At 57.0% G+C, this 238,528-nt stretch overlaps 15 protein-coding genes and 1 long non-coding RNA gene across 36 annotated transcripts; 8 read left to right on the forward strand and 8 right to left on the reverse strand.

The window, feature by feature from the left end:
• Nucleotides 1-1,164: 1,164 nt before the first annotated feature.
• On the forward strand, nt 1,165-4,540 carry LOC119856787 (NAD(P)(+)--arginine ADP-ribosyltransferase 2-like). Its single transcript, XM_038404799.2, has 4 exons — nt 1,165-1,276; nt 2,819-3,541; nt 3,731-3,766; nt 4,173-4,540. Exons 1-3 carry the CDS (start codon nt 1,204-1,206, stop codon nt 3,739-3,741), a joined length of 807 nt encoding a protein of 268 aa, XP_038260727.1. The 5' UTR covers nt 1,165-1,203; the 3' UTR covers nt 3,742-3,766; nt 4,173-4,540.
• A 5,109-nt stretch (nt 4,541-9,649) lies between these two features.
• On the reverse strand, nt 9,650-10,498 carry LOC119856827 (erythroblast NAD(P)(+)--arginine ADP-ribosyltransferase-like). Its single transcript, XM_038404856.2, is given in 3 exon segments — nt 9,650-10,050; nt 10,052-10,126; nt 10,128-10,498. Coding segments are annotated over 3 exon segments (651 nt in total). The 5' UTR covers nt 10,421-10,498; the 3' UTR covers nt 9,650-9,767.
• A 10,505-nt stretch (nt 10,499-21,003) lies between these two features.
• Nucleotides 21,004-26,157, reverse strand: LOC119856828 (zinc-binding protein A33-like). The gene is made up of 6 exons (XM_038404857.2): nt 25,043-26,157; nt 24,398-24,493; nt 23,848-24,081; nt 23,694-23,716; nt 23,402-23,523; nt 21,004-21,580 (listed from the first exon to the last, which is right to left on the reverse strand). Exons 1-6 carry the CDS (start codon nt 25,436-25,438, stop codon nt 21,036-21,038), a joined length of 1,416 nt encoding a protein of 471 aa, XP_038260785.1. The 5' UTR covers nt 25,439-26,157; the 3' UTR covers nt 21,004-21,035.
• Nucleotides 26,158-28,397: 2,240 nt separating this feature from the next.
• Nucleotides 28,398-44,635, reverse strand: MAPK7 (mitogen-activated protein kinase 7). 2 transcript variants are annotated; one of them, XM_038404779.2, is made up of 8 exons: nt 44,540-44,635; nt 44,158-44,430; nt 43,426-43,652; nt 43,028-43,193; nt 36,069-37,201; nt 33,151-34,529; nt 32,844-32,971; nt 28,398-30,732 (listed from the first exon to the last, which is right to left on the reverse strand). In XM_038404779.2, exons 3-8 carry the CDS (start codon nt 43,637-43,639, stop codon nt 30,579-30,581), a joined length of 3,174 nt encoding a protein of 1,057 aa, XP_038260707.1. In that variant the 5' UTR covers nt 43,640-43,652; nt 44,158-44,430; nt 44,540-44,635; the 3' UTR covers nt 28,398-30,578. The 2 variants fall into 2 exon arrangements, with proteins under 2 accessions (XP_038260707.1, XP_038260708.1); XM_038404780.2 differs by lacking the exons at nt 43,426-43,652; nt 44,158-44,430; nt 44,540-44,635 and having other exon boundaries at nt 43,030-43,187.
• Nucleotides 44,636-46,954: 2,319 nt separating this feature from the next.
• LOC119856782 (nuclear factor 7, ovary-like) lies at nt 46,955-53,428 on the forward strand. 2 transcript variants are annotated; one of them, XM_043517155.1, is made up of 6 exons: nt 46,955-47,608; nt 47,922-48,017; nt 49,218-49,451; nt 50,124-50,146; nt 50,238-50,386; nt 50,570-53,428. In XM_043517155.1, exons 1-6 carry the CDS (start codon nt 47,204-47,206, stop codon nt 51,109-51,111), a joined length of 1,449 nt encoding a protein of 482 aa, XP_043373090.1. In that variant the 5' UTR covers nt 46,955-47,203; the 3' UTR covers nt 51,112-53,428. The 2 variants fall into 2 exon arrangements, with proteins under 2 accessions (XP_043373090.1, XP_038260720.1); XM_038404792.2 differs by having other exon boundaries at nt 46,958-47,608; nt 50,262-50,386.
• Nucleotides 48,493-48,825, reverse strand: LOC122460763. The gene is made up of 3 exons (XR_006282255.1): nt 48,791-48,825; nt 48,619-48,707; nt 48,493-48,543 (listed from the first exon to the last, which is right to left on the reverse strand). It is a non-coding gene; the product is annotated as an uncharacterized LOC122460763 (long non-coding RNA).
• A 1,490-nt stretch (nt 53,429-54,918) lies between the features above and the next one.
• Nucleotides 54,919-58,891, forward strand: LOC119856790 (zinc finger protein 345-like). Its single transcript, XM_038404801.2, has 2 exons — nt 54,919-55,072; nt 56,201-58,891. The coding sequence occupies exon 2, from the start codon at nt 56,209-56,211 to the stop codon at nt 58,621-58,623; it is 2,415 nt and encodes an 804-aa protein (XP_038260729.1). The 5' UTR covers nt 54,919-55,072; nt 56,201-56,208; the 3' UTR covers nt 58,624-58,891.
• Nucleotides 58,892-68,175: 9,284 nt separating this feature from the next.
• Nucleotides 68,176-72,629, reverse strand: LOC119856792 (zinc finger protein 497-like). Its single transcript, XM_038404803.2, has 3 exons — nt 72,501-72,629; nt 70,714-70,784; nt 68,176-70,559 (listed from the first exon to the last, which is right to left on the reverse strand). Exon 3 carries the CDS (start codon nt 70,510-70,512, stop codon nt 68,674-68,676), a length of 1,839 nt encoding a protein of 612 aa, XP_038260731.1. The 5' UTR covers nt 70,513-70,559; nt 70,714-70,784; nt 72,501-72,629; the 3' UTR covers nt 68,176-68,673.
• Nucleotides 72,630-79,223: 6,594 nt separating this feature from the next.
• On the reverse strand, nt 79,224-137,501 carry LOC119856829. Its single transcript, XM_043516072.1, has 21 exons — nt 137,254-137,501; nt 135,494-135,698; nt 133,806-135,296; nt 128,798-128,907; nt 127,877-127,979; nt 124,563-124,661; nt 122,032-122,758; nt 115,548-115,573; nt 114,514-114,650; nt 112,682-113,127; nt 104,267-104,376; nt 103,844-103,928; nt 103,059-103,137; nt 102,807-102,915; nt 99,021-99,182; nt 98,644-98,729; nt 97,847-97,969; nt 93,936-94,029; nt 88,981-89,094; nt 84,689-84,790; nt 79,224-84,347 (listed from the first exon to the last, which is right to left on the reverse strand). Exons 2-21 carry the CDS (start codon nt 135,678-135,680, stop codon nt 81,718-81,720), a joined length of 7,020 nt encoding a protein of 2,339 aa, XP_043372007.1. The 5' UTR covers nt 135,681-135,698; nt 137,254-137,501; the 3' UTR covers nt 79,224-81,717.
• On the reverse strand, nt 97,430-104,341 carry BCL7C (BAF chromatin remodeling complex subunit BCL7C). Its single transcript, XM_038404808.2, has 6 exons — nt 103,844-104,341; nt 103,059-103,137; nt 102,807-102,915; nt 99,021-99,182; nt 98,644-98,729; nt 97,430-97,969 (listed from the first exon to the last, which is right to left on the reverse strand). The coding sequence occupies exons 1-6, from the start codon at nt 103,933-103,935 to the stop codon at nt 97,823-97,825; spliced, it is 675 nt and encodes a 224-aa protein (XP_038260736.1). The 5' UTR covers nt 103,936-104,341; the 3' UTR covers nt 97,430-97,822.
• CTF1 (cardiotrophin 1) lies at nt 106,333-110,539 on the forward strand. 2 transcript variants are annotated; one of them, XM_038404809.2, is made up of 4 exons: nt 106,333-106,588; nt 108,256-108,318; nt 108,761-108,897; nt 109,417-110,539. In XM_038404809.2, exons 1-4 carry the CDS (start codon nt 106,573-106,575, stop codon nt 109,870-109,872), a joined length of 672 nt encoding a protein of 223 aa, XP_038260737.1. In that variant the 5' UTR covers nt 106,333-106,572; the 3' UTR covers nt 109,873-110,539. The 2 variants fall into 2 exon arrangements, with proteins under 2 accessions (XP_038260737.1, XP_038260738.1); XM_038404810.2 differs by lacking the exon at nt 108,256-108,318 and having other exon boundaries at nt 106,361-106,588.
• Nucleotides 137,502-141,729: 4,228 nt separating the features above from the next.
• On the reverse strand, nt 141,730-147,855 carry LOC119856794 (zinc finger protein 501-like). 5 transcript variants are annotated; one of them, XM_038404806.2, is made up of 6 exons: nt 147,702-147,855; nt 147,063-147,214; nt 146,827-146,918; nt 146,292-146,418; nt 145,264-145,362; nt 141,730-145,009 (listed from the first exon to the last, which is right to left on the reverse strand). In XM_038404806.2, the coding sequence occupies exons 2-6, from the start codon at nt 147,181-147,183 to the stop codon at nt 143,838-143,840; spliced, it is 1,611 nt and encodes a 536-aa protein (XP_038260734.1). In that variant the 5' UTR covers nt 147,184-147,214; nt 147,702-147,855; the 3' UTR covers nt 141,730-143,837. The 5 variants fall into 5 exon arrangements, with proteins under 5 accessions (XP_038260734.1, XP_043373088.1, XP_043373087.1 ...); XM_043517153.1 differs by having other exon boundaries at nt 141,730-145,012; XM_043517152.1 differs by having other exon boundaries at nt 145,264-145,413.
• A 3,401-nt stretch (nt 147,856-151,256) lies between these two features.
• FBXL19 (F-box and leucine rich repeat protein 19) lies at nt 151,257-167,099 on the forward strand. 4 transcript variants are annotated; one of them, XM_043517135.1, is made up of 12 exons: nt 151,257-151,682; nt 155,480-155,684; nt 156,647-156,913; nt 157,972-158,058; nt 158,730-158,930; nt 159,249-159,281; nt 159,723-159,863; nt 160,120-160,832; nt 162,758-162,921; nt 163,072-163,233; nt 163,368-163,586; nt 164,433-167,099. In XM_043517135.1, exons 2-12 carry the CDS (start codon nt 155,511-155,513, stop codon nt 164,630-164,632), a joined length of 2,361 nt encoding a protein of 786 aa, XP_043373070.1. In that variant the 5' UTR covers nt 151,257-151,682; nt 155,480-155,510; the 3' UTR covers nt 164,633-167,099. The 4 variants fall into 4 exon arrangements, with proteins under 4 accessions (XP_043373070.1, XP_038260732.1, XP_043373072.1 ...); XM_038404804.2 differs by having other exon boundaries at nt 151,258-151,682; nt 156,770-156,913; XM_043517137.1 differs by lacking the exon at nt 151,257-151,682 and adding an exon at nt 152,415-152,459.
• A 3,980-nt stretch (nt 167,100-171,079) lies between these two features.
• Nucleotides 171,080-175,962, forward strand: ORAI3 (ORAI calcium release-activated calcium modulator 3). 2 transcript variants are annotated; one of them, XM_043517161.1, is made up of 2 exons: nt 171,080-171,170; nt 173,845-175,962. In XM_043517161.1, exon 2 carries the CDS (start codon nt 173,851-173,853, stop codon nt 174,340-174,342), a length of 492 nt encoding a protein of 163 aa, XP_043373096.1. In that variant the 5' UTR covers nt 171,080-171,170; nt 173,845-173,850; the 3' UTR covers nt 174,343-175,962. The 2 variants fall into 2 exon arrangements, with proteins under 2 accessions (XP_043373096.1, XP_038260741.1); XM_038404813.2 differs by lacking the exon at nt 171,080-171,170 and adding an exon at nt 171,704-172,362.
• Nucleotides 175,963-180,924: 4,962 nt separating this feature from the next.
• On the forward strand, nt 180,925-214,927 carry SETD1A (SET domain containing 1A, histone lysine methyltransferase). 7 transcript variants are annotated; one of them, XR_005293429.2, is made up of 22 exons: nt 180,925-181,053; nt 184,826-184,956; nt 188,825-188,977; nt 196,851-196,949; nt 197,487-197,757; nt 199,003-199,124; nt 199,612-199,835; nt 200,422-201,469; nt 201,796-202,662; nt 203,374-203,550; nt 203,760-203,850; nt 204,318-204,451; nt 204,712-204,814; nt 205,347-205,586; nt 206,018-207,340; nt 207,861-208,030; nt 208,444-208,554; nt 208,877-208,996; nt 209,329-209,466; nt 210,314-210,549; nt 211,680-211,747; nt 212,424-214,927. XR_005293429.2 is itself a non-coding variant. In XM_043517116.1 (21 exons), exons 3-21 carry the CDS (start codon nt 188,840-188,842, stop codon nt 210,485-210,487), a joined length of 5,307 nt encoding a protein of 1,768 aa, XP_043373051.1. In that variant the 5' UTR covers nt 180,925-181,053; nt 184,826-184,956; nt 188,825-188,839; the 3' UTR covers nt 210,488-214,927. The 7 variants fall into 7 exon arrangements, 4 of the variants coding, with proteins under 4 accessions (XP_043373051.1, XP_043373050.1, XP_043373053.1 ...); XR_005293427.2 differs by having other exon boundaries at nt 211,680-214,927; XM_043517116.1 differs by having other exon boundaries at nt 200,422-200,543; nt 200,787-201,469; nt 210,314-214,927.
• Nucleotides 214,928-216,107: 1,180 nt separating this feature from the next.
• HSD3B7 (hydroxy-delta-5-steroid dehydrogenase, 3 beta- and steroid delta-isomerase 7) lies at nt 216,108-235,370 on the forward strand. Of its 4 annotated transcripts, none has more exons than XM_038404819.2 (7): nt 216,108-216,212; nt 223,226-223,391; nt 228,945-229,100; nt 229,802-229,910; nt 232,735-232,834; nt 233,280-233,442; nt 233,910-235,370. In XM_038404819.2, exons 2-7 carry the CDS (start codon nt 223,232-223,234, stop codon nt 234,332-234,334), a joined length of 1,113 nt encoding a protein of 370 aa, XP_038260747.1. In that variant the 5' UTR covers nt 216,108-216,212; nt 223,226-223,231; the 3' UTR covers nt 234,335-235,370. The 4 variants fall into 4 exon arrangements, with proteins under 4 accessions (XP_038260747.1, XP_038260746.1, XP_038260744.1 ...); XM_038404818.2 differs by lacking the exon at nt 216,108-216,212 and adding an exon at nt 217,197-217,264; XM_038404816.2 differs by lacking the exon at nt 216,108-216,212 and adding an exon at nt 218,900-219,049.
• Nucleotides 235,371-238,528: the final 3,158 nt, after the last annotated feature.

The following is a 238,528-nucleotide window of genomic DNA, read 5'->3' on the forward strand; positions in this document are numbered from 1 at the left end:
GCACCATAGCGACTTGCGGAGTGCTGCACAAGCCTTGGACGGAGCTGGGGGATGGGCGGCTGGAAGCGTTCCTGGCTTTCGATTTGGCTCCTTTACTCGGAGACATGGGGCTGCAGTCTCGGGAACAGCGTGTAGCATGCAGGAGGAAACAGAGACGCGCTTGAGGCTGGAGACAATTAGTAGTTGCAAGACTCCACCTGGTTCCCATCCCCGGCTCTGGGAGGGGAGTGGGAACTAGTGGGTTAGGGCAGGGAGCCAGGACTCCTGGGTTCTATGCTCAGCTCTGGGAGGGGAGTGAGGGCTAGTGTTTGGAGCAGGGGAGCTGGGAGGCAGGACTCCTGGGATCACTTTGGAGGGGGAGATATTTCAACCCCAAATTCCTGAAAGATCTGAGCAATAAGCTTAGCTCAAGAGCCGAGGCAGGAAAATGATGTAAAGGGGTGTCAGATAAAATCAGCCGTTAAACCCAAAGTTGTCAAACTTCGGTGTTTCAGTAATGGCCACATTTCTTGCCAATAAAGGAGATCTTGATAATACATCCCCCCACCCAGCCCAAGAGCTGCCATTAAAACCCCACAACCCAATGAGATCTGGAGGAAGCAGACAGAGAGCAGCAGGTAAGAAATCACCCCAGAATTGCCAACCCCAAACCAGGAGTCCGGCTCACCAGAACTCATCAGATTGGCTTTCAAACCATGAGATTCTGTAAAAACAATGAGATTTCTGGTGCTTTTGATTTGCTTTTGGAGCCTTTAGGGTGCACTGGGGTCACGTCTGGAAGCTTTCTCCGCTGCCACAAGGGCAGGAAACTGACTTTTCCTTTACGAACGAAGGCTGAAGTCATCATGTATCCACCTGACTCCAGGAGCTGGGGCTTTAAGGAAAACAAGAATTATCATGAGACTCATGAGAGTTGGCCAAGCTGTAACCCTCCAATAAAGGCCCCGTGTCCCATTCCCCACCCCCCCGAGCCAGCCAGTCCCCTGCCCTGGGGCAGGATGGGAGCCCGCACCCCCTAGAGGGGAAAGGTCCCATATCCCATTTCCCCTTCCCCCGCCAGCTATCTTGAGCCCAGGAGGTGGATGGGAGCTGGCGCCCCCAAGAAGGAGAATGTTCCTACATGTCTGGCTATTCTGACTCCTGGTCATTCTAGTTGTCTCAGCTGAAGCTCCTCAGTGAATTATTCGGGGATCGGATACCAGGATGTCCCCCAAGAAAGTCGCCCTCCTGCTTTTCACGGCAGCTTGGGTGCTGCCTGCTAGAACCTCACAGGTAAGTGGCTTCAATACAATATCCCTGCCCTGCCCCAGAGGTGGCTGCTTCTCTGTGCCAGCGAGCTGTCGCTGGACAGTGTCGCTTTGCAACTGTTCCCCAGCTGCCCTGCCCCAGAGGTGGCTGCATCTCACACATCCCACACCGATGTCCTGAAGAACAGCGGACGCTTGGGAAAGTTGCATGGAAAATGTCAGGCTATGGCGTCTAGTGGTTTGTGGGGAGGGAATCTGGGAGCCAGGACTCCTGGGTTCTCTCCCCGGCTCTGGGAGGGGGGTGGGGTCAAGTGGGTTAGAGCAGTGGGGGCTGCAAGCCAGGACTCCTGGGTTCTCTCCCGAGCACTGGGAGGGGAGTGGGGTATAGTAGGTTAGGACAGAGAGGGCTGGGAGCCAGGACTCCTGGGTTCTCTCCCCAGCTCTGGGAGGGAAATGGGCTTGAGTGGTTAGAGCGGGGGGGTCTGGGAGCCAGGCCTCCTGGGATCTATTCCAGTGACACCCCCCATTTTCCAGCAATCTATGAAACGTAGGTAACCACTAGAGGATCCCTCCCCTTAGCTGAGATCAGTGTGTTGTCCTGCTATTCAAGTGCGGGAGAGGGAGCCTGGCTGGAGACAGGGCAGAGCAGGGGAGGGGGAGCGTGGGGTCTGGCTGGGAGGACTAAACTGAAGGGGGTGAGAGGGCTGGCTGAAGGGGGCTGGCTGGAAAGGGGGACGAGGGACCAGCCTAGGGAGGGGGGCCAGGTGGAGTGAGGCCATATGCCAGGCACTGCAGAGACACACACACCAGATCTACAGTTAAAATTTAGATCCCACCTTGTGCTGTCACTCAGGTGTGGCGGGGTGAAAAATTCACACCCCTCAGCCCTGTTGTTAAGCCAACCCACTCGCCAGTGTAGACGCAGCTAAGAACTCTTCCCCGGCCCTTGTTCCTGCCTCTCGGAGATGGGGAGTCAGACGCGTCTTCACTACGATGCTGTGGCGGGATTCCCTGCAGCGCCCGGAGTGTAGCCACAGCCCCCGTGAGAGACGGGCCTGGGTCCAGATTCACCCCATTGATTATGCTCGTGCCAAAGGACCAGCCAGGTGCTGAGGTCCCTCGAACGGGTAGACCCCCACTCCCCTCCCAGAGCTGGGGAAAGAACCCAGGAGTCCTGGCTCCCAGCCCCACCTCCCCTAACCCATCAGACCCCCCTCCCCTCCCAGAGCTGGGGATAGAACCCAGGAGTCCTGGCTCCCAGCCCCTCCTTCTCTAACCCACTAGACCTTCACTCCCCTCCCAGAGCCAGGGAGAGAAGCCAGGAGGCCTGGCTCCCAGCCCCCCCTGCTGTAACCACTACACCCCACTCCCCTCTCAGAGCTGGGGGTAGAACCCAGGAGTCCTGGCTCCTCCAATACCCTCCCTGCTCTGACCACTAGACTTGGCCATTCCTGTCGCCATCAGCCCCACCTTCTTCCCAGCTTGAGCGACCGGAATGAATTAGTTCTGCCGTAAATGACGTCACGATGCGCCTCATGTCACGTCTGACCATGAGCCGAACCCTCTCCTAGGCCAGGGCCCCCCCGGGACCTGCATGGGAGAAGGAAACCCCATGCTCAGTTTGGCCTCCTCCTCGGTGGATGACCTGTACAGAGGCTGCGAGTACGCCATGAGGCAACGTCTCCCATCCCTGATGAAAAAGGAGCTGACCGAGAACAAGAACTTTGACCTGGCTTGGAACAAGGCCAAGAAGGAGTGGATGAGGAAGACGAATACGTACATCTTCCCCAACACAATGAAAGCTTTCTGCAGCGTCGCTGTGGTGGCCTACACCTTAAACAACCCGCCTCTGTACAAGGACTTCAACACGGCCACCAGGACGGGCTGGACGGGATCCCATGCCTACCTCAGCTGCCCCTTCAAGGCCTTGCATTTCCTGCTGACCCAGGCGTCCAAAGAGATATGGGGGATAAAGCCCAGTTGTGCCACCATCTACAGAGGAACCAACGTAATGTTCTCCATCAGCCACTTGTTCCACTTCGGCCAGTTCAGCTCCACCTCAAAGAGCTCGAAGGTGGCGTCCGGATTCAGCCAAAAGACCTTCTTTGTGCTCTTTTACTGCACGGGGTATGGGCTTCGGGACCTGTCCCACTACCCTGGAGAACAAGAGGTCCTGGTGCCGCCCTCCGAGATGTTCCAAGTCACCAAGGTCCAGCCGAACGGGCAGGGGCAGACTGTCCACGCCAAGTCGGTGGGGGTGTGCAGCAACCACAACTGCACCTACACAGAGAAAGGTGAGGAGGGGGAGGCAGGAGGGACGTGAGCTATGGAGTTCCACCAGGGTGTTAAAAACAAGCAGCAGCTCAGTGGGACATGGGGCCTTTCCCCACTAGGGGGTGCCGGCTCCAGTCCAGCCACTGGGCCGGGGACAAGGCGTCTCGGGGCGACAAGGAAAATTACAATGCCTCTTTTCTATTTTCCAGGAGACCCCTAGGTGAAGAGATGCCCTCCTCACCAAGGTACGAGGGGCTCACCCCTTGGCTGGGCAGGCTGGGCGTGGGAGGCTAGAGACAGTAGTTGCAGGACTCCTGGGTTCTGTCCCCAGCTCGGGGAGGGGAGTAGGGGCTAGTGGGTTAGAGCAGGGGGCCTGGGAGCCAGGACTCCTGGGTTCTATCCCTTGACTCTGTGAGGGTAGTGGGGTCTAGTGGTTAGAGCAGTGGGGGCTGGGAGCCAGGACTCCTGGGTTTATCCCCAGCTCAGCCACTGACTCCCTGGTTGAGTTTAGGCACATCCGTGTGCCCCAGTTACCCCCTGCCCCATGCCACGGGAAGAATAGAACTGCCCCAGCTGTGCTAAGTGGGGTCTCAGCTGTGGCTGGGGGGTATCCTGATGGCTAACGTTGGGCATGTCTGCGTCTCCCCACAGTGCTGCATTTGTGAGGCGCCGGAGCAAGGAGGAGCAGCAGTGACCCCAGGGCTGCCTTTAGCCAGGAGCTCCGTGGATCATCATGTGCGTTGCCTGGTCTACCTAGGCTGGCAAAAATTCCCCACGTGCTTTCCCGCTATAACTAACGGGGAATCACTCTAGCAAAACACACCTGTTTCCTCCCGGTTAAGCTTCTTCCCTCGCAGGTCTGCGCTTTCCCCGACAGCTGTACCACATCCGAGCCGGTCTCCCCCGGTGCTCGGCCCTGTGCCCCACCGGGATTTTTCCCAGGGTATATTGCAGGAGGACAGGAAAGTAGAGTGAGACATAAGGGGCTCAATCTGCAGCCAGGGAGATGGAGGTTACATCATGGGAAAAACTTTCCAATGCGCAGGGTAACTCAGCTCTTAGCTTCCCAGGGAGGGGGTGGGCTCCCCGTCACTGGAGGTTTATAAGAACAGGTTAGACAAACCCCCTGTCAGGACTGGGCTAGGGTTCCTTGGTCTGGTCTCTGCGCAGGGGGCTGAGGGTCCTCTCGGGGTCCCTTCCAGCCCGACATTTCCATGATTCTAAACCCACTGGCCCAGAGGCAGATTAAGATTTATTGGGGCCCTGGGCACAAAGAATATTCCTCCCCCACAATGCCCTAAGAGCCACTATGAGGCGCCCCGGACCCTCCACCTGCCTTGGGCAACTCGGGCAGGGGACATGGGGCAGGGGCTGCTCCCAGGGCAGGTGGAGAGTCCGGGGCTCCCTGAGCAGGTCTTACCAAGGCCTGGCTCTGGCTTCTGTCCTGGCCAGGGGGCAGGACCTCAGGGGAAAGAGGAGGAGCAGGGGCAGGGCCACAGTTTCGGGGCCAGTGGGCCCCCCCACACACACTTCTACACAGGTTCCAGTGCTTCCAGGGCCCCCAAATTGGCCAGGACCCCTGCACTGGACTTTTGGGAATTGGGATCAAACTAAGCCAGGCTTCCTCTACTGGCATCCTGTAATTTACTTGCTCCACTCCCACCACCATCTGGAACCTCGTCCCCCTCCAATTGCTACCGGCCAATAGCCAGCCAGCTGGGCGTCGGTAGATCCACCATCGGGGTTCGCCTATGGAGAGCGTCGTAAAGTTGGGGGGTGCATAGCATTGCCAAACCTCCAGGATTGTCTGGGAGTCTCCGGGGAATTAAAGGTTCCTCTTGAATTGAAGATTATCTCATGTGATGAAACCTCCAGGAGAACGTCCAAACCAGACTGCCAACCCTAGCCATGCAGAGGAGGTTGCTTGTGGGTTTGCCCCATTGAGGCTCTCCAGTTGTATGAGGGCCATTGATGGGACCCTAACCCTAAGATCATCAACAGAAAGGCCTTAGCCCTGCAAGGTCTGGGTTCGTAGGTTCCCAGATTTCCAGGCCAGCAGGAACCGTTGTGGTCATCTGGTCTGACGCCAGCCAGAGAACTTCCCCCAAACAAGTCCTAGGGCAGATCTTTTAGAAAACCATCCAATCTGGGTTAAAACTGTGAGCAATGGAGGATCCTCCACGACCCCTGGTTAATGGCTCCTATGGTCAATTCCCCTCATGGTCAAAAATGTACACGGTCTTTCCAGTGTGAATTTCTTCAGCTTCAATTTCCAGCTATTGGCTCACATTAGACCTTTCTTGGCTAGATTGGAGATCAAACATTTGTTTCCCACATAGGTCCTTATAGACTGGGATCAAGTCCCCCCCGGAGCATCTCTTTGCTAAGCTAAATAGATTGAGCTCCTTGAGGCAAGTTGTCTAAGCCTTCACTCATACTCCTGGCTCTTCTCTGGCCCCTTTTCAACCGATCCAATTGACGCTCATTCTCTTTCCATATCTGCCCCTACAATAAACACGCCCTCATTGCAATGAGTTTGGCATTCTTTAACCCCTGCCGCGCTGCCGTCCCGAGCCGGGGGAGGAGAATTGGAGGTCACCCCGTTTGATCCTTCACAGACACGAGCCTGTTAGAGGTTCGTTGCTGTGGTGCGGACGCCTTAGAGCATACCAGCTGGGGTAGGGGGGCTAGGAAAGCTGCGCTGGACAGGGAGGGGCCGGGTTTGTGACTGGGCCTAATGGCAAAGGGTGGATACGCTGCAGCCGCTGGCAGTGGACTCTGTTCACTTTATCCAGCACGACTGTTTTCACTCCAGAAGCTCTACACTTGGTCTGCTGCTACCCTCTTAGCCCAGGCCCTGAGGGGCTTCAGGAGTATAAGGGTGTGAAGAAGGAAAAGGAAGAGGATGATGGGCCGGCTGGCTTGGGGGCTGGGGAATGGGATATGGGGTTTTGCCTTTCTAGGGGGCATTGGCTCCAATCCAGCCTCCAAATATAGGTGGGGACCAGCCACCAGTACCCATATCACCTGGTGCCCATGGAAGACAGGCGGCTCTGTGACAAAGTGGGACAGTTCTTAATGTTTCCTCTGAATAGTGTGGTGGTTCCTCAGTTTCCCCTAGGCAGTTCTTAAATATCTAGGTGGTGGGATAAGGGTGTATGATCATTGCAGAGCCCTAGAGGGCAGGTGTGTGCAGGGGTCTGGACACAGAGAATGGCCGACACCCTATTTCCTGAAACCTAATGGCCTGGCCCTTCCCCCCTGCAAGGTGAGAGCTAAAGGGTTGGAGAACAAAGGAATCAGGTACCCTTCTGGCCCGGGAAAGGGACAAAGCCCAGAGGAGCGGGGGCTGGAGGGGGAGTCAGTTTGGGGCTGGCTGGGGACATGGAGTGAAGTGCAGACGGGGTTGTCTGGCTCACTGTCCCCCAAAATGGACCCAGCTGAGGGGTCCTGTTCTCTGCACCTACAAGCTCTGTGTTAGACCATGTTCCTGTCACCTAATAAACCTTCTGTTTTACTGGCTGGCTGAGAGTCACGTCTGACTGCGGAGTTGGGGGGCAGGACCCTCTGGCTTCCCCAGGACCCCGCCTGGGTGGACTTGCGGTGGGAAGCGCAGGGAGGGGCGGAGGATGCTGGATGCTCCGAGGTCAGGCCCAGGAAGGGGGAAGCCGGGTGTGTGTCCCGCAGACAGGCTGCTCCCAGAGAGGAGACTCCCCCAGAGTCCTGCCTGGCGTAGGGAGCAGGTCCAGAGCATCGCCCGGGACTCCGTGACGGCTCCGAGATGGCATGGCCCTGACGGTACCGGGATCAAAGTTGTTTAAATCTAGAGCTATGAAACAAACAGCCCTGAGACTCAGGGAAGAGAAGGAGCAAAGGAATTTGCTACACACGATCTCCATCTAGTGGCGAACGATGCAAGGAGTGGAGCCACCTAAGAGCCAGGGGATGGGTAGAAATAAAGGGGTGACCCTCTCCAACGACCGCCGAGACCGGTGGTGTCGGCAGCTCCAAAGCCCGGGTTCAATAGCTGGGGGGGGCCTCTTAAGCGTACAGAAGAAAAACCCTGGGAAATCTGACACAACTAAACACCAGCCCTGGTATTTTGGGCTGTTGCCCTTTGCCTCAGGTTCCCACCTCGTGGGGACCCTTCCACTGCACCCCACTTGCCGTTTGTTGGCCAGAGTACCAGCATCCAGGGGTGCATCGGGCAAGTTGCAGGGGGATATAAGAACATAAGAACTGCCCTACTGGGGTTGGACCAAGGGTCCATCTAGCCCAGTGTCCCGTCTCCCGACCGTGGCCAGTGCCAGGTGCCCCAGAGGGAATGAACAGAACAGGGAATCCTCAAGTGATCCGTCCTGTCGCCCATTCCCAACTGCTGGCAAACAGAGGCTAGGGCCACCCTCCCTGCCCACCCTGGCTAATAGCCCTTGATGGACCGATCCTCCATGAATCGACCTAGTTCTTTTTTGATTTTTTTCTTCATGACCGCTCTCTATAAATACATCAGAGGGATAGGTTTCAGAGTAGCAGCCGTGTTAGTCTGTATTCACAAAAAGAAAAGGAGGACTTGTGGCACCTTAGAGACTAACAAATTTATTAGAGCATAAGCTTTCGTGAGTTACAGCTCACTTCATCGGATGCATCAGATGCATTTCCTTTTCTTTTTATCAGAGGGATAGACACCAGGGACGGGGAAGAGTTATTTCAGTAAAGTGCCAATGTTGACACAAGAACAAACGGCTCTAACCTGGCCGTCAACGAGTTTAAGTTGAAATTAGACGAAGGTTTCCAACCATCAGAGGAGTGAAGTTCTGGAGCAGCCTGCCAAGGGGAGCAGTGTGGGGGCAAAAACCCTACCTGGCTTCAAGACGGAGCTTGATCAGTTTAGGGAAGGGACGGTCTGAGGGGACATGAGGCCAATCTGCAGATCTTAATTTGTTTGGTTTTCTTCAATTCCCCTCCCCACCCCCATAAAGAAGTCGGTGAAATTGGCAGAATGTTTCGCACTCACCAAATCTCCATTTTTTCCCCCAGAAAGAAAAGTTTGGTGTGAAAACTTCTGCTCGGCTCTAGATGCAAACGTTGCTCTGGGCCCCGTTGGGGGGCTGGCATGCTGGGCAGAGAGAGACTCCGAGCCCCACGTCAGCTGCTCGGTGTCGGTCGCACCTCTCCCTGGCCCGCATGTTCAAAGAGTGGCCACGCTGGAGGTGATTAGATCTCAGGGGTTAATTTCCCCCAACGATTAAATCCTGCAACTGGCGACGGAATCGACATTGCTTCTGCTGCCCCCTCACCCCCCACACTTGCCCCGCTGGAGACATGGCAGTTAAAAAAAAATCCAACACATTGCAATGTGGGCATTTATTGCAGTCGCAGATACCGGGCTGGGGAATATGAGGATGGAAAGATCTCTCTCACACACACACACACACACACACACACACACACAACGCTACATAGCTGCTGGCTAAAAGCATCCCCGGGGTTGCTGCTTCCCCACCTTGCTGCGGTCCGGCAGGCACCTCACAAATACAGCACTGCAGGGAGACACAAGCACACGCCACATTAGCCGTCCGCACTCGCGTCAGCCACAGACCACCTCCCCCAGGCACTTTTCCCAGCTGGATCAGTGTCAGTGCCCTCCAGCACAGCGTGGGAAACTGAGGCACAGAGGGGCCAGAGATGCCCCCAGACTCACTCAGGGAGTCAGTTGCAGAACAGGGGAAAGAACCCAGGTGTCCCGCTTCTTAGCCCCCCCCATCCTCCTAGACCCCACTCCCCTCCCAGAGCTGGGGATAGAACCCAGGAGTCCTGGCTCCCAGCCCCCCTGCTCTAACCACTAGTCCCCACTCCCCTCCCAGTCAGGGAGAGAACCCAGGAGTCCTGGCTCCCAGCCCCCCTGCTCTAACCACTAGTCCCCACTCCCCACCCAGAGCCAGGGAGAGAACCCAGGAGTCCTGCAAGTAATTGTCTCAAGCCCCACGCACACCCCCTGTCTAGCCAAGGGATGAGCCCCCACCCCTAGCCCCGTACCTTGGTGATCAGGGCAGCTCATTGTATCGTTCCCTTCTGGAAAACAGAAAATAGACTATTAATTTTCCCTGCCCCTCGAGCCAGCCAGTCCCCTGGCCTGGAGTGGGATAGGAGCCAGCACCCACTAGAGGGGAAAGGCCCTGTGTCCTATTCCTCACCCCACCCCACCCCAGGGCCAGACCTGAGCTGTCACCCCCTCGGGGCTAATTTTTATCTCCCTGGTGGCCTTCCACAACTCACGTCCCTCCTTGCGTCCTCCCCCTCATCTTTCCCCAGGTAGGCGCAGTTACGGTTGCTGCAGACGCCCACCAACTTGGCATGCACCGTCTTCTTCCTTGGTGTCTCCTTGACCCTGGTGACCTGGAACACCTCGTAGGGCGGCACCACCGCCTCCTCTTCCCATGGGACGCGGGACAGATTCCCCACCAGGAACCCCTGGCACGAAACCAGCACGAAGAAGGTCGTGTGTCCAAATTGCTCCGCCTTCTGCCTCTTCTCCTAGGTGGAAGAAACCCTGGATGGAGAACTTCACCTTGGTTCCTCTGTAGACTTTGGCACAACTGGGCTCCTAGCTTCTTGGCCGCCCGGGTCAGGAGGAAATGCAAGGACTTGAAGGGAAAGCCAGCATATGCCTGGGGGCTCTTCCATGCCATTCTGGTCTCCAGGTTGAACGACTGGTAGAGTGGTGGATCTTGCAAAGTGTAGGCCAAGACAGCGACGCTGTAGAGGGCCCTCAACGTCTTGGGGAAGATTGCTTGGTTCTCCATCTGCAGCCATATCTCCTTGGCTTTGTCCCACGCCTCACGGAAGAGCTGGTTCTCCTCCAGCTCTTCTTCCAGCAGGGATGGGAGAAGCTGTTTCATGGCCTTCACGCAACCTCGGTAGATGTCGTCCAGGGAGTTAGAGGCCAAGTTCAGGGTGGGGTTCCCCTCCGCCGTGCGGACCTCATCGGGGCTGGGCTGGAACAACCGGCAGCTCAAGATCAGGCATGACCCTTAATAGACAATGCTTCAGAAATGACCCACGCAGGGAAGAACAGCGACTGCACACAGCGGATTGCTGTTGAGGGGAATTTCCAGCAGTGGGGCCTAGTGGTTAGAGCTGAAGAGGGGACTGGTTTCAATTCCCAGATCTAGGAGGGGAGGGGACTCTAGGGGGCTAGACTGGGGGGCTGGGAGCCAGGACTCCTGGGTTCTGTCCCCACTTCTGCCATCACTGGGTGACCGTGGGCAAATCTCCCCATGTTTCTGTGCTATTGTTTCCCTTCCCACCCTTCATCTATTCAGACTGGCAGCTCTTCGGGGCAGGACCTGTGTTCATGTTGTGCCCGGCACACCAGGGGCCTCCATAGCTCCGCTGGGGTCTGGGCAGCACCCAGTGCAATGGGACTCCTGCTGGTGGGGATTTCTGGTGCATCTCCAACACAAATTATACCAGCAAGTGGCCAAAATCTGCCTTTTACAGATTGCTGGAAATTCAAGCACAGAATGTTTCAGCCTCCTCTGGGGTGGGGCACCTGCGGAACAGCCACACATAACGTCGCACACGGATGACTCACCCAGCACTGAGATTCAGCCACCTCTGGGATGGGGCACCTGGGGAATAGCCACACATAACTTTGCACAGGGATGACTCATCCAGAGCTAAAATGCAGCCACCTCTGGGGTGGGACACCAGGGAACAGCCACACATAACATCGCACAGGGATGACTCATCCAGCACTGAGATGCAGCCACCTCTGGGGTGGGGCACCTGGGGAACAGCCACACATAACTTTGCACAGGGATGACTCACCCAGTGCTGAGATGCAGCCACCTCTGGGGCAGGGCAGGGATATTGTATTGAAGCCACTTACCTCTGAGGTTCCAGCAGGCAGCACCCAAGCTGCCGTGAAAAGCAGGAGGGCGACTTTCTCGGGGGACATCCTGAATAATTCACCCCGAATAATTCACTGAGGGGCTGCCTCTGAAAAACCCCAAAATGACCAGATCACACTAGCCAGCCACGCAGGAACGTTCCCGTCTAGGGGGCGCCAGCTCCCATCTGCCCCCAGGGCAGGAGACTGGCTGGCTCCGGGGCAAGAAATGAGGCAAGGGGCCTTTCCCCTCTAGGGGATGCCAGCTCCCATCCGGCCCTAGCCCGGGGCACTGGCTGGCCCGGGGGGAACGGGACACGGGGCCATGCAGGCGGGTTAGCTCTTACCTCCCGCTCTCTGTCTGATTGCTCCCAATCACATGGGCCTGGGCGGTTTTATAAAGCCCAAGGCAGGCCCTGGGGGGAGGAATCTGTTTCTAAAGATCTTCCCTATCTGCCCCAAAGCACGGCCGTTACTGATGTGACCACCCCACGGGACTGATTTTATCTGAGTCCCTCTATTCATGCATTTGTCCACCTCTGCCCTTTTGTTAAGTTGATTCCTCAATCAGCAGACATGGGGGCGGGAAGTAGGGGTGCTGCAGCACCCCCCAGTTTAATGCGGGGCCGCTGGCCCCCGCAGCCAGGGCTCCACTCCTCGGCTCGGGTCCCTGGGGGCCAGCTACCGGCCACGCTCCCTGGCCACTAGCCCCGCGCCACGCACTCCACTCCCCCACCCCACACCTGGGACTCAGGTCCCAGCTGCTGGCCCCACTCCCCGGCCGTTGGCCTGGAGCCCGGGGCCCACTCCCAAGGCCCCATACCCGGTCCTGGGCTTCTGTTTCCGGGCCCTAGCTGCCCGGCCGCTGGCCCTGTGCCCAGCCCCCCTGCTCCCAGGGCCCTACCCCCGGAGCCCCACGCCCAGCCCCCCACTCCCAAGGCTCTGCTCCCAGGGCCCCATACCTGGTCCCACGGCCGAGGCTCTGCTCCTGGCCCCGCACATGGGGTCCTGGCTGCCAGCTCCTGGCCCCACACCCATCCCCCTAGCTGTCACCACAGCCTCAGCCCCGTTACCAGTGTCCGGGTCCCTCCCTCCCAGAGACACAGCTCTGCTCCCCGTCTCAGCTCGGGAGGGGTGGGGGGCACAGACGGGGGTAAGGGGGCTGTTTTCCAGCACCCCCACTACTAAAAATATTCCAGTGCCATTGTCACCAGATTTTTAGATCTTGAAGCAATTTAGGGTTGAAATAAGTCCCCCAACAAAGAACCCAAGAGTCCTGCCTCCCCCGGCAGCCGCCGTAACTGCACCCCCATCTCTGCCTCCTAATAACGGCTCATGTGGCAGGTTTGTCCCTTAAAGTCCGGCTCCTGCTAGGAGCAAGTGAGGACCTGCAGCATTGTTGGTACACATGAGGCACGGCCTGGCACCGGGGGCTCCTGATCTGTAGCTGGAGTCCTAGATGCCACCACCACTCTGACAAGTAATAATGTGCAGCACCGAGCGCAAGACCAGGCCGAATCCTGCCAGGCAGGGGCTCGGAAAAGGCTCTCGGGGTCCTCGAAGACAAGCAACCCAGCGTGGGCTCCCAGCGCGAAGAGCTGGGGTGATCCTGGGATGAACAAGCAGGGGAATGGCAAGGAGGAGCTGAGAGGTTTATTTGGCCTTAGGGCGACTGCGGCTGGGGTCCTGTGTGTCCAGTTCTGGTGCCCACAGTTCAAGAAGGACGTGGATCAATTGGAGAGGGGTCAGAGAAGAACCAGGAGAACGATTAAAGGACTGGACAACCTGCCCTAGAGTGAGAGACTCCCGGAGCTCAAGCTGTTTAGAGGACAAAGAGAAGGCCACGGGGTGACTAGACCATGGTCTACAAGTACCTCCGTGGGGAACAGATGAAATCGTGGGCTCTTCAGTCTAGCAGAGAAAAGTCTATGCCACAGAGTGTGGGGGAGTCCGGGGCCTGCACCCCTCTTCCTCGGATTCACTGTGACTCTCAGCCAGCCAGTAAAGCGGAAGGTTTATTGGACAATAGGAACACAGTCTAAAACGGAGCTTGAGGGTACAACCAGGACCCCTCAGTCAAGTCCTTCTGGGGGGCAGGGAGCTCAGACCCCAGCCTTGGGGTTCCCTGCGTTCCACCACCCAGCCCCAAACTGAAACCAAACCCCCCCTCCACCCCCCCCAGCAGACTCTCTCCTGCAGCCGCTGTCCAGTTTCCCCGGGCAGAGGTGTTACCTCCCTTTCCCCCTCCCGGCTCAGGTTACAGGCTCTCAGGTCTCCCATCCCCACTGAAACTCCCCTGCCACATTCCCAGGTCAACACTCCCCCCTCCCTGCTGCGTCCCATCTCTCTCCCCTTCGAGACTGAACTGAGCGGGGTCACTCTGACCCGTGACCTGGGAAAGTTCAGGGTCCCCTCTCCGGGACAACGCATCCGCTATCATGTTGGCACTTCCCTTCACATGGGCCACGTCCATGTCCTAATCCTGCAGGAGCAGGCTCCACCTCAGGAGCTTGGTGTTGGCTCCTTTCATCTGCTGCAGCCAGGTCGAGGAGAGTGGTCGGTGCACACGGTGAAGTGTCGCCCGAAGAGATATGGCTCTAGTTTCTTGACAGAGCACACCATGGCCATGCACTCCTTCTCGATGGCCGCGTAGTGTTGCTCCGGAGGTAGCAACTTCTTGCTCAGGTACACGATGGGGTGTCTCTCCCCGTTTTCATCCTCCTGTATTAACACCACCCCCAGTCCCGTGTCTCAGGCGTCAGTGAACACCATAAAGGGCTTGTCAAAGTCTGGGTTTGCCAGAACTGAGCCACTGACGAAAGCCTCCTTCAGCGCCCGGAAAGCCTCCTGGCACTGCTCGGTCCAGACCACCTTGTCTGGCTTCCCCTTCTTGCATAGCTCGGTGATGGGGGTGGCTATGGCGTTAAAGCGGGGCACAAACCTTTGATAGTATCCTGCCAACCCAGTAAAGGCTTGGACCTGCTTTTTGGTGTGGGGAGCAGGCCAGACTCTGATCACCTCCACCTTAGCTGGTTCTGGTTTTAGGCGGCCGCTCCCCACCCGATGGCCCAGGTAAGATACTTCAGCCATCCCCACCTTGCACTTCTCCGCTTTTACAGTCAGCCCAACCTCCTGGAGTTGGTCCAGCACTTGTCTAACCTGGGATACATGGTCCTCCCAGGTCTGGCTAAAGACATAGATGTCATCCATATACGCCACGGCAAAACTCTCCATCCCCCTCAGTAGCTGATCCACCAGGCGCTGGAAGGTGGCCGGCGTACCCTTGAGGCCGAAAGGCAGGGTCAGGAACTCGTAGACCCCCAGAGGGGTGATAAAGGCCGATTTCAGCTGGGCATCTGCATCCAGCGGCACTTGCCAGTAGCCCTTTGTAAGGTCCATGGTGGTGAGGTATCGAGCTCCTCCCAGCTTGTCTAGGAGCTCATCAGGCCTGGGCATGGGGTAGGCATCAGATACAGTGATGGCACTGAGCTTCCGATAGTCCACACAGAACCGGATCGACCCGTCCTTTTTGGGGACCAGCACCACCGGCGAGGCCCAAGGGCTGGTAGATGGCTGGATCACCCCCAAAGCCAGCATGTCCCTGACCTCTCTTTCCAGGTCCTGAGCAGTTTTCCCTGTGACTCGGAAGGGGGAGCATCTTATCGGTGGGTGTGACCCTGTCTGCACCCGGTGGACAGTCAGATTAGTGCGTCCAGGCTGGTTGGAAAACAGCTGTCGGTACGGATGCAGCACCCCCCTGATCTCAGCTTGCTGGGCAGGGGTTAGCTGATCCGAGAGGGGAATTGTTTCCAGGGGTGAACCAGCTCCGGTCCCAGGGAATAGATCTACTAAAGGGTCATCTCCCTACTCCTCCCAATGTCCACACACGGCCAACACCACATTCCCCCCGGCATAATATGGCTTCATCATATTCACATGGTACACCCGGCGGTGGTGGCCCGTTCAACAGCTCCACCACATAGTTTACCTCATTTAGCTGCTTCACAACCTTGAAAGGGCCCTCCCAGGCGGCCTGTAGTTTGTTCTTTCTTACGGGGATGAGAACCATCACCGGATCCCCGGTGGCGTAGGCACGGGCCCGCGCCGTGCGGTCATACCAGACCTTCTGCTTCTTCCGGGCCCATGAGTTCGGCAAGTCTCTCTCAGAAGAACAGGACATGCTCCACCACTGACTCTCCATCGGGAGTGGCCTTCCCCTCCCATTCGTCTCTCATCAGGTCCAGGGGGCCCCTCACCCTCCTGCCATATAACAGTTCGAAAGGAGACAATCCGGTAGACTCCTGGGGTACCTCCCTGTACGTGAACAGCAGGTGAGGTAAGTGCTTGTCCCAGTCCTGCGGGTGCTGGTTTATAAAGGTTTTCAGCACCATCTTTAGTGTCCCATTGAACCTCTCCCCCAACTCATTGGACTGGGGGTGATATGCTGAGGCCCAGTTGTGCCGGACCCCACATTTCTCCTACAAGCACCGGAGCAGGGCTGACATGAAGTTGAATCCTTGGTCTGTCAAGACTTCCTTGGGGAACCCCACTCGGCTGAAAATGGTCAGCAGCGCATCTGCCACTGTGTCTGCTTCAATGGAAGCTCAGGGCTCTGCCTCAGGGTAGCGGGTGGCGAAATCTACCACCACCAGAATGTATTTCTTCCCCGACCGGGTCGTCTCGCTGAGAGGCCCCACTATGTCCATGGCCACCTTCTGGAAAGGTTCCTCTATGATGGGCAAAGGTCTCAAAGCCGCTTTCCCCTTGTCCCGGGCCTTCCCCACCCTCTGACAGGGGTCACAGGATCGGCAATACTGCCGGACAGTGGTAAAGACCCCAGGCCAGTAAAAGTTCTGTAGCAGCCTCGGCCGGGTGCGCCGGATTCCCTGGTGCCCTGAGAGGGGGATGTCATGGGCCAGGTACAGGAGCTTGCGGCGATATTTCTGGGGTACCACCAGCTGCCTCCTGATCCCACAGGACTCCACTTCCCCTGGGAGAGCCCATTCTCAGGACAGGAACCCCTCCTCCCACAGGAGCCTCTCCTGGCAACCTCTCCCCATGGTCCGTACCACGCTGAGGTCGGCCAGGTCCCTGAGCTTCCGCAAGGAGGGATCTTTCTGCAACTCGGCCTGGAGCTCAGCGGCTGGGGAAGGGATGGGGCCCGGTTCCCTCTCATTGGCTGGGTCTGAGGCCACAGCCTCTCTGAGCCATGCCCCTCGTCGCTCCCTCTCCACCAGGGAAGGGTCCTATGCCTCTGGTGTGGTACCCTCCCCAAGGTCGGGGCGCAGTGCCCCTCGCCGGCTCTGGCTACGTGTCACAACCAGGGCGGTCTGGGGATTGCTTGGCCAGTCCTCTAGGTCCCCCCACATCGAAACCTCAGTGGGCAAATGGTGGTGCACCCCCATGTCCTTGGGGCCCTCCTTGGCCCCCCATTTCAGGTGTACGTTTGCCACAGGCACCTTGAATGGGGTCTCGCCACCCGTCAGGGTCAGGTAGGTGTTGGGCACCACCCGATCTGGGGCCACCACCTAGGGCCAGGCCAGTGTCACCTCCGCGCCCGTATCCCAGTATCCATTGACCTTCCTCCCATCCACCTCCAAGTCACTCGCTCTGCCGCGAAAGCCCCGCGCCCAACCTGTAAACTGAGAACCCTGAGTCCAGAGCCTCCAGCCCTCTGGCTGAGCTGGCCTGGAGTACTCTTCCCTCCTGAGCAGGTGGTAAGCTGGCAGCCCCCCTTGCCTGCATCGTCTACCCCTCGTCCAGCTGGGTCCCTACCCAGTTAACCCTGGGTAGGTTGGGTCTGCTCAGTCTGTCCCTGAGCCTGGGGCACTGGGTCGTACGTGGCCTCTCTGGCCACAGTGATAACAGCTCATGTCATGTTGGCCCCCTCGAGCAGGTTGGATGGTCCTGACTCCAGGCATTTCCCTTGGGAGGGGGTTCTCCATATTTCCCCGCTGGGAGGTCCCATGGTGACTCTCTCTCTGCATCATGAGGGGACGGTTCTTTTGGGACTCCTCCCTGCTACTCCCGACCAACTGTTCACAAACTCGTTGGCCAGCTGCCCTGCATGCTGCAGGTTCTCTAGCTTTTTGTCCACCAACCATAGCCTCAGGTCAGCAGGGCACCGTTCATACAGTTGCTCCAGTACAATTAGATCAAGCAGGTCCTCTTTAGGTTGGGCCCCAGCTGTCCACTTGCGGGCATATCCCTGCATTCGGTTGACCAGTTGTAGGTATGTGACCTCAGGCGTTTTACGCTGACTCCGGAAGCTTTTCCGGTACATCTCGGGGGTCAGCCCAAATTCACGGAGCAAGGCCTTTTTGAACAGTTCGTAGTCCCTTGCCTCCACGCCTGTCATTTGGCTGTATACCTCCACGGCTTTGGGGTCCAGTAAGGGGGTGAGAAACTGGAGTCTGTCTGCCGGGTCAACCCTGAGCATCTCGCAGGCATTCTCAAAGGTCATCAGGAAGCTATCTGTATCCTCCCCCTCCTTACGTTGGGCCAGGAAGCACTTATCAAAGTTCCTTGCAGTCTTGGGTCCCCTCTTACTCACCACAGCCGGGACCCCACTGCTCCTCAGCCTGGCCAGTTCCAGTTCATGCTGCCTCTGCTTCTCTTCATGCTGCCTCTGTTTTTCCTTCTCCTCCCGCTCATGCTGACGCTGCTTTTCATGATCCTCCAGCTCCCTCATTTTCATCTCCCTCTCCCATTCCAGCCGCCTCCGCTCCAGGGATGGGGAGCTCCACCAGGAGGATCCCCCGCTGGCTGCCAGGGTCAGGGTGCCCTCAGTATTCGCTGGGCTTCCCCCAACCCCTCCCCTAGGCATAGGTAGGAAGGGTCTCAGGATGTCCTCGGCAACAGTCTGACCCCTCCTAGCCCGGTCAGGCCCCAGGGCCCACGCTGCATCCACCGGGCGGCTTCCCTCAGGGACAGGGATCGGGTCATCCAAGCGATCCCTCTCCTCCAACTGGGCAATCAACTGTTCTTTGGTGGACCTCCCAATGCACAGCCCCGTCAGCCTGCACAGCTCCACCAGGTCACTCTTAAGGCGTTTAGCAAACATCTCTCTCCTTGCCACTCGCAGGCCTGGGCAGCTTTCCATGGTTTCCAGGGAGAACCCCGAGGGTACCAGTCCTTCTTGAGGTCACCACCTCCTTGCCAGGGTCGAGCTGCAGACTCCTCCGCCCCTGGGACCACTCGCTGCAATCCCCCGGGGGACCCTGTTACTACAAAAGTCCTTCTCTCTGGTCACACAATCCCAGGGGTTAACCGCCCCCCGAAACTGTCTCTCTCTGAATCTTCAGCATGCCTGGTCCCCGTCAATCCCCCTTCGTTTTACTGTTCCCCAGTCACTTACTGCAGGAAGCACCATTCATGGGGTGCCATACATCCCACCCCTGCCACCAGTGTCACGGAGTGTGGGGGAGTCCGGGGCCTGCACCCCTCTTCCTGGGATTCACTGTGACTCTCAGCCAGCCAGTAAAGCAGAAGGTTTATTGGACAATAGGAACACAGTCTAAAACAGAGCTTGTGGGTACAACCAGGACCCCTCAGTCAAGTCCTTCTGGGGGGCAGGGAGCTTAGACCCCAGGCCTGGGGTTCCCTGCGTTCCACCACCCAGCACCAAACTGAAACAAAAACCCTCCCAGCCAGCTCCCTCCTGCAGCCTTTGTCCAGTGTCCCGGGCAGAGGTGCTACCTCCCTCTCCTCCTCCTGGCTCAGGTGACAGGTTCTCAGGTCTCCCATCCCCAGTGAAACTCCCCTGCCATATTCCCAGGTCAACACTCCCCCCTCCCTGCTGCGTCACAGTCTAACACAAGCCAAGGGCTGGAGGCTGAAGCTAGTCCCATTCAGACGGGCAATAAGGCGTAAATTCTTTACGGTGAGCGTAATGAACCACAGGAACAACGTAGGCTCCAACCAGCTTCTCAAGAGCGTGCGTCCAACCTAAGTGAGACCAACATCTCTTATCGCTTCCTGCCATGCACCAATCACCTCTCAAGCAATCACCTCTGTCTTACGGGGCATGGGATCAAAGCATGGCACGGAGGGGAAAAGATAAATCTGGCGTGCCACAAAGGGGCGCTTATCACCAGGGCCACTGCAGCAGCTGCCCCAGTAAGATAATGTTTGTTTACAACCCACAATGCGCACTCAGAAAGATGTCCATCTCTCACCCTGGCCATGCAGGCAGCTCAAATCGCTCTGCTGACATAAAGGACTTTATCCTCTCAGAACGGGATGCGTGGGTTAGTATCCCTGAATCACAGGTGGGTAAACTAAGGCACCAAGGACACAATTTCCTCAGAACGTCCTTCAGGGGTTTTTTTCTGTGTATTCAATTTGGTTGTTTGCAATCTCAATCGCGTTTTTAATTATTTTCTCTTTAAGGAGAAGTTATTTTCTGCCTTAAAGTTTTTTGCCTTTAATTTTCCTTATTTTTTTTTCTTGGTCTATTTAATTTATTTTGGTTGGGTTGCGTCTGTGTGTGTTTGTTTGTGATCTCAAATCATTCTTTGATATTATTTTCTCTTTAATTAACAGAAAAGATATTTTCATCCTTAACTATGGGGGTGGGGGTTGCCTTGAAATTTCCTCATTTTTTTAAAGAAATCATTTGCAAAAAGGATCTTTCTTTTAACAACAAAACCTCCTGCTGCCTTCTGATCTCAGCTATTTTTTTTTTAAACTTAGGGATATACATTTACATCCTTCACTTCCCCTTAACACAGTTGTTTGTCTTGGAGTTTCTAAATATTTACAGAAATGCAGATTCTTCTAAAAATCTCTCTTCCAAAATATAAAGAGTGGCTGTATTCATCGGCCCAAATACAAATGAACTGAATTCAAATCAGGCAGCGAAGTACCTAAAGTCAGTTGTTAACGATATCTTGAATTTCTTCATCACCACCACGTTTTTAGATGAGAATTCCCTTTTTCTTTTTAAAGGATTGGCAAAAAGCCTTCGTGTCTGGCAACAAAGATGGATTTTATTCTCAAGTGCAAATAAAATGAAGAGAAATAAAGTCAGGCAGCAAAATATCAAAAGTCGTTTGTTAAAAGTTCTTTAGCATCACAAAGGTTTTCGGACTGGGAATTCCCTCAGTTTGATGTTTATTTTAAAGGGTTTGCAGAAAGGAAATACTTCCTCTGGCTAGGAATAAAGAGGGATTTTGATTCTATCGTGCAAATAAAACTGAGGCAAAAGAGACGCAGGCACCAAGTGAGATTTTTTAAAATTTATTGAAAGTTTTTTTCTGCGTAATAAAGAGATTGACATTTTTCTCTTGGGCGTGGGTCGTTGACGTGCCATGCAATTGAGATTGGTAGCTGGGGAATGTGCCGGCCCGGACTGAAGAGATGTTTTAGATGGGCAGTAACGCGGGAGGGAAGGATAATACCAGATATTACCGGATATAATTAAAAATAAATAAATATAGGTCATGAATAGCACCTTACCATGCAAAGTCATCTAAGAGAGAAAGGTTATAGCGTCCCCTACTGAGCCCCTCACCCCACTCCCTGCAGCCCAGCGCCCCCTACTGACCCCTTGCCCCACTCCCTGGAGCACGGCGCCCCCCCCCAGCGCCACACTGGTACCCAGTGCCAGGTCTCGGCCCCGGCTATAGCTCCACCAGCCTGAGGGGCTCTGCATTGAGCCCATCTTTGTTGACCCCGGGGCCGACCATGGGGTAGAGGGGCTCGGCAAAGGCATCGGAGAAGGTGTAGAGGTGGGTCATGGCGACCGCATCGTAGAACGACACCTGCCCCCCCTCATAGTCCAGATACACCCCCACACGCCGGGGCTTGGCCGTGAGTGCCAGGTGCCGGGAGGGGGAGTCCAGGGCCTTGTAGTCGGCCCCGTTGCGGAGCCAGATGGCCCAGTAGCCATTGGCCGGCTTGAGCATCACCTTGGCCTCCTGCCGGTTGACCGAGGCCCGAGCCAGGCCGATTTCCCAGCTGGTTTTGTCCCCCACCTCCACCTCCCAGTAGTGGCGGCCCGAGGTGAAGCTGGCTGAGCCCAGCACGCACACGCTCTTGCTGAAGCGCTCGGGCCCCTCGAGTGCCTCTTCCTGGGGCTCGTCCACCAGTCGGACGGCGAGTAGGTCGGGCGACAGCAGCAGGTTGGGGTGGTTGGTGGCCGGGTCCAAGGTGATGGAGGGCAGAGCTGTAAGGGGGGAGAAAGGGGGGAGATCTCGGTACCAGGGGAAGGGCCCCCCCTGCCCTGGAGACATCCCTTCTGTCCTGGAGAAGGGGGAGTGAACCCACAGCTCCGCCCCCTGATCCCAGAGACACACCCCTCTACCCAGACCCCACCCACATCTCCATCCCCAAACCCAGAGACACACCGCTCTGTCCAGACCCCGCCCACATCTCCATCCCCAGAGACACACCCCTCTGTCCAGACCCCGCCCACAGCCCCACCACATCCCAGAGACACGCCCCTCTGTCCAGACCCCGCCCATATCTCCATCCCCAATCCCAGAGACACACCCCTCTGTCCAGACCCCACCCACAGCCACACACCATCCCAGAGACACGACCCTCTGTCCAGACCCCGCCCACATATCCATCCCCAATCCCAGAGACACACCCCTCTGTCCAGACCCCGCCCACATCTCCATACCCAATCCCAGAGACACACCCCTCTGTCCAGACCCCGCCCATGGCCCTACCTCTGATCCCAGAAACACACCCCTCTGTCCGGACCCCACCCACAGCCCCACCCGATCCCAGAGACACGCCCCTCTACTCAGACCCCACCTACATCTCCATCCCCAATCCCAGAGACACATCCACTCTGTCCAGACCCCGCCCACATCTCCATCCCCAATCCCAGAGACACACCCCTCTGTCCAGACCCCGCCCACATCTCCATACCCAATCCCAGAGACACACCCCTCTGTCCAGACCCCGCCCACAGCCCCACCCCATCCCAGAGACACGGCCCTCTGTCCAGACCCCACCCACAGCCACACCCCATCCCAGAGACACGCCCCTCTGTCCAGACCCCACCCACAGCCACACCCCATCCCAGAGACACACCCCTCTGTCCAGACCCCACCCACAGCCACACCCCATGCCAGAGACATGCCCCTCTGTCCAGACCCCGCCCACATCTCCATCCCCAATCCCAGAGACACACCCCTCTGTCCAGACCCCGCCCACAGCCCCACCCCATCCCAGAGACACGGCCCTCTGTCCAGACCCCACCCACAGCCACACCCCATCCCAGAGACACACCCCTCTGTCCAGACCCCACCCACAGCCACACACCATCCCAGAGACACGATCCTCTGTCCAGACCCCGCCCACATATCCATCCCCAATCCCAGAGACACACCCCTCTGTCCAGACCCCGCCCATGGCCCTACCTCTGATCCCAGAAACACGCCCCTCTGTCCGGACTCCACCCACAGCCCCACCCGATCCCAGAGACACGCCCCTCTGTCCAGACCCCACCCACAGCCTTGCCCCTGATCTCAGAGACACGCCCCTCTACTCAGACCCCACCTACATCTCCATCCCCAATCCCAGAGACACACCCCTCTGTCCAGACCCCGCCCACATCTCCATCCCCAATCCCAGAGACACACCCCTCTGTCCAGACCCCGCCCACATCTCCAACCCCAATCCCAGAGACACACCCCTCTGTCCAGACCCCGCCCACATCTCCAACCCCAATCCCAGAGACACACCCCTCTGTCCAGACCCTGCCCACATCTCCATCCCCAATCCCAGAGACACACCCCTCTGTCCAGACCCCGCCCACAGCCACAACCCATCCCAGAGACACGCCCCTCTGTCCAGACCCCGCCCACAGCCACACCCCGGATGCCAGAGACACGCCCCTCTCTCCAGACCCCACCCACAGCCCTGCCCCGATCCCAGAGACATACCTTTCTGTCCAGACCCCTCTCCCTCCAGCACCAAACACCCCCACCCCCGATGCAGCCCGTGAGGAGGGGACGGGGGGGGAGTCACTTACAGAGGCTCAGGGCTGATTTCATTTCCCTCCACACCATGTACTGGATGGGCCCCTTGAACTGGCCCAGGCTGAAATCTCGGGGTGCAGGCAGCTGAACCCCTTTTTCCTCCCCGGGGCAATACCTGGGGTGGGGAGGCAAGAAGCAAAGGGGTGATGAGGACACAGATGGGCTGACCCCTAGTGGAGAGACCTTGCACAGACCCCTCTTCCCTAGCGGGGAGGGAGACGCCCTAGCAGGGCAATTATCCCAGGATATCGGGGGGGGAGAGGTGGGGGTGTCTGGGACACTCACTTTTCCAGGAAGCTTTTGATGTCCTGTGGAAAGAGAAAGTAGATGTGAGAGATGCAGACACAGAGTGGGCAGGGGGCTGCGTGTCGGGAGCGAGGGGCACCGGCAGAGCTGGGGGGGCAGGACTGGGCTAGCAGGGGGCTGCGGGTACATTTACCTTCAGGAAGGTGCCCACGTCCTCTTCCGCCAGCCGCGCCTGGATGGCAGCGATCTGCCCCCCCGAGCTGCGCACGAGCTCCTGGGCATTTCGCTGGCTGGTCTCCAGCTCGCTCAGCAAAAGCTCCTCTTCCCGCCTCAGCTCCCGCCTCAGCGTCGCCTCCTTCTGCTGCAGCCACTGGTGCAGTTCGATGAACTGGGAAGACAGGTGCTGCTCCAGGCGGAGACGCTGGGCCTGGGGAGAGAGGGCTGGGCTAGCAGGGGGCTGCGGGTCAGGAGTGAGGGGCACCGGCAGGGCTGTGGGGCAGGGCTGAGCTGAGCTGGCAGGGGGCTGCGGGTCAGGAGTGAGGGGCACCGGCAGAGCTTGGGGGGGGCAGGGCTGGGCTGGCAGGGGGCTGCGGGTCAGGAGTGAGGGGCACCGGCAGTGCTCGGGGGGGGCAGGGCTGGGCTGGGCTGGCCAGGGGCTGTGGGTTGGGAGTGAGGGGCACCGGCAGAGCTGGGGGCGGGGCGGGCAGTCAGCACCCAGGAGCGGGTCATGAGTTTGAACTTACTGCAATTTCAGGAGCTTTCTGAGCTCTCTGCTCCTGCAGAGACTTCGCTCCTTGGATCCTGGCCTCCACCGAGGTCTGTGACATGGTTAAAATCTCCTGGATGGACAGAAACCCGGGGATGAGTCTGAAAAAACGAGCTTGCCCAGTGCTGAGATGCAGCCAGCTCTGGGGCGGCACAGCCGGATAACAGCTGCGCACAACGCTGCACAGGGATGGCTCGCCCGGCACAGAGATGCAGCCACCTCTGGGGCAGGAGGTTCTGGATAGTCCGGGGTGTCGTTAAAACACCGGAACCACAGGAAGGCCATTAGGCCCAGTCAACCTGGGGTCCTGGGTAATATCCCACTGGGATTGACTGGGAATGTAGCATCAACCTCCAGGTCTATGTAAGGCTCCGTGGCTTAGTTAGGGGCAGAGACGGCTGGTCCATGCTCATGCTTCAGGGCAGCAGGTGAGATGCCTCGTAGGGGTCAGGAAGGAAATCAACACCACCTGATAAGGCAGCACAGCACCCCCTAGTGCCACATTGACTGCCAGGGGAGAGTGCCCCCTACTGAGCCCCTCCCCCCACCCTGATCCCTGCAGTGCGGCACCCCTCTACCCAGCCCCCCCCACACTCCCTGCAACCCGGCGCCCCCGACTGACCTTATAATGCCGCACGGTTTCGTCCAATGGGAGACAACGATGCCCCCAATGCTCGGTGTCCAGCGCCCTCGTGAGGCTGCCGTGGTCCATGCAGAACAGCGGCTCCCCCCGCAGCTCCTCGCCCGTCGCCGGCCCCTCCTGGGTGGGGGCGCTCTCCCGGGCCCTGTCTGCCAGCTGGCCCAGGGCGCGGTTGGGCACGTACTTGCCCCCGGGCACGGGGCGCCGGCACTCCGGGCAGCGGCAGGGGGCGGCATCCCCTGGCTGGGCCGGGGGCTCCCCCCAGTAGTGGGTGAGGCAGCCCTGGCAGTAGTTGTGCCCGCACTCCAGCATGACGGGCCCCACAAAGAGCTCGAGGCAGATGGGGCAGTGGAGCTCGGGCGGCAGGTCGCTCGCCATGGGGCTGGGGCGATCCCTGTATTCCTCTGTCCGCGGTTCTGTCTCGCTCCCCCACTCCGGTGTCTCCTTCTCGCTCTCCCCAGCGCTCTCTGCGGGTGTCTGTGACCCTCTCCGGCTGCCCAAGCCCTGCCCAGACCCGTACTTGCCCCCCGGCACCTGGCATTCCACAGCAGGCGGGGTGTGGACAGCACTGGCCAAACCGGTTCCTCGTGTGGGGGGGCTGGGAGCCCGGACTCCTGGGTTCTCTCCTCAGCTCTGGGAGGGGAGAGGGGTCTAGTGGGTTAGAACACGGGGGGCTGGGGACCTGGACTCCTGGGTTCTCCCCCCGGCTCTGGAAGGGGTGGGATCTAGTGGTTTTCGCACTGTTACTGATGGCTCATGCCTGGGGAAGCCTCCAGCATGAGCTCATCTCCCCTGGGCCCTGACTCCTCTGTGAACAAGCCCAATTATCCCCGCTTACGTGCCTCTGACTTGACCTCACGACGCAAGGCTGGTGACTCAGGAGCTAAGGTGTATGTAGAGCAGGGGCTCAGCAGGGGGCGCTCTCCCCGCGCAGTCAGGGCCGGCCCCGATGCCCCCGTGCGGCGCTGTTCTATTCGGATTGCTGCGCTTACCAAAGAGGCTAAAATGCAGCCAGCTCTGGGGTTGGGCCAGTTGGTACCAGCTGCATGGAACGTAGCCCGGGACCAGCTGGCCCAACCCTGAGATGCAGCACTGCTGGGGCAGGGCATCTGGGGGCCAGCCACACGGTTACATGGGACCAGCTCGACTGGCACGGAGATGGAGCCAGCCCTGGGGTGGAGCCCGCTGCAGCAAACAGCAGGCAGCTGTGCAAGGGGCAGGCTGAACCCGGAGCATTAAAACCTCTTTGGCTAGTTTCCCCGGCCCCCTTTGTCGCTAGGATCCAGCTGGGGAATGGCTCACGCCATCAGCACTGGGAATCCTGCCCTCCATGTCCCTTCTAGCGATCCACACACACACTGCTTCTGCCCCCCCACACACACACACCCTATCTCCTGGCCCCAGGGCTAGTGCTGGCCACCCTGCGGAGACCATGGAGCATCTGGGATCTCCTGCCTCCCTGTAACCCATGCACTTAAGGAAGCACGTCAGTTGGGGTTAGACCCTGGGAACCAGGACTCCTGGGTTCTCTCCCCAGCTCTGGGAGGGGAGTGGGATCTAGTGGGTTACAGCAGGGGGTGCTGGGAGCCAGGACTCCTGGGTTCTAGCCCCAGCTCTAGGAGGGGAGTAGGGTCCAGTGGGTTAGAGCTCGGAGCCAGGACTCCTGGGTTCTCTCCCTGGCTCAGAGAGCAGTCTAGTGGTTGGGGGGGGGGGTGGCTGGGAGCCAGGACTCCTGGGTTCCATTCCCAGTTCTGCCACAAACAGCCTTACTGGGCCACTTCATTTCTCTGAACTTGTTTCTGCAGCTGTAAAGCAGAACAATCCTTGGGGGCAGGGACTACAAGCTCCTTGGGGGCAGGGACTGCCTCTGATTGGATCCATGCAGCACCTGGCCCAACAGGGCCCCCCCCGATCTCAGCTAGGGGGGTTAGGCAGCCCCCCAGCCCGGCAGGGCACAGCTCCCGACGCACTGGGGCCCCAGTCTCGGGGTGGCCTTAAGCAATCCTTCAGACACCTCGCTTCAGGATTTTTTTTAAATCATTTATCGAAAGTTTAAATGCCGAAAGTATTACAATAAAAAACACAACCACTTGGAGAGAAACACACACACATACACACACACACGCACGCACGCAACTGGCTCCAGTGAACCGGGATCCAGGCTAGCGACCAAGTCCTGGCCTAAAACCCTTCTGAGGTGCGCTTGCAAAACCCCTGCAAAAATAGCCAGCCTGCTCTCGTCTGTTGCCTAGAGCGGCTGATCGGGATTTGTGCTGCGGGAAGCCTGTTCGGGGGCTTAGTTCCCCAGCCCTCTAGCCACGGTATTTTGGCTGTAAATGGCCTTGCAGGACCCCAATTTACCCCCCCGCCCCATCCCCCTAACCACAGAGTCCCAGCTGTCCAGGGCCTCATCTTCCACTCCCGGCATTTCGGCAGTGAAAAGACCACGTTCCCCTCCCTCAAGTCCCAGTCTCTGGGCTGCAAAGGCCCAGGTAGATCCCATGGGGCAGAATGCGAAAGCCCCCAGCTGAGCCAGCCGGGGACCTGGAGGGCTCGTTTTCGAGGTAGGCGCGCCGTGACGCGGGATCTCCCAGGAGAGGACTGGGGACACCGCTGGGGAAAGTCGACCCCATTTCCCTGCCCCTCCCCAGCACAACACAACTGCCTCCATCCTACAGCCCCGGCCCGCTCTGCCCCGTGGGCTTACACCAGTAATGCCCCAGGGACAGAGAGGAACACAACGGACCAGTCAAAACTAACCCCCATCTGGAGAAACCGTGACTCTCGGGGGAGGCAGCAACCGGGCAATACGGGGTGTGTGCGTACAGGCACTGGCTTTCTCCTTTCCAACCCCCACTACACCCCTTCCACCAAACCCCCACCACATGCCTGCCCCACTCTTTCCTGCCCCTCCCCTGAGTGCGCCCTGTCCCTGCTCCTCCCCTTCCCCCCCCCCACGCCTCCTGCATGCCGCAGAACAGCTGATCGCAGTGAGCGGGAGGCGCTGGGGAGCTGGCTGTCGGTGGGTGCTAAGCACCCACTAAATTTTTTCCATGGGTGCTCCACGGCGCCTACGTGTGTGTGGATTGGGTAAAGCACCTGCTTCCGGATGCCTGGATTTGATTCTCTGCTCCATCACTGAGCCCCTGGGGGAATTTGAGAAGACTGGAGATTAGATGACAGTAGGTAGTGGGACTGGATAAAATAGGAAAATGAAAGAGAGTGGGGATTAGATTAGACACAGATCGGGAATTAGATTAGATACGCACTGGGGATTAGGACAGTGGATCAAAAAACTGATTTTCCATTCCCTGGAAAATGTTGAGAATTTTTTTCACCCCAAAATTGCAATATTTTTTGCAAACAAAAAGTTCATTTTGGGTTAAAATGTTTCATTTTGGTTCATTCAAAACATTAGGAATTTCTTTGTTTTTTGGTATAAAATAAATGATCAAAACGAAAAAGTCGTTTCCAAACGAAATACTGAAACGTGTGACATTTTCAAATAAAATAAACAAAATGGAATTGAAATGATACCATCTGCGGGGGGAAACCGGTGTCGTCAAAACAGCTTTTTTTTACATGAAAACCAGTTGTTTTGATAAAAAAGTTCTGAGCATCTTTTAGGTATTAGATTTGATCATGAGATTAAATTAGGCAGCTAAAAAGGAGATGAGACTGTAATAGACCCAAAGTGGGGGATAAATTAGGTAGATAAAAAGGAGAATAGATATTACACAAGACACTGAGTGGGGATTAGATTAGACAGGTTTAAACAATGAGAATGGGGATTATATTAGAAAAGTAAAGAGGGGACTGGAGATTAGATTCAATGCAGAGTGGGGACCAGAGTAAACTGGTGGAATTAAATTGGACAAATAATGGAGTTTTCAGTTGTTTGCAAAATAATAATAATAATAATTTTGGGTCAAAGAGGAAACGCAATTTTTAAAAAAGTCTGGCAAATCAACAAGGGGGAAAAAATCTGGTTTTCAGTCAAACTAAATATTTTAAGCTGTTTTTTACATTTTCCCTATTTTAAAACTTAAATTAAAGGCAATTTCTGTATGAACAGCGGCTTCCAAGAGAAAACTCGTCACTTCTGAAAGTGCCAAAACAAAAGGTTTCTACTGTTTTCTGGTTTTCATTTTTTTTTTTGTTATATTAAATTTGGAATTGAAAAAATGAAAAAGTTTCAGATCTAAGATGTCAATTTTTTTATTTTCTTTGGAGTTTTTTGGCTGATCTTTCAACAATTCAGCAAAACCAAGGACAACTCTTTGAAAGGTTTCGGGTACACTGAATTTGCGGGGTTTGTAGTTGAAAATGTCACTCACCTCTAAATGGAAGTGGCAAAAAAGGCTAATGTCATCCGGGGTGTATTAACGGGGTGTATTTCAGCTGGAGTAGTGTGTCCAATTCCAGATGCCATGTTAGGAAACGTGGAGAAATCAGACAGAGTCCAGAGGAGAGAAACAAAAATGATCGAAGGTTTAGAAACATGACCTACGGGGACAGGTTAAAAAACCGGCATGGTTAGTCTAGAGAAAAGAAGACAGAGGGGGGACCGGAGAACAGCCTTCAAAGATGTTGAGAGTTGTTACAATGAGGACAGTGATCAATTGTTCTCCGTGTCTACTGAAGGGAGTGGGAATTCGATTTACGCAAGAAGAGATACCATCCAAATGGCTAACAGGATTTAGGCTCCTGAATCCCACAGCAATCTAGGCCATTACTATCCTAAACCCTACTGACTTCCAGCAAAATTTGTGCTTCTAAAGCCCTAAATCCTGGTCTGAATCAGGTGTTTAAATAGCTGTAAGGATCTGGATCCTAAGTGCCTAAATCAGCGGGAGAGCAAGGCGGGTATTACGGGAGGGGATAAGAAATCAGAGTTAGAGGAGGGAGACAGAGGTAGGAGTGAGGAGGAGGGAAATAACAGGAGACAGGGGAATGATGCAGCAGGATGATGATTCACATCCCATGGGACCAAGCCCGGGCTAAGTCATCGATGCTGTGGCATGGGCGGGGATCAAACCGAGGCCTCAGGAGCACTGGCCCATTCCACCCAGGGCGGGGATTCCCCAGGCAGCTCAGCTTAGTAAGAGTCAGGGATGGGCGAGCCACGCTCATGCTCCAGGGTAACTCAGAGGGGTCAGGAAGGAAATCAATACACACCCACAATGCAATGCAGCACCCCCTAGTGACACTCTGGGACGTCGGGGCCAGCACTGATTATCAGGGCTCAGCGCCCCTAGTGAGCCCCTGCCCCTCAGCACAGTGCCTACTAGAATAGGGTCAAGCTCTCCCAGCCATGCGGGGAGCCCTTCTGACTCTGCCTAACTGTACATGAGACCTGACGGGACACCAGGCAAAACCAGTGCCGGGACCCAGGCGATCGGGAGGGGGAAGTGTCTACTTGTTGCTTGCCCCATAGAGACCCTGATGCATAGCCGGTCCTGGCCCCACCCTCACCCCCAATGGGGAGGGGAGGCACAAGGGAGCTGAGATCTCAGCCTCAGGCGTCCTGGAGGTCGGGAATGTCGGAGAGGATCATGGGAGAGCCAAGCTGCAGCTCCTGCTGGAGGGACTCCATATCGGCGGGGTTCATCCGATGGACCTCGAGCCAGTCAGCCAGCAGGGAGGCCGAGAGAGGGGCCGAATCGCCCTGGCTGGTGGGGAGGAAGAAGACAAAGAGAGAGATCAGACAGACGGACGTCAGGCCAGGCCGGATAAGAACCCCGAGCGCTCTCCCAGTGGGACCCCGGGAAGGACTTGAACCCGTGACCCAATGTTGCTGCAGAGTCTCAAGGAAGTTGTCTTAAGGGGCCTTAGCCTAACTACATCTCCCACGATGCCGCAGGATCTCCCTTCTGGCTGAGCATCTGTAAGGTCTGAGCCTGGTCTCAGTCTGGTTCTTTGATTGGTTCTGTCAGCTACAGAACTCATTTGCAAGGTGTAAACCAACTAAGGTGGCGGGCTCAGTTCCCCCTAAGCCGCGCGGCCACAGGGGCCTGGACTGGAGAGGAGAGAGGTAGGGGGCATGCCGGGCTGTGGTGGGGAGAGAGGGCTGGGGGGAGTCCTCTCTCTCCGCCGCAGGCCCAGGGCAGCCTGCACCCCAAACCCCTCATCCCCAGAGCCCGCACCCCCCACACCCCAACCCTCTGCCCCAGACCTGAGCCCCCTCCTGCACCCCAAACCCCTCATCCCCGGCCCCACTACAGAGCCCATACCCCCAGCCAGAGCCCTCACCCCCCGCGCCCTAGCCCTGAGCCCCCTCCCACACCCCAACCCCCTCATCCCTGGCCCCACCCCACAGCCCTCACCCCTGCACCCCAACCCTCTGCCTGAACCACTCCCACACCCCAAACTCCTCATCCCCAGCCCCACCCCAGAGCCTGCACCGCCCCACACCCCAACCCTCTGCCCCAGCCCTGAGCCCTCTCCCGCACCCCAAACCCCTCATCCCTCACCCCCACCCGCACCCCAACTCTCTGCCCCAGCCCTGAGACCCCTCCCGCACCCCTCATCCCCGAACCCACCCCAGAGCCTGTTCCTCCTGGCCAGAGCCCTCACCCCCCCACATACCCCAACCCTCTAGCCAAGCCCTGAGCCCCCTCCTGCACCCCAAACCCAACCCCAGAACCCACACCCCTCTGCATCCCAACCCTCTGCCCCAGCCCTGAGCCCCCTCCCTCTCTGAAGCCCTCAGCCCCAGCCCCGCCCGACCTCACCTCCATATTGGTGCACATAACAAAATTCATTCCACACATGGACGTCAAAAATTCGAGGGAACCTTGGAGGTGGGTATGACTGGGTAAAAGTATTATTTTGGAACAGGCTGGTGAAAAATACTGGTTTGCAGTACCTTAGTAAAATGACTGGTCACGGTACAGCTAAGCAAGGCTATATTTTTCAAGTTTCACTATATAAACTGGGCTCCAAAAGGAAGTTCTTGGATACGCCAGGATACAGCCCAAGATCAGAGCTGCCGGACCTCAACACCCAGCATGCAGAAGGTGGAGTCCCCGGATGACCTGATCCTGACTGGCCACCAGGAAAAGTCCGCCTGCCTTATGGGGAGTGGTGAGCATTGTGTGCTTGGCGTGTGTAATGTATTCTGTTCTGGTTGCTGTTAATACATAGAGGATAAGGGTATTACTGTGTGAGGCTCTTTCACTGGTAAAAGACCCCGCAAACCTGCAGAAGAGTATGCCCTGCCCCCTAGGAACTGGGTATGGGTGGCCCTGAGCCCTAAGGACTGGATAGGGATAGGTGGCTTTTGCCCAGAGCCCTAGGAACTGGGAAAGGGTGGGTGCCCCAGAGTCTGCGGGTAACACATCATGGGAGAGCATATCTTCTTGCCACGAGCAGGACTCCCCAGCTAGACTACATCTCCCATGATGCACAATGGCTGGGACTCCCATGGTGCACCGCCTCCCTCCTCGGAGAGGGGAATCATGGTGCACTGTGGGAGATGCAGTCCAATGAGGGAGCCCATCTCAGAAGGCAGAATGAGATAACCCAGCCACTATTCCCAGAATGCACTGGGGCAGCTCAGCCAAAGGAAAAAACCACAGTGCATCATGGGAGATGTAGTCTAACTGGAGAGCCTGACCTATAGAAAGTATGAGGCACCAGAAGAACCCCCCATGAATGGACCTAATGGATCAGTGCAGGGGAAGGGCTGGGAGCCAGGACTCCTGGCTTCTCTCCCCAGCTCTGGGGAGGCAGTGGGGTCTAGTGGTTAGAGCAGCGGGGAGCTGCCCTGCGGCACTCTCACCTGTCCCTGTTCTCCCCCACCATGTCGAAGGACTGATTCAGGAACTCCTCCAGATCAAAGCCCACGCCGTAGCCTGCACCGCTGCCCTTGGGGGTCACCGAGAAGACGGGCGGCAGGAGATCCTCCACCTGCAATGGCAGCGAGACAGTGAGCGTGGCACCCCCCCTCCAGGGCCCATTTCAGCCATCCCCACCCGGAGCAGGATCCTGCCCGACCAGCTGCTCCCCGGCACAGACGGAGATGCCCCATCTGGGCCCACCTCACCAAATCAGCACTGGCACCCCCTAGAGGGGAAAGGCCCCGTTACCTGCGACTTGGAAAGCTGCTGCGTGACCATGGTGATGTCAGGCGACTCCGGGTGGGCGGTTTCCGGCGAGGCGGCCATAGCGATCGGGTAGTGGCCGGGCCCTTTGACTCCTCCCACTGCCGGAGCTGGAGCCCTCTTCCCAATCTCCTGCAGGAAGATGGCTGGATCCAACGCCACGCCCTCCCTGCCTGGTGTCACAAGGCTGCCTACAGCGCGGACTGATGGCCCCTCTTGCAGCTGTGTCCCACTAGGAGTCGTCGGGGCTTCCCCAGGTGCTGGCCTCCCGGCCACGGACCAGTTCTCTGGGCACTGGACACCTGGCCACGCACTGATACCCGCCAGGCCAAAGGGGGCCTGGAAGATCTGACCCGGGGCGTATTTGACACTCAGGAGGCACTCAGGTTTAGCCAGAGCTTTGTGGCAAGCTGAGGGGGCAACCAGAACCGGAGGGAAGGGGCCGGGCGGGGCCGGAAAGTACTGGACAATGTTGGGGGCCGAGCCGTGGGCTGGATCCGCAACTATTGGCAGTATGGTGAGCTTGGAGCCGCCACCGGCTGGTGCCTTCTCAGGGAAGCTCAAGAAATCCGATGTGACCGGGACGTGACCAGCTGGCGTGGCTGGGAGGTGGCAAGCGGCACCTGGTGCAACGTGGCCAGCAGGGGTGGCTGGAAGGTGGCCAGCGGCTCCCGGCGGAACGTGGCCAGCAGGGGTGGCTGGGAGGTGGCCAGCGGCTCCCGGCGGAACGTGGCCAGCAGGGGTGGCTGGAAGGTGGCCAGCGGCTCCCGGCGGAACGTGGCCAGCAGGGGTGGCTGGAAGGTGGCCAGCGGCTCCCGGCGGAAGGTGGCCAGCAGGGGTGGCTGGGAGGTGGCCAGCAGCTCCCAGTGGAACATGGCCAGCAGGCGTGGTTGGAAGGTGGCCGGCAGGTGCAGCTGGAAGGTGGCCGGCAGCTCCCAGTGGAACCTGACCAGCAGCTCCCGGTGGAACCTGACCAGCAGGCGTGGCTGGGAGGTGGCCAGTAGGTGCAGCTGGGAGGTGGCCAGCAGCTCCTGGTGGAACATGACCAGTGGCTCCTGGTGGAATGTGGCCGGCAGGCGCGGTTGGGACGTGGTCCATGGGCCCGTTGTGAGCCAGTTTCTGATGGTTCCGGTCAATCATCTTGGTCCATCGCTCCAGGAGGCTGCGGTCGTTCTCGCTCAGCACTAGCCCGCGCAGCACGTCCCCGCGCCGCAGCTCCTTCCGCTCCTTCTCCTTCTGCTTCTTCTCCCGCTCCTTGGCCCGCTCCTGGCGCCGCTTCCGCTTCTCCTCCCGCTCCCGCTGCCGCTCCTGGGCCGTCACCGGCTTCCGCACGTCCGGGGGCTCCGGCATGGAGCACTGGGTGTCTGGGAACAAAGCAGAGAGGAGTCAGCTCACTCCCGACGCACAACCCCTGCTAGCCCAGCCCTGCCCCCCCCCCGCAAGCTCTGCCAGTGCCCCTCACTCCCAACCCGCAACCCCCTGCTATCCAAGGCAAGGCAGAGACATGAAGAAACCAGCAAGATTACACTAAACAATGTCTCGCACAACCTCCTCACAAACAAACTAGGGAAATACAGCCTCGATGGCACTACTATAAGGTGGGTACAAAACTGGCTGGAAAACTGTTCCCAGAGAGTAGTTATCAATGGTTCACAGTCAGGCTGGAAGGGTATAACGAGTGGGGTCCTGCAGGGATCAGTTCTTGGCCCAGTTATGTTCAATATCTTCATCAATTATTTAGATAATAGCATAGCGAGTACACTTACAAAGTTTGCGGACGATATCAAACTGGGAGGGATTGCAAGTGCTTTGGAGGATAGGATTAAAATTCAAAATGATCTGGACAAACTGGAGAAAAGGTCTGAAGTCAGAAGGATGAAATTCAAAAAGGACAAATGCCAAGGACTCCACTTCGGAAGGAACAATCAGTTGCACACACACAGAATGGGCAATGACTGCCTAGGAAGGAGGACTGCGGACAGGGATCTGGGGGTCAGAGCAGATCACAAGCTAAATATGAGTCAACAGTGTAACACTGTAGCCAAAAAAAGCGAACATCCTTCTGGGCTGTATCAGCAGCAGTGTTGTCAGCAAGACACGAGAAGTAATTCTTCCGCTCTACTCCAAGCGGAAATGGAATCAGCTGGAGTACTGTGTGCAGTTCTGGGAGCCACATTTCAGGAAGGACATGGACAAATTGGAGAGAGTCCAGAGAAGAGCAACAAAAATGATTCAAGGTCTGGAAAACATGAGCTGTGAGGGAAAAACTGGGTTTGTTGAGTCTACAGAAGAGAAGACTGAGAGGGGACATGAGAACAGTTTTCAAGGTTCTTACAAAGATGAAAAATTTTTCTTCTTAACCTCTGAGGATAGGACAAGACGCAATGGACTTAATTGCGGCAAGGGAGGTTTAGGTTGGACATCAGGAAAAATTTCCTACCTGTCAGGGTGGTTACGCCCTGGAAGAAATGGCCCAGGGAGGTTGTGGAATCTCCATCATTGGGAATTTTAAAGATCAGGTGGGACAAACACCTGTCAGGGATGGTCTAGATAATACTCAGTCCTGCCACGAGTGCAGGGGACTGGACTAGGTGACCTCTCGAGGTCACTTCCGGTCCTACTCATCTCCGATTCTATGAAAATCAGAAATAGAACCCAGGTGGCCTGGCTCCCAGCCCCCTCCCCGCTCTAACCACTAGACCCCACTCCCCTCCCAGAGAGGAGGAGAGAACCCAGGATTCCTGGCTCCCAGCCCTCCCCGCTCTAACCACTAGACCCCACTCCCCTCCCAGAGAGGAGGAGAGAACCCAGGAGTCCTGGCTCCCAGCCCTCCCCGCTCTAACCACTAGACCGCACTCCCCTCCCAGAGAGGAGGAGAGAACCCAGACGTCCCACCCTTTCACCTTTGCTCTTATTGCGCAGAGCCGACTTCAGCAGGGCAGCCTTGAGCGCTGCCTTGGTGTCGTCCGAGATGGCTCCCTCCCTCTTCGGCGGTGCTGCCTCCGGCTCAGCCTTTACCTCGGCCGGCCCCTCAGGCTGGGGGGGAGCCCCGGGCGAGGTCAGGTCAATAGTCTCCGGAGGGTACGGGACTTCCCCGGGGGCTGGTGACTCCATGGCGTAGTCTCCCCCGGTGGATCCAGCGCTGGGCATGTCCACGTCCTGGCAGCGCAAGGGGGCGGCGGTGGCAACGGGGGGGGCAGTGGCGGCAGCGGCAGGCCGGAGGGCGGGCTTGAAACTTATCTGCCGGCGGATCCCTTCGCGGCGCGCGTGGAAGTCGCGGATCTCAGCCACGATGGCCTCCTTGATACGCTCCTTGGTGAGGACCTGCTTGTCGAAGTCAAAATCGAAGGCGGGCACGCAGTCGGGCTCGTCGTCCGGGTCGTGGTACTTGGCCACGAAGGGATGCTTGAGGGCCTCGGCCACGGTGATCCGCTCCCGGGGATCGAAGTGCAGCATCTTGGCCAGCAGCGCCAAGGCCGAGCGGTCGGCCTGCTGGTATAGGCTCTCCCAGGGCACCGGCTGGCGGGAGGGCAGGCTCTGGATGTAGGCACGCACCCGGTCAGCCCCGATGGCGTGGATCACCTTGGCGGACGGTGTGCCCAGAACCGTCATGATCAGCTGCAGCTGGTGGATGTAATTCTTCCCGGGGAAGAGCTGCTTGCGGCCCAGCATCTCGGCGAAGATGCAGCCAACAGACCACATGTCGATGGCCTGTGTGTATTCGTGGAGGGAGAGCATGAGTTCCGGGGCCCGGTACCACCGCGTGGCCACGTATTCCGTCATGAAGTATTTGTACTCGTCCGGCTTGGTGCACAGGCCCCGGGCCATGCCGAAATCGCCGATCTTCAGCTCGCAGTTCTCGTTGATGAGCAGGTTGCTGGGCTTGAGGTCGCGGTGGATGACGTTGGCCGAGTGGATGTATTTGAGGCCCCGGAGCAGCTGGTAGAGGAAGTATCGGACGTGTTCCAGCGTGAGGGGCTGGGATGAGTGGATGATCTGGTGAAGGTCGCTCTCCATCAGGTCTAGCACCACGTACCTGCCGGAGCATGGGGAGGTCAGCAGGGAGAGGACCCAGGAGTCCTGACTCCCAGCCCCCACCCCTGCTAACTCACTAAACTCCCCTCCCCATAGAACCCAGAGGTCCGGGCTCCGAGGCCTCCCTTCTCTAACCCACTAGACCCCAGTTCCTTCCCAGAGCCAGGGAGAGAATCCAGGAGTCTACCTCCCAACCCCCAACTCCCCTCCCAGAGCTGGGGGGTATAGAATCATAGAATATCAGGGTTGGAAGGGACCTCAGGAGGTCATCTAGTCCATCCCCCTGCTCAAAGCAGGACCAGTCCCCAATTTTTGCCCCAGATCCCTAAATGGTTCCCTCAAGGATTGAATTCACAACCCTGGGTTTAGCTGGCCAATGCTCAAACCACTGCGCTCTCTCTCCCCCAGGTTGGTGTCCTGACTACCAACCCCACGTAGCTCTACCCACTAGAACCCACTCTCTTCCCATAGCTGGGGATAGAACCCAGGAGTCACAGAATCATAGGACTGGATGGGACCTCGGGAGGTCATCTAGTCCAGTCCCCTGCACTCATGGCAGCACTGAGTATTATCTAGACCATCCCTGACAGGTGTTTGTCCAACCTGTTCTTAAAAATCCCCAATGATGGAGATTCCACAACCTCCCTAGGCAATTTATTCCAGAGCTTAACCACCCTGACAGCTAGGAAGTTTTTCCTCACGTCCAACCTAAACAACCCAAGCTTCAATTTAAGCCCATTGTGTCTTGTCCTAGTCTCAAAGGTTAAGGAGAACACTTTTTCTTCCTCCTCCTTGTAACCTTTTACATACTGGAAAACCGTTCTCATGTCCCCTCTCAGTCTTCTCTTCTTCAGACTAAACAAACCCAGTTCTTTCAATCTTCCCTCACAGCTCATGGTTTCTAGACCTTGAATCATTTCTGTTGCTCTTCTCTGGACTTTCTCCAATTTGTCCACATCTTTCCTGAAATGTGGCACCCAGAACCAGACCCAATACTCCAGCTGAGCCTAATCAGTGCTGAGCAGAAGAATTACTTCTCCTGTCTTGCTTACAACACTCCTGCTAATACAGCCCAGAATGATGTTCGCTTTTTTTTTTTTTTTTGGCAGCAGCGTTACACTGTTGACTCATATTTAGCTTGTGATCCACTCTGACCCCCAGATCCCTTTCCACAGTCCTCCTTCCTAGGCAGTCATTTCCCATTCTGTATGCGTGAAACTGATTGTTCCTTCCTAAGTGGCGTACATTGAATTTCATCCTATTTACTTCAGACCATTTCTCCACTTTGTCCAGATCATTTTGAATTTTAATCCTATCCTCCAAAGCACTTGCAAACCCTCCCAGGTTGGTATCATCTGCAAACTTTATACGTGTACTCTCTATGCCATGATCTAAATCATTGAGGAAGATATTGAACAGAACCAGTCCCAGAACCGATCCCTGTGGGACCCCACCCATTATTCCCTTCCAACATGACTGTGAACCACTGATAACTACTCTCTGGGAACCGTTTTCCAGCCAGTTTTGCACCCACCTTACAGTAGCTCCATCTAGGTTGCATTTCCCTAGTTTGTTTATGAGAAGATCATGGGAGACAATATCAAAAGCTTTACTAAAGTCAAGATATATCATGTCTGCTGCTTTCCCCCCCATCCACAAGGCTTGTTACCCTGTCAAAGAAAGCTATCAGGTTGGTTTGACATTATTTGTTCCCGACAAATCCTTGTTCACTGTTACCTGTCACCTTATTATCTTCAAGATGTTTGCAAATTGATTGCTTAATTATTTGTACCATTATCTTTCCAGGTACACAAGTTAAGATGACTGGTTTGTAATTCCCTAGTTTTTATAGATAGTCACTATATTTGCCCTTTTCCAGTCTTCTGGAAACTCTCCCATCTTCCATGACTTCTCAAAGATAATCGCTAATGGCTCAGATATCTCCTCAGTCAGCTCCTTGAGTATTCTAGGATGCATTTCATCAGGCCCTGGTGATTTGAAGACATCTAATTTGTCTAAGTAATTTTTAACTTTCTCTTTTCCGATTTTAGCCTCTGATCCTACCTCATTTTCACTGGCACTCACTACGTAAGACGTCCAATCGTCACCAACCTTCATGGTGAAAACCGAAACAAAGAAGTCATTAAGCACCTCTGCCATTTCCACATTTTCTGTTATTATTTTTTCCCCCCTCGTTGAGTAACGGGCCTACCCTGTCCTTGGTCTTCCTCTTGCTTCGAATGTATTTTTAGAATGTTTTCTTGTTATCCTTTATGTCTTTAGCTAGTTTGATCTTGTTTTGTGCCTTGGCCTTTCTAATTTTGTCTCTACATACTTGTGTTATTTGTTTATATTCCTCCTTTGTAATTTGACCGAGTTTCCACTTTTTGTAGAACTCTTTTTTTTTTTTATGTTTAGATCACTCAAAGATCTCCTGATTAAGCCGGGGGGGTCTCTTGACAGACTTCCCATCTTTCCGACGCAGCGGGATAGTTTGTTCTTGTGTCCTTAATAAAGTCTCCTTGAAAAACTGGCGACTCTCTTCAATTGTTTTTCCCCTTAGACTTGCTTCCCATGGGATCTTACCTACCAACTCCCTGAGGTTGCTAACGTCTGCCTTCTTGAAATCCATTGTTTTATTGTGCTTTTCTCCCTCCTACCAGTCCTTAGAATCACGAACTCTATCATTTCATGGGTTTCAGAGTAGCAGCCGTGTTAGTCTGTATTCGCAAAAAGAAAAGGAGTACTTGTGGCACCTTAGAGACTAACAAATTTATTAGAGCATAAGCTTTCGTGAGCTACAGCTCACTTCATCGGACGCATTTGGTGGAAAAGCAGCATCGCTTACCCCATAACCTCAGCCATGCAGAACACAGTGCCATCCACAGCCTCAGAAACAACTCTGACATCATAATCAAAAAGGCTGACAAAGGAGGTGCTGTCGTCATCATGAATAGGTCAGAGTATGAACAAGAGGCTACTAGGCAGCTCTCCAACACCACTTTCTACAAGCCATTACCCTCTGATCCCACTGAGAGTTACCAAAAGAAACTACAGCATTTGCTCAAGAAACTCCCTGAAAAAGCACAAGAACAAATCCGCACAGACACACCCCTGGAGCCAGGACCTGGGGTATTCTATCTGCTACCCAAGATCCATAAACCTGGAAATCCTGGACGCCCCATCATCTCAGGCATTGGCACCCTGACAGCAGGATTGTCTGGCTATGTAGACTCCCTCCTCAGGCCCTTCGTTACCAGCACTCCCAGCTATCTTCGAGACACCACCGATTTCCTGAGGAAACTACAGTCCATTGGTGATCTTCCTAAAAACACCATCCTAGCCACTATGGATGTAGAAGCCTCTACACCAACATTCCACACACAGATGGACTACAAGCCGTCAGGAACAGTATCCCCGATACTGTCACGGCTAACCTGGTGGCAGAACTTTGTGACTTTGTCCTGACCCATAACTATTTCACATTTGGTGACAATGTATACCTTCAAATCAGCGGCACTGCGATGGGTACCCGCATGGCCCCACAGTATGCCAACATTTTTATGGCTGACTTAGAACAACGCTTCCTCAGCTCTCGTTCCCTAATGCCCCTACTCTACTTGCGCTACATTGATGACATCTTCATCGTCTGGACCCATGGAAAAGAAGCTCTTGAGGAATTCCACCAGGATTTCAACAATTTCCATCCCACCATCAACCTCAGCCTGGACCAGTCCACACAAGAGATCCACTTCCTGGACACTACGGTGCTAATAAGCGATGGTCACATAAACACCACCCTATATCGGAAACCTACTGACCGCTATTCCTACCTACATGCCTCTAGCTTTCATCCAGATCATACCACTCGATCCATTGTCTACAGCCAAGCGCTACGATATAACCGCATTTGCTCCAACCCCTCAGACAGAGACAAACACCTACAAGATCTCTATCATGCATTCCTACAACTACAGTACCCACCTGCTGAAGTGAAGAAACAGATTGACAGAGCCAGAAGAGTACCCAGAAGTCACCTACTACAGGACAGGCCCAACAAAGAAAACAACAGAACGCCACTAGCCATCACCTTCAGCCCCCAACTAAAACCCCTCCAACGCATCATCAAGGATCTACAACCTATCCTGAAGGACGAGCCATCGCTCTCTCAGATCTTGGGAGACAGACCAGTCCTTGCTTACAGACAGCCCCCCAATCTGAAGCAAATACTCACCAGCAACCACACACCACACAACAGAACCACTAACCCAGGAACCTATCCTTGCAACAAAGCCCGTTGCCAACTCTGTCCACATATCTATTCAGGGGATACCATCATAGGGCCTAATCACATCAGCCACACTATCAGAGGCTCGTTCACCTGCGCATCTACCAATGTGATATATGCCATCATGTGCCAGCAATGCCCCTCTGCCATGTACATTGGCCAAACTGGACAGTCTCTACGTAAAAGAATGAATGGACACAAATCAGACGTCAAGAATTATAACATTCAAAAACCAGTTGGAGAACACTTCAATCTCTCTGGTCACTCGATCACAGACCTAAGAGTGGCTATACTTAACAAAAAAGCTTCAAAAACAGACTCCAACGAGAGACTGCTGAATTGGAATTAATTTGCAAACTGGATACAATTAACTTAGGCTTGAATAGAGACTGGGAATGGATGAGTCATTACACAAAGTAAAACTATTTCCCCATGGTATTTCTCCCTCCCACCCCACCCCCCACTGTTCCTCTGATATTCTTGTTAACTGCTGGAATTAGCCTACCTGCTTGTCACCATGAAAGGTTTTCCTCCTTCCCCCCCCCCCCCCCCGCTGTTGGTGATGGCTTATCTTAAGTGATCACTCTCCTTACAGTGTGTATGATAAACCCATTGTTTCATGTTCTCTGTGTGTGTGTATATAAATCTCTCCTCTGTTTTTTCCACCAAATGCATCCGATGAAGTGAGCTGTAGCTCACGAAAGCTTATGCTCTAATAAATTTGTTAGTCTCTAAGGTGCCACAAGTACTCCTTTTCTTTTTATCATTTCATGATTACTTTCACCCAAGCTGCCTTCCACTTTCAAATTCTCAACCAGCTCCTCCCTATTTGTCAAAATCAAATCTAGAACAGCCTCTCCCCTAGGAGCTTTCTCCACCTTCTGAAATAAAAAATTGTCTCCAATACAGTCCAAGAACTTGTTGGATAATCTGTGCCCTGTGGTGTTATTTTCTCAACAGATGTCTGGGTAGTTGCTGACCCCCATCCCCGCCAAGTCCTGTGCTTTGAATGATTGTGTTAGCTGTTTAAAAGAAGCCTCACCTGTCTTTTCTTCCTGGTTAGGTGGTCTGTAGTAGACCCCGACCATGACATCACCCTTGGTTTTACCCCTTTTATCCTTACCCAGAGACTTTCAACAAGTCTGTCTCCTATTTCCATCTCAGTCTCAGTCCAAGAGTATACATTTTTAATATATAGGGCAACACTTCCTCCCTTTTTTCCCTGCCTGTCCTTCCCGAGCAAGCTGTACCCGTCTATACCAATATTCCAGTCATGTGTATTATCCCACCAGGTCTCTGTAATGCCAACTATGTCATAGTTGTATTTATTTTCTAGCATTTTGAGTTCTTCCTGCGTATTCCCCGTACTTCTGGCTACCAACCCCACCTAGTTCTAATCACTAGACCCCACTCTCCTTCCAAAGCCAGGGTCAGAACCCAGGAATCCTGCCTCCCAGCCCCCCCCTCCGTTCTAACCACTAGACCCCACTCCCCTCCCAGAGCTGGGGATAGGATCCAGGCGTCCGGGCGGGCGCTCACACGGATTTGAAGTCGTCATAGGGCACGGCGGGTTTCAGGATGTCTTTGATGGCGATGATGTTGTCGTGCTTGAAGTGTTTGAGGATCTTGAGCTCGCGGAGGGTGCGCTTGGCGTTCATCACCACATCGAAGGCGTTGGGAATCTTCTTGATCGCCACCTGCTGGCCTGGAGGCAAACAGTGCAGGGCGAGTCAGAGCAGAGACACCATCCACTGCTCAGCCCTCCCCTATGGAACCCAGGAGTCCTGGCTCCCTGCCCCCCGCAATGACCTCCCAGACCTAACTCCCCTCTCAGAACTTAGGATAGAGCCCAGGAGTCCTGGCTCCCAGCCCCCACAACCCACTAGACCCCATGCCCCGCCCACGAGTGGGGATGGGACCCAGGCGTCCGAGCTGACCTGTGGATCTGCGGCGGGCAGAGCTGACCACGCCATAGGCCCCGGTGCCGATGGTCTCGATGACCTCGTACTCGTCCCCCACCTCGAAGGTGACGTCCAGGGAGCGGGCCTTGAGGATGGCCAGGTTCTTGGCCGCGACGGTGGCCCGGTGGGCCGGCTCCCGCTTGCCCCGCTCCTCGGCCTCCTCCTCTTCCTCCTTCCGCGGCTCCGCCATGGCGCCCGCTCCCCTGCCGAGGGGGGGGAGATCAGGGAGAGGTACCCGGGCCCCCTCGGCCCTGGGAGCCCGGGAGAGAACCCAGGAGTCCGGGGACAGGGGGGCCCAGCAGGAGCAGGGGCGGTGGGGACGAGTCACCCCGTAGCTCTAGGGGAGAGAACCCAGGAGTCCGGGGCTGGGGGACAGGGCAGGGGACAGCACGGGGGGGGTACGGGGGGGCAGGAAATGGGGGGCGCGTGGGAGGCGGGGCCTCAACCAGCCATGGCGGGGGAGGGGAAGAGGCAGGACTTGGAGGGGGCGGGGCTTTGGGGACGGGGCGGGGCCGAGAGGGGCGGGGCCTCGGGGACGGGCGGGGCGGGGGCGGGGCCTCTTTCCCTTATGGGGCGGGGTTGGGGGGAATCTCTGCAGGGGGCGGGGCTCGGGCGGCGCCTCTCTCCCATATGGGGCGGGGTCTCCGCAAGGGGCGGGGCGGGGCAGCGGAGAGTTCCCCAGGGGCGGGGCCTCGCGGTCCCTCTCACCGGCTCGCGCCCGGGACCCTTCCAGCCCCGGGCTGGTTCCCTCTCGGGTCCGCAGCTCCCTGCTCCTTCCCCGAGTGCCCGGATGTCCCGCCCAGTCACACTGGAGGCAGGGGCGGGGCCCTCAGAAGCACGCAGGTGTTTGGCGGGACCAAATCCCGCCCCCTTCTGGTGGATGGGCCAATCGGCGGCGGGTCCCGTGACTGTCAGCCAATCAGACTGGGACGGGGCGCGACCTCGCCCGAGAGAGGCGCTTTCCGCTAGCAATTCCCGCCCCTACAAAGATTCGGCAAATCAGAGATTAGCTCAGTGAAAATGCAGCCAATCAGAGAGCGAAGGACACAAGGCCTGTCCCTGCGCATGACAACGGCGTTATGTTCCTCACCTTCTAGTAGAGTTTGACCAATCACAGGGAGGATGTGTGCAGTTTCCAGCCAATCACGAAATGGGAAGCTCGGGCAGATGCAGGTGGAGCTGTTTTCTTCCCTAAATCCCGCCCTCTCTCAGCGATTGACCAATCAGAGACGGCTATATGGACCAAACCAGCCAGTCAGAAAGAGAAAATTGAACCTTTGCACGGCTCGCCTACTTCAGAAATCTAACCAATCAGCGATTACTTCCTCATTAAATACGTCCAATCAGAGCGCAACAATGGAAGGGGGGGGGATTTAAAGGGCCAACCAGCGTTTTACGGATGAAAAAAATTAAAGGGCCAGTGACCATTAGAACAGCTCTGGGAGGGGAGTCGGGTCTAGTAGGGTTAGAATAGGGCAGGCTGGGAGCCAGGACTCCTGGGTTCTCTCCCCAGCTCTGGGAGGGGAGTGGGGGCTAGTGGTTTGAGCAGGGGGGCTGGGAGCCCGGACTCCTGGGTTCTCTCCACAGCTGCAGGGCGGGTGGGGGAGGGGAGTGACAATCCGATTGAAGCCCCAGGGTGCAGTGAATTGTCACCCCTAGATTGGGTTGCCAACTTTCTACTCTCATAAAACTGAATACATTTGTCCCGCCCCTTCTCCGAGGCCCCACCCTCATTCACTCCATCCCCTGCCCCCCCCCCGCTCTCTCCACTTCATTTATTTTCACCTGCCTGGGGCAGGGGCTTGGGCTTGGGCTCCAGCTGGGGGTGCGGGCTCCAGAGTCGGGCCAGAAATGAGGAGTTGTGGGGGGGGGCTCCGGGCTGAGGCAGGGGGTGTGGGATCTGGGGAGGGGCTAGGGATGAGGGGGTTGGGGTGTAGGAGGATGCTCCGGGCTGGGTTCGGAGGGCAGGAGAGGGATCTGGGCTAGGGCAGTGCGGGGGTTGGGATGCAGGAAAGGGTGAGGGCTCTGTGGTGGGGCTGGGGATGAGGGGCTCAGCGTGTGGGAGGGGGCTCCAGTCTGGGGCAGGTGGTTGGGGCGCAGGCAGGTGTGACGGCTCCAGCTGGGGGTGTGGGCTCTTGGATGGAGCTGGGTATGAGGGGTTTGCGGTGCAGCAGGGTGCTGTGGGTTAGGTTTGGAGGACGGGAGGGGTATCAGGGCTGGGGCAGGGGGTTGGGGCATGGGAAGGAGTCAGGGTGCAAGCTCCAGGCAGCGCTTACCTCAAGCTCCCGGAAGCAACAGCATGTCCCCCCTCTGGCTCTTACGTGGCCAATGGGAGCTGCGGAGCCGGCACTTGGGACAGGGGTAGCGTGAGGACCCCCCTGGCTGCCCCTATGCATAGGAGCTGGAGGGGGGACATGCCACTGCTTCCAGGAGCCGCATGGAGCCAGAGCAGGCGGGGAGCCTGCCTTAGCCCGGCTGCGCCTCCGACTGGACTTTTAACGGCCCGGTCAGTAGTGCTGACCAGAGCCACCAGGGTGCCTTTTCGACAAGGCGTTCCAGTCGAAAACCAGCCACCTGGCAACCCTACCCCTAGAGTTTGCAGTGGGTAAACACATCTTATCACCACCAGACCCGCCCTGCCAGGCCGGGGCTGGGAGCCAGCCTGCCGGGCTGCTCAATGCTGGGCTGTGGGGGTGCCTCTGGCTCCCACTCATCACCTGCTTCCGGATGTGTGTGTGTGTACATCTGGCTGTTTGTGTGACAGCGAGACGGAGACAGAGAGAGACCCTTCGCAAGCATGTTTGTGTTTGTGGCTGGCTCTGCACGTGTGTGTGTGTGTGTGTGTGTGAGTGAGAGTGTGTGAGAGAGAGAGAGAGATTTTGGCTGTTAGCCTGTGGGTGTGGGTGTGGGTGTGAGATTCTGTCTGTTAGCCTATGACTGTGGGGGCGGGTGAGATTCTGGCTGTTAGCCTGTGGGTGAGTGTGTGGGTGGGTGTGAGATTCTGGCTGTTATCCTGAGAGTGAGAGTGGGTGGGTGGGTGGGTGAGTGAGTGAGTGTGAGATTCTGGCTATTAGCCTGTGAGTGTGTGGGGGGGTGAGATTCTGGCTGTTAGCCTGTGAGTGTGTGTGTGTGTGGGTGGGTGGGTGAGTGTGAGATTCTGGCTATTAGCCTGTGAGTGTGTGGGGGGGTGAGATTCTGGCTGTTAGCCTGTGAGTGTGTGTGTGTGTGTGCATGTGTGTGTGGGTGGGTGGGTGTGAGATTCTTGCTGTTAGCCTGTGAGTGAGTGTGTGCGTGGGTGGGTGGGTGTGATATTCTGGCTGTTAGCCTGTGAGTGTGTGTGGGTGGGTGTGAGATTCTGGCTATTACCCTCTGTGTGTGTGTGTGTGTGTGTGTGTGTGTGTGTGTGCGTGGGTGGGTGGGTGAGTGTGAGATTCTTGCTGTTCGCCTGTGAGTGAGTGTGTGCGTGGGTGGGTGGGTGTGAGATTCTGGCTGTTCACCTGTGGGGGGGTTTCTTGGCTGGGACTCTGTGGCGATCTCGGAGCGTCTCTCTGGCTGGGTGTGCGGAGCAGAGATCTCAGGCACACACCCTGTGAGTGAGAAACTCATTGTGGGGAGAGCAAATGTAGCCTGGGCCGCACCTTTCCCTGGGCCGCCCTGCAGAGCACACACAGCAGCTCCTGGGTTCTCCCTCCGGCCCAGGGCAAGCAGTGGGGTCTACTGGTTAGAGCAGGGGGCTGGGAGCCAGGATCTGCCCATGGCCTCTTCTGCCCCCCAATTGGGGTCTCTCTCCGAGGAATTCTCCTGCCCCGTGTGCCTGGACTGGCTGCAGGATCCCGTCACCCTGCCCTGCGGCCACGTCTACTGCCAGGGCTGCATCGAGACAACGTGGGGCACCCTGGGCGTCCCCCCTGCCTGCCCTCAATGCCGGGAGCCCTGCCCCGACAGGAGATATGCCCCCTGCAGGCTGCTGAGGCAGCTGATCGACCAGGCCAGGGGGCTGAGCCCTGGTGGGGCAGAGGAGGGGGCGCGCCCAGGGGGCAGGTGCCCAGAGCACAGCGAACCCTGGGAGGTGGCGGGTGGGGAATTCGCCGCCAGGGAACCAGCCACATACGAAAACCTCCGGTTCCTCCCCATCCACCAGGCCACTGAGCAGCATCAGGTGAGACCGGGAAGCCCCAGGACTCCTGGGTTCTCTCCCCAGCTCGGGGAGGGGTGTGGGGTCTAGTGGGTTAGAGCAGAAGGTGCTGGGAGTCAGGACTCCTGGGTTCTTTCCCCTGCTCTGGGAGCCCCGGGGGAGTGGTATCTAGTGAGTCAGAGCAGGGGGAGCTCTGGAAGGGGAAGCCAGGGGAAGCCAGGACTCCTGGGTTCTGTGGGCTGCTCGGGTCAGAGAGTGGGGTCTGGCAGGGTAGAGCTGGGGACGCTGGCCTGTGCCCCCCCCCACCCTCGCCTCCAGCCTGTTTGCTGCCCCGTAGGAAGAGCTGCCCTCAGCCATTGCCCACCTGGAGTCCAGCCTCGCTCGGCTCCTGACACTGAAGACGGAGGAGGAAGAGAGGATTCGGAACCACCAGGTACCCGGGGCTGGGTGGATCGAGGAAGGGCGGGATTCTTGACCCCACCTCTAACCCCCACCCCGCTACCCGAGGGACTCTGGGGAGGAGGCAGGCAGCCCTCTGGGGGACAGCAGGGCTGAGTCACCTGTGAGGGGTAAGGGTAGGGTTGGGGGTGGGATACCTTGAGTCTTACCATAGCTGGGAGAGAATGTGAGGTACTTGGTGTATAGTGAAGTTACTTCCTGATTACCTGGGAGTATTAGCTATATGGAGATATTAGGTACCTGACGGTATTCGCAATGCACAGAGGGTAGGTACCTGGGAGTATTAGCTATATGGAGATATTAGGTACCTGACGGTATTCGCAATGCACAGAGGGTAGGTACCTGGGAGTATTAGCTATATGGAGATATTAGGTACCTGACGGTATTCGCAATGCACAGAGGGTAGGTACCTGGGAGTATTTAGCTATATGGAGATATTAGGTATCTGAGTACCTGAGGGTATTTGCAATGCACAGAGGGTAGGTACCTGGGAGTATTAGCTATATGGAGATATTGGGTATTGGGATATTGGGGGTATTCGATGTGCAAGGAGGGTAGCTACCTGGGAGTATTACCTACATGGAGATATTGGGTACCCGGGGATATTCGCCATGCACAGGGGGTAGCTACCTGGGAGTATTAGCTATATGAAGTTATTTGGTACCTGACTACCTGGGGGTGTTGCTATGCACACATGGTAGGTACCTGGGAGTATTAGCTATATGGAGATATTAGGTACCTGAGTACCTGGGGGTATTCGCTATGCACAGGGGTAGCTACCTGGGAGTATTAGCTCCATGGAGATATTGGGTACTGGGGGTATTTGCCATGCACAGGGTGTAGGTACCTGGGAGTATCCTGGGAGCATTAGCTCTAGAAAGTTGCTGGGTACTCAAGTAGCTGGAGCAATGCGGGTATCAGGGAGTATTCGCTGTGGAAGGATGTCGGGGGTATTAGCTCATGAAATGTTGGGTACCAGGGACTATTAGCCGGACAGATGCTGCATCTCAGAGAGTACTGGCTATAGAAGGATACTGGCAGGTACCTGGGAGTATTGGCTCAAGGGATGCTGGGTCCCGGGGAGTATTAGCTATCGACGAAGTCCGGTACCTGCGGTATTAGCTCACGAGATGCCCGAGGGTACCTAGCGAGTGTTCGAGCCGCTGTTTTCCAGGCCACGGTGCTCAGCATGGAAGATCACATCTCCACGGAGTTCAGGACGCTGCGGGGCTGGCTGACCGCCCGGGAGGGGGAGTGGCAGGAGAGGCTGCAGCGGGCGGGCAGCGCCCAGCTGCGGGCAATGCAGACGAAGCTGCAGGAGCTGGCGGGGAAATGCCAGGCAGCCCAGGAGATGCTCACCAAGGCCCAGGCCCACCTGCCCCAGCAGAACGCCACGGAGTTCCTGACGGTGAGTCCAGCGCCCCCTAGAGGGGAAAGGCCCCGTCTCCCGTTCCCCGCCCCCCTGAGCCAGCCAGTCCCCCACCATGGGGCCGGATGGGAGTCGGCGCCCCCTAGAGGGGAAAGGCCCCGTCTCCCGTTCCCCACCCCCCAAGCCAGCCAGTCCCCCACCATGGGGCCGGATGGGAGTCCAGCGCCCCCTAGAGGGGAAAGGCCCCGTCTCCCGTTCCCCGCCCCCCTGAGCCAGCCAGTCCCCCACCATGGGGCCGGATGGGAGTCGGCGCCCCCTAGAGGGGAAAGGCCCCGTCTCCCGTTCCCCACCCCCCAAGCCAGCCAGTCCCCCACCATGGGGCCGGATGGGAGTCCAGCGCCCCCTAGAGGGGAAAGGCCCCGTCTCCCGTTCCCCGCCCCCCTGAGCCAGCCAGTCCCCCACCATGGGGCCGGATGGGAGTCGGCGCCCCCTAGAGGGGAAAGGCCCCGTCTCCCGTTCCCCGCCCTCCTGAACCAGCCAGTCCCCCACCATGGGGCCGGATGGGAGTCGGCGCCCCCTAGAGGGGAAAGGCCCCACGTCTTGTTCCCCACCCCACTGAGCCAGCCAGTCCCAGCGCCCCACAGTAACTTAAAGAGACAGAACTATACTAATTCCTTGTTTCTCTCTCTCTCCGTGTCTGTCCCCTCGCAGGACATAAAATCCTTCCTGGACTGGTAAGTCTGCCACTGCAGAAGCAGCTTCATTCCCTGATTCCCCCACACCTCCATCCTCATTGCTCGGTCACTAACACACGCTATGGGCGGGGCGCGGTTCTTCCCTCTCATATAGGGCGAAGCAGCAACCGGCTACCCCTTGTGGGCCGAATACGGGGTCCCTATCACAGACTCTGGGGCAATTCAAAGGGCCGATCCAGTATACTGCCTGGAAGGACATGAAATCCATCCTCAACATAGGTAAGAGATGGGGCTCAGCCGGGGGTGCTCTCCCCGGGCAGTCAGGGCTGGCCCAATGGCCCAGTGCAGCGCTAGAGGGCGCTGTGCTGCAGGGAGTGGGGAGGGGCAAGGGGGGCTCAATAGGGGGTCCCATGTTAAACCAACCCTGCCCCCCCCACACCCTTTCTCCTTTTCCCTCCCCAGATCTCCCCCGGGTGACGCTGGATCCCGCCACGGCTCATCCCTGCCTGGTTCTCTCGGAGGATCGCACCCGGGTCCGGGACGGCCACCTCCGCCGGCCTCTCCCCGACACTCCCGCCCGCTTCGATTTCTGCGTGGCTGTCTTGGGCGCGGAGGCGTTCACCTCCGGGAGGCGCTACTGGGAGGTGGAGCTCGGGGAGAAGCCGGCGTGGACGCTGGGCGTGGTCCATGCCTCCATCAGCCGCAAAGGGAAGATCCATGCCTCCCCCAGCAAGGGATTCTGGGTCATTCGGCTCCGGGGCGGGACCGAGCTCATGGCCAAGGACACGCCCCCAATGGTGCTCCACCCCCAGGCCCTGCCCCACAGGATTGGGGTGTACCTGGACTACGAAGGGGGCCAGATTTCCTTCTATGATGCCCGGCGCATGTCCCACCTCTATACGTTCAGCGCCCAGTTTGCAGAGAGTGTGTATCCCTATTTCTGCCCCGGGCTCTATGATTCGGCGGGAAACGCTACCCCCCTGAAAATCTGCCCCTTGCCCTGAGCCAGCCAGTCCTCTGCCCTGGGGTCAGATCAGAGCCGGCACCCCTTAGAGGGAAAAGGCCCCGTGCCCCATTCCCTGCCCTCCTGAGTCATCCAGGGGCTTTATAAGCACCACCTTACACATAGAAAAAAAACTCTCAAACCCATCAACCCCAGCTATTTCATTCTCCAAAGCAAGAAGGAGCCGAGCACCAGGCCACACTGTACCCTGCCAGGCAGGGACTCTGAAAAGGATCTAAAGATCCAGCTAGTGTGATCCTGGGATGCGCAAACAGGGGAATGGCGAGTAGGAGCAGAGAGGTTTATTTTCCCCCTGGATTTGGCCCTTGTGCGACTGCTGGTGGAGTCCTGTGTCCAGTTCTGGTGCCCATAGTTCAAGAAGGACGTGGATCGATTGGAGGGGGGTCAGAGAAGAACGATTACAGGACTGGACAACCTGCCTTAGAGTGAGAGACTCCCAGAGCTCAAGCTGTTTAGAGGAACAACGAGAAGGCCACGGGGATGACTAGATCATGGTCTACAAGTACCTCCGTGGGGAACAGATGAAATCGTGGGCTTTTCAGTCTAGCAGAGAAAAGTCTAACATGATCCAATGGCTGGAAGTTGAAGCTAGACCAGTTCAGATGGGAAATAAGGTGCAAATTTGTAACAGGGAGAGGAATTCACCATGGGAACAATTTCCCAAGGGGCGTGCTGGAGTCTCCATCACTGGCAAGTTTTCACTCAAGAGTGGTGGGGTCACGGTGGCATCTTGGACTCCAGCCGCAGATTAGCCATCCTTGGTGGTAGGCCCTGGATCATCTGAAACAATGCTGCAGATATTGGTCCTCACAGGAGACAGATTTCCATGTTGCCCCATGATCCATAATCGGTGGACGAGAGATAAGAGGTGAAGACGTGCTTGTGTTTAAGGTACCGGCACGGGAGCCAGGACTCCTGGGTTCTGGCTAGAGGCGGTGGGAAATTTTCCAAAGATGGACCATGTTTGTGTAGGGAAAAAATGCCATGGAAACATTCTGATGACATTTCAGGGCGGAGGGAATGGCAGGGCCGGGGGAGAATCAGATCAGGGCATTTTGATTTTTTTGCTTCAACGTGATTTCATTTTGATTTTTTTTAATTTTACATTTATCATAATTCTCAGCCCTACACTATTTAGGTCTGGAAGGATTGGATTTGTATCTGCTCACTTGTATCAGGTCAATGTCAATTTCACTGTCCACGACCACAAACTGACGGAAAAATATTTCCATTCATAATCATCGAAATGGACAGATAATCAAAGAAAAATTTGGCTTTGATGAAACGATCATTAAATAATTAGCGAACACTCCCAGAATTTCCTGCAACTGGGAAAGTTTAAACTGATAAAAATATAAAAAAGCTTACAAATAAACGTCAATATCAGTCCAAATTATAAATTACAAATCTAGTTCTCCCAAGCCGAATATTCATAGAATATAAATTTAAGTGAAAACTAAATTTAGACTAGTATGTGCTATATAGAATACTTAAATATAACGATATATGTATACGTATACAATTAATATTTCATATGCAATATTTTATAGTCTGGCTTTTAAAAAAATATATAAACAATTGTCTATTTAATGTATCTCTACATAATTGTTTATAGGACATAATTTTTGGTAAAGGTTGGAATTGGAACATAACATTTTGATTGATGCAAAGTGATCCCCCCCCCCCGAACATCATTTTTCAAGAAATTTCCCCCAAAAAAGAATTGTTTGGGAACTGAAATATTTTTGAAATCTTGGTGTTTCCTGCTCAACAGAAAAGCTGCTTCTTGACCAACTTTTGTTCTGTCCCTAGGTGGAGGGGAGTGGGATCAAGTAGGTTAGAGTCAGGGGAGGGGTTGCTGTGAGCCAGGACTCCTGGGTTCTCTCCCCAGCTCTGGGAGGGGAGTGGGGTCTGGTGGGTTAGAGCAGTGGGGGCTGGGAGCCAGGACAGCTGGATTATATCCCCAGCTCTGGGAGGGAAGCAGGATCTAGTGGGGACTGGGAGTCAGGACGCCTGGGTTCTATCCCTGGTGTTGTCACAGACTCCCCCTGTGACCTCTGGGGAATCACTGGATCGGTTTGGGCCTCAGTTTCCCCATGTGTAAAATGGGGGAATGATCCTGGCTTTGTCTATTTGGACTGTGAGCTGTTAGGGGCAGTGCCTGTCTCTTTTGGCCTTGGTGTCTTCATCTAAATTGATTTTTTGGGGGAGGGGGATGGGGGGGCAAGGAAATGTCTGTTCTAGCTAAAATGATTGATTTTTCCATCAAACAAATTCAAAACATTGTGAATCTTTACCAAAAAAAGCCAAAACCCCAAAACCCTGACCTGCACTTTGTGTTGAGTCCTAAGGAAAATTGTTTTGAATTGGGAAAAGCTGAAATTTCAGTTAATTCAAAAGACGGTTTTCTTTTGTTTGTGATCAGAAGTAAAAATGTTTCCCTTTCTTGTAAAAAGGGTGCTAATTACAATATTCACTTTGCTACGTTGAGGAAAAGTCAAATATTTAACCATGTAAATAGAAGGATTTAATTTAGTTTAAATGGAAAGTTAAATCATCTCACTTTGTTACCAAATTAATTTCCATTGAATTGCCACCCGAAAAAGTGAGAGTGTTTCACTTTGTGTTTAAAGACAATAAATTCATCGTCATTTTCTGGGTGGAACAATGGAAATGTAAAAATCTTTCATTGTTTTAGCAATATGAACTTTCATCTAGTTTGGATCAGACAATGGCTTAAATATTGCAGGTGGTGTAACACAATTTCAGTGTGATCAAAACGAAATAAAAGACTTTGTTTTATGTTCAAATGGTAGGTTTTTTGTGTGGTTCCATCGGGTCAAAGGCTCCTTATGATAACCCCACCCTCCCAAGCCCCAGATCTGTTTGTTTTAATCCAGAGTAAAATCCAGAGTTTTGCCTAGTTCTCATGGGGGAAAGTGGAAATATTTTGTCTCCTACCAACTGTACTTAGAGAATATCACTGCAAGGGAGTTTGTGTCTCTCCTGCCAACCCTCCAGGATTATCCTGGACACTACAGGAAGTAAAGATTAATCTTTAATAAAAGATGGTCATCTGATGAAACCTCCAGGAATACCTCCAACCAAAACCGGCAACTCTAGCTATGGCGTGGGTGTGTGTGTGTACACACCTGGGCATAGAGGGGCTGTGGGTATGTATATGGGGTGCAGAGAGGGACTGCATGTGTGTGTGTGCCAGTTAGAGGGGGCCATGCGGGTGCATGGGAGGCTGGGTGCATGCAAGGGGAGTGGGATGTCGGGGGGGGGGGGGTTGTAGAGACTGTAGGGGAGTGAATGGGGGGCTGTGTGCATGCAGGGGGTGTGAATGAGGGGGCTGTGGGTGAGGGGCCCAGAGGGCTATGGGGAGGATGGATGTAGAGGGTGCAGAAGGGGACGCTGTGCATGCATGGGGGGCTGGGGGTGTGTGGCCCAGAGAGCTATGGGGAGGATGGATGTGGGGGGTGCAGAAGGGGACGCTGTGCATGCATGGGGCGCTGGGGGTGTGGGACCCAGAGGGCTATGGGGAGGATGGATGTGGGGGGTACACAGGGGGGCGCTGTGCATGTATGGGGGGGCTGGTGGTGTGTGGCCCAGAGGGCTATGGGGCGGATGGGTGTGGGGGCCGAGGGGGGGCGCTGTGGGCCGAGGGGGTGGCCCCTCCCGCTGGGGAAATCCGCCTCCCCCCATCTCTGGGCGTGGCTCTCCGCCCATCGCCCTGGTTTCGGGGCTCCAGCTCCAGCCCTCCCGGGCGCCAGTTCAAACCCCCCGCCTAGGAAGTGCGTAACCGGGAGCCGCTTTCACGCCGGGACCTTCCTGTTACCGGCCCCCGCCCACCCCCGGCCCTGGGCTCGGCGCCGGCTGGGCCCCAGGGGCCGGATCGGGGCCCCCAGCGGGGATCCAGCCCCCCCCACCCGGCGCGGGTGAGTCGGGGCCGTCCGGGAGCCGAGCCCAGCAGGGTCCCCCCCAGCCCGGCCCGCTCCGGGGGTGCACGGGGAGGGGGGGCGGAGCAGGGTCCCCCCCAGCCCGGCCCGCTCCGGGGGTGCACGGGGCGGAGCAGGGTCCCCCCCAGCCCGGCCCGCTCCGGGGGTGCACGGGGAGGGGGGGCGGAGCAGGGTCCCCCCCCAGCCCGGCCCGCTCCGGGGGTGCACGGGGCGGAGCAGGGTCCCCCCCAGCCCGGCCCGCTCCGGGGGTGCACGGGGAGGGGGGGCGGAGCAGGGTCCCCCCCCAGCCCGGCCCGCTCCGGGGGTGCACGGGGCGGAGCAGGGTCCCCCCCCAGCCCGGCCCGCTCCGGGGGTGCACGGGGCGGAGCAGGGTCCCCCCCAGCCCGGCCCGCTCCGGGGGTGCACGGGGAGGGGGGGCGGAGCAGGGTCCCCCCCCAGCCCGGCCCGCTCCGGGGGTGCACGGGGAGGGGGGGCGGTGCAGGGTCCCCCCCAGCCCGGCCCGCTCGGGGAGTGCACGGGGGGGCAGAGCAGGGTCTCATCTCCCCCCAGCCCGGCCAGTTTGGGGATCGGGGTAGCTTTGCCCTTGGATTCCAGCTGGGGGTATAGGGCTTAGTACCCAGGCCGGGGCTGTTTGGGGGGCCCCCCCCTCACTTCCCAGCCCCCACTCCCAGCTCAGCCCTGGTGCAGATCTCTCCTCTTCTTCCCTCCTCACCTCCTGGGCTGTGTGTCCCCTCCCCAATCCCCAGCCCTTCCCCTCGCCTGGACACCCCCCTCCCCCCCACCCCACCCCACCCCTCCCCCGTGAGTGAGTGAGGCCGCTGCTCATGTTTGACATTCATTGCATCCCCCACCTTTGTAGCCCAGGGGGATAGAACCCAGGAGTCCTGGCTCCCAGCCCCCCTCGCTCTAACCAGTAGCCCCCACTCCCCTCCCAGAGCCAGGGAGAGAACCCAGGAGCCCGGGCTCCCAGCCCCCCTCGCTCTAACCAATAGCCGCCACTCCCCTCCCAGAGCCAGGGAGAGAACCCAGGAGTCCGGGCTCCCAGTCCAGGGGGGTCAGGTCCCCTCGTGGCCTGTCACTCCATGAACTCCTCTCTTCTCCCCCCAGTCCCAGCCATGAGTGAGGCAGAAGAGCACAGCCCCTCTCCGTGGGCCGAGGAAGATGAAAAGCTGCCGAGCCCGGCTGGCTCGGAGCGGGAGATCTCGTGCGACATCCAGTGCTGGTCGGATAACGAGGAGTGGGGGCCGGACAGCCCAGCCGGCAGCGGGGGAGTGGGGTACGCCTGCTCCCAGCCGGACAGCAGCCTCGCAGCCTACGGGAGGAGCTACTGTCGTGGCTCGCACGAGGACTGTGAGCTCGGGCTGCATGCCAGCTCGGGGGAAGACGGTGAGCTCGACTTCCAACGTGGCTCACATGAAGATGGTGGGTTCAGGTTGCACGCTGGCTCACACGAGGACGGTGAGCTCGGGTTCCACGCTGGCTCAGAAGAAGACATTGAGCTTGGACTTCACACTGGCTCACACGAGGACAGTGAGCTTGGGTTCCACGCCGGCTCAGAAGAAGACAGTGAGCTTGGGCTTCACACTGGCTCGCACGAGGATGGTGAGCGTGGGCTGCATGGCGGTTCAGATGAAGACGGTGAGTTCGGGCTGCACGCTGGCTCGCACGAGGACGGTGAGCTTGGGTTGCACACCGGCTCAGATGAAGAGAGTGAGTTCAGGCTGCACTCTGGCTCGCACGAGGATGGTGAGCATGGGTTGCACTCAGACGAAGATGACGAGTTCAGGCTGCACGCTGGCTCGCATGGGGACGGTGAGCTTGGGTTGCATGCCGGCTCCGACGAAGACGGTGAGCTAAACTTCCATCGTGGCTCCGACGAAGACGGCGAGCTGGGCTTGCATGCTGGCTCGCACGAGGACGGGGAGCTAAGCTTCCGTCGTGGCTCGCACGAGGATGGGAAACTTGGGTTGCACTCCAGCTCGGAAACGCCCCCTGGCTTCGACCTCATTGGCAATCCGGGCCCAGCCAAAGCAGCATGGCCTCCTCCGGGCCCGCCGTCCTCCCGCCCCACCCCGCCGGCGCGCCCCTTCCAGTGCCCGGAATGCGGCAAATCCTTCGGCTCCAACTCCACCCTGGCGCAGCACCGCCGCATCCACACGGGCGAGCGGCCCTACAAGTGCGGGGAGTGCGGGCGGGCGTTCAGCCGGGGCTCCACCTTCCTCCAGCACCAGCGCACCCACACCGGCGAGCGGCCCTACAAGTGCCCGGACTGCGGCAAGGCTTTCAGCCGCAGCTCCAACCTGCTGCAGCACCGGCGGGTCCACACCGGCGAGCGGCCCTACAAGTGCCCGGACTGCGGCAAGGCCTTCAGCCTCAGCTCCACCCTGCTCCAGCACCAGATCATCCACACCGGCGAGCGGCCCTACAAGTGCCCCGACTGCGGCAAGAGCTTCAACCGCAACTCCAACCTGCTCAACCACCGGCGCACCCACACCGGCGAGAAGCCCTTCCCCTGTGGCCTGTGTGGGAAGCGCTTCTCGGAGAGCTCCACCCGCACCCAGCACCAGCGCACCCACACCGGCGAGCGCCCCTTCCGCTGCACCGAGTGCGGCAAGGCCTTCAGCCTCAGCTCCACCCTGATCCAGCACCAGACCACCCACAGCGGGGAGAGACCCTACCAGTGCCCCGACTGCGGCAAGACCTTCGGCCTCAGCTCCACGCTGCTGCGGCACCGGCGGGCCCACGCCGGCGAGAAGCCCTTCCGCTGCCAGGACTGCGGCAAGAGCTTTGGCGTCAGCTCCCACCTGGTGCAGCACCGGCGGGTGCACACCGGCGAGCGCCCTTTCCGCTGCCCGGATTGCGGGCGCGGCTTCGGGCAGAATTCCCATCTGGCCCAGCACCGCAAGGTGCACCGGGCCGGCGGGGAGGCCCGCCCGCCCGGCACCCTCTACATCTGCGGCGACTGCGGGAAGAGCTTCCGGCAGAGCTCCCACCTGGCCCAGCACCGGCGCACCCACACCGGCGAGCGGCCCTTCCGGTGCGGGGAGTGCGGCCGGGGCTTCTCCCAGAGCTCCAAGCTGCTGGAGCACCGCCGGACCCACACCGGCGAGCGCCCCTACGCCTGCCCCGACTGCGGCCGGGCCTTCGGCCACAGCTCGGCGCTAGCCCAGCACCGCCGGACCCACACCGGCGAGCGGCCCTACGCCTGCGGGACTTGCGGGAAGAGCTTCAGCCAGAGCTCGGCGCTGGTCCAGCACCAGCGCATCCACACTGGGGAGAAGCCCTACCGGTGCTCCCGCTGTGGCCTCTGTTTCCGCTACCTGCTGCAGTACACCCGCCACCAGAAGGTGCACGCCCGCGAGGAGCTCCTGGCCCAGGAGAGAGCCGGGGCGGCGCTGCCGGCATCCGGGGCACCGGCGGTCTCCGTGGCTCTGGAGGTGGCGCCAGGGGCCGGGACGCCAGGGCTCCCCGCGGCGCTCGGGGTGGCGGTCGAGGAAGGGGTGTCGGCAGCGCTAAGCATGGGAGTGTGAGAGTCTGCCTTCCCCCCCCCCGGTGGTGTGGCAATGGGGGGGAAGCAGTGAGGGAAGGAGAGCTGCAGGGGGAGGAGACACACTGGTAACCCTCTGAGTTTGACGCTGATAAGCTTGGAGAGTTTGGGTCTGAACAAAATGTATCTGTCTTTTGTATACAGGCGTGGGACGGGCAGGGGAGCAGTGGGAGCCAGGACTCCTGGGTTCTATCCCTGGATCTTGCAGGGGATTGGGGTCTGGTGGGTTAGAGCAGCAGGGGCTGGAAGCCAGGACTCCTGGGTTCTTTCCCTGGTGAGAGTAGTGGGGCCTAGTGGGTTAGAGCAGGGAGGACTGGGAGCCAGGACTCCTGGGTTCTGTTCCTGGCTCTGGGAGGGGAGTGGGGTGTAGTGGTTAGAGCAGGGAGGACTGGGAGCCAGGACTCCAGGATTCTGTCCCCAGCTCTGGGAGGGGAGTGGGATTTTGTGATTAGAAGGCTGGGAGCCAGGACTCCTGGGTTCTGTCCCTGGCTCTGGGAGGGGAGTGGGGTGTAGTGGGTTAGAGCCGTGGAGCTGGTGGGGTGAGGATGCCGTAATCCGCTCTGTTGGCGACTTTAGCGAGTAGGCAGCGTTCCCTGTTGCCATAGACGGTGTTAGTTTAGTAGAGGCCGCGCCGTAGAGAAGCAGCGGAGAGGTGCCGAGATGGGGAATGGGACCTGGGGCCTTTCCCCACTATGGAGCCCCGGCTCTAGTCTGTGGGGTGGGTGGAGACTCAACAGGAAGTGAGTGGAGAGGAGTTTAGCACAACCCCACCACTACAGAGAGAAGAAATCCGAGGGTGTTTGAGTTCAATTGGGAGATTCGATACACCTGTGGGAGGGGAGCAGGGAGTCTAATGGTTAGAGCCGGGGTAGGGGCAGGACTCCTGGGTTCTCTTCCAGCTCTGGGAGGGGAGTGGAGTCTAGTGGGTTAGAGCTGGGGGGGCTGGGAGCCAGGACTCCTGGGTTCTGTCCCCAGCTCTGCGAGGGAATTGGGGTCTAGTGGTTAGAGCACCAGGAAGGGGGGTTCAGGACTCCTGGGTTCTTTGCCCAGTCCTCCCTCTTTGTTGTCTTTATGTAACCGTGAGCTGCATGCCACTCTGTGCCTCGGTTTCTCCATTTTTAGATTGGGGATCCGTAACGCTTCCGGGGCGGGGGGGGCTTCTCCAGTTTAACCCATAAACATCTATGCAGCCCTTGGGGAAAATCTGTTAGTGAAGTCTGGGTGGGGTTGGGGAGCTATTCCCCCACACGCACTTCCTTTTGCGTGGGGGGAGGGGGGTTGGGGAGTCATTGTGGGGGTGGGTCTGTGTGTGTCATCCCAGCTTGGGGTGGGGGACAGCAGAGCTTGGTGGTGGCAGATGCAGGTACCTGGGAGCAATCAGCCCTGCTCTCAGCCGTGGTCCTGTATTCCTTACCCTTCTTGTAATAAAGACTCATTGGCATAACAGCTGCTGTGTTCTTCCGTCAGACTCTTGGCAGGTTCTCACCCCGCCCCGCTCTATCCCACTAGATCCCACTCCTCTCCCATCCCTGGGGATAGAACCCAGGAGTCCTGGCTCCCACCCCCCCTGCTCTAACCCCTTCCAGAGCTGGGGAGTGAACCAGAGTCTCTGTCCTCTCTCCTCTAACTACTGGGCCATTCTTTACTGAATTTCCACCCTGTATCATTTCCTCCTCTTCTTTCCTAAGTCAGCCTCCAGTTTTTACCGCTCCCTGGCCTCAGCTGAATCTTCGGTTGCTCATCAGACCTGTTCTAGTTTGTTATAGAGGGGGGTATTTACTAGCCCTCTGAAACCCGCCTTGGTCACCGAGTTTTCTGGCGTTCAGTTTCCTTGCTTGGCTTGCGAGAGAATCTCTGTATTTATCCCTTTCCGCACGGCCAAGCGCTGGGCTAGCCCCTGGAGGGTAGGCAGAGCGGAGAAAACACAGAGGCCGACGGCTCTGAAGTCTAACGCGGCCTATTTGCCTGTGACTGGCTCACCTGAGAGACACACACGGAGCCCGACAAAAGCAGCAATCCCTCCAGAACGTTACCGATTCCCAGGGCAGAAGCCACCACCGTGGTATCTAGTCTGCCCCAGGCCAGAGACCTGCCTCAAAATAATTCTTAGAGCAGCTCTCATAAAAAAAACCCCATCTTCTCTTGATTTAAAAATGGTCCACTATAATTATTCTCCTCATTAAGAATTTACACCTTCTTTCCCGGCTGAAGTTGTATAACTTCAGCTTCCAGCCATTGGATCGCGTTGGACCTTTTCTCTGCTAGAGAAGTCCCTTATTCAGTATTTGTTTCCCGGGGGCGGGTATTTTTAAACTGGGATCAAGTCACCCTTGGACCTTTTCTTTGTTAAGCGAAATCGATTGACCCCCTCGGAGGCTATCCTTGTCTAGCAGGTCTTCTAAGTCTTTAATTGTGCTTGGTGCTTTTCTCTAACCCCTCCCCAAATTAGCCGCATCTTTGAATTGGGTCCCAGCTGCGGTCGCACCGGGGCCAAATTCAGAAGTAAAATGACCTCTCTGCTCCTCCTTCAGATTCCCCTCTTTAGACATCCCGGGCTCACATTAGCCCCTTTGGCCATGAGTCACACATGTTGAGCTGCTTAGCCAGGATGACCCCTAAATCTCTCACCTTCTCACTGGCCCCTTTTGCCCCGGGGTCTCTAGTTCAGGGGTTTTCTAACTTCACTGCACTGCAACCCCTATCTGACAACAAAAATTACTCCATGACCCTAGGAGGGGGGCCTGTCAGCTGAGCCCCACCGCCCAGGGCTGAAGCCCTCGGGCTTCGCTTTCAGCTCTGGGCAGCGGGACGTGGTCTAAGCCAGCCCTGGCCACCCCAATAAAATGAGGTCACAACCCACATTGGGGTCCCGACCCGCTGTTGGAGAACCGCTGCTCTTGTGTATGCAGCTGCTTCCTGCAGCGTGAGCTGGTGAGAAACGGCTGGAGAGCCAGAGCCGATTTATTAGCTTTCCGACTCCGCGAGACCGAGCACCTGCTAAACCAGCCCACCGGGCAAGAGCGCAGCTGTCTGAATTTCAGTAGTGGACCATTCACTATGGTCCAGGCTTGGCGGGAGTCAATATTTTTATCCCTAAAGGTGGATTTCACTGGACCCACGCAAGCCAACAAATCCATCACTCGTCAAAAATTACAGCAAGGCACCGTCAGATAAATGCGCGGGTTGATTGAAGGCTATTTATTGTGTATATTTTGAACATTTGTGTTCTTAACAGTTACGAAGCTTGAATCGCGACCTCTCCTGTCGTGCCATCATTTGAGTGGGCCGGCCCCCATAACTGCCCGCAATTGTGCAAATTTACATCGACATACATGAAAAAACCTTAAAATCCAGCCTGTAGCTCCACGATGAAGCCTTAAAAAGCCAACCAGAACAGAAATAAAATGCTAAAAAAAAAATCAAGATGGCTCATAGCTGTCAAATGGCCACGATAAACGTTGAAGTCTGTCAAACCGAACTGACTGGGCCATGGAGTTTCAGTCCACCGCAGAGATAAAAAGATATTCCTCGCCCAGCCCCTGCATCCGAAATGCAGCCGGACACAACGGAGTGCAAGCTCAAAGAAGTGTAGACGGGCATCAGGATTACCCCCGGCAAGATCCAAATAGCCCACCGATTATTTCAGAGCCGTGAGCAACGTCTTGCCAGCTGGTTTGGCAATTTCCGACTAAAGGCTGGGCGTATTGGAAAGGCATGAAATCAGCTCATGCCCTCAACATGCAGATATCGGAGCTGGTGTGATAGCCCCGATTACAAGTAAACGGGTGTGATCCAGAGTGAGTCCATTAACTACTGTGCAGTTTCCCAGGGGGTAGCTCAAGATGTACACCAGGGGAACTGAGATTATCTGGCCATGACTCCATTGCAGCCCAGGGGCACCGTTCCCTCTAATTTTTGACAGGCCCTGTGCGGAAAAAATATCTTCTGTACAAATTGTGCTTCTGTGAAAATTTTTGTGCATGCGGGGTTTAGGATCTGTGTGTGCGTGCACAGCTTAGAGGGAACAGTGCCAAGGGGTGACTCTGATTCACCCCCCCCAGGGGGGGCTGAGATGAGAATCTAGCTCCCATGGAAAGACCCAGCCATATATCTCCCCTCAGCATTCTCCTGCCATGAGATCTTTGGAAACCCCTATGGGGCGACAGAAAGGGGGCAGAAAACCACAGATAACCCAGTCTGATTCCCAAACCCCCTCCCCACTTTAACCCCTAGACCCCTCTCCCCTCTCAGAGCTGGGGAGAGAAGCCAGGAGTCCGGGCTCCCTGGCATTGCTGCCTTCCGGGCACTAAATACTACTAATTTCAGTCTCTGTTGAAGGAGAAATCCCCACCCCCCCCCCCAGAGGTGGAGATGGAACCCAGGAGTTCTGGCTCTCCGCCCCCGCCCCAGCAGGGTGGGCTGAATGTCCATGAAGGGAATGGGTGGCTGAACATGGGCACAGGGCATTGTGGGAATTGTAGTCCTGACTGCAGAAAGGAGAACAATTAGGATTTTGCCTCATCCCCAGGCCCACCTATGGAATTGCCAGTGCTGGGCTGGAGCAAGCCCCCCCCACTATATCTAAAGCCCTGCCCCAGCCTAAAAGGAAGAGCCACTCGTCCCAGGCACCAAGAGTTGGGGGAGTATTCTCAGGCCCCAGTGAGAGACCAGACCCTCCGTACGCCTCTGGAGTGGCATGTTAATCCTGGAACCTAATAATGGCAACATAAACGCTGGGTTGTCTATCATATTTCACTGCCAGAGAGCTGGGACAGGACTGTGACAGATAGGGCGGGACTGGGAGTCAGGACTCCTGGGTTCTATTCCTAACTCTGGGAGGGGAGGGCAGTCTAATGATTAGAGCAAACAGTGGCCACTAGAACTTAATTAGAGTTCTATCAGCCCCCCCGCCAAAACCCCCTAGACCCACTCCCCTCCCAGAGCTGGGGCTAGAACCCAGGAGTCCTGGCTCCCAGCTATCCCTCCCTTGTCCTAACCTAACATCCGATGGGAAGGGTGCTCGCAGACAGGGGGTAGCTGTGTCGTTTCTCATTCCCATCCCCCATGAGGCAACATCCCTGCTCGTGTCCCACGCTGGGCTCCTGATCCAAAGGCTGGGCATGCCGGCCCCCCAGCTGGGGGAGTCTGTCAGCCAGACTCCCCTGACCCCCAACTCCAGAGCCCGCAGATCCCCTCGGCTTGAGCCCCAGAGAGGGGGAGAGCTGGGGTGAGTGGGTGAATGAGGAGCCCCCTGAGATGGGCACTAAGTGGCAGGCTGGGTGAGAGGGACGGGGAAGGGGGTAACTCAAATGGGATATGGGCGGGGGGAAGAGGGATGGTGACCCAGACCCCAACTGCCTAACATGGGCTACGTCATCCAGCAAGGGAAAGCTTCAAATACCACCAAATGGGCCGTGGAGTGTGACACCTGAACGAGAAAGAGAGAGTATGGGGATGGATGGATAGATACGAGGGTGTATGGGGATGGAGAGATTGATATGAGGGTGTATGGGGATGGATAGAGGGGGGGTGTTTGGGGAGAGAGAGAGATAAGAAGGGTGTTTAGGGATAGAGAGAGAGATGGGTGGGGCAGGATGTGGGGATAGATTACATGGGAGGGGTGTACAGGGATGGACAGACAGACAGTCCATTAATCTCAGTGTAATTTACCCTTAGGCCCAGAACCTCAGAGCTACGCAGACACTGAAATCCCATTGATGTCACTCACCCCAGGGGAGCTAGGTGCCTACACAATGCCGGGGCGCGGCGCCAGAGGGCAGGTTCCCAGCGTGCCAATGGGAGTTGGGTGCTCCAGGGCCTACATGAGACCGGGTCAATTCAGGGGTGGGAAACCTTTTTTCTATCAGGGGCCACTGAGTCACAGAAAAAAAAAATCCATCGCAGGCCCCACACAGCCCCGCGCGGGGGAGCGGCGCAGGGGCTCGGGGCTTTCCCTAGGGTTGCCAACTTTCTAAATTGTACAAAATCGAACATCCTTGCCCCGCCCCTCCTCAGAGGCCCTGCCCCTTCCCTGAGGCCCTGCCTCCCACTCACTCCAGCCCCCCCGACTGTCCCCCACCCTCACTCACTTCCACTGGGCTGGGATAGGGGGTTGGGATCCAGGAGGGGGTGAGGGCTCCAGCTGGGGGTGGGAGCTCCGGCGTGGGGCCAGAAATGAGGGGTTCTGAGTGCAGGAGGGGGCTCGGGTTGGGGTGGGAGCTCTGGGAGAGAGTTAGGGTGCAGAAGGGGGTTCCAACCTGGGACCGGTAGGAATTTGGGGTGCAGGCTCGGGCTGGGCGGCACTTACCTCAGGTGGCTCCCGGCCGACGGCGCAGCAGGGCTAAGGCAGGCTCCTTGCCTGCCCTGGCTCCGCACTGCTCCCAAAAGCGGCTACTATGTCCAGCCCCTAGGCAGAGGCGCCGCCCCCACAACTCCCATTGGCCCCGGTTCCTGGCCAATGGGAGCTGCGGAACCGGCACTGGAGGCGGGGGCAACATGCGGAGCTTCCCTGATCTCCCCTGCGCCTAGGGCCCGCAGGGACACGCCAGCCGTTTCCGGGTGCTGCACAGAGCCAACTGGACTTCTAACGGGCTGGCAACCCTAGCTTCCCCCCGCAGCGGGGTGACCAGCGCTTGTGGCTGCAGCCCCATGGGGGAGCAGGGGGGACGAGGCTCGGGGCTTCCGGCCCACGGAATGGAGACTTGCCGCGGGCTGGATTAAATTAAGCAGAGGGCCGGATCCGGCCTTCGGGCCGTAGTTTTCCCACCCCTGTCCTAAGCCCTACAGTACCACAAACACTAATAATACTGATTTTGAAACTAAGGCTTCTAAATCCCCTAGGCCAGTCTGCCACTGTAGCCTGGGCACCTCAGCATTTGGGGCAGTTTGCTGGGTGGGTGGGGCAGGAGGGATTCCCATAGGGTGCTGCCTGGCTGCGGGGAGCCCAACTCTGGAGTAACAGTGCTTGGCACAGATCTTTCTGCATCCCCTGGTGCATCTCAGAGACTGTCGCCAACGTCCCGCAGGGGCAATCCTAGCACGCGTCACCATTTTACATTAGTATTCTATTCCAGTAGCACTGAGCTCCGGGCCCCGTCGTGCCGGGCGCTGCACAGACCCCGGCTGAGCTCCAGGCCCCATCGTGCCGGGTGCTGCACAGACCCCCAACTGAGCTCAGGACCCCTAGTGTCAGGCGCTGCCCAGACCCCAACTGAGCTCAGGGCCCCGTCGCGCCGGGCGCTGCACAGACCCCGGCCAAGCTCCGGGCCCCGTTGCGCCAGGCGCTGCACAGACCCCGGCCGAGCTCCGGGCCCCATCGCGCCGGGCGCTGCACAGACCCCCAACTGAGCTCAGGACCCCTAGTGTCAGGCGCTGCCCAGACCCCAACTGAGCTCAGGGCCCCATCGCGCCAGGCACTGCACAGACCCCAACCGAGCTCCAGGCCCCGTCGCATCGGGCACTGCACTGACCCCGGCCAAGATCTGGACCCGTCACACTGGGCGCTGCCCAGACCCCAACTGAGCTCAGGGCCCCGTCGCACCGGGCGCTGCACAGACCCCGGCCAAGCTCCGGGCCCCGTTGCGCCAGGCGCTGCACAGACCCCGGCCGAGCTCCGGGCCCCATCGCGCCGGGCGCTGCACAGACCCCCAAATGAGCTCAGGACCCCTAGTGTCAGGCGCTGCCCAGACCCCAACTGAGCTCAGGGCCCCATCGCGCCAGGCACTGCACAGACCCCAACCGAGCTCCAGGCCCCGTCGCATCGGGCACTGCACTGACCCCGGCCAAGATCTGGACCCGTCACACTGGGCGCTGCCCAGACCCCAACTGAGCTCAGGGCCCCGTCACGCCGGGCGCTGCACAGACCCCAACTGAGCTCCGGGCCCCGTCGCGCCGGGCGCTGCACAGACCCCGGCCAAGCTCCGGGCCCCGTCGCTGCACAGACCCCGGCCAAGCTCCGGGCCCCGTCGCGCCGGGCGCTGCACAGACCCCGGCCAAGCTCCGGGCCCCGTTGCGCCAGGCGCTGCACAGACCCCGGCCGAGCTCCGGGCCCCATCGCGCCGGGCGCTGCACAGACCCCCAAATGAGCTCAGGACCCCTAGTGTCAGGCGCTGCCCAGACTCCAACTGAGCTCAGGGCCCCGTTGCGCCAGGCGCTGAACAGACCGCTGACCGAGATCAGGGCCCCTAGTGCCAGGTGCTGCCCAGACCCCAACCGAGCTCTGGGCCCCGTCGCGCCGGACACTGCCCAGACCCCAGCCAAGCTCCGGGCCCCGTCGCACCGGGCGCTGCCCAGACCCCGGCCAAGATTAGGGCCCCTAGTGCCAGGCGCTGCCCAGACCCCAACTGAGCTCAGGGCCCCATCGCGCCAGGCGCTGCACAGACTCCAACTGAGCTCCGGGCCCCGTCGCACCGGACACTGCCCAGACCCCAGCCAAGCTCCGGGCCCCATTGCCCTGGGTGCTGCCCAGACCCCGGCCAAGCTCCGGGCCCCATCGCGACGGGCGCTGCACAGACCCAGGCTGAGCTCCAGGCCCCATCGCGCCGGGCGCTGCACAGACCCCAGCCAAGCTCTGGGGCCTGTCGCGCCGGGCACTGCACAGACCCCTGACCGAGATCAGGGCCCCTAGTGCCAGGCACTGCACAGACCCCTGACCGAGATCAGGGCCCCTAGTGCCAGGCACTGCACAGACCCCAACTGAGCTCTGGGCCCCGTCGCGCCGGGCCCTGCCCAGACCCCAGCCAAGCGCTGGGCCCCATTGCACCAGGTGCTGCCCAGACCCCGGCCAAGCTCTGGGCCCAGTTGCACCGGGCGCTGCCCAGACCCCAGCCAAGCTCTGGGCCCCATTGCGCCGGGCGCTGCCCAGACCCCAGCCAAGCTCTGGGCCCCATTGCGCCGGGCGCTGCCCAGACCCCTGACCAAGATCAGGGCCCCTAATGCCAGGCGCTGCCCAGACCCCAACCGAGCTCAGGGCCCCATCACGCCAGGCGCTTCACAGACCCCGGCCGAGCTCCGGGCCCCGTCGCGCCGGGCGCTGCACAGACCCTGGCCAACAGTGCTCCACAGGCACAGTGAAAGACCGGCCATGCCCTGCAGAACCCACACGCTAAACAGACAAGACACAGAGCGGGAGGGAACCAGAAGCATTGACAGGAGAAGCTACATGCCCAAGGTCACCCAGCAGGACAAGTTTCAGGGTAGCAGCCGTGTTAGTCGGTATCCGCAAAAAGAACAGGAGGACTTGTGGCACCTTAGAGACTAGCACATTTATTTGAGCAGAAGCTTTCGTGAGCTACAGCTCACTTCATCCGATGTTAGTCCCAGCAGAACAGTGGCAGAGCCAGGGACAGACCCCAGGAGTCCTGGCTCCCAGATCGCCCCTGTCCTTGCGCCAACCCACCAGACCCCAGTCCCCTCCCAGAGCCAGGGATAGACCCCAGGAGTCCAGGCTCCCAGCCCCCTTGTTCCAACCCACCAGACCCCACTCTCCTCCGAGAACCAGGGACAGAGCCCCACGGTCTGTATTTTTACGCCAGGCTCCTAATTAACTGATGGAACCGCATGCCACGGGCGCTGGTGGATTCTCTGGCACGAGGTGTCCTTAAGTGCCAACCCGGCATCTCGCTCTAGCTCGACCACCAGCTATGGGCTGGAAGCGGGAACCCCTGGGCAAGGTTCTCTGCTCTGTAAGTCAAATCACGATGGTCCCTTCTGGCCGTGTAATCTCTGAACCCGCCACCGGTGCCTGGAGAGTCTCTGTAGCTCATACTTAGCTACGGGAAGGTTCGACTCCATCTATGAACCGCCCCCCGCCCACAGCTACGACCCACCCACACTCATCGTCCCTTCTGAGCCTCAAGATCCATGAAACCTCCACCCCCAGGGCTCTGAAGACCCACGACCCCCCGTCCAATACTTCCTCATGGCCCTACGGAGCCATGCTTCCTAAGCTACAACTAACTCCATAACTAACTCCCCCGCCTCCTGCCGTCCCCCTCTGCAGCCAGGGCCAACCGCAGACCCGCCGCCCGCCCGCTCATGCGTGGAGTTTCTGGTGGGCCCGGAGGTGAGTCCGAGCCCGGAAGCTCTTCCCGCACTGTGCGCAGGGGTACGGGCGCTCCCCGGTGTGGATCCGCAGGTGCTGCCGGAGGTTGGAGCTAACGGTGAAGCCTTTGCCGCAGTGGGGGCAGGGGAAGGGCCTCTCCCCGGTGTGGGAGCGCTGGTGGATGAGGAGGTGGGTGCTGACGGCAAAGGCCTTGCCACACTGGCCGCACCGGTACGGCTTCTCGCCGCGGTGAGTCCGCTGGTGCTGGGCCAGGTTGGAGCCGCGGCTGAAGGCCCTGCCGCACTGGCCGCAGCGGTGGGGCTTCTCGCCGGAATGGGCCCGCTGGTGCCGCATCAGGTTGGAGCGCAGGCCGAAGTGCCGCCCGCACTGCCCGCACTGGTGGGGCCTCTCCTCATTGTGGCTGCGCCGGTGCTGGGCCAGCTTGGCGGCCTCGGTGAAGCCGGCCCCGCACTCGGCGCAGCGGTACGGCCGCTCCTCCGTGTGCCCGCGCAGGTGCACCAGCAGGTGGGAGCTGACACCGTAGGCCTTGCCGCAGACGCCGCAGCGGTAGGGGCGCTCGTCCGTGTGCTGGCGCCGGTGCCGGGCCAGCTGGGAGCGAGCGGCGAAGGTTTGGCCGCAGTCGGCACAGGAGTGGGGCTCGCCAGGCGCGTGGCAGGCCCGGCGGTGCTGAGCCAGCCGCCGGGCGTGGCGAAAGGCCCGCCCGCAGTCGGCACACCGGTGCGACTCAGCACCGCGGTGAGTCTCCTGGTGACGCTGGAGATTGGCCTTCTGGCTGAAGCTGTGGCCGCACTGGGCGCATCGATGGGGCCGCTCGCCCGTGTGGGTCAGCAGGTGCTTCGCCAGGTTCGACCGCTCGCAGAACCCTTTGCCGCACTGCGGGCACCGGTGGGGCTTCTCGGCCAAGTGACTCTTGCTGTGCTGGGCCAGTGCCGAGGCGGTCCCGTAGGCCTTGCCGCAGTCAGCGCAGCGGTGCGGCCTGTCGGCCAGGTGGGCCAGGCGGTGCCGGTTGAGGGTGGAGCTCTGGCCGAAGGACTTGCCACAATCCGGGCACCCATAGGGGCGCTCGCCCGTGTGGGTGCGTTGGTGCTTGACGCAGGACGAGCTGCGGGAGAAGGCTTTGCCGCATTCCCCGCAGCGGTACGGGCGCTCCCGGCAAGCAAGAGCAGAGGGAGTTACCGGCCTGGTGGGTTCATCCTCTTCAGCCTTGGAGATAGGGAAAGGCATCAGGGTCAAGGGTTCCCCTTGGGCTTTCACGTCAACGTCCCCGTGGAGAGGCTCCATCTTGGCCATGGTCATCCATGCTGAATCTCCCTCTTGGGTCGTCACGTCAACGTCCCCGTTGGGTGACACCATCCTGGTGTCTTCAGCCTCCTTCTCAGCCCTAGGGACAGGCAATGAATCTGAGGCCACACGCCCCAGCTGGCCCAAACGAGGAACATCCATGTTTGGAGGCATCGTCTTGACCATAGTCATCCACGGTGAATGTCCACCTTGTGCCTTCATGGCAACATCCCTCTTGAGAGGCTCCACCTTGGCAGCCTCCTCCTCCTCCTCCTCAACCTTAGGGACAGTCAGTGAGACGGAGGCTGGACATGCCCATTGGCCCTTCCCAGGAACGTCCATCCTGGGAGTCAACAAGTTGGCCACGGTCTTCCATACTGCATGCCCCCTGGTGGTCTCCACAACATCCCCACTGAGAGACACCATCTTGGCGACTTCCTCCTCCTCCACCTTGGGGCCACCCAATGACACGGAGGTCAGGCCTCCCTCTTGGGCCTTTCCAGGAACGTCCCCGATTGGTGGCACCATCTTGGCAGCTCTGTTGTCCTCTTCCAGCTGACGTCTGGGCCCAGGACCTGAGGAACAAGCAGGGGGTGCTGACTACAAGGGCCGCCAGAGAATGCCGGCCACGCACTGACACCGACATGGGAGCTTCCTGATCCTCAGCCCGTTCACCAGAGTGTGGTGACAGAAGGAGAGAGACATTGCACTGGGGATGGTTCCACTCACACTCCCTGGCGACCCAAGACACATGCGGGGCTCTGTCTGGAGAGAGGTGGTACAAACTGGGGACCGCGTGCCTTAGAGAGGAGACGGAAAAGAAGGCATGATACTCCTTTGTCCATCCATCTTGCTACCCATCCATCAATCCATCCTTCCATCCATCCAGGTACATGCCCATCTCACCTATCTCCATACACACCTCTCTATCCCTATCCATCCCCCGCATCACTCCGCGCATCCATCCATCCATCCATCCACGTACATGCCCATCTCACCTAGCCCCATCCACACCTTTCTATCCCCATCCATCCCCCCCATCTATCCGCGCTTCCATCCATCCATCCATGTACATGCCCATCTCACCTAGCCCCATACACACCTCTCTATCCCCATCCATCCCCCCATCTATCCGCGCATCCATCCATCCATCCAGGTACATGCCCATCTCACCTAGCCCCATACACACTTCTCTATCCCCATCTGTCCCCCACATCTATCCATCCATCCCCACACGCTCGCTCGCTCTCCCCACATATACTCCTCTCTCTATCCCCACAAACCTTTTCATCTATCTGTCCACAGACATGCACCCCTTGCTCCATCCATCCCCCCCACCCACGACTCTATGTAGCTATCCCATCCATTCCCACCCCCCATCTCTATCCCCCCCCCACATCTATCTATGCCCATACACCGATCAATCCATCTATCATTCTTATACGCCCCTTTCTCTTTGTCTATCACATTTATCTGTCTATACTAATTCCTCTACCTACCAACCCCGCTGGGTTCTTCTTCTCAGCCCCCCCAACCCTGGCACCTCCCCACTGGAGTGCCTTGGCTCACAGGCCCCTTCCCTGCCATCCTTCCCCCCGTACGGGGGGCTCCGTACTCCAACACCTCCACACCCTGCCGGGACTCAGGGTTGCAGGATCATAGAGGGTGTCCACTGGGACGGACAGCACGAGGAGGGTGTACGGTCACTCAGCTAAGCATGAACGGGACGGATGGAGAGATAGATCCAGGACCAGGTTTGGGGATGGACGAGGTGTATGGGCACGGGGAGGGAGGGATGGGGACGGGGGGTGCAGGCAGGGATGGAGGGGGATGGGGACCAGGTGTGCTGAGGGGGTGGAAGGGGAAGATGGGGGGTGCAAGGAGGGAGGGAGCAGATGGGGGTGAGGGATGGGAAGCGGGGGTGCAGGGATGGGGAAATGGGGACAGGGGAGGGAGGAATGCAGACGGGGGTGCGGGGATGGGGATGCGGTCAGGGGTTGCGGGGGTCCGGGGATGAGGTTCGGGGGGGGTGCAGGGAGGGAGGGATGCGGATGGGGGGTTGGGGTGCAGGAGTACAGGGGGAGGGAGGGATGAGGATGGGAGGGTGGGGAGGTGAGATGCAGGAGGACGGGGATGAGGGATGCAGATGGGAGTGAGGTGTGGGGGGGACAAGGGGAGGGAGGGATGGGGTGCAGGGGGATGGTGGGATGTGGACAGGGAGTGCAGGGGATGGATGGGAATGGGGGTCCGGGGATGGGATGCAGGGGGAAAGCGGGGATGGGGGGATGCGGACCCGGGGTGCAGGGGAGGGGAGGGGAGGGGAGGGGACAGGGGTCCGAGGATGGGGTGCAGGGGGACGGCGGGGATGGGGGAATGCGGACGGGAGGTGCAGGGGAGGGGAGGGATGGGAACGGGGGGTCCGGGGTTGGGTGATGGGGGGATGCGGACCCAGGGTACAGGGGAGAGATGGGAACGGGAGTCCGGGGCTGGGGTGCAGGGGAACGGCGGGGTCTCACCCCGGCACCCACTGGCCCTGGGTGCCCCGTCTCCGGCCGGACGGGTGGCAACCGGCTCCGTGCGCGGGGGTCCCGGCTCCATGCAGCGACCCCCCCTCCGCCGCTATGGGGGGGGGGGGGCAGGAAGCAGCGGATAAAGACCGGCCCTGTGCCCCCGCCCCACGCAAAGCACCATGGGGAATGTAGTTTTCCAGGCAGGTGAAGTGATTGTGGGCGGGGCTGTCCCAGCGCTTGTGTCAATGGGACCCAGGAGTCCTGGCTCCCAGCCCCGCCCCCCCGTTCTAACCCACTAGACCCCACGTCCCTCCCAGGGTCGGAGACAGAACCCAGGAGTCCTGGCTCCCCTGTGTTCTCAGCCTCCACAGCGCCGCCGGGCACTCCATTGCTGCGAGCTTCCCTGCAGCAGTGCCCCAGGCCCAGCTCGGGCTTCTCTCCCCCAGGGTCTATCTAGCCCGGTATCCCGCCGCCCCGCTGCTGCCAGAATCAGCCCCACCGCCCTCGCTCCCAGCTGTCGGTACAAGACGCTGCAGAGAAAACGGCAAAGTGCCCCCTAGTGATCAGTCCGGGAAGAACCTCCCCGTCGGGGAGAATTTATTCCCAACCCCCATATTCCAAGCTTGGTTTAGGCCCAGAATTTCCCTGGGTGAAGCCTTGGCTGGTTTTCTAATCCTGACCATTACAAATGTAGCTGTTCTGGCTGCCTATATGAAATCCCCAGCCCTTCTGGGAATCTTGCTATGCCCATCATGGGGAGGTGAGTTCCACAGGTTAACAACCTGCTCTGATTCCCCTGGAATCTTCTGCTCGGGCAATACACAGAGTCCTGCTTCCGTCTAGCAGAGGGCAGTCCTGCTCACGCACTCTCTTTTTTACACACACACTGCAGGATATATACACATTGTGTGTTCTCCGAAAATCACTTGCACACATTTTCTACATGTATGAAGAGGGAAAGTCCAAAAACGGCTGGAGGGGATCAGGGTCGTGTGTGTGTGTGTGTGTCCAGAGCCCCAAGAAACCTTAAGCCACCTCTGAATATATGTAGTTGTAAACACACACAATAGTCATATTTCTAATCTGTCTCACACACAAACACACGCACAATTTGCCTTTCAATCTGAGAGTCACACGTACGTAGCCTTGACCGTGTTCAATTTTTACTCTTTTATCATTTAGGCAGATAGTGGTGTTTATTTTTATGCATTTTTTTACTTTTATCAATTTAAACATTCAGTTATATAAAATTTCAGAGTTTACGCTTCCCCCCCACTTTGTATCAATTTAAATTTTTACAGTTGGGGGAAATTATGAAAGAGATTGGGGCTGGAGGGTCAGAGAATAACGATTCAATGACAGGAGCGGGTGAGATTCAAAAAGTTGAAGCTTTATAACCATTACTATGCAAACTGTCAACATCGTATGTCAAAATCTCCTGAAATCAAACGCTCCTTAGTTCTCTGGCCGCGTTTTCCTTACGTTGCCTCGCTGCTAATTTTGATTCTCGCTGGAAATGGTTTAGGGCTGTGGGTGGATACGGTGAAATCGACATTTAGCGATAAAAACCAAATCCTTGCAAAGTCTAGCCCGACGCACTCCACATTCTCATCACACACAGATATACCATTTGACAGGTTTCAGAGTAGCAGCCATATTAGTCTGTATCCATAAACAGAAAAGGAGTACTTTTGGCACCTTAGAGACTAACAAATTTATTAGAGCATAAGCTTTCGTGAGCTACAGCTCACTTCATCGGATGCATGCAGTTTTCCATGCTGTAGCTCACGAAAGCTTATGCTCTAATAAATTTGTTAGTCCCTAAGGTGCCATAAGTCCTCCTTTTCGTTGGAGTCTGTTTTTGAAATTTTTTTGTTGAAGAATTGCCACTTTTAGGTCTGTAATCGAGTGACCGGAGAGATTGAAGTGTTCTCCGACTGGTTTTTGAATGTTATAATTCCTGACGTCTGATTTGTGTCCAATTATTCTTTTACATCAAGACTGTCCAGTTTGACCAATGTACATGGCAGGGGGCATTGCTGGCACATGATGGCATATATCACATTGGTAGATGCGCAGGGGAACGAGCCTCTGATAGCGTGGCTGATGTGATTAGGCCCTATGATGGTGTCCCCTGAAGAGATATGTGGACACAATTGGCAACGGGCTTTGTTGCAAGGATAGGTTCCTGGGTTAGTGTTTTTGTTGTGTGGTGTGTGGTTGCTGGAGAGTATTTGCTTCAGGTTGGGGGGCTGTCTCCAAGCAAGGACTGGCCAGTCTCCCAAGATCTGTGAGAGTGATGGGTCGTCCTTCAGGATAGGTTGTAGATCCTTGATGATGCGTTGGAGAGGTTTTAGTTGTGGGCTGAAGGTGATGGCTAGTGACGTTCTGTTATTTTCTTTGTTGGGCCTGTCCTGTAGTAGGTGACTTCTGGGTACTCTTCTGACTCTGTCAATCTGTTTCTTCAGGGGACACCATCATAGGGCCTAATCACATCAGCCACACTATCAGAGGCTTGTTCACCTGCACATCTACCAATGTGATCTATGCCATCATGTGCCAGCAATGCCCCTCTGCCATGTACATTGGTCAAACTGGACAGTCTCTACGTAAAAGAATGAATGGACACAAATCAGACGTCTAGAATTATAACATTCAAAAACCACTCAGAGAACACTTCAATCTCCCTGATCACTCGCTTACAGACCTAAAAGTGGCAATTCTTCAACAAAAAAACTTCAAAAACAGACTCCAATGAGAGACTGCTGAACTGGAATTAATTTGCAAACTGGACACAATTAATTTAGGCTTGAATAAAGACTGGGAGTGGATGGGTCATTACACAAAATAAAACTATTTCCTCTTGTTTATTTCCCCTCCTACTGTTCTTGTAAAGTGCTGGAAATGGCCCATCTTGATTATCACTACAAAAGGTCATCTCCCCCCCCCCACCCCCGCTCTCCTGCTGGTAATAGCTCACCTTTCCTGATCACTCTCCTTACAGTCTGTATGGTAACACCCATTGTTTCATGTTCTCTGTGTATATAAATCTCCCCACTGTATTTTCCACTGAATGCATCCGATGAAGTGAGCTGTAGCTCACGAAAGCTTATGCTCAAATAAATTTGTTAGTCTCTAAGATGCCACAAGTACTCCTCTTCTTTTCATAGATATACCATTGATATTTTAAGCACACACTTTTTATAATCCTAATCTCTCCCCCACACACACATACACACAAATAACTCACCTTTTGCACACACACACACACAGTGTTTTAATCACACATTTGCACACTTCATAGGGCGATTCTCACGCAGGCCTGGGTGCATGTAGCTATTTGAGGTGGGGGGTTGCCTGTCCATTTATCATGGCCCACTGCGTCTGGGCGCCTTCTGGGTAAAATTGCACTAGCAAAGCACCTGGTAGATTTCACACTGTCTCTGGCATATCCAAGTTTTGGGGGTGAAAGTTCTGCTAGCAGCATGCTTTGTGGGTGGTTTGGGGGTTGCTTGATTTATTTGCTTAGCGAGACAAGGTGGGTGAAGGAATATCTTTTATTGGACCAGCTTCTGTTGGCGAGAGAGACCAGCTTTTGAGCTTACACCAAACTCGAGGGTTATTTGCTTGGGGTTAGTTTCAGGGAGCTTTTGAATATATGGGCCATCAAGGTTGATGTCATATTTCTGTGTGTAAGAGAGAGCCAGACTGCCCCCTACTGGTGGAGAATCCCAGCCGTGTCTGTGTGCACCTTACAGGTGAATCCTGCCCCCTTGCACTCAATGGGAGTTTTGCCCTAGATCTCTGGGCACAGATACACACTAACACACTCCACCATTCTTGATGTTTCTCTTAGAAAACTTTTAACAAACATCTCCCCTCTCCCAACAAACAAACCAGAGTCCTCCGTCGTCACCCACAGGCTGGTTACATTCCTAGAATCCAGGGCAAAGTCATTTACAAGACACTGCTCATGCACAGAGCTAAAAGGGAGACAGTTACTAGGCGACACATGCTACCGTGACATGAATCACACACATAAATAAACCAGTCATTTCCAGCAGCTTAACCACACTTCTTCACGTGCTAAGCGTGGAGGGTTATACGCTTTACTGGGGAGAGTAGTGAGTGTTTAGCCCTGAGTCTATAGAGAATAAGTGCAAGAGACACTAGACTGTATGGAGACAGACAAGTAGGCAGATAGAAGGGTTTGTGTGGGGCTGGATAGGTAGAAACACCACAATCTAATGAGATAGATAATGAGAAAATCAGACAGAGTGTACAGATAGACAAATAGACCAGAATCTCATGAGACAGACAGACACAGTGTGTATTATTGATAAAGGGAGAGCATTCATGTAGCAATTGTAACCCATGGCTCATTGTCAGAGCAGCTGTAAAATGTCCAGATCAGGCGGGCGGCATTGAAAGCCCAACTCAGAATCTCGTTGCCCCAGAGCAACGTTGGCAAACGAATGATCACTGAGCACCCACCTCCTTGAGGCAGGACAGTGTGCCCTGGGCAGCAGTTTTGGCCCCTGGGAACAGAGAATCTCCTCGACGTTCGCCCACTTCCAAGCTACATTGATCTGGGTTTTCTTTTCTAAAGCCCAGCTTTGTTTTTATTGACGCCATTTCCATAACGGGCAAAAACCCCGTCAGTGCTGCTGCAAATCCGCCACATTCTCCTTTGAGATTTTACAAGGCTGGCAGCCGGCGGGCAACTTGCATTAGAGGGGCTCTGGCCCTTCAAGGTGCAGTACCCCTCCTGGCCACCAGTAGTGCTAGAATGGCCCCGCCCCTGGGAGCTGCAATACACGTGGGAGAAGGAGATCTGTCTCTGCAGAGCAGGGCTGTGGGTAGCGGAGAGAAAACCTAGAGCAGGAAATATAGGACTCAATTGGGGGTCATTTGATTCAGCCCCACAGAGGTAGAGAACTAGACTGATTTTGATGGTCCAGCTGGCTTCCTTTACTCCCAGCACATGCTTCAAGGCCAGGCTGGCCTCCAGTGATTTTCGGGAGGGGTGAAATTCTGCTTCCTTTTCGCACTAGACAGCACAAATTCCTATTGACCAGTTTATTGGCTGGAGGAAATTGGCCAAATTTAGGTCGACTTGGCGTGGGGATGACATGAAAGGTCGTTCTCCCCAGACACTATCCATAACAGGGCATCATTCTCCTTGGCCATCCTTCATGGGAGAGCTAGACAGAGAGAGAAGCTGGGGGAAATCTTAGCTCCATTGTCTTTGCTCGAACGATGCAAAAGCTGGAATCTCGACTGTTCTCCTCCAAACGTCTCATCAACATTTGAAATGTCCTTAAACAACTTGCAAGATTTTGATCTTTTCCCATCAAAATGTCAAATGTGGTTGATTGCAATGTTTCCCCCCCGCCCCAAATTCGGACTCTCAGAACATCTCAAAAGTTCACATTTCTCATCCACCTTCCAAACGGCGATCTTCTAGATGAGAATTTTGAATGTCATTGACTTTTTTTCCCACTCTCCATGGAAAACTGTTGTGAAATTTTTCATCAATTTCAAATTCCAAGAAAATATTTTTGACATTTCAAATTTTGATCTATATTTTCCATCCAGATCTCATTGTAACATTTTCAGCCGAAATTGAATTGACACATTTCCCATCAATCCTTCGTATGCCAATAAAAATGGTCCAAAAGGTCCAATTTCAGTAAAAATGTTCAACATTTCTACAAAAAATATTTCATCCATGTTTTGAATTTTAAAATTTCTCATCAGAACTTTTAATCATATTGAAATTTTTGCTCAAAAATTTGAATCGTAACATGTCTCATCTACAATTCAAATTTCAGTGAAAACCTTCATCGGCACTTCAAATTCACACAAAAAACTTTCCCTGCCATTGCAAATTTCCGTTTTCCATCAGAATTTCAAATGTCATTGAAATATTTTCATCACAATTAAAATTCTAGTGCATTTTTCATCAATTTCAAATTTAAAACCATTTCAAACTGGGACATTTTTCATCAAAATTTCATCTCTCTGAAATTTTTTCACCAAATTTTTTTGAAAATTTTTTCAATTTTTTTGGTTTGAATTCCAACATTCTCATTGATGCCTCTCATGAAAGCTTATGCTCAAATAAACGTGTTAGTCTCGAAGGTACCACAAGTCCTCCTATTCTTTTTGCGGATACAGACTAACACGGCTGCTGCTCTGAAATCAAACATCAATGAAAAGGTGCATCAAAATGTCAAGTTTCAGTGAAAACTTTTCAGCCACATTTCAAGTTTTGCTTTTTTCCATCTCAATTTTGAGCACTGGCAAAATTCTTCCTCAAAATATCACAAACATTTCAACCCCAAAATTCCAGTGGCATTGCTCATTTGGATATTTTCCATCTGAATTTTGAATCTCACTGAAATTTGCCCCATACAAAAATGAAAATTCGCATGGCATTTTTCATCAATTTCAAATTTCACCTCATTTGCATTGACATTTCAATTTTGATATTTTCTCCCACAATGGCAAATTTCATTGACATTTTTCCCCAATCCCACTTTGAAATGCCAATGAAGTTGTGCATCAGTCTCCAATTTTAACAAAACAGTTTCCGTCGACCTTTTGAATTTTGATATTTGCCAGCAGAATTCTGAATCTCTCTGAAATATTTTCTATCCGCATTTCTCAATGCGTGTCAATGGTTGTAAAACTTCATATCCCAGTAAAACCAGCCGTATTTCAACGAAAGTTTTCAACCAAAAAAACCCCAAAAGTCCATTATAATTTCAAATTTCACTGGGGTCAGGGAGTGGAACAAATGTGGGAGGCGTGGAATTCCATCCCATTTCCCTAACAGCCTCCGAAACGGATTCAAATATTTTAAAGCAGAAATACAACCCTGATCTCTTCCGAGGGGAATAAATTTGTTCCGACGTCATCTCTATGCACCATATGAGTCGTAAATTAACGATATTTATTATCCAGATTGTGGTAGTATCTCTGAGCACCAGCCATGGCCTAAGACCTCCACCCTGCTTGCTGTTAGAGGGACCCGATCCTTGATTTTAATATCCGGTCCTCCCCATGGCATCTCTGCCCAGTCCAGAGCAGTAGCAACGTCAGATTTCATGGGTCCTCTTCCATAGCTGGCAGAATCACACAGTGCAGGACACAGGAACAGCTGCCCCAGAGCAGAGCAGTGGGCCCCACCTACCCTGGTATCCCACCTCTATCAGTGACCATCCCAGCTGCTTCAGAGAAAGGCAGATCAACCCTCTCTCCCCCCAGGTAGACAATCCTGGAATAACTTGCCCCCAGGGAAAGGAAGATCCCACTCAAGCCCCAAGAGTTCGGACCCCAGAGTAGTGTAGATTTCATTTCCCTTCCCTCCCCTTTGCCTATTGCTTATTTCTGGGTGAATAATGGAGATTTCGGTTCACTGGCAGATCTGAAAAATTGGAGAGGAAAAAAAAAAAAATCAGGTTTTGTGATCAAAATTGAACGTTTATGAAATTTTCGGCAAATCAAAAGTTGAAAAAAAATCCTGTCTGGGGTCAAAGAAAATGTTTTGTTTTGATTCTGAGCCTTGATTGGCTTTTTTCATGCTTTTGAGTTATTTCAATCAAACCAAGGGAGATTTTGAAACAAGCCGCCATTTTCAATCAGAACTGTGAAGCATTTTCACTTTTTTGGGATTGATTTTAGGGTTTTTCCCAACCGAAACCATCTTCTGAAACTGACAAGAAACTGCAAAAGGTTTCACGGAATCGGTACGTTTCACCCCCCAAAAAACTTTTGGCCGAAAAACATCTCCCAGCTCTAGTTGTTCCAAAAGCCCCATTGACTGTAACAACTTTGAATGTCTGCATTAACCTTAGCAATGTTCAATCCTTATTTTAATTCTAGGCTCTGCTGTTATGTAGTTGCGGGTAGTTCCCCTGGCTAAGCAGAGAATGGGGTGAAAACAATCCCTGGATTAGCTTTCAAATCCCAGCCATTGCAGTTCGGGGGAAGGTTCCCAGCTGAGTTCCTCCCAGGCCAGGAGACGAAATACACGTGTAAGCGAGTGGCCCGCATGGGAAAGGATTGGGGGATGAGATCTCAAAGACCTTCACCAAGGATGTTGGTATATGTAGCCCCATTTTACAGATGGAGAGACTGAAGCACAGAGAGGTGATGTGATCTGTCCCAAGGTCACCGGCAGAGCTGGGGATAGAACCCAGGAGTCCTGGCTCCCAGCCCCCCTGCTCTAACCACTATACCCCACTCCCCTCCCAGAGCTGGGGATAGAACCCAGGAGTCCTGGCTGCCAGTGCACTACCCATTAGGCCACATTGTCTCCCGCAATTGACTCGAGGCCTGGAAAGGCTCCCATGCAGAGGAAGAGACTTCAGCTGACTGGAGGGGTGACGTGATCCCAACCTATAAGCACCTAAATGAGGAGGTTTGTGAGAACAGAGGGCTCTTGGAGCTAGCAGACAAAGGCCAAATGGGAGCCAGTGGCTGGGAGAGGAGCCAAGATAAATTCAAAATGGATAGAAGAGGAAGTATTTTGTCTCTGGGGGAGTTGGGTAACAGCCACATGGGGCTGACTCACCCAGCACTGAGATGCAGCCACCTCTGAGGGGGGGCAGCTGGGGAACAGCTGCAAAGCGACACCATCCAGGGATGGCTCACAGTCCCCCATAATGAAATCGGATCCCCCAAACAGAGCCAAACATGATCTAAGTCACATCCATCTGTTATATCTCAGCCCAGTCCCATGCAAAACCTGCCACCGCCCTCAGATCCCAGCATAAACCCCCTGGAAAACCAGCCCCCCGGGATCCCAGCACAAACCCCCTGCAAAACCAGCCCCCTCAGATCCCAGCATGACCCCCTGCAAAACCAGCCCCCCCATATCCCAGCATGACCCCCTGCAAAACCAGCCCCCCCAATCCCAGCAGAAACCCCTGTAAAACCAGGCTCCCACAGATTCCAACATGATCCCCACAAAACCAGATCCCCTAGATCCTAAAGCAACCTCTCCCATTGCCAAATCAGATTCCCAGACCACCATCCCCACATCCACCAACCTCCTCATTCTCGCCCCCAGCCTCCTGCCCCAGGGCCCTCAAACCTTCACGCCCCTCCAGCTATCCTTACTCCAGCAGGCACCCTCCTCCCTCCTTTGTCTACATCCCTCCCTCCCCCCAAGCCCAGTCTCTAGCTATGAACTCGCCAGGTGCCCCCGGGGGCCTCACACCCTGTCCCCCACGTGGTTCTGGAGGTGCTGTAGAAGCACAGAACCCCCCTGGGAGCCTTTGCCACATTCGGGCCGCGCCAGAGACATCCCCCCATCCCGGCGGCTGGCCATGGCCAGACCGCGGCCCGAGGGCTGGAGGCATGGCCGAGCCAGAGCCGAGCCGCCCGGAGGAAGGGAGTTGTCTGCCGCGTGGCTCCTCAGGCCACGCCCAGCCACGTGGTTTCCCTGGCGCAAGAGGACGGCGGAGATCTCGGCACATCTCTTGCGGCTCTTCTCCCCGGCCCCGGCCAGCTCCCCTCCAGCGTGGAACTCCCGGTGCTGGGCCAAGGCTGGTGCATCCGGGAAGCCGCGCCCACACTCCGGGCACCGGAAGGGCTTAGGGTGGGAGGCCAGGTGGCGGGAGAGACCCAAGCCCTCGGCAAAGCTCTGGCCACAGTCGTGGCACTTGTAGGGTTTGGTGGCCGGGCGCTGGATGAGACTAGCCATTTCACCCGAGCCGGGGCGGCCGCTGCTGGCTGAGCCGTCGGAGAAGGGATCTGCCGCGGGCCGGCCTCTTTCATGGACACCCAGAGCCACGTGGGACGGTTCCGCCATGGGGTGGCCTTTTTCGTGGACACCAAGCTCTGAGCCGTCACGGACGGGCTCCCCTTCGGCACGGCTTCTTTCGTGGGCACCAGCAGCCAAGCAGTCGTGGAAGGGCTTGACCGGGGCGCGGCCTCTCTGGTGGGCCCCCGGAGCCGAGCTCGCCCCAAGCCCCTGCCCGCAGTCCGGGCACCTCAGCTTTTCCCTTATGTGGTTCCTCTGGTGCTGGGTGAGGGCAGAGATGTCGCCAAAGCTTTGCCCACAGTCGGGGCACTTGTAAAGCTTTTCACGCATGTGGGTGATCTGGTGCCGAGTCAGGGCTGCGCTGTCCTTACAGTTCTGCCCGCATTCCGGGCAGATGCAAGGGGCATGGATCTCCTGGTGCTTGGCCAATGCGGAGCTATCTCCAAAGCTTTGCCCACAGTCATTGCAGATGCAAGACCCATGGGTTATCTGGTGCTTGGCCAATGCTGTGCTATCTCCAAAGCTTTCCCCGCAATCGTTGCAGATGCGAGGGGCATGGATCTCCTGGTGCTTGGCCAGCGCGGAGCTATCTCCAAAGCTTTGCCCACAGTCGTTGCAGATACAAGGCGCATGGATCTCCTGGTGCTTGGCCAACGCCGAGCTATCTCCAAAGCTTTCCCCGCAATCATTGCAGATACAAGTCTCCTGGCTCTCCCCGAGCCCCCTGCTTCCCGCCCCGCCACTATGCCCTTCCTCCTGGTGCCGCCGCAGCCCCTCTTCCTCAGCAAAGCGCTGGCCACATTCGTGGCACACGTGGGGCCGTTCCTCCATGTGGATGCGCTCATGGGTGATGAGGTTGGAGCTCTGGCTGAAGGCCTTGCCGCACTCCCCGCAGCGGTAGGGCTTCTCGCCGGTGTGGGTGCGGCGGTGCTGGATGAGGTGGGAGCTGCGGACAAAGCTCTTCCCACACTCGGCGCACTGGTAGGGCTTCTCGCCGGTGTGGATCCGCTGGTGCCGGATCAGGGTGGAGCTCATACCGAAGCTCTTCCCGCACTCCCCGCACCGGTAGGGCTTCTCACCCCGGTGGATTCGCATGTGCAGGGTGAGGTTGGAGCTGAGGCTAAAGCTCTGCCCGCACTCGGTACAGGCGTAGGGCCGCTCCTCGGTGTGGCAGCGCTGGTGGCGGGCCAGGGCCGAGCTGAGCCCGAAGGTCTTGTGGCAGGTGGGGCACTTGTAGGGCTCCACCCCCATGTGAAGCCGCTGGTGCTTGACCAGTGTGGCGCTGTGCCCGAAGCTCTTCCCACACTGCAGGCATTCGTAGGGCTTCTCGCCGGTGTGGGTGCGCTGGTGCTGGATGAGCTCGGAGCTCTGGATGAAGGTCTTCCCGCACTCGGTGCACCGGAAGGGCTTCTCCCCGGCGTGGATCTTCTGGTGCTTGACCAGGTTGGCGCTCTGGGTGAAGCCTTTACCGCACTGGGCGCACTTGAAGGGCCGCTCGCCAGTGTGGGTGATCTGGTGCTGGATGAGGTCGGAGCTGCGGTAGAAGCTCTTCTTGCAGTCACCGCACTGGTAGGGCTTCTCGCCAGTGTGGGAGCGCTGGTGCTTGATGAGGTTGGTGCTCTGGCTGAAGGCCTTGCCGCATTCCCCGCATTGGTAGGGCTTCTCGCCGGTGTGGGTGCGCTGGTGCTGGATGAGGTTGGAGCTCCAGCTGAAGCTCTTCCCGCACTCGGAGCACCGGTAGGGCTTCTCGCCGGTGTGGGTGCGCTGGTGCTGGACCAGGTGGGAGCTCTGGGTGAAGCTCTTCCCGCACTCGGTGCAGGTGTTGGGACGCTCGCCCGTGTGGATGCGCTGGTGCCGCACCAGCTTGGACCACTGGGTGAAGCTCTTCCCGCACTCGTTGCAGATGTAGGGGCGCTCGCCCTTGCGCTGCAGCGGGGCAGGGGGCCGGGCGGAGGAGGATGGGGGCTCGAGGCGGGGCGGGCGGCCCGCTTGGGTCCAGGAAAGGTTCTCCCACGGCCACTTGGGGCCGGCGAGCTTGGAGTCCTTGGGAGGTTTGTCCTCCGGTGACGTCCGCTCTGCTGGGGGAGAGAGAGAGAGATGATAAGAATGTGTCAGGACTCCTGGGTTCCATCCCTGGCTCTGGGACAGGAGGGGGTCTAGTGGGTTAGAGCAATGAAAATTGCACTCCCCCTACAGGACCAGGTATAGAACCAAGGAGGTCTGACTCCCAATCCCCCTGCTCTAACTCACTAGACCCCACTCCCCTCCCAGAGCTGGGGATAGAACCCAGGAGTCCTGGCCCCCAGCCCGTACTCCCGCTCGCCCCCACTCTCCTCCCAGAAAACCAAGGAGCTCAGCCTCAGTTGATTCCTGGACAGTTTCCAAGCCGGTCTCTCCCATTCCTTATATGTGTGGGTACCTCCTGAGATCTCCCTTTCCTCGGAGCCCTGGAGATCCGGGACGCTCGGCTCTTCCCCTCTCTCCATCCGGGAGGTCACAGCGGGGGAAGAATCGGGATAATCTGCACATGGAGAAAAGTAAAACAGATAATTGCACAGGGAGGAGAGAACCCAGGAGTCCTGGCTCCCAGCCCCTCCTGCTCTAACCACAGATCCGCTCCTCCCCAGCCGTGGGCACCTAGAATGACAAGGATGCCTGGATCAGGACCTGCCCTCATGGGAGGATCCCACCCCTGGAGGGGGAAGCAGGGATGGGGAGTTCCTAGGAGGGATCAGATTAACCCTTTGCTCGACCACGTAGCTCTTTCCCTGGCTGGATCTCAAAGCACATAACACGGGTGAGGGCGGGGCCTGTTAATCCTATTTTATAGCCAAGGAAACTGAGGCATGGAGGGCTCATTCGTGTCAGAAACTGAACCCAGGAGTCCTGGCTCCCAGTCCCCCCGCTCTAACTTACTAGACCCCCCCCTCCCCTTCCCAGATCCCTGTCCCCACAGGTGTCATTCCAGATTTACACAGAGGTCACCGAGATCCGAATTTGTCCCGACACCTGATTCCGGTGAGAAGTGGAGTAGGTTCCCCGCCATCAGCCCCAGGAATCTGCCCTCCCAGCCTGGGTTATTCAGATGAAATTTACAGCCCTTGTCAGTTTCCATGCAGAGCTTTTTAATCTTCAAAGCAATTAGAGCGCATTAGCTAATTAATCCTCCCAACAGCCCTGTGAGGTAGGTATTCTTAGCCCTGCCTGACACACCAGGAGCTGAATTGAAACGATGAAGTAATTTGCCCGGGGGTACACGATGAGTCAGTGGAAGGGTTGAGATTTCGGGCTCCGAAATCCCTGGCTGCAAGCCCAGCTCACCTTGTTTAGAGCCAGGGTCACGGAGATCAGAACCCAGCCGTGACTGCATTGGGGTCGCTCCGGATTTGCACCAGGATCGCCCAGATCAGAATCCAGTCCTGTCTTCCTTCAACATGGATTTAGCGGCTTCGCTTTAAATCCTCAACTCGGGAACCTTGGACCAGGCGCTTGGTTTTTATCCCTTTAAAAGCCTGGCAACCAATTTTTTTTTTTTTTTTTTGCTCTTGTGTCTTCAGCAACTTTAAAGCCACCTAACAGTCTGTGGACTCTTGAGTCAATTACTCTTATGATTTAAATTACAGTAACACCATTCTGCTGGGAGTTGGACAGATCCTGACTGAGATCAGGGGCCCCTGTCATGCCAGGTGCTGCCCTATACAAGACCCCACTTTTCTCCTAGAGCTCAACATAGGAACCAGGAGTCTTGGCTCCTAGAACCCCTGCTCTAACCCACTGGACCCCACGCCCCTCACAGTGCTGAGGATAGAACCCAGGAGTCCTGGCTCCCAGATGCCCCTGCTCTAACCAACTAGACCCCACTGCCCTCCCAGAGCTGGGGAGAGAACCCAGGAGTCCTGGCTCCTGCCCCCTGCACCCCAGCTAGAAAGAGGTACAATAGATAGGTTTGGGTGAGTGTAGATTTTTCACCCCATCTCTGCCAGTTTCAGGATGGCTCCTTCCCAGACAGCCATCTACTATTTTGGGGGAGAAAAAGGGGGAAATCCGCAAAGCAATGTTGGTAAGAACAACGACAACCCCGCAACGTGGCACCACAGCAAGGCTTTGAGCCGCACCTAAGAGCCTAAATCCAAGAAGATCAGCTGGACAGAACACTGGCCGGCAGCGGGGCGGGGGGGCTGCCGAATGGCGGTTGGTTTCGTGACAATCATTATTTATTATCATTGAAACATCGGGCAGGAAGGGCTCTCCTGGGTCACGTGGTTCAGCGCAATTTAAGCCCATTGCTTCTTGCTCCGTGCTCAGTGGAGCCGGAGAACAATTCATCACCCTGATTTTTGTAACCATCTTTTATGGGCTTGAAAACTGTGCTCGTCTCCCCGTTCGGTCTTCTCTTCCCCAGCCTAAACAAAGCCCCGTTTTTCCAACCTCTCCTCCTCGGTCATGGGGTTGGGGTTTTTTTGCAACTGCATGACCTTGTTGACTCATATTTTGCCCCGGGTCCTTTTCTGCAACACTCCCTCCTAGGCCATCGCTCCCCGCTTCATATCTGGGCAAGGGATTGCTCCTGCTTGCACTTGCACTTTGCACTGGTCCTTACTGAATTTCATCCTATTTAATGGCCGGGCCGGGGATGCATCTGACTTCCTGCATAACCCAGGCGGGAGAATTGCACCCGCTTCCCCTGGTATGGAGCCCAGTCCCTTGTGTTTGTTTCAAGCATCTTCCGGGAAGGCAGCCAGTCGAGATTGGAAGGCCTCAAGAGACGGAAAATCCACCCCGGCCCTTAGGAGTTTGTTCCAATGGATAATCACCCACAGCGTTGAAAACGTGCTGCCTTATTCCCCGTGGGAACTTGTTTGGGTTTTAGCAGCCACCCATGGACTTTTCAGCGGTCTTTCTCTGCTAGGTTCAAGAGCTTGTCAATAGCAAGGATGGTCTCAGCCTCCGAGAGCGAGAGATTTAGAGGCGACCTTTCTCCCGCCCTTGCCTCGTTTTTGGGGGTCCTCGACAAGTCATCCACATCCCCTAGGGTGACCAGATGTCCCGATTTTGGGGGCTTTTTCTTATATAGGCACCTGTTACCCCACCCCCATCCCGATGTTTTACACTTGCTGACTGGTCACCCTACTGCCCCCAGAACTGCCAGCTCTATTCTGCTAGCAGCACTGACGCTCTCGTTAATGTGGCCGAGGGTCCAATCCACCCTTTGTATCATGGGGAGCTTGTGTTGAGTTGTGCGGCTGTTACGAACCCTCATCCTTTTCAGAGCCACTGCTTCCCACAATTCAGTTCCCACTCCTCTCCCAGAGCTGGGGCAAGAACCCAGGCATCCTGGCTCTCAGCCTCTCCTTTCCCCCCCACCAGACCCCACTCCCCACCCAGAGCCAGAACCCAGGAGTTCTGGCTCTCAGCCCCCCCTGCTCTAACCACTAGACCCCATTCCAGTCCCAGAGCCTACGATAGAACCCAGGAGTCCTGGCTCCCAGGCACCCCTGCTCTAACCACTAGACCTCACTCCCCTCCCAAAGAGCCCAGGACTCCTGACTTCTGGTCAGGCGATTTTGTGTGGCCCCTCCAAAGCCACCCCAAATCTGGAACCGTGAACACAAGCCCTGGACAGGGGTGCCTGGGACAGTCTCACACGGAGAGGGAAAACCAGCTCCCTAACCGGCGCGTCTCCGTCCATCCACGGACGGCGCTCGCTCTCCTAGCCTCCGCGCTAGACGCCGCGCCATGGCACAGAAGACATAGGGGTGTATTTTAACGCAGATCAACCCCTCGTTCACCTAGGGATTAGCAATGACTTCCCCCCCACCCCACTGTGGAGCAATGGAAGAGATGGGCAAAGTTTGAACCTGCCCATTTCTGGGGGAACCAGCACCTCGGACTCCCACTGACTGGTTGGGGGTCCCTGCTGGGCTCAGCTGCACAGAGCCCCCACTAATATTGCTGGAGGGGGGACTGGGAGCCAGGACTCCTGGGTTCTATCCTTAGTTCTGGGAGGAGAATGGGGGTCTGGTGGTTAGAGCAGGAGGGCTGGAAGCCCAGACTCCTGGGTTCAATTCCACTTCTGTGAGAGGAGTGGGGTCTCTAGCACTTAGAGCAGGAAGGGTCTGGGAGCCTGAACTCCTGGGTTCTTTCCCCAGCTGTGGAAGGGAAGTGGGGTCTAGTGGGTTAGAGCAGGGTGGGCTGGGAGCCCGGACTCCTGGGTTCTATCGCCTGCATTGAGAGGGGACTGGGGGCTAGTGGATTAAAGTGTGTGTGTGGGGGGCTGATAGCCAGGATTCCTGGGTTTTCCCCCCAGCTCTGGGAGGGGACTGGGGTCTAGTGGGTTATAGCGGGGGGCGGGGGGGCTGGGAGCCAGGACTCCTGGGTTCTCTCCCCAGCTCTGGAAGGGGAGTGGAGTCTAGTGGGTTATAACAGGGGGCCTGGGAGCCAGGACTCCTGGGTTCTATCCCCAGCTCCGGGAGGGGAGTGGGTTAGAGAAGGCTGGGGAGCTAGGAGCCGGGACTCCTGAGATTTCCCCCCAGCTCTGGGAGGGAGTGGGTTAGAGAAGGGGTGGGGGGAGCTGGGAGCCCGGACTCCTGGGTTCTATCTCTTGCGCTGGGAGGGAAGTGGGGACTAGTGGGCTGAGCTGCGTCTCCCTCTGACCCGCCCCCCCCTCGCTCACCCGCTATTGTTCCCGCTGGCTCCCCGGGCCCCACTCACCCTCCGGCCGGCGCTGCCCGGGGCGGGGGAGGGCTATGCCCCCAGGCTGCCCGAGCGCAGAGCGGCCCCCATGATCCGGGCTCCCCCCGGGGTGGCCAGGCGCCGGGCCCGGGGCTCAGGGTGACTGGCTGGCGAGCGGAGGAAGGTCCCTTTACGTATCCTGTCCCCAACCCACCCACCCTGTTACGCTACTTCCCGCTCCCGCCTGCTCCCGGAGCCAGACAGGAACACGCTCTATGGTCCTCGCCAGCTGGGCGCCGGGTTCTAGCCCCGCCTCCGCCCGGACTCCTGGGTTCCCTCCCCAGCTCTGGCAGGGAAGTGGGGGCTAGTGGGTCAGAGCAGGGAGCCTGGACTCCTGGGTTCCCTCCCCAGCTCTGGCAGGGAAGTGGGGGCTAGTGGGTCAGAGCAGGGAGCCTGGACTCCTGGGTTCCCTCCCCAGCTCTGGCAGGGAAGTGGGGGCTAGTGGGTCAGAGCAGGGGGGCTGGGAGCCAGGACTCCCGGGTTCTCTCCCCAGATCTGCGAGGGGAGAGGCATCTAGAGTGTGCACGCATAGCGAATAATTCCTGCTTCCCCACTATCTTGGCTGTCTCCTCTTCTGGTTCAAATTCTCCTGTCCGTTACACAGGTGCCACCAATGGGGTTGGCCTGATGTGTAGGAGAAGGAAGATAGACATTTGTGTTTTGGGGGCACACGGTTCTGATTCATAGATTAACCCCCTAGGCCCCACTCCCCTCCTGGAGTCAGGGAAAGAACCCAGGAGTCCTGGCTCCCAGCCCTCCCCCCAGATCTAACCACTAGACCCCACTTCCCTTGCAGAGCTGGGGATAGAACCCAGGAGTCCTGGCTCCCAGACCCCACTCTAAATATGAGACCCCAATACCCCCCCCCCGCCCCGAGTCGGGGATAGAACCCAGCATCCTGCCTTAAATGCAAGCTGAGCTTGTTAGCCCATCTCCTGGCTGCACCACCTGGGGCTTGAATTCAAACACCCCCAAGTGTCAGGAGACTGAAGATAAAAAATGGCGAGCATTAGTGCGGGCGTCTGAAATCGCTCCAGTTACACAGCGGAGAATTGCAGGGCCAAGGAAATCCAGGAAACCCCAGCCCAGAATCTGCTGCATAAGGGGATCCTTATTCGGCATTGGTGAGGCCACACCTGGAGTACTGCGTCCACTTTTGGGTCCCCGCATTACAGAAGGGATGTGGACAAATTGGAGAGAGTCCAGCGGAGGGCAACAAGAATGATCAGGGGGCTGGAACACATGACTTATGACGAGAGGCTGAGGGAGCTGGGATTGTTTAGTCTGCGGAAGAGAAGAATGAGGGGGGATTTGATAGCAGCTTTCAGCTACCTGAAAGGGGGTTCCAAAGAGGATGGATCTAGACTGTTCTCAGTGGTAGCAGATGACAGAACAAGGAGTAACGGTCTCAAGTTGCAGTGAGGGAGGTCTAGGTTGGATATTAGGAAACACTATTTCACTAGGAGGGTGGGGAAGCGCTGCGATGGGTTCCCTAGGGAGGGGGTGGAATCTCCATCCTTGGAGATTTTTAAGGCCCAGCTTGATACAGCCCTGACTGGGATGATTTAGTTGGGGATTGGTCCTGCTTTGAGCAGGGGGTTGGACTGGATACTTCCTGAGGTCCCTTCCAACCCTGATCTTCTATGATCCAGAGCTGGGGGCCGGCCAGGGTGTTGTGCTGGGAATGGGGGACTCTGGGCCTGGGTTGGGCCAGGAGATCTGTTGCCTCAGGAAATATTTCACCTTCCCTGCTCCCTGGTAGCCCGTTCTGATCTGAGCACTGAAGGTGCTGCCCCCTAGCTTGAGGGGCATCTGTCTGGGCTCAAGCTCACCCCCTGCCCGCTCCTGCAGCCACGAATCCCCTTCTGAATTGAGTGGGGGGAGGGACTTCCTTAGCTCTGCTGGTGGCTAGTGGCTGATCTGCTAGAGGGTACCAACCTGTAATCGTTGGCAGATGAGGGAGTCACTCCATTAGCTCAGCTGCTGTCCAGTGGCTTGTGTGCTAGAAGGTAACAACCTGCTGCCACTGCCAGATAATGGAGTCACTCCTTTAGTAGCTGCTTCAGTTGATGGCGCTACTCCTCAGTGTCACGGCTCCATTGAGCAGCTCATGTGCTGGAGGACAACAACCTACTACCAGAGCCAGAGTTCACATCCACTTAGGGATATAAACTGAGCACTCCAGATTTCCTTCCTGTGCTGATTCCCCCATCCTGTCCCCACTGGCATCACTCCCACTCCCTCTCCAGCCACTGCAAGGATCAGCGAGGGAATAGTGAATGCCAAAGTCGGCAGGCAGAGATCGAGAAGCGCAAGGAAGTTCATGCTCAGAGCAATGGGCTCAGGCTCTCTGCAGACCTAGGCAGGGTGGCTGCATTGGTCACAATCAGAACAGCTCCCCAATCTCAAGGCAATCGGCTCAGGCAGGAGTCAGTTACCCCTGGAACTTTATCTCCCACGGTTGAAAGAGAAACTGATGACACCAGTCTGGTCTTTCTTTGATGCAATCCTGTTTATTTACAAAGGGTAGACACAAAGTCCTGTCTCCCTGACCCTAAGGAGAATCAAAACAGCAGGAGACAGTTTCTTTGCTCACAATTCCAGGCCTCCTTCCAGCCAACGCTCTGCCCAAAAATCTCGCCCTGAGCTTTTTCTCAGGGGTCCCGCTACCAGTGCTTTTGTCAAAATGAAACACTTTGATCGCCCTGAAACTAAATGTGCTTTCGGAGAGAATTCCAAAAGTGTAGACACCTGTTGGACTCTCTCCATCCTTCACGGAAATCGCATTTCTGTGCCCACATAAACTCCTTTCTGCAGTGGCAGCACTAAAGGGGAGGGGGTCTCTCCACATTGGTGTTTGCAGTGGGATCCCTTGCCACTCTGGAGTACCATGTGGTGCGCTGTCAGTTCTGAGCACTGGGTGAATCCCTAGCCATAGTCGGGGCAGAGATGGGGTTCCCCTGCAGCCAGCCAGTGCCTGAGATATCGTTGGTGCTGGAGGAGGTTGGAGGGTGAATTCTGGCTGCATCAATAGGCATTCCCCACAATCATGGGACATGTGTGCCAAGCATGCTATCATGTACGTCTTCCTGGATCCCCAGAACATCCCACGCAGATCTGCTGCTGCTGCTCCCTTGGGATTCTGGGATACGTCCCCTTGGGCCTTCATGGGAACGTCCCGCACGGATCCTCTCCTTGACGGGGACTCTCCTCCTAACACCTGCTGGGAGAGGGGGTGGGGATCTAGCCAGGGCTCATTCCCTGCACTGGGAAGAGAGGGAGGACGGGGTGGGGGCGCTGCTGTAACAGGCCATAATTACAAAGGGCCTATGACCAAGATCAGGGGCCGCATTGTGCCAGGAGCTGCACAGTCAAAATAGACCTTTCGCTCCCTGTTACCTGGACTTTACTTTTCAGGATGAGTCAGCAAGAGGTTCATGTCTGGAGCAGCTGCTGGTGCCGCTGGCAATGAAGAAACCTCAGGAGGGTCCCGGGCGTTTCCTTGCCATGCAGCAGAAGGAGCTGGATCATAATCCACTCTCCAAGAGGACAGCATGAAGGAGATGGCAACCTCCCAATTCCCTGGGAGGAATCAGGACTCCTGGGTTCTTCTACCCAGGATCGGGGAGGGGAATACGGTGGGGTCTAGTGGATTAGCACAGGGGTGGCTGGGAACCAGGACTCCTGGGTTCGATCCTGGCTCCTGGAAGGGGTGTAGTGGGTTGGGTGGGAGCCTGGACTCCTAGGTTCTAGCCCCAGCTCTGACTCAGACACTAGATTTCTCCAGGCCTCAGTTTCCCTAGCTGTGAAATGGGGACAAGAATTCTCCCTTTGTCTGATTAGAGTGTAAATTCTTTGGGGTGGGGGCTGTCTCACCCTGTGTGTCTGGGCAGGGCCCCGATCCCGGTGGGGGGGGGGGGTCTGTGCAGCGACGGGGGGCTCCGATCTTAATCGGGGGGGGTTATGCAGCACCGATCTCGGCTGTATTAATAACCAGCCCCTCCAGTTTGGGGGCCGGAGCCCAGGCCAGGCTGCCCCGCCGGGGAGCCCCAGAGCCGCCACGTGCGATGGGACGCGAGCGGAGCTCGGCGCGCCCCAGCCGCGGAGGTTGAGCGGGGTTACACGGGGCTGAAAGAGACGCGGCTGGGGAGAGCCCAGCAGCCGTCCTGTACCCACCCCGCCGCCCAAGCGACTACATTTCCCAGCATGCCCCGGCCCCTTTAACCCTCCGCTCGCCGCAGCAGTGGAGGGAGGCTGCGTCGGGGCAGGAGGAACCTCCCCCCACCCACCACCCTCCGGGGTGGGGTGCGTGATGTTGGGGGTTACCTATCACCTCCTGGGATTCCCAGAAGCAGGGAGCCAGCCCCTGCTCTAAGCACTAGACCCAACTTCCCTCACAGAACCAGGGAGAGAACCCAGGAGTCCTGGCTCCCAGTCCCTCGACTCTAAGCACTAGACTCCACTCGCCTCCCAGAACCAGGGAGAGAACCCAGGAGTCCAGGCTCCCAGCCCCCTACTCTAAGCATGAGACCCCACTCACCTCCCAGAATCAGGGATAGCACCCAGGAGTCCAGGCTCCCAGCCCCCCCTGCTCTAACGGCTAAACTGCTCCCAGAACCAGGATGGAACCCAGGAGTCCTGGCTCTCAGACCTCCCCACCCCTGCACCATGCAGAAATGCAAATGCATCAACACAGACTTTTTCTTTATTGGCAACCCCACTGACGCCAATAGAACCAGGCCAGAATCTCATCTCGGAGACTCCGGCATGAAGCTGGCGCGACCCCACGGACACGAGGGGGGCCGGGGCCAGACTCTGATCTCCACCGATGAGCCCAGCATGATTATCCCACCCCTGCACAGGCCACAAGGCCCATCCGCTGGGCACAGATGGCCAAGTGGAAGGGGAAAGCAGTGGTTTTGTTTCTCACGTACAGGCAGGGTCGGCCGACAACATCTCAGAAGGTGTCTGAGCCACGGGGAGGATATTCTGGACTTGTGCTTTGGCCGAGCTCAGCGGATTTGCCAACTTAGGAGAGGGAAGGCGCGGGGAGAGCTGAGAAAGCGTCAAATGAACTGGGGAGCAGGAAAGGGGAACCCCAAGCCCACACTGACGGCCGAGACTGGGCCACGGGCAGTCATGCCTAGTGGCTAGAGCAGACCTCAGGCCCAGGGGTCAGAGCAGGCGGCGGTAGCCAGGAAGAGGCGCCCAGGGCCAGTGGCCAGATGCCGGAGCCGAGGAATGGGGCCTGACAACAAGGCCCCTCCCCAGGCTGGACTCAGGAGACGGGTCTGAGGTCCCTGGGGAGGAGCAGCATCCAGCTCCCCAGCCTCACGGGGCCCTTGCCAGGCTCTTCCGGGGCCCTGATTTCTGCTGACAAGGTGCCACTCAGCTAGAGAGGTGAGGGATAGTTTTGATGCCCGCTGAGACCCTAGCTAATTCTCTCCTCTGACCCCCCCAACCCCATAAGCCCTTCAGGCCCCTTCCAGCAAATCTCCCCAACCCATATACCTCTTCGAAATAGTCGGACTCCTCTCCCAGAGCTAATGATAGAACCCAGGAGTCCTGGCTTTCAGCCCCCCTGCTCTAACCCACTAGACCCCGCTCCCCTCCTAGAGCCGGGGAGAGAACCCAGGAGTCCTGGCTGCCAGCCCCACCCCCGCTCTAAACCACGAGATCCTACTCCCCTCCCAGAGCCAGAGATGGAACCCAGAAGTCCTGGCTTCCAGCCCCCCTGCTCTAAACCACTAGATCCCACTCCCCTTCCAGAGCTGGGGAGAGAACCCAGGAGTCCTGGCTCCCTGCGGCCCCTGCTCTAACCCATTGGACCACACTCCCCTCCCAGAGCCAGGGATGGAACCCAGGAGTTCTATCCCAAGGAGGGAGTGGGGTTTTCCTTGATCCGGGGGGGGAGGGGGTCAGTACAGCATCTGATGTAACAGGGCCCCGATCTCATTTGCGGGGTTCAATGCAGCACCCAATGTGCCAGGGCCTCTGATTTTGGTTGGGGGTGGTCAGTGCAGCGCCCAACACAATGGGGACCCTGATCTCAGTTGGAGGGGACCCGGGCAGCACCCAGCATGATAGGTCCCCCAATCTCAGTTGGGGGGGAACAGTCCAGCACCCACCACAATGGGGCCCTGCTCTCCAAATATTATAACACACTTAACAAATTAAAACAATGTATAAAATAATTTACAATCAATGTATTCTTTTAGCAGAGCTTTTCAAACACTTGCACCAGGTTGGCCTGGGAGGGTGTGGGATGCCTCCTGGGGGGACTCAAAGCCTTAGAAATCAGGGTGAAATCATTTTCCTTAGAAATCATTTTCCTGCTTTTTTCAGGCAGCTAAACAACAGCCACTAAAATTAGATATTTTTAAATCAGCACGTCTGGCTAACTTGCATCCAAGAGTTTTAAAAGAGCTGGCTGAGGAGCTCGCTGGATGGTAAATGCTGATTTTCAATAAGCCGGAGGGCACCAGGGAAGTTCCGGAAGACTGGAAGAAAGCTAATGTTGTGCCAATATTTAAAAAGGGTAAATGGGGAATCGTAGGCCTGTTTTTCTGAAATTGATGCTGGGCAGAATAATGGAGCAGCTGATACAGGAATCCATTAATAATAAATTAAAGGAGGGTCCTATAATTAATGCCAATCACCATCGGTTTACGGAAAATAGATCCCATCAAACTAACTTGATATCTCTTTTTGTGATGAGCTGGGAATTCTGGTGCTGCGCATAAAGACCTTGGACCACACCATTGTCAGCCCGACCACCAGAACGATGCTGGAAAGGACCTTGAAAGACGCTATCTGCTGCCACTCTGCTGAGAACCTCAAGCGGAAGCCAGACCAGGGAAAGTTTGCTTGATAAAGGTAATCATGTTGATGTAACAAACTTTTGTAAGACATTTGACTTGGTATGGCCTGTCATTCTGATTAAAAACCAGACTAATATAAAATGACCATGATTCACATTAAATGGGTTAAAAACTGGTTAACTGATAGGTCTCAAACTGTAACTGTAACCAGGGAATCGCCATCGAGCGAGCATGTTTCTAGCGGGGTCCTGCAGAGAGTCATTCTTGGCCCTACGCTAACATTTTTATAAATGACCTGGAAGCCGACATCAAATCATCCCTGAGAAAGTTTGCAGATGCCACACAAATTGGGGGAGTGGTGAATAATGACGAGGCCGGGTCACTAATACAGAGAGATGTGGCTCGCTTGGTAAGCTGGGCGCAAGCAAACAATGGGTGTTTTAATACGGCTCGACGTCAATGTATCCATCTAGGAACAAAGAATGTGGCCCATGCTTCCGGGCTGGGGGAACTCTTCTGGGAAGCAGTGACCCTGAAAAAGATTTGGGGGTCATGGTGGGTCATCAGCTGGACATGAGCTGCCGGTGAGCCAAAGGGCTAATGTAATCCTGTGGGGTGCACAAGCCGGAGACCCTCCAGGAGCAGAGAGGTTATGTTACTTCTGGATCTGGCCCTGGTGCGAGCGCAGCTGGAATCCTGTGTCCGGTTCTGGTGCCGTTCAAGGAAGATGTTGATCAATTGGAGAGGGGTCAGACAAGAGTCACAAGAATGATTAAAGGATTAGAAAACACATCTATTTAGCTTAACAAAGAGAAGGTCCAGAGGTGATTTGATCCCAGTCTAGAAATACCTACATGGGAAACAAAGATTTGATAACAGGCTCGTCAATCTAGCTGATAAAGATCTAACACACTCCAATGGCTGGAAGTTGACACTAGACAAATTCAGCCTAGAAGTACGGGGAAAGTTTTGACCAGTGAAGGTAATTAACCACAGGAACACTTTACCAAGGGGTGGCGGTGGATTCTCCATCCCTTGCCATTTTAAAACCAGAATGGATGTTTTTCAACGTGCTGGGAATGATTTTGGGGGACGTTCTCCGGCCCGTTACCGAGGAAGTCAGGCTGGATGATCACAATGGTCCCTGCTGGCTTTGGAATGTATGAATAGAAGCCAGGAGTCCTGACTCCCAATCCCGCCCCTGCTCTGACCCACACGACTTCACTTTCCTTCCAGAGCTGGGGATAGAACCCAGGAGTCCCAGCTGCCCCTGCTCTAACCCACCAGACACCAGACTGGGGTACAGCCTTCCCTCGAACCTTGGTAGTATGAGTGCAGAGGTGGGCCCTGTTCATGGAATTGTAGGAGGCCTCCGTTATAGCCCAGATACAGCCCCATCCTCTGGAACAGACCCAGATGGGGACACCAGAGCTCTGTTTTTAAGCAACGGGGGAGTCATCCCCCTGCTCCATCGCTGTGTGGCTGTTTCCCAGCTGTCCCACCCCAGACGTGGTTGCATCTCAGTGCTGGCGTGCAGAGACGTTCACCTGGTTCAAGAGGGCTGAGGCTGCATGGGGTTGCTGTTCAATGACTGGCACAGAGTCACATTAGCAGTTTAATAGCAAAGTGTATTGTTCAGACCAAAAAAATACGTATATACACAGAGAATGTAAAATTCACCCAGGCCCCCTCAAAGTCTGGCATCAGGGGATGCTGCCCATCTCTCCCTAGCCACGTCCCATCTCCTCCCACTCCCTTCTCAAAGCAAGGGATAGAACCCAGGAGTCCTGGCTCCCAGCCCCACGCCCACCCCTGCTCTAATCCACCAGCCCCCACTCCCCTCCCAGGAGTCCTGACCCAACGCCAACATCCTCTTCAACATCCTCTTCAAAGTGTCTTTGGTCCTTTTGCATTTGGCAAGCATGATTCACCTCCTGCCCCGCTCCCCCTCTGCCCCCCCATGCTCTCCAGCCAGGGAGAAGGCAGGGACGAGGCTAGGTCTATGGGGAGTGGGGGGCACCCACTTCCTGCTCCTCGGGGCAGATGCGCTTCAGGGGAGGTGCCCCCATGGACTCATCATCCTCTTCTTCCAGCACCGGCTGCGGGAAGGTTGGGGCCATCTCAAAGGGGGGTGCATCCTCTTGCCCCTTTGGGGAAACAAGGAAGGGATGTTATACTTCGAGAGAGAGCAGCCTGGGGGATGGACACCCCCAGCAACCTTGGTATGCCAGCCTCGATCCCACCCAGAGATCCCCATCAACCTCCCTACTTTCTCCTGTGCCATGGGTAAGCACCCACCCCAACATAAGCAATGAGACCTGCGGGCCAATGGCCCCACCTCCACCCAACCCAACCCAACCTCCACACAACCCAATCATTGGCAGTGGCTCAACCTCCACCCATCTAACCCAACCTTTGCCAATGGTTCAACCTTGACACAACCCAACTCAACCCAAACTTCACCAATGGCCCAACCTCCACTCATCCCAACTCAATCCAACCCTTGCCTAACCCAATCATTGACAATGGCCCAACCTCCACCCAATCCAACCATTGTCAATGGGCCAACCTCCACCCAACCCAACCAAACCTCCACGCAACCCAACCATTGCCAATGGACCTACCTCCACCCAATCCACCTCCCAATCTCCACCCCACTCAACCCACCCCCACGTACCCTTCACCCCCATGCACCTGACCCAACACCTCAACTCCATACATCCTTCAATTCCACTCCTCCATGCATTTTCCCCCACCATGCATTCCCCAATCTACACTCAACCCACCTCCATGCCCCTCACCCCTCAATTTCCCCCTGCACCTGTGACTCCAGTAGGCCTGGAACAGGGTCCTCCTTGGTCAGCATGGGGGGCTCATCCGTCCCTTCAAGCAGCAACACCCCAGAGTCTGCACCCAGATAGGAATGAAGACAAGGGAGTACCCTGGGGTTATAGGTCCTTGGTGCCAGCTCACCCCCAGTAATCCTATGCAGCACCCCTCTGCTGTAGCCCTCCGGGAACATGGCCATCCTTGGTCCCATCCCCTCACTCCCTTGGGCCTTGAAGTGATGCTACCCTGGATTCTCTCACGTCCTAGGAGTGCTGAGGGTCCCGGGCTCCTGGGTTCCACTCGCTCCCTCCCTCCTTTGGAGGCTGGGAACATGGCCTCCCTCCACCCCAGCACCACCATGGCACTTACCCCCTTCCTGCCCCAGCATGGGGGGCTGCGAGTCCTCCGCTTTCAGTTCCCCCAGCGGGGTGGGGGTCGCCGTCTGGCTGCGGTCGGGGGTGGGGCTGGAGCTTGTGTCTCCCCCCTTGGCCAGGGAGGTCTCAGACAATGAGCTCTGGTTGCTGTTCTCATCTGCAAAGGGGAGAGAGCCGTCTCGGATGCCTGGGTCCCATCGCTCACTCCTCTGGAGGCTTGGGGCGTTGTCATCCCGTATGCCTGGTCCCATCCTCTCACTCCAGACATGCTGGGCCCACTGCCATCCCAGACGCCTGGGTCCCATCCTGTCATCCCCTGAAGGCTGGGAGCACGGACATCCCAGATGCCTGGGTCCCATCCCCTTGATCCCCAGGGGCCCTTTGAGGTGAACTCTTATGGTGCCATCCCAAATGTCCATTCCCATTCTGGACACCTGGGTCTCATCTCCTCAATCTTGGGGGGGTCAGAGTCCTGCCCTGCCCTCCCGGATGAGGGCACACCTGAGCTGGTATTAACGGGGGAGCTTAACTCCCCTGTTATCTGCTGGAAAACAGTGGCAGCAAAACATACTACATCCTGCAAATTCTTTGCGTGGGTAGGGGACAGCTTTCTGATCCAGACAGCTGAGGAAACAACTTTGGGGTCCACCCAGTTTGGAGCTAGCTTGGACCCAGAGGGATGAATGAGTTGCCTACGTGAAGGTGGTCGGGAATTTGGGAGGAAGCGATCAGGATCCGACAGATTTCAAGATCCTGTGGAAAGTCGGGCCTGAGAACAGCAAAACAAGGACCCTGGACTTCAGAAAGGCAGATTTCCACCGACTCGGAGAAATGGCAGGCCGTGTCCCATGGAAAGACCAATTAGAAAGAAAAGGAATCGAAGGGGGCTGGCAGTTCCTAAAAGATTTAATACTAAAGGCTCAACATCAAGCTGTTCTGATGCAGAGGAAAGAGAAGAGCCCAGGTGGCTGCACAAGGAGCTTTTTAGCATCCGAAAGCCCCAACGGGATATAGCCAGGAGGGGCATGTCATGCAGGAGGTCTACATGGGAACCGCAGGAGCGTGTAGGGACAAAATCAGGAAGACCAAGGCAAAGAATGAGTTCCAGCTGGCAAGGAATGCTAGAGACAAGAAGAGGTTCTTCAAATATGTCAAACAAAAAAGATCGACCAAGGACGGTGCAGATCCGCTGCTCAGTGGAAGATGGCGAGCTGGCAACGGAAGACGATAGGAAGGCAAAGCTGCTCAATGTCTACTTTGCTGCAGCCCTCATGCACAAAATGACACGGGCTGCAGATCGGGATGAGGAGAATTAGCTGAAGACCTCTTGGCGCCACTGGCAATAACATTTGCAAACTCAGGGATGAGTGAAGAGGTCCCGGAAGGGCTAGCGAAGCATCCATCTTTAAAAAGGAGGAGCCGGGAATCTAGAGACTAGTCAGCCTGAGTTCGATACCTGGGAAGCTGCTGGAGAAATGTATAAAGCCTTCAATCTATGAATACCTGGGAGGATGAGCGGGGTGATCGCAAGCAGCCAGCATGGAGTTACCAAGAACAAATCCTGCCAAACCAGCTTGATTTCCTTCTTTGACAGGCTAACGGGTTTGGTGGATATAGGGTGACCAGATGTAATGGAGAAAATATTGGGACACATGGGGGAAGCAAAAACAAAAACAAAAAAACAGTCGGAGTTGCCGAAGCAAAAAACAAAAAAAAAAACAAAAAAAAAACCCACTGCAGTGGCCAAAGCCGCAATATCGGGACAAATGGCATCCCAACCGTGCATCGATCGGAACACGGGACAAAGACCACTAAAAATCAGGACAGTCCTGATTTTATCGGGACGTCTGGTCACCCTAAGTGGATAGGGGGAATGCGGTGCACATAATATAACTGGATTTCAGCCAGGCTTTTGACACAGTCCCACATGACATTCTGATAAGTATGCTGGGAAAATGCAAGCTCAACACAAATACCATTACGTGGATACATAATTGGTTGAGTAACTATTAACGGAATGATGTCGGGTTTCCGTAGAGATCTGTTCTGGGTCCAGCATTGTTTAACATCTTTACTAATGACCTGGCTGTAAAAATAGAGAGCATACTGGTCAAATTTGCAGATGACACAACGCTTGCCAACACTTTGGAGCATAGAGGGATCTTGATAAATTGGAAAACTGGGCCACAGACAGAATGAAATTTAATATACAGAATGAAATTCAATGACTGCCCAGGAAGGAGTGCTGAGGACAGGGATCTGCGGGTCATAGTGGGTCACAAGCTAAATATGAGTCAACAGTGTAACATAGCTGCAAAAAAAGGGAACATCCTTCTGGACTGTATTAGCAGAAGTGCTGTCAGCAAGACACGAGGAGCAATTCTTCCACTCTCCTCTGCTCTGATACAGCCTCAACTGGAGTATTGTGTCCAGTTCTGAGCACCACATTTCAGGAAGGATGTGGACAAATTGGAGAGAGTCCAGGGAAGAGCAACAAAAACAATTCAAGGTCTAGAAACCATGAGCTGTGAGGGAAGATTGAAAGAACTGGGTATGTTTAATCTGGAGAAGAGAAGACTGAGAGGGGACATGAGAACAGTTTTCAAGTATGTAAAAGGTTGTTACAAGGAGGAGGGAGAAAAATTGTTCTTCTTAACCTCTGAGGATAGGACAAGACACAATGGGCTTAAATTGCAGCAAGGTGGGTTTAGGTTGGACATTTGGAAACACTTCCTAGCTGTCAGGGTGGTTAAGGCCTGGAATCAATTGCCTAGGGAGGCTGTGGAGTCTCCATCATTGGGGATTTTTAAGAGCAGGTTGGACAAACACCTGTCAGGGATGGTCAGGATGCTGCCTTGAGTGCAGGAGACAGGACTAGATGACCTCCCGAGGTCCCTTCCAGCCCTATGATTCTAAAGACAAATGTAAGGTGCTACACCTAGGGAAGAAAAACCAAATGCACAAACAGAATGGGGGGTAACTGGCTTGGCAGCAGCCCTGCTGGGAAGGATCTGGGAGTCGTGGTGGATCACAACCTCCGCATGAGTCAGCAATGTGATGCTGTTGCAAAAACTAAAAAATAAATAAATAAAGCAAATGCAATTAACAGAAGCATAGCCTGCAAGTCACGGGAGGGGATGGTACCGGTTAGGCCTCAGCTAGAGGACTGAGTCCAATTTTGGGCACCGGTGTATAGACAGGATGTGGAGAAAGTGGAAAGGGTCCAGCGGCGAGTGACAAAGATGATCAAAGGAATGAGAGGCAAGCCACCTGAGCAAAGGCTGGAGGACCTGGGTACGTTTGGAAAAGAGGAGATTGAGGGGAAAACATGGGGACGGTCCTCAAATACTTGAAAGGCTGCCATAAAAAGGACAGAGAAAAGTTGGCAAAGAGGGCAGGATAAGAGGCCGTGGGTTCAAACTACAGCAGAGCAGATTGAGATGAAATCTCAGGAAACCCATCCTGATGGTAAGAACAGGGGGACAGTGGCACGACCTGCCTAGGGAGGGTCATGGAAGCTCCTTCACTGGAGGGTTTTAAAACGAGGCTGGAGCCACCTGTCTGGGATGGTTCAGACACAACAAATCCTGCATCTCGCCAGGGGGTTGGACTAGATGACCCCAGCGGGCTCTCCTAACCCTAATCTCTCTGCCTGAGTCCCATTGCCCATCCTGAATTCTCATGCCTCATTGAGCTGGCCATGCTGTGGGAGCCCCTGAGGATCCAATGCCACGCATGGCTGTCCCGGATGCCTGGGTCCCCTCCCCAGCCAGCAACGTACCGTTCAGGTCCAGCATGAGGAGGGCAGGGTTGGCCCGGGGGCTGGGCACACGCCCCCTTCTCTCCCGGCCCTTGTGCCGCTCCCCACTGCTGGCCAGTCGCCGTTTCTCCTGCAGGGAAGGGAAGAGAGTGGAAGGGTAAAGATGGCCTCCAAACGGGGGGTGTTGGAAAGGAGGGGTGAGGGGAGCCCGGGAGCGACAGACAGATGCGGGGGCCAGGGTTGGGGCAGACCTGCACTCAGCCCCTCTCTCACCTCATCCCGGGGGTCCACAATGGGCACCCACTTGTAGATCCTCAGAGACGTGTCACCCACAGTCACCCAGCGCTTCTCCCTGGGTGGGGGAGATGAGGAGTTGAATGGGATGGATTATAGCCCTCCAGAGATTCCCCCACCCCCAAAATCTTCAGAGATTCTCCCCCATCAACCTGATTGTAAGGCCATTCACTAGCAGAAGTAGTAGGTTATTATCCACTAGGCAGTGCTAAAGGACTGATGTCCTTAGCTAGTTGAGTTGGGAAGTTGCTATCCTCTGTGCAGAGCTAAAGAGGCCAGGCCTTGAGCTAGGAGCAGTGGTAGCTTATCATCCCCTGTCATGAGGGATGAAACCCTCACACCGCATCCTTCTACCCCCTGAGTTAAAGCAGAGACTCCTTTAAACAGCAACAGTAGTAAGCTGTTATCCTGATCAGTGTCACACATATTATCTAAGCCAGGGTAAATAATTTGACAGCCATTCATGTCTCAGGAGCAATTTCCATAGAAAAAAGGAGGTGAACGATAAACAAAATAATTAATAAACCCATGGAATAATAACAATTAATTGTTATCATTAAGATCCTGAGCCTGCATTTAGTCACAGGGTGTTACTTTAAACACGGGGATGGCTCGCCCAGCAGGGAGATGCAGCCACTTCTGGGGTGGGGCAGCTGGGGGAACAGCAGTCCAGCAACGCCACATGGGGCGCTGGTTTACCTGGCACTGAGATGCAGCCACTTCTGGGTGGCACACACCCCCACCCCATCCCGTTGCCCACTCACCATCTGCGCACTTTCTCGATGGCCGCCATCACCTTTTTGATGTCATCCTTGGCCCGGCTGCGGGTCTCGGCCCGCACCGTGCGCCCTGACATGGGGACGGCGCCGGGGGGGCAGCGGAGGGGAACGACACCAGGGGTGGGGGAACCCGAGAGGAGGCTCACTCGGAGTCTGTCTGTCTAACAAGCCACCCGTCCATCCAGCCCCCCACACGCCTACCCCTGTAACCAGCGATCGCCCACCTCTCCCCCGCTGGCTGCCTGGCTGGGACCTAGCGCTGCGGCCCCACAGACACCCCCCCAGCTTCTATCGCCCCCCCCCCCGCTCCTATCCCTCCCCTCCCTGTCTCTGCCCCCCTTTATCCCCCCTATGGATCCCTGCCCCCCTCCCGGCGGGGTGTCGGTCCCTCTGTCCGGACGGGCGGACCCGGTCCTGGGGGCCAGGCCGGAGCGCAGCTCGGCTCGGCTCGGCTCAGCTCGCTGCGAAAGGGCGGAGCGGAAGCAAAACTCCCCGGCTTCCGCGAGCAGAGCTGGGGCCTGCCGCGGGAGGGGGCAGAGGAACCGCCAGGGGCGGGGGGTCGGAGGCAGGACGCCTGGGTTCTCTCCCAAGCTCTTGGAGGGGAGTCTAGTGGGTTAGAGCAGAGGAGCTGGGGGCCAGGATTCTATGCTTATCTCGGGGAGGGGAGTTGTATCGCGTGCCAGAGAACCCAGGCGTCCTGGCTTCCAACCCCCAATCCCCTCCCAGAGCCAGGGAGAGAACCCAGGAGTCCTGGCTCCCAGCACCCCCCCCCGCTCTAACCCGCCAGACCCCACTCGCCTCCCAGAGCCAGGGAGAGAACCCAGGAGTCCCGGGTTCCAGCCCCCCTGCTCTAACTCGCCAGACCCCACTCCCCTCCCACAGCCAGGGAGAGAACCCAGGAGTCCCGGCTCCCAGATCTAACCCCCCAGACCCCGCTCCCCTCCCAGAGCCAGGGAGAGAACCCAGGAGTCCCGGCTCCCAGGCCTCCTGCTCTAACCCCCCCAGACCCCACTCCCCTCCAAGAGCCAGGGAGAGAACCCAGGAGTCCTGGCTCCCAGCCTCCCACCCCTTTCCCACGCCCACCCCCACAGTTAATCCTGGAAGCGGCTTGGAAGGGATTACAATGGAGGGGCTCGGATGTCTACACTGAGCTCATTGTGCTGTCGCTGACTCACACCGGAGGTGTGTGTGTGGGGGGGGGTCTCACCATGACCTCAGCCTCAGAAGGGAAGGTATCTCCAACCTGCTATGGGCCGAAGTGGGGGGGGGCGGCACTGGCGGGGGGGGGCGGGTTGGGAGTGAGGGGCCCGGGCAGAGCTGGGTCAGCCGGGAGCTTAGGTGGCCCTTGTAGCTTTCTGCCCCTCGTCCCTGCACGTTTCACAAATAAAGAGACGTTGAAAAATCATGAAACATCTTGCAATAGTTGCGGGGGGAGCGGGGTTGTCTCTGTGATGTTACACAGAGACATCTGGGTCATATAAGGAGTGAGGGACATGAAGAAAGGAGTTAAATGTACTAAGAGCTGGGGAGAGAACCCAGGAGTCCTGGCTCCCAGTCTCCCCCACCCCTCTAACCACTAGACCCCACTCCTCTCCCAGAGCTGGGGAGAGAACCCAGGAATTCTGGCTCCCAGCCTCCCCCACCCCTCTAAGCACTAGACCCCACTCCCCACCCAGAGCCAGAGAGAGAACCCAGGAGTCCGGGCTCCCAGCCTCCGTGCTCTAACCCACTAGACCCCACTCCCCCCAAAGGTGATAGATGGGTGTATGGGGCTGGCTGGATGGGGGGATTATTGGGCGGGGGTTAGCTAGAGAGTGGTGTGGGGGGTGGATGGATGGGTGGGGCAAGATAGAGAAGGGGTGGAGGGGGAGGGGGTTAGCTAGAGAGCGGTGTGTGGGTTGGATGGAGGGGGAGAGGTAAAATAGAGAGGGGTGAGGGTGGATGGAGGGGACGGGGTACGATAGAGAGGGGTGGGGGAGGGGGAGAGTGTAACTAGAGAAGGCGGTGGGGGTGGATGGAGGGGAGGGGTAGCTAGAGAAGGGGTTGGGGTGGATGGAGAGGAAGGGTAGGATAGAGAGGGGAGGGGGAAGGGTGTAGCTAGAGAAGGGGGTGGGGGTGGATGGAGGGGAGGGGAACGATAGAGAGGGGAGGGAGGAGGGGTAGCTAGAGAAGGGATGGGGGTGGATGGAGGGGGCGGGGTACGATAGAGAGGGGAGGGGGGAGGGGTAGCTAGAGAAGGGGGTTGGGGTGGATGGAGGGGGCGGGGTACGATAGAGGGGGAGGGGTAGCTAGAGAAGGGGGTGGCAGGGAGGCGCAGAGGGGCGCAGTGAGGGACACACAGCGCCCGCCGCCCGCCCCCCCCCCTCCGGCTGGGGCGCACCGCGGCCCCTTTAAGCCGGCTCAGGAATGTGTTTATGCCCGAGGCTGTCCCGTCCCCCTCGCCAACACATGGAGGGACGGGTCCCGGGCGGGGGGAGCAGAGCAAAAAGCAACCCCCCCGCTTCCCCCCACCTCCAGGGGCTGCTCACCCCCCCCCACACACACACACACCCCCGGCCCGGGCTGGGGCTGCTCCAGGCCGGGCTAGCGCTGAGCTCAGCCTCCTGGCATCCACGCGGGTCCGGGGCGGGGGCGGGGAGGGGATATAAACCCAGGGCCCCCGCCCCCAGCCTGGCCTCTGCGGGACAGCAACAAGTGCGCACGGCTGGGACAGCATGGAAGTGCTGACAGGTAGGGGAGCCAGGACTCCCGGGTTCTTTCCTTGGCCCTGGGAGGGGAGTGGGGTCTAGTGGTCAGAGCAGGGAGGGCTGGGAGCCAGGACTCCTGGGTTCTGTCCTTGGCCCTGGGTGAGATTTGGAGTCTAGTGGGTTAGAGCTGGGGTAGCTGCAGGAATCCTGGGTTCTTTCCCTGGCTAGGGGAGGGGAGGGGGGTCTAGTGGGTTAGAGCAGGGGGGGCTGGGAGCCAGGACTCCTGGGTTCTGGACTCCATACACATAGACTCCATATGGGGGACTCCATCCCCATAGACTGTGTATGACTCAGTCCCCCCTTATTTGGGGGACATTCCTGGGTCCGGGGTCATTCCTGGGTCCGCTTGCATGGTGGAAGTACTGAATTGGGGGTGGGAGTAAGCGTTTAGATGGGACGGGGTGTGGGCTGGTGAGGGCCTGGTTTCCCTGAGGAGGGCTCGGGGGTGGGTAAGAATTGAGGGGAGATAGAGACAGTTTGGGGGCAACCACGGCTGGGGTACGTGCCAAGAGCTGAGGAACTCCAAGAGGACCCTGTCCCCTGTAGAAACTTCTCCAGACCCTTGCCACCACTCTATACTTCTGGGCGCCACCCCCACATCTTCTTGTATCTTCCCCCTCATCTTCCCTTCCACAGAGCTAACCCACTTCTGTCCACCCACCAGCTCCTGCCCTGGAGATGTCCCTGCAGGGCAAGCCAGAGGGGCAACGTGGACTCTGCTGTCTGCCCAGCCACCTGCCTGGTTGGCGGCTCCTCCGGGCTCCATCTCTAGGGTGGGGTGGCCCCTAGCTAATGATTGACTGGTGGAGCTTTGGGTGCCAGAGGAATCTGGGTAGGGACAGAGCGTGACGAGCACGGTCAGGTCTTGAACCCAAAGCCCGTGACGTGCTCATCGAGACCCACCAACGCGACCACCCAAGGCTGGGGATCAGGACTGAGGGGCATCTGCAGAGCTGTGGCTGGTGGAAGACCCACTCGACCGCTCTCAGTTTCTTCCATCCTGGCGGGGAGGGCACAGGGGATGTTGCTTATATATGCTCTAACAAGTAGGCCATATTCCCTTTTTGAGAACCCAGGAGTCCTGATATGCAGCCCCCCCCCACTAGACCCCACCCCTCTCCCAGAGCTGGGGATAGAACCCAGGAGTCCTGGCTCCCAGCCCCCCTTGCTCTGATCACTAGACTTCACAGAGCTGGGGAGAGAACCCATGAAGTGGTGACACACCTCCCTGGAGATTGGCATCACCCAAGGTGGAGAAGGGTCTCAAGCAATGGCACTTCCACAGGAGTCCTCTTCTCTACCTTGGCCAGCTCCTCTGGCCTGGGCAGGTACCCACTGCAGTGCCCGCGTCACCCTCCTGCAGGGCTGGGGCTGGCAAGGTTCTCAGGCCATTGGGACATCCCCGTAGCTAGTCAGGCTGGGAACCTGGCCGGGCGGGGGCTGACAGCTGGGATGTGACCTGAGAGTGGGGGCGGGCATGGGCACTGCCTGGCAGAAGCTTATCATGCTCTGAGATCAATAAAAAGGGGGGGGTTAGACAGGGGGGCTCTGGGAGGGGAGTGGGGTCTGGTGGGTTAGAGCAGGGGGGCTGGGAGCCAGGACTCCTGGGTTCTCTCCCCAGCTTTGTTGTGACTTTTCCTCCCTTCCAAGGGAGCCGCTGCTCGTTCTGGTGCATTGGGTCAGGACAATGGGATCTCTGGTGCTTGCCTGGAGGTAAAATATTGAGGACAATATGGGGTGGGGTGCATCTGACACCTGGCAGGGGAATGAGTCAGCAGGGGGTGTTCTACCTGGACAGTCAGTGCTGGCCCCAATGCCCCCGAGCGGTGCTAGGGGGAGCTGTGCTATGGGGTAGGAGGCTCAGTAGGGGGTATTCCCCCCCCCCCGGACAGTCAGTACAGGCCCCAGTGTCCCCGTGTGATGCTAGGAGGCGCTGTGCTGCAGGCAGATGGAAGGAATTGTTGTGTGGGGCTCTTCTCCAGCTGCCCCGCCCCAGAGGTGGCCGCATCTCAGAAGTATTTTTCCAGGGGGAGAGGGCGGAATTTCCCAAGATGAATTTTCTCTCGAGGTGGCTTCTGAACCCAGGAGCGCGTGCCAAAGGCTTGCGGCTCGGGGCGTGAGCGGAATTAACCCTTGCTTCACTTCCTCTCTCCAGTGGATCGAGCCAACCCGCTGTCTTCCGCCTCCTCGCCCTCGTCCCTCTCCCAGCAAGAGGTAGCCACCAAGATCAAGCAGACACACAGCCTGGCGGTGCTTCTGAAGCATCGCTCTGAACAGCTGTTGGCAGAATATGTGAGCATTGGCGAGGGGGGTAGTGCTGCCCCCTGCTGGAGGGGTCAGAGTCCTCTGTGTGTGTGGGTGTGTGTCTCGCTGCCCCCAGTTACACTGTTGCCCGCAAGGTTTTCTTCTATTCCCTGGCTTCAATCCCAGGGGAGACCATCACCTTCTGTCCCCTGCTGGTGAGACGCCCTTTGGGATCCTGAGTGAAACCATGACATCCGCCTGAGTCTGCGGACAGCCTGGCATGATGGCTATGAGTGGGGGAAGCTGCCCCGTGCAGCCCAAATAGCTGTTAACTCTTGAACCTAATGACGGCAATTCAAGCATTAAATTTGTCACAGATTTCACTGCTGCTCCTACAGCTCAAATGCTTCAGACAGCTTCCTGGGGCCCCAGTCCCCTCCCAGAGCCACTGCTAGAACCCAGGAGCTGTGGGTCCCAGTCCCGACTGCTCTAACCTCTAGACCCCACTCCCCTTACAGAACTGTGGATAGAACCCAGGAGTCCTGACTCAGTGTCTCTCTGTTCCAGGTGCGTCAACAAGGAGAGCCATTCAGCAGTCCAGATTTCCAACCCCCTGCCATGGCAGTCCCCGGGCTGACCTCGCCCTCTGTCCCCCCCGAGGCCTGGCTGGCACTGAGCAATGAGAAAAGGCTCTGGCACCTTGCCGTGGCTTATGCCACCCTGCCCGGACTCCTGGGTTCCGTGTGGCGGCAGCAGGCCGACCTCAACCCTTTGGCTTCAGAGCTGCACCGGCAGCTGGAGGCCGCGGCCCGTCAGTGCCGGGGGCTGGCTGGGAACTTGGAGGGGATCATGGGCGCCTTGGGGGTGTCAGGCCCCCCGCCTCCTTCCTCCAGCCTGGGTGGCCCTGCCACCAGCGCCTTCCTGGCTAAGCTGAGCGGGTACCACGTGTGCCGGCTGCATCGGGACTGGGCCAGGCGGAGCCACGAGGCGCTGGGGCTTCTCCACACCAAGTACCCGCTGTGAGTGCCCCCATCCTCCCCTCTGCCCCCCAGCAACCCCTGCCCCCCCACCTGTCTCCCCTGGGAACTCTTGGCTCCTGACCCCCAGATATCCCCTGCCCCTGTCACCCTCCAGGTCCTGCCCCCCATCTGCCGCTCAGATAATCCCTGCCTCTCACACAAACCCCCCTTGCATCTGCCCCCAAGTACCCCTGCCCCAACCATTCCCCAAGAAACCTCCTGCTCCCCCATCTGCCCCCCCCAACCCTCTGCCCCTACTGCTCCAACCTCTGACTCTCACAGCTTCTCCTCTCCACCCCTCACTGCAAACTCCTTGGGGGTCTCCCTTCCCCCAACTCCTGCCCTGGTTGCGGGGAGGGGATCCCACATACACACACTTCCCCGAAGGGGTCCTGCCCTGCTGAACTCTGGCGGGGGATCGTCCCCAACTCCTCCCTCCCTGTCAATACAGACATTTCCCCCCTGGTTTATGCAGAGGGGTTAGGAGGAGTCCCCTCTGCCCCCCACTATAGTGGGGGACCCCCACTCATATATGTGGAGGTGATGGGAGGGCCTTTGACCCCCCCCTCCACCCCCATCCCCCAAAAAACTGTAGTTCATACTGTGGTATGTTCTTACCAGAAAACACAGTGTAATTATTATTAATAATTAATAAAGTATTTTTAGTAGAAGCTCAAAGTGTGGGGAGTTTGCTGCTGGGGGCACGAGTGTGTTCTGGCTCCCAGCCCCTCCTTCTCTAACCACTAGACTCCGCTCCCCTCCCAGAGCTGGGAGAGAACCCAGGAGTCCGGGCTCCCAGCCCCCCCTGCTCTATCCACTAGACCCCACTCCCCTCCCAGAGCTGGGAGAGAACCCAGGAGTCCAGGCTCCCAGCCCCCACTGCTCTAACCCACCAGCCCCCCTTCCCTCCCAGAGCCAGGGAGAGATCCCAACACAAGCGTTTTATCTCAGAAAAACCAGAGCTTTTATCGAGTGTCGAAGAAACCAGTTTTACCGAAATTCCTGTGATGCAATTGCAGAGAAAGAGACGGGAAGAGTTTACAGGAATTCCAGCACTGCCCCCGGTGGAGGGAAGTGGGGCTGTATTTGCGTCTCTCTGTGTATGCATGTGAGAGAGACTACGGCCCTCTACTGGCTAGAATCAAAATTGCTCCATTATGTTTCATATTCCCCATACTGCTAATGGAGGTTCCCCTGAGCTCAGACAGAAGTAGCCCATGTTTTTAAGGCAGACAACCTTCTTTCTAACTGGGCTGCTACGCACCCACCACTGGAATAACAGCCCTGAGCAGATACACAACGTAGAGAGAGAAGTGTTGGACAGTAGAAGCATCTAGGCTTATTGTAACAATCAAGCAGCGACATCCACAAGTCAATAAATTAATACAGGATCCAAGGAAATGCCACAGGTAGCAAGACTTGACCATGATTTTTAAGGCATCAGATGTGAGGGCTTGCAACATCCTTATGGAGCATTCCTGAGCAGCTGTTTCCCCGCTGCTCCATCCCAGAGGCAGCTGCATTTAAGCACTGGCTTGGATTCCCACCTCGGTACCTCACGTCACTTTATAAAGTGCTTCTTGAACATTTCTCTTGGTTCCCTTCAGTAAACTGACGGTAATTTTGTCTTGACCAGGACTCAAGAAGTGTCCAAAGTATTAGAAGCCCCAAATTCAAGTCAACGTTCATGCGTCTGTTAAATAATATAAATAATCCAGATAAATGTTTCTTTTGGACATAAATACAATGGGATTTTAAAATATATATTCAAACATAAGAGCAGCCAGACTGGGTCAGCCCAAAGGTCCATGTAGCCCAGTATCCTGTCTTCCGACAGTGGCCAAGGCCGGGTGCCCCAGAGGGAATGAACAGAGCAGGGAATCATCAAGTGATCCATTAATATTCTTTACACACACGTAATGGATTTTGTGGCCTAGGACTTGAAGCCATGGACCTCAGGACTCCTAGGTTCTACTTCTGGCTCTGCAGATCACTGTCCCCTGCCGGTGATTCAGTTTCCCCATCTGTAAACGTGGGGTAAAAATAGCGCTCTCCCCTGTGAAGCACTTTGAGATCTATGGATGACCAGCACTCGATAAAAGCTGGGCATTGTTCTGATAATTATCATCACATCTATCACAAATGAAACTTTCTCCATCTCAGTTTGGGCCAGAGCTGCTGTGAGGAAAGAAATCTACTGACCCTGAGCAAAACAACAACAAAAACCCCACCTTTGGACTCATTTATCCCTGTTATGGAGGGGAGGAAATAAGGTTGATAGGAAACTTAGGACAGGAAGTGCATGTGCCACATTGGGCAACCAGAAGCACAACAGCTGTCCTTCAGGCCCAGAGGAAGTGCGTGGCCTAGCCAGTAGACCAGCAATCCTATTTGGGCCCCCTGCACATGATGAATCCCTGAAGCAGAGGCCAACAGGAAGGGCATGGTCAAGCCAACTGGAAGTGTATTGGCCATCCTCTAGGCCAACAGGAAGTGCATGGCCCAGTCCTTAGACCAACAGGAAGTGCATTGGCCATCCTCTAGGCCAACAGGAAGTGCATGGCCCAGTCCTTAGACCAACAGGAAGTGCATTGGCTATCCACTAGGCCAACAGGAAGTGCATGGCCCCGTCTATAGGATCTCAGGAAATCGATGGCCCAGCCAACGGGAAGTGCATGGCCCGGTCTATAAGTCAACAGAAAGTGCATTGGCCCAGCCAACAGGAAGCATCCTCTAGGCTAACAGGAAATGTATGGTCCGGTCTCTATGCTCACAACAGTGCCTGGCGTGGCGACGCCCCCTAGGCCGGGTACTTGGCCTTGAGCAGGGTGAAGTCACGCACAGTCCGGTCCACCCAGCCATGGAATTCCCGGCATACCACGTAGCCCCGACACTTCTTCTCAAATGCCCCCACCCCGGCTGCCTCTGAGGTCAAGGGGTCTGTGGCCAGGGGCACCGGGATGCCCATGGCAGCCATAATGGAGGTCAGGTTGGCCAGGAGACCTCGCGTCCGGGCCCGGGCAGTGCCCAGCATGGCCAGCAGCTCAGAGCAGTCGGGGCACAGCTCATCTTGGTCATCCCACACCAGCTGGAGGAAGGCGTCAAAGGTGGCGTACGCCCCGTAGTTCTGCACCAGCCGCTCCGCGTCGCCCATGGTGCGCCAGGCCAGGAACGGGAAGGTGGCCACCGGCACTCCTGCCCACCGTAGCCCCAGGGCGCTGAAACCGGGGTCACTGAATGGGGAGCCCTGGGTGTTCAGCTGTTGGGGGGAGACACAGAGAAGGGGGGGTCAGGTCATGTGCTGCCCTCCCCCAGTAGCTTACCCCCCACGACTTCTGTCCTACCCTCAGTTCCTGTCCCCCTCCCACAGCTCCACCCAAGATTGATTCAAATCTCCCCATTCCCTCCCCACAGAGACCCCACCTCCTCCCTCGCCACCCCCCAATTCCTCATCCTCGGAACGGGGACTGCGTAGCCATGCAGAGGTAGAATGGGAGGGGGAGAGAGCTGGGTCCTCTGGGGGGGATTTCCATGGGGCTGGGAGGGGGGGCGTAGACCTTACCCCATCACCACCTGGCACCACCACCCCAGCTCTGGAATTGCTGGCTGGGGTCCAGGCTACAGAGAGCATGTTGGCTGGGTGCTCAGCTGGGCGTGAATTCCTGAGCTGGTGTCTTCCAGCTTGGCGTTGATGCCAAGGGGCCCCAGGTGGGGCGGCCAAAACATGACCACCACCCCCCACCACCACCCCACATTGTCAGGGGATGAAGGCTCTCGACAGAAGGACAAGGCCACTAGAGGATTCACCAAGAGACTGGATTAAATCATGCATATGTGTCTTCCCCGGGTGGGGAACTGGCTGGCTCAGGGGGCGGGGAATGGGACAGGGGGCCTATCCGCCTCTAGGGGTGCTGGCTAGAGAGAGTCGAACCCAGACCTTCTGACCCATGAATAAGGCTGCATTTTAATCATAGGTATTTTTTAGTAAAAGGCATGGACAGGTCACAGGCAGTAAACAAAAATTCACAGCCCGTGACCTGTCCAGGACTTTTACTATATACCCCTAACTAAAACTAGGGCCGGGGGGCCATGGGGGCTGGGCAGGGGTGGCCCAAGACCCCCACTGGTGCTGGATGGGAGGGAGCCAGGCAGTGGCACATGGCCACTGGACCCTGCTGGTGCTGTGGGAAGGAGGGTTGGCAGGGCTGGTGTGCTCCCTTCCCCGGCTCTGACCGGCATGTCCCTGAAACTCCTAGGCGGAAGGGCCGGGGGCTCCGCACTGCTCCTGCCACAGGCGCTGGTTCCGCAGCTCCTATTGGCCGGGAACGGCAGCCAATGGGAGCTGCGGGGGCAGTGCTTGCCAATGCGGGCAGTGCGTGGAGCCCCCTTGGCCCCTCCTCCTAGGAGCTGCTGGGACATGCCAGTGGGAGCCAAGGAGCCCCCCCTCTCAAGATAAGCACCGCCCTGCACCCCAGCCTCCTACCCCAGCCCTGAGCCCCCTCCCTCCCCCAAACTGCTGCTGCTGCAGAAGTCATGGAGGGGAAGGAAAGTCATGGACCCCATGACCTCTGTGACAGACACGCAGCCTTACCCATGAATGGCCCTAGAGGCCTCCGAGCCCCTCCCCTGGGGGCCCAGCACTCACGTAGGTGTTGAGCAGCTTCGTGGTGTTGGCCTGCAGCAGTCGGGCCAGGTTGTAGGTCTGAGAGATGGTAGTAGCACTGGGATTGGGGTCAGGCCGGGCCAGCTGGACCAGGGCCAGGGACACAAGCAGATTCTGGGCTGCAAGAGTAGCATGGAGAAGAGGCTTAGTAGGGGAGTCAGCCACTGGCCTGGCCTGTCACAGCACCCTCCCTCAGCCTGAGACATGCTTCTGCTGGGATCCCACCACCCCCACCATCCCTCTGCTCTGGGTTATGGCAGCCACTTCTTCCTCGGCTGGGATCCCACCACCCCCACCATCCATCTGCTCTGGGCTATGGTGGCCACTTCGTCCTCTGCTGGGATCCCACCTTTCCCACCATCCCTCTGCTCTTGGCTATGGCAGTCTCTTCTTCCACTTTTGGGATCCCACCACCCGCACAGTCCCTCTGCTCTGGGCTATGAGAGGCCCCTCCCCCAGCAGCCTCTTCCACCTGCCCCTAGCTCTGGGCTATACCAGCCTTCTGCCCCTTGATGGAATCCCTATCTGGCCACTCTGCTATTTAGTCTGCATTCTGGGTCCCCAATCCAGTGCAGAGCCAAACTCCACTCCGGGATTTCCCTGTGACTCTCCCGGCTGGGCTCCTGCAGCTGTCAATGGGCAGATTGACAGGGAGTAACTAAATCCAGAACAGGATTTCCACACCTGTCCGGATTGGAGACTGTGCATTGTATATTACCCTCTGGGAGGGGAATGGGATCTAGTGGGTTAGAGCGGGGTGGGCTGGGAGCCAGGACTGCTGGGTTCCATCCCTGGCTCTAGAAAGGGAGTGGGGTCTAGTGGTTAGAGTAGGGCAGGACAGGACTCTTGGGTTCCATCCCTGGCTCTGGAAAGGGAGTGGGGTCTAGTGAGCTAGGAGCCAGAATTGTTGGGTTCCATCCCCGGCTTTGGAAAAGGAGTGGGGTGTAGTTGGTTAGAGCAGGGGGGCTCGAAGCTCAGTTAAATCCGCCCCAGGGGCCTGGTGCAGGGGCACTTACCTAGAGTGGGAGGCATAACTGGAGCCCTGGCATCCAGAGGGTGCCAACAGGGGTGTGGCCCCCCAAATTATTTCCTTTGCCTCCTAGTGGCTGATCCTGGCACTGCCTCTTCTTGCCCCCTAGTGGCTAATCCCAGAACGGTCTCCTGTCGCCTCTTAGTGGCCAATCCCAGCACCTCCACTTCTTGCCACTTCGTGGTTGATCCCAGCACCTGCCCCACTGAATTCTCTGTCTGTGCTGGGAGCTTCCCAGGGGTCCTCTGGGGCCAGGTCTCTTCTGCTACCTGAGCCCTAGGGGATGTGGCTGCTTTATAGGCAGGCCGGGCCCTGTCCCACCCCCCCTCCTCACGAGGGCACACGTCTCCTGCCAAGAGCAGGGTGGGAGCGGGGAAGGCACCTGGGTTTCCTGGACTCTGTTTCCAGGAAGGGAGAGGGGAATGGGGAAGGGTGTGACATGGGGCAGGGAGTCGTGGGGGGGGGAATTGCAGGTGTGTGGGTTGGGATTGCGAAATGGCTCTGTTTCGTGCGAGGGAAGGAAGGAATGAAGGAATGGGAAAGTGAGACTGTGTCTGGGGGATGGACACACCCCAGCCTGAAAGTCCCAAAGCCACATGGGGTGGGACGGGGGCGGGGGAGCTAACCCTGCAGATTCTTCCTCCTTCTCTGTCCCTTCTCCGGTCCTATGGCTTTTCATCCCCAGCGCCACGCCGCCAATCCCCCTTCTTCATTCCACCCCTCCTCTCATCCCTAGGTGCCCCTCCCCCAGATCGCCCCAGGACCCACAGGCCCCTCGGCCAGCCTTGAGCACGGTGCCCCTGGGCAGATGCAAGTGGAGGGCTCAACCCACCCCACAAGGGGGCACCGGTGGCCAGGACCCTTCCCTCAAGGCAGAAATGTGGGATGAGAAGCGGTGAGAGCTGGGGGAGGGGTGAGGGGGGCGGCAGGGAGGGGTCCCATTGTGACAGACATAATAGGTGCCCAGCCAGTGCCAGCCAATGGCAAGTGGCATCTCTGCACGTCCTCGCCAGATTGGGTTTCCAGCCACAAAGCAAGCTGGGGGGCTGGAAAGAATCCAGCAGAGGAAAGGGGGTGGGAGCCAGGACTCCTGGGTTCTATTCCTGGCTTTGGGAGTGGAGTAGGGCCTAGTACAGGGGTTGGCAAACTATGGCCCACGGGCTGGATCCAGCCCATCAGGGCTTTGGATCCGGCCCGTGGGATTGTCACCCCTGTGGTGCCATGGGCCCCGCACCGCTCCCAGAAGGGGTCGCCAACACGTCCCTGTGGCCCCTGGGGTGGGGGGGGAGAGGGCTCTGTGCGCTGTCCTCGCCTACAGGCATACAGCCCCCCCCCCCCGCTGCTCCTATTGGCTGGGAATGGGGAACCGGGGCCAATGGGAGCTTCAGGGGAAGTACCCACAGGCAAGGGCAGTGTGCGGAGCCCTCTGCCCCCTCTACCCCAGGGGTGTGGTGCCAGCCGCTGCCACCCCAGAGCTGCTCCAGGTAAGTGCTGCCGGGCACCCCCAACCCCTTGCCCTGAGCCCCCTTCTGCACTCTGAACCCCCTCCTGCACCCCAAACCCCCTTCCCTGAGTCCCCTTGTACACCCTGCACTCCTCCTCTGCCCCAACCCCTTGCCCTGAGCCCCTTCCTGCACACCATACCCCTCTCCCGCACCCCAGCTCTCTGCCCCAGCCCTACATTCATGGCACTGCATGCAATTTCCCCACCCCAATGTGCCCGTCGGGCCAAAAAAGGTTGCCCACCCCTGGCCTAGTAGGTTAGAGTGGGGAGAGCCTTGGGTCAGGATTGAGAGGCCCCAGCGGAACAAATAAGAAACCCAAGAGTCACCTTTATATGTGAGATAGTTTATTTCCAGCACCAGTTCTATTCTTCTCACAAACACAGACCTCTAGCCCGGTAGCCCCCCCGACCTTACTGGGGTCAACACAGACCCACGATTTTTTTGCTCATGGTGAAGAAAGGAAATGAGGCACATGTCTGCCTGTGAAGGCTCAGGGGGGTAAATCCTTCACCATCCCAGGCATGGTGGTTTCCTCTGACTGGTGGATGATTTCCAGTTAGAGTGAGGACACTCCCATGTCCAGGACTGAAAGCCCCAAGGCAACCTGGTCTTGTCCTATCATTTACATATTGGTCACTTTCCAGTCTTCCCCACACCCTGTCACAGACCCCCCACTGACATCAAATACAGAATTATTTCCTTCCCTGCCACACACTCCCACACTGATGGGAAAATTGTGGCAGCTGAAAGCAGGAGGGGCTGGGAGCCAGGACTCCTGGGTTCTAGCCCCAGCTCTGGGAGGGGAGTGGGGTCTAGTGGGTCAGAGCAGGGGGTGCTGGGAATCAGGACCTCTGGGTTCCATCTCTGGCTCCAGTAGGGGGGTAGGGTCTTGTGGTTAGAGCAGAGGGGCTGGGACTCAGGACTCTTGGGTTTGATCTCCAGCTCTGGATGGGGAGTGGGGTCTAGTAGTCGGAGCTGGGAGTCAGGACTCCTGGGTTCCATTCCCAATATCAAAACCAACAATCTGCTCAAGTTTTGTCCACAGCTGCTACAATTTTGGGCACAGGCTGAGAGTCGACAGAATGCACATCACCTACAAACAGGCCAGTTGGGAGAGTTTAGATGGTCAACGAGAGGAAAGAGAGACTTTCCCAGGGTCTAGCCGGAAATCATGAAGTGTTTTATGACGGGGTATAATCAAACAATTCAGTCCTGCTAACACCCGGCCACTTGGGTCCCTTCCTCTCTGCCTGGAATTTAGCACCTGCTAAGAGTCCCCTCACTTTCCCCATCCCTTGCTCTTTGCCTATATTTATTCTAGATAATTTCCTTTTCGTAACCCTGCCTTGGTGGGGAATGGAAACACAACGGGGCATAAAAGGAGGCCGAGATCCTGGGAAGAGAATCTGCGGTGGTCAGGGAGAAAAATGGGAGATGGGGCCTTTCCCCTCTAGGGGGTGCCGGCTCCTATTCAGCCCCGGGGGACTGGTGGGGGGGGTGTAATGGGAGCCAAGGCCTTTCCCCATAGGGGGGCGCCACTGGGCAGGCAAGTCATCTGGTGGAACTGGTCTAACTGGAATAGGTCACGGTTTATTCTTTCCAGGAATCCAGCCCCAGATGGCGGATGGAGGCAGGTGTCCAAGACGCCAGCTGGGCACCGGATGGGAAAGCATCTGGTAGGCAGACTGGAAGGCCGTTAGTCTGCCGTGCTATCTAGCTCCTACTTTACATTTCACTCAGTGAACTATTTAGATGGCTGGGAGCCAGGACTCCTGGGTTCTCTGCCTGGCTCTGGAGGACCTAGTAGGTTAGAGCAGGGAGTCTGGACTCCTGAGTTCTTTCCGTGCCCCTCTGTCCCTGCCTCAGTTCCCCCTGCTGTATTAATAAATTAGACTGCCTCACAGACACGCCCTCAGAGCAATCCCCTCCCAGCGCTAGGCTAGAACTCAGGAGTCCTGGCTCCCAGCTCTTCTGGAGTCACCTCTCCAGCATGTGAGGGTCCATCGTGAACCGCTCACCCCAAAGGGATGAGCGCAGGGGATTAGAATAATGCTCTGGGCTATGGGTGAGTCTGCATGGCCACCTCCTGGCCACATGGCACAATAACAACACCCTCACACCCCTGACCCTCTACTGGACTGGTCATCCTCAGGTCAAAGCAGAAATGCCTCTGGTTACTGCAGCTACCCAGGGTGGGGAATGGGACATGGGGTCTTTCCCCTCTAGGGGGCACTGGCTCTGATCCCACCCCAGGGCAGGGGACTGGCTGGCTCAGGGGGGTGGGGAACGGGACACGGGGCCTTTTCCCTCTAGGGGCCGCCGGCTCTCATCCTGCCCCAAGGCAGGGGACTGGCTGGCTCAAGTAGGTGCGGAATGGGGACATGGGGCCTCTCCCATCTACGGGACACCAGCACTGATCTAGGTCCAGGTTTAGGGGGACTGGCCAGCTCGGGGAGGAATGGGATAAGCGAGCGCAATGACACTGTATGCCTCTCTGTAGTGATGGGCCCTGCCGTTGTGCAATAGCATCTGATCCTATAGCTCAATGAGCAAAGGCTCATGCTTTTCCGTCGGCAGGTTCAGTCCCGGCTCATGACCCAACAAAGGAACATGGCTACCCACCCCTGGATTGCATATCAGCAACAGACACCGTAGAAACCAGGTACTCCAAACCACCGAGGATCCATCGACGGGCCGTCCCCAATCCCGGTCTGAGGACCGTTGGCTTGGGTGTAGATCGGCGCGGCCACGGAGGTGCTGTGAGATGACTCCTCGTTAGGTTTTTATTATTATTATTATTATTAAACATTTCCCCAGCCCCGCGGCTTTGCACGGTGCTCGTACAGAGGTCTAAAAAAAAAAAAAAAAGGTTCCTGCCCCAGTAAGCTTACAATCTAAGTTAGACAAACCTAGGGCACGCTGGGGGGAGGGGGACGGGAACCATCAATAAATATAAAGGTCAGTCGTGTTATAGTGTCACAAGATCTGAGAACTTCCAGGATCCATGGCCAGCTGCCGTCAACCAGCCTTGACTCTGAGACAGCGACGGCTGAGTGACACCTCTTGGTGATCTGGCCCATTGACCCCACTGAAGTCATGGCCGATTGGGGCCAGACCCCCAGCTGCTGTCACTTGGCTGTAGCTCCACTGGGCTCAATGGGGCCAGATCCCCAGCTGGTGTCACTGACCCCAGTGGAGCTACAGCGGAGTGACCCCTGCTGGGGGTCTGGCCCCATTGACCCCAATGGAGCTACGGCCGAGTGACCCCAGCTGGGGGTCTGGCCCCATTGACCCCAATGGAGCCATGGTTGAGTGACCCCAGCTGGGTATCTGGCCCCATTGACCCCACTGGAGCTACGGCCGAGTGATGCCAGCTGGGGATCTGGCCCCAATGACCCCAATGGAGCTGCAGCCGAGTGACCCCGCCTGGGGATCTGGCCCCATTGACTCTCTAAGTGGAAGATATTTGTTCTCATCCATTTCCCCGTTGCCGTGTGGAGTCCGCGGTGTCTCAGTGCTCCAGGGACAGGATTCACCCGGGCGCCTGACAGCCCCGTCTCCCTGATGAAACGTCTGTTCCTGTTCTGTCCTAGCGGCTGGTTCTGAAATTGGCGAATGCTGCGGACGCTGCCCCGAACGAGGGGGCATCAGTCTATCCTGCCTCATGCGCCCCCCATGTCCCGAGGTTGTCAATCCACCTCCCTCCCCTCTGAACCAAGCAGAGGCCCAGAGATGGGGAGATCTGAAGGAATGGGGTGCCCCATGTCTTGGGCACTAGGAAGTGGGCAGTGGTGTTGGTGGGGTTCCTGGTGAGCTGGGATGAGGGGGGTTCCTGGGTATGAACCCCCTGGGCACCATAATTAAATGCTACAAAGGTTTGGGGAGTACCAAAATCAGTCCCCCATCACCCAAATTTAATTCCTTAAGCCTCAAACACCCCCCGCCCCCGAACAATATTTCACACCTAGTAAACAGAGCATCAATCTACTCGCTCCCTAGTGACCAGTAGCCCCTAGTAACTGAATCGCCAATCAACTCCTTAGCAACAATCACCCTGGTAATCAAACCACCAATCCCCTCCCTCTCTGAAGAGTGACCCATCATCCTTATTAACCAAATCAGCAATTCTCTCTCTAGCAACTAACCACCATGGGAACCAACCCACCAATTGCTGTTAGTGGTCAGTGAGCATGGTAACTGCATTACCAACCCCCACCCTAGTGACTAATCACTGCAGTAACCAACCCACCAATCCCCTCCCTAGAATCGCTATGGTACTAACCTACCAATCCCCTCCCTAGTGATCAACCACTGCGGTGACCAACCCACCAATCTGCTCCCTAGTTACCAACCACCCCATGGCAACCAACCCACCAATCCCCTCCCTAGAATCGCTATGGTACTAACCCACCAATCCCCACCCTAGCGATCAACCATCGTGGTGACCAACCCACCAATCTGCTCCCTAGTTACCAACCACCCCATGGCAACCAACCCACCAATCCCCTCCCTAGAATCGCTATGGTACTAACCTACCAATCCCCTCCCTAGTGATCAACCACTGCGGTGACCAACCCACCAATCTGCTCCCTAGTTACCAACCACCCCATGGCAACCAACCCACCAATCCCCTCCCTAGAATCGCTATGGTACTAACCCACCAATCCCCACCCTAGCGATCAACCATCGTGGTGACCAACCCACCAATCTGCTCCCTAGTTACCAGCCACCCCATAGCAACCAACCCACCAATACCCTCCGTAGTGACCAACCACTGCAGTAACCAACCCACCAATCTCCTCCCTAGTTACCAACCACCATGGCAACCAACCCACCAATCCCCTCCACAGTGACCAATCACCAGGGTAACGCATGCACTAATTCCCTCTGTAGCCACCATGGTAACCAACCCCCCAACAGCGACTGACTGCTCCCTAGCCCCCCCTCCCAGCCCGCCCCCTTCACTCCACACCCCACTGCCACCCCACTATCCGGAGGTGGCGGGCATTGGGCCGCGGGGCTGGTGGGGGCCCGGGCAGGGCAGGCTGGCCCTCCGGGGGCGTCCCGTCGCCCGCGTGGACGCGCTGGTGACGGATGAGGGTGGAGCTGCGTCCGAAGCTTTTGCCGCAGAGGGGGCAGCGGTAGGGGCGGGCGCCGGTGTGGGCCCGTTGGTGGACGGCCAGGTAGGAGCTGTCGCCGTAGCTCTTGCCGCAGACGTTGCACTTGAAGGGCTTCTCACCGGAGTGGATGATCTGGTGGCGGATGAGGTGGGAGCTCTCGCTGAAGCTCTTCTGGCACTGGGTGCAGCGGTAGAGTTTCTCGCCCGTGTGGGTGCGCTGGTGGCGGCCCAGGTCCGAGCGCTGCGAGAAGCTCTTCCCGCACACCCCGCAGGCAAAGGGGCGCTCACCGGTGTGCACCCGCTGGTGCCGGATGAGGTGGGAGCTGAGCGTGAAGCGTTTCCCGCAGTCGGGGCAGTCGAAGAAGCGAGGTTCGGCCCGGGGGGTGGCGCTGACGCGCCGCCGTCGGGCATACGGGCCCCAGCGGCCCCCCCGCTGTGGGGGCCGGCACAAGCTCTCGCAGGCTTCGGCCCAGTCGGGGCGGTTGGGGGCTTCCGGCCCTGGAGACTCTTCTTCCTGCCGGGAAGGCTCGGCCACCTCCTCTTCCTCGTTGTCGCTCGCCGTCCCGTCACCTGCTGGGAGAGAGACAGCAGAGTGCAGGCAGGGCTCGCTCCCACACCCAAGAGGGGCTTCCCACCAACACAGGGCATGGGGAGAGGGCCGAGACTGAGGGGCAAGACTCCCCGCAACTCTCTGTCTCTCCCCATAAACACCCACCCACCCATACATCCCTCCCCATCAACAAACACCCACTCATCCATCCCTCCATCCCCACAAACACCCACCCATCCCTTCATCCCCATAAACACCCACCCACCCATCTCTCTATCCATCCCCATAAAAACACACCCACCCACCCATCCCTCCCCACAAACACCCACTCCCCCATCCATCTCTCCATCCATCCCGCCCATAAACACCCACCCATCCATCGATCCACCCCATAAACACGCATCCATCCCTCCATCCATCCATCCCATAAAAACCCACACATCTATCCGCCCCTCCATCTATCCACCCCATAAACACCCACCCACCCATCCATCCCTATAAACACCCACCCATCCCTCCCCATAACAGCCACCACTCATCTCTCTCTCCCCATAAACACCCACCCACTCATCCATCTCTCCATTCATCCCCATAAACACCCATCCATCCCTCTCTCCATCCCCATAAACACCCACCCACCCATCTCTATAAACACTCATCTATCCCTCCATTCCCATAAATATCACCCACCCCTCCATCCATTCATCCCATCTATCCCCATAAACACCCCTTCATCTACCCCTCATTTCATCCATCTCCATGAACACCCATCCATCTTTCCATTGCCATACACACCCCTCTAGTCATCCATCCCTCCATCCCTGTCCTCATCCATCCATCCTCCCACCTATCCATCCCTGTACATATCCCATCTATCCATTCCTCCCTCCATCCCCATACATACCCCTCTACCCATCCATCCCTCCATCCACATATACACCCCTGCTCCCTCCCTCCCCACACACACCCCTCTATCCATCCATCCTCCCACCTATCCATCCCTGTACATATCCATCCCTCCTTCCATCCCCATACACACCCCTCCTCTCTCCATCCCCACACACACCCCTCTATCCATCCCTCCCTCCCTGTCCTCATCCCAGCTATCCCTCCATCCCCATACACACCCCTGCTCCCTCCATCCCCCCCCACATCCCTCTATCTATCCATCCTCCCACCTATCCATCTCAGTACATATCCCATCTATCCATCCCTCCCTCCATCTCCATACACACCCCTCTATCCATCCATCCCTCCCTGTCCTCATCCCAGCTATCCCTCCATCCCTATACACACCCCCTAGCCATCCATCCATTCCTGCCCACATCCCTCCATCCCCATACACACCCCTCTATCCCTCCGTCCCCTCACACACCCCTCCTTCATCCATCCCCATTTACTCATACAGGCATCCATCCACATGCATAACCATCCATCCATCTCCATACAAAACCATTCCCAGACACATCCCTCCTTCATCCTTCCATCCCCACATCTCCATCCATCCCGTCCTCCATCCCCATAAACACCCATCTTTGTAAATTACCCATCACCCTGGGGTCTGAGTCTCTTGTCCCAAGGGGAGAGAAGGGGTCGGTTCTGCCCCAGTGGCCCACGGAGCCCTCAGAGAAAGGCTGGGGGAGGCGAGGGGTCCGGCCAGGGTCAGGCAGGGCAGGTGGAAACCGGAAGTGACGCCTGCCATGATGACAGGACACCCGCTGGAGAAGATGAGAAAGAACTGAGGGGGGCTCTTGGCAGCTTTGCTGGGATCCCAGCTTTTCCCTTCACTCCTCTATGGTCTCCAAGTTGGTGTCACTCATTCCTTACCTGGGATCTCCTGTTCCTCAGAGCCCTGGAGATCTGGGTCGCATGGTTCTTCCTCGCGCTCCATCCAGGAGATCACAGCCGGTTTGGGAACGGGAAATCCTGCCAGCGGGGGGAAAGCAGGTTGTTATCTATTCATCAAAGCCCACTCTGAATATTCATGGAGCTCCTTTAGGACAATGGAAGAAGCAAAATCCATGGTAGGACACGTGGGGATGTCCACATGCAGTCAAAATATTTAACTATATTGTTATTATCGTAATATAATGTAACAATACAATACACGCAAAATGCTTTCACTAGTACTTAAATCAAAACATTTGCTAGTATATTATAATTATATTCTATTGCCATAAGAGTTACTGACCCCCGAATAGGGGAGTGGCAGAAAACAAGGTAATAATATAATATAATGAATATAAAATAAATATAAAATATAATATAATATGGCTTGGGAGAATTTTTTTTTATGATTTTGACAATGTCAATGTTTATTTTTAAACTTTTTTTAGATTTTTATCAATTGCAATTTTCACAACTGTGCAAAAGGGGTTTAAAGCATTCCCCCCCCCCAGTTTTCACAGTTATGGGGAATGATTGGGTGAGGGAAGTCAGACAGTAGATGCTGTAACTCAAAAAGTTAAAGCTTTATGTTTGCTAAACATAAATTGTCAATGTCATATGTCAAAATATCCAAAGTAAACAGCCACTCATTCAAAAGTCTGGATTTTGCCTGTGAAGTCTTACTTTGCCTATTTGTAAATTTCGATTATTATCAATGGAAATATTTTTTGTTGATTTGTGTGTAGGGGAAAATCAACATTTACCAACATTTAATGATAGAACCTGAATCCTTCCTATTAATTAATTATAATTATATTATATTATACAAAGCCAAAACAATAAAGGGAAAATGGATTTTTCTGAGTTTTGTTATACATTAATTGTAACAGAGCTGAATAGAATATGAATGAATAAATATTTGGGCACCCCACTCCCCCTTTGTTATATAAAAAGGGGAAGAAATGAGGGGAAAGGAAACTTAAAAAAAATTCCATTTTCTTTTTTCCTATTTCATTACAAAAAGATTATTTTAAATAAAACCCCAAATAATGTTTTTGAAAATGTTTATTTTTGAGGATTTTTTTAATTTGTTTTTCCCCATTTTTTAATTTTTCTACAGTAAAAGGGTGAGGGAAGGAAAGAAAAATGGAAATTGAAAAAACAACCCCATTTAGTTTCGTTTTAAAAAAAGGAGGGCTATTTTTTTTTAAACCTAAAATTTTCCATGATGATTCTTTGGTATTTTCCCATTTCCCCTCTTATTTTACTACAGCTAAAAGGGGAGGAAGAGGAGGATGGGGGAGGAAACTAGAAAACCCATGCCATTTTCTAATTTAATCACAAAAAAACCCCACCAAATTTTTAAAAAATTAATCAATTTTGAACATGTTGTTTTTTTAAAATTTGAGGGATTTTCCCTTTCATTTGTTTTGCTACAGCAAAGGGGGAAGAAATGGAGAAAAGAAACTTGAAAAACAGTGCAATCTTTTCATTTTCCACTTTTTGTTTTTTAAAAAGCGCTTTTTTTCAACCCATACATTTTCCGTGAACCTTTTTGGGTTTGAAAATGTTCATTTGCTAAACTTTTCCTTTTTTTCCACCTTTTTCAGTTTTCCACAGACAAAGGAGTTGGACAGGAAACTTGAAAACCTGACACCATTTAAATGTTTTCAGTTTTGTTTTAAACAAAAAAGATGTGTTTTCAATTTCCATTAACATTTCCAATTGTAAAATGAGATGGTATCTTTTATTGGATCTGCTTCTGTTGGTGAGAGAGACATGCTCAAAGCCACACAGGGCTCTTCTTCAGGTCTTCTTTGACCCAGCTACAATACTGCATGCAATTGTAAAATGTTCACTTCTTCATACTTTGGGGTTTTTCCCTCATCCCCTCCCATTTTGCTGCACAAAAAGGGGAATAAATAGAAAAAAAGAAAAGTTAGGGAAAAAAATCATTTGCCACTTTTTGATAATAGCAGAATAAAAAAAACTAATTTTTTTTCCATGAACTTTTTCTGAGTTGAGAATTGTTTGTTTTTTAAATGTTTTTTTTCCCCATTTTCATTTCCGACTTAAAAAACGCACTAGTATTAAAAGAAAATCTGTGACATTTTTCTATGCTGAAAATTGTTCATTGATGACATTTTCCCCCCTTGTTCTTCCGTCGCCAGCAATGGGAAACTGCAAAAAACACCTCCATTGTTCATTTCCCACTTCTGTCAGAAAAACCCCCGAACAAATTGGCGTTTTTTGAAGAAAACCAAATATTTCATGATTTTTTTTTTTAAATACGGCCATTTTCCAATAAATCCGTCACTCCAGTCATTTCTGCCAGCTCCAGCCCCAAAGGTGTTATCAGGCAGAGAGGAAGGGTGGCCCCGTGGTTATAGGGGGCTAGCCAGAAAACCTGGGCTCAATTCCCTGCTCTGCCACACATTTCCTAGATGATCATGGGCAAGTCATTTAGCTGCTCCGTGCCTCGGTTTCCCCATCTGTACAAGGGGGCTAAAAGCCCTGCCTCACAGTGGTGTTGTGAGATTAAACGCGCTAGAGAGTGTGAGATGCCCAGATGCTACGGTGCTGGAGCCAGATAGATGTTGACTGTACTTCGTTGGAGAGTTATCTGGCCCGTAGTGAGCATGCGTTGGCGTGTTCGTGCACGGTGTCTGCACGTGTCCGCGGGGAGGTGCGTCACTGCCACGCTCAGTCACATCAGCAGCAATGCCTTCTGGGGAGAGGCCTCCCAGAGTTTCCCGTGCCGCTCTGAAAGGGATCGGGGTGATCAAAGGCGGTCCCGTGGGCATTGTGGGAGGAGTGGGGCAGGATCCCAAGGGCATTGTGGGAGGAGCAGGTGGGCAGGGAACTGTGAGAAAAGGGAGACCCAGATGCATTGTGGCAAGGGGGAGCCAAGGGGCCCTGTGGGAAGAGCAGGGTGGGACCCTAGGGGCACTGTGGGAAGGGGAGAGTGGGGGGAGCCCAGGGACAGAATGGGAAACGGGGGGAGCCCAGAGGCATTGTGGGAAGGGGGGAGCAGGGCGGGAGCCCAGGGGCAATGGGGAGCCCAGGGACATTGCGGGGGGAGCAGGGCAGGAGCCCAGGGGCACCATGGGGGGAGCAGGGGGAGAGCTCAGGGGCACTGTGAGGGGAGCAGGGCGGGAGAAGACGGCCGAGCAGTTGCATCAGGTCACGAAAAGAAGGACGTGGGGTCACAGTCTCTCTGCCTGCGGCCCTGGGGTGCCGATGCCGCCCCTCACCCAGTGAAATGGCGTCCCCATAGTTCTCCTGCATGACGTCCCGGTAGAGCTCCCTCTGCCTCTCATCCAGCAGAGCCCACTCCTCCATTGCAGCCCCCCGCACCTGCAAGGAGAGACGCACCCCAGGTCAGGGCCCCTGATTTCCCCTGGCTGGGCAGCACCAAACATCCAGGGGGCAGGGAGCCAGAGCGGGAGGGGCTCCCTGCAAATGGGTTGTGCGTACTGGGGGGAGTTATAGCTGGATGAAAAGAATGGGGGGGCAGGGGAGAAAGAGCAGTAGATGGAGGGGGACGGGGAGTCATGCCCCGAGGGGCAGGTGGGCAGAGAGGACACACTGATGGTGTGAATAGGGGCAGAAAGGCCCATCATGTCCAGTGCAACATCTAGTGGCGGACGACACCAGGAACCTCCCAGCATTGGCCCTGATTGAGTTGGGGTGACTGTTCAGCCCCACAGTTGGCTGGGGGGGCCAGCTGCACAGACCCCCCTGTGCATCCCCAGAGCTGGCTGGGGGGGCAGCTGCACAGACCCCCCCGTGCACCCCCAGAGCTGGTTAGGGGGAGGGACCCTGCTGGGCTCAGCTGCACAGACCCCACCCGTGCACCCCCAGAGCTGGCTAGGGGGAGGGACCCTGCTGGGCTCAGCTGCACAGACCCCCCCCCCCGTGCACCCCCAGAGCTGGCTGGGGGGACGGACCCTGCTGGGCTCAGCTGCACAGACTCCCCTGTGCACCCCCAGAGCTGGCTGGGGGGGGCAGCGGCACAGACTCCCCATGCACCCCCAGAGCCGGCTGCACCCCCCCCTCCCAGCTGATCCCCCTTCGGCCACTTCCTACAGGCTGCAATTTCCTGCCTCTCTGCTGTTCTTTCGCTCCCTCCCCTCTGGCCACCGCCCCGCAGATCCCGGCCGCCCCCAACTCACCCCGGCTCCCTTTGCAATCCCCCCCCTTTGGAGGGGGATTTCGGCGCTGGGGACTGGGCCCCCCCCCTGCCCCCGCCCCAGCGGCTGGGCGATTTGCACAGCCGAGCAGGCTGGGAACAGGAAGTTGCCTTTGTTATTAAAGTCCCCCCTGCATGGGGCTCCCAGCCCTGCAATGATCTAGCCAGCTGGAGGACTCGGCGCCTCTATCCGTTTAACTCTTCGCAGAGCTGGGGGCAGCCGGGTCCCAGAGCCCCCGCCCCGCAGGCTGCCCTGGCTCCCCGCGCAACATCTGGGCAGAGGTGCCAGGCTAGTTCATGTGGATGCAAAGGAGACACGTAGTGAGCGCGCTAACCAGCCGGCCAGGGCTTCCTGTGTGCCAGGGCTGAGCCCCGGCACCCCTGGGCCGGCAGGTCAGACCCCCGGCACCCCTGGGCCCGGCAGGTCAGAGCCCCGGCACCCCTGGGCCCGGCAGGTCAGAGCCCCGGCACCCCTGGGCCGGCAGGTCAGAGCCCCGGCGCCCCTGGGCCGGCAGGTCAGACCCCCGGCACCCCTGGGCCCGGCAGGTCAGAGCCCCGGCACCCCTGGGCCCGGCAGGTCAGAGCCCCGGCACCCCTGGGCCGGCAGGTCAGAGCCCCGGCGCCCCTGGGCCCGGCAGGTCAGAGCCCCGGCGCCCCTGGGCCCGGCAGGTCAGAGCCCCGGCGCCCCTGAGCCCGGCAGGTCAGAGCCCCGGCGCCCCTGGGCCCGGCAGGTCAGAGCCCCGGCACCCCTGGGCCGGCAGGTCAGAGCCCCGGCGCCCCTGGGCCCGGCAGGTCAGAGCCCCGGCGCCCCTGGGCCCGGCAGGTCAGAGCCCCGGCGCCCCTGAGCCCGGCAGGTCAGAGCCCCGGCGCCCCTGGGCCCGGCAGGTCAGAGCCCCGGCACCCCTGGGCCGGCAGGTCAGAGCCCCGGCACCCCTGGGCCCGGCAGGTCAGAGCCCCGGCGCCCCTGGGCCCGGCAGGTCAGAGCCCCGGCGCCCCTGGGCCCGGCAGGTCAGAGCCCCGGCACCCCTGGGCCCGGCAGGTCAGAGCCCCGGCACCCCTGGGCCCGGCAGGTCAGAGCCCCGGCGCCCCTGAGCCCGGCAGGTCAGAGCCCCGGCACCCCTGAGCCCGGCAGGTCAGAGCCCCGGCGCCCCTGAGCCCGGCAGGTCAGAGCCCCGGCGCCCCTGAGCCCGGCAGGTCAGAGCCCCGGCGCCCCTGGGCCCAGCAGTTCACAGCCCCAGCACCCCTGGGCTCAGCAGGTCAGAGCCCCAGCACCTCTGAGCTCGCTGCGTCAGTTATGAATGTAAAAAAATTGTTGATATGCCTATCTATCCATCCATCCCTAGTTCCCCATATGCACCCCTGTATGTCTATCCATCCCCACACTCACCGTCTATATATCTATCTCTCGATCCCCTTGTGCACCCCCATCTATCCCAATATGCATCCCTTATCTATCCATCCATCCCTTTACACACCTTTATCTCTATATATGTCCAGCTATCCTTCCTCATATACACACCCCTCCATCCCCACACGCACTTTCTATCTATATATCTATTTCTCCATTCCCATACACACACCCTGTCTATCTATCCCCATATGCATCTTTTATCTATACATCCATCTCTTTATGCAGTTATTTGTCTGGTTTCAGAGTAGCAGCCGTGTTAGTCTGTATTTGCAAAAAAGAAAAGGAGGACTTGTGGCACCTTAGAGACTAACAAATTTGTTTGAGCATAAGCTTTCGTGAGCTACAGCTCACTTCATCTATCCATCCAGCCTCATATATACAACCTTCTATCTACCCCCTACACATCTAATCTATCTCCATACACCGCTCTCATCTAATTTATCTATCTGCATACACCCCCTTGAGCTATCTATCCCCATATACCCCCTCTATCTACCTATCCGCATACACCCCATCTATCTAATCTAGTCTATCTATCCCCATACACTATACTGTATCTATCCCTACATCCACATATGTAGCCCCCATCTATGTGTCTGTCTACTTATCCCCACCCACCTATCTATCCATCCATCTTTGGAAAATAAAATCTCTCCAGGTCAATTGAAAACGTTCCCTTGCTCTGCAATCTAAATGTTGCATTCCAGTGTTGACATTTTTATTAGATTGAGTTATAATTTGTAAATGTCGTAAACAGAAAACATCCTTTGGAAAGGGGAAAACCAAGATGTTTCGTATTGAAATGCTATGCCCCCACCCCCCCCAAAAATGACATTTCATCGCAAGAGACAAAACTCACAAGTGGGGCCTCACAAAATCACAAGATTGGCTTAAAAATCAGGAGGGTGCTTTTCATTTGGCTACATTTAGGGTAACACTTGGGTCATGTTTTGAACCTTTTCCCCACATCCATGAGACCTAAACATTTATTTTCCAAATGGAAGCCAATTTCACGTGACTCCAGGAGCTGCGGGCTTTAAGGAAAATATACATCAGTGGAGTGAGGATTGGATGCTGATCTCAGTGACCCCGGTCTGAATCAGAAGTGATCCCACTGACGCCGGTGGAGTGAGGGCTGGATTCTGATCTCAGTGACCCTGGTGTGAATCCAGAGTGACTCCACTGGTGCAAGAGAATAAGGGCTGGATTTTGATCTCAGGGACCCGGTGTAAATCCAGAATCACACTCCACCCCCCTTAGAGCTGTATTGACCCCCTTCCTCCCTCCAGTACCAACTGTCATTCTGGGCTTGGGAGGTACCATTCTCGTGGGGGGGGATGGGAAATTATCCCCAATCTCAAGGGATTAAACTCCCTTCCCAGATTAAAAAGGGGCCTGTAATGAGATGGATTTTTATTTTTAATTTCCTGACAGGAAAAAAAAAATATACAATCTGGCCTCCTCAGAAATTTTAACCTCCCCCTCCCGAGAGTGTAATGGTTCCTTCCAGGGGCAGAGAGTCTCCCAGCTGAAGGGATGAACTATTTCACTGATGAGGGGGAGCAGGGGTAAAATGCCAAAGATTCAAATTTGACCCGTTTCATTTTCATTTCTCCATCTCTGAAAAATTAGGGCCTTTTAATGTTTTTGTTCTTTTTACTAAAAGGGGGATTTTTTTTTATCGAAGTGCCAGTAGTGGGGATTTGCATCAGGACACCACTATCTTCCCCCACCCCTGTGAAAATGGAACTTTCCAAAGTGTCAGTTAGGGCAGTTGGCCAGCTCCCCCTCCCACTGACAATGGAACCTTCCAAAAGTGGCAGTTGGCCAGATATCCTTCTCAGTGAGAATGGAACCTTCCAAAGGGTCTGTTATGGCAGTTGGGCAGGCCCCTCCCCCTAGGGTTAGGCCACGCCCCTGACATGTTTGAAGGGATTGGACCCCATCCACACTCGGCACTAAGTGGGGTTTATAAGACATGACAGAAAGCCCCTGTAGAAAACCCCTACACACCTCAATCTAGATAAGGCCTTAGGGGCCAGTTATGGGGCAACTGGCCCAAAGCAGAGGCCCCACCCAATAGCGGACACTACTCGGCTGCCCTGGACCCCACCCCCTATGGAAAGCAGGGTGAGATCTCCCACGAGACACTGCAGCAGCATTTCCATATTGAAATATTTCCATTTTCAGCTGAAGTTATTCAGTATTCATATTCCACTGGAGAAATCAAACATTTTCCTCACCCTAAAATCCCATATTTCAACTAGCTCCAATTCCTACATTTTCATCAAATGTTTTTCTCCCATCGATGTGTCAGGTCTTTGACTCATATAGGGCTTTATACTTCAAAATTCACCAGTTTTAAGGAGTCTAAATAAAAATCACTCGGTTTTCCCTTTATAATAAAGGTTCCATTTATTAATAAACAATCAGATCTCTGTTTAGATCGATAGCTCATTGATCGTTATACAGTCCTGATAGGCCAATAACCGTGGCTTATAACCATCTATAGCATGTGCTGCTCATGTCAGTAACATCCTTATAACATGCACAGATCATTCATTAGCCCTTTGTAATATCAACCATGACCCTAATTTCTCCTCTTAGTTAAGTTTCTCTTTACAGTATCTAGAAACTAACTATTTCTTATAGTATTGGTGAGGCTATAAGGTCCAGTCCTCCAGCCAACCACAGAGTCAAAGACGAGAAGAGTGGCTAGACAAGACCTGAAGACGGATCACCATGGAGTTGCGGTGTGACCAGTGGAAGAACCCACCAATGGCATCTTTGTCTGTTCAAAGGGATTTCATTCCTCTGAAGCTGAGGAAGGACACTCTCACAGCCAATGAGCACATTAATATGGCACAACTGTAGAATGACCATTTTGGGTCATCAGCGGGGTTCGAACATTGGGTCTTCCAGTGATAAAAGCACGACCCTTTACTTCACAAAATAAACAAGTTAACTTCATCCACCAGCATCTGTAATAGGCTTGTATCCTATTTTGTGGACCAGCCATGAGAGGGGAACAAGAACACACACAATCTCCATCTATGCTGTTCTAGAAGAAAGTCCACATTCCCCACTAAAGAGGTTCATTAGACCTGAGACCTCGTTAACATAAAGAGGCATTTTCGTGGATCTCATCCGAAACATGGCATAACATAATATGGCAAGTTAACCACAGACTAACCCTACAGGAGGTGACTTCCTGTGAGCAAGATACAAAGGGGATATGTGATTTCCTGTGAGCAAGACCACCCTACGGAGGGGCAACTTCTTGTTAGAGAGACCTGGATGAAGGGGTGACTTCCTGAAAGTGATCCCACCTCAGAGGTTCAACTTCCTGTGGGCAAGAACCATGCTAGAGGGGGTGACTTCCTGCCAGTGATGCCCTACCCAATGGGACAACTTCCTAGGAGTGAAGCTCGCTAAATGGATCGACTTCCTATAAGCCAGACAGTGTCCCAGTGGGGCGACTTCCTGTGAGCAAGACCCGCTTAGCAGTACAGCTTCCTGTGAGCCAGAGCTGCCCCAGAGGGAGCGACTTCCTGCAGGCCAGTCCCCCACATCCCTCCCTAGTCCCGCCTCTTCTTGTGGGTCTTCTGGTGCTGGGTGAAGGCAGAGCTCTGGACGAAACACCGGCCGCACTGGCCACACTGGTAGGGACGTTCGCCGGTGTGGATGCGCCGGTGAGCCGCCAGGTTGGAGTTCTGGCTGAATCCCCGGCCGCAGTCGGGGCAGCGGTAAGGCCGCTCGCCGGTGTGGGTGCGCCAGTGCTGGGCATAGGTGGAGCGCTGGGAGAAGCACCTCCCGCACTGGGTGCACTGGTACGGCCGCTCGCCCGTGTGAGTGCGCCGATGGGCAGCCAGGTGAGCCTGGCGGATGAAGCTACGCCCGCAGTCCCCACATCGGAAAGGCTTTTCTCCAGTATGGGTGGTCTGGTGGGTGATGAGGTTGGAGGTCTGGCTGAAGGTTTTGCCACACACTGGGCAGCGGTAGCGCTTTTCGCCGGTGTGGACCCGCCGGTGCTTGACCAGGTAGGAGCCGTCATTGAAGCCTTTGCCGCACTCTTCGCACCGGAAGGGCCGCTCGCCGGTGTGGATGCGCTGATGCTGGGCCAGCTTGGCACTCTGCCCGAAGGCTTTGCCACAGTGCCCGCAGGTGTAGGGCCGATGCCCAGCATGGCCCTGCTGGTGCTCGGCCAGCGCCGCCCGCTCCAAGAAGCCCCGCCCACAGTCGTAGCAGCGGTAGTGGCGCTCGCCGGTGTGGGTGCGCCGGTGGGCTGCCAGGTTGGAGTTCTGGCTGAAGCTACGCCCACAATCTGGGCAGACGAACGGCTTCTCGCCCGTGTGGGTGCGCTGGTGGGTGTTCAGGTTGGAGCTCTGGCTGAAGCTTTTGCCGCAGTCTGGGCAGACAAAAGGTCTCTCGCCGCGGTGGATGCGCCGGTGCTGGGCCAGCGCTGAGCTCCAAGTGAAGCCTTTGCCACACTCGGGACATTTGTAAGGCTTTTCGCCCGTGTGTGACACCTGGTGCTGGATGAGGTGGGAGCTCTGCCCAAAGCTTTTATCGCACACAGAGCACTTGTAAGGTTTCTCCGGGGCCGGTGCAGGGAGGCTGCCATGCTGGGCTGGCTTCTCCTGGCTCCTCCCTGGAGGGTCCCCCCGCTGCTGCATGTCCACCTCTTCCCACCCTCCAGAGAACGTCCCCCGCAGATCCGCTTGGGGAACGTCCCCTTCGGATCCTCCTGAGGGCATTCCATGAAAATCCACCTGGGGAACCTCCCCTGCAGAGCCTCTTGAGGGTATCCCACACAGATTGATATGGGGAACATCTCCTTCGGATCCTCCAGAGAACATCTCACAAAGATCCAGTTGGGGAATGTCTCTTTCAGACCCTCCAGAGACCGTCCTAAGCAGATCCACTTGGGGAACGGTTCCTTCAGGTCCTCCAGACAGCTCCTCACCCAGCTCTACTTGGGGGACATCCACTATCGATAAGAGCTGGTGCAGTTCAGCCTTCTCCAGATCTTTCTGCGCCGGATCCCATCCCAGACTTTCACCATCACCTACTGGAACAGAGAAAAGGAACCCAGACGGGCTTTCTGAACTGGGGCAGAGAAGCAAAGGGGGTACCCAGAATCCATGTCCCTGACCAGTCCTGCCCCAAAATCCAATCTGAGCACTGGGGGTTGCTCTAGAGACCTCCACCTATAGAAAACCACCCCCTGCTGGGGAGACCCCCACCACCACATCCCCAGTTTCTTACCCATTTCCTGCTGGAACTCCGGCTCCTCTTTCAGAGCCCAGCCCAGTGGGCATGCAGCCCCGGGGTAGGGGCTCAGAGCCAGCACCCCCTGCTGGGCTTCCCCAGTGGCACTGGGCTTTTCTCCCTCCACCTTGACGCTCACCGCCTCCCAGCACTGCAGGACGGGCTCCATGGCTCCAGGGGTCATCCATAGGCCAATGCTGACCTGAGGACCAAAAGCACCCGTGAGCACAGAGCCAGAACAAAGAGGGCTCAATCAAACAGGCACTGCAGGGCTGAGTGTTTCTGGGGTGGGAGGCAGAACCCAGGGGCAAGCCCCTTGCCACCCCAGTCGTGGGCTCCACCTCCACCTAGCTCGGCCCTACAGTGCAATCTCCGCTATAGACATTTACACCGAAGGGCGTCCGAGTGCAGCGTTTCTCAAATGCAACCGCCTGCGGCCACCAGGAGCTTTTCTTGCAGCCACAGCCTCCAGGGTGGTGATTGGGGGGCGGGGGGAGGACAGCAGCAGCCCCACCCCTGGGGCCTCCAGTATGTATTGGGGCCCCCTCCTCTGGAGCCACAAATGCCGGAGGAGCAGACAGCTGGAGTGAGTTCCCCACCTTCCTGGGGCAGTGGGGTTCAGGCTTCCAGCTTCAGTCTGGGGCTTCGGGCTCACCACTCCCGGTCCCCACTGCCCACCCCTCCCCTCGCCCATCCAGCCCATCACCCCCAGTCCCCACTGCCCACCCCGGCCCCTCGCCCATCCACCCCATCACCACCGGTCCCCACTGCCCACCCCGGCCCCTCGCCCACCCACCCCATCACCCCTGGCCTCCCTTCCAAGGCTTAATTTGTCCTCCAGCTTGCCAGGACTGAGAAAGTCTGCTGTGAAAGGTGATTATTTGTACGTTTTGTTAATATCCCTTTTCACTGCCTCCCAGCTAGCTAGCAAGTCCGGTGCTGTGCAAAGTGATATTAAGAAACACACAACTATCACTTTTCACAGCCGCAGACTTACTAGCTAGCAAATTTAAAAAAAAAACACACACAATCCAAAAAGCAAAAGAAACAACAAGCAAAAGACAACATGCAAAGCACCTGATTTGCGTTTCTATTCTGTTTAAATCAGGGGTTTTCAAACTGGGGGTCGGGACCCCTCAGGGGGTTGCAAGGTTATTACATGGGGGGGTCGCGAGCTGTCAGCCTCCACCCCAAACCCCACTTCGCCTCCAGCATTTATAATGGTGTTAAATATATAAAAAAGTGTTTTTAATTTAGGGGGGGGGTCGCACTCAGAGGCTTCCTATGTGAAAGGGGTCACCAGTACAAAAGTTTGAGAACCACTGGCTTAGATCCAGTAAAGAAGAGAGACAACTGGACGTTATTTTTATTATTGAGTCTGCAAAAAAAACCCACCCCACCCCTACCTAGCTCAATTGTAATGGTCTGGACGTGGCTACGGGCAGATGTATTTGGTTCTCTGAAAGCGAATTCAGTATTTTAGGACAAATTGTCCTCGCTGGCCACCAAAACCAGAGGTGTGGGAACCCCTATCCTAGTGCATTCCCCACCAGTTCACGCCCAGGAAAATCCCACGTTGCAGCCAGTGGGCTCAGATGCACAATCTCCCCCGCTCCCCGTGCACCCTCAGAGCTGGCTGGGCTGGGGGGGGACCCTGCACCACCCGCTTCCCCGTGCGCCCCCCAGAGCGGGCTGGGCGGCGGGGGGACCCTGCTAGGCTCAGTTCCCTCCCTGGTTCCCAGGAGGCCCCGACTCACCAGCGCGGGGGAGCGGGGAGGGGGGAACGATTTTCCCCACCCCAGGGGAGCCCGATCCGCCCCCTGGGGCCCAGGGAGCCCGCCGCCGAGCCCAGGGGCTGCGGCGGGGCGGGGGGTGGGGGCTCGTGGAGCTGGGAACGGGAAGGTCCCTTTGCTCGCCTGTCCCCTCTTCCTTCCTGGCTGAGAAGCCCAGGAGGTGGAGCCGTCTCGTTCGAACGCGTTCGCGGCAGCAGGGGGCGAGCTGTGGGCTGCGGCGCGCCGCGTGGTGGCAGCAGTGGGATACGCCGGGCCATAAGAGGCCCTGGGTCCCGTTCCCTGCCCATCTTGAGCCAGCCAGTCCCCAGCCCGGGGGCAGGGTCGGACCCCGCGCCCCCTGGAGGGGAAAGGCCCTTTGTCCCATTCCCCACCTCTCTGAGCCAGCCAGTCCCCTGGCCCCAGATATGCCTCTGAGCAGGGTCATGAGCAAAGTGATGTGGGGGAAATAGTCCCCAAGGTCTGGGGGCAGTGGAGACGGAATTTATTTTTTTTACTAGGTATATTACTGTCCTAGCTAGAGACCCCAGCTGAGATTGGGCCCCCACCGTGCCAGGTGCTGCACAGAACTCAGCTGAGAGCAGGCTCCTCCTGGTTGTGCCTGGTGCTGATTGCTAGCGGTGGCCCCATTGTGCCAGATGCTGCACAGACCCCACCCGTGATCAGGGCCATAGGCACCGACTTCTGCTCCCACTGGTGGGTGCTCGACCCCCCTCTGCCCCCGGACCCGCCTCTGCCCTGCCCCCTCCCACCCCTTCCCCAAAGTCCTTGCCCCCTCCCTGGCCCTATTCCAAGTCCTTCTCCAAATCCCCACCCAACCAGGCCTCTTCCCCTAAGCATGCCACATTCCCGCCCCTCCCGCTTCCTCCCAGCACGCCGCCAAACAGTGGGGAGCTTGGCTGCGGCTTTTTCCCCATGGGAGCTCCAGCCCCAGAGCACCTACAGAGTGCTCTGATCAGGGCCCCTTTGTGCCAAGCACTGCACAAACACACAGAGAGGGAGAGATAGGCCCCGTTTTTCAGATGGGTAAACTGAGGCCCAAAGGAAAGCAATGACTTACCAGAATTCACAGAGGGTATCTCTAGAAGAGCTGGGGCTAGAACCCAGGAGTTAGTCCCAGCCCCCACTTCTCTAACCCACTAGACCCCGCTCCTTTCCCACAGCGAGGGATAGAACCCAGGAGTCCTGGCTCCAAGCCCAAACTTCTTTAACCCACTAGACCCCACTCCTCTCCCAGAGCTGGGGAGAGAACCCAGAAGTCCCAGCTCCCAACTGCATGCTTCCATGTCCCCCCTTGGGGTGGAGGCATCCCCAATCATGGAATTACTAAGGCTATGTCTACACTACAGACCTTACAGTAGCACAGCTGCACCTATGCAGCTGCATCGATGTAGGATCGTTCATATAGCTGCTCTATGCCGATGGGAGAGAGCTCTCCTGCCAACATGGCGTTGTGCACACTACTACCGATGCCGGCGAAACGTATGTCTCTCGGGAGGTGTTTTTGCCACACTCCTGAGCGGCATAAATGGTAGCATAGACATGGCCCAATTGGCTTTTGAAGAAGTCAGGAAGGAATTTTCCTCCAGGGCAGAGTGGAAGAGGCTCTGAAGGTTTTTCGTCTTCCTCTGTAGCATGGGGCACGGGTCACTTGAGGGAGGATTCTCTGCTTCTTGAAGTCTTTAAACCATGATTTGAGGACTTCAGTAGCTCAGACATAGGTGAGTTTTTTCGTAGGAGTGGGTGGGTGAGATTCTGTGGCCTGTGTTGTGCAGGAGGTCGGACTAGATGATCAGAATGGTCCCTTCTGACCTTAGTATCTATGAATAAGTTCCACTTTCCCCACTGAAGCTGGACTGTGCCTCTGGAGACAACACCTTTGAGGCTGTTACTAGAGAGGAGGCTGGTAGCCACTCCACCATTGGATGAAAGAGTCTGGGATGAAAGAGTCTGGCGGCCTGTATTTGTAAAGCTCCCACACTTCCATTCTTCCCATCGGGGACTTGGGCGGTGGAAGAGCCCTGGAATCAAGGAGGTGCCTTTTGATGGTCCCAAGGCATTTCCTTTCAGATCCGGCCAAGTTCAGGGCGGAACTGGCAACTCAAGACAGACAACAGGCGACTAGGGAAAGAGATTTATTGTGTTGACAGAGATGCCAACATACGTACCTGGCAGCTCGAAGATTTTCGGTGCTGGGTTGCTTCTCAGTTGGAACTGGAAAGGGTAACCAGAGACCAGCGTAGGGAGCCCACTAGAGTGGTGGCAAAGGGGTGGAGAAACATAGAATCCAACCTGGCCTGATTTCAGAAGTTCCTTGGTCAGGATAATTCATAACTCTACAGTAAATTCCTCTCCCTTTGGTCCCATCTCCACAGAATCTGAGTCCAGTGATCTAGATCTCCAGCTGGTGTCAACGGGCATAGATCTGTTTACTTCATTCCCACCAGCAGGGGATCTGGCCCCGTTAACTCCGATGAAGCCATGTCTAATTGACACCAGCGGGAGGTGACCCCATTGGAGCTACGGCCAAGTGACACCAGCTGAGGATCTGACCCCATTGACCCTGATGGAGCTACATCCAATTGACACCAGGTGGACATCTGGTCCATTGACCCCAGTGGAACTATGGCCGAGTGACACCAGCTGAGGATCTGGCCCCGTTGACCCTGTTGGAGATACATCCAATTGACTCCAGCTGGGGATCTGACCCATCTATGTCTCTCTCACACAGACACACAGAGGAAAAATCCTCCCTCCAATGCATCAACATCCCTCAGAACCTTTCCCCTTCTCCTCCAGCTCCCATGCTGTATTATAATGATACTTCACCTTTAACTAGCACTTTCCATCAGTAGAGCTTAAAGCAGTCTACAAAAGTAGCCCCATTTTTACCAATGGAGATACTGAGGCCCAGAGAGGGGCAGAGCCAGGAACAGAACTGAGGCATCCTGAGGCCCAGCTATCTATCCACTTAGCCACCCTGCCTTTTAGCTGGTGTGCATGGGCCACAGAGCCACTGGTGGTGATGGAGCCAGGCCCAGCCACACTGGAAGGGAATTTGGATTGCCCATCTCCACCATTCCCATCAACAATCAAAAGCCCCAAGAAATTCCCCCAGATCCCCAAAGGAGGTTTTGATGAACTAGGTCCTTTCCTGTCTGGGGATTTCCCCATCCCAATCCTTGGTGGAATTAGTGTAATTGATTATCTGTGTCCTAGTGCCCAGGTATGGCTCAGGACCACAATGTGCCAGGTGCTGTACAAACACAGAACCAAAAAAGTCTCTTCCCAAAAAGGATCTGAGCCAATGATCAGATGTCCACTGTCCATCTCCTGGGGGTACTTCCACCAGGTGTTGTGGGTATCAAAAGTAGCCATTTGCCTCCAGTTCAGCTGTAACCCACGGGCCCATACGTGTCCCATACTCACGCTACAGACGAGGCTGTTACACCACCTCTTATAGATGCCAGGTCTTCAGTTTATGCTGGAGAAGTTCATTCTCCAAGTCGATGGGACTGCCCGAGATGGCGGACAACTTTGTTCGGCTCTGAAATGACGCTGTTGTCACAAGTTGAGGAACGTTGACGTTTTGGTTTATAAAATGACGTTGCTTTCAATCCCAAACTGACTGGTTTGCAAACAATGTTTGGCAAAAGATTGGGGCACATCTGATTTGGGGCGTTTGTCCTCGTTTTTTATTGCAAAATGTCAATGTCATTTTCATTCAAAAGAATGTTTTGTGAATTGGGAGGCAGGAAGTTCCGATTTGGGGCATTTGTCCTTGTTTTTTATTGCAAAACGTCAATGTCATTTTCATTCAAAAGAATAGGAGTACTTGTGGCACCTTAGAGACTAACAAATTTATTAGAGCATAAGCTTTCGTGAGCTACAGCTCACTTCATCGGATGCATTTGGTGGAAAAAACAGAGGCGTTTTTTCCACCAAATGCATCCGATGAAGTGAGCTGTAGCTCACGAAAGCTTATGCTCTAATAAATTTGTTAGTCTCTAAGGTGCCACAAGTACTCCTTTTCTTTTTGCGAATACAGACTAACACGGCTGCTACTCTGAAACCTGTCATTCAAAAGAATGTTTGTGAATTGGGGGGCAGGAAGTTCTGATTTGGGGGAGTTTTTCCTCAATTTCCCCGCCCCCATTTCAACACTATTTTCGTTCTTAAACCAACAATTCCTCTCTCTTTCTCTTTCTTTTTTAAAGCTATTGCAAAACTGGTTTTGTTGTTAGAAAAAAATGAAATTTGAGTGTTTTTCTGTTTCTGTTTTTTTTGCCACTGATTGCAACAAATGAATGAAGTACTGGAATCTTTCCCCCTCCCCAGATTTTCATTTCATTCAAAAATTCAACATTGTTCTCCTTCCAAAACCATTTCATTTTCTTTAAAATTTTTCCCAAACCTTTTCACTTTGTTTGATCGTTTTTAATATTTTGGGGTTTTCCTCGTTGTCTCATTCAAGAATTTCAAAGTTCTTCTAATTCCAACACGGCATAATGTTTTGTGTCTTTAAAATATTTTACTAAACTTTTGGCAGGAAAAAAATTTGATTTGAGGGGAATGTTCCTTTTTTTCTTTTTACTCCAAAACTTCATCATTTTCCTTTCCGAAGCAAAAACTTTTTGGATTATCTATGTGCAATTTTTTTAAATGTTGGGGTATTTTTGTATTTTTCCTCATCTTTTCCCTAGGCAGACACATGCAAGCGGCTCCACGCTGCTCTTGCCCACAAGCACCACCTCCCCAGCTCCCATTGGCTAGTTCCCGACCAATGGGAGTGCAGAGCCAGTGCTTGGGGCGTGGGCAGCGCACGGAACTCCGTGGCCCCCCTACCTAGGAGGCGGACCTGCTGCTGGACGCTTCTGGGGCGCAGCACAGTGTCAGAACAGGGACTAGCCTGCCTTATCTAGGCAGCATCGCCAACGGGTCTTTTAATGGACTTTTAATAGTCAGCAGTGCTGACCAGAGCCGCTGCAACATAGTGCCTTATGTTCCGCGACCCAGTACTGGGTCGTGACCCGCACTTTGAAAACCACTGATCTAATGAACTCTATCTAAGATGCTACACTGGAATTTAAGTCTGTATCTAGAGTTTTGTGAAAAGTTTTGACAAAAACTTTTTTTGGTGAAAACTGAAGATTTGCATCAGTTTCACCAACTTCTTCCAGGAGGGGAAAAATAGAGTAAAAAACACATTAAATAATGCCCCAAATGTTTCATTTTGGGTCAAACAAAACATGATTTTTGAAAAAATCGTGAATTTTGAAAAAATGATTTTCTTTTCCAGCATTTTGATTCTCTGGAAATTTGGGGAAAAAATTAATTTTGTGATCACTGGAAAAGGATTTTTTAAAATTTTGGCATGGAATTGGCATGGAAACGAAAAAAATCCATCCTTCCCCCAAATGTAGACTAGTGTCTAGACTCTAGAATAACACATTTAGCTTGGTTTTAAACAAGCTGAGAAACAACATAGACTTTAACGCGATCGGTTTAATACATGCTAACTTACAATTGATTTATCTTGACTGGGGTCCATTGATTCACAAAGGCCATGAAGGGACCGCTGGGATCATTTAGCCTGGCCTCCTCTGTAACACAGGCCAGAGAACGTCTCCCCCAAATAACTCCTAGGGGCAGAGCTTTTAGAAAAATACCCAACTGTGATTGAAACATGGCCAGCGATGGAGAATCCACCACGACCCCCGGTAAGTAATTGCTCTCCCCCTTCAACATTTACACCTTATTTCCAGTCTGAATTTGTCAAACTGCAACGTCCAGCCATCGGATCTGGTTAGATCTTTGCCAGACGAGCCCTTTATCAAGTCTGTGTTCCCCATGTCAGTGCTTCAGTGTTTGAGAAGGTGCTAATTAGCTGGGACTTAAGATCCCATCCTTAAATCAGAATCAAGCTGTCTCTGTAACTTTTTCCAGGGTCCGGGACAGGGCCTGGGTGGGAGGGACAGAGCAACACCAGGAGGTGGAGCCTGGGAGGGAAGGGATAGCGAGGGGGTGGGGCTAGGAGATATGGGGCGGAGCAGTGGGCGTGGTTAGGAGGAATTGGGAGGAGGAGCCTGTCAGGAGAAGAGACTAAGAGGGAGGGGCAGAACAGTGGGTGTGTCAGTGGGCGGGGACTGGTAAAGAGGGGCTATTGGGGCAGAGTCTGAGAGGAAAGGGGCAGAGCAGGGGGCCTGTTGGGGCCAAAGCCTAGGAGGAGGATGTCAGGTGTGGGATCTGGGAGGGAGGGGGCATCATAGGGGGTGGGGCCTAGGCAGGGGGGGCATTTCAGAGTATTTTAGGGGGCAAAGCCTGGGTAGGAGTGGCATGTCAAGGGCCTGGCAAGGGTGTTTTAGGCAGCAGGGCCAAGATGGGTGGGGCATATGAGGGGGTGGGGCCTGAGAAGGAGGGGCATCTGAGGGGGTGGAGCCTGGGTAGGAGGGGGCATGGCCAGCAGCAGCTCTGAAGCTGTTCTAACTTATGCCACAGTGTGCAACGCAGGTACCCCCAAGCCAGGGCTGGTGAGTGGGGTAGCAGCGGGCTCAGGGCGGGAGCTGAACCCGGCCCTGGTCGCCGGGGCCCTCCTCCTTGCCATGGGGTGGCCCGGCGGGGGCGACGTGCAGCCGGCGGTGGGACACCAGGTGGGCGTTCTGGATGAAGCCCCGCTGGCACTGCCCGCATTTGAACGGCTTCTCCCCGGAGTGCACCAGCCGGTGCTGCGCCAGGTGGGAGCTGCGGGCGAAGGCGCGGCCGCACTCGGGGCAGACGTGGGGCTTCTCCCCGGAATGCACCTGCCGGTGCTGGTTGAGGGTGGAGCTCCAGCTGAAGGTCTTGCCGCATTCTCTGCACCGGTACGGCTTGGCGCCCGTGTGGATCCGCTGGTGCTGCTTGAGGGCTGTGGTCCAGCTGAAGGCCTTGCCGCAGTCCCCGCAGCGGTAGGGCCGCTCGCCGGTGTGGGTGCGCTGGTGCTTGAAGAGGGTGGAGGTGTGGTTGAAGCCCCGGCCGCACTCTTTGCACCGGTAGGGCCGCTCCCCGGTGTGGACGCGCTGGTGGTTGGCCAGGTGGGAGCTCTCTGCGAAACTCTTCCCGCACGCCTCGCACATGTAGGGCCGCTCGCCGGTGTGGGTGCGCTGGTGCTTCTTCAGGGTGGAGCTGAGGCTGAAGGCCTTGCCACACTGGTGGCAGCGGTAGGGCCGTTCGCCGGTGTGGATGCGCCGGTGCTGGGCCAGTGTGGAGCTCTCGGTGAAGCACTTCCCGCACTGGGGGCAGGGGTAGGGGCGCTCGCCCGTGTGGGTGCGGTGGTGCTGGGTCAGGGCCGAGCTTTGGGTGAAGCTTTTCCCACACTGGGTGCACTTGTAGGGCCTCTCGCCCGTGTGGGTGCGAAGATGTTTCACCAGATCTGAGTTCTGCAGGAAGTCCTTCCCACACTCGCCGCAGATGGTGGGCCGCTCCCTGCGTCGGGGGCCCCTGGGAGGGCCCAGGCGGCCCCCTGCTCCTGTCCCTGGACGGGCCCCTCTGGGCTGCTGGGTGGAGGACAGCCTACTTGGATCTCCTCTCCATGGACGCTGGGATACGTCCTCTTTGGATCGCCCTGAAAACCGCCCGTGCAGATCAGCTCCTAGAGGATTCTGGGATACATCCTCTTGCGAGCTCCATGGGAATGTCCTGCGCAGATCCACTCTCTGCTGGGGATTCTCACTCGCCGTCCTGGCACCTGCCGGGAGGAGAGAGAGTCTCCAGCAAGGGCTCGTTCCCTGCCCCGCGGACAGAGTCCCCGAACCTCCCCCCTGAGGGGAGCAGAGGGGCTGGTTCTGCCCCAATGACCCAGCTGAGCCCTCAAAGGCTGCGGAAGGGACGGGCTCCTGCCATGGGGCTAGGGCACCCACTGGGGGTGACACTCAGAGAGACAGGGCAAACCTTCCCCTTCACTCCCGGACGGTCGCCGAGCTGGTGTCATTCATTCCTCACCTGGGATCTCCCTCCCCTCAGAGCCCTGGAAATCCGGGACGCACGGCTCTTCCCCTCGCTCCATCCGGGAGATCACGGCCGGTTTGGGGACCAGGAACCCTGCCAGCGGCGGGATAAGATCAAGTGAGACTCCAGACCAGACTGGAGTGACTAGGAAAGCAGAGAGCGAAATTCAGCTCCCAGAGGGGGCTGAGTTGGCTCTGCTGGGGGATGTGCTAATGGAGAGAGATTGGCCTAAGGTATTAGAAAGAGAGAGAGAGAGAAAGAGAGAGGTCTGTGGATAGATAGATAGATAGATAGATAGATAGATAGATAGATAGATAGATGTGTATGGGAATGGATAGATAGATAGATGATAGATAGATAGATAGATAGATGTGTATGGGAATGGATAGATAGATAGATGATAGATAGATAGATAGATAGATAGATAGATGTGTATGGGGATGGATAGATAGATAGATAGATAGATAGATAGATAGATGTGTATGGGGAGAGATAGATAGATAGATAGATAGATAGATAGATAGATGTGTATGGGGATGGATAGATAGATAGATGATAGATAGATAGATGTGTATGGGGATGGATAGATAGATAGATATGGGGGTAGAGAGACAGACAGATAGATCATTCCATTGGTGAAATACTTAGTATAGAGTAAAACGAGAGAGTGATGGGGGTTGTCTGGAAGCCAGAACTCCTGGGTTCTCTCCCCAGCTCTGGGAGGGGAGTGGGGTCTAGTGGGTTAGAGCAGGGGGGCTGGGAACCAGGACTCCTGGGTTCTAGCCCCAGCTCTGGGTGGGAGTGAGGTCTAGTGAGCAGAGCAAGGGGAGCTGGAAGCCAGGACTCCTGGGTTCTATCCCCAGCTCTGGGAGGGGAGTGGAGTCTAGTGATCAGAGCAAGGGGGGGCTGGAAGCCAGGACTCCTGGGTTCTATCCCCAGCTCTGGGTGGGAGTGGGGTCTAGTGGTTAGAGCCGGGGACTGTCTTTCCCAGCTCCTGTCCCCGAGGGGAAGCGGACCCTCACCCAGGAAGCTGAGGTTGGTGTAGTTCTCCAGCATGACATCCCTGTAGAGCCACCTCTGCCCTTCGTCCAGGAGACGCCACTCCTCCTCGGTGAAATACACGGCCACCTCTTCGAACGTTACTGGTGCCTGGAACCGCAAGGGACCCCACTGGGTGCCGCGGCCACAACCCTGCTCTCTGAGGGGTGGAGCTGGCCAGTGCCCAGGTGCATTCTGGGAATATCTGGGCAGACACCCTCATGCTGCACCAGTGCATTGTAGGAATATCCCAGCAGCGGCCCCTGGGCTGCCCAGGCCCACGTGCCCCAGTGCATTTTGGGAATATCCCAGCAGTCTCACTTCCTAGCAACACTTATAGCAACAGACCCATATATCCATCTAGCCTGGTATCTCGCCCCAGATCAGACCCAGGGGCCCAGCTAGCCTGGTATCCTGCCTGCTCACTCCTGCCCCACCCCAGATGTACACTGGGGTCACTGAGACCAGAATCTGGGCCAGTCTCATCTTCCCAGGAACCCGGCCAGCCCCACGACCCACCTGGATGCCAGGCTCCCAGGGCGGGTCAGCCGGGCCCCGCAGCGGCTCACGCCTCTCCGAGCTAAGCAGAGACACCTGGGGGCGTGTGCGATCTGAGGGAGAAGAGCGGGTTGTTTAGGAGACCCCAGGGGAACCAACCCTCCCTTTCAGTCCTGGGGTTCCCCCAGAGCCCCTCCGCCTCAAGGAGAGTGACCTCTGCTGGAGAGACACCCCCTGCCCCAAACTCTGAGCCCTACCTTGTAACACGTGGGGCTCCTGGTCCTGGTCTTCTGGCCATTGGCTTGGCCCTGCCTCCTCTTGGGGTACAGGATTGAGGTGCAGCCTCCTTGCCTCCCACAGTCCTCGGGGGGAGTCCATCTTCACTGCTGTCCGTCCCACTAACTGTCACCTGCAAACCACCCAAAATAGGGGGCTGGGTGTGTGTGTGGGCAACCCTGCTGTCTTCAGCTGCACAGATGCCCCCTCTCACTGTGTGCCCCCAGAACTGGTGGAACTGGGGGCACCCTACACAGACCACCTCCTCTCATGCACTCCCAGGACTAGCTGGGTTGAGGGGACCCTGCACAGACCCCTCCCCCCACGCACCCCCAGAGCTGATGGCATCGGGGTGACCCTGCTTGGCTCAGCTCCCTCCCCAGATGTCCCGGACTCAGCAGCGCCAGGGATTGGGGGTTCGATCCTCCTTGGTGGGGCCCCGATCCAGAGAGGCAGAGCTCAGGGGGTGGTGGGGAACGCGGGGTCCTTTCCGACCTCCCCCCATCCCATCCCATTTCACCTCCCTTTGCTTCATCTGCACCATGCAATTGAGGAGCAAATCAATGCACGCATTCCCCAGCGGTGCAGGGTGTAGAGGTACCCTGTCTGCACCCACATACCTGCTTGCCCGGGGCTAGGGGAGATTGGGGATCGGCCCCTTTCCCCCCACATTCGCTAGATACCCCCCCAGCTGCCTGGACTGCGGGGGGGGGGAGTGGAAGGAAGCGGAAGGTCCCTTTGTTATTTCGTTCCCCCCAGAGAAGACCCGCCTGGTCCTGTCTAGGCTTCTAGTGATCGGTCGTATTAACCCTTCACTCGGCTGTGGAGAGAAGGAGAGCTCACCCCGGGCAGTCAGTGCTGGCCCCAGTGCGGCGCTAGGGGGCGCTGTGCTGCAGGGAGCGGGGCAGGGGCTCAGCAGGGGGGCGCTCACCCCGGGCAGTCAGTGCTGGCCCCAGTGCGGCGCTAGGGGGCGCTGTGCTGCAGGGAGCGGGGCAGGGGCTCAGCAGGGGGCGCTCACCCCGGGCAGTCAGTGCTGGCCCCAGTGCGGCGCTAGGGGGCGCTGTGCTGCAGGGAGCGGGGCAGGGGCTCAGCAGGGGGCGCTCACCCCGGGCAGTCAGTGCTGGCCCCAGTGCGGCGCTAGGGGGCGCTGTGCTGCAGGGAGCGGGGCAGGGGCTCAGCAGGGGGCGCTCACCCCGGGCAGTCAGTGCTGGCCCCAGTGCGGCGCTAGGGGGCGCTGTGCTGCAGGGAGCGGGGCAGGGGCTCAGCAGGGGGCGCTCACCCCGGGCAGTCAGTGCTGGCCCCAGTGCGGCGCTAGGGGGCGCTGTGCTGCAGGGAGCGGGGCAGGGGCTCAGCAGGGGGCGCTCACCCCGGGCAGTCAGTGCTGGCCCCAGTGCGGCGCTAGGGGGCGCTGTGCTGCAGGGAGCGGGGCAGCAGGGGGCGCTCTCCCTTCCCAGTCCGGGCTGACCCCGGTGCTGCAAATGAGTAGAATTTTCCTTCTAGAATGAAGGACTTGTTTGGAGCACCTGCTGCGAGATCTGACCCACACTTACCCCAGCCTTCGGTTTTAACTCCAGGAACACCCTCGTCGACCTGAGTTTCAGCATTAATTGAATTGCTATTTTTGGTTAACGTGCCAGGAAGGCCAGATTATGATCCGGAGTTAATCTTGGGATAGATTTGGCTCGCTCCAGGTTTACACCAGGGTCACTGAGCTCAGAATCTGGCCCCAAAAATGGAGTCGCTCCCGATTGGATCCGAATGAAGTTTTTTTGTTGGTTTTGAAAGCCACACACGGCGGGGAAGAATTAGCAGGGTCAGCGGATATTGCAAAGTGGTGAAATGCTTTTGTCACATCAGCACTCTGCTTGGAAGGGACACTTCAGGTCAGAGTTATAGCTATATTTGCACAATTTAGTCCCAGGAGCAGACCCTGAGCCGCATGCAACCATTTTATCAGGAATCTTCCATTGTTCCCCTCCCCCGCATAATGCCTCGAGCTTCTGGAGTCATGTGAAAAACTCTGCTTGCCTTTAAAAGCATCAAATAATTATTGGTTAGTCCGTGTTCCTGGAGAAAAGCCTGAAGACATCACCCCCATTGACGCTCAACCAAGAAGGCCACTAACAATTATTTGATTTATGAAATCTCGTGATTTGCCACACTGAGCTGGTGAATTTTGGAGGCTTCGGTCACGATTTCTGAGCACCTTGGGCTGGTAACGCCGCAGAAAATGCAGAGCAATGTTAATCCTTGGCTAGTCCCACTGTAGTGAATGAGGGTGACGGAATTTTGTCTTGGTGCTAACATCAGGCGGAGGTGGAATCTACTGGGTTAGAGCCGAAGGGGGTGGGATCCAGGATTCCTGGGTTCTATTCTCAGCTCTGGGAGGGGAGTAGGGTCAAGGGGGATGTCAGGGGCTGGGAGTGAATGCTGTTTGAGATAAATGGGGGCTGGGGAAGGGGAATTGGACTACATTTCCCATGAGGCCCTTTCCTCCTACACTCCCGCTGTAACGCAATGGCAAATGCTACAACTGCCATGAGGTCTTGTGTGGAATTTTCCCCTCTCCACTCTGAGCCTCCATGGTGGTTGTAGTCCAGTTTTCGCCTCTTTGCTTTCCAGTTATCATAGGGGAAGGGGGAAGACTACAAATCCCATGAGGCCGAGCGCGGGCAGCTCCGCCATGTTAGTTGTAGTCCAGGCATGAGGACCACATTTCCCATGAGGCCGTGTCAGGCATGAGCCTGGCTGCTCTACAATGCCAGTTTTAATTGAAACATCTACCACTTCCCTAGAAGTACGAAGGAGATTCTTTTCGGGGTGTGTGTAGATATAACTACATTTCCCACAATGCATTGCGCACCCCCCCCGCCTCACGCCTCCATGGCACTTGAAGTCCAAACATGTCCCTCTTCTCTTAGAAATAAATGGGACTTGGGCAGCTGAGGAACTACATTTCCCATGAGCCGTTGCTGTGTGCCGCCATGACACTTGGAGTCCAAACATGCCCTCCCCTGGACATAAATGGGCTCAGTGGGGTAGGAAAATACATCTCCCATGAGGCAGCGCGAGGACCACGCCCCCCCCACCGCGCTGCCATGACATTTTTGGTCCAAACATGGCTTTTCCTCATTGGAAAACACTAGGGCTGGGGGAAGTAAAATAAACTACATCTCCCATGAGGAAGCGCGAGAGCCCAGCCTCCCTGCGCCGCCATGATACTTGTAGTCCAAACATTCCCCCCTTCCCCACAGACATGAACGTGCCTCAGAGGAGGGACTGGGGAACTACATCTCCCATGAGGCGTGGCGCGGGTCCGGCCTCCCTGCGCCGCCATGACACTGGTAGTCCAAACACGCGAGTCCTCCCTTTAGAAACGAACGCGGCCTGGTGGCCGGGGAACTACGTCTCCCATGACGCGGCGCGCGGGCCTGGGCTGGCTCCGGGCCGCCATGATGGGTTTTGTGTGTTTGCGGGGTTGAGAGGGGGAGGGGAGGGGAGGGGGATGAGCCAGGCTACAGGAGGGGGCAGCAGCAGCAGCAGCAGCAGAAGAGCAGCAGCCTTGGGGCCCAGCCCCCCCCCGTCCCAGGAGCTGCACCCCTCCCTCTCTCTGCAATTTTAGGGGACGCTGGGAGAGCCCCCCCCCGCACGAGCTAGCCCGAGTGGGGGGAGGGGGAAACGAGGAAGGCATCTTAGGCCCCGCCCCCATATGTGTGTGGGGGATTTGGAGCAGCGCAGGACCCCTCCCCCCCAGCTAGATCCCTAAATTGGGGGGGGGGTGGAGAGGGGGCTGACCTCCCCCTCTTCAATTGGGGCGAGCCCAGAGACTGTCCCGAGTGGGAGGAGGCAGGCTAGGAAGGGGGGCAAAGGCCCCCCTAAAAAGGGAGGCGAACCCCTTTATTGGTGGGGGGCAGCAGCTTGAGCACGGGGCGGGTCTGAGCCCTATTGGGGGGGCTGCAAAGTAGGGGGCTGCTCCCTAAGTCGGGGAGGGGGCTTGGAAAGAGCAGGGAACCTGCTCCCTATTGGGGGGGTTGCAAAGAGGGGGCCCTGATTCTTATTGGGGGCGGCTTGGAAAGAGGGGGGGCTGAGCCCTACTTGGGGTGGGTTGAAAAGGGGGGAGACCCTGATTCCTATTGGGGGGGTTAGAGGGAGGAGGAGGAGGAGGGGGGGACCTGGTCTTTCTTGGGGAGGGGTTGGGCAGCTCAGATCCCTCCCCCCCAAAAAAGCCCAGGAGGTGCTGAGGACTTGGGGTGCCCCCCTAGGGGGAAGGAGACAGGGTCGGGGGAGAGGGGTGCTCTTGCAATTGGCTCCCCTTCCTCCTCCAAGGACAAGAAAGCGGTGAAGGGTAAAGGGGGGGGGTTGTCCGGCTGTGGGGGGGGCGGGTCAGGTTGAGGCGAGCGCGCCTGGGTGGGGGGGGGTGCCCCACATTGCTCCTCAGAGGCCACCTCCGAGCTCCCCCCCCCCCAGCCGTAGGGACGAAGGAAACAAAAGTCTGGGTTGGTTGCAGTTTCTCCCCCCCACCCCACCCCGCACCACCACCCCCCCATGGAAGAGCCTGTGACCCACGCCGCATCCCACGCAGCCCCATGGCTACCCAGCAGGTAAGTGTCTCTCCCCCCCCCTTTGCGGGGATCTGGGGGACCCCCCCCCCCCCACGAGCCACCCCTGGGATGGGTGGGTCGGTGCCTGCAAAGGGGCCAGGCCAGCCGGGATTCCTGGTAAGTTTCTTTTGCCTCCGCGGAGATCGCGCCGCTTTCCCCAGCCCTCGCCCCTGGGCTCCCCCCCCCCGCCCGGGGCTCCCCCCCCGGGCCCGGCTGCCTTTCGGGGGGCTCCCCCGGGGGCTGCGCGGTGCAGCGATGGGGGGGGAGGGGGGCAGGCCGGCTGCGGGAGCTGCCCCCGCGCCAGGCCCGGGAGGGAGCAGAGCCCTGCGAGCATCGCGGCGGCGGCGAGGGGGGGCGCAGAGGGGAGCCGAAGCGGGGGGGCCGGGGCCGTTTTGGGGCGCCCCCCCGGAGGTGGCCCAGCACGAGGGGGAAGGGGGAGTCCGCTTCCCCCCCCCCCGCCCGTCCCCTTTGTTGTTGCGGGATTTATTCGCCCCCCCCCCTGCGGGTTGCGGGGTTTTTTTTGGGGGGGGGGAGCGAGATCGGGGTGCGGGCTGCAAGAGCGGGGGGGCGTCGCTGGGCGGCATCGGGGGGCTGCGGGGGGGGGGGGCGACCCAGGAACCAAACTTTCCCTGCGCGATTTCCCGGGGACGCAATAGCCGGTGGGGAGCCCTGGGCTCAACCGGGCTCGTGTCTCGGCCCGGCCCGGGGCTTGGGGGGGCGGCCCCGATCCCCGCCGCCGCGCCACGGGCGGGGCCCGGCCGCAGGATGCCGGGCCAGGTAGGTGGGGGGGGGAAACTCTGCCGGTGCCGCGCCCCCCCCCCCCGACCCGCAGATTCCCCAGCCCCGCCCCCCCAGCCCTGCCCACCCGCTCTGCCCCCCCAGCTCTGCCGGTGCCCCCCCCCCGACCCGCAGACCCCCTAGCTCTGCTCCCCAGCCCTGCTAGTGCCCCGACCCACAGCTGCCCCCCCCAGCTCTGCCAGCCTCCCCGAGCCCTGCCCTTCCCAGCCCTGCCAGTGCCCCCCAACCCGCAGCCCCCCCAGCCCTGCCAGTGCCCCCCGACCCACAGCTGCCCCCCCCAGCCCAGCCCCCCTGCTCAGCCAGCCCCCTAGCCATGCCCCCCGCCCTGCAGACCCTCCAGCCCTGCCAGTTCCCCCGACCCGCAGCCCCTGCCAGCCCCCCGAGCTCTGCCAGTGCCCCCCCACTCTGCCGGTGTCCCCCTGCCAGCCTCTCCCAGCCCTGCCCCCCCAACCTGCAACCCCCTGCCAGGCCCACCCCAGCTCTGCCACCCCTACTCTGCCGGTGCCCCCCACCCCTGACCCACAGTCCCCTGCCAGCCTTCCCCCAGCCCTGCCCCTCTAGCTCTGCCAGTGCCCCACACTCCCGATCTGCAGCCCCCTTCCAGCTCCCCCAGCCCTGCCGGTGCCCCTCACTCCTGACCCGCAGCCCCCTGCTAGCCCAGCTCTGACCCCCCTCCCCAGCTCTGCCGGTGCCCCCCACTCCTGACCCACAGCCCCCTGCTAGCCCAGCCCCAACCCTCCCAGCTTTGCCAGTGCCCCTCACTCCCGATCTGCAGCCCCCTACCAGCCCCGCCCAGCTCTGTCAGTGCCCCCCACTCCCGACCCGCAGCCCCCCCGCTCTGTCAGTGCCCCCCACTCCTGACTCGCAGCCCCCTGCCAGCCCAGCCCTGCCCCCCCCAGCTCTGCCAGTGCCCCTCAATCCCGACCTGCAGCCCCTGCTAGCCCAGCCTTGCCCCCAGCTCTGCGGGTGCCCCTCACTCACAACTCACAGCCCCCTGCTAGCCCCCCCAGCTCTGCCGGTGCCCCTTACTCCCGAGCTGCAGCCCCCTGTTAGTCCTGCCCTGGGCTCCCCCCACCACTGTTCCACTGATATCAATTCCCTTATGATATTTTCGTTGCTGCTCATAGCAGAATGGGGGAGCGGGGTTGGGGCTGTGGATGGAAGCTGACAGTGGGGGGACGGCTTGTGGGGCCTGGGGGAAGCCAAGGGGCATGTAGCAGCTGGGGTATCCTGCTCTGGTCTGTCTGCCCAGGAACTCTTGATTTCAGCAGCCGCTTTCCAGCGGGGGGTCAGTGGTTAGGGCAGGAGGGCTGGGAGCCCGGACTCCTAGATTCTCTCCCTGTCTCTGGGAGCGGGGAAGGCTCTAGAGGGTTAGAGATGGGGGGCTGGGAGCCAGGACTTCTGGATTCTGTCCTGGCTCTGCCGAGACCCTCTCTGTGTTCCCGGGCAAGTTCCTGAATTTTTCTGGGTCTCAGTTTCCCCATCTGCAATAAAGGCAGGATTATCCCCCCCCATATCTGGTTAGACTGTGAGCTGCTGGGGGCAGGATGTGTTTCTCACTGTGGGTCTGTGCAGCACCCGGCATGGAGGGGGGCCCTGATCTCGGATGGGGTCTGCGCAGTGCCTGGTGCGATGGGGGCCCTGATTTCAGTCCCCTTGTGGCACAATCCTAATGTGCATGTGCCCCTCACAAGACCTCCCTGAAATTGTCTTTGGTCTGGGACAGCAGTGGAACAGTTAATAATGCTGGTGGCTCATCTGCTGTCAGTAGGTTTCAGAGTCGACACCCATCTCTCCTCAGAGCTCTTGTCTCAGGCTCTCTGCAGACTCGGGCAGGCACAGCCTCGCGTTGTGTGGCATGCGAGGGCCAGGCCTTTGCCGAGTGTATAGGGGGTATTGGGTAGGGGCCCTGGCTTGTTGTGGTGACCTGTGGAACTCCCTGGTACTATGCTTGGGTGTCAAATACTGGCCGATTAAAGGTGTGACTGTCAGATCCAGTGCTGGGGGGACGGGAGACTGGGTTAGGTGGGCCTATTGGTCTGAGCCTGGGTAACAGAGGGATCCTGTAGTGTCGCTGTGCGGCTTTTTCCCAGCTGCCCCACCCCAGAGCCAGCTGCATCTTAGGGGTACAAGCTGGAGCATTTAACTGTAGAGTTGTTTGGCCAGGGGAGACACTGTGAGCTCCAAGCCCTTCACCTTTCACAGGCTGGGATGTTATGGGAGGGGAGTAGGAACTAGTGGTTAGACTAGGAGGGGTGAGACCCCACTCCCCTCCCAAAGCTGGGGATAGAACCCAGGAGTCCTGGCTCCCAGCCCCCTCTACTCTAACCACTAGCCCCCACTCCCGTCCCAGAGCTGGGGATAGAAGCCAGGAGTCCTGTGGCTGGCCATGCCCTCTTGGTTCCTCAGCCTGGTCCCTGCGAGGGGAGATCTGATGCCAGCTGCGGGTGAGGGACCCCGGTGGCCCGAGCTCTGCATATCCAACGTGAGTCACGCTCCACAGCCCCCTGGCCTGAGTTCAGCCGGATGCCTGGGTTCCATCCTCTGGGCACCTCCGGTAGGGCTGTCATCCTGGACAACATGGCTAGCCTCAGGACTCCTGGGTTCAATCACAGCTCTGGGAGGGTTGGGGTCTAGTGGCTAGAGCAGCGGGGCTGGGGGCCAGGACTCCTGGGTTCCCTCCCCAGCTCTGGGAGGGGAGTGGGGTCTAGTGGCTAGAGCAGCGGGGCTGGGGGCCAGGACTCCTGGGTTCCCTCCCCAGCTTTGGGAGGGGAGTGGGGTCTAGTGGCTAGAGCAGCAGGGCTGGGGGCCAGGACTCCTGGGTTCTACTCCATCACTTACTATGGGACATTGTGCATGGCTTTGTTCCTCAGTCTCTGCATCACAGTCTCAGTCTCCCCTCCCTGGGTGCTCAGTTAGGGGGTGATTGGCTCTGCTTTAGGGGAGTTCTGAGATCCCCGCGGCTCCCCTCTAACTCCCGGCGTCTCCTTGCCCTGCAGCCTGCAGAGTAGCTGAAGCGGGAGGTAGCCAATGTCGTCCAGCAAAGGGGCGGGGGCTGGATCTCGCCGGCGCCGGACGCGCTGCCGTAAGTGCAAAGCCTGCCAGCGGACGGAGTGCGGCGAGTGCCACTTCTGCAAGGACATGAAGAAGTTCGGGGGCCCGGGGCGCATGAAGCAGTCCTGCCTGATGAGGCAATGCACAGCGGTGAGCTGGGGGCACAGCGAGGCAGGCCAGGGGCTCCCGGATCTCCAGCCTCCGCGGCCCGCCCCAGAGGGGGCCGCATCACGGTGCCAGGGGCCCCCGGATCTCCAGCCTCCGCGGCCCACCCCAGAAGTGGCCGCATCACAGTGTCAGGCGTCCCCGGATCACCAGCCTCCGCGGCCCACCCCGAGGGGGCCGCATCACAGTGCCAGGGGCCCCTAGATCACCAGCCTCTGCAGCCCACCCCAGAAGTGGCCGCATCACAGTGTCAGGGGTCCCCGGATCTCCAGCCTCCGCGGCCCGCCCCAGAGGTGGCTGCATCACAGTGTCAGGGGTCCCCGGATCACCAGCCTCCGCAGACCACCCCGAGGGGGCCGCATCACAGTGCCAGGGGCCCCTAGATCACCAGCCTCTGCGGCCCGCCCCAGAGGTGGCTGCAGCACAGTGTCAGGGGTCCCCGGATCACCAGCCTCCGCAGCCCGCCCCAGAGGGGGCTGCATCACAGTGTCAGGGGTCCCCGGATCACCAGCCTCCGCAGCCCGCCCCAGAGGGGGCTGCATCACAGTGTCAGGGGTCCCCGGATCTCCAGCCTCCGCAGCCCGCCCCAGAGGTGGCTGCATCACAGTGTCAGGGGTCCCCGGATCTCCAGCCTCCGCAGCCCGCCCCAGAGGGGGCTGCATCACGGTGTCGGGTCCCCGGATCTCCAGCCTCCGCGGCCCGCCCCAGAGGTGGCTGCATCACAGTGTCAGGGGCCCCCGGATCACCAGCCTCCGCAGCCCACCCCAGAGGGGGCTGCATCACAGTGTCAGGGGCCCCCGGATCTCCAGCCTCCGCTGCCTGCCCCGGGGGGGCCACATCACAGTGACAGGGGTCCCCGGATCACCAGCCTCCACGGCCTGCCCCGGGGGGGCCGCATCACAGTGTCAGGGGGTCCCAGAATAATCAGCCTCCATGGCCCGCCCCAGAGGGGGCCGCATCTCCACGCAGGGCAGGGGATCCCCAGGGGCCCCTTATCTCTCTCTCGGGGGGCCCCTGGTGGCAGGGCTGGCAGTTCAGCTGGCCCCGGCGCCTCTCCTTGCCGCCCGCAGCCAGTCCTGCCTCACACGGCTGTGTGCCTGCTCTGCGGCGAGGCCGGGAAGGAGGACACGGTGGAGGGGGAGGAGGAGAAATTCAACCTGTCGCTCATGGAGTGCTCCATCTGCAACGAGATCGTCCATCCCGCCTGCCTCAAGGTGAGCGCCGCGCCTGGGAAGGGGTTAACCTGGCCCGCTCCTGCCCACGGGGCCCAGCCCAGCCCTCCCCACCCGGGCCAGCCTCACCCGTGGAAGGGGCTGGGAGCCAGGACTCCTGGATTCTATCCCCAGCTCTGGGAGGGGAGTGGGGCCTAGTGGTTAGAGTGGGGGGGGATGAGAGCCAGGACTCCTGGGTTCTGTGCCGGCTTTGGGACATGAGTGGGGCCTCGTGGTTAGAGTGGGGGGCTGGGGGAAGATGAGCCAGGACTCCTGGGTTCTATCTGCCCAGCTCTGGGAGGGGAGTGGGGTCTGGTGGGAGCCAGGACTCCTGGGTTCTATCCGCAGGTCTGAGAGGAAAGTGGGGTCTAGATCAGTGGCTCTCAACCTTTCCAGCGACTGTACCCCTTTAGGAATCTGATTTGTCTTCCCTGCCCCCAAGTTTCACCTCACTTAAAATTGATTGACGTACAAAATCAGACATAAAAATACAAATCGTGTCACAGCGCACTGGAACTGACAAATTGCTGACTTCCTCCTTTTTCCCATTGTAATTATGAAGTAAATCAACTGGAATATAAATATTGTACTTGCATTTCAGTGTGTAGCATACAGAGCAGAATAAACAAGTGCTTTTTATGGAGCCTCTTGTAAAACTAGCTAAATACCTAAATGAGTTGATGTACCCCTTGGAGACCTCTCTGCAAACCCCAGGAGTACACCTATCCCAGGTTGAGAATCACTAGCCTAGTGGTGAGAGCAGCGGAGGCTAGGAGCTTGGACTCCTGGGTTCTCTCCCCAGCTCTGGCAGGGGAGTGGGGTCTAGGGGTTAGAGCCAGGGGACTCCTGGGTTCTGTGCCCAGTTCTGCCCCAGACTCCCTGTGTGACCTTGGACAAGTCACTGCATGGCTCTGTGCCTCAGTTTCCCTGACATGGAAGTGGGGAGAGCCCTCCCTGCTGTTGACGTAGTGGGGGAGGACGTCCGTAACCCCCCTCGACAGCGATGGGGCTGGGTCGAGGCCGGGATGGCTAGCTGAATGTCTGTTTGCCCATCCACCCAGATGGGGAAGGCGGAAGCTGTGATTAACAATGAGATTCCCAACTGCTGGGAGTGCCCCAAATGCAAACGAGAAGGGAAATCCAACAAGGTACGTAGTCACCCGGCTCCCAAGGGTCCGGCTGGCTCAGGGCCTGGAGATGGGTCCCCGGGGCCTTTCCCCTCTAGGGGGTGCTGGATGTGCCTCAGGGTGGGGGGCTGTCTGGCTTAGGCAGCTGGGAATGGGACGCAGGGCCTTTCCCCTCTGAGGGTGGGGGACGGGGGTGTCCCATGCCACTGTTGCTGTTTGACCACCAGGTGGCGCTGCTTCCACAGCAAAGAGCCATCTGCTCTGAGTGTCAGTGGGGTGGGGGGGCACTGGAGGTTGAGGGGGGTTAGGCTGGACTATGCGGGACTCCCCACCCCAATATAGGATCCTTCCTGCATGGGGGCAGGGGGGGAGGGACTTGAGAGAAATGGGGGGGTGTTGGGATGACCGGGAGGGAAGGGGTCACGGGGTGTCTGGGTGGGATGGGCGGGGCAGGACACCTGGAAGGGCAGTTTTGGGGGAGGGGAGGAAGGGAGCAGGGACAGGGATCTGGGGGTAGCTGTGATGTGGGGCGGGGACTGTCAGGGGGGAGCTGCCCACAAGGTGGGGCTGTTTTAGGGGGTGTTCACGCAGGGGAGTGCAGAGGGACAGGGCTCCTGGGGGTGGGGTGGGGCATGCAGGGGCAGGGGCCATGTTATGCTGGGGGAGGGGCACCCACCCGTTCTCGCCCCCAGGACTCGGGTGGCGACGGGACAGGGAAGCGCCGGGCGGACAACGGCGAGGACGGGGTGCGGTGGAAGCTGACAGACGAGGTGGCCCAGCACAAGAAGAAGCTGTTGCCGGCCCCGTCTCCCGCAGAGGAGCCCCCTGCCAGCGCCCACAAACGCAAGAAGGAGAAGGAGCTGCCGCCCCCTGACACGGGGCCCAAGAAGAAGGTCAGAAACTCCCCTCTCGGAGCTGGGGATAGAACCCAGGAGTCCTAGCTCCAGCCGCGAGCCCCCCCCCACTTTAACCACTAGACCCCACTCCCTCCCAGAGCTGGGATAGAACCCAGGAGTCCTGGCTCCAACTGCCGCCTGCTCTAACCACTAGACCCCACTCCTCTCCCAGAGCTGGGGATAGAACCCAGGAGTGGTGGCTGCAGCTGCCCCCCCCCCCCAACTGCTAGACTCCACTCCCTTCCCAGAGTTGGGGACAGAACCCAGGAGTCCTGGCTCTGTTTAACTGTGTCTTTGTCTGACTGTCTTTTGCAGTTGAAAGGCGGGCGGGAGAAACACTTGAAGAAGGTGAGTGGCTCTGATCTTCCAGCTGCCCAGTTCTGTGCCCGGGAAGAGGGGAGACCAGCCTCCCCAGAGGGGAAAGGCCCCGGATCCCATTCACCGACTCTCCTCCCCTCCCCTCACTGAGCCAGCCAGTCCCCCGGCCTGGGGCTGGATCAGACCCAGCGCCCTCTAGAGGGAGAAGGTCCTGGGTCCCGTCCCCTGCCTGGGGCCGGGATTCCTTTTTTCTCTCCATGATATTTACATATCTGCCGATTAGCCCTGGTGTCACCGGCCGGGGCTAGTCGGTGGCGGGCTCACTGGGTGCTCGTTGGGATCGGGGGGGGGCTGCCCAGCGCTGGGGGTGTCCGGTGGACCTCCCCCGTGGGGCGCAGCCTGGTGGCTGGGACCCGCGGCTGCTGCTGCTGGCTTCCCCGCTGAGACCTGCCCCGCTCGGTGCCCCCGCAGGCCTCCGAGCAGCCGTCGGATGGGAACAAGCTGCAGCCGCTGCCGAGCTGGGGCCGCGTGGGGAGCGGCGACTTGGAGGTGAAAGGGTCCATCTCCCACTCCACCATCCACCTGAGCCAGATCGGCCCCAGTGACCTGGAGGTGAGAGCAGACCGGAGCCCCCCACGCCGGCTGGATCGGAGCTGGCGCCCCCTAGCGGGGAGAGTCCCCATGTCCCATTCCCCACCCCGCTGAGCCAGCCAATCCCCTGCCCTATGCTCGGATGGGAGCCGGTGCTCCCTAGAGGGGAAAGGCCCCATATCCATTCCCCACCCCTGCCTTGGGGCCGGATCCAAGCCGGTGCCCCCTGGAGGGGAAGGGCCCATTTTCCATAACCCCCTTTCCGCCCCCCTCCCAGAAAACCAAGGCACCTCAGGGACCGCTGGAGCCTTCTGCGCAGTCGGACAAGTCTCACCAGCGGGAGAAGCTGGAGCGCTTCAAGCAGATGTGCCAGATGTTGGAGCGCGTCAAGAACAGCAGCAGCTCCAGCTCCAGCTCGGACTCCGACTCGGACACGGACTCGCGGGGCTCGGAGGGCTCCAGCGGGGGTGGGGGCTCCAGCCGGGCTGCCTCACCCACCTCCCGGGCCCAGCGCCTGGCCGCCCTCGGCTTCAGCGCCAGCGAGGAGGACGACGAGGAGGACGAGGAGGAGGAGGAAGGCCGCAACGGGGGCTCGGAGGCGGCCCGCAACGGCAAGCAGCCCAAGGGGCCGCGGGCGAACTGTCAGGAGAAGGAGAACCACCACCGGGCCGCCAGCAGGGGGAGCGAGCGAGCCAAGCAGCAGGCCGGGGGCCGTAAGGGAGGCCGGCCAGCCGGGCAGACGGGCCTGCACATGGTGACCCGGACTCAGTTCCTCCAGTGGCCCCTGGTGCCCTCGCCCCCCAAGCCCCTGCTGCAGTTGGAGCGGCACGTGGTGCGCCCGCCCCCCGACAGCCCCGAGCCGGACTCGCTGCCCCTGGACAGCGGCTCGGACCACGTCATGCAGCGCGACGTCTGGCTGGCCGTCTTCCAGCACCTCAGCTACCGCGAGCTCTGCGTCTGCATGCGGGTGTGTCGGACCTGGAGCCGATGGTAAGCGCGGGCGGGCGGGCGGGCGCCGTGCCACCCCGTGGCGCTAGGGGGCGCTGAGGACCTGCATTCCCCCCCGGGCGCCATCAGGGGGCGCTGTGAAGGGTGTTGAAGTACCACACTGTGCCCCTAGGGGGCCCTGGGGTTGCAGGGTGGAGGCTGGCAAGCTATAGGGACCGCATGCACCGCTAGGGGGCGTTGAGCTGGGTGCAGGTCCCAAGTCCCCCAATAGTGGGCGCTGTGTTGTGGGGGGCGTGTGTCTGGGGCTTAGCAGGGGGCGCTCTCCCCTGGCAGCCAGGGCTGGCCTTGATGCCCGAGGGCAGCACTAGGGGGCGCTGTGTTTGAGGGGCCGCTTTGTCACTCTGCAGGTCGGTTTCCTGAGCCCTGACTGGAGTCTTGCTGTGGGGCTGTCAGGGACTGAAACAAGGGCTGGATTTGCGGCCTGTGCGGGATGAGTGGGGAAGGAGGATGTCACTGGGGGCAGGGGGAGGAGTGTGGGGCTGGGGGGTCCCCGGGCACAGGGTGTGGAAGTCCCGTGCGGCAGCAGGTCCCTGGAGGGGGGGTTGGGCGGCTGAGGGTCTTATGGGGCGGGAGGAAGGGGTCCCTTGGGCAAGGTGTGGGGTGATAGGTCTCGGGGGGCAGGCTGAGGGCTGTGGGTCCCTGGACGGCAGGGATGGGGCTACGGGTCCCATGGCCGAGACGTGGGGCAGTAGGTGCCGGGAGGCAGTGGGTCCCTGGAGGGTGGAGGCAGGGCTGCGGGTCCCATGGGTGAGATGTGGGGCAGTGGGTGCTGGGGAGGGGCTGTGGATCCCTGGAGGTTGGGGGGCTGCGGGTCTCATGGGGTGGGAAGAGGGGATTCCATGGGTGAGATGTGGGTGCTGGGGGGGGGGGCTGTGGATCCCTGGGGGTTGGGGGCCTGCGGGTCCCATGCGGTGGGAAGAGGGGATCCCATGGGTGAGATGTGGGTGCTGGGGGGGGCTGTGGGTCCCATGGGGTGGGAAGAGGGGATCCCATGGGTGAGATGTGGGGCAGTGGGTGCTGGGGGGGGCCTGTGGGTCCCATGGAGTGCTGCAGGCTACAGAGGGTGCAATGGTCTCTGTGGCCACACGGGGGAGCTGCAGGGTCGCGCTTTGCTGCCTGGGAAGGAGGGCGGGGCCGGGTTACTGTACCGTATTGACTGTATTAGCATACTGGCTGGAAAACTAGTGCCTTTACCGTATTGATTGTGTTAGAGACAGTGACGCCTGGTGCCCTCACCGTATTGACTGTATTAGTGCAGCCCTGCTTGAGTCCTGGGATGCTTGTCAAATGCTTGCAGCTGAGTTGTGGCCAAGGCGCGGAAAGTCCCGGCAAAGCACTAACGGACCTTTATTAACGGTGGGAATTGGAAAAGCCGGAGAAGAGCCGCGTGTTTCAGAGACATTTGCTGGAACAAGTATTATGGGAACGGCTGATTTTTTGGGTTTCAAAGTAGCAGCCGTGTTAGTCTGTATACGCAGATACGTTGCTAATCAGACATCTTGCTGCACCTATATTCCAGTCATTAATGTGGGGGCTGAGAGAGGGAGCCCACAGTCAGGGCTCCAGGAGGACAGAATTAGGTGGAAGCCGAATATTGCGGGGTCGGCAATATCGCAGATCAAGTAGGGTCTTATATACCAGCATACTGGGGAGAAGCTGGTATCTTTACCGTATTGATTGTATTAGACGAGGCGGCAGCTGGTGCTATTACCATATATGATGGCGGCGGCTGGTGCTATTACCGTATTGATTGTATGAGTGCTCTGGGTGGAAGCTGTGTTAGACGGGGATGACCGTGGGAACTTACCGTGTTGATCGTATTAGGGCAGAGGTGGGGTGCTGGTACGGCTACCGTACTGACTGTAGTAGTGGTGCTGTATAATTTTCTCCACTCCCATCTCCTCCAGGTGCTGTGATAAGCGCCTGTGGACCCGCATCGACCTGAGCCGCCGGAAATCGATCACCCCGTCTATGCTGAGCGGCATCATCCGCCGGCAGCCAGGCAGCCTCGATCTCAGCTGGACCAACATCTCCAAGAAGCAGCTCATGTGGCTCATCAACCGGCTACAGGGTAGGGGGGGGCTGCTGGGAGCCAGGACTCCTGGGTTCTTTCCCTAGCTCCGGGAGGGGCGTGGGGCTGGTGGGTTAGAGCTTGGGGAAATGGGAGCCAGGACGCCTGGGTTCTCTCCCTGACTCGGCGTCTCTCTGCTGCCCTCTGCAGGCTTGCGGGAGCTGGTCCTGACGGGCTGCTCGTGGTGCTCCGTCTCAGCGCTCAGCACCGCCAGCTTCCCCTCGCTGCGGCTGCTCGACCTGCGCTGGATCGAGGACGTCAAGGACTCGCACCTCCGTGAGCTGCTGCTGCCCCCAACAGACAGCAAGCCAGGTGGGTGCTAGGGGGTGCCGTGCCCCAGTGCGGCACCAGGGGGTGCTGTAGGGGCTCCTGCGGGGGCGCTGTTCCCCAACGCTGCGCCAGGGGGTGCTGTGCTGTAGGGAGCCAACCTGTCTCTGCTCCCCCAGGTCAGACCGAGAGCCGGGGCCGGCTGCAGAACGTCTCCGAGCTGCGTCTGTCGGGGCTGGACATCACAGACTCCTCGCTGCGCCTCGTCGTCCGCCACACGCCCCAGCTCGCCAAGCTGGACCTGAGCCACTGCAACCACGTGGGTGACCAGTCCGTCAACCTGCTGACCGCTGCTAACTCCCCCCTCCGCGACAGCCTCGCCGAGATCAACCTCTCCGGTGAGCACCTGCCCCCCAGCTCTGCCGGTGCCCCGTCCCCAACCCGCAGCCCCCTGCCCCCCATAGCTCTGCCGGTGCCCCTCACTCCCGACCCACAGCCCCCTGCTAGCCCAGCCCTGCCTGCCCCAGCTCTGCCGGGGCCCCTCACTCCCGATCCGCAGCCCCTGCTAGCCCAGCCCTGCCACCCCCATACCTCTGCCGGTGCCCCTCTCTCCCGACCCGCAGCCCCTGCCAGCCCAGTCCTGCCCCCCCCATAGCTCTGCCGGTGCCCCTCTCTCCCGACCCGCAGCCCCCTGCCAGCCCAGCCCTGCCCCCCCCATAGCTCTGCCAGTGCCCCTCTCCCCCGACCTGCAGCCCCCTGCCAGCGCAGTCTTACCCCCCCATAGCTCTGCCGGTTCCGCTTTTCCCTGAGCCGCAGCCCCTGCTGGCCCAGCCCTGCCCCCCCCATAGCTCTGCCGGTGCCCCTCACTCGTGACCCGCGGCCCCCTGCCAGCCCGGCCCTGCCCCCCCCATAGCTCTGCCGGTGCCCCTCTCCCCCAACCTGCAGCCCCCTGCCAGCCCAGTCCTACCCCCCCATAGCTCTGCCGGTGCCCCTCACTCCTGACCAGCAGCCCCCTGCCAGCCCAGCCGTGGGCCCCTCCAGCCCTGCTTGACGGACACACATACTATTACGGATTTAATTGAATCCAGCGCCCCCTAGAGGGGAGAGGCCCCGCGTCTCGTTCCCCGCCCCCCTGAGCCAGCCAGTCCCCTGCCCTGTGACTGGAAGGGAGCTGGCGCCCCCTAGAGGGGAACAGCCCCCCCCCACCCCCCTGCAGTCTCATTCCCCGGCCCTCTGCTCTACAGGGTGTAACCGCCTGACGGACCAGTGTCTGCCTCTCTTCCGACGCTGCCCGCGTCTCTCCCGCATCGATCTGCGCTCCTGCCGCCACGTCACCCCCGAGGGTTGCGCCCGCTTCTGCGAGGACCCTGGGCCCCCGGCCCCGCCACCTGCCGGGCCCTCCTTCCGCTGCCCCGAGGAGAAACTGCTGCTCAAAGACAGCTAATAGCCGGGCGGGGCCAGGCTGCGCCAGAGACTTGAAGAGAGACCTTTTACTAAAGCCATGCACTGAATCATGGGGGGGCCGGGGGCCTTCCAGGGCTAGGGGGAACCCCACTCCCCACCCATCGCTGATTTGGGAGAGGATCCCATTGGGGGTGTCTGGGGGGGGCGCCGTTCAGTCCTCTCTCTGCTTGATAAGGTGGGGGGTTGATTGGAGTTGGTACTGCCCCCAGGGGGGATGGAAACCAGGATGGGCAGGGGAAGAGGTGTACTGGTACTGGTGGTCACATCCCCCCCCTTAAAAAAAAAAAAAATCTTAATTTCCCCCCGCCCCCCAGCTCCTCAGCGTGCTGCCTTTGGAATTGGTCGTGTTAGTTGCCAAGTATGTGGCTACTGCATCTGCCCCCCCCACACCCCTTCTGTGGGGGGCTCTAGCACTGATGGTTTATCCCCACCCCCACACACTCTCACACTCCCTGGGGGGGGCGGGGGAGCCTCACCCATGCCTGATGGCGCCCCCCCTTGAATCGCGAGCTTTAAATAACCACTTGCGGGGGCAGCGTCTGGATTTCCTCTTGGTTTGTGGGGCCCTCCTAATGCCCCTCCTCCTTCAGCTGGGGGGGGCTCGGATCCCCCCCCAAAACTTGAACCTCCTTTTTCAAAACGGTTACGCTTCCCCCGGCTCCTCCCACTGGGGGAAGGAGGCGTGGCTTTGCTCGGCAGGGCAGCGGTTCTACCTGTGGATCAGGGAAGGGGTGGGGGGCACCCTGGTCCGTTTCCTCCGTGCTCCAAGGAGAGGGGTGTCTGGCCAATCACCCCCCCGCCCAATACGGGGTGCACATGATCAGTTCCATTGGTTTGAGGGGTATGGTGGGGCGGGCTGGCAGTGAGGGGACGCCCTCCTGCAGTCCCGGATTTTGGCAGCTGGGGGAGGAGGGCGGTGGCATCCTCTCTGTGGGGTGGCTGTTGGGGGGCGGCAGGCGACCTTTCTTTTGATACTTGAAACCTTCCCCCCCACCCCCCGGCTAACTCGTTACTTGAATCGTAGCTGTAGGTTCTGCCGTCGGAGGCGAAAGACACAAAGAAAAAGGTATTTCCCTCCCTTCCCCCATTTTTGTTTCTGTTCAGTGTTTAAAGGCCAAGGAAATGTCGGGGGGGTCATCCCCCCAATCCCCTGGGGCATCCCCCCCCAGCAGGGTCTTCCTGACTTTGCCCTTCCAGTGGGGGAGCGATCTGGCAGTGCTGGGGAGCAGTGTAGGTCTGGTGGCGGGGGATCCCCCAGCCTGACAGGGAAGTCTGTGGGACTTGACGGGGGATCCTCAAGGCTGCTTCGGTTTTTGGGTGCACCCCCCCCAATCCGTTGGGACGTGGCTGTAAAGGGTTAAGAGGAATCTGGGGGGTGGCGTTCCCGTATAGCTCCCCCCCCCATCAGTAATTCCCTGTTCCTGTCCAGTTCTTCCTGTTCCTTTGAGCATCACACACTCCATGCGGACCCAGGTGTCCGGGCCACTTCCCGGCCTTGCCTTCTGGTGGGGCTGGGGCTTGGATAACCCTTCCTCCCTCCCCAGGAGCGGAGGGAGTCCCCGGTTCCAGCCTGGCTCTACGTTAGTTGTAAGCGGATGTTTTTATGGAGAATACCTCAGGTTTAAAGCAAAGAAAGTTGAAATATTAGAGAGAAAATCCCACCAGGCACGTTGGGCTAACTGCTGCTGCTATGGGGCGGGGGCGGGACAACAGAGTGGGAGGTACTGGGAAGGTCAGACGGACAGGTGGGTCACAGAGACAGACGGACGTGGCGCTCCCATGGACGGATCCCCCAGACAGACGGACACGCGGCGATCCCGCAGACAGATCCCGTAGACAGACATCCTACAGACGGAGAGATTCCCTCCGAAGCGAGCCAGATGTCCCCAGAGCGCGAGCCAGCGGAGACACAGACGTATCCCTGGCGCGGCCCTGATTTGCACCCACCTTCCTCGCACCCGGGCACCCACGGATCCCCTCCCACCCATTTCCCCCGGGAGCCGAACACCCAGCTCCACCTTCACGCGTTTCCAGGTTCCCGCCTCCACACCCCGCCCCCAATTTCCCTCTAGACTGACTCCAACCCCAGCCAAGGACCAAAGTTTTCCCTTTTCCCCCACCCTCCCGGGGCTTCACAAGTAACCAGTCTCTCCTTCCCCCCCCACCCCCCCTCCCCAGTTCTCCTTCGGGCCAGCCACTCCGTGAGCGCCCCCCTCTCTGAGTCCCACCAGCCGCTCAGAGCGAGGGCGGACCGGAGAAACACGACTCCGATCCTGACTTCAGGGGTTCTGCGTTGTGCTCTACTGTTTGCCATAAAAAAAAACAAAAAAATCAAAAAAAGAAATTGTGGTTTTGGTCTTAAGCCTGTTTATATATTTCCCCTTCTCCCCCCCCTTCCATTTTCTTCCCCAAAAAATGCAAAATAAAATGGTTGGTTTTTTTTATTATTTTATTTTAATTTTTTGTTTTGTTTTTTTTCATGTTGCCAGAAAAAATGTTTTTGTTTTGTTTTTTTTAAATATCATTTTGGGGTTTTTTGTTTTCTACTTTTTTGGTTTTGCTTGGTTCTTGGGCGGGGGGCCCTCGCAGGCTAGAGTGGGGACAGGTGCCACACAGACCTTGGGTTGGGCACTGCCGGGCCCCCGCTGCACAGAGCCAGTCCCTGCCCCGAGGGGCTCACAGCCCCGCTAGATAAAGTCCAACTTGTTACGAGAACATATTTTGCCAGGCCCTTCGTTATTACAGTCAGTCTCTTTAATCTAACAGAAACCCCCTTAGATACCCATCCATCCACCCCGCCCCAAAGATACCCATCCATTCCTGTGTCTGTCCATTCCTCCCTGGACACGCCCACCCAGCCTTGTGTAGCTCCGTCCGTCCGTCTGTCCATCCTTTCCTTTAGATACCCAGCCATCCAACCCTTTAGCTATGTACCCAACCATCCCTAGGGATACCCCTCTATCTCCCCCCCCCCCCCCGTATGTATCTATTAGGGCTGTTGATTTATCACAGTTAACTCAAAAAAATGAATTGCAATTAATTGCAGTTTTAAACACACTCTTAAACAATAGAATACCAATTGAAATTTATTAAATATTTTTCGTTTTTTCTACATTTTTAAATATATTGATTTCGATGACAGTACAGATTTCAAAGTGTACAGGGCTCACTTTATTATTTATTACAAATATTTGCACTGTAGAAGTGATAAAAGAAATAGTATTTTTCAATTCACTTCGTACACGTACTGTAGTGCAATCTCTTTATCATGAAAGTGCAATGTAGAAATATTTTGTTACATTACTGCACTCAAAAACAAAACAACGTAAAACTTTAGAGCCTACAAGTCCACTCAGTCGTACTTCTTGGTCAGCCAATTGTTCAGACAAACAAGTTAGGTTTCAGAGTAGCAGCCGTGTTAGTCTGTATTCGCAAAAAGAAAAGGAGGACGTGTGGCACCTTAGAGACTAACAAATTTGAGCATAAGCTTGTGTGAGCTACAGCTCACTTCATCGGATGTGGTTTTCCTCCTCCCCCCCGCTGCTGGTGATGGCTCATCTTAAGTGATCACTCTCCTTACAGTGTGTATGATAAACCCATTGTTTCATGTTTAAAAAAAAAAAAAAAGGGTATCCGATGAAGTGAGCTGTAACTCACGAAAGCTTATGCTCTAATAAATTTGTTAGTCTCTAAGGTGCCACAAGTCCTCCTTTTCTTTTTACAAACAAGTTAGTTTCCATTGATGGGAGATAGTAGCTGGCGTTGCAAGGTATTTACACTAAATGTTTGTATCTGGCACGTATGTCCCTTCGTGCTTCGGCCACCGTTCCAGAGGACATACTTCCATGCTGATGATGCTCATTAAAAAAATAATGCATTAATTACATTTGTGACTGAACTCTTTGGGGGAGAGTTGTACGTCTCCAGCTCTATTTTACCCGTATTCTGCCGTAATTTCATATATAGCCATCTCGGAAGATGACCCAGCATGTTGTTCATTTTAAGAACACTTTCACTGCAGATTTGACAGAACGCAAAGAAGGTACCAATGTGAGATTTCTAAAGATCGCGACAGCACTCGACCCAAGGTTTAAGAATCGGAAGTGCCTTCCAAAATCAGAGAGGGACGAGGAGTGGAACAGGCTTTCAGAAGTCTGAAAAGAGCAACGCTCAGATGTGGAAACTACAGAGCCCAAACTATCAAAAAAGAAAATCAACCTTCTGCTGGTGGCATCTGAGTCAGATGATGAAAATGAACATGCATCAATCCGCTCTGCTTTGGATCGTTATCAAGCAGAACCTGTTGTCAGCATGGACACATCCTCTGGAACGGTGGTCGAAGCATGAAGGGACATATGAATCTTTAGTGCATCTGGCACGTAAATATCTTGTGACACCAGCTACAATGCTGCCATGAGAACGCCTGTTCTCACTTTCAGGTGATGTAAATAAGAAGAGGGCAGCATCATCTCCTGTAGATGTAGCCAACCTTGTTTGTCTGAGCGATTGGCTGAATAAGAAGTAGGACTGAGTGGACTGGTAGGCTCTACAGTTTTACGCTTTTATGTTTGAATGTTTATTTTTGTACATAAGTCTACATTTGTAAGTTCAACTTTCATGATAAAGAGATTGCATCACAGTACTTGTATGAGGTGAATTGAAAAATACTATTTTGGTTTTTACAGGGCAAATATTTGTAATAAAAATAAAGTGAGCACTGTCAACTTTGTATTCGGTGTTGTCATTGACATTAATATTTGAAAATGTAGAAAACATCCAGAAATATTAAAATAAATGGTATTCTACTATTGCTTAACAAAGCAACTAATTGCATGATTAATTGGGATTAATATTTTTAATTCCTTGACAGCCCTAGTATTGATCTATTCACATCCCCATACATATCTATCTACCCATCTATGTACGTACCCATCTACTCAATCCTGTATATAGCTACCCATCCCCATATTTGGCCACCCCCATACATACTGCTCCAGTTCCAGAGCACTGTGACCTCCTCTCGGTGACTTGGGTGTTGAAGGCAAGGCCGGACTGTCACCCTACGAGCTCTGAGCTCTTGGCAGAAATCACTGAGTGAACTTGTCTGGGCTGGGCGACGTAGGAGATGAAAGGACATGGCCTCATGGTTCCTCTACCCTTCCACCTCTGAAATCCTTAATGAGCCTCTGAGTCCTGTGGACTTTCCCTGATCTCGGCCAGGAAATTGGCTTGAGCTCAGAGAACAATTTGCACTCTTCCCTGCAGGAATAGAAACTTTGCCCTGATCAGCCGAGGCTTCCCTGAAACCAGACTAGGTGGGTTTGAGCTGGAGAAGCCCCTCATAGACTGTAAGGAACATAAATAAACACAATTTCCTTTAAATCTATTTGAGATGCCCATTTTACAGATGGGTAAATGGCCTGACACTGGTTTACGTGCAAATTACAGTGGCAGAGTCTCACATGGAACCCAGGAGTCCTGGCTCCCAGCCCCCCCATACTCTCACCCACTAGACCCCCCCTCCCCTCCCAGAGCTGGGATGGAACACGGTCGGGATGCAAGTTTCCCAGGAGACTCACAATGTTCATTATTAAACCTCAGACTCTCAAGGCTGGACCCAGCCCTCTGCCTCCCCAGCACCAGAACCCCATGTCCCGGCACCAGCCGCAGGACAGTTACATCCCAGGAGCTCCAGTCGATGCTCTGAGCAGCGGTGTCCCCCCTCATCCATCCATCTCATCATGTCTGCCTAGTTCTCCCTTCTTCCATCCACATAAATATCCATAGCCAGCTCCTCACATACCCCCAACTCTATTCAACCCTCCCATCCCATCTATCCATCCATCCACCCCGTACATACCCACCAACCTCCATCTATCCATCCATCCATCCCACCTTGTATATACCCACCTGTCCCCTCTGTCCCCACCTATCTCCCATCTCCCCACCCATCTATCCATCCATCCACCCTGTAAATACCCACCAACCTCCTTATCTACCCACCCATCCATTCATCCATCCACCCACCCCATACATACCCACCCACCTCCTTATGTACCCACCGACCTCCCATCTCCCCACACATCCATCCATCCACCCACCCCCCGATACATACCCACCCGCCTCTCATCTGCCCCCCCATCTACCCACCCACCCCATCGATAACTTTTTACCCCACGCAGCCCCTATTTCTCTCCGTCGGACCCTTGGCCGCACTCGGGTGCGGCCTGCGGGAGCCGCTCGTGGGGCGGGAGCGGCGCGCCCGAAACACCCCCAGCCCAGGCAGCGCGCTGCGCCCCGGGGTGCTCGGCGCGGGGCGGGGTGTCCCCAGCGGAAGCCCCGCGTCTCTCCTGCCCCTCCCCCCTCCGGCGGCCGCTTCCCCTTTAAAAACTCCGCCTGGGACAAGCGAGCCTGGCTGGTCCCGCCCCGCCGCCCGGCCCGGCCCGGCCCTTCCCTTCCCTTCCCCCCGCTGCGGCTGCCGGAGCCGCGCACCCGGGCATCAGCTGCGAGCGCCCCAGGTTCTAGCCCCGCTTCCCCGGAACCTTCCCTCTGCTCCCCCCTTCCGGGACAGCGATCCCCTCCCTCGGGAACTCCCCGCTTGGACCTCCTAGGACAGGGACCGCCCGGCCCCCCGCTCTCCCCCAGCCCCTTCCTGCAGGTACCCCCCCGGGCCCTTCCCGCTGCTCGCCCCTCTCCTCCGGCACTCCCCCCTTGGACCTCCTAGGACAGGGACCCCACTTCCGATCCCGGGTCTCCCCAGCCCCTTCCTGCAGGGATCCCCCCCGGGCTCTTCCCTCTGCTCCCCCCGTCCTGGGACAGCGCCCCCCCCCGCACTTCCCCCAGCCCCTTCTTGCAGGTACCCCTGGGGCCTTCCCTCTGCTCGCCCCCCTCCTCCGGCACTCCCCCCTTGGACCTCCTAGGACAGGGACCCCACTTCCGATCCCGGGTCTCCCCAGCCCCTTCCTGCAGGGACCTCCCCCCCGTCCTGGGACAGCGCTTCCCCCCCCCCCGCACTTTCCCCAACCACTTTCCCTCCCCCTCCCCGCTCGCTTCCTGGTTCAGCTCCCTACCCTCGCCCCTTCTCTTCCTTTGCCCTCCCCCCCACCCCGACCTTCCCCTTCTCCGCTGATCCCCTCCCCTGGGTGATCCCTGCCCATGGAGGTCTCTCCTGTCCCATCCCCCCACTGGTTCCCCTTTCCTTGACTAGGGCATCCTGGTCCCCCCCTTTCCCCTCCCCTGCCTGAGGTCTCCCCCCTGCCCCGCCCCATTCTTCCCTCAAGTTTCCCCTGCCTCTTCCCCTCGGCAATCTGTGACCTCCCCCACAGTCTGCTTGTCATCCCCCCACCCCCGCTCCTCTCTCTTTTCCTGTCTTTCCCACCCCCGCTCCCCCCATTGCCTGGGTGCTCCCTGGTCTCCCCTCCCCACTGAGCGGGGGATCTGAGGTCTCACCACCCAGGTCTGATGAAGCCCGGCGGGGGCGCCGAGGGGGAGCTGGGAGGCGAGGGGGAGCGGGAGCCCTTGAACCCGGAGGCGGCGGACACGCTGGGGGTCTCCCCCACCTACCGGGAGTTCGTGCGCCACAGCTACCTGGAACTGATGGGGGCCAACCAGCACTCGCTGCATGCCCTCAACTGGCGCCGGCTCTACCTCAGCCGGGCCAAGCTCAAGGCCTCGAGCCGCACCTCGGCCCTGCTCTCCGGCTTCGCCATGGTGAGCGAACCCAGGAGTCCTGGCTCCCAACCCCCCTCGCTCTAACCCATTGGAACCCACTCCCCTCCCAGAGCCGGGGATAGAACCCAGGAGTCCTGGCTCCCAACCCCCCTCGCTCTAACCCATTGGAACCCACTCCCCTCCCAGAGCCGGGGATAGAACCCAGGAGTCCTGGCTCCCAACCCCCCTCGCTCTAACCCATTGGAACCCACTCCCCTCCCAGAGCCAGGGATGGAACCCAGGAGTCCTGACGAGCTGTAGCTGTGTTTGGGGGGGGGGGGGGAAATCGCAGGAGGTTAGAGCCAGTGGCTGGGAGCCAGGAGGACTCACCCAGGTCCAGATCTGCCCCTTCCCTTCCAGCTAGCCCAGCAACCTCCTTCCCTTCCCCTCCCCGTGGCCCACTTGTTGATTGTGGTTAATTGACCCCAGGGCGGTGGCATGTGCCAGCAGATGTGACACTGTCACAGACCTGGCAACAAGATGAGACAGCTCTTCTCCCCCCCAGCTCTGCCAGTGCCCCCCACTCCTGACCCGCAGCCCCTGCTAGCCTGCGCCCAGTCTGGGAAACGCACGAGGGCCTGATCCCCTCCAGTAGGGGGCAGCGCTGCCCACACTACCCTCTCCCAGAGTCGGGGATAGAACCCAGGAGTCCAGGCTCCCCGATCCATGGTCTGGCTTCCTATTTACTCCCCTCTTGCCCGAGGCTGGAGTCAGGTCAATCTGGAGTGGTGACCCCACTGGTACTGTGAGGGTTAATTCCCCCCTCCCTTTTGGGGGCTGGACTGAAGGGCCCAGGGTGGCAGATCCCTCCCCCCTTGCCCACTGCCCTCCCCCTTGGGCTTAATCCCTGGCAGTGACTGCCACTGCCCCAGGAATGTGACCCACCCCTCTTCCCCCGTCCCTGCTTCGCCCAGTGCCCCCGGGCTGGGCCGGGCTCTGAGACCCACTTCATGCCCCCTGGCAACCCCTCCCCCCCACGCTCCGCAGCACTGCGCCGAGCCCACCCTGCCGCACCCCTGAAATGCAAGCTCTGTTATGCTGCCCTCCTGCCTCCATTCCCCCTTCCCGAGAGGGCATTAGACACAGTGACTGAGCTGTCGGAGCCTGGGAAATATTTGATGTTTGCTGAGCCCGCCCTGCACCCCAGAGCAGCTGGGAAAGGAGCCCTGCCGGAATTTGGCTCCAGCTCTGATGTGTTCAAGGCGTGGGGGAGGGGACCTGGGGCCTTTCCCCTCTAGGGGGAGCTGGCTCTGATCTGGCCCCAGGGGCAGGGACTGTCTGGTTCAGGGGGTGGGGACACAGGGCCTTTCCCCTCTAGGGGGCACCGGCCCCGATCCAATCCCAGGGTGGGGCACTGGCTGGCTCAGGGGTGTGGGGAATGGGACCTGGGGCCTTTCCCCTCTAGGGGGTGCGGGCTCTGATCCGGGCCCAGGGCTGGCTGGCTCCCGCGAGGACTGACTGTGTCTCCGGCGCCCCCTGCAGGTGGCGATGGTGGAGGTGCAGCTGGAGAAGTACGACTACCCGCGGGGGCTGCTGATCGCCTTCAGTGCTTGCACCACAGTGCTGGTGGCCGTGCACCTCTTCGCCCTCATGGTCAGCACCTGCATCCTGCCCAACATCGAGGCCGTCAGCAACATCCACAACCTCAACTCGGTCAACGAGTCGCCCCACGAGCGCATGCACCGCTACATCGAGCTGGCCTGGGGCTTCTCCACCGCCCTTGGCATCTTCCTCTTCCTCACCGAGGTGGTGCTCATCTGCTGGGTCAAGTTCATGCCCGTGGGCCGTGGCGGCTGGGATGCCACCGTGGCCTCCACTGTCATCATGGTGCCGGTGGGGGTGGTGTTCGTGGTGTTCGCCCTCCACTTCTACCGCTCGCTGGTGAGCCACAAGACCGACCGGCACCAGCAGGAGCTGGAGGAGCTCAGCAAGATTAAGTACCAGCTGGACGGAGAGGCAACCGCGGTGCAAACTGTGTGAGGCTGGATCCGGGGCACCACCCCCACTCCTGACCGCAGGGGGAGCCTGGAGCTGGCTGCCGTCCCGGGGATGGCCGGAAGACATTTGCGGCTCCCCCCAAGCATAGGCTGCGTGAGCCGGACAGGAGAGACGGCTGCTGGCTGGGGGATGATCCACAGCTGGGGTCGTTCTCCGTTGTCTTATCTTCCTTCCTCTGCTGCTTTCGGGCTGGGTTTTCCGTACCGCGCCACCCCAGTTGGGGGGGAAGTGGGGCTGGTTTCTCTGGCCCGACCAGGCACTGCCCAGGAGATGCCAGCTGGGCAAACCGCTCCCTGTCCCCTCCCCTTCCCAGCCGTGCTTCCCCTGCTGGGGCTGTGGTGATTGGCTCGTTGTGGAGGGGTGGGGAGGGGCTGTGTGGGGCACGCAGGTACCGATCGGGGGAATGTATAGCCACTGATAGGGCCAAGCTGGGGTCTGCAGTGGGGCATACGCACAGATCTCGGGCTCGCCCACCAGTCGGGTACAGCAGTAGATGCCAGGGTATTATTCTCAACCACATTGCCTCAGCGCTGCCCCCAATGGGGGATTTCTGCATCTACGGCCTCTCCAGCCTTTGGCGGCTGTGGGAGTGGGGCGCTTGTCCCAGAGACACCTGGGCTGAGGGCCAGCCAACTCATGTCCTACCAACCCCCCAGCCCTGTCCTGGAGGGGAAAGGCCCCGTGTCCCCCTGAGCCAGCCAGTCCCAGCTGGATTGGAGCCTGTGTCCTTTTCCCCACTCGTCATTAAATAAAATTAGTGACTAACTAGCTGATATAGCGACCTTTGCTCTCTAGCCACAGTGAAGTGCCCCACTGCAGAGAACAAAACGGTAGCTACCATTAATGTAGGCCCTCTGATAATATGGTCCATACCCTGTCCCTAAAGGAGCTAGCAGAGGGCAACACCCATTGCTAAACCAAAACAAAAGCCAACTCTGTAGGACCTATAATATTTCTTATGCTTAGTTTCTATCAACCAGGAACAGGTACTTAAGCAGAGCAAAACAGACTATATTTTTGTAGGACCTACGATATGTCATTGTCTGCAGATGTGAGAGGAGCACATCTTGCTTTGCCGAATCAGTGTTTTGGTAGGACCTGTAATAATGTTATGGTGCAGGTCCAGCCAGCTGCTTAACTGAAACAGCCAGTCAGTGTTTTGTTTTTTGGTAGGGCCTATAATATGTTGTCACAGATTCAGCCAACATGCGGGCAAGTAGCTTAATGGAAACAAACTGCCAGTGCTTTGTGTAGGGCCTATAATATTGTGTACTCTGCCCTGTGGGGCGGCAAGCAGAAATGTGTGTTTTAGCTGGAAGGACAGAACTATGTGCAAGAGATACTGAGTAATTAATATATGCAGAGCAATTCACAGCCATACTGCAGTGCCTTATAATCACCAGCAGCCTGGTACTGGGAGGGGAGTGGGGTCTGGTGGTCAGAGCAGGGGGGTGCTTGTTCCCTCTGATGCCGACAGTTCGATCCCGCGCTGGGGATTGTGGCTGGCTCCAGCCCCCTGGGCTCTGCTGGTGGATTTTTTTGGTATTTTTTTGTGCCTGTCATTTTTTGTCAGTTTATAAATAAACAATTGTCTTTGGCAAAGGGCCTGGCTGGGGACAGTTATTTGCATGGGCAGCCCTGGAGCGATTGTAGACACGGGTGGTTCTCTGGAGGCAAAGCAGTTTCTAACTAACAGCTGGACCCACATGCATGGCCCCAGCTCCCTCCACCAGAGGAGCTGAGAGCCAGGACTCCAGGGTTCTCTCCCCGGCTCTGGGACAGGGGTGGGGTCTGGTGGGTTAGAACAGGGGAGTTGGGAGCCAGGACTCCTGGGTTTGCTCCCCAGTTCTGGGAGGGGCATTATTGCATTAGAGCAGGGGGCACCTTCATCTCCCCCACCCCACAGCAGGCTGAGCCCTGAGTTGGGATAGACTCTGATGGCCCCAATCCAGAATAAACATTTACCCAGCCTTGAAACATTTACACTGCTGGCCAGAGAGGGAGGGGCAAGCTGGGCCCAGGGCCAGAGCGAGACAGGAGCCTGAGAAACGGAGCCCAAAGGGCCAGGCTGCCTCGGAGTCTGGGATGGGAGGCCAGAGGTGGAGCAGATGTTGCCATCCCTGCCTCACCCAGCAGGGTGTGCTGTGAGGAGCTGGCTGTGCGGGGTGCTCCTAGCTGCTCCAGGCCCGGCCTCTCCCAGCAAGGGGGTGTCGGTGAGACTCGGGGAGGGGCAGGTTTAGGGCGTGTGCCTGGTTTTAGGGACGCCATGAACCAAAACCCCCAGGGCTGAACTCAGGTCTGGACTCGTCAGGGGTGGAGAAAATGAATTAACAGCTGTTCAGTGTGAAACTTTAGCTGGGGAATGGGACACGGGCCCTTTTCCTTGTAGGGGGCCCCAGCTCCCATCTGGCCCGAGGGGAGGAATGGGCATGGGGCCTTTCCCCTCTAGGCGGTGCCAACTCGCATCCTACCCTCTGACAGGGAACCAGCTGGCTCCAGGACAGGGGTAACCCCAAAGGACAGAAAAGTTTGTAGGTAGGGAGCTAGTTTTAAGCTAGGCATTAAATAGCTGGTTAACTGCTGCCCTCTGGTGGGGGAAATGAGTCAATTACACCAGGTGATTGTAGAGGTGACCTGCAACAAGGGAAATCAAATGTCGTGTTGCTATTCGTTATTTCTACTTCATCTCATTCTTATCACTCCATGTTTCCTGCGGGCCCTGACTGAGATCAGGATCCTTGTCCCAGCCAGCTCACCTTCTAAACAGACAAAGGCAGGATCATTCTTCTCACTCATAGATGGGGAAACTGAGGCCCAGAGAGATTCAGTGATTGGCCCAAAGTCCCAGAGGGAGGCTGTGGCTGAGAAGGGCATAGAACCCAGCCATCCAGACCCTGTCTGGTATCTTAACCACAAGAACGACCATCACAATGTGTTAGTGTAGAGTGACCAGATGTCCCGATTTTATAGAGACAGTCCTGATACTTGGGGCTTTTTCTTATATAGGCACCTATTACCCCTCACCCCCATCCTGATTTTTCACATTTGCTATCTGGTCACCCTTTGTTTGTCTTTTTTTTTTTTTCTTCTTCTTTTCTCTACATACACAAGCCCTGAAGGAGTTTTGTAATTCATGTTACTTTAGTCTTGGAACAAACTGTACTTTGCCTACCTCTGTTGGCTGGGAGTCTCCTAGGAGTCCCCAGAGATGTGGATCAGGTCTGTCACAGCCTTAAATTGAAACCATGTCGGGTATTTCACATAACAAACTTTTCTCACCAATGGGTAGCAAGTGTTTGAGTTAAATAGGGAGGTTAGTAAAGGACAAAAACCATTAAGTGGCCTTTATAGCTATACCAGGGTCAGCGGCTGGTTAGGAGGGTCACTTTTGTTAATAAGGAGTCATGGCCTGCTCCATCCACCTTTATGTGGCAACAAGTCTCATTTATACATGTGGTTGAATCTGCTGGGGCGGGGGGTATCTGTGGGTGCTATCTGTGTATTGTCCTTGTGCAATGATATGCCCATTGGTGGCAGATCTTGGATACGGTAGGTTTATTACCTCACCTGCTACATAAAGATGAGCAGGACCCAGAATGTAGCTTGCTGCCTTCCAATGCTAGTGGGTGTCAAAGGGGACTGGTATAACATGTACATTAAGGAGATTAGCTGGGGGGCACCTAATGCATCTCCTTGCACTCAACACTGTGTTGACTCTTTGTGGCAATGACAATGTGTATTGAGGTCAGTAGATTCAATACTTGTGAAAACTACATATGGAAATATATTGAACCATTTGTAATTAAATGCTGCCTCCTGCTCCTCTAAATGTGAATGGGTGGGGCTGATTAAAAAATAGGGAGTATAAAATCTGTGGTAATTAATTGTTGTTTTGAAAGTGCTTCCCACTATCAAAAAATAGGTCAGAGGATGCAAAATTGGTCCCAGAGGGCACAAGATAAGTCTCAAGAGGTTGTAATTGAGCCTATGGAAGGGCACTAGCAGATTCAACAGACTCACCCATATCCTCTATCAAGTAGATGACCAAAAAAAAAAAAATCAGCCTTGATGAATTAGCATTTTATTTGGCTGCTTATGAGATTTTGGATGGTTTTATTAATGACTTAGATTTATTTCAATTTATTGACTTTTTCCACAATGAAGAAAGTGCTGAAGGTGAGTCACTGGCTTTTTATTGACTTCCGGGGGGGGGGGATATCAGGCGATTGATTAGCTATGTAGATTCCACACAATTTACCCATGGGCTTAAAAAAAGGTTTGTGAAGTAGCGGTTGAATTTCTGCTCTCCGATGTTGTGTAACTTAATTTCCACCAAATGCATCCGATGAAGTGAGCTGTAGCTCACGAAAGCTTATGCTCAAATAAATTTGTTAGTCTCTAAGGTGCCACAAGTCCTCCTGTTCTTTTTGTGAATACAGACTAACACGGCTGCTACTCTGAAACCTTAATTTATTTAATTTTTCTACGCTGTGACGAAAGTGCTGGCAGCGGATGAGACAGTAGTTTTTTTTTTTTTTCCTTCTTCCTCTCATCACTACTTGGCTCCAGCTGTAGCTGGCTTTAGCAGGTTCGGCATAACCCTTAATTAAATAATTATATTATGTTAATTCAGGAGCTGATTCCTCTCCTACTCGTGACTCTTTAAAGGGAGGAAATTATTTATTTTAATGTATTGTAATTTATTGCACCCTGTGGCAAAAGTGCGGTAGACAAATCAATCCCTCAGGATTCTCCCAGCCACTGGAACTAGCTGTGATTTCGCCAATGCAGATTCAATCCCGTGATATCCAATCACTACCTTTTTAAATAATAGGAGTACTTGTGGCACCTTAGAGACTAACAAATTTATTAGAGCATAAGCTTTCGTGAGCTACAGCTCACTTCATGAGCTGTAGCTCACGAAAGCTTATGCTCTAATAAATTTGTTAGTCTCTAAGGTGCCACAAGTACTCCTTTTCTTTTTGCGAATACAGACTAACACGGCTGCTACTCTGAAACCTGTTTTTAAATAATATTATCTAATCCATGGAGTCATTTGCCTCCCTCTGATTCTTCTCTAGCATTGTAATTCGTTACTTTAATGCATTTAAATTCCTTCTATTTCATAGTGAAAGTGGAAGGTATGAATAACCATGTCCCTCCCTTCTATTGAATTAGCTGGCATTTTGCCAAAGCAGATTAAATACTTGAACCTCCCATTTCTTTCCGCACAAATAATTTGGTGATTGTTTTAGGAGTATGGGGTCATTTTCGTCCTATTGGCTCTTTATTACAGTGTAAACAATATTGTAAAATTAATCAACTGTATTCAATCATATGATGAAACTGTTGTGTACAAATGAACTAGTAGGTTTCCCCTCCCCTCCCTTCCTTGGTGCTAGATAGAAAAGGAGTACTTGTGGCACCTTAGAGACTAACAAATTTATTAGAGCATTAGTCTCTAAGGTGCCACAAGTACTCCTTTTCTTTTTGTGAATACAGACTAACACGGCTGCTACTCTGAAAATTGGTGCTAGATAGTATGTGCTGTGGCGAAATTGTATTTCTCAGTCTATTTCCCCAATATAAAATATGATGCACGGGGGGGGGGGTGTCTTACTCCTCGTATTGGCTTTCCTACAATTGTGTAATAAAATATTAAAATATTTAAATTTATTCCTTCCGATGGCGAAAGTGCAGACTTTGAATAATCCCTCGTTCCTTTCCTAGGAACAAGTTATGATGTTACCAAAGTAGATTCAATCCCTGCCTCTCTCATTCTCCCCTTTATAAAATTAGTGTGAGCCGACAAGGAGTAGGACAGGGATCATTTGTCTCCTGTTGGCTTCTCTATGCTGCTGTAATCAAATATTTCGATTTATTGAAATGCAATCCATGGCCATGGCGAAAGTGCTGGAGGCAAATAACACTCTCCTCCCCTAGCTGTGATTTCGCCACACCGGATTCATTCTCTGAACATTCAATTCTTTCCCGTCCTTCAAAAATAATATGACGGATCGGGAATCATGGTTTTTTTCCTTTTACACGTTCCTAATGCTGTAATTAATTAATTTAAAGTTAGTTAAATTTATTTCATCCCACGACGAAAGTTGTGAGGTTTTATATTCCCCCTAGGAACTAGTTGCGATTTCACCAGAGCCAATTCATGCCCTGTATCTCCAATTATCGCCTTCAAAAAATAACGCGGTGCATCAGGCCGACTCACGTTCTTCCTTTTGCCTGTCTGCTACGTTGTCATTCATTATGTAAATACCTTTAAATTCATACTAATCCGTGGCGAAAATACAGCTCTCTCTTTCCCTGCTGTGGGGCTAGCTGCCGTTTCCCTGGAGGGGATTCGTCACCTTTACCGATCTTGGGGTGAGAGAGGAAAAAAAAATCGTCCCCTTATAAAACGAAAGAGAGGGAGGAGAAGGGCCTCCGAGCCGGGCTCCACCCCGAGCGGAGGCGAGTAGTTGTCATTTCCCACGTCGAAAGTGCGGAGGCGAACACACAGAAGCGGGGACAGGAGGGGGGAGCGCGAGCCGCCGGGAAGTCTCGCGCGAGCCGCCGGGACGTCGGCCGTTGGCCCCGCCCCCTCTCCCTGTCTGCGGCGGCGGCAGTAGCGGGCCCCCCCTGTTCGCCGAGCGAGGAGGCCGCGCGCGCGGGGGGGGAGGGGCCGGGAGCAGCGAGGTGAGAGCGGCGGCGGCGGCGGGGGGGGGGCGCGCGCGGGAGCCGGGGGGGCCCTGGGGGGGCGGGGCCGGGCGGCGGGTGAGGAGCGGCTCGAGGGGGGGGGGCAGCGTCCCTGAGGGAGACGGGGGCAGCTGTGGGAGAGGATGCTGCTGTGGGGGAGGGGGGAGCTGGGGTGGGGGGGCTGGTTGGATGGGGAGGGAGGCTCAGAGGAGAGGCACTCTAGGAGTGGGGGGGAGCTGGGGTCGGGGGGGGCAGCATCCCTGAGGGAGACGGGGGCAGCTGTGGGGGAGGGGGGAGCTGGGGTCGGGGGGGCTGGTTGGATGGGGAGGGAGGCTCAGAGGAGAGGCACTCTAGGAGTGGGGGGAGGGGGGAGCTGGAGTCGGGGGGGCTGGTTGGATGGGGAGGGAGGCTCAGAGGAGAGGCACTCTAGGAGTGGGGGGGAGCTGGGGTCGGGGGGGGCAGCATCCCTGAGGGAGACGGGGGCAGCTGTGGGGGAGGGGGGAGCTGGGGTCGGGGGGGCTGGTTGGATGGGGAGGGAGGCTCAGAGGAGAGGCACTCTAGGAGTGGGGGGAGGGGGGAGCTGGAGTCGGGGGGGCTGGTTGGATGGGGAGGGAGGCTCAGAGGAGAGGCACTCTAGGAGTGGGGGGGAGCTGGGGTCGGGGGGGGCAGCATCCCTGAGGGAGACGGGGGCAGCTGTGGGGGAGGGGGGAGCTGGGGTCGGGGGGGCTGGTTGGATGGGGAGGGAGGCTCAGAGGAGAGGCACTCTAGGAGTGGGGGGAGGGGGGAGCTGGAGTCGGGGGGGCTGGTTGGATGGGGAGGGAGGCTCAGAGGAGAGGCACTCTAGGAGTGGGGGGGAGCTGGGGTCGGGGGGGGCAGCATCCCTGAGGGAGACGGGGGCAGCTGTGGGGGAGGGGGGAGCTGGGGTCGGGGGGGCTGGTTGGATGGGGAGGGAGGCTCAGAGGAGAGGCACTCTAGGAGTGGGGGGAGGGGGGAGCTGGAGTCGGGGGGGCTGGTTGGATGGGGAGGGAGGCTCAGAGGAGAGGCACTCTAGGAGTGGGGGGGAGCTGGGGTCGGGGGGCTGGGGTCGGGGGGGGCAGCGTCCCTGAGGGAGACGGGGGCAGCTGTGGGGGAGGGGGGAGCTGGGGTCGGGGGGGCTGGTTGGATGGGGAGGGAGGCTCAGAGGAGAGGCACTCTAGGAGTGGGGGGAGGGGGGAGCTGGAGTCGGGGGGGCTGGTTGGATGGGGAGGGAGGCTCAGAGGAGAGGCACTCTAGGAGTGGGGGGAGGGGGGAGCTGGAGTCGGGGGGGCTGGTTGGATGGGGAGGGAGGCTCAGAGGAGAGGCACTCTAGGAGTGGGGGGGAGCTGGGGTCGGGGGGGGCAGCATCCCTGAGGGAGACGGGGGCAGCTGTGGGGGAGGGGGGAGCTGGGGTCGGGGGGGCTGGTTGGATGGGGAGGGAGGCTCAGAGGAGAGGCACTCTAGGAGTGGGGGGAGGGGGGAGCTGGAGTCGGGGGGGCTGGTTGGATGGGGAGGGAGGCTCAGAGGAGAGGCACTCTAGGAGTGGGGGGGAGCTGGGGTCGGGGGGGGCAGCATCCCTGAGGGAGACGGGGGCAGCTGTGGGGGAGGGGGGAGCTGGGGTCGGGGGGGCTGGTTGGATGGGGAGGGAGGCTCAGAGGAGAGGCACTCTAGGAGTGGGGGGGAGTTGAGGTCTCTGGGGAGACTGGGCTCCCTCTGGAGAGGGAGGGGTCTGATGTGGAAGCTGAGGCTTGGGGGGAGGGGGAAGCTGAGGGGAGGGGCTTAAAAGAGGGGAAGAAGCTGAAGTCTTGAAGGGGGAGACAGGGTCACCTGAGGGGAGGGGGAGCTGGGAGGTCTGTGCTGGAGGGAACTGATTTGTGTTGAGGGGGTGGGGCATGGGAGTGTGAGGAAAATGGGGGATTTGAGGGGGGAGTTGAGAGGTGGGTTTTGGGAGTGTTGCAGGGGTAAGCTGGTATGGGGAATGTGGAGGGCAGGCCCCGGGGGGAGTCCTGAGTGGTAGAGATCTTGGGGTGGGGGGAGCTGAGGAGAGAATTGGAAGTGGATGGGGAGCTGAGGCCCCTGATAGAGAATTGGGGCAAGATGATCAGAGCGGTGGGGGGGTGGAATCTAAGGGAAGCACTAGATGGGGGAAGCCCCTGGGAAGGGGGAGGTCGGGAGGTCATAGGATGGAGATTGGGGGGGTAGAGGCCCTGGGGGCATGGGGACACAAGGGGGCAGATCTGAGGGAAGGCCTATTGCAGCTATTGGCCGGAGGTGGGGGACACACTGAAGTAGGAAAAGCCTGTGGGGTGAGGGTGCTCTAGGTTGTGCTGGGTTGGGGGAGGGTCTATGCCAGTGGGAGGGAGCTGCCAAGCACTCGGGGTGGGATGCGGGCAAGGGTGATGCCTGGGCCCTGGGTTTAAGGATACGGGCAGTGCTGTGAGGTTGGGGGTTTGGCGGGGAGAGTTATACCAGGTGGCATCCCTGGAGCTCGCAGGGGGCACCAAGGTAAAAGCAGGAGTGGACTCTGTCCCCTTCATTTCTTGGCTTTAGTGCCAGTCCGGATGTGAGCCCTGGGCACTGCCCGCTCCCCACCAGCTCCCTGTGGGCTCAGATGGAATGTCCCAGTCTCCGCCTGCCCTTTTACTGGGAACCTGCTATAGGCTGACTTCATTTAACCCCTTGGTGGTGGTAGCAGAGTTAGAGTGGCACAGTTACACCTGCTTTGGCTCCTGCCATAGGGCATGCCCCGGACAAGACATCTGGTGTCCTGTAGGGAGAGACTGCAGGCACTATAGTGGTGGTGGTGGTGGGGCTGGGAGTCAGAGCTCCTGGGTTCTGTCCTGGTACTAGCAGGGGAGTGGGGTCTGGTCGGTTAGAGCAGGGGGGCTCGGAGTCCGGACTCCTCAGTTCTGTTTCCGGCTCTGGAAGTGGGTGTGCTCTATAATGATGGAAGGGGCTGGGGCCGGGAGTTAGGAATCCTGGATTCTTTTTTGGCTCTGCCACTGATCTGCTGCATAGCTTTGACTCTTTGCCACTTTGTGCCTCAGTTTTCTCACACCTAAAGTGGGGATGATAATGGGACTGGCTAGGTTAGATTTTTGGATGAAAGGGGCTGTAGAAGAGCGAGCTGTTACTATCAAAGGGGACCCTGTTATAACCACCCTTTGATCCTGCATTACAGCTTCCAGGCTTAGATAGTAACTCCCTTCTCTTTGGAAACGGCTGCTTTACAAAATTCAGAGCTGGACTCTGGCATTAGAGCGCGCGCGCCAGAGGCCTGATTTAGGGTTTCATGCTGCAGCCCATCATTGTAGTGCAGTCTTATCTTATTTATAAGCCTGCCCTTCTCAGTATCTGGCTTGAGAGGGTTAGATCAGATCTCAGAAGCCAGATTGTGACATAACTTTTAACCTGGGTTTCATTTTTGTCTTTTGAATCTCTTAATTTTTTTAATTTATTTTTGCTAGTAGACAAGTTGATTAGAAACTCTAATATCATACAGGAGCTTGGAATTGAACCCAGGAGTCCTGCCTCCCAGCCCTCCCTGTCTAACCCACTAGATCTCACTCCCCTTCCAGATCTGGGGATAGGACCCAGGAGTCCTGACTCCAGTACAGTTGCCCTTTCACACAGTAGGGCACAGCTGTTTGTATGTTCTGGATGCATCCTCTGTAATACACAGCAGAAGCCCCCCTTTACCTCCTTCACTCTTTATTCCTCTGAGGCTTAACCCCCATTTCTTTTGCTTCCCTCCCAGTTCTTCGAGGTCCCACTCTGCGTTATGGACTAAACATCTGCTCCATTGCATTGGAAAGAAGCCTGCCGCATTTACAGACACACGTCGTCTTTCCTTGCTATCAAGAGCACAAAACAAATCATCCATAACAGGTACGATTTCATACCTATCTCCTATCGATCTGGATTCGCTTTTCTGGGCTGGGTTGAGGCACACTGGTGGGGTCAGGGGAATTCTAGTGCTCCTGGCTTGAGGGAATCGGGGTGGGTGGGTGATACTGCCCCCTGCTGGAGGAATTGGAGCCCTGTGGGTGTGTGGCTCTGTCTCCTGCTGGAGAGAATTGCGAGTTTGTGTGTGTATGTATGGGTAGTGTTGCCCCCTGCTGGCAGGAATCAGGGTTCTGTACCTGTGCTCTCCCTCCTGCTGCCCTGTGGATACACAGACACCTTTCTTCCCAAGGGGCATGAGTGGGTGTTGCCCTGTCTGATCATGCTTAGCATATCCTGTGTAGGATGGTACTCAAACAAGGCACTGTTTACGAAGGCATCTTGCAGTGCTGGACTGGTTTGCACATCTGCATTCATGTAACGATGCCCTGTGGGATCAGGGTGGGGGCATCTGTGCGGCTTCCAGAACAATGGGGGAACCCGGATCTTGATCAAGGTGGGGGTCTGTGTGGTGCCCAACACAACAATAGCCTCCCCTCTCTGTTCTGGCCTTTTCTATTTAGGCTGTGAGCTGTTCGGGGAAGGGACTGTCTCTCCCTGTATGTCTGCATGGTGCCCGGTGCAATGGGAGTCCATGATCTTCATTGGGGGGTGGGGTCTGTGCAGCACCCAGCGCAGTGGCAGAGACCCTCCAGACCTGGATGGGGCTCTCCACATGCTATCTCAATATACATGATAAAGTTTCTATAGGTGAAGCGTAGATCTGCTACACTGGGTTGAATTGCTTGGTAAAACTAATGTGGGCTTTCCTGGTGGTATTGATGGCTCCTTGGAACTCTGGAAAATTCCCCAGGGGGGTCCTGCCCCATCCCCAGGAAATCCTCAGTTGGTTGCTCTCACAGATGTGACATTATAACGCCAGGCATATTTAATATACATAAACATGGGTGGGGGAGTATCATTAAGAACAGCTGAGCTGTTATAGTGCAAAATTCCTATGAGGTAGGAAATCGACAGAAAATTCTGATCTTTAGGGGGGTTGTGGAACAGGGAGTTGAGGGGTTCAGGATGAAAGTCGGGGGCACCGCTACCTACACGCATTGAAACGGAAGCCCTGCTCTTTCTATGGTCCCCACTTAGCCTTGGAGTGCTGGTAACAACCCAGATCTCGAAACAGATCCCCATTAAGCTCTGTGGGGATTGGGGTGGCTTACCTTGCCAGTGCCCAGATTATACCCACTGTGTGCACTCAGTCTCCAGATCTGACGTATAAATTTGTATCTGACTCTTTACAGCTGCTATAAGGGCAGGGCTGATTGTGGATGGAAAAAGCAGGGTGATCTAGTTCCTTTGAACTTCTACCACTCCCCTCAGCGCCTATATAACTCATTAACTCTGTCTTGGTGTCCAGTGTGTTGAGATGAGGACATAGATCAGAAAGGACTCTGTCGTCCCCATCCCACTTGGTATTGTTTGCCTCACTACCAGTTTGGCTTCAAAGTGTGCAGTGTTCGTGGGTACATGTGAAGGTGTAGTTTTGTGTGTCACGACTTTCTTGGGCACATGCCAACGTGTCTAATTACATTTTGCCCTCCTGACAGTCCTCTTGCAATTTCATGAGGATATGGGATTTTTCTACATTTCCTGTCCTAAATTATGCACTGTTACCCTGCTGCCCTATCCCAGAGATGGCTGAAATTCAGTGCCTGACAAGTGATTTCTATGTGGTGTGGCTGTTATCCAATTGCCCCGCCCCAGAGATGGCTCCATCTGAGCGCCAGGCAAGCCATCCCAATACAGCGCCACTGTGCAGCTGTTATCCAGTTGCTCCACCCCAGAGGTGGCTGCATCTCAGTGCCAAGCGAGCCATCCCTGTGGGGCATTACTGTATGGCAGTGACAGCCATCTCTGGGCTAGGGTAGCTGAGTTTCTCAATGCTAGGTTAGAGATCTCTGTTCCCCAGCTGCCCTGACCCAGAGGTGGCTGCGTCCCAATAGTAGGTGAGGCATCACTGTGCTGCTGTTACCTAGCTACCTCTTCCCAGAGGCAGCTGCATCTTGGTGCCAGGCAATGTCTGTATAGGCAAACTTTTTGTGGTGAAATTTAAGGGACTAGTGGGTGGGTTACAAACATGCCCATCAGTTACAAGGTAGGCAGTTGCTGTAATTGGATCTATCCACAAGAACCCCAGTTTACAGGTAGAGGAAAGGGACCAGATTCCCCTGGCTCCTGCAAGTGAGTTGATGTCACCTGGGCCAGGGAGGAGAGGTTAGAGACTGTTCGCTATCCCATGCTAGCTTTCAAGCCAGAGACTAGTAAAAGCTTAGACTGATGAGAACTGGTCCATCTTGCTCATCCCCCACTGGCTGTTCCCCCAGCAGAGATGGAGTTACCCCATCCGGGCCCTCCTCACCTGGGGTGGAATCGTCCCCCACAGATTATTATTCAGGGCTCTTAATTTCTGGTCTCTAAGGTGAGGAGGCTCCTGTCTTTTCCCATGAGAGAGATGAGAACATCACTTATTAGACTCTTCTCTCATGGGAAATATTTCCTAAGGCTTGACCTAAATTTTCCTGAATTTCCTTGTTGTTTCTAGTTCTCTTTTCCCACCCTAAAGAATTTCCCCCCATGCTTGGCTTTGATGCTGTTCAAACACCGATTGACAGTGATTATGAACCCGCTGCTTAACTCAGCTCGCCATGGTTAGCTGCATGTCTGATGGGTCTGGCTCATGTGCTCTGGCTCACCAGATTCATGGTTTGGAAGGAATTTCCCCCGGGTCAGACCTGCAGGGACCTTGGGGTGGGGGTGGGGGGGTTGCCTCCACCTGCAGCACAGGGTATGGATCACCTGATGAGATCATCTGTGCATAACTCACCTAATCAATTCCCTGCCATTGCAGAGGCCTCGGTATCCCACCTCCATCCCTGCCACCCTAAATCAGATGCAGGGGCCCATCTAGTCTGGTATCCCTCCCCATCCTGACCACCCCACATCAGACCCTTGGGCCCATCTAGCCCGGTATCCTGCCCCCTCCCTGCCATCTCAGATCAGACCCCTGGGCCCATCTAGCCCAGCATTATTACCCCCTCAACCTTTCCTGTTCTCACAATGGCTGAGTCTAGAATTTGCACAGGCCTAAGGTTTAAGCTGGACTCAAACCGGATCCAAGCCCATGAGGATTGAGTTGTTTTTCCGTCTATGCCAGCACTTCCTGCTGAACCTGTGTTCCCCGCTTCTGCTAGCTTGGGGTTCCTCAGCACACGCACTCTGCAGTGTGCACAGTGCAGCGAGGTGGCGGGCAGCCAGCAGGAACAGGGCATGCAGTCTCTTTCGCGCCAGCCCTGTGGGCAGGAGGAGAGCTGGTCCGACTTGAGCCTGAGAGGGGCCAGTTGTTTTCCCACCTGATCTGGACCCAACACTTGTAGTTGGGTAGAAAGACTATAGTTCAGCCTCCCGAGGGCTTGATCTAACCCAAGTCAGTGGGCTCAGCAGAGGGGGACCTGGGTGTAATGGATTGGTCCATGCTAGACAAGAGGTCAGACTAGATGATCTAATGGGACTTTTTGGCCTGGAACTCTCTGAAATGCTTCCAGGCTTCCCCAGTAACCCTGGCGAATCTTGTCTCAATAGCTGGTTGGTCTCCAGCTTGCTGGGATCGAGGAGCCCTCCTGGTTGTGTGTTTGTGGGGATGTGTCTGGTGGAGTGGATAGAGAGGTGCTTTCCTCTCTGGACCTGGAGGCTTCTGGGATTGAGGGAGATGTGAGCAGCGTGGCAGAGCAATCCCAGAGGTGGCTAGCAGGGGGTACTACGTGGCTAATAGTGGTTTTTCTCCTCTCTGTCTCCCTCTCAGTTTAAATGAGTCATAATGGATCAGGAAAGTGGGGGTGACATCCAGAAAGCCCCCAACTTCCAGTGGAGAAGCTACAAGCTCGTCATTGACCCGGCGCTGCGGCGGGCCCCGCAGAAAGTCTACCGCTACGATGGAGTCCACTTCAGTGCTTCCGTGAGTCCAGGCATGGGTGGCAGTGGGGATTCACTGCATGATTTGGGGGGCTGAGGGCTTGCCAACAAAGAAAAGGTAGCCTTCTTTCCTCCCCTTCTGCCTGGGGCAGTATCTGGTGCTAGCCCCTGCATAGGCCCACCCTGGACAGCACTTGCTCACCTCTTACTGTGGGCTTATACATCAGAGCAGTCGAGGATGAGAGCCAGGACTCCTGGGTTCTGTCCCCCGCTCTGGGAGGGGAGTGGGGTCTAGTGGGTTATAGCAGGGGGACTGGGAGCCAGTACTCGTGGGTTCTATCCCCAGCTCTGGGAGGGGAGTGGGGTCTAATGAGTTAGAGCAAGTTAAGGCTAGGGGTCAGGACTCCTGGGTTCTATTCCCCTGCTTCTGTCTCACTGTGTAACTTAGGGCACATCCCTCCCTGTGCTCTGTGCCTCAGTTTCTTCATGTGTAAAATAGGGCTAAAGCTTGGTAGGCAGGTTTGTGAGGGTCACTAATTGCTCTGGATAAAGCACACTGGGTCTATTCGTGAAAAGGGCTGCTGAACCACAAAGCGTTCTCACCTGCTGTCATGTCATATTGTGGCTAAGTTGTAAACCATGGGGTGGTAGGTGGTGCTGCGCATATCAAGTCCTGTTGCTCCATTTCCTCATCCTGAACGCGTGTGTGTTCCTGATGTACCTTGCTGCCCTGCACCAGGGACGCCTGTTGAAGCCAATAAAACACCAAGGGTGGGTGATGAGCTGTAAAAACCTTTTGCAGATCTCGGCAGGAGAAGTGCTCCCATAATGTCTGTTAAATTCCACGTGGTGTTGCCCTACTGTGCCTCAGTTTCCCCTTCCGTTTGTCATTCTCCGGCTCCCAGCGCTCCCCAAAGTCCACCTCCTTTTGGGGTATAAGCCAGTGATTCAAACACTCTCAAATCCAGCCTTGCCCTTCCTCTCAGAGGCTCTGTGTTCATTTACCAGTCAGTCAGCTCCCAGCCCTCTGTTCACTCCCTTCAGCCTCCTCCATTAGCAATGATTGCTGTGCCCTCATGTGAGGTGGCTCCCACCCTGGCCCTGGGGGCCCTCAATAACTGGGTTATCTTCTCGCCAATCCATACTGTCCCGTTTCCCAGGACCTCTTTCTAGGCTCCCAGCCCTCTTTAGAGAATGTGTCTCCCAGCTCTCCTCTCCCTGGCATCACACTCTATTTCACACCCTCTTATTGAGCTGCAGGCCATGGTGGTTTTCCCTGTGGGCCTGGTCTTTGTCACCTGGCCCTTTGGGACATGGAGGGCCATGCACAACCTCTGGTATATGGCACAGGAGGCATGGGGGGCGGGCGGGAGCAGAGCCCCTGCTATTGGTGGGGATTGAGGAGAGACAGCCATGGTATGGGGAAGAGAGGAATGTGGGACACAGAACTCCTGGCATCAGAGGAATGTGGGGACAGGGAGGGGGAGAGAGAACACTGCACTGGTGGTGGTGGGTTGCAGGGAGTCCCTGAAATATCGGGGATGAAAGGGAATATCCAGGCATCTTGGTGTGGGGTGGGATGTAGGGATGCCAGGAGCCCCTAAGGTGGGCATTGTGCTTGGCTGACAGAAGCTACGAAGTGGGTGACACTCTTGTTGTTTGTCACCGTAACCTCTAGGAGCCCAGTCATGGACCAGGTGGCCGTTGTGCTAGGGGCTGTCTGTTATTTATTAGGTATATTACAGTAGTGCCTAGGAGCCCAGTCCTGGCCCAAGACCCCATCATGCTAGGCATAGGACAGACACAACAGTCCCTGCCCCTTAGAATTGCCAAGCTAAGTAGAAGACAACCGACAACAGGTGACTCCAGACAGAGACATGGCAGATTAGGAAAACATTGAGCCAATAAACGTTTTGTCTGGCATTAGCACTACGCAGCCGCACTCCTGGATCAGCATCATCCCCCTGGCATTAGATGTTGTACCATCCTCTCACTCATTTTGCATTCAAACCTGCCTCAGATTTGTGTGTGACTATCCAGTGTTACACAGAGAAGGATGTTTAATTGAAAGATTTTAAAAATTAAAATCTAACATTTTTCCATGGCTGGTACCCCCTTCTAGCTTGGCATGGCAGTGGCTCTTCCTCTGTTTCCCTCCTAGTCTCCAGCTGATCCGCTTAGCCTCTGATGCCTTCCACATCGCGGTGGGGTAGTCCTCTGGCTAGATCAGGGTTACCCAAAGTCCCAAATAAACTCTTCCATCACACCTGGGCTCTGTAGAATACCAAGGAAGTCAGTGCTCTGCCCTGTCTGGGCTCATGTCACCCTAAGTCCATCATTGGCATCCAAACGAGGCAGTCCTCTTGCCAGGCCTGCCTTTCTGCAGTTCCTAGCCCCAGCTAGCCCCTGTGTTCCTAGCCCCAGCTGCTGTCACCTGGATGGACAAAGTGACAGTGAGAATCTCTCACTGCTGGGCTGGCTTGTGGCACTGACTTGGCTAGAATGAACTAGGGCTTAACTTCTGCCTCTGTTTGCTAACCTCAGGACTATCAGATGCTGTAGCCAGGTGACTAACAAATTACTTGGTTTTGAAAAGGCTGTCTGTGTCGCTACAAATACTGACTGGGAGCCTTGCACCCTGGAGGGACCCCAGGGTGGATTTGATTTAAATCATGATTTAAATCACTAGTCAGGAAGTCTCGATTTAATCATGGATTTCTACATAAAAGTGCATTCTTGTTGGTTGTTACCAACCTGAAGATGCTGCATGTTCAAATATGTTCCTTTCAACATCTTCAGCGCAGCTTCCTCCTGAGAAGGAACACTTCTCATGATGATGTTTAATTCAGGCAACCATGCCTTGCATTTCTTTGTTGCACTGTTTGCATTTTGTATGCATGCCTGTCTTACCCACAGGTAGAGGAACTTCATTAAAATATTCCCAAACTGGGTCTCTCTTATGGTCTGCTGCCATTATAGGTTTTCCCTTCTAGTGAGAGAATGGTATGGTAGATCTCAAATCAATGCAGGCTACACTCAGAAAGACCTCAAGACTTCTGAAATATGCTGCTCAAACAGTTTCACTTTTGTTTCTACTGCCTGTCCCTCCCTTGTCACATTTGTCTCCAGACTTCTCCTTGTCCAGATCTAGTCTGCCCCCTCCCAAAATCTTCTATTCATTGAACTTTTTGAAACTTTGCACTTTTAGAGAGAGGTAAGGGATTGACTCTGTGCACACAAATTTGCAGAGGGACAATAAGGTTGAGGTCTGTTATTTCTCACCTCTAAATAAATAAATATATGTTTAAAATAAAATAATAAAATAATTTGTTAACAAGCATGTTATCTCTGGAGACACAAATCCACAGTTTGAGAACTGCAAAACTAAGCATCTCTGAGGGTATCTTATAGACTGAGCACTGAGTCCTATTGGGTAGATAGAGACATTAACCTAAATAATCTATACAGAAGCCCCTGGAACCCCATAAGATTGGGTCCCTAATCCATGAACTATTGGAACTCATTTACAAAATTTTTCTTAAACATTGCATGAATATATTGTCTCGTACTATAGAATTAGAATTTTTAATTCCTATTCCGTGATGAAATATCTTTGATTTATAAAGCATCTTAATTAAAACTGTCTTTAGATAGGTTTTTCCTCAAAAAGCATTTTAGCAAAAAAATCCGATTGAAATCAATTACATTTGATTTTTTTTAAAATTTTATTTAAAAAAATTTTTTTTATCTACCCTGAGGGCCCAGTACCAGCCTCTCTCAGGCTGGATTTGCTGCAGGGAGCAATGAAGAGAGAGTGGGATTGCTGGGCCTACCACCATGGAACTCTGTGAATCTGTGAGGTTTGGCCCTGTAAAAGGGTCACTCCCAAGGGATTAGTCACAGGCTGGGACATAGACCAGACCATGTGGATCTGTGACACGTTTTCTTAGAGAGGCTATATAAACCCTGATATATCAGGCAGATGCCAATTTCTGCTTGCCTCAGGTGAGGAAGAAACAAAACCCCAAGGCTCTCATTATCTCGTCTGGATCGTTGCAGTGTCCTCTTCTCTGGTCTTGTCAAATGCAGTCTTGACTTGCTCATATGCATTCAGAATGCTGCTGCAAAGATAGTTCTCCAGCCCATCGCTTTGCCTATGTCACCCCTCACTTTGCATCCCTATGCTAGCTCCCCCTTCTCCATTGCATCACATTTAAGATGCTTGTCTTTCCTTCCATGGCTGGTCCCCACCCAATCTATCCTGTCTCATTTGCTTTTGAGATGTCTGCTCCTGCTGCTGGTCGGTCTATGGCCGCTGCTGCTCACTTGTGATGTTTTTAAACAGGCACTTTTGTGCTTTATCCCAGGCTACCCCTGCTGCCTGTGAGGAGCTGCCCATAAACAGCTGCAAAGCTACCCCATTGTCCTTAAAATCCCTCCTCGAAATTCTCCATTGTCATGATGCTGACAAAAAGGTGTGCTTGGCTCACCACCCTGGCTCAGTGTACTCCCCCATCTGTTTGTCTTTCTGTCTTCACCTGTTGTCTCTCATCTTGTACTTAGATCATAAGCTCTCTGGGGCAGGGAGCATCTTTTTGTTCTGTGGTTTTTTTCAGCACCTAGCACAGTGTGGGCCTGGGCCATGATTCTGGCTTTTAGGTCCTACCACAATATAGACCTATGAGCAGGTTACCCCGTAATTCTATCTCACAGGGTTTTTTATTTAGATTTATATAAATGGCAAGTGGCATGACTTAAAAACCCAACGCACAGATCTCTGTGCAGCAGCAGAATTGAGCAGAACCCACCGCCAGTCCCCCAGATCCTTTTCTCTAAAGCTTGTGGGAGACAGGATCCCAGGCTAGATGTGATCCAGAGAGACAGGGAGTGGGCAGGATGCTGATCTAGATGGGCCCATGGGTCTGACCCAGGGTGACAGAAGGGGCAGGAAACCAGGCTAGATGGGCCCATGGAAATGATCAAGTCTGTCTGTTCCAATATGCCTGTCCCCCCACAGCTGAAACTCAGCGGTCTTGTGCAGTTTATTCTTAAGATTTTTCCCCCCCCATGGCAACCCTTTATCCCTAGGTGGTTGCCAATGTCCAAAGAGATAAGACTTTGCTACAGGTTTCAAACCAAATGTGTAATTAGAAGCTACCACAGATTGGAGCCATGGGTCCATCTAGCCTGATATTCTGCTTCCCATCCCTGCCCCGCCCAGATCAGACCTCTGGGCCCATTTAGCTTGATATCCTGCCCTTTCCATGCTGCCCTGGATTAGGCTCATGGGCCCATTCAGTCTGATATCACACCTCCTCCCTTCCACCCTGGATCAAACCCATGGGCCAGTCTAACTTCTTATCCCGGCTGCCCTGGATCAGACACATGGGCCCATCTAGATCACCTGCCCACGTCCCTGCTGTCCCAGATCAAACCTGTGGGCCCATATAGGTTGGTATCCCACCTCCTTAGATCAGACCTATGTGCCTATCTAGCCTGGTGTCCTGCCACCTCGGATCAGACTGACAGTCCATCTAGATTTCTATTCCTTCTCCAACAGTAGCCAACACCAATTGCTTCAGGGGAAGGGGACAATTCTGGAATAACCTGCCCCTTTGGGCAAATTTCTTTCTAGCCCCCATCAGAGCTTGCACCTTCTTGCATGAGGGTTTATATCCCATGCAAAACTCCTATCTCTTTGATATTTACTGCTATAACCATGGATCTTCTCATTATCCTGAGAAAAGTCCTGGCCTCCTTAGAATTTTGCATAGGTCTTGGCCCCAAAGCAGTGAATTCCACAGACTTAACTGTGCATTGCATCAAAATCTCTGCCTAAAGAAACACTATATCTAAAAGCACCCTCAGTCAAATCCCCCCCACATATATATTATGTACAGGGTATATGATAATACATATAATCATGGGGTGGGAATAGATTGTATAATATATAATCTGAGCAATCAGAGCCTATATATAGATATAATCTATCCCCGGACTGTTTGTGTTTATATAATATAACATTGGAGTAGGGGATTGATTATATACATGTGGTATCTGACTGCTGAGATCCCATATGTAAATAACAGTATCTCCCCTATAGATTATATATGTTTAGAGAGAGCACTCATATCCCTTCCCAGCCTTCATTTGATTGCTTTATGTCTGGTCAGTTTCACTCCCTTCCTTGACAGTCCCTTTCCCCTGCTGTTGTTTTTGTTGGGGTCTTTCCCACAGCAGTAGGGAGGGGAGAGAAACTCGTTTATAAAGTGTACCTTTTTAACAGTGAGAATAATTAACCATTGGAACAATTCAGCGGGGTCGTGGTGGATTCCCCATCAATGACCATTTTAAAATCAAGGTTGGATAATTTTTCTAAAAGATCTGCTCTAGGAATTGTTTGGGAGGAGTTCTATGGCCTGAGTTACAAAGGAGGTCAGACTAGATGATCACAATGATCCCTTCTGGAATCTGTGTAGCTCGGTTGGAAACCACATAACTTAGCAATCTGATTCAGAGTTCCTCTGTGAAACCACTTCTGAAATTGACGAGGTTTCAAGTTGCTCATGACAGCCAGTAGGAATAAAACAATAACTGTAGCTAACCTCAGATAAAAACCCTTGATTAAGCTGACCTATCACCTTCACCAGAGCCCTTAATAAGAGAATGAGCCCTGCGTGCTGGAGCTGAGAACTTGACTTCTCTAGATTAGGGCTCTGATTTTGTCTCTGTGAAGCAAACATTAGCCTCTAGAGATCGCAGGATGCCGATTGAGAACACAGCCATCCTTCTATAGTGTGAGAAGAGTGCTATATGAGAATAAACCCATTCCCCCATGTTAAAACAAATGCAGAGAAATCCACCACAGGGGAAAGGGAAGGGGTAACCATCTGTAAGTAGGCTTAGCAGAATTCAGTTTTTCTTCTTGTATCGTTACGATGGATAATATCCATGTTTCTTTTAAAGCAGCTCTTTCGATTTATGTCAATTTAGATTTTCACAGTTGCAGGTAAAGTTATGGGGGGATGAAACAATAATTATTTAATGACCGACATTCAAAAAGTTCAAGCTTTATAACCGTTCAAACACAAATTATCAGCATCACGCGTCAAAAAAAACTCTCAAGCAGCAGTTTCCTTACTTTGCCTAGATGTAAATTTCAATTCTTATCGAAGGAAATCTTTTTTGTCAGTTTGTGTGCTTACAGCGAAAGCAACGTTTACAGATAAAAATCAAGTCGCCGCGAACCTTGTTGTAAGTATCTCCATTGGGAACAAACATTTGACAATGGGCCTTGCAATCTAGCAAACGAAGGTCTAACGCAATCCGGTGGCTGGAAGTGGAAGCCAGACACAGTCAGACTGGAAATCAGGTGCAAGTGAGGGGAATTCACTGTTGGAACAATTTACCAATTGGTAGATTCTCCATCTCTGGCATTTTAAAATGAAGATTGGATGTTATGGTAGCATGGCCTAATGAGTAGCACTGGGCTGGGATTCAGGAGACCTGAGTTACTCCTGGCTCTGCCACTGGCTTGTTGGGTGATCCTGGGCAAGTCAGTGTCTACTACTGTGATTGTTTCCCCTTCTGTAAAATGGGACTAGTGAGCCTGACTTCCTTTGTAAAGTGTTCTGAAATTTATGACAGCGTGTGACTTAAGAGCTAGGGGTAATTATTGTATGCTCTGTTCAAACATGAAAGCTGTCTTGTGTCCTAGACAATCCAGAGAACGGGAACTGAACCCAGGAGTCCTACTGCCAGCCCCCTGTTCTAACCACTAGCCCCCACTGTGCTCCCAGAGCCAGGGATAAAATCCTAATACCCATGTCTTTCTGATCCAGCTACCCACTGAGGTCCTTTGCAAGGTAACCTCCAACTAACCTTTCTTTTCTCTCCCCCCCCCCCCCCCCCCCCAGGATTCAGGATATACTCCTGTGGGTGACGTACGAGACCCCCGGCCGCGCAGGATATGGTGCAAGCACAGAGACCTGTCGCTCCCTGTTCCCAAGTTCAAGGTAAGCAGGGCGGGGTTTGCATGGTCTCAGCTTTCCCTGGAGCATCCCAGCTCCCTAGCATGGCAGCAAGCTCCCCTCTGTCGCTCCCTGAGCCAGCCCCAGGAACCCTACTGCAGCGGCTCTCAGTGAGCTGCTAATCCTTCAGCTAGGCCATTCCCATATGGATGTGTGCTGGGATCTAGCCCACTTCCAGAGCCTTTTGGCCACTGGGGGCTGCTGTGTAGTGAAGAGGGGTAGGTGGGATTCCCCCCACATGGGCCTGCATTGGAGCCAGTGCCCCCTAGAGGGGAAAGGCCCTGTGTCCCATTCCCTACCCCTGAGCCAGCCTGGCCCAACACTGGGGCCGGATGGGAACCAGCGTCTCCTAGAGGGGAAAAGGCCCTGTGTCCCATTCCCCACCACTTGAGCCAGCCAGGCAGGCCCTCTGACCTGGTGCTGGATCACAGCTGGTGCCCCCTAGGCGGGAAGAGGCCCATTCCCCCTGCCTGGAGGCCGATAGGGGTCAGTGTGTGGGTGCTGGTCTCTCCCCGGTGGCAGCTGGACGAGTTCTACATCGGGCAGATCCCGCTGAAGGAGGTGACCTTCGCCCGGCTGAATGACAACATCAAGGAGCCCTTCCTGGCCGAGATGTGCAAGAAGTATGGGGAGATCGAGGAGATCGAGATTCTCTACAACCCCAAGAACCGCAAGCACCTGGGCCTGGCCAAGGTGCTTTTCACCAGCACCCGCGGAGCCAAGGAGACTGTCAAGAACCTGCATAACACCTCGGTCATGGGCAACATCATCCATGCCCAGCTGGACATCAAAGGTACCAACCTCACCTTGGAGCCCTTCCCTCCCCTCCCCTTGGGCCCCATGCTCCCCATTGTGGTTCATTCCTTTCGCTGTGGGTCAGTTCCCCAGCTGGTGCAAATCACTGTCGCTCCTTAAAAGCCAATGGGAATGAAGACAATGTAGCAGTGTTGGGGGCTCAGTAGGGGTGCTCTTCCCTCAGTGCCCCAGCTGGGGATCTAGGCCCTTAACTGGCAACAGGATGCCAACAACTTTCTAAGGATCATGGCCGAAACCTCTCAGGTCAAAGACCCACCACGTGGCAGGGGTGGCTGCGCTCGCAGAACGGGTGAGGGGCAGGGGACCCTTAGGCTGTGTTCGGAATGCAGGAGTGCATCTCGTTCCTATATTCAGAGTCTGCATCTGGTCTGACCTCCTGGATAACCCAGGCCCTGGGATTCCTGCCTCCAACCCACAGCTCCTGACACTTAGAGCAGATCTTGTCACCATCCAGTCACCTGGGAAGCATCCTCTGCAGGAGGTGTCTCATATTTTAAATGCCTCCCCCTTGGGGTCAGAGAGTGCTTCTCGTCTCCGACCCCTGGCATCTCCCCACTGGGGCTGGTTTTCTCTGCTGGGATCCTGTGGTAGCTGGCTCCTCTTTGTGTGACAACAAAGGGAAATCCCAAATCAGACCCTTGCACCTGTTGTGTGTCATTGTTTCAGGCCAGAAGGGACCAATGGATCATCTAGTCTGGCCTCCTGTATGACCCAGGCTGGTGGTTTGTGCCCATACACCCCTATACAGAGTCCAGAGACTTTAGACTGAAGCAGCTCAGTCTTCAGGAAGCTAAACTGTGCCCCAGGGAGTGATCAAGGGGGCAGCCGAGATCAGATGGCCAGCAGGGTGACGCAGCTTAAGCCCCAGCTTCCTTCTGGGGGAAGCTGCTGGAACGAAGACTGGCCGGTTGCTCCCGCCTTTCACTCATCCTTGTGCCATCCCCATTCCATAAAGGACCCCAGATATGCCATTACTCTGTATGCGGCTGGTTTCCTGTTCCGCTAAGAGTCCCACTCTGTCTTTCCACCTCCCGGATATGCTGCGATCGCCGCTTAGCTGAGCTGTTCTGTCAGCAAACTGGAAAAATGGGGTGGGTGCCATTTAGTGATATTCGGTGTCGTTGTTGCGCTCTGCCCCAGGAGTGGCTGCATCACGAATCACCTACTAAAATTACCAAGCCTGACCTTTTCTCTCAAATGTGCTCTCTCCCTGCCCTTATAGGACAGCAGCGGATGAAGTACTATGAGCTGATCGTCAACGGCTCCTACACCCCTCAGACTGTTCCCACCGGGGGCAAATCTCTGAGCGAGAAATTCCCAGCGCCTGTGACCCAGGCTGAGACGGTACAGGAGGCTGGCGGGGTGGGCTGGGAGCCAGGCTCTTACTCCATGTCTCAAATTCAGGCACCAACGTCCATGTTTAGGAATGGGAATAAGTAGCCTGACTTGTCAGAGCTACAAACTGTTCTCCAGCTGCCCAAGAGGTGGCTGCATCTCCACTCCAGGCAAGCCATCCCTGTGCAGCGTTGTGTGTAGCCGTGTTCCTGCTGCACTGCCCCAGAGGTGGATGCATCTCACTGTCGGGTGAGCCATCCCCATGTGGCGCTGCTGTGCAGCTGTCCTTCAGGTGCTCCTCCCCAGGGGTGCCTGCATCTGAGCGCCTGGTGAGCCACCCCTGTCAGTGCTGTGTGTGGCTGTTCCCCAGCTGCCCTGCCCCAGAGGTGGCTGCACCTCAGAGCCAGGCGAGCCATCCCCATGCAGTGTCGCCATGTGGCGGTTCCCAGCTACCCCGCCCCAGATGTCTTTAAACTTCTTTTCCTTCCTCCTGTAGTCAGAGTCCCGACGGCGCCAGTCCACCGACTCCTCCTACTCAGCCAGCACTGTGGGTTCAACGCCTGGCAATGGGACCCCTTGCTCTCAGGACACCCCATACTCCAGTGCTCGCCAGGATACCCCCTCGTTCTATGGTCAGTTTACCCCCCAGTCATCCCAGGGGACCCCGCACACCCCCCGAGGAGGAACGCCGTATTCCCAAGACTCGGCCTACTCCAGCAGGTACCTGCTCTGCACTCTCTGCTGGACCTAATGCTCAGCTTCCCTGCGCCATTGGCGCTCACACCAGGCAGCTGGGCTGGAGCTGAGCCTGGATGGGAGGCTGAGAGGGTGCTGCAGGGAGTGGGGCAGGGGCTCAGTGGTGGGTGCTTTCCCCGGCAGTCAGTTCCAGACCCCAATGCTCCAGTGTGGCACTAGGGGGCGCTGTGCTGCAGGGAGCGGGGCAGGGGCTCAGCAGGGGCCGCTCTCCCCTGACAGTCAGTGCTGGCCCCAGGGTGGCGCTAGGCGGCGCTGTGCTGCAGGGAAGGGAGCCAGCAGGGTGCGCTCTCCCCTGGCAGCCAGTGCGCTGCTAGGGAGCGCTGTGCTTGGGGGCGGGGCCTCAGTAGGGGCCGCTCTCCTTTGGCAGTTGGGGCGGGCTTCAGTATCTCCGTGCTGAATGAGCCAGGCTTGTGCGGCGTTGTGTGTGGCTGTGATCCAGCTGCCCCGACCCAGCAGTGGCTGCAGCTCGGTGTGAGCGGCGGTGGGTCTAATGGCTGGTCCTGCAGTGCCCCGATTTCACGGCCTGTGTCTTTCCTCCCCCGTCTCCTAGGCAAGGCACGCCCAGCTACTCCAGCTATCACCCGGAGCCGACCTCCTATAAGTCCCGCAGGCATGAGAACAGCTACCCAGAGTCGTATTCCCGCCGGCACCACTCTTCCTCCTCCTCCTCCTCCACAGCTGCCGCCACCGCCGCCGCCTCCTCGCACTACCGCCCCAATGACCCCCACTACTCGCCCTACAACCAGCAGTACGAGGGGGCGGGCGGGCGCTACCAGCGCCGCCACTCCTCCGAGGGACGCTCCTCCTCCCACCACTCCTCCTCTTCCTCCGCCCACCGCTCCCACCAAAGAGAGGACTCCAGTTATCAGTCCCGGCACCGGGAGCGCCCCCAGCGGGACGATCCCACCCCTGCTGCTTCTTCCTCTTCCTCTTCCTCCTCCTCTTCTTCCTCTTCTTCCTCCTCTTCCTCCTCCGCTTCCAACACGGCAGCTTCTTACCCCGTGGCTCCAGCCACGCCGGATGGGACCCTCTTCCAGAACAGCCACAGCTTCGGCCAGCAAGGGGAGCCCTTCGCAGCCCCTGCTGCCATCTACCCTCCCTACCCGGCCCCCCCAGAGCCCTTCCCGCTACCCCCGGAGCCACACCCCTGTGATCAGGATTACCGGCTGCTGCCCACGGCTGAGACCTTTGCTGCCAACTCCCTGCCCCCCACGGAATTTCTGGCTCAGGAAAGCAAGGAAGAGCCCAGCCCTGCAGCTGCCAGCGCGGAAGATCAGGCCCCATCGCCGGCCCCCCAGGCGTCGCCGGCCCGTTTGGGCTCCCCGGCACCAGAGACCACCAATGAGAGCGTCCCATTTGCCCACCACAGCAGCCTGGATTCGCGCATTGAGATGCTGCTGAAGGAGCAAAGGTCCAAGTTCTCCTTCCTCAATTCAGACACTGAGGAAGACGAGGAGGAAGGGGGCAAGGCAGGGGCAAAGGGGGCAGAACCGCATGGGCCCTGCACCCCGCCCCCACCCCTGCCTGTCAGCTTTGAGGATGTGGTACCAGCTCCGGACGCCGTGGTAGAGTCGCCTAAGGCCAACGGGCAGGACAGGGTGAGATGCTGCTCCTGGGGTCTGGGAGGGGGTGGGGTCTAGTGCATTAGAGGGCCGGGGGGAGGGGGGCGCTGGAGTCAGGACTCCTGGGTTCTATCAGCCGCTGTGGGAGGGGAGTGGGATCTGGTGGGTTAGAGCAGGGGGGCTGGGAGCCAGGACTTGTGGGGAGGATGTGGGCTTGGAGAGGGAGGGGAAGGGTTGGGATTGCTGGGGGAGGAGAGGGGTGGGGGTGGGAGTGCTGCGGGAGGGGGCGGCGGGTGTCCGGGTAGGACAGGGGCTGTTGCGGGAACAGTGGGGGCGTGTTCTAACCCCGCCTCCTTCCCCAGGCCTCCCAGCACTCATCAGGCGAGGACATGGAGATCTCGGAGGAGGAGGTGGAGGAGGAGCCCACGGGGTCGGCGCCGGCCGATCCGCACTTCCCGGGGCTGCCTGCAGGCCTCGGCCACCTCCCGCTGGGTGTCTCGGCCTTCGCCCACCCACCGGAGCCGCCTCCTGCCTACCCACTGCAGCCCCTCATGTCAGTCTCCCTGCCCCATCTGACAGGCGAGGCCGACTACCCCCAGGCCCCACCACCCCACCACCTGCAGGCGCCGGGCCTCCAGGACTACGGGGCGCAGGCAGGCACGGCGGGCACAGGACCTGGGGCGGCTGCTCCCCCCCACATCTATGACTTCGTTAACTCCCTGGAGCTGATGAACCGGCTGGGCAACCAGTGGGGCGGGATGCCCATGTCCTTCCAGATGCAGACCCAGATGCTGAGCCGGCTGCACCAGCTGCGCCAGGGCAAGGGGCAGTTCGAAGAGCCCTTCCCCTACCATCAGGAGGCAGCGTTCGCCAGCCACCCACTCTATGGGCACTACCTGCTGGACCAGGACAGCCGCCACTTCCCGAGAGACCAGCTTTTCCTGCAGCAGCCGGCCAGCACCGAAGAGCCACCGCCCGGCTCGGAGCAGCCTCCGCCTCCGCCACCCCCATCACAACCGCAGCGACTGCTGGACTACCGGGCAGCGACGTGGGGCTACCAGGAGGAGGCGCCCTGCAACCCACATGCCTCCACTGTGGACAGTGTCCTGGCCACTCTAACGCAGGAGATGAAGAGCATCATGCAGCGTGACCTTAACCGCAAGATGGTGGAAAATGTGGCCTTCAGCACCTTCGACAAGTGGTGGGAGCGCAAGGAGCAGAAAGCCAAGGTGAGAGCCAGGAGCCCCCCACTGTTGGAGCTGTGGGGCCTCCCCAGCCTCCAGCCCCTTGTGAGTTGGAGCAGTGGGCACCCCCAACGTCCAGCCCTGGTATCTCCCCCTCTCCACCAACCCCCTGGAAATCAGAGCATTGACCGTCCCCCGCCCCCCCTCCCCCGCCAGCCTACTGGGTGGTGCAGGAGTGTGCCTCTCCAACCCTGCAGCCATGAGCCCCTCCAGCCCTCTTATCTCCCTCTCACTTCCCCATTTCCAGATGCTATGGGCATGCCCCCACCCCTCACTGTGTCAAGCCACTGGTTGGCACTGTTCCTGACTCAGGCCTTGTCGAAAAGGGGGATGGGTTCCATTTTCAGAGTGGGGCCTGGAAGTCAGGACGTGCCTGGATTCTATTTCACCCTTGGGAGGGCAGTGGGTCTGGTGGGTTTGAACGGGGGCTGGGCCTGGGAGTCGGGACTCCTGGGTTCAATTCCCAGCTCTGGGAGGGGAGTGGGGTCTAGTGGGTTAGAGCAGGGGGGCTGGGAGCCAGGACTCGGGTTCTATCCCTGTGTCTGTGCGGGGGAGTGGGGTCTAGTGAGTTAGAGCAGGGGGGCTGGGTTCAATGTGCACTTCTGCAGCCCGTGCGTTCCCAACTCAGCCCCCCCCGGCATGGGGCCTGGTCACGGTGGCTCTCGGAAGAGTTATAATAGGGTGTCCTGGCTTCAGCCCTTCCAAAACGCAGCCAAGCAACAGGCCAAGGAGGAGGAGAAGGAGAAAACCAAACTCAAAGATCCGGCCCTGCTGTCCTTGGTCGACTGGGCCAAGAGCGGCGGCACCGTCAGCCTCGAGGGCTTCAGCTTCGGAACCGGCCTCCGTGGGGCACTCAGGCTCCCGTCCTTCAAGGTAAATGCACCTCAGCTGCCTGGGAATGGACATGGGGCCTTTCCCCTTTGGGGGACGCTGGCTCTCATCTGGTCCCAGGGCGTGGGACTGGCTGGCTGATGGGGGGGCAGGGAATGGACATGGGGCCTTTCCCCTCTAGGGGCGCCTACTCTTAGCCTGTCAACTCCCCAAGCTGCTCCTGTTCCTGGCAGCCACTGTGCTCTTTGCAGGTGAAAAGGAAAGAGCCTTCTGAGATCTCGGAGAGCAGTGAAGAGACGCGACCCCGGCCTTCTACTCCCGCAGAGGAGGAGGAGGAGGATGGTGAGCAGTCTCTTGTGAGCGGTATCAGTGGGACTGGGAGTTCTATCCCCGGCCCTGGGAGGAGAGTGGCAGTTTAGTGGGTGAGAGCGGGGAGCCTGGGTTCACTCCCTACCTTTGGGACGGCAGTGTGGTCTTGTGGGTTAGAGCAGTGGGGGCTTTGAACCAGGACAGCTGGGTTCTATCCCCAGCACTGGGAGGGGAGCTGGATCTAGTGGGTTAGAATAGTGGGGGCTGGGAGCCAGGACTCCTGGATTCTGTCCCTGGCGCTGGGAGGGGAAGTGGGTCTGGTGGGTTAGAGTAGTTGGCTGGGATCCAGGACTCCTGGGATCTCTCCCCAGCTCTGGGAGGGCAGTGGGCTCTAGTGGATTGGAGAAGTGGTGGTGGGAGGGGGGGTGGGCAGGCTGGCAGGCAGCCAGGACTCCTGGGTTCATCTCCCTGTAAATGTTCCCTGCCCTTGCCCCTCACAGACAAGGAGGCTTCTCAAGGACCAAAGGGATCCAAGCGGGACGAAGAGTGGATCAAGGGGCCGGGCAAGCGCCGGAAGCTCTTCTGCCTGGACAGCGAAGGGGAAGAGACCTCTGAAGAGTCATCCTCGGAGAAGGTGAGAGCAGCCACCACTTCTAGCCTGTCTCCAGCAGTCTGTAACCCGGCACAGGTGGAGACACCCTGTCAGGGCCCATCTTCTGTGCATGTAATCCCTTCCCCGTCTGTCTGCCTCAGTTTCCCCTCCCCATTTGAAGGTCCCAGGTAAGTTGAGGGTGGTTTGCCTGGGGATCAGGGAGCCCACAAAAGTAAAAGATTGTCCCAGCCTTTCCAGAACTCCAAGAGCTCTCTCCATGTACTCTATTTTATCCTTTCAAGGAGGAGGAAGATGACGAGCCAGATGAAGAGGAGGAGGAAGAGCAGCGGCGGGAGGAGGAAGAGGAGGATGCAGCACACAGTGACAAGGAAGAGGAATCGGAAGGTAAAAGAACTGGGATGTTTCCCATTGTTGGCACTAGGGGGCGCTGCGCTGCAAGGAGCGGGGCTCAGCAGGGGGCGCTCAGCCCTGCCAGTCAGTGCTGGCCCCAGTGCCCAGTGTTAACAGCACATAAAGATCCGTCTTTCAGGTGAGGCAGAAACCAGGCCTCTGACCTTCGATGGTGATCAAAAGTCCTGGATCCTCTTCAGCAAGAGTCAGAGCACGAAGCCCGGTGTGCTGGCCAGATCTGCTTACTGCGCTCTGGCTCCCTCCGTCCCCTCTGTGCATCCAGCCCAACGCGTCCCCCGAAAGATTGAATGTTTGTGTGGGGCTGTTACCCAGCTGCCTCCAGCACTGGGCGAGCCGTCCCCATGCGGTAGCACTGTTCCTCAGCTGCCGCGCATCCCAGTGCCAAGCAAGCCACCCCTGAGCAGAGTCACTGCGGCTGTTCCCCGCTGCCCCGCCCCAGAGGTGGCTGCATCGCGGCAATAGATCGCTATACAGTGGAGACAGAGCTGCCCTTTGCTTTACCTAGAAGCAGCAGAGAGCGAGGACTCCTCTATATACTCCCTCTACGAGGAATCAGACGAAGACAGCGACAGCGCTTCGGACTCTGAGAGCAGCTCGTCCTCCTCCTCCTCCTCCTCAGACGAAGCTGAGAACACCATGGACGAGTCCACCATGGACAGCTGCCCCATGGAGCCAGCAGGGGAGGCGAGCAAAGCTGAGTCCTTGACGGGCACAGAACTGGAGAAGGTCAAAGAGGCCGCGCTAGGTATGTAGCCAGTTACATCCATCACCTCAGGAAGGGCAGGATCATTCCCAACTGTCTGCTCCCCAGCGGAGATGGAGAGGCCCCATCCAGGCCCATCTCACCTGCCCCCACCCAGGGCAGGGTTTTCCCCGACCAGCTGCTCCCTGGTAGAGATGGAGATGCCCCGTCTAGCAGGAGCGGAGGGGGAGAGTACGTTGTTGGAGATCGGGGATATCATGCCAAGTGTCAGGGCCCATGGACGGCAGGATGGGGGCCATGTCATGAAGGGGTTGAGTTGACAAAGGCTCTTTTGGCTGAGGCCTGTGATGGGAGGCACTGAAGTGGGGTGCAGGACGGGCCGGGCCAGGCCAGGAGGCAGTGTGGGGCCCTGCGTTCCATCTCGATGTGTGGTTGGGGTGGTCTCTAACCCCCTGTGATCTCCCTCCTCACAGAGCCCGCAGCGGAGCAGAAAGCCGCCCCCCCGGAGGAGCGTGAGGCTGAGCTGACTCCCCGCCCCTCCTCGCCCATCCCCCTCCTGCCACCCCCCAAGAAGCGCCGGAAAACAGTCTCCTTCTCAGCCCCCGGCGAGGAGGAGGTGGCCAAGGTGGGGGCAGAGAAGGTGGCCGAAGCAGCCCCGTCCCCGCTTCCCCTTCCTCCCCTGCCCCTACCCCCTGCCGAGGAGCTAGCGCCTCCCCCAGTAGTGCCTGTGGAACCCGCCTTGCCAATGCCCCAAGTGCCCTTAGCGCAGGACACCCCCAGCCCTGCCACGCCGCCCCCTGCCCCCAAGCCTCCCTTCAGCGGGGGGCGTAAGCGGGAGCCCCCCAAAGCCAGCCAAAGAACCATCAGCAACCTGCCGGCTGACCACGCCTCGCTGGTGAAGTGCTGGGCCGAGGAGCCACCTGCCGGCAGCGGACGCCGCCGCTCCCGTTCCCGATCCTCAGAGCCCCCACGGCCCCCAGCCAGCGGGGAGGCCGAGCGGCTGCGGCTTCGGGAGCAGCTGGGCGCCTCGTCCCTCCTGGAGCTGGCCAACCAGCCCGAGACGGGCGGCGTGGACCTGGCCGTGCTGGCAGACATCGCCCTGAAGATGCCCATTGGCTGCGCCAAGGAGGGGGCTGAGGACTCGGAGGGCACGGAGACGTCTGATGAGGTGGAGGAGCAGTCGCCCCCCCGCGCCCTGCCTGCACCCCGAGGCAGTAGCATCCTCCTGGAGCACAACTACGCCATGGCTGTGAGAGCGGCGCCACCAGCTCCCCGGAGAGCAGCCAAGACCGAGGAGGAGGCCCCGGGCCCAGCTGAGCTGCTGCGGGTGGATCTCTTCGGAGGGCACGTCGGGGAGGTGCTGGAGGCGCCGGAGGAGGTGGTGGCAGAGGCCAGCGAGGCCAAGGCTGAGCCAGAGGTGGGCGCCCTCCTGGCACTGGCTGGGGAGGAGCGGGCCAGGAGAAAGCGACACCGAGACAAAGAGGAGGCACCGGACTCGCCGGCCTCGGAGCCCTGCCCCTCAGAGAGCGAAGAAGAAGAGGAGGAGAGCGAAGACGCTGACGCTGGCGAGACGCGCCGGCGGACGCTGCGCTCCCACTCGCACAAGCCCTGGCCCCAGCCCCTTCCCTCCTTTGAGACCCGCAGCGAGTTCGAGCAGATGACCATCCTCTACGACATCTGGAACTCGGGACTGGACGTGGAGGACATGCACTACCTGAAACTCACCTACGAGCGCCTGCTGCAGGAGGACAACAGCACCGACTGGCTCAACGACACCCACTGGGTGCACCACACCAATATCCTTGCTGTGGAGCCTCTGGGGGGGCGCTGGCTCCCATCCCATCCTGGGGGCATGGGGTGGGGCTAGCAATGGGACACGGGACCTTTCCCCTCTAGGGGGTGCTGGCTCCCATCCCGTTCAGCACAAGGCTGGAGGCGAGGAAAGTGACAGGGGGTGGGTGGGTCTTTCCCCTCTACGGGGAGCTGGCTCCAATCTGGTCCCAGAGTGAGGGACCTGCTGGCTCAGGGAATGAGAAATGGGACACGGGACCTTTCCCCTCTGGGGGCGCTGGCTCCCATAAGGCCCCAGAGATTTAGCAGTCAGCTGAATGCCTGGTGTCCTAGAGAACATGAGATTGTGGGATCTGTACCCCGTGGCCTGAGCGATTGGCATCCCTGTCTGCCCTGTTGGCACAGCCTGATGCTGCCAGCCCGAGAGAGGCTGAAAGGCCCATGGATCCTGTCCCATGGAGGGGATGAGGAGTCTGGGCATGTTGCTCTCTCCTACCCGTTCTTTTCCTTAACCTCTGCCCCCACTCACCAACATTGCCAACCCCAAGCGGAAGCGGAAGTCGTCAGACCTGCGGGAGCACCAGACTGGCTGTGCCCGCAGCGAAGGCTACTACCCCATCAGCAAAAAGGAGAAGGACAAATATCTCGATGTGTGTCCTGTGACGGCACAGGAGCTGGAGGTGATGGACACCCAGGTACTAGGAGCGTCCCCGGCAGCCTGAGCCCCTGGGAGAGAGGGAGACGCCCTGGGGGGGGCCATCTCCACTTGGGGCAGGATTGTCCCTGACTGCCCGTTCCCCTGGCAGAAATGGAGACGCCCCAGTCGGGCCTATCTCGCTTGTCCTCACCCAGGGCAGGTCCCCCAACAGCCTGTTCCCTGGCGGAGATGGAGATGCCCCAGCTGGGCCAGTCTCACCGGGGGGTGGGATTGTCACCTGGCAGAGGTGTAGAGACCCCAACCGGGCTCATCTCGCCTGTCCCCACCCTGGGCTGAATCATCCGCAACCGCCTGTTCTCCTTGCAGACTTGGAGAGTGGGTGGGGGCATCGGTGATGTGATCCCTTTTGTGGGGACAGATGCTCTAACCCCCTCTCCTGCCGTCTCCCAGGGCACCAACCGCATCCTGTCGGAGAGGAGGTCGGAGCAGCGGCGCCTGCTCAGCGCCATCGGCTCCTCCGCCATCCTGGACAGCGACTTGCTAAAGCTCAATCAGCTCAAGGTACGTGCTCAGCGCTGCGGATCCTTGGTGGGGTATGTGGGGCAGGACCGGCTTCCCTGGCTACAGAAGGGCAGAGAATGGGTCTTGGGAGGCACTGACCCCAATGCACTAGGGGGCCCGTGCTGCAGGGAGTGGGGTGGAGGGCTCAGCAGGGGACGCTCTCCCCTGGTGGTCAGTTCTGGCCCTCGTGTCCACTGCGGCTCTAGGGGTGCTGTGCAGGAGGGTGTGGGGCAGCGGTTCGGTGCAGGGACATGACTGCCCCTAAGACCAGTGTGTCCCAGTTACACCAGTACTGTAACCCTCCTGTTCCCCCTCACTCCAGTTCCGTAAGAAGAAGCTGCGGTTTGGCCGGAGCCGTATCCATGAGTGGGGCCTCTTCGCCATGGAGCCGATCGCTGCCGATGAGATGGTGATTGAGTATGTGGGGCAGAACATCCGGCAGGTGAGTCCAGGGGTGCGGCAGTGGCACTGCCCTATCGGTGCCAGGCTGTGTGTGTGTGTGTGTGTGTGTGTGTGTGTGTGGCGGAGGGAGGTGAAATTGACAAGGGTCGGTCCCCCAGTTCCCCTACCCGACAGGTGGCTGCATCTCAGCACCAGATGAGCCATGCGTGTGCAGTGTGGCTGTTCTCCAGCTGCCCCTCCCCAGAGTTGGCTGCAATTCAGTGCCAGGCGAGCCGTTGGTGTGCAGCTGTTCCCACAGGGCTCAGTGGCAGGCTGCGGGGCAGTGCATGGCCCAGGCTCTCGGTGTCTTCACCGCTTTCCCCCTGCCTGCAGGTGGTGGCCGACATGCGGGAGAAGCGCTACGTGCAGGAGGGTATCGGCAGCAGCTACCTGTTCCGTGTCGACCATGACACCATCATCGACGCCACCAAGTGCGGCAACCTGGCCCGCTTCATCAACCACTGCTGCACGGTGAGGGGGCGGGGCTGCTGGCTTCTCACCCAGGGCGGCGCCCACGGGCTCAGGGAGTGGGGACAGGGCTGCTGGCTTCTCATGCTGGGAGAGCATCCATGGGCTCAAGGAAGGGGGACAGAGCTGCTGGCTTCATTCCCTGAGGTGGGCACCTGTGGGCTCAAGGATGGGGGACAGAGCTGCTGGGCTTCTTGGTCTGAGGGGGGGCACCCGTAGACTCAGGGATGGGGGACCAGGCTGCTGGCTTCTCACCCTGCCGCGTGCCTGTGGGCTCAGGGAGGGGCCTCAGCGCCTGTCAAGTCGGGGTGAGGGCATCTGTGCTACGGGTTGTTCCTCATCCCCTCCCTCTCCAGCCAGGCCTGGATCAGGTGGCTTCATGAGAGTCTGTACGCAGCACCCTGGGTACGGGTCGGAGCCACTGGGCTGGGCTCTCTCTGTTCCTGGATTTGTTCATCCACCCATCCAGGCTCTGTCTGCTTCAACCCGTCCCTCCCTCCCTCCCAGCTCTCTGTCCACCTGTCCTTCTCTGTCCATCCCTCCGTCCCCTCGCTCGTCTCCAAGCTTGGTCTGTCAGTCTGGGCCACTCTGCTTATATGGCCCCGCTTTACAGCTGGGGAAGCCAAGGCCCGGAGAGATGCAGCGACCCTGCGTTCACACAGGGAGTCAGTGGCAGAGCGGGATTGATCCCCAATCTCCTGGGTCCCTGCCCTCCGTAGCTTGTGTACCGATGAGAGCAGGGCTCAAGGGCGCTGGGGTGGGCTCTCTCTATCCCCTCGGGAGGGCCCTCCCAGCTGGGGCGGGTGTGGATAACATGGCTGTAGCTCACCCCACTCCCTGTATCCCTCAGCCCAACTGCTACGCCAAAGTGATCACCATAGAGGCTCAGAAGAAGATCGTCATCTATTCCAAGCAGCCCATCAGCGTCAACGAGGAGATCACCTACGACTACAAGTTCCCCATTGAGGAGAACAAGATTCCCTGCCTGTGCGGCACCGAGAACTGCCGCGGCACCCTGAACTGAGAGCCGTATTTATTGTGTTCCCTGCCCCATCCTCCGGCGCCTTATGAGCTCCACGTGGCTTGGTAATGGGGCCCGCGGCCTGTCGGTTCTCTGCCGGGATCCATCCTCCCCTTGGGGAAGCCAGGTCCGGATTCAGGTTGCCTTTAGTGACCCCCGCCCACCCTGCAGATTGGCTCCTGAGCCAATGTTGGCAACGTTTTGGCAGGAGCTGAGTTGGAAGCAGCTTTTCCAGGCAAGACTCATTCCTTCCCCACCCATGACTCCCAACATGCAGCTCTGCTTAGGACCAGGGGCGCTTGACCCAAATCCCCAGGATGCTTTGGGGGCAGCAGAGCAGAGTTTGTGCTGGGAGCGGAGCTGCCCTCTTTCCAACACAGTTGGGAGTTTTGCTTTGCATTTATATTCCCTGCCTCCGAAGAGGAATTCGGGTCCTTGCCTGCAGGACCCCTCCCTTCTCCCCTGTCCTCCTGCTTGATGGACACCTGTCACCACCCAGTTGTCAGGGGAAGGGAGCCGAGCATGGTGGGAAATGCCAGGGTCTTGCCATTGGCGTGACCATAGTATGCAAGCAGCTGAAAGCGCCAGCTATGTATCTAATCATCCAAGGGGTCGGAGTCCAAAGCATTAGAGCCTGAAGCAGACTCTTCCTTCCCCCCATCTGTTTGTCCCTGCTGCTCTTCCCACCCAGTCCCCCACGTGCACCAGGTAGCTCCCGAGCGCCCTCTACAGAGGGGGAGGATCTGTTTAGCAAGGTCGGGTTTTTACTGTTCTGTTCCCCCTCTCATCAATTTTGTAACAGGTGCCACTTCTGATTCACTCCACAATGATCACAGCCTTCACCCTTTGATTGCAGTGCCTCGCAAAGTCCCGCACCCCTTTAGCATTAATGTCCTGATATTTCTTTCCCCTCTAAAGGAGGAGAAATCTTTCCCTCTGGACAAAACAAAACAATATCCAGTCCCCTCTCAAATATAACAGAACCAATCAGATCACTTCATCTCCGTATCCTGCTGCCAATCAGTGTGAGCCCCTCCCTCCCCCCCGACATATTAAAAAAAAAAAAAAAAAACACAAATAGATAATAATAAAGGGGCTGGATTCTCCTCTCGGTCACCCCGGTGTCGCTCGGACAGAGCGTATCTCCAGCGTAAGCCGAGACCAGAATCAAGACCCCCTGTTAATTTTTCTTTAGGAGAAGAAAGTTGTGTATATATTCCAGATGGACTGGCTGTTTCTTGTAGAAACACACAAAAGTTATTGGTATGTAAATATTCTTTTTATTATTTTTTTCCCTCTTCCTACTAAAAAAGAAAAAAATGGTTGTAAATAACAGCTCTCTTTTCCCCCTCGCCCCAATTTAATTTCCTTCGATGCAAAGTTTGCTTTATTATCCCTGGGGTGAAAGCAGAAAGCCCTTTATGGATGGGCACTGGAGAAAATATAGTTTGTTTGAGTTGCTTTTTTTATGGGAGTCGGTTCTGAAAGACGGGAACACAGGAAATCTGGCTCCATATCCACAAGCCAATCTTGCCCCAACTTTTGTGGTGTCGTTTGCGCGTCTCAACCCGACGCTGGTTGGGATTATGGCTCTGTTTTCAAAAGATGAATGCTTCCCCCCGGGAGATTATGTCAAGCTGGCTGGACTGTCCAGAGTCCAATCTATGAGATGTTGATTTGCCTTCAACTCTGTGTTTTGATGGGATTTTGTTTGGGAAAGCAGTTAAATTCCTGTCCCTGTTTCTGAGCTTTGGGCTGTTCTGTCCTAAAGCGTAAATCACCAAATCTTGTTTGTTGTTGCATTTGCCTTTTCGAGGTTTGGAGTATCCATACCTACAGTTCCTTCCCCAAATTCTCTTCTCATTACGTTTTGCGTTCACCTTTCCAAGGTTCAGATTATCCATGTATCCATCCGCAAATTCTCTTCTCTCATCCACAGGGCCGATCTAGACGCCAATACATTTGCCCTTCCTATACGGGACTCCAAGGTGTAAAGCCAGAGCTGAGATCGACAGCCAAATTGTAACCCTTAGCACTGTTCTCCTTTGCCAGCCAAGTATCCACTTTTCCAAACTGGCTAGTGATTTTTGGGGTGGCTAGCTCGAGATCCCACACAAATATCTGGCTTCCAGGTGGAAGACAGTCAGCATTTCCTGAAAGTCAGGCCTCTTTCAGGTATCAGTGTGGGCACCCCAGAAATAGCAGTGTCTGAAGAATCAAGGCTGTTCTTTCCTCAAGTCTGCTTCAAAAGCTTTTTGTCTTGAGCTCCAGTCTTTCTCCTGATGGCAGTCCAAAGGCCTCAACATCTCATGAGATCGAACCGCTGAACCTTGGCTGTTGGAAACCTTCCAGGCTTTGATTGGAAACTGCTTTGTCTCTACCATCACGTCGCCATGCTGGGAAAACACACCGGTCTTTCTGGCAGTGGCTGTCCTTGTCCCATGGGGAGTTTTTAGCAAATGAAATTGAACTGGGTAACGGTTCATCTGAGATGGGCAGTGGGAGAATCCTGAAGTAAATTCAGAGTGACTCCACTGAGTTCTGTAGGGCTATGGCCAAATTCTGATCCCAGTCACACCAGTCTGAACCTGGAGAGTCTCCATTAAAGTTACTCCAGTTTTCCTCTGGTGTAACAAACTTTTGTTGGAATCAGTAGAATTGATTGCAGATTCACACTGGCATCGACAGATTCACTCTGGATTTACTCCTGGAGCAGAATCTGCCCCTTCCTGTAGAGTGACATTTGTGACGCATTTATTTCTCGCTGAATCATAACTGAGTGTCTCTCTTGTCCAAACTCCACCCTGTGCACAATGAAGATGTCTAAACCTGCCGTTCCCCCCGCAACTTGCTAGATAGAAATACACCAGCCATGGGCTATAGACTCGAACCTCTAAACCCACTGAAATTGGCAGTTTCCTCTGTGTATTTTTTAATTCAACTTTAAAACAGTGCCTAACTTTTCCTCCCAATGAGATCATCTTGGACATCAATTTTCCCTCTTGGGCGCGTAGGAGAAGAGAAGAAAAGGCCTGTTTTTAAAATGTTACACTCAAGCTCCGGTGAAACTCAAGTCTCTCATGTGTCCCCTCTTCCAAGCGGGCTCTAAGCCAGAAAGCAATATCTGGAGGGCCGCGATACGCGGCATTTAACATGTGCCTAACAACTCAGAACTCCCCCCATTTGAAGCTGGTTTACCGATTTTTAAACCCACCAGCTCGTTTGATTTTTTTTTTAACCGTTTCTGTCTGCAATGGTTTGTAACTTGCCTCATTTTCTCAACACTCATTTTAATCTCTGGCCTCACTTCTAGCTTTTGGTGTTGGAGCAAATGTTTTTGCCAATCCGGCTCCACATGTGTGTGGGGAGAATGGGGACCTCCTGTCAGCTCAGAAAGCAAGATTTCATGCCCTTGTTCTGGAATATGTATATTCGTCAAGTCTTTTAGGCTAGTCTCTCAAACTTTTCAAAGCTACTGTGGTCATTTAGAGATCCACAGGATTTAGAGATGGGTCCAGATTCTTGACGATATATAGACGTCTAACTCTGTTGACTTCAGTGTGTGTGGGCCACAGCTCCTGTTTCTCACTGGATCTCAGCGATCCCTGCATCTTTCCAAAGACGAGATTGAGCTTCAATGATAAATGGGAGTCGGGTTTCTAAATTGCCCTGGTTGGAAAGGCACACCCACCCACAAGGATAGGCTTTTGAAAAATCACAGCTTGATTTTCTCCCTCCTGATGAGGCTTTTGCTCATCCAGGAGGGAGAAAATCAATTTCAAACCCTATCTACTGTGTGGAATATCTATCCTGGTAGCTGCATGAATTGCCCTGCCATCTGACTCCAGCAACTGATGTTTTTCTTTTTTTGGTCAACACCGCCTCTTGATTTAATTCCAAAGCCACGAACTCTTTCCCTCTTAACTCCCCAGACATTCCCCATGAATGGAAAGCGATGCCAGACCATCTGACGGACTTCGATTTAAGAGTCAACCAGACCTGTGTCTTGTCTGCCTCCCAACCTGTCAAAGACCTCGTCCGTTTCTACTGGAACTCAGCCAACCTGCGTTCAGCAATCACATTTAAGTAGGTCTCTGACACAGGCGCCTGTCATCTGAGATATCCTCCCTTCTGCCTTTGAGGGTTTGGATCTCTTGGGTGGGGATGCTTTAGGATCTCTCTTCTCCTGTCCCAGCTGAACCGTCGCTTTCTTGGAAATAACCCCCAAAGAAGGAATCCTCCTCCAGGTTGGGACACGGAGAATATCCAGAACTAGACATGGATGCAAAGCAGTTTCCAATGATCTCTGTCCAACATTAGCTTCTGAGCCAAGAGAAACCAGATCAGAAACTCAGATGGGAGAAAAGATCACCCCATACATCTGTATTAGACAAAACCCACTCAGAACCGACTCCCAGAGCTCTAGGGTAGGTCAAAAAACACCCCCCAAAAAGTTCCCCCCCCTTTCTCTGTGCGTGTTGTCAAAGATCTCTCCAGTGGGGGGGAGCTGAACGACCATGTGAAGAGAGTGAAGAAAACACAGACACGTTCCCCTGCCCCTTCACCACAGTGTGAGCCATTTCCTTCCGCGCGTGCGCTCTTTAATTTGCTCTCCTCGGTTTCCTACTGTACATATGTTAATACGTTGTGGATTCAATACTTGGTGCCAGAGAGCACATTTTTATAAATGTCATTAAACTTTTATTGTAAAAAAAAAAAAAAAAAAAAAAAAAAAAAATACAGGCACCCAAACGGGGGTTATTTATATTTTTTCTGATCCTGGTTGTGCATCTTGCGTTTCGTGTGTGTGTGTGTCTCTCTCTCTCTCCCCCTTCTCCCCGCTCATCTGTGAGAGAGAGAGAGAGACTGTGTAATGGCTGGTTTTCATATCTTGACCTAGACCTGGCTGGCCCAGGGGTGGGGAATGGGATAGGGGGCCTTTACCCTATAGGGCAGGGGTGGCCAACCGGAGCCTGAGAAGGAGCCAAAATTTACCCATGTACCGTACCAAAGAGCCCCAGTAATATGCCAGAAGCCCCTCATCAGCTCCCGCTCCCAGCGCCTCCTGCCCCCACGGTTGCCCTGCTGGTCAGTGCTGCCTCCTCCCTCCCCACAACTCCCGATCAGCTGTTGTGCGGCATGCAGGAGGCTCTTGGGGGGTGGGGGGAGGAGCGAAAGCCCTGCAGGCTCAGGGGAGGGGGTGGGAAGGGGTGGAGTGGGGGCAGGGCCTGTGGCAGAGCCAGGGCTTGAGCAGTGAGCACCCCCTGGCACAGGGGAAAGTTGGCGCCTGCTGCTCCAGCCCTGGAGTTGGTGCCTAGACAAGGAGCCGCATATTAACTTGTGAAGAGCCCCACGGGGCTCTGGAGCCACAGATTGGCCACCCCTGCTCTAGGGGGGGCCGGCCCTGCTCCAGCCCCTGGGCAGGAAACTGGCTTGCTCATGGGGCTTTTCCCCTCTAGGAGGTGTTGGCCCAAGGGTGGGGGACTGTCTGGCTGGGGGGGCGAAGCGGGGAATGGACCCTCCCCTCGTGGGGGGTGTGGGCAGGCTCTGATCTGGCACAGGAGCTCATCACGGATCCCTGCCCTGCTGGTGGCAGACACACCGGGGCTGGCTGGCGAGCCCAGCTGGTTAGAAGCGAAAGTGTCTCGCTGGGTGAAAGAGGAACCCCGGGGTCCGGTTACGGTCTCCTTGCGTCACCTCCTGCTGGGGAGCGGTGCAGGCTGGCAAGGTAAGAATCCACTTGGATCTGCCCTGTGACCCCCATGTGGCTGCAGCTGGGGGGGCAGCGAGGGGGTGAATCCCTACTGGAGTGGCTGCAGCCACCAACTGATAGCCTCCTTTTCCCTGGACTAGGAGGGGAGTGGGGTGTAGTGCTTGGAACGGGGGGAGTGGGGTTGGGAGCCAGGACTCCTGGGTTCTATTCCCCAGCTGTGGGAGGGGAGTGGGGTCTACTGGTTAGAGCTGGGGGGGCTGGGAGCCAGGGCTCCTGGGTTCCAGTCCCCAGCTCTGGCAAGGGAGTGGGGTCTAGGGGGATAGGGCGGGGGGCTGGGAGCCAGGACTCCTGAGTTCTATTCCCTAGGTCTGGGAGGGGAGTGGGGTCTAGTGGTTGGGGCTGGGAGCCAGGACTCCTGGGTTCTCTCTCCAGCTCTGGGATGGGAGTGGGGTCTGGTGGGTTAGAGCGGGGGGGGGCTGGGAGCCAGGACTCCTGGGTTCTCTCTCCAGCTCTGGGATGGGAGTGGGGTCGGGTGGGTTAGAGCGGGGGGGGGGGGCTGGGAGCCGGGACTCCTGGGTTCTCTCTCCAGCTCTGGGATGGGAGTGGGGTCTGGTGGCTTAGAGCGGGGGGGGGGGGCTGGGAGCCAGGACTCCTGGGTTCTCTCTCCAGCTCTGGGATGGGAGTGGGGTCCGGTGGGTTAGAGCGGGGCGGGACTGGGAGCCAGGACTCCTGGGTTCTCTCTCCAGCTCTGGCAAGGGAGTGGGGTCTAGGGGGATAGAGCGGGGGGAGGCTGCGAGCCAGGACTCCTGGGTTCTTCCTCCCCTCCCTACTGTTAACCCCACTCTGCTCCTACACCTGCTGCGATTTTATTTTAAACCCAGCAAGTGCCACAGCTGGGCTGCTGCCCATTGGCCACAAGGGGGCGCTCGGTGCATTTCCAAGAGCCCCCCGGGCCAGGTGGGGGAAGGAGCGGGGCCCCCCCGCCCCAGATCCGGTGAGGTGCTGGGAATAGGGAAGTGGTTCTGTTGTAGCGGAAAAAGGGCCTGTCAGTCACGGGGCTGAAACAGGTAATGGTGGGGGGGGGGGTGAGACAGGGGATCCCAGCCTGGAACTTGAAGGGGTCCAGTTGCCCCTGCACGTGGTATTTCCCCCCCCCCTCCGGCCAGCCTCCCTACGCCACTGGGGTCCCCCAGGCCAAGGATGGGGGCCAGAGAACAGAAAGATGGGGCGAGGGGGGGACACAGGCGGCTCTGCCCCACTCGGGGGTGTCGGCTCGGATCCAGCCCAACACGGTGACGAGGGGGGAGCAGGTCCCAGGTTCTTGCTGCCCCCCCCCGCCCCCGCCCCCCGACTGAAATCGCTTCGAGGTGGGAGATGCTGGGTTAGCGCTAGGGCCGCCGCCAACACCTACAGAATCCAGGGAGAAAGGGGAATAGAACCCAGGAGTCCTGGCTCTCAGCCCCACCCCCCGCTCTAACCCACCTGACCCCACTCGCCTCCCAGAGCGGGGGAGAGAACCCAGGAGTCCTGGCTCTCAGCCCCACCCCCTTTCCCCCCCCCGCTCTAACCCCCCAGACTCCACTCCCCTCCCAGAACGGGGGAGAGAACCCAGGAGTCCTGGCTCCCAGCCCCACCCCCCGCTCTAACCCCCCTGACCCCACTCGCCTCCCAGAGCGGGGGAGAGAACCCAGGAGTCCTGGCTCCCAGCTCCCCCCCTCTAACCCACTAGACCCCACTCCCCTCCTAGAGAAGGGGGAGGGAACCCAGGAGTCCTGGATCCTAGCCCGCCCTTCTCTAACCACTATACCCCCACTCCCCTCCCAGAGCTGGGGAGAGAACCCAGGAGTCCTGGCTCCCAGCCCCATCCCGCTCTAACCCACTAGACCCCACTCCCTTCCCAGAGAAGGGGGAGGGAACCCAGGAGTCCTGGCTCCTAGCCCGCCCTTCTCTAACCACTATACCCCCACTCCCCTCCCAGAGCTGGGGAGAGAACCCAGGAGTCCTGGCTCCCAGCCCCCCCCCTCTAACCCACTAGACCCCACTCCCCTCCCAGAGAAGGGGGAGGGAACCCAGGAGTCCTGGCTCTCAGCCCCACCCCCTTTCCCCCCCCCCGCTCTAACCCCCCTGACCCCACTCGCCTCCCAGAGCGGGGGAGAGAACCCAGGAGTCCTGGCTCCCAGCCCCATCCCGCTCTAACCCGCTAGACCCCACTCCCCTCCCAGAGAAGGGGGAGGGAACCCAGGAGTCCTGGCTCCCAGCTCCCCCCCTCTAACCCACTAGACCCCACTCCCCTCCCAGAGAAGGGGGAGGGAACCCAGGAGTCCTGGCTCCCAGCTCCCCCCCTCTAACCCGCTAGACCCCACTCCCCTCCCAGAGAAGGGGGAGGGAACCCAGGAGTCCTGGCTCCCAGCTCCCCCCCTCTAACCCGCTAGACCCCACTCCCCTCCCAGAGAAGGGGGAGGGAACCCAGGAGTCCTGGCTCCCAGCTCCCCCCCTCTAACCCGCTAGACCCCACTCCCCTCCCAGAGAAGGGGGAGGGAACCCAGGAGTCCTGGCTCCCAGCTCCCCCCCTCTAACCCGCTAGACCCCACTCCCCTCCCAGAGAAGGGGGAGGGAACCCAGGAGTCCTGGCTCCCAGCTCCCCCCTCTAACCCGCTAGACCCCACTCCCCTCCCAGAGCCGGGGCGGGACCCGGAGGCAGTAGGACCCGCAGGCGGAGGGCGGGGCGGCCGCTGGCCGTGCCTAGGAAGGCCGCGCCATGGAGGGCTCAGAGCCGGAGGATGGCCGTGCCGGGAGCACAGCGCGGAGGGCAGCCGGGAACCGCGGAGTGCTGGGAGCCCCGGGCCGAGCAGGTACCGCGCCCGCTCCGCCCCCTCCCGCGCCACGGCGGGGGCGCCTGAGGGTGGTGGGCTGGGAGCAGCGCCTGGCTCGGCGCTTCCCGGACTCCTGGGTTCTATGTTGGATTCCGGGCGGGGAGCCCGGACTCCTGGGTTCTCTCCCCGGCTCTGGGAGGGGAGTGGGGTCTGGGGGGTTAGGGCAGGGTGGGCTGGGAGCCGGGACTCCTGGGTTCTCTCCCCGGCTCTGGGAGGGGAGTGGGGTCTGGGGGGTTAGGGCAGGGTGGGCTGGGAGCCGGGACTCCTGGGTTCTCTCCCTGGCTCTGAGTTGGGGGGAGTGGGGTCTGGGGGCTTAGAGCAGGGGGAGAGTGGGGGAAGGGGCTGGGAGCCCGGACTCCTGGCTTCTCTCTCCAGCTCTGGGATGGGAGTGGGGTCTGGTGGGTTAGAGCGGGGAGGGCTGGGAGCCAGGACTCCTGGGTTCTCTCTCCAGCTCTGGGATGAGAGTGGGGTCTGGTGGGTCGGAGTTGGGGAGGGGGAAGGGATCCAGGACTCCCTGCGGGGCGGGGGGGGGGGACACACCAGTTGCTCTGATACGTAGAAGCTGGAGCAAATTCAGTGTCTGAGAAATTTTCCATTTTCATCTCTGCTCAGTTAACCCCTTAGCGGCCCTTCCCTCTTGTGTGAGAACAGGTGCTTCCTTGTCGGAGCCTGCAGCCCGTTCAGCCTGGCATCCTGTCCCCACCCTGCCACCTCGGGTCAGACCCAGGGGCCCATCTAGCCTGGTGTCTGGCCCCTGTTCTGGCCCTGGGATTAACGCCTCTCCTGGCTGGGGGCTGAGATCTGCTCTAAGAACTAGGGCTGCATTTCCACCCTGGCTGGACTCTCGCTCTGAAGTAATAGCACCTGCTCGTCAGGCTGGTCTCGTTTACATGAGACCGGGTCACACCCATGCGTCAGGGCATGCCTCAGCCGGGGTCAGGCAGCACCGCATGGGTCTAATGGGTGCAGGGCACCTTCTGGGAGCGGCCAGATGGGCCCAGAGTTCTGTATGGGGGAGGGTAGGAGCCAAGACTCCTGGTTCTGTCTCCAGCTCTGGGAGGGGGTTCGGGTCCAGTGGATTAGAAGAGCGGGGGCTGGGAGCCAGGACTCCTGGGTTCCATCCTCAGCTCTGAGAGGGGAGTGGGGGCTGGTGAGTTAGAACAGCAGGGGCTGGGCACCAGGATTGTGTTTCTCTCCCGGGCGTGGGGGCGAGCCGGGGTGACAGCCTTACGTGGTGGCGGCGGGTCAAGGGCAGAGCTGGTTCTAATCTCATGGCCATGCTCGCCCCACGCATCTTATCTCTGCTTCGCCTTGGCCACTCGCCTCTGGAAGCGGGGAGGGGGCGCCGGGAGGCGCCCACATGGGAACACAGCTACTGTGGGTTGGGTATGAAGCAGGATGAGAGCCCTAGCGGTCAGGGCTGGCCCCAATCCCCCAGGGTGGCGGTAGGGGGCACGGCAGAGGGCTCAGTAGGGGGCACTCTCCCGTGATGGTCAGGGCTGGCCCCAATGCCCCAGGGCGGCGCTAGGGGGGCGCTGTCCTGCAGGGAGCTGAGCTCAGGTGCTGTTCACCTGTGATTTTCCCAAGACCGGAGGGCTCACAGGACCGGCTCCGTCTGTTCTTCATGTCCCCGCGTCAGGCCGCCCCACCCTGGGTAATGAACCAAGGCTTCCGAAGCCAGGCTGGAAAGTGTCTTGCTCCCTGCTGGAAGGTGGCCGGGTAACCGTGAGCACCTGGCCCACCACAGAATCATAGAATCCCAGGATTGGAAGGGACCTCAGGGGTCATCTAGTCCAACCCCCTGCTCAAAGCAGGACTAATCCCCAATTGTTGCCCCAGATCCCTAAATGGCCCCCTCAAGGACTGAACTCACAACCCTGGGTTTAGCAGGCCAATGCGCAAATCATTGAGCTACCTCTGCCCCTTTGTCGTCTGCGGGGCATCGGCGTGACCCAGCGTGGTGCAGCCCCGGCTTTCGGCGGGCGTGCTGGGGGGACGTTTCGGCCAGGCCGGGCCATTGAAATGGTTGATAAACGAGATGGATCTAACCTCTTCTGTCTCCAGAAGATGGGACATGCCGGCCTGGGCCGATCTGGGACAGGTTCCACCCTGTCCGCTCTCAGCTCTGCCAGTGCCCCTCCTTCCCAACCCATGTGGCCCCCCTCCCCCCAGCTGTGCCAGGGCAGGCCCCCTTCTCCCCACATAAGCTCGGGGCTTGCAATGACTTTTGCAGTGCCAGAGGGGGTGGATCTCTTCCCTGTCACGCTCCTGAAGTCTGAGCTGGTGTGCGGTGATCTGGGGACACCCCCTGGCAATTATTTACAGACACGGGAGCCAGCCATTTAATCCAAACAACTCAGCTGGCTGCCGTGCCCTGTTGCCAAGGGTCAGAGCATGTGTGCGCTCCCTTCCCACCATGTTGGGTTAGAGCAGGGGGGGCTGGGAGCCAGGACTCCTGGGTTCTCTCCTGGCTCTGGGAGGGGAGTGGGGCTAGTGGGTTAGAGGGGGGGTTGGGAGCCAGGACTCCTGGATTCTGCCCTCGGAGGGGGGATGGGGTTGGCTGGCATGCAGCATCCAGTCGCTGCCTGAGTGCAGACCCTGGCTGGCTGGGCTGCTGTGGGGTTGGGGGTGGATAATTTCTCCTGCGTCAGGGAAGCAGGAAGTGATCCCTGTCATTTCCCTCACCTAAGCAGGTTTTCCTCATTTACTGGCCTTCCTGTTGCTGGGAAATCGAGACCAGAACTGAACTGTGCTTAGGGTGCTGGGCTGGGTGATCCAGACTCCTGGGTTCTATCCTTGCCTCTGGGAGGGGAGTGGGGTTTAGTGGTTAGAGCAGGGCTGAGAGCCAGGACTCCTGGGTTCTATCTCTGGCTCTGCCTTAGACTCCCTGTGGGACCTTGCGCAAGTCCTGGGTCTCTCTGAGCGTCAGCTTCCCCAGCCGTAAAAGGGGGAGAGCGTTCTTGCCTTTGTCCGGTTAGACTGTGAGCCCTGCGGGGCAGGGACTGGCTCCCGCTGTGGCACTATGGGGCCCCAGCGTTTTGTAGGGTGAAGGGGCTAATGCATTATAAAAACTCAACTGTAATGCATGCAGCTGAGAGACACCACAGTGGGGGCAGCCCTGGCTGCCAGAGGAGAGCGCCCCCTGCTGAGCCCCCGCTCCCTGCAGCACCACGCCCCCTAGCGCCGCACTGGGGCATCGGGGCCAGCCCTGACTGCCCGGGGAGCGCGCCCCTTACCGAGCCCCCCCCTTCCCCCCCAGTCCTTACAGCACACGGCCTCCAACCACAGTGAACCAGAAAGAGCCAGAAAAGGAAGTTCTTTGAAAAGTGAAGGGACATGCTAAGGTCACCTCCAGACCACTCTTTAAAATAGCCCAGCTGCTTACGGCAAGAAATTCCCTCTTAGATGCAGAGGAGGCTGGGAAAGGGGTTGGGCGGGCCATTCCTCAGCTGCCCCCCGTCCCGAGGTGGCTGCATCTCAGGGCCAGGTGAGCTGTCCCCGTGCGGCATTGTTTTCGGCTCTTCCCCAGCTGCCCCGCCCCAGAAGTGGCTGCATCTCGGCTTCCCTGTACAGCTGTTCCCTGGGTTCCCTACACCAGAGCCAACCCAGCAGCCGCTTGTCCTCGCATGTTGTTTGTTGTGATGTGGAAAATGGTTTGGCCCGTTGTAAATTCAGGGGCGGCTTTGCTTCCTGGCTACTGACAAGGGCTCATAAACACATAGGCTTCCTTTGTCTTTCATTATTTCACAGAGGAAATTGCTCTCCAGTCTGCTTACGGTTCCCACAAGCCACAACCCCGAGGCAGGAACCCAGGCATCCGGGGTAGCAAAGCCGTAAATTATAGCCCTGGGAGTTGGCACCTGCCACAGAGGGGTCATTAAGTCTGGGACATCTGGCCCATGCCATTTGGGGGCGGGATGGTGGCAGGCTGGGACCCAGGAGTCTGGGACCACAGTGCTGGGGGTTGATCTCGAGGGGCCCCGTATTTCCCAGGGAGTGAGGGGGACGGGAAGCGGGCATCCAGGGCAGAGAGAAAGGATTGGTATGCAAACTCCCCGCCTGCCCCCCCACAGCCTGAGCTCCCCCTGGCCTGCCATCTCCTCCCCCCCCCCCCCCGCTTGCCTAACCCCCGTCCTGTCTCCCTTCTCCCCACAGGACCTGATGGAGTGGCACCAGGCCCGCCAGGTCTATCTGGTGACGGGTGGCTGCGGGTTCCTGGGCTCCCATCTGGTGCAGATGCTGGTGGAGCAGTCGCCCAACGTGGCCGAGGTGCGTGTCTTCGATCTGCAGCTGGATCAGGCCCTGGAGCAGCTGGGGACAGGTGAGGCGTGGGGTGTGCACCCTCCCCCTCACAATTCCCTCCGGCAGGGCTGCATGGGGCTGTACCCCAGCGTTGAAACGGTCCCATGGAGGAACCCCACCAGTAGGCCGGACCCCCCCCTTCCTTCAGGGTTGGCCCCATGGCCTCCCCATCTCCTAGACTGAGCTGTAGGTCTCCAAACCATCCCCCCCGCCCCCTCCGGACAGCTGTGAAAAGTACAGAGGGAAACTGAGGCAGAGTGGCATTCTGGAAAATATTACAGAAAATCCGCACTTCATCCCTCCCCTCCCCCTCGGAGGCCGAACCAAGCAGGGGCGTGTTAACCCGTGTCCCAGGGGGAGTTCAAAGCCGCCCACGATATCTGACAGCCACTTTCAGATCCTTCCAGCTCGGTTTCTTAACCACCAAACTCAGGGGCTGACACTCTGTGCGGAGCAGTTCCCCCCCCCCCCCGCATAGGGCTGCTCCGTTAGATGATGTAACTGGCTGTATGGGGGGAGGGGGAAGTTTTCATGCCCCCCACCCAGCACCCATCTGCCACCCTGAAACCTTTGGGTGTGAAAGTGGGCTGGGTCCAGCCATGACCCCCTCCCCTCATCTGCCAGGGGGTGAGGGGGGCAGGGGACTCGCCTTCCCCCATGGCTCAGCTGGCTTGGGGTGCCCATTCCCCTAAGCTGCGGGGGAGGGAGGGAAGGACCCCCTGAGTATTTGGGGGAAGGGGCAGTGTAGGTTTGTCCCCCTGCAAAGTTTGGTCTTAACTGAGACCTATCAGTGGGGCTCTGCTGGCCAGGGGTGCAGGACGCTCTTCCACATTGGCAGATCCCCTCCAGGGCTGTGTGCATGCAAGGACCCCATTGTACTCCCGCCCAGGGCAGGGTCCTCTTTCCCCCCCTCGCCCCCCCGGTGGGCTGTGATTCAGGCTCTGTTGGTTAAGGGAACCCACCGGGGCCATGTCACGCTCTGAACAGGTGTCTCTGTGGCCAACCGCCACCTCTCGGCTGCTTTCCTCTTCCCTGGGGCTTCTCCCCCGACCCCGCTACCCGGCCAGGGTGAACCTGCCCGCGTCTCCTTCCATGGGCTCCGATTCCACCGGGCTCGGCTGTCCCGGTGAGGGCAGGCAGGCCGGGAGCTTGTTCCCCTGGGTCACAGCCCGAGCTGCAGGCACGCCCATGTGACTCATGTCTCCCATGTGGAGCTGGCTGGGGCTTGGCCCCGCTCACGTGTCGGGGTTGCTGACGGGCATCCTGAGGCTCAAGGGCCTTTCCTCTGCATTAGCAGCAAAGCCCAGAGCGGAACCGTCCGTTCCCTGCCAGTTCAGCTATTTGTACTTTCAATGACGCCTCCGCTCTGAGCTCTCGTTTGAGCTTTCAGCTGGCACAGTTCCAGGGCCTGACTTGTGGCTCGAAGTGACGCTGTCCTTCCCAAGGAGGGCATCCAAGCTGGGGAACCCCCACTACCCACCCCCTGCTCGAGCCGTCCTGTGTCTGCCCAGGGATCTGAGCCAAATAGCTTCGCACCTGGGCCCTTATCCCAGGTCCCACGGCCCTGCAGCGTTTGAGGGGGTTGGAACATAGAATCACAGGACTGGATGGGACCTTGAGAGGTCGTCCAGTCCAGTCCCCTGCACTCACAGCAGGACTAAGTATTATCTAGACCATCCCTGACAGGTGTTTGTCCAACCTGCTCTTAAAAATCTCCAATGATGGAGACTCCACAACCTCTCTGGGCAATTTCTTCCAGGGCTTAACCACCCTGACAGGTAGGAAGGTTTTCCTGATGTCCAACCTAAACCTCCCTTGCTGCAACTTAAGCCCATTGCTTCTTGTCCTATCCTCAAAGGTTAAGAAGAACAATTTTTCTCCCTCCTCCTTGTAACAACCTTTTACATACTGGAAAACTGTTCTCATGTGCCCTCTCAGTCTTCTCTTCTCCAAACTAAACAAACCCAGTTCTTCCAATCTTCCCTCACAGCTCATGGTTTCTAGACCTTGAATCATTTTTGTTGCTCTTCTCTGAACTCTCTCCAATTTGTCCACATATTTCCTGAAATGTGACGCCCAGAACTGGACCCGATACTCCACTTCTGAGGCCTAATTAGAGCAGAAGAATTACTTCTCGTGTCTTGCTGACAACACTCCTGCTGATACAGCCCAGAAGGATGTTCCTCCTTTTTTTTTTTTTGCTACAGTGTTACACTGTTGACTCATATTTAGCTTGTGATCCGCTCTGACCCCCAGATCCCTGTCCGCAGTCCTCCTTCCTAGGCAGTCATTGCCCATTCTGTATGTGTGCAACTGATTGTTCCTTCCTAAGTGGAGTCCTTGGCATTTGTCCTTGTTGAATTTCATCTTATTGACTTCAGACCATTTCTCCAGTTTGTCCAGATCATTTTGAATTTTAACCCTATCCTCCAAAGCACTTGCAACCTCCCAGCTTGGTATTGTCTGCAAACTTATAAGTGTACTCACTATGCCATTATCATGCCAGGTTTCCCTCCATCCTAGAATCTCTCCACCCAGTGGCGGTCTCCCCATTGACCATTGAGCCCACTGGGGACCACAGGACTCTGAGATCCAGGAGAGTCCAACAGGAGATGGTGCTTGTGGTGGGATCCTGTCTGCCACCACCTCCCTGCCCCCAAGGGGTCTGGCTGGGTGATGGCTTTCCCCCCAGAGATCAAGCCCAGAGTTGGCTTTCTAGGGCCTCCTTGGCTGGGCGGTGGATGAGTGATTGCCTCCGTCCCGGGCAAACCTGATTTCATTGAACACCTGTGCTCCATTTTCCTATAAACGGTGCACCTCCCCCTGAGATCTCTTGTAGGAGGTCTGCCCACGTGGGCCGTCACCCACTTCACTCGAAGCCCTCCTCTGGAGCGCCGCTGTGTGACCCCCCCCCGACCTAGCCCACTCCCCTTCAATTTACTCTCTGCAAACTTGTCTGCAACCGGCCTACGCTAGGCAGCTCCCCCAGCTTCCTGTCCAGCCATGTTTTACCCTCGTGGGGGCAGATCTCTGAGAGTTGCTCCAACCCGGCCAGATTAAACGAATCCTTCAGCGGCGTGAGCCCGGCTCCCACTTGTGGAGATATTCTCCTGCTGGGGGGGGTGGTCACACCCCAAGTCCTCTGAACACCCCGAGACCTTTTCCAATAAGGTGTGAATTCAGACAGCAGCAGTGGGGCCTTTGGGAACTTCCCCGGCCACCCCCCGCTCTCGCTCTGGGACCGAGGAGGGGGTGCAAGGGAGGGATCGGGCCGTGGGGCCAATCAGGTTCAAAGCGCAGGACTTCTTGCAGGCCATGAGGTTGGGATCTGTACCCTGCCCCCTGTAAACTGAGGCAACAATTTGGTATCTCTGCTCCCTGCGGAATGGGCACCCTGGGGCCTTTCCCCATTTACCCCTCTGTGGGTCCTCTTGCCCCTCCCCTTCTCCAGATCTAGGAGCTGCCAGCGCTCACCCCTCTCCCCTGTCCGGGCGAGAGCGGGGCTTAGGCACCATTCTCCTGCTGTTTCCTTTGACTTTGTTTTTACTGCCCGCAAGTCACTTCTTGCCAAATGCTCCTGGTGGATTGTGGATCCCACCTCTGCCATCACCTGTCCCGGAGCCACAGGACCGGTGCTACGCCCCAGGTTTTAAACAGTCTCTTGGAGGGGCCCCCGTGGGTTCTCTCCCAGCAGTAGGAGGGGAGTGGGGTCTAGTGGTTAGAGCAGGGAGGGGCTGGAGCCAGGACTCCTGGGTTCTCTCCCAGCTCTGGGAGGGGAGTGGAGTCTGGTGGTTAGAGCACAGCGATGGAGCGTCTGTTTGGCTTCCAGCAGTACCCACGCTGTGTGGTCAGCGCTTGCCTCGTGCCTGACCCCTCCGAGGCGGTGGAGAGCTGCTTCCCGGCAGGACCGGTTCCCAGACGCTGTCAGTGAGCTGGAGGCAGGAGCAGGATTGAGTAGATCGTGAGCTGGGTGGGGTGCGGCTGGCTGGGCCCTGGTATTTATGGTCTTGGCCCAGGCTCTGGACTCGTTCACCTTGGCAATGCCCCAGCATAACCCAGGCAGGCCTTTAACCGGAATCCTGCTCTCGCTAGCCCCTGCCCAAAGAGAGAGAAGTGATATGGGAGAGTCAGGAGAAAGAGGGGTGCAGCCCAGGGCTGGGCTGGCTGGGGCTGCGGGTCGGGAGTGAGGGGCACCGGCAGAGCTGGGGGGCAGGGCGGGGCTGGTGGGTCGGGAGTGAGGGGCACCGGCAGAGCTGGGGGGCAGGGCAGTGCTGGCGGGGCTGCGGGTCGGGAGTGAGGGGCACTGGCGGATCGGGGGGGCAGGGCAGGGTTGGCGGGGCTGCGGGTCGGGAGTGAGGGGCACCGGCAGAACTGGGGGGCAGGGCAAGGCTGCGGTCAGGAGTGAGGGGCACCGGCAGAGCTGGGGGGCAGGGCGGGGCTGGTGAGTCGGGGAGTGAGGGGCACTGGCAGAGCTGGGGGCAGGGCGGGGCTGGCGGGTCGGGAGTGAGGGGCACCGGCAGAGCTGGGGGCAGGGCAGGGCTGGCGGGGCTGCGGGTGGGGAGTGAGGGGCACTGGCGGATCTGGGGGGCAGGGCGGGGCTGCGGGTCGGGAGTGAGGGGCACCGGCAGAGCTGGGGGGCAGGACAGGGCTGCGGGTCAGGAGTGAGGGGCACTGGCGGATCTGGGGGGCAGGGCGGGGCTGCGGGTCGGGAGTGAGGGGCACCGGCAGAGCTATGTATTAGGAAACTTTCATTGGAAGAAACTGGCTTTCAAACTTGCTTTGCTCCATGGGATAAATTAATCACTGCTCCGGTTCTAAATGCCTGGAGAGTTTCCACTGGATTCCTGACTGGAGCCAATTAAACAGGGAATCCAGTTTTTCTGAGAAAAGATAGTTGAGAATAGTTTCATCTGGGCCTCAGATCCCACTCCCCGAGCCAGCCACCCTGGGGCTGGATCGGGGCTGGTGCCCCCTAGAGGGGAAAGGCCCCGGGCCCCATTCCCCACCCCTCTGAGCCAACCAGTCCCCACCCTGGGGCTGGATCGGGGCCGGCGGCCCCTAGAGGCGAAAGGCGCCATGTCCTGTATCCCATTTCCCAAATCTCCCGTGCTTGCGTGAGCCTCTCTCTGCAGCAGGGTGTCCCATTGTCTGTTTCCATCTGGTGGTTCATATCGGAAAATGTGTTTCAAGGCCAGAGGAACGTCTCCTTCCCCTGAAGGCCGAGGAAACAGCTGGAGGGCAAGGATGGAGAGACACGCAGGGGTCAGGTGGTGGCCAGACAGGAATGCGGAGGGGGCTTGGCACTGGATGGGAGCCAGGAATCCTGGATGACACCCGGCCCAGCTGGCAGGAAAGAGGATCGGTGACTGTCAAGACACCAGTAAAAGAAGTGACCCCACTCTGCTCCCAGAGCTAGGGAGAGAACCCAGGAGTCCGGGCTCCCAGCCTCCCTGCTCTAACTACCAGACCCCACTCCCCTCCCAGAGCTAGGGAGAGAACCCAGGAGTCTGGGTTCCCAGCCCCCCTGCCCCATTTCAAGCCCTCTCACCGGGACTCTATCTCTCTGTTTCAGAGAAGGTGAAGGTGAACCTGATCCAGGGGGATATCAGTAGCCCCATGGACGTTGGGGCTGCCGTGAAGGGGGCGGACGTGGTGATCCACGCAGCCAGCTTGGTGGATGTGTGGGGCAGGGTCCCGCCCGAGAAGATCACAGAGGTGAACGTTCACGGTACGGGAAAGGGCTGGGGCAGCGCACGTCGCTGGGGGGCGGGGGGGGGCGCTTCGCTGCAGGGAGCGCAGCGGGGGCGGCGGGGGCGCTCTCCCTTGGCAGCCAGCCTGGCTGCCTCGCGCTCGATAGCGCCCCCTGCTGGCTCTGGAATAGCCAGGAAACCCCCCCCCCAGCACCCCTTTGAGGCCGAGCCTGGGACTGCAATCCTGAACGTCTCCTTTCCCGCTCCTCGGAGCCATCTCTGCTGCTCTTGGCTCGGGCCATCTGTCTCGCTTCCAGGTTTCCGCTGGAAAAGCCCTGAGCTTTGGAAAATCCCTCCCACACAGCCCAGGGACTAAAGAGGGAAGCAGCTGTAGGTGACGCCTCTGTGAGCTCTTTGCCAAACACAAGTCGCGTTACTGGGTGGGCAAGTGAATCCAGGGGGGCCCACAAGCCCTGCCCAAGGTCCCGGCCCCAGCAGCCTGATCCACCTCTTCCGAGTAACAGAGAATGATTCCAGAGCTGGAGAATTTAGGTGCAGAAGGGAAACTGAGGTACTGTGGAGTCCTGGCTCCCAGCCCCCACCCCACCCCACCGGCTGCTCTGGGACCTAGTGCAGGGGCTGGGTTGCGGAGGAGAAGGCTCTCATGCCAGACAGAGTTAGGGGTGCTCAGATACCTGATTAACCCCATGTTTTCCTCTCCCCCAACCCCCACCTCCAGGGACCAAGAATGTGATTGATGCCTGCATTGAGCATGGGACCCAGTATCTGATCTACACCAGCAGCATGGAGGTTGTGGGCCCCAACATCAAGGGGGATCCCTTCTACAGGTACCTAGGCTCCTGGCTCCCAGCCCCCCTGCTTTAACCACTAGACCCCAGGCCCCTCCTAGAGCCAAGGATAGAACCCAGACGTCCTAGGAGTTAAAGGCCCTCATCCTTAGGAAGGAACAATCAGTTGCACACGCAGAGAATGGGAAATGACTGCCTAGGAAGGAGGACTGCGGACAGGGATCTGGGGGTCAGAGCGGATCACAAGCTAAATATGAGTCAACAGTGTAACACTGTAGCAAAAAAAAAAAAAGGAGGAACATCCTTCTGGGCTGTATCAGCAGGAGTGTTGTCAGCAAGACACGAGAAGTAATTCTTCTGCTCTAATTAGGCCTCAGAAGTGGAGTATCGGGTCCAGTTCTGGGCGCCACATTTCAGGAAAGATGTGGACAAATTGGAGAGAGTTCAGAGAAGAGCGACAAAAACAATTCAAGGTCTAGAAACCATGAGCTGTGAGGGAAGATTGAAAGAACTGGGTTTGTTTAGTCTGAAGAAGAGAAGACTGAGAGGGGACGTGAAAACAGTTTTCAAGTCTGTAAAAGGTTGTTACATGGGGGAGGGAGAAAAATTGTTGTCCTTAACCTCTGAGGATAGGACCAGACACAATGGGCTTAATTGCAGCAAGGGCAGTTTAGGTTGGACATTAGGAAAAATTTTGTAACTATCAGGGTGGCTAAGCACTGGAATAAATTGCCCAGCGAGGTGCTGGAATCTCCATCACTGGGGATTTTTAAGAGCAGGTTGGACAAACCCCTGTCAGGGATGGTCTAGATCAGTGGTTCCCAAATTTAAACAACCCACAAATCCCTTTCATGAAAATATCAGCTCTCACGAACCCCCTCCAAAAAATGAACATTTCCTGGGATTTTCTCCTTTACCTGAGCATAAATTATAGATGTGATGATCTTAGAAATAATTTGGTACCCTTACTGCACACCATTTAGTATTACATTATTATGTATCGTTACATTATTAATTGTATTACATTATGAAAACGGCAACGCTCTTCCAAGATTTCACGGCTGTAGCTTCTCTCTCTTCAATTAAACCTCCTACATGTTTTAACAAGGAGTATCAGACCTGAAACAGCAGGAAGTTATTTAAGAAGCCACCTCAATTAAAAAGTTCCTCCCACAAGCATTCGGGTCCTGAGCAGTCCAGGAAAAGAAACGCACGACTATAGCAAAGCTTCAAGTTGTTCTGCCAGGAAGTCGTGGTCACAGGCTGCCGGCCCCCGCACCCGGGGTTCCTAGGGATGGCTCTGTCCGTCATTCCTGATTTTTTTTCTGACAACCCCCCCGATACATTTCACAAACCCCCCAAGGGTTCATGAACACCAGTTTGGGAACCACTGGTCTAGATAGTACTTCGTCCTGCCATGAGCGCAGGGGACGGGATCTCTCGAGGTCCCCTCCAGTTCTGTGATTCTGATTCCATGACTCCCTACCCCTCCCTGCCTGCGGTCTCTGGCTCCCACCCTGCCTCAGCTGTTTCCAGCCCCACCCAGGGCTTCCCTCAGGGTTCCCACCCCAGCCCCATGGCAACCGCCACATGAAACAAACACACTGCAGGCAGTGGGAACGTTGAGCCGTGATGCCCTTCGCTACCGACCCAGATGCCTGGGTCCCATTCCCCATCTTTGTCTCTCCCCTCCCAGGCCCGGGCTATGTCTCTCTGCCATCCCGGGTCCTGTTTTCATATTCTGAAGCTTTTCAGAAGGCAAGCAGCTGTGCTTTGTTTTTTGTTTTTGGCACACAGTTCCAGCGTGGCCCCTCCAGATGTGGGTGGCTGGGGACAGCAGGTTCCATCCAGCGCTGGCTGAGGGTTGTTTCAATGTCCCTCCATTGCTTGCAGCTGGCTGGGAGGTTCCAGAGTGGGGTGGTGGGGAATAGCGGAGGGGGACAGTCTGGGCAGGTGCCCATGTGTCACGGGGTCCCCGGGCAATGCTCTGGAACTGCCCCCTATGAAGCCAGGCAGGACTCTGGGGGAGTCTCCTCTCTGGGAGCAGCCTGTCTGCGGGACACGCAGCTCACCCGGCTCCCACCTTCCTGGGTCTGACCTCGGAGCATCCAGCATCCTCTGCCCCTCCGTGCGCTTCCCACAGCCAGTCCGCCCAGGCGGGGTCCTGGCGGGGCCAGAGGGTCCTGCCCCCCAACTCCGCAGTCAGACATGACTCTCAGCCAGCCAGTAAAACAGAAGGTTTATTAGATGACAGGAGCATGGTCTAAAGAGAGCTTGTACGTGCAGAGAACAGGACCCCTCAGCTGGGTCCATTTTGGGGGGCAGTGAGCCAGACAACCACGTCTGCACTTCACTCCGTGTCCCCAGCCAATCCCAAACTGAAACTCTCTCCAGCCCCCCCCCTCCTCTGGGCTTTGTCCCTTTCCTGGGCCAGGAGGGTACCGGATTCCTTTGTTCTCCAACCCTTTAGCTCTCACCTTACAGGGGGGGAAGGGCCCAGGCCATCAGTTGCCAGGAGACAGAGTGTCGGCCATTTATGTACCCTGGCCCTTTGCTCTGCAACAATTACACCCCCTTATCCCACCACCTAGGGACTTAAGAAATGCCTAGGGGAAACTGAGGCACCCCTACAGTATTCAGAGGAAACATTAAGAACAGTCCCACTTCATCACACCATGGTCCAGAGCAAGACGGGTGGTGGGGGCAGTGGGATCATAGCAGACTGGGAAGGTCTTAAGAGGAGGGGGGTGGGGACTGCCAGAACTCAGAGCAAGGTGATGGTGGGGGTAGTGGGATCCTGGAAAGGGGATGGGCAGGAAGGAAGTGGCACTGCCCCTGAGTGCCTGTGTCTTGCCTGTTGCAGGGGGAATGAGGATTCAGCCTATGATGCCCTGCACGAGCAGCCGTACCCTCTGAGCAAGGCGCAGGCTGAGCGCATGGTCATTGAGGCCAATGGGATGCCTGTAAGTAGCCCCCAACCCCCTGGCACAGCCCCTAGGATGGGGAATGAGACCTACGCATCCGGGAGACACCCTCCCCCATGGAACTCTGCATCCCCTGTCCCGTAACCCCACAGGAGGGAGGAAATGGGACCAGGTGTCCAGGTCAAGGAATGGTCAGCACCTCTAGGGAGCCTCCCAGCACCAGGGAGGGAGGAAATGGGACTCAGGTATCCGGGAAAAGAAATGGCGGAACCCAGGCATCTAGGATGAGCCCACTAAGGACTCTGCAGCCATCGGAGGGCAGCGGGGGGGGGGGAAGATTGGGATGGGGAATGGGATCCAGGTATCTGGGATGGCATCACACAGAGCACCCAGCCTCTGGGGAGCGAGGGGATGGGATCCAGGCATCCAGGTTAGGGACTGAGAACCCAGGCATCCGGGTGCTCACCCCCATGTCTGCCCACAGCTGGGGGGTGGTCGGTGGCTGGTGACCTGCGCCCTGCGCCCCACGGGGATCTATGGGGAGAAACACCCACTAATGAAGGAATTCTACGAAAAGGGGCTGCAGACGGGACGGAGGCTGCTCCGGGCCATTCCCGTCAGCACCGAACACGGCCGGGTCTACGTGGGTGAGTGACAGTGTGGTGCCCCTCACTCCCGACCCACATCCCCCTGCTAGCCCAGCCCTGCCCCCCTGCCCAGCCTGCCGGTGCCCCTCACTCCTGACCCGTAGCCCCCTGCTGGCCCAGATCTTCCCCCCCCCCCCCCCCGAGCTCTGCTAATGCTCCTTGGTGGGGGCGGGCACCGGTGTGGTTTGTGCATGTGGATGCAGGGAGACTGTGCAAATGGGGCTTGGTCCGGAGGCGGGATTCTGTGTGTGTGGCACTGCCCCCTGCTGGAGGGGATTGGGCTCCTGTGTGTGTGTGTCTGAGCGATGTCGCCATCTAGTGGCTGCAGCTCACAGGCAGGATTGAATTCCTGGCCAACCAAGGGAAGATTTATCTTTGGGAGGGGGGATGTGAGAGCCACACTGCCTCCTCCTGGGGTGGATCAGGGCTGGGCGTTTGACACCCACCCCCCCTTGTCTCCCCTGCAGGCAACGTGGCCTGGATGCACGTGCTGGTGGCGCGGCAGATGCAGGACGCCCCGGCAGCCATCGGGGGCCAGGTCTACTTTTGCTACGACGCCTCCCCCTACAAGAGCTACGAGGACTTTAACATGGAGATCCTGGCCTCCTGCGGCTTCCGTCTCCTGGGCTCCCAGCCCGTCGTGCCCTTCTGGCTCCTGCGTTGCCTGGCCTTGGCCAACAACCTCATCCGGCGGCTTCTCCGGCCCTTCTTTTCCTACGCCCCCCTGCTCAACCCGTACACCCTGGCCGTGGCCAGCACCACCTTCACGGTGCAGACGGACAAGGCCCAGCGCCACTTCGGCTACCAGCCCCTCTACACCTGGGAGGAGAGCCGAGCCCGCACAGTGGCCTGGATCCAGGAGGTCGACGCCCAGAGAGAGGCAGGGAAGTAGGGTGGGTGGGAGCCAGAGCGGAGCGGTGGAGGAGGCAGCCGGGTCTTGATTCCAGCCTGCGCGTACCTTTGCAATGAATCCAGCTCCGGAGAGAGGGATCCAGATGTTGTTCCAACCCACCAGTGTTAGTGCCAGGGGAGCAGTAAATCCAGATCTGGGTTTTACTTCCACGGGTGTCAGGGCAAGGGATGTGTTAATCCGGATCCGGCTTTTGATTCAGCCCATGGGTGTCTGAGCAGGGGATTTGGGAATCCGCAGCGGGTTTTGCTCTGATCCTACCTACATCCTTCCAGTGAGTCTTGCTCCGTGGAGACAGATTCCGGATATGGGTTTTGCATCCAGCCTGTGCCCCTCAGTGCAGAGGAATTTGCTAGTGCAGATCTTATCTCATCCCAGCACACAGTGGACTTGGGATCCAGATCCATGTTCGACTCCCAGAGTCCAGCTTTTGCATCCACCCCCCCCAAATGCATGACTCCAGACCAGCCCACTCTGTTTGCAAATGGAGCCAAATCTGGATTTTGTTACCATCCTAGTGTTTTGGTCCAGATCCCCAGTGCACTTCAGGCGAGGAACCAGCTCTACTGTAAAGGGCTTTGGACCTGGAGTCCCCCCGCCCCCCAAGCCTCATGTCATCACAGAGGAGGGTCAAACAGCTGGACCCAGATCCTACTCAAGAAATCTGGGTCCTTGACTCCATTCTCCATGGAGATCCAGCTCTGGGCTTTCTTTCCCACCTATGTATTATCTGCCAGACTGGACTTCATTCGCCATGGAGACCTACCCCGGTATATACCTCTTGGATTGGAGTCCATTCCCCATGGGACTCCAGCTCCAGGCTCCCCCCCCCCGCATTAATACCTCTAGTCTAAGCATTAATTTCCTCAATAGTTATTAATTATTATTATTATTATTTTATTATTTTATTATGACTAATTATAATAAGAGGCCTAAAGCCCACAGCCCATTACATGCAGACACACCAAGCAAAGTCTGGTAACTTGTGTATTAATTAAACTGTTAAAGGATCACTTGATAATGGATAAAAGATTATTTTTGTAGGTTCGGAAGAGGACGGGCTGGCTCAGGGGGTGGGGAAGGAGACACGGGGCCTTTCCCCTTGAGAGCCAGGCTGTGGTCCTGGCTGTGGTGCAGTGACCGGGCCACAGCCAATCCCTCCCCGTCCCCTGTGGCAGCTAAACAAGCCTAGGTCTGATTATCCCCAACTGCCACACTGCACTCCGGCTGCCAGCCCCCGCGCTTGCTCACCCTTGGCCCTCTGCAATGTGAAACCTGCCTCCCCCGCCCGGCGCAGCATGGGCACAGCCAAAGGTCACCGGGTTTGTTTGCAAAGCTTTGACTTTGGTCCAAATTTCTTCCAGCTTCGGCTCCCCGCTGCTAGCCCAGCCCTGGGCTCCCCCCACCTCTGCCGGTGCCCCTCACTCCCGACCTGCAGCCCCAGGCTAGCCCAGCCCTGGGCTCCCTCCCCCTCTATTGCTGACCCTCAGTTTTGCCCTGTAGCACCACTGCTGTCCAGAGCAGTGAATTAAGCAAGCGCCTGACGTTAGCAGCCTGAGCTATAGTTCAGAGCTTAAAGAGGCACCGGCCTCCCTGAGAACTGCCTCTGTTCTTCCATCCATAATCCCTCTTTGTTGAGAGAGCAGGGTGGGCAGGGAGCCGGGACTCCTGGGTTCTATCCCCAGCTCTGGGAGGGGAGTGGGGGCTAGTGGGTTAGAGCAGGGGGGCTGGGAGCCAGGACTCCTGGGTTCTATCCCCAGCTCTGGGAGGGGAGTGGGGTCCGGGGGGTTAGAGTGGCAGGGGGTGGGAGCCAGGACTCCTGGGTTCTATCCTGGCCCTGGGAGGGGAATGGGGTTCTGGGGGGTTAGAGTGGCAGGGGGTGGGAGCCAGGACCCCTGGGTTCTATCCTGGCCCTGGGGGTTAGAGCGGCAGGGGGTGAGGCTGGAAGCCAGGACTCCTGGTTCTATGCCTGGCATTGGTGCTGGAGCTGAGGAGCTGTCTGGGCTCTGACTCCCTGGGTGTTTCTGTTTAGTCTCTCATTCCACCCTGCTGCGATGTGCAGCTATGTGAGCAATGGGGAAGTCGGGGCGTACATACCGCTGCATCCCCGGGCCGGAGGCGAAGGCAGGTGCTGTGGAAATCCCTCAGTCGCCTTCCACAGGCAGAGACCTGAGTGTTCCCGGTGCAGTAAAGGTCACAGTAACCTTAGGTGCCATGTGTAAATACACACCAAGGGGATGCGGGCAGTCAGGACTCCTGGGTTCTCTCCCTGGCTCTGGGAGGGGACTGGGGTCTAGTGGGTTGGGGGGGGGGGCTGGGAGCCAGGACTCCTGGGTTCTCTCCCCAGCTCTGGGAGGGGAGTGAGGTCTAGTGGGTGGGCTGGGCTCATTCCCTGGTGCAGGGATTTGTGGGGCTCACCCAAGCTCTGTACAGGGCCTGCTGTGTCCCCACAGTGAGATAATCCCCTAGGCCCAGGGTGGTTTAAATATGGAAAGAAGGGGATTAACTGCATTTCGGGACAGGGCTGAGATGGGAAGGGGGAGGAAGAACATCTGCCAGTCTCCTGGTGGGAACATCTGGATTGGAGCAGCACCCTGGGTGGCAGGAGGGGAAGCCAGCATGGGACCCCCCATCTCATCCCCACCCCCAACAATGACAAGCAGTGAGAGCTAGTCCCTGCCCAAGAGGACGTATGAGTGAGATCAGGCACCCCCTTGTGCCAGCTGTTGTGCAGAACCCGAGTTCTACCCCGCCTCACCCCACTCCCCTCCCAGAGCTGGGGATTGAACCCAGGAGTCCTGGCTCCCAGCCCCACCTCCCCTAACCCATCAGACCCCCCTCCCCTTCCAGAGCTGGGGATAGAACCCAGGAGTCCTGGCTCTCAACCTTTAGCTTGTCGTGGGCCCGTCGGGTGTAACCCTGCGCTGGCTGGGGACAGGCTGGGTGGGCCCTGAAGTTTCCCTGCCCGGATCCGGGGTCCCCATCCGGAAGCGGATCGGCGTTGCAAGGGGCCCGCGTCTCCCCCGCTATTGCCCTCCCCCCGGGGGGCAGCGCAGAGCAGGGGACGGCCTGACATGGGCCGGGGCGAATTTCTGCCATCAACCGGGTCTTTGATCCACAGCCGCTTCCGGAGCTGGATGAACCTTCTGGGGCTTCTAAGCAGCTGCCTGCGGCTCTGGGGGTCTCTGCCCCGCCCCCCCCGCTGCAGCGGCGTCTCGCCCACGCCCTGATGTTTGGGACCTGGACGCCCGCGCCGACCTCGGCGGGAGGAGAGTCACCGCCACGGCCCCCGGCTCGAAGGGCTGGGAGGGGCAGCGAACCCGTGGCCGGGCGGGCCTGGCTGCCAGATTCGGGGCGCGAAGGAATGTCTCCCGGGGTCCGGTCAGCAGGGCCCCTGGGGTTGTTTTCTTTTGCCTTCCTCCGTGGTGCGGTGCGCGGATCATCTCACCCGCGCAGCCTCCCCCCGCCGTCGCAGGGCCCGGGGGGGGCCCCCTCAGTCCCTGCAGCTCACACGCCCCGTTAGTCTCCCACGGGATGGGCTCTTCCTCTAACGAGCAGCTCGACCGGGCGGGTGGGGGACCCGACTGGCGGGTGGAACCGAGGAGGTCGGAGCCCATCTGCGGGGGCCCCTCGGAGCCAGCGAAGAGGCCGGTGCCGGTGCCGGGTTTGTGTCCAGCAGGACGATCTGCGGAGCTGTCAGCGCGGAAAGGTGGGGCCGGAAGGGACCACGATGGGGCAGCGCGCCCCAGCCCCGCTCCCCGGCGCTGAGGCAGGATCAAGGAACCCGAGAGCAGCCCTGAGCGGTGCTCGTCCACCCTGGTCCTGAAAACCCCCAACACCCTCCCTCGGAAACCTGCTCTAGGGCTCGGCTCCCCTGAGCCTTGGAAAGTTTTCCCTAACACCGAATCCAACTCTCCCCTGCGGCGGATGAAACCCGTTACCGCGTGGCCCATCCTCGGTGGGCACGGGGGGCACTGGCCCTCTGGCCCCTGTAGACACCCGGGGCTTGCTCTCAGGTTGCTCCTCACGCCTGGACAGGCCCCAGCTTGCTGAACCTCCCCCTCCCGGGTCCGGCGGGGGCCTCGAAAGCTTTCGCCCCTTGCCGTCGCTCCCCTCTGGCCTTGCTCCAAGGCGGCCTCATCTCTGCCCCCGGGGCCGCGAGCTCCCTTTGCTGCC

The sequence above is a fragment of the Dermochelys coriacea genome, chromosome 6, assembly GCF_009764565.3.
Source record: "Dermochelys coriacea isolate rDerCor1 chromosome 6, rDerCor1.pri.v4, whole genome shotgun sequence".
Taxonomy (NCBI): Eukaryota; Metazoa; Chordata; order Testudines; family Dermochelyidae; genus Dermochelys; species Dermochelys coriacea.

Bases quoted from the DNA above. Each gene is read 5' to 3' on its own strand.
- LOC119856787 (XM_038404799.2), top strand. From the start codon at position 1,204: ATGTCCCCCAAGAAAGTCGCCCTCCTGCTTTTCACGGCAGCTTGGGTG. The intron at 1,277-2,818 runs GTGGCTTCAATA...ACCCTCTCCTAG, and splicing joins TGCTAGAACCTCACAGGTAA to GCCAGGGCCCCCCCGGGACC.
- LOC119856828 (XM_038404857.2), bottom strand. From the start codon at position 25,438: ATGGCGAGCGACCTGCCGCCCGAGCTCCACTGCCCCATCTGCCTCGAG. The intron at 24,494-25,042 runs GTCAGTCGGGGG...CTGTCCATCCAG, and splicing joins AAACCGTGCGGCATTATAAG to GAGATTTTAACCATGTCACA. The intron at 23,717-23,847 runs GTAAATGTACCC...CTCTTTCCACAG, and splicing joins ACGTGGGCACCTTCCTGAAG to GACATCAAAAGCTTCCTGGA.
- MAPK7 (XM_038404779.2), bottom strand. From the start codon at position 43,639: ATGGCGGAGCCGCGGAAGGAGGAAGAGGAGGAGGCCGAGGAGCGGGGC. The intron at 43,194-43,425 runs GTCAGCTCGGAC...GTTTGCCTCCAG, and splicing joins TGCCCGCCGCAGATCCACAG to GCCAGCAGGTGGCGATCAAG. The intron at 32,972-33,150 runs GTAACGGGGCCT...CTGCCATTGCAG, and splicing joins AGCAGCTTTCCAAGTCGCAG to GTGGAGGATCTCCTGCCGCC.
- LOC119856782 (XM_043517155.1), top strand. From the start codon at position 47,204: ATGGCCTCTTCTGCCCCCCAATTGGGGTCTCTCTCCGAGGAATTCTCC. The intron at 47,609-47,921 runs GTGAGACCGGGA...GCTGCCCCGTAG, and splicing joins AGGCCACTGAGCAGCATCAG to GAAGAGCTGCCCTCAGCCAT. The intron at 48,018-49,217 runs GTACCCGGGGCT...GCTGTTTTCCAG, and splicing joins AGAGGATTCGGAACCACCAG to GCCACGGTGCTCAGCATGGA.
- LOC119856790 (XM_038404801.2), top strand. From the start codon at position 56,209: ATGAGTGAGGCAGAAGAGCACAGCCCCTCTCCGTGGGCCGAGGAAGAT.
- LOC119856792 (XM_038404803.2), bottom strand. From the start codon at position 70,512: ATGGTGCCACCAATCGGGGACGTTCCTGGAAAGGCCCAAGAGGGAGGC.
- BCL7C (XM_038404808.2), bottom strand. From the start codon at position 103,935: ATGTCAGGGCGCACGGTGCGGGCCGAGACCCGCAGCCGGGCCAAGGAT. The intron at 98,730-99,020 runs GTAAGTGCCATG...ATCTGGGTGCAG, and splicing joins CATGCTGGGGCAGGAAGGGG to ACTCTGGGGTGTTGCTGCTT. The intron at 97,970-98,643 runs GTGCAGGGGGAA...GTTTCCCCAAAG, and splicing joins CAGGCCTACTGGAGTCACAG to GGGCAAGAGGATGCACCCCC.
- CTF1 (XM_038404809.2), top strand. The intron at 108,319-108,760 runs GTAAAATATTGA...TCCTCTCTCCAG, and splicing joins TCTCTGGTGCTTGCCTGGAG to TGGATCGAGCCAACCCGCTG. The intron at 108,898-109,416 runs GTGAGCATTGGC...TCTCTGTTCCAG, and splicing joins AACAGCTGTTGGCAGAATAT to GTGCGTCAACAAGGAGAGCC.
- LOC119856829 (XM_043516072.1), bottom strand. From the start codon at position 135,680: ATGACCCCTGGAGCCATGGAGCCCGTCCTGCAGTGCTGGGAGGCGGTG. The intron at 127,980-128,797 runs GTGAGTTGGGGG...CTCTCCTTGCAG, and splicing joins GGATTGCAAAGGGAGCCGGG to GTGCGGGGGGCTGCAATGGA. The intron at 97,970-98,643 runs GTGCAGGGGGAA...GTTTCCCCAAAG, and splicing joins CAGGCCTACTGGAGTCACAG to GGGCAAGAGGATGCACCCCC.
- LOC119856794 (XM_043517151.1), bottom strand. From the start codon at position 147,183: ATGGACTCCCCCCGAGGACTGTGGGAGGCAAGGAGGCTGCACCTCAAT. The intron at 146,919-147,062 runs GTAGGGCTCAGA...CTTCTCCCTCAG, and splicing joins GGAGCCCCACGTGTTACAAG to ATCGCACACGCCCCCAGGTG. The intron at 145,013-145,263 runs GTGAGGAATGAA...CTCTCCTCCCGG, and splicing joins TGAGGGGAGGGAGATCCCAG to CAGGTGCCAGGACGGCGAGT.
- FBXL19 (XM_043517135.1), top strand. From the start codon at position 155,511: ATGTCGTCCAGCAAAGGGGCGGGGGCTGGATCTCGCCGGCGCCGGACG. The intron at 163,234-163,367 runs GTGGGTGCTAGG...CTGCTCCCCCAG, and splicing joins CCCAACAGACAGCAAGCCAG to GTCAGACCGAGAGCCGGGGC. The intron at 163,587-164,432 runs GTGAGCACCTGC...TCTGCTCTACAG, and splicing joins CGCCGAGATCAACCTCTCCG to GGTGTAACCGCCTGACGGAC.
- ORAI3 (XM_038404813.2), top strand. From the start codon at position 172,114: ATGAAGCCCGGCGGGGGCGCCGAGGGGGAGCTGGGAGGCGAGGGGGAG. The intron at 172,363-173,844 runs GTGAGCGAACCC...CGCCCCCTGCAG, and splicing joins TGCTCTCCGGCTTCGCCATG to GTGGCGATGGTGGAGGTGCA.
- SETD1A (XM_038404815.2), top strand. From the start codon at position 188,840: ATGGATCAGGAAAGTGGGGGTGACATCCAGAAAGCCCCCAACTTCCAG. The intron at 205,587-206,017 runs GTATGTAGCCAG...CCCTCCTCACAG, and splicing joins GGTCAAAGAGGCCGCGCTAG to AGCCCGCAGCGGAGCAGAAA. The intron at 207,341-207,860 runs ATATCCTTGCTG...CTCTGCCCCCAC, and splicing joins CCACTGGGTGCACCACACCA to TCACCAACATTGCCAACCCC.
- HSD3B7 (XM_038404816.2), top strand. From the start codon at position 218,978: ATGGCCGTGCCGGGAGCACAGCGCGGAGGGCAGCCGGGAACCGCGGAG. The intron at 223,392-228,944 runs GTGAGGCGTGGG...TCTCTGTTTCAG, and splicing joins CCTGGAGCAGCTGGGGACAG to AGAAGGTGAAGGTGAACCTG. The intron at 229,101-229,801 runs GTACGGGAAAGG...CCCCACCTCCAG, and splicing joins CACAGAGGTGAACGTTCACG to GGACCAAGAATGTGATTGAT.